We start from the raw sequence: 288,358 nt of genomic DNA, 5'->3' as shown, positions 1-288,358 counted from the left end.
TATAACACATATTTGGTGTACTTTTGGACATTTTATGTACAGTATGTAATATATATTTACTGTACTATTGGATAATTTATTTACAGTATGTAAAATATATTTGGTGTACTTTTAGTTAATATTATATGTACAATATATGAAATATATTTACTGTACTTTTTGATATTTCATGTACTGTATATAATATCTATTTGGTGTACTTTTGATATTTTATGTAAATTATATAATATATGTTTGGCGTAGTTTTTGATATTTTACATAGAGTGTGCAATATATATTTACTGTAATTTTAGATTTTTTTTTACGGTATATAGTATACATTTCGTGTAATTTTTGATATTTTATGTACAGTATATTAAATATAATTACTGTAGTTTTTGATTGTTTATTTACAGTATATATAACACATATTTGGTGTACTTTTTGACATTTTATGTACAGTATGTAATATATATTTACTGTACTATTGGATATTTTATTTACAGTATATAAAATATATTTGGTGTACTTTTAGTTAATAATATATGTACAATATATGAAATATATTTACTGTACTTTTTGATATTTTATGTACTGTATATAATATCTATTTGGTGTACTTTTGATATTTTATGTAAATTATATAATATATATTTGGGGTAGTTTTTGATATTTTACATAGAGTGTAATATATATTTACTGTCCTTTTTGATATTTTATTTATAGTATATAATATACATTTGTTGTATTTTTTGATATTTTATGAACAGTATATTAAATATAATTACTGAAGATTTTGATAGTTTATTTACAGTATATATAACACATATTTGGTGTACTTTTTGATATTTTATGTACAGTAGATAATATATACTTACTGTAATTTTTTATATTTTATTTACAGTATGTAAATCGTAGTTGGTGTACTTTTAGTTAATATTATATGTACAATATATGAAATATATTTACTGTTCTTTTTGATATTTTATGTACGGTATATAATATATATTTGGTGCACTTTTGATATTTTATGTAAATTATATAATATGTATTTGGTGTAGTTTTTCATATATCACATAGTGTGTAATATATATTTACTGAACTTTTTGATATTTTATTTACAGTTTATAATATACATTTGGTGTAATTTTTGATATTTTATGAACAGTATATTAATTATAATTACTGAAGATTTTGATAGTTTATTTACAGTATATATAACACATATTTGGTGTACTTTTTGATATTTTATGTACAGTAGATAATATGTACTTACTGTAATTTTTTGTACTTTATTTACAGTATGTAAAATGTATTTGGTGTACTTTCAGTTAATATTATACGTACAATATATGAAATATATTTACTGTACTATTTGATAATTTATGTACAGTAGATAATATATACTTACTATAATTTTTTATATTTTATTTACAGTATGTAAAATGTATTTGGTGTACTTTTAGTTAATATTATATCTACAATATATGAAATATATTTACTGTACTTTTGATATTTTATGTACAGTATATAATATATATTTGGTGTACTTTTGATATTTTATGTAAATTATATAATATATATTTGGTGTAGTTTTTGATATTTTACATAGAGTGTAATATATATTTACTGTCATTTTTGATATTTTATTTAGGGTGTATAATATACATTTGGTGTAATTATTGATATTTTATGTACAGTATATTAAATATAATTACTGAAGATTTTGATAGTTTATTTTCAGTATATATAACACATATTTGGTGTACTTTTTGATATTTTATGTACAGTAGATAATATATACTTACTGTAATTTTTAATATTTTATTTACAGTATGTAAAATGTATTTGGTGTACTTTAGTTAATATATGTACAATATATGAAATATATTTACTGTTCTTTTTGATATTTTATGTACAGTTTATAATATATATTTGGTGTACTTTTGATATTTTATGTAAATTATATAATATATATTTGGTGTAGATTTTGATATTTTACATAGAGTGTAATATATATTTACTGTCATTTTTGATATTTTATTTAGAGTGTATAATATACATTTGGTGTAATTATTGATATTTTATGTACAGTATATTAAATATAATTACTGAAGATTTTGATAGTTTATTTACAATATATATAACACATATTTGGTGTACTTTTTGATAGCTTATGTACAGTAGATAATATATACTTACTGTAATTTTTGATATTTTATTTACAGTATATAAAATGTATTTGGTGTAGTTTTAGTTAATATTATATGTACAATATATGAAATATATGTACTGTACTTTTTGATATTTTATGTACAGTATATAATATATATTTGGGGTACTTTTGATATTTTATGTAAATTATATAATATATATTTGGTGTAGTTTTTGATATTTTACAAGGAGTGTAATATATATTTACTGTCCTTTTTGATATTTTATTTAGAGTGTGTAATATACATTTGGTGTAATTTTTGATATTTTATGAACAGTATATTAAATATAATTACTGAAGATTTTGATAGTTTATTTACAGTATATATAAAACATATTTGGTGTACTTTTTGATATTTTATGTACAGTAGATAATATATACTTACTGTAACTTTTTATATTTTATTTACAGTATGTAAAATGTATTTGGTGTACTTTCAGTTAATATTATATGTACAATATATGAAATATATTTACTGTACTATTTGATAATTTATGTACAGTAGATAATATATACTTACTGCAATTTTTTATATTTTATTTACAGTATGTAAAATGTATTTGGTGTACTTATAGTTAATATTATATGCACAATATATGAAATATATTTACTGTACTTTTTGATAATTTATGTACAGTATATAACATATATTTGGTGTACTTTTGATATTTTATGTAAATTATATAAAATATATTTGGTGTAGTTTTTGATATTTTACATAGAGTGTAATATATATTTACTGTCATTTTTGATATTTTATTTAGAGTGTATAATATACATTTGGTGTAATTTTTGATATTTTATGTACAGTATATAAAATATAATTACTGAAGATTTTGATAGTTTATTTACAGTATATATAACACATATTTGGTGTACTTTTTGATGTTTTATGTACAGTAGATAATATATATTTACTGTAATTTTTGATATTTTATTTACAGTATGTAAAATGTATTTGGTGTACTTTTAGTTAATATTATATGTACAGTATATGAAATATATTTACTGTACTTTTTGATATTTTATGTACAGTATATAATATATATTTGGTGTACTTTTGATATTTTATGTAAATTATATAATATATATTTGGTGTAGTTTTTGATATTTTACATAGAGTGTAATATATATTTACTGTCCTTTTTGATATTTTATTTAGAGTGTATAATATACATTTGGTGTAATTTTTGATATTTTATGAACAGTATATTAAATGTAATTACTGAAGATTTTGATAGTTTATTTACAGTATATATAACACATATTTGGTGTACTTTTTTATATTTTATGTACAGTAGATAATATATACTTACTGTAATTTTTTATATTTTATTTACAGTATATAAAATGTATTTGGTGTACTTTTAGTTAATATTATATGTACAATATATGAAATATATTTACTGTACTTTTTGATATTTTATGTACAGTATATAATATATATTTGGTGTACTTCTGATATTTTATGTAAATTATATAATATATATTTGGTGTAGTTTTTGATATTTTACAGAGTGTAATATATATTTACTGTCCTTTTTGATATTTTATTTAGAGTGTATAATATACATTTGTTGTATTTTTTGATATTTTATGAACAGTATATTAAATATAATTACTGAAGATTTTGATAGTTTATTTACAGTATATATAACACATATTTGGTGTACTTTTTGATATTTTATGTACAGTAGATAATATACACTTACTGTAATTTTTTATATTTTATTTACTGTATGTAAAATGTATTTGGTGTACTTTTAGTTAATATTATATGTACATTATATGAAATATATTTACTGTACTTTTTGATATTTTAAGTACAGTAGATAATACACTTACTGTAATTTTTTATATTTTATTTACAGTATGTAAAATGTATTTGGTGTACTTTTAGTTAATATTATATGTACAATATATGAAATATATTTACTGTACTTTTTGATATTTTATGTACAGTATATAACATATATTTGGTGTACTTTTGATATTTTATGTAAATTATAAAGTATATATTTGGTGTAGTATTTGATATTTTACATAGAGTGTAATATATATTTACTGTACTTTTTGATATTTTATTTAGAGTGTATAATATACATTTGTTGTATTTTTTGATATTTTATGAACAGTATATTAAATATAATTACTGAAGATTTTGATAGTTTATTTACAGTATATATAACACATATTTGGTGTACTTTTTGATATTTTATGTACAGCAGATAATATGTACTTTCGGTAATTTTTTATATTTTATTTACAGTATGTAAAATATAGTTGGTGTACTTTTAGTTAATATTATATGTACAATATATGAAATATATTTACTGTACTTTTTGATATTTTCTGTAGAGTATATAATATATATTTGGTGTAATTTTGATATTTTATGTAAATTATATAATATATATTTGGTGTAGTTTTTGATATTTTACATAGAGTGTAATATATATTTACTGTCATTTTTGATATTTTATTTAGAGTGTATTATATACATTTGGTGTAATTTTTGATATTTTACGTACAGTATATTAAATATAATTACTGAAGGTTTTGATAGTTTATTTACAGTATATATAACACATATTTGGTGTACTTTTTGATATTTTATGTACAGTAGATAATATACACTTACTGTAATTTTTGATATTTTATTTACAGTATGTAAAATGTATTTGGTGTACTTTTAGTTAATATTATATGTACAATATATGAAATATATTTACTGTACTTTTTGATATTTTATATACAGTATATAATATATATTTGGTGTACTTTTGATATTCTATGTAAATTATATAGTATATATTTGGTGTAGTTTTTGATATTTTACATAGAGTGTAATATATATTTACTGTCCTTTTTGATATTTTATTTAGAGTGTATAATATACATTTGGTGTATTTTTTGATATTTTATGAACAGTATATTAAATATAATTACTGAAGATTTTGATAGTTTATTTACAGTATATATAACACATATTTGGTGTACTTTTTGATATTTTATGTACAGTAGATAATATATACTTACTGTAATTTTTGATATTTTATTTACAGTATGTAAAATGTATTTGGTGTACTTTTAGTTAATATTATATGTACAATATATGAAATATATTTACTGTACGTTTTGATATTTTATGTACAGTGGATAATATGTACTTACTGTAATTTTTTATATTTTATTTACAGTATGTAAAATGTATTTGGTGTACTTTTAGTTAATATTATATGTACAATATATGAAATATATTTACTGTACTTTTTGATATTTTATGTACAGTATATAACATATATTTGGTGTACTTTTGATATTTTATGTAAATTATAAAGTATATATTTGGTGTAGTTTTTGATATTTTACATAGAGTGTAATATATATTTACTGTCCTTTTTGATATTTTATTTAGAGTGTATAATATACATTTGTTGTATTTTTTGATATTTTATGAACAGTATATTAAATATAATTACTGAAGATTTTGATAGTTTATTTACAGTATATATAACACATATTTGGTGTACTTTTTGATATTTTATGTACAGTAGATAATATATACTTACTGTAATTTTTTATATTTTATTTACAGTTTGTAAAACGTAGTTGGTGTACTTTTAGTTAATATTATATGTACAATATATGAAATATATTTACGGTACTTTTTGATATTTTATGTACTGTATATAATATATATTTGGTGTACTTTTGATATTTTATGTAAATTATATAATATATATTTGGTGTAGTTTTTCATATATTACATAGAGTGTAATATATATTTACTGAACTTTTTGATATTTTATTTACAGTGTATAATATACATTCGGTGTAATTTTTGATATTTTATGAACAGTATATTAATTATAATTACTGAAGATTTTGATAGTTTATTTACAGTATCTATAACACATATTTGGTGTACTTTTTGATATTTTATGTACAGTAGATAATATGTACTTACTGTAATTTTTTATATTTTATTTACAGTATAGAAAATGTATTTGGTGTACTTTTAGTTAATATTATATGTACAATATATGAAATATATTTACTGTACTTTTTGATATTTTATATACAGTATATAATATATATTTGTGTACTTTTGATATTCTATGTAAATTATATAGTATATATTTGGTGTAGTTTTTGATATTTTACATAGAGTGTAATATATATTTACTGTCCTTTTTGATATTTTATTTAGAGTGTATAATATACATTTGGTGTATTTTTTGATATTTTATGAACAGTATATTAAATATAATTACTGAAGATTTTGATAGTTTATTTACAGTATATATAACACATATTTGGTGTACTTTTTGATATTTTATGTACAGTAGGTAATATATACTTACTGTAATTTTTGATATTTTATTTACAGTATGTAAAATGTATTTGGTGTACTTTTAGTTAATATTATATGTACAATATATGAAATATATTTACTGTACTTTTTGATATTTTATGTACAGTATATAATATATATTTGGTGTACTTTTGATATTTTATGTAAATTATATAATATATATTTGGTGTAGTTTTTGATATTTTACACAGTGTGTAATATATATTTACTGTCCTTTTTGATATTTTATTTAGAGTGTATACTATTCATTTGGTGTAATTATTGATATTTCATGTACAGTATATTAAATATAATTACTGAAGATTTTGATAGTTTATTTACAGTATATATAACACATATTTGGTGTACTTTTTGATATTTTATGTACAGTAGATAATATATACTTACTGTAATTTTTTATATTTTATTTACAGTATATAAAATGTATTTGGTGTACTTTTAGTTAATATTATATGTACAATATATGAAATATATTTACTGTACTATTTGATAATTTATGTACAGTAGATAATATATACTTACTGTAATTTTTGATATTTTATTTACAGTATATAAAATGTATTTGGTGTAGTTTTAGTTAATATTATATGTACAATATATGAAATATATTTACTGTACTTTTTGATATTTTATGTACAGTATATAATATATATTTGGGGTACTTTTGATATTTTATGTAAATTATATAATATATATTTGGTGTAGTTTTTGATATTTTACATAGAGTGTAATATATATTTACTGTCCTTTTTGATATTTTATTTAGAGTGTATACTATTCATTTGGTGTAATTATTGATATTTCATGTACAGTATATTAAATATAATTACTGAAGATTTTGATAGTTTATTTACAGTATATATAACACATATTTGGTGTACTTTTTGATATTTTATGTACAGTAGATAATATATACTTACTGTAATTTTTTATATTTTATTTACAGTATATAAAATGTATTTGGTGTACTTTTAGTTAATATTATATGTACAATATATGAAATATATTTACTGTACTATTTGATAATTTATGTACAGTAGATAATATATACTTACTGTAATTTTTGATATTTTATTTACAGTATATAAAATGTATTTGGTGTAGTTTTAGTTAATATTATATGTACAATATATGAAATATATTTACTGTACTTTTTGATATTTTATGTACTGTATATAATATATATTTGGTGTACTTTTGATATTTTATGTAAATTATATAATATATATTTGGTGTAGTTTTTCATATATTACATAGAGTGTAATATATATTTACCGAACTTTTTGATATTTTATTTACAGTGTATAATATACATTTGGTGTAATTTTTGATATTTTATGAACAGTATATTAATTATAATTCCTGAAGATTTTGATAGTTTATTTACAGTATCTATAACACATATTTGGTGTACTTTTTGATATTTTATGTACAGTAGATAATATGTACTTACTGTAATTTTTTATATTTTATTTACAGTATAGAAAATGTATTTGGTGTACTTTTAGTTAATATTACATGTACAATATATGAAATATATTTACTGTACTTTTTGATATTTTATATACAGTATATAATATATATTTGGTGTACTTTTGATATTCTATGTAAATTATATAGTATATATTTGGTGTAGTTTTTGATATTTTACATAGAGTGTAATATATATTTACTGTCCTTTTTGATATTTTATTTAGAGTGTATAATATACATTTGGTGTATTTTTTGATATTTTATGAACAGTATATTAAATATAATTACTGAAGATTTTGATAGTTTATTTACAGTATATATAACACATATTTGGTGTACTTTTTGATATTTTATGTACAGTAGATAATATATACTTACTGTAATTTTTGATATTTTATTTACAGTATGTAAAATGTATTTGGTGTACTTTTAGTTAATATTATATGTACAATATATGAAATATATTTACTGTACTTTTTGATATTTTATGTACAGTATATAATATATATTTGGTGTACTTTTGATATTTTATGTAAATTATATAATATATATTTGGTGTAGTTTTTGATATTTTACACAGTGTGTAATATATATTTACTGTCCTTTTTGATATTTTATTTAGAGTGTATACTATTCATTTGGTGTAATTATTGATATTTCATGTACAGTATATTAAATATAAATACTGAAGATTTTGATAGTTTATTTACAGTATATATAACACATATTTGGTGTACTTTTTGATATTTTATGTACAGTAGATAATATATACTTACTGTAATTTTTTATATTTTATTTACAGTATATAAAATGTATTTGGTGTACTTTTAGTTAATATTATATGTACAATATATGAAATATATTTACTGTACTATTTGATAATTTATGTACAGTAGATAATATATACTTACTGTAATTTTTGATATTTTATTTACAGTATATAAAATGTATTTGGTGTACTTTTAGTTAATATTATATGTACAATATATGAAATATATTTACTGTACTTTTTGATATTTTATGTACAGTATATAATATATATTTGGGGTACTTTTGATATTTTATGTAAATTATAAAGTATATATTTGGTGTAGTTTTTGATATTTTACATAGAGTGTAATATATATTTACTGTCCTTTTTGATATTTTATTTAGAGTGTATAATATACATTTGTTGTATTTTTTGATATTTTATGAACAGTATATTAAATATAATTACTGAAGATTTTGATAGTTTATTTACAGTATATATAACACATATTTGGTGTACTTTTTGATATTTTATGTACAGTAGATAATATATACTTACTGTAATTTTTTATATTTTATTTACAGTTTGTAAAACGTAGTTGGTGTACTTTTAGTTAATATTATATGTACAATATATGAAATATATTTACGGTACTTTTTGATATTTTATGTACTGTATATAATATATATTTGGTGTACTTTTGATATTTTATGTAAATTATATAATATATATTTGGTGTAGTTTTTCATATATTACATAGAGTGTAATATATATTTACTGAACTTTTTGATATTTTATTTACAGTGTATAATATACATTTGGTGTAATTTTTGATATTTTATGAACAGTATATTAATTATAATTACTGAAGATTTTGATAGTTTATTTACAGTATCTATAACACATATTTGGTGTACTTTTTGATATTTTATGTACAGTAGATAATATGTACTTACTGTAATTTTTTATATTTTATTTACAGTATAGAAAATGTATTTAGTGTACTTTTAGTTAATATTATATGTACAATATATGAAATATATTTACTGTACTTTTTGATATTTTATATACAGTATATAATATATATTTGGTGTACTTTTGATATTCTATGTAAATTATATAGTATATATTTGGTGTAGTTTTTGATATTTTACATAGAGTGTAATATATATTTACTGTCCTTTTTGATATTTTATTTAGAGTGTATAATATACATTTGGTGTATTTTTTGATATTTTATGAACAGTATATTAAATATAATTACTGAAGATTTTGATAGTTTATTTACAGTATATCTAACACATATTTGGTGTACTTTTTGATATTTTATGTACAGTAGATAATATATACTTACTGTAATTTTTGATATTTTATTTACAGTATGTAAAATGTATTTGGTGTACTTTTAGTTAATATTATATGTACAATATATGAAATATATTTACTGTACTTTTTGATATTTTATGTACAGTATATAATATATATTTGGTGTACTTTTGATATTTTATGTAAATTATATAATATATATTTGGTGTAGTTTTTGATATTTTACACAGTGTGTAATATATATTTACTGTCCTTTTTGATATTTTATTTAGAGTGTATACTATTCATTTGGTGTAATTATTGATATTTCATGTACAGTATATTAAATATAATTACTGAAGATTTTGATAGTTTATTTACAGTATATATAACACATATTTGGTGTACTTTTTGATATTTTATGTACAGTAGATAATATATACTTACTGTAATTTTTTATATTTTATTTACAGTATATAAAATGTATTTGGTGTACTTTTAGTTAATATTATATGTACAATATATGAAATATATTTACTGTACTATTTGATAATTTATGTACAGTAGATAATATATACTTACTGTAATTTTTGATATTTTATTTACAGTATATAAAATGTATTTGGTGTAGTTTTAGTTAATATTATATGTACAATATATGAAATATATTTACTGTACTTTTTGATATTTTATGTACAGTATATAATATATATTTGGGGTACTTTTGATATTTTATGTAAATTATATAATATATATTTGGTGTAGTTTTTGATATTTTACATAGAGTGTAATATATATTTACTGTCCTTTTTGATATTTTATTTAGAGTGTATACTATTCATTTGGTGTAATTATTGATATTTCATGTACAGTATATTAAATATAATTACTGAAGATTTTGATAGTTTATTTACAGTATATATAACACATATTTGGTGTACTTTTTGATATTTTATGTACAGTAGATAATATATACTTACTGTAATTTTTTATATTTTATTTACAGTATATAAAATGTATTTGGTGTACTTTTAGTTAATATTATATGTACAATATATGAAATATATTTACTGTACTATTTGATAATTTATGTACAGTAGATAATATATACTTACTGTAATTTTTGATATTTTATTTACAGTATATAAAATGTATTTGGTGTAGTTTTAGTTAATATTATATGTACAATATATGAAATATATTTACTGTACTTTTTGATATTTTATGTACTGTATATAATATATATTTGGTGTACTTTTGATATTTTATGTAAATTATATAATATATATTTGGTGTAGTTTTTCATATATTACATAGAGTGTAATATATATTTACTGAACTTTTTGATATTTTATTTACAGTGTATAATATACATTTGGTGTAATTTTTGATATTTTATGAACAGTATATTAATTATAATTACTGAAGATATTGATAGTTTATTTACAGTATCTATAACACATATTTGGTGTACTTTTTGATATTTTATGTACAGTAGATAATATGTACTTACTGTAATTTTTTATATTTTATTTACAGTATAGAAAATGTATTTGGTGTACTTTTAGTTAATATTATATGTACAATATATGAAATATATTTACTGTACTTTTTGATATTTTATATACAGTATATAATATATATTTGGTGTACTTTTGATATTCTATGTAAATTATATAGTATATATTTGGTGTAGTTTTTGATATTTTACATAGAGTGTAATATATATTTACTGTCCTTTTTGATATTTTATTTAGAGTGTATAATATATATTTGGTGTATTTTTTGATATTTTATGAACAGTATCTTAAATATAATTACTGAAGATTTTGATAGTTTATTTACAGTATATATAACACATATTTGGTGTACTTTTTGATATTTTATGTACAGTAGATAATATATACTTACTGTAATTTTTGATATTTTATTTACAGTATGTAAAATGTATTTGGTGTACTTTTAGTTAATATTATATGTACAATATATGAAATATATTTACTGTACTTTTTGATATTTTATGTACAGTATATAATATATATTTGGTGTACTTTTGATATTTTATGTAAATTATATAATATATATTTGGTGTAGTTTTTGATATTTTACACAGTGTGTAATATATATTTACTGTCCTTTTTGATATTTTATTTAGAGTGTATACTATTCATTTGGTGTAATTATTGATATTTCATGTACAGTATATTAAATATAATTACTGAAGATTTTGATAGTTTATTTACAGTATATATAACACATATTTGGTGTACTTTTTGATATTTTATGTACAGTAGATAATATATACTTACTGTAATTTTTTATATTTTATTTACAGTATATAAAATGTATTTGGTGTACTTTTAGTTAATATTATATGTACAATATATGAAATATATTTACTGTACTATTTGATAATTTATGTACAGTAGATAATATATACTTACTGTAATTTTTGATATTTTATTTACAGTATATAAAATGTATTTGGTGTAGTTTTAGTTAATATTATATGTACAATATATTAAATATATTTACTGAACTTTTTGATATTTTATGTACAGTATATAATATATATTTGGGGTACTTTTGATATTTTATGTAAATTATATAATATATATTTGGTGTAGTTTTTGATATTTTACATAGAGTGTAATATATATTTACTGTCCTTTTTGATATTTTATTTAGAGTGTATACTATTCATTTGGTGTAATTATTGATATTTCATGTACAGTATATTAAATATAATTACTGAAGATTTTGATAGTTTATTTACAGTATATATAACACATATTTGGTGTACTTTTTGATATTTTATGTACAGTAGATAATATATACTTACTGTAATTTTTTATATTTTATTTACAGTATATAAAATGTATTTGGTGTACTTTTAGTTAATATTATATGTACAATATATGAAATATATTTACTGTACTTTTTGATATTTTATGTACAGTATATAATATATATTTGGGGTACTTTTGATATTTTATGTAAATTATAAAGTATATATTTGGTGTAGTTTTTGATATTTTACATAGAGTGTAATATATATTTACTGTCCTTTTTGATATTTTATTTAGAGTGTATAATATACATTTGTTGTATTTTTTGATATTTTATGAACAGTATATTAAATATAATTACTGAAGATTTTGATAGTTTATTTACAGTATATATAACACATATTTGGTGTACTTTTTGATATTTTATGTACAGTAGATAATATATACTTACTGTAATTTTTGATATTTTATTTACAGTATGTAAAATGTATTTGGTGTACTTTTAGTTAATATTATATGTACAATATATGAAATATATTTACTGTACTTTTTGATATTTTATGTACAGTAGATAATATGTACTTACTGTAATTTTTTATATTTTATTTACAGTATGTAAAATGTAGTTGGTGTACTTTTAGTTAATATTATATGTACAATATATGAAATATATTTACTGTACTTTTTGATATTTTATGTACAGTATATAATATATATTTGGTGTACTTTTGATATTTTATGTAAATTATATAATATATATTTGGTGTAGTTTTTCATATATTACATAGAGTGTAATATATATTTACTGTCCTTTTTCATATTTTATTTAGAGTGTATAATATACATTTGGTGTAATTTTTGATATTATATGAACAGTATATTAAATATAATTACTGAAGATTTTGATAGTTTATTTACAGTATATATAACACATATTTGGTGTACTTTTTGATATTTTATGTACAGTAGATAATATATACTTACTGTAATTTTTGATATTTTATTTACAGTATGTAAAATGTATTTGGTGTACTTTTAGTTAATATTATATGTACAATATATGAAATATATTTACTGTACTTTTTGATAATTTATGTACAGTATATAATATATATTTGGTGTACTTTAGATATTTTATGTAAATTCTATAATATATATTTGGAGTAGTATTTGATATTTTACATAGAGTGTAATATACATTTACTGTCCTTTTTGATATTTTATTTAGAGTGTATAATATACATTTGGTGTAATTTTTGATATTATATGTACAGTATATTAAATATAATTACTGAAGGTTTTGATAGTTTATTTACAGTATATATAACACATATTTGGTGTACTTTTTGATATTTTATGTACAGTAGATAATATGTACTTACTGTAATTTTTTATATTTTATTTACAGTATGTAAAATGTATTTGTTATACTTTTAGTTAATATTATATGTACAATATATGAAATATATTTACTGTACTTTTTGATATTTTATGTCCAGTATATAATATATATTTTGTGTACTTTTGATATTTTATGTAAATTATATAATATATATTTGGTGTAGTTTTTGATATTTTACATAGAGTGTAATATATATTTACTGTCATTTTTGATATTTTATTTAGAGTGTATTATATACATTTGGTGTAATTTTTGATATTTTACATACAGTATATTAAATATAATTACTGAAGATTTTGATAGTTTATTTACAGTATATATAACACATATTTGGTGTACTTTTAGATATTTTATGTACAGTAGATAATATATACTTACTGTAATTTTTGATATTTTATTTACAGTATGTAAAATGTATTTGGTGTACTTTTAGTTAATATTATATGTACAATATATGAAATATATTTAGTGTACTTTTTGATATTTTATGTACAGTATATAATATATATTTGGTGTACGTTTGATATTTTATGTAAATTATATAATATATATTTGGTGTAGTTTTTGATATTTTACATAGTGTGTAATATATATTTACTGTCCTTTTTGATATTTTATTTAGAGTGTATAATATACATTTGGTGTAATTATTGATATTTCATGTACAGTATATTAAATATAATTACTGAAGATTTTGATAGTTTATTTACAGTATATATAACACATATCTGGTGTACATTTTGATATTTTATGTACAGTAGATAATATATACTTACTGTAATTTTTTATATTTTATTTACAGTATATAAAAAGTATTTGGTGTACTTTTAGTTAATATTATATGTACAATATATGAAATATATTTACTGTACTTTTTGATATTTTATGCACAGTATATAATATATATTTGGTGTACTTTTGATATTCTATGTAAATTATATAGTATATATTTGGTGTAGTTTATGATATTTTACATAGAGTGTAATATATATTTACTGTCCTTTTTGACATTTTATTTAGAGTGTATAATATACATTTGGTGTATTTTTTGATATTTTATGAACAGTATATTAAATATAATTACTGAAGATTTTGATAGTTTATTTACAGTATATATAACACATATTTGGTGTACTTTTTGATATTTTATGTACAGTAGGTAATATATACTTACTGTAATTTTTGATATTTTATTAACAGTATGTAAAATGTATTTGGTGTACTTTTAGTTAATATTATATGTACAATATATGAAATATATTTATTGTACTTTTTGATATTTTATGTACAGTAGATAATATGTACTTAGTGTAATTTTTTATATTTTATTTACAGTACGTAAAATGTAGTTGGTGTACTTTTAGTTAATACTATATGTACAATATATGAAATATATTTACTGTACTTTTTGATATTTTATGTAGAGTATATAATATATATTTGGTGTACTTTTGATATTTTATGTAAATTATATAATATATATTTGGTGTAGTTTTTCATATATTACATAGAGTGGAATATATATTTACTGTCCCTTTTGATATTTTATTTAGAGTGTATAATATACATTTGGTGTAATTTTTGATATTTTATGAACAGTATATTAAATATAATTACTGAAGATTTTGATAGTTTATTTACAGTATATATAACACATATTTGGTGTACTTTTTGATATTTTATGTACAGTAGATAATATATACTTACTGTAATTTTTTATATTTTATTTACAGTATATAAAATGTATTTGGTGTACTTTTATTTAATATTATATGTACAATATATGAAATATATTTACTGTACTTTTTGATATTTTACGTACAGTATATAATAAATATTTGGTGTACTTTTGATATTTTATGTAAATTATATAATATATATTTGGTGTAGTTTTTGATATTTTACAGAGTGTAATATATATTTACTGTCCTTTTTGATATTTTATTTAGAGTGTATAATATACATTTGTTGTATTTTTTGATATTTTATGAACAGTATATTAAATATAATTACTGAAGATTTTGATAGTTTATTTACAGTATATATAACACATATTTGGTGTACTTTTTGATATTTTATGTACAGTAGATAATATATACTTACTGTAATTTTTTATATTTTATTTACTGTATGTAAAATGTATTTGGTGTACTTTTAGTTAATATTATATGTACATTATATGAAATATATTTACTGTACTTTTTGATATTTTATGTACAGTAGATAATACACTTACTGTAATTTTTTATATTTTATTTACAGTATGTAAAATGTATTTGGTGTACTTTTAGTTAATATTATATGTACAATATATGAAATATATTTACTGTACTTTTTGATATTTTATGTACAGTATATAACATATATTTGGTGTACTTTTGATATTTTATGTAAATTATAAAGTATATATTTGGTGTTGTTTTTGATATTTTACATAGAGTGTAATATATATTTACTATCCTTTTTGATATTTTATTTAGAGTGTATAATATACATTTGTTGTATTTTTTGATATTTTATGAACAGTATATTAAATATAATTACTGAAGATTTTGATAGTTTATTTACAGTATATATAACACATATTTGGTGTACTTTTTGATATTTTATGTACAGCAGATAATATGTACTTTCTGTAATTTTTTATATTTTATTTACAGTATGTAAAATGTAGTTGGTGTACTTTTAGTTAATATTATATGTACAATATATGAAATATATTTACTGTACTTTTTGATATTTTCTGTAGAGTATATAATATATATTTGGTGTACTTTTGATATTTTATGTAAATTATATAATATATATTTGGTGTAGTTTTTGATATTTTACATAGAGTGTAATATATATTTACTGTCATTTTTGATATTTTATTTAGAGTGTATTATATACATTTGGTGTAATTTTTGATATTTTACGTACAGTATATTAAATATAATTACTGAAGATTTTGATAGTTTATTTACAGTATATATAACACATATTTGGTGTACTTTTTGATATTTTATGTACAGTAGATAATATACACTTACTGTAATTTTTGATATTTTATTTACAGTATGTAAAATGTATTTGGTGTACTTTTAGTTAATATTATATGTACAATATATGAAATATATTTACTGTACTTTTTGATATTTTATGTACAGTATATAATATATATTTGGTGTACTTTTGATATTTTATGTAAATTATATAATATATATTTGGTGTAGTTTTTGATATTTTACACAGTGTGTAATATATATTTACTGTCCTTTTTGATATTTTATTTAGAGTGTATAATATACATTTGGTGTAATTATTGATATTTCATGTACAGTATATTAAATATAATTACTGAAGTTTTTGATAGTTTATTTACAGTATATATAACACATATTTGGTGTACTTTTTGATATTTTATGTACAGTAGATAATATATACTTACTGTAATTTTTTATATTTTATTTACAGTATATAAAATGTATTTGGTGTACTTTTAGTTAATATTATATGTACAATATATGAAATATATTTACTGTACTTTTTGATATTTTATATACAGTATATAATATATATTTGGTGTACTTTTGATATTCTATGTAAATTATATAGTATATATTTGGTGTAGTTTTTGATATTTTACATAGAGTGTAATATATATTTACTGTCCTTTTTGATATTTTATTTAGAGTGTATAATATACATTTGGTATATTTTTTGATATTTTATGAACAGTATATTAAATATAATTCCTGAAGATTTTGATAGTTTATTTACAGTATATATAACACATATTTGGTGTACTTTTTGATATTTTATGTACAGTAGATAATATATACTTACTGTAATTTTTGATATTTTATTTACAGTATGTAAAATGTATTTGGTGTACTTTTAGTTAATATTATATGTACAATATATGAAATATATTTACTGTACTTTTTGATATTTTATGTACAGTAGATAATATGTACTTACTGTAATTTTTTATATTTTATTTACAGTATGTAAAATGTAGTTGGTGTACTTTTAGTTAATATTATATGTACAATATATGAAATATATTTACTGTACTTTTTGATATTTTATGTACAGTATATAATATATATTTGGTGTACTTTTGATATTTTATGTAAATTATATAATATATATTTGGTGTAGTTTTTCATATATTACATAGAGTGTAATATATATTTACTGTCCTTTTTGATATTTTATTTAGAGTGTATAATATACATTTGGTGTAATTTTTGATATTTTATGAACAGTATATTAAATATAATTACTGAAGATTTTGATAGTTTATTTACAGTATATATAACACATATTTGGTGTACTTTTTGATATTTTATGTACAGTAGATAATATATACTTACTGTAATTTTTGATATTTTATTTACAGTATGTAAAATGTATTTGGTGTACTTTTAGTTAATATTATATGTACAATATATGAAATATATTTACTGTACTTTTTGATAATTTATGTACAGTATATAATATATATTTGGTGTACTTTAGATATTTTATGTAAATTCTATAATATATATTTGGAGTAGTATTTGATATTTTACATAGAGTGTAATATACATTTACTGTCCTTTTTGATATTTTATTTAGAGTGTATAATATACATTTGGTGTAATTTTTGATATTATATGTACAGTATATTAAATATAATTACTGAAGGTTTTGATAGTTTATTTACAGTATATATAACACATATTTGGTGTACTTTTTGATATTTTATGTACAGTAGATAATATATACTTACTGTAATTTTTGATATTTTATTTACAGTATGTAAAATGAATTTGTTATAATTTTAGTTAATATTATATGTACAATATATGAAATATATTTACTGTACTTTTTGATATTTTATGTACAGTATATAATATATATTTGGTGTACTTTTGATATTTTATGTAAATTATAAAATATATATTTGGTGTAGTTTTTGGTATTTTACACAGTGTGTAATATATATTTACTGTCCTTTTTGATATTTTATTTAGAGTGTATACTATTCATTTGGTGTAATTATTGATATTTTATGTACAGTATATTAAATATAATTACTGAAGATTTTGATAGTTTATTTACAGTATATATAACACATATTTGGTGTACTTTTTGATATTTTATGTACAGTAGATAATATATACTTACTGTAATTTTTTATATTTTATTTACAGTATATAAACTGTATTTGGTGTACTTTTAGTTAATATTATATGTAGAATATATGAAATATATTTACTGTACTTTTTGATATTTTATGTAGAGTATATAATGTATATATGGTGTACTTTTGATATTTTATATAAATTATATAATATATATTTGGTGTAGTTTTTGATATTTTATATAGAGTGTAATATATATTTACTGTCCTTTTTGATATTTTATTTAGAGTGTATAATATATATTTGGTGTATTTTTTGATATTTTATGAACATTATGTTAAATATAATTCCTGAAGATTTGATAGTTTATTTACAGTATATATAACACATATTTGGTGTACTTTTTGATATTTTATGTACAGTAGATAATATATACTTACTGTAATTTTTTATATTTTATTTACAGTATAGAAAATGTATTTGGTGTACTTTTAGTTAATATTATATGTACAATATATGAAATATATTTACTGTACTTTTTGATATTTTATGTACAGTATATAATATATATTTGGTGTACTTTTGATATTCTATGTAAATTATATAGTATATATTTGGTGTAGCTTTTGATATTTTACATAGAGTGTAATATATATTTACTGTCCTTTTTGATATTTATTTAGAGTGTATAATATACATTTGGTGTATTTTTTGATATTTTATGAACAGTATATTAAATATAATTAGTGAAGATTTTGATAGTTTATTTACAGTATATATAACACATATTTGGTGCACTTTTTGATATTTTATGTACAGTAGATAATATATACTTACTGTAATTTTTTATATGTTATTTACAGTATGTAAAACGTAGTTGGTGTACTTTTAGTTAATATTATATGTACAATATATGAAATATATTTACTGTACTTTTTGATATTTTATGTACTGTATATAATATATATTTGGTGTACTTTTGATATTTTATGTTAATTATATAATATATATTTGGTGTAGTTTTTCATATATTACATAGAGTGTAATATATATTTACTGAACTTTTTGATATTTTATTTACAGTGTGTGATATACATTTGGTGTAATTTTTGATATTTTATGAACAGTATATTAATTATAATTACTGAAGATTTTCATAGTTTATTTACAGTATATATAACACATATTTGGTGTACTTTTTGATATTTTATGTACAGTAGATAATATGTACTTACTGTAATTTTTTATATTTTATTTACAGTATGTAAAATGTAGTTGGTGTACTTTTAGTTAATATTATATGTACAATATATGAAATATATTTACTGTACTTTTTGATATTTTATGTCCAGTATATAATATATATTTTGTGTACATTTGATATTTTATGTAAATTATATAATATATATTTGGTGTAGTTTTTGATATTTTACATAGAGTGTAATATATATTTACTGTCATTTTTGATATTTTATTTAGAGTGTATTATATATATTTGGTGTAATTTTTGATATTTTACGTACAGTATATTAAATATAATTACTGAAGATTTTGATAGTTTATTTACAGTATATATAACACATATTTGGTGTACTTTTAGATATTTTATGTACAGTAGATAATATATACTTACTGTAATTTTTTATATTTTATTTACAGTATGTAAAATGTATTTGGTGTACTTTTAGTTAATATTATATGTACAATATATGAAATATATTTAGTGTACTTTTTGATACTTTATGTACAGTATATAATATATATTTGGTGTACGTTTGATAGTTTATGTAAATTATATAATATATATTTGGTGTAGTTTTTGATATTTTACATAGTGTGTAATATATATTTACTGTCCTTTTTGATATTTTATTTAGAGTGTATAATATACATTTGGGGTAATTATTGATATTTCATGTACAGTATATTAAATATAATTACTGAAGATTTTGATAGTTTATTTACAGTATATATAACACATATTTGGTGTACTTTTTGATATTTTATGTACAGTAGATAATATATACTTACTGTAATTTTTTATATTTTATTTACAGTATATAAAAAGTATTTGGTGTACTTTTAGTTAATATTATATGTACAATATATGAAATATATTTACTGTACTTTTTGATATTTTATGTACAGTATATAATGTATATTTGGTGTACTTTTGATATTCTATGTAAATTATATAGTATATATTTGGTGTAGTTTATGATATTTTACATAGAGTGTAATATATATTTACTGTCCTTTTTGATATTTTATTTAGAGTGTATAATATACATTTGGTGTATTTTTTGATATTTTATGAACACTATATTAAATATAATTACTGAAGATTTTGATAGTTTATTTACAGTATATATAACACATATTTGGTGTACTTTTTGATATTTTATGTACAGTAGATAATATATACTTACTGTAATTTTTGATATTTTATTAACAGTATGTAAAATGTATTTGGTGTACTTTTAGTTAATATTATATGTACAATATATGAAATATATTTATTGTACTTTTTGATATTTTATGTACAGTAGATAATATGTACTTACTGTAATTTTTTATAATTTATTTACAGTACGTAAAATGTAGTTGGTGTACTTTTAGTTAATACTATATGTACAATATATGAAATATATTTACTGTACTTTTTGATATTTTATGTACAGTATATAATATATATTTGGTGTACTTTTGATATTTTATGTAAATTATATAATATATATTTGGTGTAGTTTTTCATATATTACATAGAGTGGAATATATATTTACTGTCCCTTTTGATATTTTATTTAGAGTGTATAATATACATTTGGTGTAATTTTTGATATTTTATGAACAGTATATTAAATATAGTTACTGAAGATTTTGATAGTTTATTTACAGTATATATAACACATATTTGGTGTACTTTTTGATATTTTATGTACAGTAGATAATATATACTTACTGTAATTTTTTATATTTAATTTACAGTATATAAAATGTATTTGGTGTACTTTTAGTTAATATTATATGTACAATATATGAAATATATTTACGGTACTTTTTGATATTTTATGTACTGTATATAATATATATTTGGTGTACTTTTGATATTTTATGTAAATTATATAATATATATTTGGTGTAGTTTTTCATATATTACATAGAGTGTAATATATATTTACTGAACTTTTTGATATTTTATTTACAGTGTATAATATACATTTGGTGTAATTTTTGATATTTTATGAACAGTATATTAATTATAATTACTGAAGATTTTGATAGTTTATTTACAGTATCTATAACACATATTTGGTGTACTTTTTGATATTTTATGTACAGTAGATAATATGTACTTACTGAAATTTTTTATATTTTATTTACAGTATAGAAAATGTATTTGGTGTACTTTTAGTTAATATTATATGTACAATATATGAAATATATTTACTGTACTTTTTGATATTTTATATACAGTATATAATATATATTTGGTGTACTTTTGATATTCTATGTAAATTATATAGTATATATTTGGTGTAGTTTTTGATATTTTACATAGAGTGTAATATATATTTACTGTCCTTTTTGATATTTTATTTAGAGTGTATAATATACATTTGGTGTATTTTTTGATATTTTATGAACAGTATATTAAATATAATTACTGAAGATTTTGATAGTTTATTTACAGTATATATAACACATATTTGGTGTACTTTTTGATATTTTATGTACAGTAGATAATATATACTTACTGTAATTTTTGATATTTTATTTACAGTATGTAAAATGTATTTGGTGTACTTTTAGTTAATATATGTACAATGTATGAAATATATTTACTGTACTTTTTGGTATTTTATGTACAGTATATAATATATATTTGGTGTACTTTTGATATTTTATGTAAATTATATAATATATATTTGGTGTAGTTTTTGATATTTTACACAGTGTGTAATATATATTTACTGTCCTTTTTGATATTTTATTTAGAGTGTATACTATTCATTTGGTGTAATTATTGATATTTCATGTACAGTATATTAAATATAATTACTGAAGATTTTGATAGTTTATTTACAGTATATATAACACATATTTGGTGTACTTTTTGATATTCTATGTACAGTAGATAATATATACTTACTGTAATTTTTTATATTTTATTTACAGTATATAAAATGTATTTGGTGTACTTTTAGTTAATATTATATGTACAATATATGAAATATATTTACTGTACTATTTGATAATTTATGTACAGTAGATAATATATACTTACTGTAATTTTTGATATTTTATTTACAGTATATAAAATGTATTTGGTGTAGTTTTAGTTAATATTATATGTACAATATATGAAATATATTTACTGTACTTTTTGATATTTTATGTACAGTATATAATATATATTTGGGGTACTTTTGATATTTTATGTAAATTATATAATATATATTTGGTGTAGTTTTTGATATTTTACATAGAGTGTAATATATATTTACTGTCTTTTTGATATTTTATTTAGAGTGTATACTATTCATTTGGTGTAATTATTGATATTTCATGTACAGTATATTAAATATAATTACTGAAGATTTTGATAGTTTATTTACAGTATATATAACACATATTTGGTGTACTTTTTGATATTTTATGTACAGTAGATAATATATAGTTACTGTAATTTTTGATATTTTATTTACAGTATGTAAAATGTATTTGGTGTACTTTTAGTTAATATTATATGTACAATATATGAAATATATTTACTGTACTTTTTGATATTTTATGTACAGTGTATAATATATACTTGGGGTACTTTTGATATTTTATGTAAATTATATAATATATATTTGGTGTAGTTTTTGATATTTTACATAGAGTGTAATATATATTTACTGTCCTTTTTGATATTTTATTTAGAGTGTATAATATACATTTGGTATAATTTTTGATATTTTATGTACAGTATATTAAATATAATTACTGAAGATTTTGATAGTTTATTTACATTATATATAACACATATTTGGTGTACTTTTTGATATTTTATGTACAGTAGATAATATATACTTACTGTAATTTTTGATATTTTATTTACAGTATGTAAAATGTATTTGGTGTACTTTTAGTTAATATTATATGTACAATATATGAAATATATTTACTGTACTTTTTGATATTTTATGTACAGTATATAATATATATTTGGTGTACTTTTGATATTTTATGTAAATTATATAATATATATTTTGTGTAGTTTTTGATATTTTACATAGAGTGTAATATATATTTACTGTCCTTTTTGATATTTTATTTAGAGTGCATAATATACATTTGGTGTAATTATTGATATTTTATGTACAGTATATTAAATATAATTACTGAATATTTTGATAGTTTATTTACAGTATATATAACACATATTTGGTGTACTTTTTGATATTTTATGTACAGTAGATAATATATACTTACTGTAATGTTTGATATTTTATTTACAGTATATAAAATGTATTTGGTGTACTTTTAGTTAATATTATATGTAGAATATATGAAATATATTTACTTTACTTTTTGATATTTTATGTACAGTATATAATATATATTTGGTGTAATTTTGATATTTTATGTAAATTATATAATATATATTTGGTGTAGTTTTTGATATTTTAGAGTGTAATATATATTTACTGTACTTTTTGATATTTTATTTAGAGTGTGTAATATACATTTGGCGTAATTTTTGATATTTTATGTACAGTATATTAAATATAATTACTGAAGATAGTGATAGTTGATTTTCAGTATATATAACACATATCTGGTGTACTTTTTGATATTTTATGTACAGTAGATAATATATACTTACTGAAATATTTTATATTTTATTTACAGTATGTAAAATGTATTTGGTGTACTTTTAGTTAATATATGTACAATATATGAAATATATTTACTGTTCTTTTTGATATTTTATGTACAGTTTATAATATATATTTGGTGTACTTTTGATATTTTATGTAAATTATATAATATATATTTGGTGTAGATTTTGATATTTTACATAGAGTGTAATATATATTTACTGTCGTTTTTGATATTTTATTTAGAGTGTATAATATACATTTGGTGTAATTATTGATATTTTATGTACAGTATATTAAATATAATGACTGAAGGTTTTGATAGTTTATTTACAGTATATATAACACATATTTGGTGTACTTTTTGATAGCTTATGTACAGTAGATAATATATACTTACTGTAATTTTTGATATTTTATTTACAGTATATAAAATGTATTTGGTGTAGTTTTAGTTAATATTATATGTACAATATATGAAATATATTTACTGTACTTTTTGATATTTTATGTACTGTATATAATATCTATTTGGTGTACTTTTGATATTTTCTGTAAATTATATAATATATATTTGGCGTAGTTTTTGATATTTTACATAGAGTGTGCAATATATATTTACTGTAATTTTAGATTTTTTTTACAGTATATAGTATACATTTCGTGTAATTTTTGATATTTTATGTGCAGTATATTAAATATAATTACTGTAGTTTTTGATTGTTTATTTACAGTATATATAACACATATTTGGTGTACTTTTTGATATTTTATATACAGAATGTAATATATATTTACTGTAGTATTGGATATTTTATTTACAGTATATAAAATGTATTTGGTGTACTTTTAGTTAATATTATATGTACAATATATGAAATATATTTACTGTACTTTTTGATATTTTATGTACTGTATATAATATCTATTTGGTGTACTTTTGATATTTTATGTAAATTATATAATATACATTTGGCGTAGTTTTTGATATTTTACATAGAGTGTGCAATATATATTTACTGTAATTTTAGATATTTTTTTTACGGTATATAGTATACATTTCGTGTAATTTTTGATATTTTATGTACAGTATATTAAATATAATTAGTGTATTTTTTGATTGTTTATTTACACTATATATAACACATATTTGGTGTACTTTTTGACATTTTATGTACAGTATGTAATATATATTTACTGTACTATTGGATATTTTATTTACAGTATATAAAATGTATTTGGTGTACTTTTAGTTAATATTATATGTACAATATATGAAATATATTTACTGTACTTTTTGATATTTCATGTACTGTATATAATATCTATTTGGTGTACTTTTGATATTTTATGTAAATTATATAATATATATTTGGTGTAGTTTTTGATATTTTACATAGAGTGTGCAATATATATTTACTGTAATTTTAGATATTTTTTTTACGGTATATAGTATACATTTCGTGTAATTTTTGATATTTTATGTGCAGTATATTAAATATAATTACTGTAGTTTTTGATTGTTTATTTACAGTATATATAACACATATTTGGTGTGCTTTTTGACATTTTATGTACAGAATGTAATATATATTTACTGTACTATTGGATATTTTATTTACAGTATATAAAATGTATTTGGTGTACTTTTAGTTAATATTATATGTACAATATATGAAATATATTTACTGTACGTTTTGATATTTTATGTACTGTATATAATATCTATTTGGTGTACTTTTGATATTTTATGTAAATTATATAATATATATTTGGCGTAGATTTTGATATTTTACATAGAGTGTGCAATATATATTTACTGTAATTTTAGATATTTTTTTTACGGTATATAGTATACATTTCGTGTAATTTTTGATATTTTATGTACAGTATATTAAATATAATTACTGTAGTTTTTGATTGTTGATTTACAGTATATATAACACACATTTGGTGTACTTTTTGATATTTTATGTACGGTATGTAATATATATTTACTGTACTATTGGATATTTTATTTACAGTATATAAAATGTATTTGGTGTACTTTTAGTTAATATTATATGTACAATATATGAAATATATTTACTGTACTTTTTGATATTTTATGTACTGTATATAATATCTATTTGGTGTACTTTTGATATTTTATGTGAATTATATAATATATATTTGGCGTAGTTTTTGATATTTTACATAGAGTGTGCAATATATATTTACTGTAATTTTAGATATTTTTTTACGGTATATAGTATACATTTCGTGTAATTTTTGATATTTTATGTACAGTATATTAAATATAATTACTGTAGTTTTTGATTGTTTATTTACAGTATATATAACACATATTTGGTGTACTTTTGGACATTTTATGTACAGTATGTAATATATATTTACTGTACTACTGGATAATTTATTTACAGTATGTAAAATATATTTGGTGTACTTTTAGTTAATATTATATGTACAATATATGAAATATATTTACTGTACTTTTTGATATTTCATGTACTGTATATAATATCTATTTGGTGTACTTTTGATATTTTATGTAAATTATATAATATATGTTTGGCGTAGTTTTTGATATTTTACATAGAGTGTGCAATATATATTTACTGTAATTTTAGATTTTTTTTTACGGTATATAGTATACATTTCGTGTAATTTTTGATATTTTATGTACAGTATATTAAATATAATTACTGTAGTTTTTGATTGTTTATTTACAGTATATATAACACATATTTGGTGTACTTTTTGTCATTTTATGTACAGTATGTAATATATATTTACTGTACTATTGGATATTTTATTTACAGTATATAAAATATATTTGGTGTACTTTTAGTTAATAATATATGTACAATATATGAAATATATTTACTGTACTTTTTGATATTTTATGTACTGTATATAATATCTATTTGGTGTACTTTTGATATTTTATGTAAATTATATAATATATATTTGGGGTAGTTTTTGATATTTTACATAGAGTGTAATATATATTTACTGTCCTTTTTGATATTTTATTTAGTGTATATAATATACATTTGTTGTATTTTTTGATATTTTATGAACAGTATATTAAATATAATTACTGAAGATTTTGATAGTTTATTTACAGTATATATAACACATATTTGGTGTACTTTTTGATATTTTATGTACAGTAGATAATATATACTTACTGTAATTTTTTATATTTTATTTACAGTATGTAAATCGTAGTTGGTGTACTTTTAGTTAATATTATATGTACAATATATGAAATATATTTACTGTTCTTTTTGATATTTTATGTACGGTATATAATATATATTTGGTGCACTTTTGATATTTTATGTAAATTATATAATATGTATTTGGTGTAGTTTTTCATATATCACATAGTGTGTAATATATATTTACTGAACTTTTTGATATTTTATTTACAGTTTATAATATACATTTGGTGTAATTTTTGATATTTTATGAACAGTATATTAATTATAATTACTGAAGATTTTGATAGTTTATTTACAGTATATATAACACATATTTGGTGTACTTTTTGATATTTTATGTACAGTAGATAATATGTACTTACTGTAATTTTTTGTACTTTATTTACAGTATGTAAAATGTATTTGGTGTACTTTCAGTTAATATTATACGTACAATATATGAAATATATTTACTGTACTATTTGATAATTTATGTACAGTAGATAATATATACTTACTATAATTTTTTATATTTTATTTACAGTATGTAAAATGTATTTGGTGTACTTTTAGTTAATATTATATCTACAATATATGAAATATATTTACTGTACTTTTGATATTTTATGTACAGTATATAATATATATTTGGTGTACTTTTGATATTTTATGTAAATTATATAATATATATTTGGTGTAGTTTTTGATATTTTACATAGAGTGTAATATATATTTACTGTCATTTTTGATATTTTATTTAGGGTGTATAATATACATTTGGTGTAATTATTGATATTTTATGTACAGTATATTAAATATAATTACTGAAGATTTTGATAGTTTATTTTCAGTATATATAACACATATTTGGTGTACTTTTTGATATTTTATGTACAGTAGATAATATATACTTACTGTAATTTTTAATATTTTATTTACAGTATGTAAAATGTATTTGGTGTACTTTAGTTAATATATGTACAATATATGAAATATATTTACTGTTCTTTTTGATATTTTATGTACAGTTTATAATATATATTTGGTGTACTTTTGATATTTTATGTAAATTATATAATATATATTTGGTGTAGATTTTGATATTTTACATAGAGTGTAATATATATTTACTGTCATTTTTGATATTTTATTTAGAGTGTATAATATACATTTGGTGTAATTATTGATATTTTATGTACAGTATATTAAATATAATTACTGAAGATTTTGATAGTTTATTTACAATATATATAACACATATTTGGTGTACTTTTTGATAGCTTATGTACAGTAGATAATATATACTTACTGTAATTTTTGATATTTTATTTACAGTATATAAAATGTATTTGGTGTAGTTTTAGTTAATATTATATGTACAATATATGAAATATATTTACTGTACTTTTTGATATTTTATGTACAGTATATAATATATATTTGGGGTACTTTTGATATTTTATGTAAATTATATAATATATATTTGGTGTAGTTTTTGATATTTTACAAGGAGTGTAATATATATTTACTGTCCTTTTTGATATTTTATTTAGAGTGTGTAATATACATTTGGTGTAATTTTTGATATTTTATGAACAGTATATTAAATATAATTACTGAAGATTTTGATAGTTTATTTACAGTATATATAAAACATATTTGGTGTACTTTTTGATATTTTATGTACAGTAGATAATATATACTTACTGTAACTTTTTATATTTTATTTACAGTATGTAAAATGTATTTGGTGTACTTTCAGTTAATATTATATGTACAATATATGAAATATATTTACTGTACTATTTGATAATTTATGTACAGTAGATAATATATACTTACTGTAATTTTTTATATTTTATTTACAGTATGTAAAATGTATTTGGTGTACTTATAGTTAATATTATATGCACAATATATGAAATATATTTACTGTACTTTTTGATAATTTATGTACAGTATATAACATATATTTGGTGTACTTTTGATATTTTATGTAAATTATATAAAATATATTTGGTGTAGTTTTTGATATTTTACATAGAGTGTAATATATATTTACTGTCATTTTTGATATTTTATTTAGAGTGTATAATATACATTTGGTGTAATTTTTGATATTTTATGTACAGTATATAAAATATAATTACTGAAGATTTTGATAGTTTATTTACAGTATATATAACACATATTTGGTGTACTTTTTGATGTTTTATATACAGTAGATAATATATATTTACTGTAATTTTTGATATTTTATTTACAGTATGTAAAATGTATTTGGTGTACTTTTAGTTAATATTATATGTACAGTATATGAAATATATTTACTGTACTTTTTGATATTTTATGTACAGTATATAATATATATTTGGTGTACTTTTGATATTTTATGTAAATTATATAATATATATTTGGTGTAGTTTTTGATATTTTACATAGAGTGTAATATATATTTACTGTCCTTTTTGATATTTTATTTAGAGTGTATAATATACATTTGGTGTAATTTTTGATATTTTATGAACAGTATATTAAATGTAATTACTGAAGATTTTGATAGTTTATTTACAGTATATATAACACATATTTGGTGTACTTTTTGATATTTTATGTACAGTAGATAATATATACTTACTGTAATTTTTTATATTTTATTTACAGTATATAAAATGTATTTGGTGTACTTTTAGTTAATATTATATGTACAATATATGAAATATATTTACTGTACTTTTTGATATTTTATGTAAGGTATATAATATATATTTGGTGTACTTCTGATATTTTATGTAAATTATATAATATATATTTGGTGTAGTTTTTGATATTTTACAGAGTGTAATATATATTTACTGTCCTTTTTGATATTTTATTTAGAGTGTATAATATACATTTGTTGTATTTTTTGATATTTTATGAACAGTATATTAAATATAATTACTGAAGATTTTGATAGTTTATTTACAGTATATATAACACATATTTGGTGTACTTTTTGATATTTTATGTACAGTAGATAATATACACTTACTGTAATTTTTTATATTTTATTTACTGTATGTAAAATGTATTTGGTGTACTTTTAGTTAATATTATATGTACATTATATGAAATATATTTACTGTACTTTTTGATATTTTAAGTACAGTAGATAATACACTTACTGTAATTTTTTATATTTTATTTACAGTATGTAAAATGTATTTGGTGTACTTTTAGTTAATATTATATGTACAATATATGAAATATATTTACTGTACTTTTTGATATTTTATGTACAGTATATAACATATATTTGGTGTACTTTTGATATTTTATGTAAATTATAAAGTATATATTTGGTGTAGTATTTGATATTTTACATAGAGTGTAATATATATTTACTGTACTTTTTGATATTTTATTTAGAGTGTATAATATACATTTGTTGTATTTTTTGATATTTTATGAACAGTATATTAAATATAATTACTGAAGATTTTGATAGTTTATTTACAGTATATATAACACATATTTGGTGTACTTTTTGATATTTTATGTACAGCAGATAATATGTACTTTCGGTAATTTTTTATATTTTATTTACAGTATGTAAAATATAGTTGGTGTACTTTTAGTTAATATTATATGTACAATATATGAAATATATTTACTGTACTTTTTGATATTTTCTGTAGAGTATATAATATATATTTGGTGTAATTTTGATATTTTATGTAAATTATATAATATATATTTGGTGTAGTTTTTGATATTTTACATAGAGTGTAATATATATTTACTGTCATTTTTGATATTTTATTTAGAGTGTATTATATACATTTGGTGTAATTTTTGATATTTTACGTACAGTATATTAAATATAATTACTGAAGGTTTTGATAGTTTATTTACAGTATATATAACACATATTTGGTGTACTTTTTGATATTTTATGTACAGTAGATAATATACACTTACTGTAATTTTTGATATTTTATTTACAGTATGTAAAATGTATTTGGTGTACTTTTAGTTAATATTATATGTACAATATATGAAATATATTTACTGTACTTTTTGATATTTTATATACAGTATATAATATATATTTGGTGTACTTTTGATATTCTATGTAAATTATATAGTATATATTTGGTGTAGTTTTTGATATTTTACATAGAGTGTAATATATATTTACTGTCCTTTTTGATATTTTATTTAGAGTGTATAATATACATTTGGTGTATTTTTTGATATTTTATGAACAGTATATTAAATATAATTACTGAAGATTTTGATAGTTTATTTACAGTATATATAACACATATTTGGTGTACTTTTTGATATTTTATGTACAGTAGATAATATATACTTACTGTAATTTTTGATATTTTATTTACAGTATGTAAAATGTATTTGGTGTACTTTTAGTTAATATTATATGTACAATATATGAAATATATTTACTGTACGTTTTGATATTTTATGTACAGTGGATAATATGTACTTACTGTAATTTTTTATATTTTATTTACAGTATGTAAAATGTATTTGGTGTACTTTTAGTTAATATTATATGTACAATATATGAAATATATTTACTGTACTTTTTGATATTTTATGTACAGTATATAACATATATTTGGTGTACTTTTGATATTTTATGTAAATTATAAAGTATATATTTGGTGTAGTTTTTGATATTTTACATAGAGTGTAATATATATTTACTGTCCTTTTTGATATTTTATTTAGAGTGTATAATATACATTTGTTGTATTTTTTGATATTTTATGAACAGTATATTAAATATAATTACTGAAGATTTTGATAGTTTATTTACAGTATATATAACACATATTTGGTGTACTTTTTGATATTTTATGTACAGTAGATAATATATACTTACTGTAATTTTTTATATTTTATTTACAGTTTGTAAAACGTAGTTGGTGTACTTTTAGTTAATATTATATGTACAATATATGAAATATATTTACGGTACTTTTTGATATTTTATGTACTGTATATAATATATATTTGGTGTACTTTTGATATTTTATGTAAATTATATAATATATATTTGGTGTAGTTTTTCATATATTACATAGAGTGTAATATATATTTACTGAACTTTTTGATATTTTATTTACAGTGTATAATATACATTCGGTGTAATTTTTGATATTTTATGAACAGTATATTAATTATAATTACTGAAGATTTTGATAGTTTATTTACAGTATCTATAACACATATTTGGTGTACTTTTTGATATTTTATGTACAGTAGATAATATGTACTTACTGTAATTTTTTATATTTTATTTACAGTATAGAAAATGTATTTGGTGTACTTTTAGTTAATATTATATGTACAATATATGAAATATATTTACTGTACTTTTTGATATTTTATATACAGTATATAATATATATTTGGTGTACTTTTGATATTCTATGTAAATTATATAGTATATATTTGGTGTAGTTTTTGATATTTTACATAGAGTGTAATATATATTTACTGTCCTTTTTGATATTTTATTTAGAGTGTATAATATACATTTGGTGTATTTTTTGATATTTTATGAACAGTATATTAAATATAATTACTGAAGATTTTGATAGTTTATTTACAGTATATATAACACATATTTGGTGTACTTTTTGATATTTTATGTACAGTAGGTAATATATACTTACTGTAATTTTTGATATTTTATTTACAGTATGTAAAATGTATTTGGTGTACTTTTAGTTAATATTATATGTACAATATATGAAATATATTTACTGTACTTTTTGATATTTTATGTACAGTATATAATATATATTTGGTGTACTTTTGATATTTTATGTAAATTATATAATATATATTTGGTGTAGTTTTTGATATTTTACACAGTGTGTAATATATATTTACTGTCCTTTTTGATATTTTATTTAGAGTGTATACTATTCATTTGGTGTAATTATTGATATTTCATGTACAGTATATTAAATATAATTACTGAAGATTTTGATAGTTTATTTACAGTATATATAACACATATTTGGTGTACTTTTTGATATTTTATGTACAGTAGATAATATATACTTACTGTAATTTTTTATATTTTATTTACAGTATATAAAATGTATTTGGTGTACTTTTAGTTAATATTATATGTACAATATATGAAATATATTTACTGTACTATTTGATAATTTATGTACAGTAGATAATATATACTTACTGTAATTTTTGATATTTTATTTACAGTATATAAAATGTATTTGGTGTAGTTTTAGTTAATATTATATGTACAATATATGAAATATATTTACTGTACTTTTTGATATTTTATGTACAGTATATAATATATATTTGGGGTACTTTTGATATTTTATGTAAATTATATAATATATATTTGGTGTAGTTTTTGATATTTTACATAGAGTGTAATATATATTTACTGTCCTTTTTGATATTTTATTTAGAGTGTATACTATTCATTTGGTGTAATTATTGATATTTCATGTACAGTATATTAAATATAATTACTGAAGATTTTGATAGTTTATTTACAGTATATATAACACATATTTGGTGTACTTTTTGATATTTTATGTACAGTAGATAATATATACTTACTGTAATTTTTTATATTTTATTTACAGTATATAAAATGTATTTGGTGTACTTTTAGTTAATATTATATGTACAATATATGAAATATATTTACTGTACTATTTGATAATTTATGTACAGTAGATAATATATACTTACTGTAATTTTTGATATTTTATTTACAGTATATAAAATGTATTTGGTGTAGTTTTAGTTAATATTATATGTACAATATATGAAATATATTTACTGTACTTTTTGATATTTTATGTACTGTATATAATATATATTTGGTGTACTTTTGATATTTTATGTAAATTATATAATATATATTTGGTGTAGTTTTTCATATATTACATAGAGTGTAATATATATTTACCGAACTTTTTGATATTTTATTTACAGTGTATAATATACATTTGGTGTAATTTTTGATATTTTATGAACAGTATATTAATTATAATTACTGAAGATTTTGATAGTTTATTTACAGTATCTATAACACATATTTGGTGTACTTTTTGATATTTTATGTACAGTAGATAATATGTACTTACTGTAATTTTTTATATTTTATTTACAGTATAGAAAATGTATTTGGTGTACTTTTAGTTAATATTATATGTACAATATATGAAATATATTTACTGTACTTTTTGATATTTTATATACAGTATATAATATATATTTGGTGTACTTTTGATATTCTATGTAAATTATGTAGTATATATTTGGTGTAGTTTTTGATATTTTACATAGAGTGTAATATATATTTACTGTCCTTTTTGATATTTTATTTAGAGTGTATAATATACATTTGGTGTATTTTTTGATATTTTATGAACAGTATATTAAATATAATTACTGAAGATTTTGATAGTTTATTTACAGTATATATAACACATATTTGGTGTACTTTTTGATATTTTATGTACAGTAGATAATATATACTTACTGTAATTTTTGATATTTTATTTACAGTATGTAAAATGTATTTGGTGTACTTTTAGTTAATATTATATGTACAATATATGAAATATATTTACTGTACTTTTTGTTATTTTATGTACAGTATATAATATATATTTGGTGTACTTTTGATATTTTATGTAAATTATATAATATATATTTGGTGTAGTTTTTGATATTTTACACAGTGTGTAATATATATTTACTGTCCTTTTTGATATTTTATTTAGAGTGTATACTATTCATTTGGTGTAATTATTGATATTTCATGTACAGTATATTAAATATAAATACTGAAGATTTTGATAGTTTATTTACAGTATATATAACACATATTTGGTGTACTTTTTGATATTTTATGTACAGTAGATAATATATACTTACTGTAATTTTTTATATTTTATTTACAGTATATAAAATGTATTTGGTGTACTTTTAGTTAATATTATATGTACAATATATGAAATATATTTACTGTACTATTTGATAATTTATGTACAGTAGATAATATATACTTACTGTAATTTTTGATATTTTATTTACAGTATATAAAATGTATTTGGTGTAGTTTTAGTTAATATTATATGTACAATATATTAAATATATTTACTGTACTTTTTGATATTTTATGTACAGTATATAATATATATTTGGGGTACTTTTGATATTTTATGTAAATTATATAATATATATTTGGTGTAGTTTTTGATATTTTACATAGAGTGTAATATATATTTACTGTCCTTTTTGATATTTTATTTAGAGTGTATACTATTCATTTGGTGTAATTATTGATATTTCATGTACAGTATATTAAATATAATTACTGAAGATTTTGATAGTTTATTTACAGTATATATAACACATATTTGGTGTACTTTTTGATATTTTATGTACAGTAGATAATATATACTTACTGTAATTTTTTATATTTTATTTACAGTATATAAAATGTATTTGGTGTACTTTTAGTTAATATTATATGTACAATATATGAAATATATTTACTGTACTTTTTGATATTTTATGTACAGTATATAATATATATTTGGGGTACTTTTGATATTTTATGTAAATTATAAAGTATATATTTGGTGTAGTTTTTGATATTTTACATAGAGTGTAATATATATTTACTGTCCTTTTTGATATTTTATTTAGAGTGTATAATATACATTTGTTGTATTTTTTGATATTTTACGAACAGTATATTAAATATAATTACTGAAGATTTTGATAGTTTATTTACAGTATATATAACACATATTTGGTGTACTTTTTGATATTTTATGTACAGTAGATAATATATACTTACTGTAATTTTTTATATTTTATTTACAGTTTGTAAAACGTAGTTGGTGTACTTTTAGTTAATATTATATGTACAATATATGAAATATATTTACGGTACTTTTTGATATTTTATGTACTGTATATAATATATATTTGGTGTACTTTTGATATTTTATGTAAATTATATAATATATATTTGGTGTAGTTTTTCATATATTACATAGAGTGTAATATATATTTACTGAACTTTTTGATATTTTATTTACAGTGTATAATATACATTTGGTGTAATTTTTGATATTTTATGAACAGTATATTAATTATAATTACTGAAGATTTTGATAGTTTATTTACAGTATCTATAACACATATTTGGTGTACTTTTTGATATTTTATGTACAGTAGATAATATGTACTTACTGTAATTTTTTATATTTTATTTACAGTATAGAAAATGTATTTGGTGTACTTTTAGTTAATATTATATGTACAATATATGAAATATATTTACTGTACTTTTTGATATTTTATATACAGTATATAATATATATTTGGTGTACTTTTGATATTCTATGTAAATTATATAGTATATATTTGGTGTAGTTTTTGATATTTTACATAGAGTGTAATATATATTTACTGTCCTTTTTGATATTTTATTTAGAGTGTATAATATACATTTGGTGTATTTTTTGATATTTTATGAACAGTATATTAAATATAATTACTGAAGATTTTGATAGTTTATTTACAGTATATATAACACATATTTGGTGTACTTTTTGATATTTTATGTACAGTAGATAATATATACTTACTGTAATTTTTGATATTTTATTTACAGTATGTAAAATGTATTTGGTGTACTTTTAGTTAATATTATATGTACAATATATGAAATATATTTACTGTACTTTTTGATATTTTATGTACAGTATATAATATATATTTGGTGTACTTTTGATATTTTATGTAAATTATATAATATATATTTGGTGTAGTGTTTGATATTTTACACAGTGTGTAATATATATTTACTGTCCTTTTTGATATTTTATTTAGAGTGTATACTATTCATTTGGTGTAATTATTGATATTTCATGTACAGTATATTAAATATAATTACTGAAGATTTTGATAGTTTATTTACAGTATATATAACACATATTTGGTGTACTTTTTGATATTTTATGTACAGTAGATAATATATACTTACTGTAATTTTTTATATTTTATTTACAGTATATAAAATGTATTTGGTGTACTTTTAGTTAATATTATATGTACAATATATGAAATATATTTACTGTACTATTTGATAATTTATGTACAGTAGATAATATATACTTACTGTAATTTTTGATATTTTATTTACAGTATATAAAATGTATTTGGTGTAGTTTTAGTTAATATTATATGTACAATATATGAAATATATTTACTGTACTTTTTGATATTTTATGTACAGTATATAATATATATTTGGGGTACTTTTGATATTTTATGTAAATTATATAATATATATTTGGTGTAGTTTTTGATATTTTACATAGAGTGTAATATATATTTACTGTCCTTTTTGATATTTTATTTAGAGTGTATACTATTCATTTGGTGTAATTATTGATATTTCATGTACAGTATATTAAATATAATTACTGAAGATTTTGATAGTTTATTTACAGTATATATAACACATATTTGGTGTACTTTTTGATATTTTATGTACAGTAGATAATATATACTTACTGTAATTTTTTATATTTTATTTACAGTATATAAAATGTATTTGGTGTACTTTTAGTTAATATTATATGTACAATATATGAAATATATTTACTGTACTATTTGATAATTTATGTACAGTAGATAATATATACTTACTGTAATTTTTGATATTTTATTTACAGTATATAAAATGTATTTGGTGTAGTTTTAGTTAATATTATATGTACAATATATGAAATATATTTACTGTACTTTTTGATATTTTATGTACTGTATATAATATATATTTGGTGTACTTTTGATATTTTATGTAAATTATATAATATATATTTGGTGTAGTTTTTCATATATTACATAGAGTGTAATATATATTTACTGAACTTTTTGATATTTTATTTACAGTGTATAATATACATTTGGTGTAATTTTTGATATTTTATGAACAGTATATTAATTATAATTACTGAAGATTTTGATAGTTTATTTACAGTATCTATAACACATATTTGGTGTACTTTTTGATATTTTATGTACAGTAGATAATATGTACTTACTGTAATTTTTTATGTTTTATTTACAGTATAGAAAATGTATTTGGTGTACTTTTAGTTAATATTATATGTACAATATATGAAATATATTTACTGTACTTTTTGATATTTTATATACAGTATATAATATATATTTGGTGTACTTTTGATATTCTATGTAAATTATATAGTATATATTTGGTGTAGTTTTTGATATTTTACATAGAGTGTAATATATATTTACTGTCCTTTTTGATATTTTATTTAGAGTGTATAATATATATTTGGTGTATTTTTTGATATTTTATGAACAGTATCTTAAATATAATTACTGAAGATTTTGATAGTTTATTTACAGTATATATAACACATATTTGGTGTACTTTTTGATATTTTATGTACAGTAGATAATATATACTTACTGTAATTTTTGATATTTTATTTACAGTATGTAAAATGTATTTGGTGTACTTTTAGTTAATATTATATGTACAATATATGAAATATATTTACTGTACTTTTTGATATTTTATGTACAGTATATAATATATATTTGGTGTACTTTTGATATTTTATGTAAATTATATAATATATATTTGGTGTAGTTTTTGATATTTTACACAGTGTGTAATATATATTTACTGTCCTTTTTGATATTTTATTTAGAGTGTATACTATTCATTTGGTGTAATTATTGATATTTCATGTACAGTATATTAAATATAATTACTGAAGATTTTGATAGTTTATTTACAGTATATATAACACATATTTGGTGTACTTTTTGATATTTTATGTACAGTAGATAATATATACTTACTGTAATTTTTTATATTTTATTTACAGTATATAAAATGTATTTGGTGTACTTTTAGTTAATATTATATGTACAATATATGAAATATATTTACTGTACTATTTGATAATTTATGTACAGTAGATAATATATACTTACTGTAATTTTTGATATTTTATTTACAGTATATAAAATGTATTTGGTGTAGTTTTAGTTAATATTATATGTACAATATATTAAATATATTTACTGAACTTTTTGATATTTTATGTACAGTATATAATATATATTTGGGGTACTTTTGATATTTTATGTAAATTATATAATATATATTTGGTGTAGTTTTTGATATTTTACATAGAGTGTAATATATATTTACTGTCCTTTTTGATATTTTATTTAGAGTGTATACTATTCATTTGGTGTAATTATTGATATTTCATGTACAGTATATTAAATATAATTACTGAAGATTTTGATAGTTTATTTACAGTATATATAACACATATTTGGTGTACTTTTTGATATTTTATGTACAGTAGATAATATATACTTACTGTAATTTTTTATATTTTATTTACAGTATATAAAATGTATTTGGTGTACTTTTAGTTAATATTATATGTACAATATATGAAATATATTTACTGTACTTTTTGATATTTTATGTACAGTATATAATATATATTTGGGGTACTTTTGATATTTTATGTAAATTATAAAGTATATATTTGGTGTAGTTTTTGATATTTTACATAGAGTGTAATATATATTTACTGTCCTTTTTGATATTTTATTTAGAGTGTATAATATACATTTGTTGTATTTTTTGATATTTTATGAACAGTATATTAAATATAATTACTGAAGATTTTGATAGTTTATTTACAGTATATATAACACATATTTGGTGTACTTTTTAATATTTTATGTACAGTAGATAATATATACTTACTGTAATTTTTTATATTTTATTTACAGTTTGTAAAACGTAGTTGGTGTACTTTTAGTTAATATTATATGTACAATATATGAAATATATTTACGGTACTTTTTGATATTTTATGTACTGTATATAATATATATTTGGTGTACTTTTGATATTTTATGTAAATTAGATAATATATATTTGGTGTAGTTTTTCATATATTACATAGAGTGTAATATATATTTACTGAACTTTTTGATATTTTATTTACAGTGTATAATATACATTTGGTGTAATTTTTGATATTTTATGAACAGTATATTAATTATAATTACTGAAGATTTTGATAGTTTATTTACAGTATCTATAACACATATTTGGTGTACTTTTTGATATTTTATGTACAGTAGATAATATGTACTTACTGTAATTTTTTATATTTTATTTACAGTATAGAAAATGTATTTGGTGTACTTTTAGTTAATATTATATGTACAATATATGAAATATATTTACTGTACTTTTTGATATTTTATATACAGTATATAATATATATTTGGTGTACTTTTGATATTCTATGTAAATTATATAGTATATATTTGGTGTAGTTTTTGATATTTTACATAGAGTGTAATATATATTTACTGTCCTTTTTGATATTTTATTTAGAGTGTATAATATACATTTGGTGTATTTTTTGATATTTTATGAACAATATATTAAATATAATTACTGAAGATTTTGATAGTTTATTTACAGTATATATAACACATATTTGGTGTACTTTTTGATATTTTATGTACAGTAGATAATATAAACTTACTGTAATTTTTGATATTTTATTTACAGTATGTAAAATGTATTTGGTGTACTTTTAGTTAATATTATATGTACAATATATGAAATATATTTACTGTACTTTTTGATATTTTATGTACAGTATATAATATATATTTGGTGTACTTTTGATATTTTATGTAAATTATATAATACATATTTGGTGTAGTTTTTGATATTTTACACAGTGTGTAATATATATTTACTGTCCTTTTTGATATTTTATTTAGAGTGTATACTATTCATTTGGTGTAATTTTTGATATTTTATGTACAGTATGTAAAATATAATTACTGAAGATTTTGATAGTTTATTTACAGTATATATAACACATATTTGGTGTACTTTTTGATATTTTATGTACAGTAGATAATATATACTTACTGTAATTTTTGATATTTTATTTACAGTATGTAAAATGTATTTGGTGTACTTTTAGTTAATATTATATGTACAATATATGAAATATATTTACTGTACTATTTGATAATTTATGTACAGTAGATAATATATACTTACTGTAATTTTTGATAATTTATTTACAGTATATAAAATGTATTTGGTGTAGTTTTAGTTAACATTATATGTACAATATATGAAATATATTTACTGTACTTTTTGATATTTTATGTACAGTATACAATATATATTTGGTGTACTTTTGATATTTTATGTAAATTATATAATATGTATTTGGTGTAGTTTTTCATATATCACATAGTGTGTAATATATATTTACTGAACTTTTTGATATTTTATTTAGATTGTATAATATACATTTGGTGTACTTTTTGATATTTTATGTACAGTATATAAAATATAATTACTGAAGTTTTTGATAGTTTATTTACAGTATATATAACACATATTTGGTGTACTTTTTGATATTTTATGTACAGTAGATAATATATAGTTACTGTAATTTTTGATATTTTATTTACAGTATGTAAAATGTATTTGCTGTACTTTTAGTTAATACTATATGTACAATATATGAAATATATTTACTGTACTTTTTGATATTTTATGTACAGTGTATAATATATATTTGGGGTACTTTTGATATTTTATGTAAATTATATAATATATATTTGGTGTAGTTTTTGATATTTTACATAGAGTGTAATATATATTTACTGTCCTTTTTGATATTTTATTTAGAGTGTATAATATACATTTGGTATAATTTTTGATATTTTATGTACAGTATATTAAATATAATTACTGAAGATTTTGATAGTTTATTTACAGTATATATAACACATATTTGGTGTACTTTTTGATATTTTATGTACAGTAGACAATATATACTTACTGTAATTTTTTATATTTTATTTACAGTATGTAAAATGTATTTGGTGTACTTTTAGTTAATATTATATGTACAATATATGAAATATATTTACTGTACTTTTTGATATTTTATGTACAGTATATAATATATATTTGGTGTACTTTTGATATTTTATGTAAATTATATAATATATATTTGGTGTAGTTTTTGATATTTTACATAGAGTGTAATATATATTTACTGTCCTTTTTGATATTTTATTTAGAGTGCATAATATACATTTGGTGTAATTATTGATATTTTATGTACAGTATATTAAATATAATTACTGAATATTTTGATAGTTTATTTACAGTATATATAACACATATTTGGTGTACTTTTTGATATTTTATGTACAGTAGATAATATATACCTACTGTAATGTTTGATATTTTATTTACAGTATATAAAATGTATTTGGTGTACTTTTAGTTAATATTATATGTAGAATATATGAAATATATTTACTTTACTTTTTGATATTTTATGTACAGTATATAATATATATTTGGTGTAATTTTGATATTTTATGTAAATTATATAATATATATTTGGTGTAGTTTTTGATATTTTAGAGTGTAATATATATTTACTGTACTTTTTGATATTTTATTTAGAGTGTATAATATACATTTGGTGTAATTTTTGATATTTTATGTACAGTATATTAAATATAATTACTGAAGATAGTGATAGTTGATTTTCAGTATATATAACACATATCTGGTGTACTTTTTGATATTTTATGTACAGTAGATAATATATACTTACTGAAATATTTTATATTTTATTTACAGTATGTAAAATGTATTTGGTGTACTTTTAGTTAATATATGTACAATATATGAAATATATTTACTGTTCTTTTTGATATTTTATGTACAGTTTATAATATATGTTTGGTGAACTTTTGATATTTTATGTAAATTATATAATATATATTTGGTGTAGATTTTGATATTTTACATAGAGTGTAATAAATATTTACTGTCGTTTTTGATATTTTATTTAGAGTGTATAATATACATGTGGTGTAATTATTGATATTTTATGTACAGTATATTAAATATAATTACTGAAGGTTTTGATAGTTTATTTACAGTATATATAACACATATTTGGTGTACTTTTTGATAGCTTATGTACAGTAGATAATATATACTTACTGTAATTTTTGATATTTTATTTACAGTATATAAAATGTATTTGGTGTAGTTTTAGTTAATATTATATGTACAATATATGAAATATATTTACTGTACTTTTTGATATTTTATGTACTGTATATAATATCTATTTGGTGTACTTTTGATATTTTCTGTAAATTATATAATATATATTTGGCGTAGTTTTTGATATTTTACATAGAGTGTGCAATATATATTTACTGTAATTTTAGATTTTTTTTACTGTATATAGTATACATTTCGTGTAATTTTTGATATTTTATGTGCAGTATATTAAATATAATTACTGTAGTTTTTGATTGTTTATTTACAGTATATATAACACATATTTGGTGTACTTTTTGATATTTTATATACAGAATGTAATATATATTTACTGTACTATTGGATATTTTATTTACAGTATATAAAATGTATTTGGTGTACTTTTAGTTAATATTATATGTAGAATATATGAAATATATTTACTGTACTTTTTGATATTTTCTGTACTGTATATAATATCTATTTGGTGTACTTTTGATATTTTATGTAAATTATATAATATACATTTGGCGTAGTTTTTGATATTTTACATAGAGTGTGCAATATATATTTACTGTAATTTTAGATATTTTTTTTACGGTATATAGTATACATTTCGTGTAATTTTTGATATTTTATGTACAGTATATTAAATATAATTAGTGTATTTTTTGATTGTTTACTTACACTATATATAACACATATTTGGTGTACTTTTTGACATTTTATGTACAGTATGTAATATATATTTACTGTACTATTGGATATTTTATTTACAGTATATAAAATGTATTTGGTGTACTTTTAGTTAATATTATATGTACAATATATGAAATATATTTACTGTACTTTTTGATATTTCATGTACTGTATATAATATCTATTTGGTGTACTTTTGATATTTTATGTAAATTATAAAATATATATTTGGCGTAGTTTTTGATATTTTACATAGAGTGTGCAATATATATTTACTGTAATTTTAGATATTTTTTTTACGGTATATAGTATACATTTCGTGTAATTTTTGATATTTTATGTGCAGTATATTAAATATAATTACTGTAGTTTTTGATTGTTTATTTACAGTATATATAACACATATTTGGTGTGCTTTTTGACATTTTATGTACAGAATGTAATATATATTTACTGTACTATTGGATATTTTATTTACAGTATATAAAATGTATTTGGTGTACTTTTAGTTAATATTATATGTACAATATATGAAATATATTTACTGTACTTTTTGATATTTTATGTACTGTATATAATATCTATTTGGTGTACTTTTGATATTTTATGTAAATTATATAATATATATTTGGCGTAGTTTTTGATATTTTACATAGAGTGTGCAATATATATTTACTGTAATTTTAGATATTTTTTTTACGGTATATAGTATACATTTCGTGTAATTTTTGATATTTTATGTACAGTATATTAAATATAATTACTGTAGTTTTTGATTGTTGATTTACAGTATATATAACACACATTTGGTGTACTTTTTGATATTTTATGTACGGTATGTAATATATATTTACTGTACTATTGGATATTTTATTTACAGTATATAAAATGTATTTGGTGTACTTTTAGTTAATATTATATGTACAATATATGAAATATATTTACTGTACTTTTTGATATTTTATGTACAGTGTATAATATATATTTGGGGTACTTTTGATATTTTATGTAAATTATATAATATATATTTGGTGTAGTTTTTGATATTTTACATAGAGTGTAATATATATTTACTGTCCTTTTTGATATTTTATTTAGAGTGTATAATATACATTTGGTATAATTTTTGATATTTTATGTACAGTATATTAAATATAATTACTGAAGATTTTGATAGTTTATTTACAGTATATATAACACATATTTGGTGTACTTTTTGATATTTTATGTACAGTAGATAATATATACTTACTGTAATTTTTTATATTTTATTTACAGTATGTAAAATGTATTTGGTGTACTTTTAGTTAATATTATATGTACAATATATGAAATATATTTACTGTACTTTTTGATATTTTATGTACAGTATATAATATATATTTGGTGTACTTTTGATATTTTATGTAAATTATATAATATATATTTGGTGTAGTTTTTGATATTTTACATAGAGTGTAATATATATTTACTGTCCTTTTTGATATTTTATTTAGAGTGCATAATATACATTTGGTGTAATTATTGATATTTTATGTACAGTATATTAAATATAATTACTGAATATTTTGATAGTTTATTTACAGTATATATAACACATATTTGGTGTACTTTTTGATATTTTATGTACAGTAGATAATATATACCTACTGTAATGTTTGATATTTTATTTACAGTATATAAAATGTATTTGGTGTACTTTTAGTTAATATTATATGTAGAATATATGAAATATATTTACTTTACTTTTTGATATTTTATGTACAGTATATAATATATATTTGGTGTAATTTTGATATTTTATGTAAATTATATAATATATATTTGGTGTAGTTTTTGATATTTTAGAGTGTAATATATATTTACTGTACTTTTTGATATTTTATTTAGAGTGTATAATATACATTTGGTGTAATTTTTGATATTTTATGTACAGTATATTAAATATAATTACTGAAGATAGTGATAGTTGATTTTCAGTATATATAACACATATCTGGTGTACTTTTTGATATTTTATGTACAGTAGATAATATATACTTACTGAAATATTTTATATTTTATTTACAGTATGTAAAATGTATTTGGTGTACTTTTAGTTAATATATGTACAATATATGAAATATATTTACTGTTCTTTTTGATATTTTATGTACAGTTTATAATATATGTTTGGTGAACTTTTGATATTTTATGTAAATTATATAATATATATTTGGTGTAGATTTTGATATTTTACATAGAGTGTAATAAATATTTACTGTCGTTTTTGATATTTTATTTAGAGTGTATAATATACATGTGGTGTAATTATTGATATTTTATGTACAGTATATTAAATATAATTACTGAAGGTTTTGATAGTTTATTTACAGTATATATAACACATATTTGGTGTACTTTTTGATAGCTTATGTACAGTAGATAATATATACTTACTGTAATTTTTGATATTTTATTTACAGTATATAAAATGTATTTGGTGTAGTTTTAGTTAATATTATATGTACAATATATGAAATATATTTACTGTACTTTTTGATATTTTATGTACTGTATATAATATCTATTTGGTGTACTTTTGATATTTTCTGTAAATTATATAATATATATTTGGCGTAGTTTTTGATATTTTACATAGAGTGTGCAATATATATTTACTGTAATTTTAGATTTTTTTTACGGTATATAGTATACATTTCGTGTAATTTTTGATATTTTATGTGCAGTATATTAAATATAATTACTGTAGTTTTTGATTGTTTATTTACAGTATATATAACACATATTTGGTGTACTTTTTGATATTTTATATACAGAATGTAATATATATTTACTGTACTATTGGATATTTTATTTACAGTATATAAAATGTATTTGGTGTACTTTTAGTTAATATTATATGTAGAATATATGAAATATATTTACTGTACTTTTTGATATTTTCTGTACTGTATATAATATCTATTTGGTGTACTTTTGATATTTTATGTAAATTATATAATATACATTTGGCGTAGTTTTTGATATTTTACATAGAGTGTGCAATATATATTTACTGTAATTTTAGATATTTTTTTTACGGTATATAGTATACATTTCGTGTAATTTTTGATATTTTATGTACAGTATATTAAATATAATTAGTGTATTTTTTGATTGTTTACTTACACTATATATAACACATATTTGGTGTACTTTTTGACATTTTATGTACAGTATGTAATATATATTTACTGTACTATTGGATATTTTATTTACAGTATATAAAATGTATTTGGTGTACTTTTAGTTAATATTATATGTACAATATATGAAATATATTTACTGTACTTTTTGATATTTCATGTACTGTATATAATATCTATTTGGTGTACTTTTGATATTTTATGTAAATTATAAAATATATATTTGGCGTAGTTTCTGATATTTTACATAGAGTGTGCAATATATATTTACTGTAATTTTAGATATTTTTTTTACGGTATATAGTATACATTTCGTGTAATTTTTGATATTTTATGTGCAGTATATTAAATATAATTACTGTAGTTTTTGATTGTTTATTTACAGTATATATAACACATATTTGGTGTGCTTTTTGACATTTTATGTACAGAATGTAATATATATTTACTGTACTATTGGATATTTTATTTACAGTATATAAAATGTATTTGGTGTACTTTTAGTTAATATTATATGTACAATATATGAAATATATTTACTGTACTTTTTGATATTTTATGTACTGTATATAATATCTATTTGGTGTACTTTTGATATTTTATGTAAATTATATAATATATATTTGGCGTAGTTTTTGATATTTTACATAGAGTGTGCAATATATATTTACTGTAATTTTAGATATTTTTTTTACGGTATATAGTATACATTTCGTGTAATTTTTGATATTTTATGTACAGTATATTAAATATAATTACTGTAGTTTTTGATTGTTGATTTACAGTATATATAACACACATTTGGTGTACTTTTTGATATTTTATGTACGGTATGTAATATATATTTACTGTACTATTGGATATTTTATTTACAGTATATAAAATGTATTTGGTGTACTTTTAGTTAATATTATATGTACAATATATGAAATATATTTACTGTACTTTTTGATATTTTATGTACTGTATATAATATCTATTTGGTGTACTTTTGATATTTTATGTGATTTATATAATATATATTTGGCGTAGTTTTTGATATTTTACATAGAGTGTGCAATATATATTTACTGTAATTTTAGATATTTTTTTACGGTATATAGTATACATTTCGTGTAATTTTTGATATTTTATGTACAGTATATTAAATATAATTACTGTAGTTTTTGATTGTTTATTTACAGTATATATAACACATATTTGGTGTACTTTTGGACATTTTATGTACAGTATGTAATATATATTTACTGTACTATTGGATAATTTATTTACAGTATGTAAAATATATTTGGTGTACTTTTAGTTAATATTATATGTACAATATATGAAATATATTTACTGTACTTTTTGATATTTCATGTACTGTATATAATATCTATTTGGTGTACTTTTGATATTTTATGTAAATTATATAATATATGTTTGGCGTAGTTTTTGATATTTTACATAGAGTGTGCAATATATATTTACTGTAATTTTAGATTTTTTTTTACGGTATATAGTATACATTTCGTGTAATTTTTGATATTTTATGTACAGTATGTTAAATATAATTACTGTGGGTTTTGATTGCTTATTTACAGTATATATAACACATATTTGGTGTACTTTTTGACATTTTATGTACAGTATGTAATATATATTTACTGTACTATTGGATATTTTATTTACAGTATATAAAATGTATTTGGTGTACTTTTAGTTAATATTATATGTACAATATATGAAATATTTTTACTGTACTTTTTGATATTTTATGTACTGTATATAATATCTATTTGGTGTACTTTTCATATTTTATGTAAATTATGTAATATATATTTGGCGTAGTTTTTGATATTTTACATAGAGTGTGCAATATATATTTACTGTAATTTTAGATTTTTTTTACGGTATATAGTATACATTTCGTGTAATATTTGAGATTTTATGTACAGTATATTAAATATAATTACTGTAGATTTTGACTGTTTATTTACAGTATATATAACACATATTTGGTGTACTTTTTGACATTTTATGTACAGTATGTAATATATATTTACTGTACTATTGGATATTTTATTTACAGTATATAAAATGTATTTGGTGTACTTTTAGTTAATATTACATGTACAATATATGAAATATATTTACTGTACTTTTTGATATTTTATGTACTGTATATAATATCTATTTGGTGTACTTTTGATATTTTATGTAAATTATATAATATATATTTGGCGTAGTTTTTGATATTTTACATAGAGTGTGCAATATATATTTACTGTAATTTTAGATATTTTTTTTACGTTATATAGTATACATTTCGTGTAATTTTTGATATTTTATGTACAGTATATTAAACATAATTAGTGTATTTTATGATTGTTTATTTACAGTATATATAACACATATTTGGTGTACTTTTTGACATTTTATGTACAGTATGTAATATATATTTACTGTACTATTGGATATTTTATTTACAGTATATAAAATATATTTGGTGTACTTTTAGTTAATAATATATGTACAATAGATGAAATATATTTACTGTACTTTTTGATATTTTATGTACTGTATATAATATCTATTTGGTGTACTTTTGATATTTTATGTAAATTATATAATATATATTTGGGGTAGTTTTTGATATTTTACATAGAGTGTAATATATATTTACTGTCCTTTTTGATATTTTATTTAGAGTATATAATATACATTTGTTGTATTTTTTGATATTTTATGAACAGTATATTAAATATAATTACTGAAGATTTTGATAGTTTATTTACAGTATATATAACACATATTTGGTGTACTTTTTGATATTTTATGTACAGTAGATAATATATACTTACTGTAATTTTTTATATTTTATTTACAGTATGTAAATCGTAGTTGGTGTACTTTTAGTTAATATTATATGTACAATATATGAAATATATTTACTGTTCTTTTTGATATTTTATGTACGGTATATAATATATATTTGGTGCACTTTTGATATTTTATGTAAATTATATAATATGTATTTGGTGTAGTTTTTCATATATCACATAGTGTGTAATATATATTTACTGAACTTTTTGATATTTTATTTACAGTTTATAATATACATTTGGTGTAATTTTTGATATTTTATGAACAGTATATTAAATATAATTACTGAAGATTTTGATAGTTTATTTACAGTATATATAAAACATATTTGGTGTACTTTTTGATATTTTATGTACAGTAGATAATATGTACTTACTGTAATTTTTTGTATTTTATTTACAGTATGTAAAATGTATTTGGTGTACTTTCAGTTAATATTATATGTACAATATATGAAATATATTTACTGTACTATTTGATAATTTATGTACAGTAGATAATATATACTTACTGTAATTTTTTATATTTTATTTACAGTATGTAAAATGTATTTGGTGTACTTATAGTTAATATTATATGCACAATATATGAAATATATTTACTGTACTTTTTGATAATTTATGTACAGTATATAACATATATTTGGTGTACTTTTGATATTTTATGTAAATTATATAAAATATATTTGGTGTAGTTTTTGATATTTTACATAGAGTGTAATATATATTTACTGTCATTTTTGATATTTTATTTAGAGTGTATAATATACATTTGGTGTAATTTTTGATATTTTATGTACAGTATATAAAATATAATTACTGAAGTTTTTGATAGTTTATTTACAGTATATATAACACATATTTGGTGTACTTTTTGATATTTTTTGTACAGTAGATAATATATAGTTACTGTAATTTTTGATATTTTATTTACAGTATGTAAAATGTATTTGGTGTACTTTTAGTTAATATTATATGTACAATATATGAAATATATTTACTGTACTTTTTGATATTTTATGTACAGTATATAATATATATTTGGGGTACTTTTGATATTTTATGTAAATTATATAATATATATTTGTTGTAGTTTTTGATATTTTACATAGAGTGTAATATATATTAACTGTCCTTTTTGATATTTTATTTAGAGTGTGTAATATACATTTGGTGTAATTTTTGATATTTTTTGTACAGTATATTAAATATAATTACTGAAGATTTTGATAGTTTATTTACAGTATATATAACACATATTTGGTGTACTTTTTGATGTTTTATGTACAGTAGATAATATATTTACTGTAATTTTTGATATTTTATTTACAGTATGTAAAATGTATTTGGTGTACTTTTAGTTAATATTATATGTACAGTATATGAAATATATTTACTGTACTTTTTGATATTTTATGTACAGTATATAATATATATTTGGTGTACATTTGATATTTTATGTAAATTATATAATATATATTTGGTGTAGTTTTTGATATTTTACATAGAGTGTAATATATATTTACTGTCCTTTTTGATATTTTATTTAGAGTGTATAATATACATTTGGTGTAATTTTTGATATTTTATGAACAGTATATTAAATGTAATTACTGAAGATTTTGATAGTTTATTTACAGTATATATAACACATATTTGGTGTACTTTTTGATATTTTATGTACAGTAGATAATATATCCTTACTGTAATTTTTTATATTTTATTTACAGTATATAAAATGTATTTGGTGTACTTTTAGTTAATATTATATGTACAATATATGAAATATATTTACTGTACTTTTTGATATTTTATGTACAGTATATAATATATATTTGGTGTACTTCTGATATTTTATGTAAATTATATAATATATATTTGGTGTAGTTTTTGATATTTTACAGAGTGTAATATATATTTACTGTGCTTTTTGATATTTTATTTAGAGTGTATAATATACATTTGTTGTATTTTTTGATATTTTATGAACAGTATATTAAATATAATTACTGAAGATTTTGATAGTTTATTTATAGTATATATAACACATATTTGGTGTACTTTTTGATATTTTATGTACAGTAGATAATATACACTTACTGTAATTTTTTATATTTTATTTACTGTATGTAAAATGTATTTGGTGTACTTTTAGTTAATATTATATGTACATTATATGAAATATATTTACTGTACTTTTTGATATTTTATGTACAGTAGATAATACACTTACTGTAATTTTTTATATTTTATTTACATTATGTAAAATGTATTTGGTGTACTTTTAGTTAATATTATATGTACAATATATGAAATATATTTACTGTACTTTTTGATATTTTATGTACAGTATATAACATATATTTGGTGTACTTTTGATATTTTCTGTAAATTATAAAGTATATATTTGGTGTAGTTTTTGATATTTTACATAGAGTGTAATATATATTTACTGTCCTTTTTGATATTTTATTTAGAGTGTATAATATACATTTGTTGTATTTTTTGATATTTTATGAACAGTATATTAAATATAATTACTGAAGATTTTGATAGTTTATTTACAGTATATATAATACATATTTGGTGTACTTTTTGATATTTTATGTACAGCAGATAATATGTACTTTCGGTAATTTTTTATATTTTATTTACAGTATGTAAAATATAGTTGGTGTACTTTTAGTTAATATTATATGTACAATATATGAAATATATTTACTGTACTTTTTGATATTTTCTGTAGAGTATATAATATATATTTGGTGTACTTTTGATATTTTATGTAAATTATATAATATATATTTGGTGTAGTTTTTGATATTTTACATAGAGTGTAATATATATTTACTGTCATTTTTGATATTTTATTTAGAGTGTATTATATACATTTGGTGTAATTTTTGATATTTTACGTACAGTATATTAAATATAATTACTGAAGATTTTGATAGTTTATTTACAGTATATATAACACATATTTGGTGTACTTTTTGATATTTTATGTACAGTAGATAATATACACTTACTGTAATTTTTGATATTTTATTTACAGTATGTAAAATGTATTTGGTGTACTTTTAGTTAATATTATATGTACAATATATGAAATATATTTACTGTACTTTTTGATATTTTATGTACAGTATATAATATATATTTGGTGTACTTTTGATATTTTATGTAAATTATATAATATATATTTGGTGTAGTTTTTGATATTTTACACAGTGTGTAATATATATTTACTGTTCTTTTTGATATATTATTTAGAGTGTATACTATTCATTTGGTGTAATTATTGATATTTCATGTACAGTATATTAAATATAATTACTGAAGATTTTGATAGTTTATTTACAGTATATATAATACATATTTGGTGTACTTTTTGATATTTTATGTACAGTAGATAATATATACTTACTGTAATTTTTTATATTTTATTTACAGTATAGAAAATGTATTTGGTGTACTTTTAGTTAATATTATATGTACAATATTTGAAATATATTTACTGTACTTTTTGATATTTTATATACAGTATATAATATATATTTGGTGTACTTTTGATATTCTATGTAAATTATATAGTATATATTTGGTGTAGTTTTTGATATTTTACATAGAGTGTAATATATATTTACTGTTCTTTTTGATATTTTATTTAGAGTGTATAATATACCTTTGGTGTATTTTTTTCATATTTTATGAACAGTATATTAAATATAATTACTGAAGATTTTGATAGTTTATTTACAGTATATATAACATATATTTGGTGTACTTTTTGATATTTCGTGTACAGCAGATAATATATACTTACTGTAATTTTTGATATTTTATTTACAGTATGTAAAATGTATTTGGTGTACTTTTAGTTAATATTATATGTACAATATATGAAATATATTTACTGAACTTTTTGATATTTTATGTACAGTAGATAATATGTACTTACTGTAATTTTTTATATTTTATTTACAGTATGTAAAACGTAGTTGGTGTACTTTTAGTTAATATTATATGTACAATATATGAAATATATTTACTGTACTTTTTGATATTTTATGTACTGTATATAATATATATTTGGTGTACTTTTGATATTTTATGTTAATTATATAATATATATTTGGTGTAGTTTTTCATATATTACATAGAGTGTAATATATATTTACTGAACTTTTTGATATTTTATTTACAGTGTATAATATACATTTGGTGTAATTTTTGATATTTTATGAACAGTATATTAATTATAATTATTGAAGATTTTGATAGTTTATTTACAGTATATATAACACATATTTGGTGTACTTTTTGATATTTTATGTACAGTAGATAATATGTACTTACTGTAATTTTTTATATTTTATTTACAGTATGTAAAATGTAGTTGGTGTACTTTTAGTTAATATTATATGTACAATATATGAAATATATTTACTGCACTTTTTGATATTTTATGTCCAGTATATAATATATATTTTGTGTACTTTTGATATTTTATGTAAATTATATAATATATATTTGGTGTAGTTTTTGATATTTTACATAGAGTGTAATATATATTTACTGTCATTTTTGATATTTTATTTAGAGTGTATTATATACATTTGGTGAAATTTTTGATATTTTACGTACAGTATATTAAATATAATTACTGAAGATTTTGATAGTTTATTTACAGTATATATAACACATATTTGGTGTACTTTTTGATATTTTATGTACAGTAGATAATATATACTTACTGTAATTTTTTATATTTTATTTACAGTATGTAAAATTATTTGGTGTACTTTTAGTTAATATTATATGTACAATATATGAAATATATTTACTGAACTTTTTGATATTTTATGTACAGTATATAATATATATTTGGTGTACTTTTGATATTCTATGTAAATTATATAGTATATATTTGGTGTAGTTTATGATATTTTACATAGAGTGTAATATATATTTACTGTCCTTTTTGATATTTTATTTAGAGTGTATAATATACATTTGGTGTATTTTTTGATATTTTATGAACAGTATATTAAATATAATTACTGAAGATTTTGATAGTTTATTTACAGTATATATAACACATATTTGGTGTACTTTTTGATATTTTATGTACAGTAGATAATATATACTTAGTGTAATTTTTGATATTTTATTAACAGTATGTAAAATGTATTTGGTGTACTTTTAGTTAATATTATATGTACAATATATGAAATATATTTATTGTACTTTTTGATATTTTATGTACAGTAGATAATATGTACTTACTGTAATTTTTTATATTTTATTTACAGTACGTAAAATGTAGTTGGTGTACTTTTAGTTAATACTATATGTACAATATATGAAATATATTTACTGTACTTTTTGATATTTTATGTAGAGTATATAATATATATTTGGTGTACTTTTGATATTTTATGTAAATTATATAATATATATTTGGTGTAGTTTTTCATATATTACATAGAGTGGAATATATATTTACTGTCCCTTTTGATATTTTATTTAGAGTGTATAATATACATTTGGTGTAATTTTTGATATTTTATGAACAGTATATTAAATATAATTACTGAAGATTTTGATAGTTTATTTACAGTATATATAACACATATTTGGTGTACTTTTTGATATTTTATGTACAGTAGATAATATATACTTACTGTAATTTTTTATATTTTATTTACAGTATATAAAATGTATTTGGTGTACTTTTATTTAATATTATATGTACAATATATGAAATATATTTACTGTACTTTTTGATATTTTACGTACAGTATATAATAAATATTTGGTGTACTTTTGATATTTTATGTAAATTATATAATATATATTTGGTGTAGTTTTTGATATTTTACAGAGTGTAATATATATTTACTGTCCTTTTTGATATTTTATTTAGAGTGTATAATATACATTTGTTGTATTTTTTGATATTTTATGAACAGTATATTAAATATAATTACTGAAGATTTTGATAGTTTATTTACAGTATATATAACACATATTTGGTGTACTTTTTGATATTTTATGTACAGTAGATAATATATACTTACTGTAATTTTTTATATTTTATTTACTGTATGTAAAATGTATTTGGTGTACTTTTAGTTAATATTATATGTACATTATATGAAATATATTTACTGTACTTTTTGATATTTTATGTACAGTAGATAATACACTTACTGTAATTTTTTATATTTTATTTACAGTATGTAAAATGTATTTGGTGTACTTTTAGTTAATATTATATGTACAATATATGAAATATATTTACTGTACTTTTTGATATTTTATGTACAGTATATAACATATATTTGGTGTACTTTTGATATTTTATGTAAATTATAAAGTATATATTTGGTGTAGTTTTTGATATTTTACATAGAGTGTAATATATATTTACTGTCCTTTTTGATATTTTATTTAGAGTGTATAATATACATTTGTTGTATTTTTTGATATTTTATGAACAGTATATTAAATATAATTACTGAAGATTTTGATAGTTTATTTACAGTATATATAACACATATTTGGTGTACTTTTTGATATTTTATGTACAGCAGATAATATGTACTTTCTGTAATTTTTTATATTTTATTTACAGTATGTAAAATGTAGTTGTTGTACTTTTAGTTAATATTATATGTACAATATATGAAATATATTTACTGTACTTTTTGATATTTTCTGTAGAGTATATAATATATATTTGGTGTACTTTTGATATTTTATGTAAATTATATAATATATATTTGGTGTAGTTTTTGATATTTTACATAGAGTGTAATATATATTTACTGTCATTTTTGATATTTTATTTAGAGTGTATTATATACATTTGGTGTAATTTTTGATATTTTACGTACAGTATATTAAATATAATTACTGAAGATTTTGATAGTTTATTTACAGTATATATAACACATATTTGGTGTACTTTTTGATATTTTATGTACAGTAGATAATATACACTTACTGTAATTTTTGATATTTTATTTACAGTATGTAAAATGTATTTGGTGTACTTTTAGTTAATATTATATGTACAATATATGAAATATATTTACTGTACTTTTTGATATTTTATGTACAGTATATAATATATATTTGGTGTACTTTTGATATTTTATGTAAATTATATAATATATATTTGGTGTAGTTTTTGATATTTTACACAGTGTGTAATATATATTTACTGTCCTTTTTGATATTTTATTTAGAGTGTATAATATACATTTGGTGTAATTATTGATATTTCATGTACAGTATATTAAATATAATTACTGAAGATTTTGGTAGTTTATTTACAGTATATATAACACATATTTGGTGTACTTTTTGATATTTTATGTACAGTAGATAATATATACTTACTGTAATTTTTGGTATTTTATTTACAGTATGTAAAATGTATTTGGTGTACTTTTAGTTAATATTATATGTACAACATATGAAATATATTTACTGTACTTTTTGATATTTTATGTACAGTATATAATATATATTTGGTGTACTTTTGATATTTTATGTAAATTATATAATATATATTTGGTGTAGTTTTTCATATATTACATAGAGTGTAATATATATTTACTGTCCTTTTTCATATTTTATTTAGAGTGTATAATATACATTTGGTGTAATTTTTGATATTTTATGAACAGTATATTAAATATAATTACTGAAGATTTTGATAGTTTATTTACAGTATATATAACACATATTTGGTGTACTTTTTGATATTTTATGTACAGTAGATAATATATACTTACTGTAATTTTTGATATTTTATTTACAGTATGTAAAATGTATTTGGTGTACTTTTAGTTAATATTATATGTACAATATATGAAATATATTTACTGTACTTTTTGATAATTTATGTACAGTATATAATATATATTTGGTGTACTTTAGATATTTTATGTAAATTCTATAATATATATTTGGAGTAGTATTTGATATTTTACATAGAGTGTAATATACATTTACTGTCCTTTTTGATATTTTATTTAGAGTGTATAATATACATTTGGTGTAATTTTTGATATTATATGTACAGTATATTAAATATAATTACTGAAGGTTTTGATAGTTTATTTACAGTATATATAACACATATTTGGTGTACTTTTTGATATTTTATGTACAGTAGATAATATGTACTTACTGTAATTTTTTATATTTTATTTACAGTATGTAAAATGTATTTGTTATACTTTTAGTTAATATTATATGTACAATATATGAAATATATTTACTGTACTTTTTGATATTTTATGTCCAGTATATAATATATATTTTGTGTACTTTTGATATTTTATGTAAATTATATAATATATATTTGGTGTAGTTTTTGATATTTTACATAGAGTGTAATATATATTTACTGTCATTTTTGATATTTTATTTAGAGTGTATTATATACATTTGGTGTAATTTTTGATATTTTACATACAGTATATTAAATATAATTACTGAAGATTTTGATAGTTTATTTACAGTATATATAACACATATTTGGTGTACTTTTAGATATTTTATGTACAGTAGATAATATATACTTACTGTAATTTTTGATATTTTATTTACAGTATGTAAAATGTATTTGGTGTACTTTTAGTTAATATTATATGTACAATATATGAAATATATTTAGTGTACTTTTTGATATTTTATGTACAGTATATAATATATATTTGGTGTACGTTTGATTTTTATGTAAATTATATAATATATATTTGGTGTAGTTTTTGATATTTTACATAGTGTGTAATATATATTTACTGTCCTTTTTGATATTTTATTTAGAGTGTATAATATACATTTGGTGTAATTATTGATATTTCATGTACAGTATATTAAATATAATTACTGAAGATTTTGATAGTTTATTTACAGTATATATAACACATATTTGGTGTACATTTTGATATTTTATGTACAGTAGATAATATATACTTACTGTAATTTTTTATATTTTATTTACAGTATATAAAAAGTATTTGGTGTACTTTTAGTTAATATTATATGTACAATATATGAAATATATTTACTGTACTTTTTGATATTTTATGTACAGTATATAATATATATTTGGTGTACTTTTGATATTCTATGTAAATTATATAGTATATATTTGGTGTAGTTTATGATATTTTACATAGAGTGTAATATATATTTACTGTCCTTTTTGACATTTTATTTAGAGTGTATAATATACATTTGGTGTATTTTTTGATATTTTATGAACAGTATATTAAATATAATTACTGAAGATTTTGATAGTTTATTTACAGTATATATAACACATATTTGGTGTACTTTTTGATATTTTATGTACAGTAGATAATATATACTTACTGTAATTTTTGATATTTTATTAACAGTATGTAAAATGTATTTGGTGTACTTTTAGTTAATATTATATGTACAATATATGAAATATATTTATTGTACTATTTGATATTTTATGTACAGTAGATAATATGTACTTACTGTAATTTTTTATATTTTATTTACAGTACGTAAAATGTAGTTGGTGTACTTTTAGTTAATACTATATGTACAATATATGAAATATATTTACTGTACTTTTTGATATTTTATGTAGAGTATATAATATATATTTGGTGTACTTTTGATATTTTATGTAAATTATATAATATATATTTGGTGTAGTTTTTCATATATTACATAGAGTGGAATATATATTTACTGTCCCTTTTGATATTTTATTTAGAGTGTATAATATACATTTGGTGTAATTTTTGATATTTTATGAACAGTATATTAAATATAATTACTGAAGATTTTGATAGTTTATTTACAGTATATATAACACATATTTGGTGTACTTTTTGATATTTTATGTACAGTAGATAATATATACTTACTGTAATTTTTTATATTTTATTTACAGTATATAAAATGTATTTGGTGTACTTTTATTTAATATTATATGTACAATATATGAAATATATTTACTGTACTTTTTGATATTTTACGTACAGTATATAATAAATATTTGGTGTACTTTTGATATTTTATGTAAATTATATAATATATATTTGGTGTAGTTTTTGATATTTTACAGAGTGTAATATATATTTACTGTCCTTTTTGATATTTTATTTAGAGTGTATAATATACATTTGTTGTATTTTTTGATATTTTATGAACAGTATATTAAATATAATTACTGAAGATTTTGATAGTTTATTTACAGTATATATAACACATATTTGGTGTACTTTTTGATATTTTATGTACAGTAGATAATATATACTTACTGTAATTTTTTATATTTTATTTACTGTATGTAAAATGTATTTGGTGTACTTTTAGTTAATATTATATGTACATTATATGAAATATATTTACTGTACTTTTTGATATTTTATGTACAGTAGATAATACACTTACTGTAATTTTTTATATTTTATTTACAGTATGTAAAATGTATTTGGTATACTTTTAGTTAATATTATATGTACAACATATGAAATATATCTACTGTACTTTTTCATATATTATGTAGAGTATATAATATATATTTGGTGTACTTTTGATATTTTATGTAAATTATATAATATATATTTGGTGTAGTTTTGATATTTTACATAGAGTGTAATATATATTTACTGTCCTTTTTGATATTCTATTTAGAGTGTATAATATACATTTGGTGTAATTTTTGATATTTTATGTACAGTATATTAAATATAGTTACTGAAGATTTTGACAGTTTATTTACAGTATATATAACACATATTTGGTGTACTTTTTGATATTTTATGTACAGTTGATAATATATACTTACTGTAATTTTTGATACTTTATTTACAGTATGTAAAATGTATTTGGTGTACTTTTAGTTAATATTATATGTACAATATATGAAATATATTTACTGTACTTTTTGATATTTTATGTACAGTATATAATATATATTTGGTGTACTTTTGATATTTTATGTAAATTATATAATATATATTTGGTGTAGTTTTTGATATTTTACATAGAGTGTAATATATATTTACTGTCCTTTTTGATATTCTATTTAGAGTGTATAATATACATTTGGTGTAATTTTTGATGTTTTATGTACAGTATATTAAATATAATTACTGAAGGTTTTGATAGTTTATTTACAGTATATATAACACATATTTGGTGTACTTTTAGATATTTTATGTACAGTAGATAATATATACTTACTGTAATTTTTGGTATTTTATTTACAGTATGTAAAATGTATTTGGTGTACTTTTAGTTAATATTATATGTACAACATATGAAATATATTTACTGTACTTTTTGATATTTTATGTACAGTATATAATATATATTTGGTGTACATTTGATATTTTATGTAAATTATATAATATATATTTGGTGTAGTTTTGATATTTTACATAGATTCTAGTATATATTTACTGTCCTTTTTGATATTCTATTAAGATTGTATAATATACATTTGGTGTAATTTTTGATATTTAATGTACAGTATATTAAATATAATTACTGAAGGTTTTGATAGTTTATTTACATTATATATAACACATATTTGGTGTACTTTTTGATATTTTATGTACAGTAGATAATATATACTTACTGTAATTTTGGTATTTTATTTACAGTATGTAAAATGTATTTGGTATACTTTTAGTTAATATTATATGTACAACATATGAAATATATTTACTGTACTTTTTCATATTTTATGTAGAGTATATAATATATATTTGGTGTACTTTTGATATATTATGTAAATTATATAATATATATTTGGTGTAGTTTTGATATTTTACATAGAGTGTAATATATATTTACTGTCCTTTTTGATATTCTATTTAGAGTGTATAATATACATTTGGTGTAATTTTTGATATTTTATGTACAGTATATTAAATATAATTACTGAAGATTTTGATAGTTTATTTACAGTATATGTAACACATATTTGGTGTACTTTTTGATATTTTATGTACAGTAGATAATATATACTTACTGTAATTTTTGGTATATTATTTACAGTATGTAAAATGTATTTGGTGTACTTTTAGTTAATATTATATGTACAATATATGAAATATATTTACTGTACTTTTTGGTATTTTATGTACAGTATATAATATATATTTGGTGTACTTTTGATATTTTATGTAAATTATATAATATATATTTGGTGTAGTTTTTGATATTTTACATAGAGTGTAATATATATTTACTGTCATTTTTGATATTCTATTTAGAGTGTATAATATACATTTGGTGTAATTTTTGATATTTTATGTACAGTATATTAAATATAATTACTGAAGATTTTGATAGTTTATTTACAGTATATATAACACATATTTGGTGTACTTTTTGATATTTTATGTACAGTAGATAATATATACTTACTGTAATTTTTGGTATTTTATTTACAGTATGTAAAATGTATTTGGTGTACTTTTAGTTAATATTATATGTACAACATATGAAATATATTTACGGTACTTTTTGATATTTTATGTACAGTATATAATATATATTTGGTGTACTTTTGATATTTTATGTAAATTATATAATATATATTTGGTGTAGTTTTGATATTTTACATAGAGTGTAATATATAATTACTGTCCTTTTTGATATTCTATTTAGAGTGTATAATATACATTTGGTGTAATTTTTGATATTTTATGTACAGTATATTAAATATAATTACTGAAGATTTTGATAGTTTATTTACAGTATATATAACACATATTTGGTGTACTTTTTGATATTTTATGTACAGTAGATAATATATACTTACTGTAATTTTTGATATTTTATTTACAGTATGTAAAATGTATTTGGTGTACTTTTAGTTAATATTATATGTACAATATATGAAATATATTTACTGTACTTTTTGATATTTTATGTAGATTATATAATATATATTTGGTGTACTTTTGATATTTTATGTAAATTATAAAGTATATATTTGGTGTAGTTTTTGATATTTTACATAGAGTGTAATATATATTTACTGTCCTTTTTGATATTCTATTTAGAGTGTATAATATACATTTGGTGTAATTTTTGATGTTTTATGTACAGTATATTAAATATAATTACTGAAGATTTTGATAGTTTATTTACAGTATATATAACACATATTTGGTGTACTTTTTGATATTTTATGTACAGTAGATAATATATACTTACTGTAATTTTTGATATTTTATTTACAGTATGTAAAATGTATTTGGTGTACTTTTAGTTAATATTATATGTACAACATATGAAATATATTTACTGTACTTTTTGATATTTTATGTAGAGTATATAATATATATTTGGTGTACTTTTGATATTTTATGTAAATTATATAATATATATTTGGTGTAGTTTTGATATTTTACATAGAGTCTAGTATATATTTACTGTCCTTTTTGATATTCTATTTAGAGTGTATAATATACATTTGGTGTAATTTTTGATATTTAATGTACAGTATATTAAATATAATTACTGAAGGTTTTGATAGTTTATTTACATTATATATAACACATATTTGGTGTACTTTTTGATATTTTATGTACAGTAGATAATATATACTTACTGTAATTTTGGTATTTTATTTACAGTATGTAAAATGTATTTGGTATACTTTTAGTTAATATTATATGTACAACATATGAAATATATTTACTATACTTTTTCATATTTTATGTAGAGTATATAATATATATTTGGTGTACTTTTGATATTTTATGTAAATTATATAATATATATTTGGTGTAGTTTTGATATTTTACATAGAGTGTAATATATATTTACTGTCCTTTTTGATATTCTATTTAGAGTGTATAATATACATTTGGTGTAATTTTTGATATTTTATGTACAGTATATTAAATATAATTACTGAAGATTTTGATAGTTTATTTACAGTATATATAACACATATTTGGTGTACTTTTTGATATTTTATGTACAGTAGATAATATATACTTACTGTAATTTTTGGTATTTTATTTACAGTATGTAAAATGTATTTGGTGTACTTTTAGTTAATATTATATGTACAACATATGAAATATATTTACTGTACTTTTTGATATTTTATGTAGAGTATATAATATATATTTGGTGTACTTTGATATTTTATGTAAATTATATAATATATATTTGGTGTAGTTTTGATATTTTACATAGAGTGTAATATATATTTACTGTCCTTTTTGATATTCTATTTAGATTGTATAATATACATTTGGTGTAATTTTTGATATTTTATGTACAGTATATTAAATATAGTTACTGAAGGTTTTTGACAGTTTATTTACAGTATATATAACACATATTTGGTGTACTTTTGGATATTTTATGTACAGTAGATAATATATACTTACTGTAATTTTTGATATTTTATTTACAGTATGTAAAATGTATTTGGTGTACTTTTAGTTAATATTATATGTACAATATATGAAATATATTCACTGTACTTTTTGATATTTTATGTACAGTAGATAATATGTACTTACTGTAATTTTTTATATTTTATTTACAGTATGTAAAATGTATTTGTCGTACTTTTAGTTAATATTATATGTACAATATATGAAATATTTTTACTGTTCTTTTTGATATTTTATGTACAGTATATAACATATATTTGGTGTACTTTTGATATTTTATGTAAATTATAAAGTATATATTTGGTGTAGTTTTTGATATTTTACATAGAGTGTAATATATATTTACTGTCCTTTTTGATATTCTATTTAGAGTGTATAATATACATTTGGTGTAATTTTTGATATTTAATGTACAGTATATTAAATATAATTACTGAAGATTTTGATAGTTTATTTACAGTATATATAACACATATTTGGTGTACTTTTTGATATTTTATGTACAGTAGATAATATATACTTACTGTAATTTTTGGTATTTTATTTACAGTATGTAAAATGTATTTGGTGTACTTTTAGTTAATATTATATGTACAACATATGAAATATATTTACTGTACTTTTTGATATTTTATGTACAGTATATAATATATATTTGGTGTACTTTTGATATTTTATGTAAATTATATAATATATATTTGGTGTAGTTTTGATATTTTACATAGAGTGTAATATATAATTACTGTCCTTTTTGATATTCTATTTAGAGTGTATAATATACATTTGGTGTAATTTTTGATATTTTATGTACAGTATATTAAATATAATTACTGAAGATTTTGATAGTTTATTTACAGTATATATAACACATATTTGGTGTACTTTTTGATATTTTATGTACAGTAGATAATATATACTTACTGTAATTTTTGATATTTTATTTACAGTATGTAAAATGTATTTGGTGTACTTTTAGTTAATATTATATGTACAATATATGAAATATATTTACTGTACTTTTTCATATTTTATGTAGAGTATATAATATATATTTGGTGTACTTTTGATATTTTATGTAAATTATATAATATATATTTGGTGTAGTTTTGATATTTTACATAGAGTGTAATATATATTTACTGTCCTTTTTGATATTCTATTTAGAGTGTATAATATACATTTGGTGTTATTTTTGATATTTTATGTACAGTATATTAAATATAATTACTGAAGATTTTGATAGTTTATTTACAGTATATATAACACATATTTGGTGTACTTTTTGATATTTTATGTACAGTAGATAATATATACTTACTGTAATTTTTGGTATTTTATTTACAGTATGTAAAATGTATTTGGTGTACTTTTAGTTAATATTATATGTACAACATATGAAATATATTTACTGTACATTTTGATATTTTATGTAGAGTATACAATATATATTTGGTGTACCTTTGATATTTTATGTAAATTATATAATATATATTTGGTGTAGTTTTGATATTTTACATAGAGTGTAGTATATATTTACTGTCCTTTTTGATATTCTATTTAGAGTGTATAATATACATTTGGTGTAATTTTTGATATTTTATGTACAGTATATTAAATATAATTAATGAAGATTTTGATAGTTTATTTACAGTATATATAACACATATTTGGTGTACTTTTTGATATTTTATGTACAGTAGATAATATACACTTACTGTAATTTTTGATATTTTATTTACAGTATGTAAAATGTATTTGGTGTACTTTTAGTTAATATTATATGTACAATATATGAAATATATTTACTGTACTTTTTGATATTTTATGTACAGTATATAATATATATTTGGTGTACTTTTGATATTTTATGTAAATTATATAATATATATTTGGTGTAGTTTTTGATATTTTTCACAGTGTGTAATATATATTTACTGTCCTTTTTGATATTTTATTTAGAGTGTATACTATTCATTTGGTGTAATTATTGATATTTCATGTACAGTATATTAAATATAATTACTGAAGATTTTGATAGTTTATTTACAGTATATATAACACATATTTGGTGTACTTTTTGATATTTTATGTACAGTAGATAATATATACTTACTGTAATTTTTTATATTTTATTTACAGTATAGAAAATGTATTTGGTGTACTTTTAGTTAATATTATATGTACAATATATGAAATATATTTACTGTACTTTTTGATATTTTATATACAGTATATAATATATATTTGGTGTACTTTTGATATTCTATGTAAATTATATAGTATATATTTGGTGTAGTTTTTGATATTTTACATAGAGTGTAATATATATTTACTGTCCTTTTTGATATTTTATTTAGAGTGTATAATATACATTTGGTGTATTTTTTGATATTTTATGAACAGTATATTAAATATAATTACTGAAGATTTTGATAGTTTATTTACAGTATATATAACACATATTTGGTGTACTTTTTGATATTTTATGTACAGTAGATAATATATACTTACTGTAATTTTTGATATTTTATTTACAGTATGTAAAATGTATTTGGTGTACTTTTAGTTAATATTATATGTACAATATATGAAATATATTTACTGTACATTTTGATATTTTATATACAGTATATAATATATATTTGGTGTACTTTTGATATTCTATGTAAATTATATAGTATATATTTGGTGTAGTTTTTGATATTTTACATAGAGTGTAATATATATTTACTGTCCTTTTTGATATTTTATTTAGAGTGTATAATATACATTTGGTGTATTTTTTGATATTTTATGAACAGTATATTAAATATAATTACTGAAGATTTTGATAGTTTATTTACAGTATATATAACACATATTTGGTGTACTTTTGGATATTTTATGTACAGTAGATAATATATACTTACTGTAATTTTTGATATTTTATTTACAGTATGTAAAATGTATTTGGTGTACTTTTAGTTAATATTATATGTACAATATATGAAATATATTCACTGTACTTTTTGATATTTTATGTACAGTAGATAATATGTACTTACTGTAATTTTTTATATTTTATTTACAGTATGTAAAATGTATTTGTCGTACTTTTAGTTAATATTATATGTACAATATATGAAATATTTTTACTGTTCTTTTTGATATTTTATGTACAGTATATAACATATATTTGGTGTACTTTTGATATTTTATGTAAATTATAAAGTATATATTTGGTGTAGTTTTTGATATTTTACATAGAGTGTAATATATATTTACTGTCCTTTTTGATATTTTATTTAGAGTGTATAATATACATTTGTTGTATTTTTTGATATTTTATGAACAGTATATTAAATATAATTACTGAAGATTTTGATAGTTTATTTACAGTATATATAACACATATTTGGTGTACTTTTTGATATTTTATGTACAGTAGATAATATATACTTACTGTAATTTTTTATATTTTATTTACAGTTTGTAAAACGTAGTTGGTGTACTTTTAGTTAATATTATATGTACAATATATGAAATATATTTACGGTACTTTTTGATATTTTATGTACTGTATATAATATATATTTGGTGTACTTTTGATATTTTATGTAAATTATATAATATATATTTGGTGTAGTTTTTCATATATTACATAGAGTGTAATATATATTTACTGAACTTTTTGATATTTTATTTACAGTGTATAATATACATTTGGTGTAATTTTTGATATTTTATGAACAGTATATTAATTATAATTACTGAAGATTTTGATAGTTTATTTACAGTATCTATAACACATATTTGGTGTACTTTTTGATATTTTATGTACAGTAGATAATATGTACTTACTGTAATTTTTTATATTTTATTTACAGTATAGAAAATGTATTTGGTGTACTTTTAGTTAATATTATATGTACAATATATGAAATATATTTACTGTACTTTTTGATATTTTATATACAGTATATAATATATATTTGGTGTACTTTTGATATTCTATGTAAATTATATAGTATATATTTGGTGTAGTTTTTGATATTTTACATAGAGTGTAATATATATTTACTGTCCTTTTTGATATTTTATTTAGAGTGCATAATATACATTTGGTGTAATTATTGATATTTTATGTACAGTATATTAAATATAATTACTGAATATTTTGATAGTTTATTTACAGTATATATAACACATATTTGGTGTACTTTTTGATATTTTATGTACAGTAGATAATATATACTTACTGTAATGTTTGATATTTTATTTACAGTATATAAAATGTATTTGGTGTACTTTTAGTTAATATTATATGTAGAATATATGAAATATATTTACTTTACTTTTTGATATTTTATGTACAGTATATAATATATATTTGGTGTAATTTTGATATTTTATGTAAATTATATAATATATATTTGGTGTAGTTTTTGATATTTTAGAGTGTAATATATATTTACTGTACTTTTTGATATTTTATTTAGAGTGTATAATATACATTTGGCGTAATTTTTGATATTTTATGTACAGTATATTAAATATAATTACTGAAGATAGTGATAGTTGATTTTCAGTATATATAACACATATCTGGTGTACTTTTTGATATTTTATGTACAGTAGATAATATATACTTACTGAAATATTTTATATTTTATTTACAGTATGTAAAATGTATTTGGTGTACTTTTAGTTAATATATGTACAATATATGAAATATATTTACTGTTCTTTTTGATATTTTATGTACAGTTTATAATATATATTTGGTGTACTTTTGATATTTTATGTAAATTATATAATATATATTTGGTGTAGATTTTGATATTTTACATAGAGTGTAATATATATTTACTGTCGTTTTTGATATTTTATTTAGAGTGTATAATATACATTTGGTGTAATTATTGATATTTTATGTACAGTATATTAAATATAATGACTGAAGGTTTTGATAGTTTATTTACAGTATATATAACACATATTTGGTGTACTTTTTGATAGCTTATGTACAGTAGATAATATATACTTACTGTAATTTTTGATATTTTATTTACAGTATATAAAATGTATTTGGTGTAGTTTTAGTTAATATTATATGTACAATATATGAAATATATTTACTGTACTTTTTGATATTTTATGTACTGTATATAATATCTATTTGGTGTACTTTTGATATTTTCTGTAAATTATATAATATATATTTGGCGTAGTTTTTGATATTTTACATAGAGTGTGCAATATATATTTACTGTAATTTTAGATTTTTTTTACAGTATATAGTATACATTTCGTGTAATTTTTGATATTTTATGTGCAGTATATTAAATATAATTACTGTAGTTTTTGATTGTTTATTTACAGTATATATAACACATATTTGGTGTACTTTTTGATATTTTATATACAGAATGTAATATATATTTACTGTAGTATTGGATATTTTATTTACAGTATATAAAATGTATTTGGTGTACTTTTAGTTAATATTATATGTACAATATATGAAATATATTTACTGTACTTTTTGATATTTTATGTACTGTATATAATATCTATTTGGTGTACTTTTGATATTTTATGTAAATTATATAATATACATTTGGCGTAGTTTTTGATATTTTACATAGAGTGTGCAATATATATTTACTGTAATTTTAGATATTTTTTTTACGGTATATAGTATACATTTCGTGTAATTTTTGATATTTTATGTACAGTATATTAAATATAATTAGTGTATTTTTTGATTGTTTATTTACACTATATATAACACATATTTGGTGTACTTTTTGACATTTTATGTACAGTATGTAATATATATTTACTGTACTATTGGATATTTTATTTACAGTATATAAAATGTATTTGGTGTACTTTTAGTTAATATTATATGTACAATATATGAAATATATTTACTGTACTTTTTGATATTTCATGTACTGTATATAATATCTATTTGGTGTACTTTTGATATTTTATGTAAATTATATAATATATATTTGGTGTAGTTTTTGATATTTTACATAGAGTGTGCAATATATATTTACTGTAATTTTAGATATTTTTTTTACGGTATATAGTATACATTTCGTGTAATTTTTGATATTTTATGTGCAGTATATTAAATATAATTACTGTAGTTTTTGATTGTTTATTTACAGTATATATAACACATATTTGGTGTGCTTTTTGACATTTTATGTACAGAATGTAATATATATTTACTGTACTATTGGATATTTTATTTACAGTATATAAAATGTATTTGGTGTACTTTTAGTTAATATTATATGTACAATATATGAAATATATTTACTGTACTTTTTGATATTTTATGTACTGTATATAATATCTATTTGGTGTACTTTTGATATTTTATGTAAATTATATAATATATATTTGGCGTAGATTTTGATATTTTACATAGAGTGTGCAATATATATTTACTGTAATTTTAGATATTTTTTTTACGGTATATAGTATACATTTCGTGTAATTTTTGATATTTTATGTACAGTATATTAAATATAATTACTGTAGTTTTTGATTGTTGATTTACAGTATATATAACACACATTTGGTGTACTTTTTGATATTTTATGTACGGTATGTAATATATATTTACTGTACTATTGGATATTTTATTTACAGTATATAAAATGTATTTGGTGTACTTTTAGTTAATATTATATGTACAATATATGAAATATATTTACTGTACTTTTTGATATTTTATGTACTGTATATAATATCTATTTGGTGTACTTTTGATATTTTATGTGAATTATATAATATATATTTGGCGTAGTTTTTGATATTTTACATAGAGTGTGCAATATATATTTACTGTAATTTTAGATATTTTTTTACGGTATATAGTATACATTTCGTGTAATTTTTGATATTTTATGTACAGTATATTAAATATAATTACTGTAGTTTTTGATTGTTTATTTACAGTATATATAACACATATTTGGTGTACTTTTGGACATTTTATGTACAGTATGTAATATATATTTACTGTACTATTGGATAATTTATTTACAGTATGTAAAATATATTTGGTGTACTTTTAGTTAATATTATATGTACAATATATGAAATATATTTACTGTACTTTTTGATATTTCATGTACTGTATATAATATCTATTTGGTGTACTTTTGATATTTTATGTAAATTATATAATATATGTTTGGCGTAGTTTTTGATATTTTACATAGAGTGTGCAATATATATTTACTGTAATTTTAGATTTTTTTTTACGGTATATAGTATACATTTCGTGTAATTTTTGATATTTTATGTACAGTATATTAAATATAATTACTGTAGTTTTTGATTGTTTATTTACAGTATATATAACACATATTTGGTGTACTTTTTGACATTTTATGTACAGTATGTAATATATATTTACTGTACTATTGGATATTTTATTTACAGTATATAAAATATATTTGGTGTACTTTTAGTTAATATTATATGTACAATATATGAAATATATTTACTGTACTATTTGATAATTTATGTACAGTAGATAATATATACTTACTGTAATTTTTGATATTTTATTTACAGTATATAAAATGTATTTGGTGTAGTTTTAGTTAATATTATATGTACAATATATGAAATATATTTACTGTACTTTTTGATATTTTATGTACAGTATATAATATATATTTGGGGTACTTTTGATATTTTATGTAAATTATATAATATATATTTGGTGTAGTTTTTGATATTTTACATAGAGTGTAATATATATTTACTGTCCTTTTTGATATTTTATTTAGAGTGTATACTATTCATTTGGTGTAATTATTGATATTTCATGTACAGTATATTAAATATAATTACTGAAGATTTTGATAGTTTATTTACAGTATATATAACACATATTTGGTGTACTTTTTGATATTTTATGTACAGTAGATAATATATACTTACTGTAATTTTTTATATTTTATTTACAGTATATAAAATGTATTTGGTGTACTTTTAGTTAATATTATATGTACAATATATGAAATATATTTACTGTACTATTTGATAATTTATGTACAGTAGATAATATATACTTACTGTAATTTTTGATATTTTATTTACAGTATATAAAATGTATTTGGTGTAGTTTTAGTTAATATTATATGTACAATATATGAAATATATTTACTGTACTTTTTGATATTTTATGTACTGTATATAATATATATTTGGTGTACTTTTGATATTTTATGTAAATTATATAATATATATTTGGTGTAGTTTTTCATATATTACATAGAGTGTAATATATATTTACCGAACTTTTTGATATTTTATTTACAGTGTATAATATACATTTGGTGTAATTTTTGATATTTTATGAACAGTATATTAATTATAATTCCTGAAGATTTTGATAGTTTATTTACAGTATCTATAACACATATTTGGTGTACTTTTTGATATTTTATGTACAGTAGATAATATGTACTTACTGTAATTTTTTATATTTTATTTACAGTATAGAAAATGTATTTGGTGTACTTTTAGTTAATATTACATGTACAATATATGAAATATATTTACAGTACTTTTTGATATTTTATATACAGTATATAATATATATTTGGTGTACTTTTGATATTCTATGTAAATTATATAGTATATATTTGGTGTAGTTTTTGATATTTTACATAGAGTGTAATATATATTTACTGTCCTTTTTGATATTTTATTTAGAGTGTATAATATACATTTGGTGTATTTTTTGATATTTTATGAACAGTATATTAAATATAATTACTGAAGATTTTGATAGTTTATTTACAGTATATATAACACATATTTGGTGTACTTTTTGATATTTTATGTACAGTAGATAATATATACTTACTGTAATTTTTGATATTTTATTTACAGTATGTAAAATGTATTTGGTGTACTTTTAGTTAATATTATATGTACAATATATGAAATATATTTACTGTACTTTTTGATATTTTATGTACAGTATATAATATATATTTGGTGTACTTTTGATATTTTATGTAAATTATATAATATATATTTGGTGTAGTTTTTGATATTTTACACAGTGTGTAATATATATTTACTGTCCTTTTTGATATTTTATTTAGAGTGTATACTATTCATTTGGTGTAATTATTGATATTTCATGTACAGTATATTAAATATAAATACTGAAGATTTTGATAGTTTATTTACAGTATATATAACACATATTTGGTGTACTTTTTGATATTTTATGTACAGTAGATAATATATACTTACTGTAATTTTTTATATTTTATTTACAGTATATAAAATGTATTTGGTGTACTTTTAGTTAATATTATATGTACAATATATGAAATATATTTACTGTACTATTTGATAATTTATGTACAGTAGATAATATATACTTACTGTAATTTTTGATATTTTATTTACAGTATATAAAATGTATTTGGTGTACTTTTAGTTAATATTATATGTACAATATATGAAATATATTTACTGTACTTTTTGATATTTTATGTACAGTATATAATATATATTTGGGGTACTTTTGATATTTTATGTAAATTATAAAGTATATATTTGGTGTAGTTTTTGATATTTTACATAGAGTGTAATATATATTTACTGTCCTTTTTGATATTTTATTTAGAGTGTATAATATACATTTGTTGTATTTTTTGATATTTTATGAACAGTATATTAAATATAATTACTGAAGATTTTGATAGTTTATTTACAGTATATATAACACATATTTGGTGTACTTTTTGATATTTTATGTACAGTAGATAATATATACTTACTGTAATTTTTTATATTTTATTTACAGTTTGTAAAACGTAGTTGGTGTACTTTTAGTTAATATTATATGTACAATATATGAAATATATTTACGGTACTTTTTGATATTTTATGTACTGTATATAATATATATTTGGTGTACTTTTGATATTTTATGTAAATTATATAATATATATTTGGTGTAGTTTTTCATATATTACATAGAGTGTAATATATATTTACTGAACTTTTTGATATTTTATTTACAGTGTATAATATACATTTGGTGTAATTTTTGATATTTTATGAACAGTATATTAATTATAATTACTGAAGATTTTGATAGTTTATTTACAGTATCTATAACACATATTTGGTGTACTTTTTGATATTTTATGTACAGTAGATAATATGTACTTACTGTAATTTTTTATATTTTATTTACAGTATAGAAAATGTATTTAGTGTACTTTTAGTTAATATTATATGTACAATATATGAAATATATTTACTGTACTTTTTGATATTTTATATACAGTATATAATATATATTTGGTGTACTTTTGATATTCTATGTAAATTATATAGTATATATTTGGTGTAGTTTTTGATATTTTACATAGAGTGTAATATATATTTACTGTCCTTTTTGATATTTTATTTAGAGTGTATAATATACATTTGGTGTATTTTTTGATATTTTATGAACAGTATATTAAATATAATTACTGAAGATTTTGATAGTTTATTTACAGTATATCTAACACATATTTGGTGTACTTTTTGATATTTTATGTACAGTAGATAATATATACTTACTGTAATTTTTGATATTTTATTTACAGTATGTAAAATGTATTTGGTGTACTTTTAGTTAATATTATATGTACAATATATGAAATATATTTACTGTACTTTTTGATATTTTATGTACAGTATATAATATATATTTGGTGTACTTTTGATATTTTATGTAAATTATATAATATATATTTGGTGTAGTTTTTGATATTTTACACAGTGTGTAATATATATTTACTGTCCTTTTTGATATTTTATTTAGAGTGTATACTATTCATTTGGTGTAATTATTGATATTTCATGTACAGTATATTAAATATAATTACTGAAGATTTTGATAGTTTATTTACAGTATATATAACACATATTTGGTGTACTTTTTGATATTTTATGTACAGTAGATAATATATACTTACTGTAATTTTTTATATTTTATTTACAGTATATAAAATGTATTTGGTGTACTTTTAGTTAATATTATATGTACAATATATGAAATATATTTACTGTACTATTTGATAATTTATGTACAGTAGATAATATATACTTACTGTAATTTTTGATATTTTATTTACAGTATATAAAATGTATTTGGTGTAGTTTTAGTTAATATTATATGTACAATATATGAAATATATTTACTGTACTTTTTGATATTTTATGTACAGTATATAATATATATTTGGGGTACTTTTGATATTTTATGTAAATTATATAATATATATTTGGTGTAGTTTTTGATATTTTACATAGAGTGTAATATATATTTACTGTCCTTTTTGATATTTTATTTAGAGTGTATACTATTCATTTGGTGTAATTATTGATATTTCATGTACAGTATATTAAATATAATTACTGAAGATTTTGATAGTTTATTTACAGTATATATAACACATATTTGGTGTACTTTTTGATATTTTATGTACAGTAGATAATATATACTTACTGTAATTTTTTATATTTTATTTACAGTATATAAAATGTATTTGGTGTACTTTTAGTTAATATTATATGTACAATATATGAAATATATTTACTGTACTATTTGATAATTTATGTACAGTAGATAATATATACTTACTGTAATTTTTGATATTTTATTTACAGTATATAAAATGTATTTGGTGTAGTTTTAGTTAATATTATATGTACAATATATGAAATATATTTACTGTACTTTTTGATATTTTATGTACTGTATATAATATATATTTGGTGTACTTTTGATATTTTATGTAAATTATATAATATATATTTGGTGTAGTTTTTCATATATTACATAGAGTGTAATATATATTTACTGAACTTTTTGATATTTTATTTACAGTGTATAATATACATTTGGTGTAATTTTTGATATTTTATGAACAGTATATTAATTATAATTACTGAAGATATTGATAGTTTATTTACAGTATCTATAACACATATTTGGTGTACTTTTTGATATTTTATGTACAGTAGATAATATGTACTTACTGTAATTTTTTATATTTTATTTACAGTATAGAAAATGTATTTGGTGTACTTTTAGTTAATATTATATGTACAATATATGAAATATATTTACTGTACTTTTTGATATTTTATATACAGTATATAATATATATTTGGTGTACTTTTGATATTCTATGTAAATTATATAGTATATATTTGGTGTAGTTTTTGATATTTTACATAGAGTGTAATATATATTTACTGTCCTTTTTGATATTTTATTTAGAGTGTATAATATATATTTGGTGTATTTTTTGATATTTTATGAACAGTATCTTAAATATAATTACTGAAGATTTTGATAGTTTATTTACAGTATATATAACACATATTTGGTGTACTTTTTGATATTTTATGTACAGTAGATAATATATACTTACTGTAATTTTTGATATTTTATTTACAGTATGTAAAATGTATTTGGTGTACTTTTAGTTAATATTATATGTACAATATATGAAATATATTTACTGTACTTTTTGATATTTTATGTACAGTATATAATATATATTTGGTGTACTTTTGATATTTTATGTAAATTATATAATATATATTTGGTGTAGTTTTTGATATTTTACACAGTGTGTAATATATATTTACTGTCCTTTTTGATATTTTATTTAGAGTGTATACTATTCATTTGGTGTAATTATTGATATTTCATGTACAGTATATTAAATATAATTACTGAAGATTTTGATAGTTTATTTACAGTATATATAACACATATTTGGTGTACTTTTTGATATTTTATGTACAGTAGATAATATATACTTACTGTAATTTTTTATATTTTATTTACAGTATATAAAATGTATTTGGTGTACTTTTAGTTAATATTATATGTACAATATATGAAATATATTTACTGTACTATATGATAATTTATGTACAGTAGATAATATATACTTACTGTAATTTTTGATATTTTATTTACAGTATATAAAATGTATTTGGTGTAGTTTTAGTTAATATTATATGTACAATATATTAAATATATTTACTGAACTTTTTGATATTTTATGTACAGTATATAATATATATTTGGGGTACTTTTGATATTTTATGTAAATTATATAATATATATTTGGTGTAGTTTTTGATATTTTACATAGAGTGTAATATATATTTACTGTCCTTTTTGATATTTTATTTAGAGTGTATACTATTCATTTGGTGTAATTATTGATATTTCATGTACAGTATATTAAATATAATTACTGAAGATTTTGATAGTTTATTTACAGTATATATAACACATATTTGGTGTACTTTTTGATATTTTATGTACAGTAGATAATATATACTTACTGTAATTTTTTATATTTTATTTACAGTATATAAAATGTATTTGGTGTACTTTTAGTTAATATTATATGTACAATATATGAAATATATTTACTGTACTTTTTGATATTTTATGTACAGTATATAATATATATTTGGGGTACTTTTGATATTTTATGTAAATTATAAAGTATATATTTGGTGTAGTTTTTGATATTTTACATAGAGTGTAATATATATTTACTGTCCTTTTTGATATTTTATTTAGAGTGTATAATATACATTTGTTGTATTTTTTGATATTTTATGAACAGTATATTAAATATAATTACTGAAGATTTTGATAGTTTATTTACAGTATATATAACACATATTTGGTGTACTTTTTAATATTTTATGTACAGTAGATAATATATACTTACTGTAATTTTTTATATTTTATTTACAGTTTGTAAAACGTAGTTGGTGTACTTTTAGTTAATATTATATGTACAATATATGAAATATATTTACGGTACTTTTTGATATTTTATGTACTGTATATAATATATATTTGGTGTACTTTTGATATTTTATGTAAATTAGATAATATATATTTGGTGTAGTTTTTCATATATTACATAGAGTGTAATATATATTTACTGAACTTTTTGATATTTTATTTACAGTGTATAATATACATTTGGTGTAATTTTTGATATTTTATGAACAGTATATTAATTATAATTACTGAAGATTTTGATAGTTTATTTACAGTATCTATAACACATATTTGGTGTACTTTTTGATATTTTATGTACAGTAGATAATATGTACTTACTGTAATTTTTTATATTTTATTTACAGTATAGAAAATGTATTTGGTGTACTTTTAGTTAATATTATATGTACAATATATGAAATATATTTACTGTACTTTTTGATATTTTATATACAGTATATAATATATATTTGGTGTACTTTTGATATTCTATGTAAATTATATAGTATATATTTGGTGTAGTTTTTGATATTTTACATAGAGTGTAATATATATTTACTGTCCTTTTTGATATTTTATTTAGAGTGTATAATATACATTTGGTGTATTTTTTGATATTTTATGAACAATATATTAAATATAATTACTGAAGATTTTGGTAGTTTATTTACAGTATATATAACACATATTTGGTGTACTTTTTGATATTTTATGTACAGTAGATAATATATACTTACTGTAATTTTTGATATTTTATTTACAGTATGTAAAATGTATTTGGTGTACTTTTAGTTAATATTATATGTACAATATATGAAATATATTTACTGTACTTTTTGATATTTTATGTACAGTATATAATATATATTTGGTGTACTTTTGATATTTTATGTAAATTATATAATACATATTTGGTGTAGTTTTTGATATTTTACACAGTGTGTAATATATATTTACTGTCCTTTTTGATATTTTATTTAGAGTGTATACTATTCATTTGGTGTAATTTTTGATATTTTATGTACAGTATGTAAAATATAATTACTGAAGATTTTGATAGTTTATTTACAGTATATATAACACATATTTGGTGTACTTTTTGATATTTTATGTACAGTAGATAATATATACTTACTGTAATTTTTGATATTTTATTTACAGTATGTAAAATGTATTTGGTGTACTTTTAGTTAATATTATATGTACAATATATGAAATATATTTACTGTACTATTTGATAATTTATGTACAGTAGATAATATATACTTACTGTATTTTTTGATAATTTATTTACAGTATATAAAATGTATTTGGTGTAGTTTTAGTTAATATTATATGTACAATATATGAAATATATTTACTGTACTTTTTGATATTTTATGTACAGTATACAATATATATTTGGTGTACTTTTGATATTTTATGTAAATTATATAATATGTATTTGGTGTAGTTTTTCATATATCACATAGTGTGTAATATATATTTACTGAACTTTTTGATATTTTATTTAGATTGTATAATATACATTTGGTGTACTTTTTGATATTTTATGTACAGTATATAAAATATAATTACTGAAGTTTTTGATAGTTTATTTACAGTATATATAACACATATTTGGTGTACTTTTTGATATTTTATGTACAGTAGATAATATATAGTTACTGTAATTTTTGATATTTTATTTACAGTATGTAAAATGTATTTGCTGTACTTTTAGTTAATATTATATGTACAATATATGAAATATATTTACTGTACTTTTTGATATTTTATGTACAGTGTATAATATATATTTGGGGTACTTTTGATATTTTATGTAAATTATATAATATATATTTGGTGTAGTTTTTGATATTTTACATAGAGTGTAATATATATTTACTGTCCTTTTTGATATTTTATTTAGAGTGTATAATATACATTTGGTATAATTTTTGATATTTTATGTACAGTATATTAAATATAATTACTGAAGATTTTGATAGTTTATTTACAGTATATATAACACATATTTGGTGTACTTTTTGATATTTTATGTACAGTAGATAATATATACTTACTGTAATTTTTTATATTTTATTTACAGTATGTAAAATGTATTTGGTGTACTTTTAGTTAATATTATATGTACAATATATGAAATATATTTACTGTACTTTCTGATATTTTATGTACAGTATATAATATATATTTGGTGTACTTTTGATATTTTATGTAAATTATATAATATATATTTGGTGTAGTTTTTGATATTTTACATAGAGTGTAATATATATTTACTGTCCTTTTTGATATTTTATTTAGAGTGCATAATATACATTTGGTGTAATTATTGATATTTTATGTACAGTATATTAAATATAATTACTGAATATTTTGATAGTTTATTTACAGTATATATAACACATATTTGGTGTACTTTTTGATATTTTATGTACAGTAGATAATATATACCTACTGTAATGTTTGATATTTTATTTACAGTATATAAAATGTATTTGGTGTACTTTTAGTTAATATTATATGTCGAATATATGAAATATATTTACTTTACTTTTTGATATTTTATGTACAGTATATAATATATATTTGGTGTAATTTTGATATTTTATGTAAATTATATAATATATATTTGGTGTAGTTTTTGATATTTTAGAGTGTAATATATATTTACTGTACTTTTTGATATTTTATTTAGAGTGTATAATATACATTTGGTGTAATTTTTGATATTTTATGTACAGTATATTAAATATAATTACTGAAGATAGTGATAGTTGATTTTCAGTATATATAACACATATCTGGTGTACTTTTTGATATTTTATGTACAGTAGATAATATATACTTACTGAAATATTTTATATTTTATTTACAGTATGTAAAATGTATTTGGTGTACTTTTAGTTAATATATGTACAATATATGAAATATATTTACTGTTCTTTTTGATATTTTATGTACAGTTTATAATATATGTTTGGTGTACTTTTGATATTTTATGTAAATTATATAATATATATTTGGGGTAGATTTTGATATTTTACATAGAGTGTAATAAATATTTACTGTCGTTTTTGATATTTTATTTAGAGTGTATAATATACATGTGGTGTAATTATTGATATTTTATGTAGAGTATATTAAATATAATTACTGAAGGTTTTGATAGTTTATTTACAGTATATATAACACATATTTGGTGTACTTTTTGATAGCTTATGTACAGTAGATAATATATACTTACTGTAATTTTTGATATTTTATTTACAGTATATAAAATGTATTTGGTGTAGTTTTAGTTAATATTATATGTACAATATATGAAATATATTTACTGTACTTTTTGATATTTTATGTACTGTATATAATATCTATTTGGTGTACTTTTGATATTTTCTGTAAATTATATAATATATATTTGGCGTAGTTTTTGATATTTTACATAGAGTGTGCAATATATATTTACTGTAATTTTAGATTTTTTTTACGGTATATAGTATACATTTCGTGTAATTTTTGATATTTTATGTGCAGTATATTAAATATAATTACTGTAGTTTTTGATTGTTTATTTACAGTATATATAACACATATTTGGTGTACTTTTTGATATTTTATATACAGAATGTAATATATATTTACTGTAGTATTGGATATTTTATTTACAGTATATAAAATGTATTTGGTGTACTTTTAGTTAATATTATATGTAGAATATATGAAATATATTTACTGTACTTTTTGATATTTTCTGTACTGTATATAATATCTATTTGGTGTACTTTTGATATTTTATGTAAATTATATAATATACATTTGGCGTAGTTTTTGATATTTTACATAGAGTGTGCAATATATATTTACTGTAATTTTAGATATTTTTTTTACGGTATATAGTATACATTTCGTGTAATTTTTGATATTTTATGTACAGTATATTAAATATAATTAGTGTATTTTTTGATTGTTTACTTACACTATATATAACACATATTTGGTGTACTTTTTGACATTTTATGTACAGTATGTAATATATATTTACTGTACTATTGGATATTTTATTTACAGTATATAAAATGTATTTGGTGTACTTTTAGTTAATATTATATGTACAATATATGAAATATATTTACTGTACCTTTTGATATTTCATGTACTGTATATAATATCTATTTGGTGTACTTTTGATATTTTATGTGAATTATATAATATATATTTGGCGTAGTTTTTGATATTTTACATAGAGTGTGCAATATATATTTACTGTAATTTTAGATATTTTTTTTACGGTATATAGTATACATTTCGTGTAATTTTTGATATTTTATGTGCAGTATATTAAATATAATTACTGTAGTTTTTGATTGTTTATTTACAGTATATATAACACATATTTGGTGTGCTTTTTGACATTTTATGTACAGAATGTAATATATATTTACTGTACTGTTGGATATTTTATTTACAGTATATAAAATGTATTTGGTGTACTTTTAGTTAATATTATATGTACAATATATGAAATATATTTACTGCACTTTTTGATATTTTATGTACTGTATATAATATCTATTTGGTGTACTTTTGATATTTTATGTAAATTATATAATATATATTTGGCGTAGTTTTTGATATTTTACATAGAGTGTGCAATATATATTTACTGTAATTTTAGATATTTTTTTTACGGTATATAGTATACATTTCGTGTAATTTTTGATATTTTATGTACAGTATATTAAATATAATTACTGTAGTTTTTGATTGTTGATTTACAGTATATATAACACACATTTGGTGTACTTTTGGACATTTTATGTACAGTATGTAATATATATTTACTGTACTATTGGATAATTTATTTACAGTATGTAAAATATATTTGGTGTACTTTTAGTTAATATTATATGTACAATATATGAAATATATTTACTGTACTTTTTGATATTTCATGTACTGTATATAATATCTATTTGGTGTACTTTTGATATTTTATGTAAATTATATAATATATGTTTGGCGTAGTTTTTGATATTTTACATAGAGTGTGCAATATATATTTACTGTAATTTTAGATTTTTTTTTACGGTATATAGTATACATTTCGTGTAATTTTTGATATTTTATGTACAGTATGTTAAATATAATTACTGTGGGTTTTGATTGCTTATTTACAGTATATATAACACATATTTGGTGTACTTTTTGACATTTTATGTACAGTATGTAATATATATTTACTGTACTATTGGATATTTTATTTACAGTATATAAAATGTATTTGGTGTACTTTTAGTTAATATTATATGTACAATATATGAAATATATTTACTGTACTTTTTGATATTTTATGTACTGTATATAATATCTATTTGGTGTACTTTTCATATTTTATGTAAATTATGTAATATATATTTGGCGTAGTTTTTGATATTTTACATAGAGTGTGCAATATATATTTACTGTAATTTTAGATTTTTTTTACGGTATATAGTATACATTTCGTGTAATATTTGAGATTTTATGTACAGTATATTAAATATAATTACTGTAGATTTTGACTGTTTATTTACAGTATATATAACACATATTTGGTGTACTTTTTGATATTTTATGTACAGTATGTAATATATATTTACTGTACTATTTGATATTTTATTTACAGTATATAAAATGTATTTGGTGTACTTTTAGTTAATATTACATGTACAATATATGAAATATATTTACTGTACTTTTTGATATTTTATGTACTGTATATAATATCTATTTGGTGTACTTTTGATATTTTATGTAAATTATATAATATATATTTGGCGTAGTTTTTGATATTTTACATAGAGTGTGCAATATATATTTACTGTAATTTTAGATATTTTTTTTACGTTATATAGTATACATTTCGTGTAATTTTTGATATTTTATGTACAGTATATTAAACATAATTAGTGTATTTTATGATTGTTTATTTACAGTATATATAACACATATTTGGTGTACTTTTTGACATTTTATGTACAGTATGTAATATATATTTACTGTACTATTGGATATTTTATTTACAGTATATAAAATATATTTGGTGTACTTTTAGTTAATAATATATGTACAATAGATGAAATATATTTACTGTACTTTTTGATATTTTATGTACTGTATATAATATCTATTTGGTGTACATTTGATATTTTATGTAAATTATATAATATATATTTGGGGTAGTTTTTGATATTTTACATAGAGTGTAATATATATTTACTGTCCTTTTTGATATTTTATTTAGAGTATATAATATACATTTGTTGTATTTTTTGATATTTTATGAACAGTATATTAAATATAATTACTGAAGATTTTGATAGTTTATTTACAGTATATATAACACATATTTGGTGTACTTTTTGATATTTTATGTACAGTAGATAATATATACTTACTGTAATTTTTTATATTTTATTTACAGTATGTAAATCGTAGTTGGTGTACTTTTAGTTAATATTATATGTACAATATATGAAATATATTTACTGTTCTTTTTGATATTTTATGTACGGTATATAATATATATTTGGTGCACTTTTGATATTTTATGTAAATTATATAATATGTATTTGGTGTAGTTTTTCATATATCACATAGTGTGTAATATATATTTACTGAACTTTTTGATATTTTATTTACAGTTTATAATATACATTTGGTGTAATTTTTGATATTTTATGAACAGTATATTAAATATAATTACTGAAGATTTTGATAGTTTATTTACAGTATATATAAAACATATTTGGTGTACTTTTTGATATTTTATGTACAGTAGATAATATGTACTTACTGTAATTTTTTGTATTTTATTTACAGTATGTAAAATGTATTTGGTGTACTTTCAGTTAATATTATATGTACAATATATGAAATATATTTACTGTACTATTTGATAATTTATGTACAGTAGATAATATATACTTACTGTAATTTTTTATATTTTATTTACAGTATGTAAAATATATTTGGTGTACTTATAGTTAATATTATATGCACAATATATGAAATATATTTACTGTACTTTTTGATAATTTATGTACAGTATATAACATATATTTGGTGTACTTTTGATATTTTATGTAAATTATATAAAATATATTTGGTGTAGTTTTTGATATTTTACATAGAGTGTAATATATATTTACTGTCATTTTTGATATTTTATTTAGAGTGTATAATATACATTTGGTGTAATTTTTGATATTTTATGTACAGTATATAAAATATAATTACTGAAGTTTTTGATAGTTTATTTACAGTATATATAACACATATTTGGTGTACTTTTTGATATTTTTTGTACAGTAGATAATATATAGTTACTGTAATTTTTGATATTTTATTTACAGTATGTAAAATGTATTTGGTGTACTTTTAGTTAATATTATATGTACAATATATGAAATATATTTACTGTACTTTTTGATATTTTATGTACAGTATATAATATATATTTGGGGTATTTTTGATATTTTATGTAAATTATATAATATATATTTGTTGTAGTTTTTGATATTTTACATAGAGTGTAATATACATTAACTGTCCTTTTTGATATTTTATTTAGAGTGTGTAATATACATTTGGTGTAATTTTTGATATTTTTTGTACAGTATATTAAATATAATTACTGAAGATTTTGATAGTTTATTTACAGTATATATAACACATATTTGGTGTACTTTTTGATGTTTTATGTACAGTAGATAATATATTTACTGTAATTTTTGATATTTTATTTACAGTATGTAAAATGTATTTGGTGTACTTTTAGTTAATATTATATGTACAGTATATGAAATATATTTACTGTACTTTTTGATATTTTATGTACAGTATATAATATATATTTGGTGTACATTTGATATTTTATGTAAATTATATAATATATATTTGGTGTAGTTTTTGATATTTTACATAGAGTGTAATATATATTTACTGTCCTTTTTGATATTTTATTTAGAGTGTATAATATACATTTGGTGTATTTTTTGATATTTTATGAACAGTATATTAAATATAATTACTGAAGATTTTGATAGTTTATTTACAGTATATATAACACATATTTGGTGTACTTTTTGATATTTTATGTACAGTAGATAATATATACTTAGTGTAATTTTTGATATTTTATTAACAGTATGTAAAATGTATTTGGTGTACTTTTAGTTAATATTATATGTACAATATATGAAATATATTTATTGTACTTTTTGATATTTTATGTACAGTAGATAATATGTACTTACTGTAATTTTTTATATTTTATTTACAGTACGTAAAATGTAGTTGGTGTACTTTTAGTTAATACTATATGTACAATATATGAAATATATTTACTGTACTTTTTGATATTTTATGTAGAGTATATAATATATATTTGGTGTACTTTTGATATTTTATGTAAATTATATAATATATATTTGGTGTAGTTTTTCATATATTACATAGAGTGGAATATATATTTACTGTCCCTTTTGATATTTTATTTAGAGTGTATAATATACATTTGGTGTAATTTTTGATATTTTATGAACAGTATATTAAATATAATTACTGAAGATTTTGATAGTTTATTTACAGTATATATAACACATATTTGGTGTACTTTTTGATATTTTATGTACAGTAGATAATATATACTTACTGTAATTTTTTATATTTTATTTACAGTATATAAAATGTATTTGGTGTACTTTTATTTAATATTATATGTACAATATATGAAATATATTTACTGTACTTTTTGATATTTTATGTACAGTATATAATAAATATTTGGTGTACTTTTGATATTTTATGTAAATTATATAATATATATTTGGTGTAGTTTTTGATATTTTACAGAGTGTAATATATATTTACTGTCCTTTTTGATATTTTATTTAGAGTGTATAATATACATTTGTTGTATTTTTTGATATTTTATGAACAGTATATTAAATATAATTACTGAAGATTTTGATAGTTTATTTACAGTATATATAACACATATTTGGTGTACTTTTTGATATTTTATGTACAGTAGATAATATATACTTACTGTAATTTTTTATATTTTATTTACTGTATGTAAAATGTATTTGGTGTACTTTTAGTTAATATTATATGTACATTATATGAAATATATTTACTGTACTTTTTGATATTTTATGTACAGTAGATAATACACTTACTGTAATTTTTTATATTTTATTTACAGTATGTAAAATGTATTTGGTGTACTTTTAGTTAATATTATATGTACAATATATGAAATATATTTACTGTACTTTTTGATATTTTATGTACAGTATATAACATATATTTGGTGTACTTTTGATATTTTATGTAAATTATAAAGTATATATTTGGTGTAGTTTTTGATATTTTACATAGAGTGTAATATATATTTACTGTCCTTTTTGATATTTTATTTAGAGTGTATAATATACATTTGTTGTATTTTTTGATATTTTATGAACAGTATATTAAATATAATTACTGAAGATTTTGATAGTTTATTTACAGTATATATAACACATATTTGGTGTACTTTTTGATATTTTATGTACAGCAGATAATATGTACTTTCTGTAATTTTTTATATTTTATTTACAGTATGTAAAATGTAGTTGGTGTACTTTTAGTTAATATTATATGTACAATATATGAAATATATTTACTGTACTTTTTGATATTTTCTGTAGAGTATATAATATATATTTGGTGTACTTTTGATATTTTATGTAAATTATATAATATATATTTGGTGTAGTTTTTGATATTTTACATAGAGTGTAATATATATTTACTGTCATTTTTGATATTTTATTTAGAGTGTATTATATACATTTGGTGTAATTTTTGATATTTTACGTACAGTATATTAAATATAATTACTGAAGATTTTGATAGTTTATTTACAGTATATATAACACATATTTGGTGTACTTTTTGATATTTTATGTACAGTAGATAATATACACTTACTGTAATTTTTGATATTTTATTTACAGTATGTAAAATGTATTTGGTGTACTTTTAGTTAATATTATATGTACAATATATGAAATATATTTACTGTACTTTTTGATATTTTATGTACAGTATATAATATATATTTGGTGTACTTTTGATATTTTATGTAAATTATATAATATATATTTGGTGTAGTTTTTGATATTTTACACAGTGTGTAATATATATTTACTGTCCTTTTTGATATTTTATTTAGAGTGTATAATATACATTTGGTGTAATTATTGATATTTCATGTACAGTATATTAAATATACTTACTGAAGATTTTGATAGTTTATTTACAGTATATATAACACATATTTGGTGTACTTTTTGATATTTTATGTACAGTAGATAATATATACTTACTGTAATTTTTTATATTTTATTTACAGTATATAAAATGTATTTGGTGTACTTTTAGTTAATATTATATGTACAATATATGAAATATATTTACTGTACTTTTTGATATTTTATATACAGTATATAATATATATTTGGTGTACTTTTGATATTCTATGTAAATTATATAGTATATATTTGGTGTAGTTTTTGATATTTTACATAGAGTGTAATATATATTTACTGTCCTTTTTGATATTTTATTTAGAGTGTATAATATACATTTGGTGTATTTTTTGATATTTTATGAACAGTATATTAAATATAATTACTGAAGATTTTGATAGTTTATTTACAGTATATATAACACATATTTGGTGTACTTTTTGATATTTTATGTACAGTAGATAATATATACTTACTGTAATTTTTGATATTTTATTTACAGTATGTAAAATGTATTTGGTGTACTTTTAGTTAATATTATATGTACAATATATGAAATATATTTACTGTACTTTTTGATATTTTATGTACAGTAGATAATATGTACTTACTGTAATTTTTTATATTTTATTTACAGTATGTAAAATGTAGTTGGTGTACTTTTAGTTAATATTATATGTACAATATATGAAATATATTTACTGTACTTTTTGATATTTTATGTACAGTATATAATATATATTTGGTGTACTTTTGATATTTTATGTAAATTATATAATATATATTTGGTGTAGTTTTTCATATATTACATAGAGTGTAATATATATTTACTGTCCTTTTTCATATTTTATTTAGAGTGTATAATATACATTTGGTGTAATTTTTGATATTATATGAACAGTATATTAAATATAATTACTGAAGATTTTGATAGTTTATTTACAGTATATATAACACATATTTGGTGTACTTTTTGATATTTTATGTACAGTAGATAATATATACTTACTGTAATTTTTGATATTTTATTTACAGTATGTAAAATGTATTTGGTGTACTTTTAGTTAATATTATATGTACAATATATGAAATATATTTACTGTACTTTTTGATAATTTATGTACAGTATATAATATATATTTGGTGTACTTTAGATATTTTATGTAAATTCTATAATATATATTTGGAGTAGTATTTGATATTTTACATAGAGTGTAATATACATTTACTGTCCTTTTTGATATTTTATTTAGAGTGTATAATATACATTTGGTGTAATTTTTGATATTATATGTACAGTATATTAAATATAATTACTGAAGGTTTTGATAGTTTATTTACAGTATATATAACACATATTTGGTGTACTTTTTGATATTTTATGTACAGTAGATAATATGTACTTACTGTAATTTTTTATATTTTATTTACAGTATGTAAAATGTATTTGTTATACTTTTAGTTAATATTATATGTACAATATATGAAATATATTTACTGTACTTTTTGATATTTTATGTCCAGTATATAATATATATTTTGTGTACTTTTGATATTTTATGTAAATTATATAATATATATTTGGTGTAGTTTTTGATATTTTACATAGAGTGTAATATATATTTACTGTCATTTTTGATATTTTATTTAGAGTGTATTATATACATTTGGTGTAATTTTTGATATTTTACATACATTATATTAAATATAATTACTGAAGATTTTGATAGTTTATTTACAGTATATATAACACATATTTGGTGTACTTTTAGATATTTTATGTACAGTAGATAATATATACTTACTGTAATTTTTGATATTTTATTTACAGTATGTAAAATGTATTTGGTGTACTTTTAGTTAATATTATATGTACAATATATGAAATATATTTAGTGTACTTTTTGATATTTTATGTACAGTATATAATATATATTTGGTGTACGTTTGATATTTTATGTAAATTATATAATATATATTTGGTGTAGTTTTTGATATTTTACATAGTGTGTAATATATATTTACTGTCCTTTTTGATATTTTATTTAGAGTGTATAATATACATTTGGTGTAATTATTGATATTTCATGTACAGTATATTAAATATAATTACTGAAGATTTTGATAGTTTATTTACAGTATATATAACACATATCTGGTGTACATTTTGATATTTTATGTACAGTAGATAATATATACTTACTGTAATTTTTTATATTTTATTTACAGTATATAAAAAGTATTTGGTGTACTTTTAGTTAATATTATATGTACAATATATGAAATATATTTACTGTACTTTTTGATATTTTATGCACAGTATATAATATATATTTGGTGTACTTTTGATATTTTATGTAAATTATATAGTATATATTTGGTGTAGTTTATGATATTTTACATAGAGTGTAATATATATTTACTGTCCTTTTTGACATTTTATTTAGAGTGTATAATATACATTTGGTGTATTTTTTGATATTTTATGAACAGTATATTAAATATAATTACTGAAGATTTTGATAGTTTATTTACAGTATATATAACACATATTTGGTGTACTTTTTGATATTTTATGTACAGTAGATAATATATACTTACTGTAATTTTTGATATTTTATTAACAGTATGTAAAATGTATTTGGTGTACTTTTAGTTAATATTATATGTACAATATATGAAATATATTTATTGTACTTTTTGATATTTTATGTACAGTAGATAATATGTACTTAGTGTAATTTTTTATATTTTATTTACAGTACGTAAAATGTAGTTGGTGTACTTTTAGTTAATACTATATGTACAATATATGAAATATATTTACTGTACTTTTTGATATTTTATGTAGAGTATATAATATATATTTGGTGTACTTTTGATATTTTATGTAAATTATATAATATATATTTGGTGTAGTTTTTCATATATTACATAGAGTGGAATATATATTTACTGTCCCTTTTGATATTTTATTTAGAGTGTATAATATACATTTGGTGTAATTTTTGATATTTTATGAACAGTATATTAAATATAATTACTGAAGATTTTGATAGTTTATTTACAGTATATATAACACATATTTGGTGTACTTTTTGATATTTTATGTACAGTAGATAATATATACTTACTGTAATTTTTTATATTTTATTTACAGTATATAAAATGTATTTGGTGTACTTTTATTTAATATTATATGTACAATATATGAAATATATTTACTGTACTTTTTGATATTTTACGTACAGTATATAATAAATATTTGGTGTACTTTTGATATTTTATGTAAATTATATAATATATATTTGGTGTAGTTTTTGATATTTTACAGAGTGTAATATATATTTACTGTCCTTTTTGATATTTTATTTAGAGTGTATAATATACATTTGTTGTATTTTTTGATATTTTATGAACAGTATATTAAATATAATTACTGAAGATTTTGATAGTTTATTTACAGTATATATAACACATATTTGGTGTACTTTTTGATATTTTATGTACAGTAGATAATATATACTTACTGTAATTTTTTATATTTTATTTACTGTATGTAAAATGTATTTGGTGTACTTTTAGTTAATATTATATGTACATTATATGAAATATATTTACTGTACTTTTTGATATTTTATGTACAGTAGATAATACACTTACTGTAATTTTTTATATTTTATTTACAGTATGTAAAATGTATTTGGTGTACTTTTAGTTAATATTATATGTACAATATATGAAATATATTTACTGTACTTTTTGATATTTTATGTACAGTATATAACATATATTTGGTGTACTTTTGATATTTTATGTAAATTATAAAGTATATATTTGGTGTTGTTTTTGATATTTTACATAGAGTGTAATATATATTTACTATCCTTTTTGATATTTTATTTAGAGTGTATAATATACATTTGTTGTATTTTTTGATATTTTATGAACAGTATATTAAATATAATTACTGAAGATTTTGATAGTTTATTTACAGTATATATAACACATATTTGGTGTACTTTTTGATATTTTATGTACAGCAGATAATATGTACTTTCTGTAATTTTTTATATTTTATTTACAGTATGTAAAATGTAGTTGGTGTACTTTTAGTTAATATTATATGTACAATATATGAAATATATTTACTGTACTTTTTGATATTTTCTGTAGAGTATATAATATATATTTGGTGTACTTTTGATATTTTATGTAAATTATATAATATATATTTGGTGTAGTTTTTGATATTTTACATAGAGTGTAATATATATTTACTGTCATTTTTGATATTTTATTTAGAGTGTATTATATACATTTGGTGTAATTTTTGATATTTTACGTACAGTATATTAAATATAATTACTGAAGATTTTGATAGTTTATTTACAGTATATATAACACATATTTGGTGTACTTTTTGATATTTTATGTACAGTAGATAATATACACTTACTGTAATTTTTGATATTTTATTTACAGTATGTAAAATGTATTTGGTGTACTTTTAGTTAATATTATATGTACAATATATGAAATATATTTACTGTACTTTTTGATATTTTATGTACAGTATATAATATATATTTGGTGTACTTTTGATATTTTATGTAAATTATATAATATATATTTGGTGTAGTTTTTGATATTTTACACAGTGTGTAATATATATTTACTGTCCTTTTTGATATTTTATTTAGAGTGTATAATATACATTTGGTGTAATTATTGATATTTCATGTACAGTATATTAAATATAATTACTGAAGTTTTTGATAGTTTATTTACAGTATATATAACACATATTTGGTGTACTTTTTGATATTTTATGTACAGTAGATAATATATACTTACTGTAATTTTTTATATTTTATTTACAGTATATAAAATGTATTTGGTGTACTTTTAGTTAATATTATATGTACAATATATGAAATATATTTACTGTACTTTTTGATATTTTATATACAGTATATAATATATATTTGGTGTACTTTTGATATTCTATGTAAATTATATAGTATATATTTGGTGTAGTTTTTGATATTTTACATAGAGTGTAATATATATTTACTGTCCTTTTTGATATTTTATTTAGAGTGTATAATATACATTTGGTATATTTTTTGATATTTTATGAACAGTATATTAAATATAATTCCTGAAGATTTTGATAGTTTATTTACAGTATATATAACACATATTTGGTGTACTTTTTGATATTTTATGTACAGTAGATAATATATACTTACTGTAATTTTTGATATTTTATTTACAGTATGTAAAATGTATTTGGTGTACTTTTAGTTAATATTATATGTACAATATATGAAATATATTTACTGTACTTTTTGATATTTTATGTACAGTAGATAATATGTACTTACTGTAATTTTTTATATTTTATTTACAGTATGTAAAATGTAGTTGGTGTACTTTTAGTTAATATTATATGTACAATATATGAAATATATTTACTGTACTTTTTGATATTTTATGTACAGTATATAATATATATTTGGTGTACTTTTGATATTTTATGTAAATTATATAATATATATTTGGTGTAGTTTTTCATATATTACATAGAGTGTAATATATATTTACTGTCCTTTTTGATATTTTATTTAGAGTGTATAATATACATTTGGTGTAATTTTTGATATTTTATGAACAGTATATTAAATATAATTACTGAAGATTTTGATAGTTTATTTACAGTATATATAACACATATTTGGTGTACTTTTTGATATTTTATGTACAGTAGATAATATATACTTACTGTAATTTTTGATATTTTATTTACAGTATGTAAAATGTATTTGGTGTACTTTTAGTTAATATTATATGTACAATATATGAAATATATTTACTGTACTTTTTGATAATTTATGTACAGTATATAATATATATTTGGTGTACTTTAGATATTTTATGTAAATTCTATAATATATATTTGGAGTAGTATTTGATATTTTACATAGAGTGTAATATACATTTACTGTCCTTTTTGATATTTTATTTAGAGTGTATAATATACATTTGGTGTAATTTTTGATATTATATGTACAGTATATTAAATATAATTACTGAAGGTTTTGATAGTTTATTTACAGTATATATAACACATATTTGGTGTACTTTTTGATATTTTATGTACAGTAGATAATATATACTTACTGTAATTTTTGATATTTTATTTACAGTATGTAAAATGAATTTGTTATAATTTTAGTTAATATTATATGTACAATATATGAAATATATTTACTGTACTTTTTGATATTTTATGTACAGTATATAATATATATTTGGTGTACTTTTGATATTTTATGTAAATTATAAAATATATATTTGGTGTAGTTTTTGGTATTTTACACAGTGTGTAATATATATTTACTGTCCTTTTTGATATTTTATTTAGAGTGTATACTATTCATTTGGTGTAATTATTGATATTTTATGTACAGTATATTAAATATAATTACTGAAGATTTTGATAGTTTATTTACAGTATATATAACACATATTTGGTGTACTTTTTGATATTTTATGTACAGTAGATAATATATACTTACTGTAATTTTTTATATTTTATTTACAGTATATAAACTGTATTTGGTGTACTTTTAGTTAATATTATATGTAGAATATATGAAATATATTTACTGTACTTTTTGATATTTTATGTAGAGTATATAATGTATATATGGTGTACTTTTGATATTTTATATAAATTATATAATATATATTTGGTGTAGTTTTTGATATTTTATATAGAGTGTAATATATATTTACTGTCCTTTTTGATATTTTATTTAGAGTGTATAATATATATTTGGTGTATTTTTTGATATTTTATGAACATTATGTTAAATATAATTCCTGAAGATTTGATAGTTTATTTACAGTATATATAACACATATTTGGTGTACTTTTTGATATTTTATGTACAGTAGATAATATATACTTACTGTAATTTTTTATATTTTATTTACAGTATAGAAAATGTATTTGGTGTACTTTTAGTTAATATTATATGTACAATATATGAAATATATTTACTGTACTTTTTGATATTTTATGTACAGTATATAATATATATTTGGTGTACTTTTGATATTCTATGTAAATTATATAGTATATATTTGGTGTAGCTTTTGATATTTTACATAGAGTGTAATATATATTTACTGTCCTTTTTGATATTTATTTAGAGTGTATAATATACATTTGGTGTATTTTTTGATATTTTATGAACAGTATATTAAATATAATTAGTGAAGATTTTGATAGTTTATTTACAGTATATATAACACATATTTGGTGCACTTTTTGATATTTTATGTACAGTAGATAATATATACTTACTGTAATTTTTTATATGTTATTTACAGTATGTAAAACGTAGTTGGTGTACTTTTAGTTAATATTATATGTACAATATATGAAATATATTTACTGTACTTTTTGATATTTTATGTACTGTATATAATATATATTTGGTGTACTTTTGATATTTTATGTTAATTATATAATATATATTTGGTGTAGTTTTTCATATATTACATAGAGTGTAATATATATTTACTGAACTTTTTGATATTTTATTTACAGTGTGTGATATACATTTGGTGTAATTTTTGATATTTTATGAACAGTATATTAATTATAATTACTGAAGATTTTCATAGTTTATTTACAGTATATATAACACATATTTGGTGTACTTTTTGATATTTTATGTACAGTAGATAATATGTACTTACTGTAATTTTTTATATTTTATTTACAGTATGTAAAATGTAGTTGGTGTACTTTTAGTTAATATTATATGTACAATATATGAAATATATTTACTGTACTTTTTGATATTTTATGTCCAGTATATAATATATATTTTGTGTACATTTGATATTTTATGTAAATTATATAATATATATTTGGTGTAGTTTTTGATATTTTACATAGAGTGTAATATATATTTACTGTCATTTTTGATATTTTATTTAGAGTGTATTATATATATTTGGTGTAATTTTTGATATTTTACGTACAGTATATTAAATATAATTACTGAAGATTTTGATAGTTTATTTACAGTATATATAACACATATTTGGTGTACTTTTAGATATTTTATGTACAGTAGATAATATATACTTACTGTAATTTTTGATATTTTATTTACAGTATGTAAAATGTATTTGGTGTACTTTTAGTTAATATTATATGTACAATATATGAAATATATTTAGTGTACTTTTTGATACTTTATGTACAGTATATAATATATATTTGGTGTACGTTTGATAGTTTATGTAAATTATATAATATATATTTGGTGTAGTTTTTGATATTTTACATAGTGTGTAATATATATTTACTGTCCTTTTTGATATTTTATTTAGAGTGTATAATATACATTTGGTGTAATTATTGATATTTCATGTACAGTATATTAAATATAATTACTGAAGATTTTGATAGTTTATTTACAGTATATATAACACATATTTGGTGTACTTTTTGATATTTTATGTACAGTAGATAATATATACTTACTGTAATTTTTTATATTTTATTTACAGTATATAAAAAGTATTTGGTGTACTTTTAGTTAATATTATATGTACAATATATGAAATATATTTACTGTACTTTTTGATATTTTATGTACAGTATATAATGTATATTTGGTGTACTTTTGATATTCTATGTAAATTATATAGTATATATTTGGTGTAGTTTATGATATTTTACATAGAGTGTAATATATATTTACTGTCCTTTTTGATATTTTATTTAGAGTGTATAATATACATTTGGTGTATTTTTTGATATTTTATGAACACTATATTAAATATAATTACTGAAGATTTTGATAGTTTATTTACAGTATATATAACACATATTTGGTGTACTTTTTGATATTTTATGTACAGTAGATAATATATACTTACTGTAATTTTTGATATTTTATTAACAGTATGTAAAATGTATTTGGTGTACTTTTAGTTAATATTATATGTACAATATATGAAATATATTTATTGTACTTTTTGATATTTTATGTACAGTAGATAATATGTACTTACTGTAATTTTTTATAATTTATTTACAGTACGTAAAATGTAGTTGGTGTACTTTTAGTTAATACTATATGTACAATATATGAAATATATTTACTGTACTTTTTGATATTTTATGTACAGTATATAATATATATTTGGTGTACTTTTGATATTTTATGTAAATTATATAATATATATTTGGTGTAGTTTTTCATATATTACATAGAGTGGAATATATATTTACTGTCCCTTTTGATATTTTATTTAGAGTGTATAATATACATTTGGTGTAATTTTTGATATTTTATGAACAGTATATTAAATATAGTTACTGAAGATTTTGATAGTTTATTTACAGTATATATAACACATATTTGGTGTACTTTTTGATATTTTATGTACAGTAGATAATATATACTTACTGTAATTTTTTATATTTAATTTACAGTATATAAAATGTATTTGGTGTACTTTTAGTTAATATTATATGTACAATATATGAAATATATTTACTGTACTTTTTGATATTTTATGTACAGTATATAATAAATATTTGGTGTACTTTTGATATTTTATGTAAATTATATAATATATATTTGGTGTAGTTTTTGATATTTTACAGAGTGTAATATATATTTACTGTCCTTTTTGATATTTTATTTAGAGTGTATAATATACATTTGTTGTATTTTTTGATATTTTATGAACAGTATATTAAATATAATTACTGAAGATTTTGATAGTTTATTTACAGTATATATAACACATATTTGGTGTACTTTTTGATATTTTATGTACAGTAGATAATATATACTTACTGTAAGTTTTTATATTTTATTTACTGTATGTAAAATGTATTTGGTGTACTTTTAGTTAATATTATATGTACATTATATGAAATATATTTACTGCACTTTTTGATATTTTATGTACAGTAGATAATACACTTACTGTAATTTTTTATATTTTATTTACAGTATGTAAAATGTATTTGGTGTACTTTTAGTTAATATTATATGTACAATATATGAAATATATTTACTGTACTTTTTGATATTTTATGTACAGTATATAACATATATTTGGTGTACTTTTGATATTTTATGTAAATTATAAAGTATAAATTTGGTGTAGTTTTTGATATTTTACATAGAGTGTAATATATATTTACTGTCCTTTTTGATATTTTATTTAGAGTGTATAATATACATTTGTTGTATTTTTTGATATTTTATGAACAGTATATTAAATATAATTACTGAAGATTTTGATAGTTTATTTACAGTATATATAACACATATTTGGTGTACTTTTTGATATTTTATGTACAGCAGATAATATGTACTTTCTGTAATTTTTTATATTTTATTTACAGTATGTAAAATGTAGTTGGTGTACTTTTAGTTAATATTATATGTACAATATATGAAATATATTTACTGTACTTTCTGATATTTTCTGTAGAGTATATAATATATATTTGGTGTACTTTTGATATTTTATGTAAATTATATAATATATATTTGGTGTAGTTTTTGATATTTTACATAGAGTGTAATATATATTTACTGTCATTTTTGATATTTTATTTAGAGTGTATTATATACATTTGGTGTAATTTTTGATATTTTACGTACCGTATATTAAATATAATTACTGAAGATTTTGATAGTTTATTTACACTATATATAACACATATTTGGTGTACTTTTTGATATTTTATGTACAGTAGATAATATACACTTACTGTAATTTTTGATACTTTATTTACAGTATGTAAAATGTATTTGGTGTACTTTTAGTTAATATTATATGTACAATATATGAAATATATTTACTGTACTTTTTGATATTTTATGTACAGTATATAATACATATTTGGTGTACTTTTGATATTTTATGTAAATTATATAATATATATTTGGTGTAGTTTTTGATATTTTACACAGTGTGTAATATATATTTACTGTCCTTTTTGATATTTTATTTAGAGTGTATAATATACATTTGGTGTAATTATTGATATTTCATGTACAGTATATTAAATATAATTACTGAAGATTTTGATAGTTTATTTACAGTATATATAACACATATTTGGTGTACTTTTTGATATTTTATGTACAGTAGATAATATATACTTACTGTAATTTTTTATATTTTATTTACAGTATATAAAATGTATTTGGTGTACTTTTAGTTAATATTATATGTACAATATATGAAATATATTTACTGTACTTTTTGATATTTTATATACAGTATATAATATATATTTGGTGTACTTTTGATATTCTATGTAAATTATATAGTATATATTTGGTGTAGTTTTTGATATTTAACATAGAGTGTAATATATATTTACTGTCCTTTTTGATATTTTATTTAGAGTGTATAATATACATTTGGTGTATTTTTTGATATTTTATGAACAGTATATTAAATATAATTACTGAAGATTTTGATAGTTTATTTACAGTATATATAACACATATTTGGTGTACTTTTTGATATTTTATGTACAGTAGATAATATATACTTACTGTAATTTTTGATATTTTATTTACAGTATGTAAAATGTATTTGGTGTACTTTTAGTTAATATTATATGTACAATATATGAAATATATTTACTGTACTTTTTGATATTTTATGTACAGTAGATAATATGTACTTACTGTAATTTTTTATATTTTATTTACAGTATGTAAAATGTAGTTGGTGTACTTTTAGTTAATATTATATGTACAATATATGAAATATATTTACTGTACTTTTTGATATTTTATGTACAGTATATAATATATATTTGGTGTACTTTTGATATTTTATGTAAATTATATAATATATATTTGGTGTAGCTTTTCATATATTACATAGAGTGTAATATATATTTACTGTCCTTTTTCATATTTTATTTAGAGTGTATAATATACATTTGGTGTAATTTTTGATATTTTATGAACAGTATATTAAATATAATTACTGAAGATTTTGATAGTTTATTTACAGTATATATAACACATATTTGGTGTACTTTTTGATATTTTATGTACAGTAGATAATATATACTTACTGTAATTTTTGATATTTTATTTACAGTATGTAAAATGTATTTGGTGTACTTTTAGTTAATATTATATGTACAATATATGAAATATATTTCCTGTACTTTTTGATAATTTATGTACAGTATATAATATATATTTGGTGTACTTTAGATATTTTATGTAAATTCTATAATATATATTTGGAGTAGTATTTGATATTTTACATAGAGTGTAATATACATTTACTGTCCTTTTTGATATTTTATTTAGAGTGTATAATATACATTTGGTATAATTTTTGATATTATATGTACAGTATATTAAATATAATTACTGAAGGTTTTGATAGTTTATTTACAGTATATATAACACATATTTGGTGTACTTTTTGATATTTTATGTACAGTAGATAATATATACTTACTGTAATTTTTGATATTTTATTTACAGTATGTAAAATGTATTTGTTATACTTTTAGTTAATATTATATGTACAATATATGAAATATATTTACTGTACTTTTTGATATTTTATGTACAGTATATAATATATATTTGGTGTACTTTTGATATTTTATGTAAATTATAAAATATATATTTGTTGTAGTTTTTGGTATTTTACACAGTGTGTAATATATATTTACTGTCCTTTTTGATATTTTATTTAGAGTGTATACTATTCATTTGGTGTAATTATTGATATTTTATGTACAGTATATTAAATATAATTACTGAAGATTTTGATAGTTTATTTACAGTATATATAACACATATTTGGTGTACTTTTTGATATTTTATGTACAGTAGATTATATATACTTACTGTAATTTTTTATATATTATTTACAGTATATAAACTGTATTTGGTGTACTTTTAGTTAATATTATATGTAGAATATATGAAATATATTTACTGTACTTTTTGATATTTTATGTAGAGTATATAATGTATATTTGGTGTACTTTTGATATTTTATATAAATTATATAATATATATTTGGTGTAGTTTTTGATATTTTATATAGAGTGTAATATATATTTACTGTCCTTTTTGATATTTTATTTAGAGTGTATAATATATATTTGGTGTATTTTTTGATATTTTATGAACATTATGTTAAATATAATTACTGAAGATTTGATAGTTTATTTACAGTATATATAACACATATTTGGTGTACTTTTTGATATTTTATGTACAGTAGATAATATATACTTACTGTAATTTTTTATATTTTATTTACAGTATAGAAAATGTATTTGGTGTACTTTTAGTTAATATTATATGTACAATATATGAAATATATTTACTGTACTTTTTGATATTTTATGTACAGTATATAATATATATTTGGTGTACTTTTGATATTCTATGTAAATTATATAGTATATATTTGGTGTAGTTTTTGATATTTTACATAGAGTGTAATATATATTTACTGTCCTTTTTGATATTTATTTAGAGTGTATAATATACATTTGGTGTATTTTTTGATATTTTATGAACAGTATATTAAATATAATTAGTGAAGCTTTTGATAGTTTATTTACAGTATATATAACACATATTTGGTGCACTTTTTGATATTTTATGTACAGTAGATAATATATACTTAGTGTAATTTTTTATAAGTTATTTACAGTATGTAAAACGTAGTTGGTGTACTTTTAGTTAATATTATATGTACAATATATGAAATATATTTACTGTACTTTTTGATATTTTATGTACTGTATATAATATATATTTGGTGTACTTTTGATATTTTATGTTAATTATATAATATATATTTTGTGTAGTTTTTCATATATTACATAGAGTGTAATATATATTTACTGAACTTTTTGATATTTTATTTACAGTGTGTAATATACATTTGGTGTAATTTTTGATATTTTATGAACAGTATATTAATTATAATTACTGAAGATTTTGATAGTTTATTTACAGTATATATAACACATATTTGGTGTACTTTTTGATATTTTATGTACAGTAGATAATATGTACTTACTGTAATTTTTTATATTTTATTTACTGTATGTAAAATGTAGTTGGTGTACTTTTAGTTAATATTATATGTACAATATATGAAGTATATTTACTGTACTTTTTGATATTTTATGTCCAGTATATAATATATATTTTGTGTACATTTGATATTTTATGTAAATTATATAATATATATTTGGTGTAGTTTTTGATATTTTACATAGAGTGTAATATATATTTACTGTCATTTTTGATATTTTATTTAGAGTGTATTATATACATTTGGTGTAATTTTTGATATTTTACGTACAGTATATTAAATATAATTACTGAAGATTTTGATAGTTTATTTACAGTATATATAACACATATTTGGTGTACTTTTAGATATTTTATGTACAGTAGATAATATATACTTACTGTAATTTTTGATATTTTATTTACAGTATGTAAAATGTATTTGGTGTACTTTTAGTTAATATTATATGTACAATATATGAAATATATTTAGTGTACTTTTTGATATTTTATGTACAGTATATAATATATATTTGGTGTACGTTTGATAGTTTATGTAAATTATATAATATATATTTGGTGTAGTTTTTGATATTTTACATAGTGTGTAATATATATTTACTGTCCTTTTTGATATTTTATTTAGAGTGTATAATATACATTTGGTGTAATTATTGATATTTCATGTACAGTATATTAAATATAATTACTGAAGATTTTGATAGTTTATTTACAGTATATATAACACATATTTGGTATACTTTTTGATATTTTATGTACAGTAGATAATATATACTTACTGTAATTTTTTATATTTTATTTACAGTATATAAAAAGTATTTGGTGTACTTTTAGTTAATATTATATGTACAATATATGAAATATATTTACTGTACTTTTTGATATTTTATGTACAGTATATAATATATATTTGGTGTACTTTTGATATTCTATGTAAATTATATAGTATATATTTGGTGTAGTTTATGATATTTTACATAGAGTGTAATATATATTTACTGTCCTTTTTGATATTTTATTTAGAGTGTATAATATACATTTGGTGTATTTTTTGATATTTTATGAACAGTATATTAAATATAATTACTGAAGATTTTGATAGTTTATTTACAGTATATATAACACATATTTGGTGTACTTTTTGATATTTTATGTACAGTAGATAATATATACTTACTGTAATTTTTGATATTTTATTAACAGTATGTAAAATGTATTTGGTGTACTTTATTTAATATTATATGTACAATATATGAAATATATTTATTGTACTTTTTGATATTTTATGTACAGTAGATAATATGTACTTACTGTAATTTTTTATATTTTATTTACAGTACGTAAAATGTAGTTGGTGTACTTTTAGTTAATACTATATGTACAATATATGAAATATATTTACTGTACTTTTTGATATTTTATGTACAGTATATAATATATATTTGGTGTACTTTTGATATTTTATGTAAATTATATAATATATATTTGGTGTAGTTTTTCATATATTACATAGAGTGGAATATATATTTACTGTCCCTTTTGATATTTTATTTAGAGTGTATAATATACATTTGGTGTAATTTTTGATATTTTATGAACAGTATATTAAATATAATTACTGAAGATTTTGATAGTTTATTTACAGTATATATAACACATATTTGGTGTACTTTTTGATATTTTATGTACAGTAGATAATATATACTTACTGTAACTTTTTATATTTTATTTACTGTATGTAAAATGTATTTGGTGTACTTTTAGTTAATATTATATGTACATTATATGAAATATATTTACTGCACTTTTTGATATTTTATGTACAGTAGATAATACACTTACTGTAATTTTTTATATTTTATTTACAGTATGTAAAATGTATTTGGTGTACTTTTAGTTAATATTATATGTACAATATATGAAATATATTTACTGTACTTTTTGATATTTTATGTACAGCAGATAATATGTACTTTCTGTAATTTTTTATATTTTATTTACAGTATGTAAAATGCAGTTGGTGTACTTTTAGTTAATATTATATGTACAATATATGAAATATATTTACTGTACTTTTTGATATTTTCTGTAGAGTATATAATATATATTTGGTGTACTTTTGATATTTTATGTAAATTATATAATATATATTTGGTGTAGTTTTTGATATTTTACATAGAGTGTAATATATATTTACTGTCATTTTTGATATTTTATTTAGAGTGTATTATATACATTTGGTGTAATTTTTGATATTTAATGTACAGTATATTAAATATAATTACTGAAGATTTTGATAGTTTATTTACACTATATATAACACATATTTGGTGTACTTTTTGATATTTTATGTACAGTAGATAATATACACTTACTGTAATTTTTGATATTTTATTTACAGTATGTAAAATGTATTTGGTGTACTTTTAGTTAATATTATATGTACAATATATGAAATATATTTACTGTACTTTTTGATATTTTATGTACAGTATATAATACATATTTGGTGTACTTTTGATATTTTATGTAAATTATATAAAATATATTTGGTGTAGTTTTTGATATTTTACATAGTGTGTAATATATATTTACTGTCCTTTTTGATATTTTATTTAGAGTGTATAATATACATTTGGTGTAATTATTGATATTTCATGTACAGTATACTAAATATAATTGCTGAAGATTTTGATAGTTTATTTACAGTATATATAACACATATTTGGTGTACTTTTTGATATTTTATGTACAGTAGATAATATATACTTACTGTAATTTTTTATATTTTATTTACAGTATATAAAATGTATTTGGTGTACTTTTAGTTAATATTATATGTACAATATATGAAATATATTTACTGTACTTTTTGATATTTTATATACAGTATATAATATATATTTGGTGTACTTTTGATATTCTATGTAAATTATATAGTATATATTTGGTGTAGTTTTTGATATTTTACATAGAGTGTAATATATATTTACTGTCCTTTTTGATATTTTATTTAGAGTGTATAATATACATTTGGTGTATTTTTTGATATTTTATGAACAGTATATTAAATATAATTACTGAAGATTTTGATAGTTTATTTACAGTATATATAACACATATTTGATGTACTTTTTGATATTTTATGTACAGTAGATAATATATACTTACTGTAATGTTTGATATTTTATTTACAGTATGTAAAATGTATTTGGTGTACTTTTAGTTAATATTATATGTACAATATATGAAATATATTTACTGTACTTTTTGATATTTTATGTACAGTAGATAATATGTACTTACTGTAATTTTTTATATTTTATTTACAGTATGTAAAATGTAGTTGGTGTACTTTTAGTTAATATTATATGTACAATATATGAAATATATTTACTGTACTTTTTGATATTTTATGTACAGTATATAATATATATTTGGTGTACTTTTGATATTTTATGTAAATTATATAATATATATTTGGTGTAGTTTTTCATATATTACATAGAGTGTAATATATATTTACTGTCCTTTTTGATATTTTATTTAGAGTGTATAATATACATTTGGTGTAATTTTTGATATTTTATGAACAGTATATTAAATATAATTACTGAAGATTTTGATAGTTTATTTACAGTATATATAACACATATTTGGTGTACTTTTTGATATTTTATGTACAGTAGATAATATATACTTACTGTAATTTTTGATATTTTATTTACAGTATGTAAAATGTATTTGGTGTACTTTTAGTTAATATTATATGTACAATATATGAAATATATTTACTGTACTTTTTGATAATTTATGTACAGTATATAATATATATTTGGTGTACTTTTGATATTTTATGTAAATTCTATAATATATATTTGGTGTAGTATTTGATATTTTACATAGAGTGTAATATACATTTACTGTCCTTTTTGATATTTTATTTAGAGTGTATAATATATATTTGGTGTAATTTTTGATATTATATGTACAGTATATTAAATATAATTACTGAAGGTTTTGATAGTTTATTTACAGTATATATAACACATATTTGGTGTACTTTTTGATATTTTATGTACAGTAGATAATATATACTTACTGTAATTTTTTATACTTTATTTACAGTATATAAAATGTATTTGGTGTACTTTTAGTTAATATTATATGTAGAATATATGAAATATATTTACTGTACTTTTTGATATTTTATGTACAGTATATAATATATATTTGGTGTACTTTTGATATTTTATGTAAACTATATAATATATATTTGGTGTAGTTTTTGATATTTTACATAGAGTGTAATATATATTTACTGTCCTTTTGATATTTTATTTAGAGTGTATAATATATATTTGGTGTATTTTTTGATATTTTATGAACAGTATGTTAAATATAATTACTGAAGATTTTGATAGTTTATTTACAGTATACATAACACATATTTGGTGTACTTTTTGATATTTTATGTACAGTAGATAATATATACTTACTGTAATTTTTTAGATTTTATTTACAGTATAGAAAATGTATTTGGTGTACTTTTAGTTAATATTATATGTACAATATATGAAATATATTTACTGTACTTTTTGATATTTTATGTACAGTATATAATATATATTTGGTGTACTTTTGATATTCTATGTAAATTATATAGTATATATTTGGTGTAGTTTTTGATATTTTACATAGAGTGTAATATATATTTACTGTCCTTTTTCATATTTTATTTAGAGTGTATAATATACATTTGGTGTATTTTTTGACATTTTATGAACAGTATATTAAATATAATTACTGAAGATTTTGATAGTTTATTTACAGTATATATAACACATATTTGGTGCACTTTTTGATATTTTGTGTACAGTAGATAATATATACTTACTGTAATTTTTTATATGTTATTTACAGTATGTAAAACGTAGTTGGTGTACTTTTAGTTAATATTATATGTAATATATATGAAATATATTTACTGTACTTTTTGATATTTTATGTACTGTATATAATATATATTTGGTGTACTTTTGATATTTTATGTAAATTATATAATATATATTTGGTGTAGTTTTTCATATATTACATAGAGTGTAATATATATTTACTGAACTTTTGATATTTTATTTACAGTGTATAATATACATTTTGTGTAATTTTTGATATTTTATGAACAGTATATTAATTATAATTACTGGAGATTTTGATAGTTTATTTACAGTATATATAACACATATTTGGTGTACTTTTTGATATTTTATGTACAGTAGATAATATGTACTTACTGTAATTTTTTATATTTTATTTACAGTATGTAAAATGTAGTTGGTGTACTTTTAGTTAATATTATATGTACAATATATGAAATATATTTACTGTACTTTTTGATATTTTATGTCCAGTATATAATATATATTTGGTGTACTTTTGATATTTTATGTAAATTATATAATATATATTTGGTGTAGTTTTTGATATTTTACATAGAGTGTAATATATATTTACTGTCATTTTTGATATTTTATTTAGAGTGTATTATATACATTTGGTGTAATTTTTGATATTTTACGTACAGTATATTAAATATAATTACTGAAGATTTTGATAGTTTATTTACAGTATATATAACACATATTTGGTGTACTTTTTGATATTTTTTGTACAGTAGATAATATACACTTACTGTAACTTTTGATATTTTATTTACAGTATATAAAATGTATTTGGTGTACTTTTAGTTAATATTATATGTACAATACATGAAATATATTTAGTGTACTTTTTGATATTTTATGTACAGTATATAATATATATTTGGTGTACGTTTGATATTTTATGTAAATTATATAATATATATTTGGTGTAGTTTTTGATATTTTACATAGTGTGTAATATATATTTACTGTCCTTTTTGATATTTTATTTAGAGTGTATAGTATACATTTGGTGTAATTATTGATATTTCATGTACAGTATATTAAATATAATTACTGAAGATTTTGATAGTTTATTTACAGTATATATAACACATATTTGGTGTACTTTTTGATATTTTATGTACAGTAGATAATATATACTTACTGTAATTTTTTATATTTTATTTACAGTATATAAAAAGTATTTGGTGTACTTTTAGTTAATATTATATGTACAATATATGAAATATATTTACTGCACTTTTTGATATTTTATGTACAGTATATAATATATATTTGGTGTACTTTTGATATTCTATGTAAATTATATAGTATATATTTGGTGTAGTTTTTGATATTTTACATAGAGTGTAATATATATTTACTGTCCTTTTTGATATTTTATTTATAGTGTATAATATACATTTGGTGTATTTTTTGATATTTTATGAACAGTATATTAAATATAATTACTGAAGATTTTGATAGTTTATTTACAGTATATATAACACAAATTTGGTGTACTTTTTGATATTTTATGTACAGTAGATAATATATACTTACTGTAATATTTGATATTCTATTAACAGTATGTAAAATGTATTTGGTGTACATTTAGTTAATATTATATGTACAATATATGAAATATATTTATTGTACTTTTTGATATTTTATGTACAGTAGATAATATGTACTTACTGTAATTTTTTATATTTTATTTACAGTACGTAAAATGTAGTTGGTGTACTTTTAGTTAATATTATATGTACAATATATGAAATATATTTACTGTACTTTTTGATATTTTATGTACAGTATATAATATATATTTGGTGTACTTTTGATATTTTATGTAAATTATATAATATATATTTGGTGTAGTTTTTCATATATTACATAGAGTGTAATATATATTTACTGTCCTTTTTGATATTTTATTTAGAGTGTATAATATACATTTGGTGTATTTTTTGATATTTTATGAACAGTATGTTAAATATAATTACTGAAGATTTGATAGTTTATTTACAGTATATATAACACATATTTGGTGTACTTTTTGATATTTTATGTACAGTAGATAATATATACTTACTGTAATTTTTTATATTTTATTTACAGTATATAAAATGTATTTGGTGTACTTTTAGTTAATATTATATGTAGAATATATGAAATATATTTACTGTACTTTTTGATATTTTATATACAGTATATAATATATATTTTGTGTACTTTTGATATTTTATGTAAATTATATAATATATATTTGGTGTAGTTTTTGATATTTTACATAGGGTGTAATATATATTTACTGTCCTTTTTGATATTTTATTTAGAGTGTATAATATACATTTGGTGTATTTTTTGATATTTTATGAACAGTATATTAAATATAATTACTGAAGATTTTGATAGTTTATTTACAGTATATATAACACATATTTGGTGCACTTTTTGATATTTTATGGACAGTAGATAATATAAACTTACTGTAATTTTTTATATGTTATTTACAGTATGTAAAACGTAGTTGGTGTACTTTTAGTTAATATTATATGTACAATATATGAAATATATTTACTGTACTTTTTGATATTTTATGTACTGTATATAATATACATTTGGTGTACGTTTGATATTTTATGTAAATTATATAATATATATTTGGTGTAGTTTTTGATATTTTACATAGTGTGTAATATATATTTACTGTCCTTTTTGATATTTTATTTAGAGTGTATAATATACATTTGGTGTAATTATTGATATTTCATGTACAGTATATTAAATATAATTACTGAAGATTTTGATAGTTTATTTACAGTATATATAACACATATTTGGTGTACTTTTTGATATTTTATGTACAGTAGATAATATATACTTACTGTAATTTTTGATATTTTATTTACAGTATGTAAAATGTATTTGGTGTACTTTTAGTTAATATTATATGTACAAAATATGAAATATATTTACTGTACTTTTTGATATTTTATGTACAGTAGATAATATGTACTTACTGTAATTTTTTATATTTTATTTACAGTATGTAAAATGTAGTTGGTGTACTTTTAGTTAATATTATATGTACATTATATGAAATATATTTACTGTACTTTTTGATATTTTATGTACAGTATATAATATATATTTGGTGTACTTTTGATATTTTATGTAAATTATAAAATATATATTTGGTGTAGTTTTTGATATTTTACACAGTGTGTAATATATATTTACTGTCATTTTTGACATTTTATTTAGAGTGTATACTATTCATTTGGTGTAATTATTGATATTTCATATAAAGTATATTAAATATAATTACTGAAGATTTTGATAGTTTATTTACAGTATATATAACACATATTTGGTGTACTTTTTGATATTTTATGTACAGTAGATAATATATACTTACTGTAATTTTTTATATTTTATTTACAGTATATAAACTGTATTTGGTGTACTTTTAGTTAATATTATATGTAGAATATATGAAATATATTTACTGTACTTTTTGATATTTTATGTAGAGTATATAATGTATATATGGTGTACTTTTGATATTTTATATAAATTATATAATATATATTTGGTGTAGTTTTTGATATTTTATATAGAGTGTAATATATATTTACTGTCCTTTTTGATATTTTATTTAGAGTGTATAATATATATTTGGTGTATTTTTTGATATTTTATGAACATTATGTTAAATATAATTACTGAAGATTTGATAGTTTATTTACAGTATATATAACACATATTTGGTGTACTTTTTGATATTTTATGTACAGTAGATAATATATACTTACTGTAATTTTTTATATTTTATTTACAGTATAGAAAATGTATTTGGTGTACTTTTAGTTAATATTATATGTACAATATATGAAATATATTTACTGTACTTTTTGATATTTTATGTACAGTATATAATATATATTTGGTGTACTTTTGATATTCTATGTAAATTATATAGTATATATTTGGTGTAGCTTTTGATATTTTACATAGAGTGTAATATATATTTACTGTCCTTTTTGATATTTATTTAGAGTGTATAATATACATTTGGTGTATTTTTTGATATTTTATGAACAGTATATTAAATATAATTAGTGAAGATTTTGATAGTTTATTTACAGTATATATAACACATATTTGGTGCACTTTTTGATATTTTATGTACAGTAGATAATATATACTTACTGTAATTTTTTATATGTTATTTACAGTATGTAAAACGTAGTTGGTGTACTTTTAGTTAATATTATATGTACAATATATGAAATATATTTACTGTACTTTTTGATATTTTATGTACTGTATATAATATATATTTGGTGTACTTTTGATATTTTATGTTAATTATATAATATATATTTGGTGTAGTTTTTCATATATTACATAGAGTGTAATATATATTTACTGAACTTTTTGATATTTTATTTACAGTGTGTGATATACATTTGGTGTAATTTTTGATATTTTATGAACAGTATATTAATTATAATTACTGAAGATTTTCATAGTTTATTTACAGTATATATAACACATATTTGGTGTACTTTTTGATATTTTATGTACAGTAGATAATATGTACTTACTGTAATTTTTTATATTTTATTTACAGTATGTAAAATGTAGTTGGTGTACTTTTAGTTAATATTATATGTACAATATATGAAATATATTTACTGTACTTTTTGATATTTTATGTCCAGTATATAATATATATTTTGTGTACATTTGATATTTTATGTAAATTATATAATATATATTTGGTGTAGTTTTTGATATTTTACATAGAGTGTAATATATATTTACTGTCATTTTTGATATTTTATTTAGAGTGTATTATATATATTTGGTGTAATTTTTGATATTTTACGTACAGTATATTAAATATAATTACTGAAGATTTTGATAGTTTATTTACAGTATATATAACACATATTTGGTGTACTTTTAGATATTTTATGTACAGTAGATAATATATACTTACTGTAATTTTTGATATTTTATTTACAGTATGTAAAATGTATTTGGTGTACTTTTAGTTAATATTATATGTACAATATATGAAATATATTTAGTGTACTTTTTGATACTTTATGTACAGTATATAATATATATTTGGTGTACGTTTGATAGTTTATGTAAATTATATAATATATATTTGGTGTAGTTTTTGATATTTTACATAGTGTGTAATATATATTTACTGTCCTTTTTGATATTTTATTTAGAGTGTATAATATACATTTGGTGTAATTATTGATATTTCATGTACAGTATATTAAATATAATTACTGAAGATTTTGATAGTTTATTTACAGTATATATAACACATATTTGGTGTACTTTTTGATATTTTATGTACAGTAGATAATATATACTTACTGTAATTTTTTATATTTTATTTACAGTATATAAAAAGTATTTGGTGTACTTTTAGTTAATATTATATGTACAATATATGAAATATATTTACTGTACTTTTTGATATTTTATGTACAGTATATAATATATATTTGGTGTACTTTTGATATTCTATGTAAATTATATAGTATATATTTGGTGTAGTTTATGATATTTTACATAGAGTGTAATATATATTTACTGTCCTTTTTGATATTTTATTTAGAGTGTATAATATACATTTGGTGTATTTTTTGATATTTTATGAACAGTATATTAAATATAATTACTGAAGATTTTGATAGTTTATTTACAGTATATATAACACATATTTGGTGTACTTTTTGATATTTTATGTACAGTAGATAATATATACTTACTGTAATTTTTGATATTTTATTAACAGTATGTAAAATGTATTTGGTGTACTTTTAGTTAATATTATATGTACAATATATGAAATATATTTATTGTACTTTTTGATATTTTATGTACAGTAGATAATATGTACTTACTGTAATTATTTATAATTTATTTACAGTACGTAAAATGTAGTTGGTGTACTTTTAGTTAATACTATATGTACAATATATGAAATATATTTACTGTACTTTTTGATATTTTATGTACAGTATATAATATATATTTGGTGTACTTTTGATATTTTATGTAAATTATATAATATATATTTGGTGTAGTTTTTCATATATTACATAGAGTGGAATATATATTTACTGTCCCTTTTGATATTTTATTTAGAGTGTATAATATACATTTGGTGTAATTTTTGATATTTTATGAACAGTATATTAAATATAGTTACTGAAGATTTTGATAGTTTATTTACAGTATATATAACACATATTTGGTGTACTTTTTGATATTTTATGTACAGTAGATAATATATACTTACTGTAATTTTTTATATTTAATTTACAGTATATAAAATGTATTTGGTGTACTTTTAGTTAATATTATATGTACAATATATGAAATATATTTACTGTACTTTTTGATATTTTATGTACAGTATATAATAAATATTTGGTGTACTTTTGATATTTTATGTAAATTATATAATATATATTTGGTGTAGTTTTTGATATTTTACAGAGTGTAATATATATTTACTGTCCTTTTTGATATTTTATTTAGAGTGTATAATATACATTTGTTGTATTTTTTGATATTTTATGAACAGTATATTAAATATAATTACTGAAGATTTTGATAGTTTATTTACAGTATATATAACACATATTTGGTGTACTTTTTGATATTTTATGTACAGTAGATAATATATACTTACTGTAAGTTTTTATATTTTATTTACTGTATGTAAAATGTATTTGGTGTACTTTTAGTTAATATTATATGTACATTATATGAAATATATTTACTGCACTTTTTGATATTTTATGTACAGTAGATAATACACTTACTGTAATTTTTTATATTTTATTTACAGTATGTAAAATGTATTTGGTGTACTTTTAGTTAATATTATATGTACAATATATGAAATATATTTACTGTACTTTTTGATATTTTATGTACAGTATATAACATATATTTGGTGTACTTTTGATATTTTATGTAAATTATAAAGTATAAATTTGGTGTAGTTTTTGATATTTTACATAGAGTGTAATATATATTTACTGTCCTTTTTGATATTTTATTTAGAGTGTATAATATACATTTGTTGTATTTTTTGATATTTTATGAACAGTATATTAAATATAATTACTGAAGATTTTGATAGTTTATTTACAGTATATATAACACATATTTGGTGTACTTTTTGATATTTTATGTACAGCAGATAATATGTACTTTCTGTAATTTTTTATATTTTATTTACAGTATGTAAAATGTAGTTGGTGTACTTTTAGTTAATATTATATGTACAATATATGAAATATATTTACTGTACTTTCTGATATTTTCTGTAGAGTATATAATATATATTTGGTGTACTTTTGATATTTTATGTAAATTATATAATATATATTTGGTGTAGTTTTTGATATTTTACATAGAGTGTAATATATATTTACTGTCATTTTTGATATTTTATTTAGAGTGTATTATATACATTTGGTGTAATTTTTGATATTTTACGTACCGTATATTAAATATAATTACTGAAGATTTTGATAGTTTATTTACACTATATATAACACATATTTGGTGTACTTTTTGATATTTTATGTACAGTAGATAATATACACTTACTGTAATTTTTGATACTTTATTTACAGTATGTAAAATGTATTTGGTGTACTTTTAGTTAATATTATATGTACAATATATGAAATATATTTACTGTACTTTTTGATATTTTATGTACAGTATATAATACATATTTGGTGTACTTTTGATATTTTATGTAAATTATATAATATATATTTGGTGTAGTTTTTGATATTTTACACAGTGTGTAATATATATTTACTGTCTTTTTGATATTTTATTTAGAGTGTATAATATACATTTGGTGTAATTATTGATATTTCATGTACAGTATATTAAATATAATTACTGAAGATTTTGATAGTTTATTTACAGTATATATAACACATATTTGGTGTACTTTTTGATATTTTATGTACAGTAGATAATATATACTTACTGTAATTTTTTATATTTTATTTACAGTATATAAAATGTATTTGGTGTACTTTTAGTTAATATTATATGTACAATATATGAAATATATTTACTGTACTTTTTGATATTTTATATACAGTATATAATATATATTTGGTGTACTTTTGATATTCTATGTAAATTATATAGTATATATTTGGTGTAGTTTTTGATATTTAACATAGAGTGTAATATATATTTACTGTCCTTTTTGATATTTTATTTAGAGTGTATAATATACATTTGGTGTATTTTTTGATATTTTATGAACAGTATATTAAATATAATTACTGAAGATTTTGATAGTTTATTTACAGTATATATAACACATATTTGGTGTACTTTTTGATATTTTATGTACAGTAGATAATATATACTTACTGTAATTTTTGATATTTTATTTACAGTATGTAAAATGTATTTGGTGTACTTTTAGTTAATATTATATGTACAATATATGAAATATATTTACTGTACTTTTTGATATTTTATGTACAGTAGATAATATGTACTTACTGTAATTTTTTATATTTTATTTACAGTATGTAAAATGTAGTTGGTGTACTTTTAGTTAATATTATATGTACAATATATGAAATATATTTACTGTACTTTTTGATATTTTATGTACAGTATATAATATATATTTGGTGTACTTTTGATATTTTATGTAAATTATATAATATATATTTGGTGTAGCTATTCATATATTACATAGAGTGTAATATATATTTACTGTCCTTTTTCATATTTTATTTAGAGTGTATAATATACATTTGGTGTAATTTTTGATATTTTATGAACAGTATATTAAATATAATTACTGAAGATTTTGATAGTTTATTTACAGTATATATAACACATATTTGGTGTACTTTTTGATATTTTATGTACAGTAGATAATATATACTTACTGTAATTTTTGATATTTTATTTACAGTATGTAAAATGTATTTGGTGTACTTTTAGTTAATATTATATGTACAATATATGAAATATATTTCCTGTACTTTTTGATAATTTATGTACAGTATATAATATATATTTGGTGTACTTTAGATATTTTATGTAAATTCTATAATATATATTTGGAGTAGTATTTGATATTTTACATAGAGTGTAATATACATTTACTGTCCTTTTTGATATTTTATTTAGAGTGTATAATATACATTTGGTGTAATTTTTGATATTATATGTACAGTATATTAAATATAATTACTGAAGGTTTTGATAGTTTATTTACAGTATATATAACACATATTTGGTGTACTTTTTGATATTTTATGTACAGTAGATAATATATACTTACTGTAATTTTTGATATTTTATTTACAGTATGTAAAATGTATTTGTTATACTTTTAGTTAATATTATATGTACAATATATGAAATATATTTACTGTACTTTTTGATATTTTATGTACAGTATATAATATATATTTGGTGTACTTTTGATATTTTATGTAAATTATAAAATATATATTTGTTGTAGTTTTTGGTATTTTACACAGTGTGTAATATATATTTACTGTCCTTTTTGATATTTTATTTAGAGTGTATACAATTCATTTGGTGTAATTATTGATATTTTATGTACAGTATATTAAATATAATTACTGAAGATTTTGATAGTTTATTTACAGTATATATAACACATATTTGGTGTACTTTTTGATATTTTATGTACAGTAGATTATATATACTTACTGTAATTTTTTATATATTATTTACAGTATATAAACTGTATTTGGTGTACTTTTAGTTAATATTATATGTAGAATATATGAAATATATTTACTGTACTTTTTGATATTTTATGTAGAGTATATAATGTATATTTGGTGTACTTTTGATATTTTATATAAATTATATAATATATATTTGGTGTAGTTTTTGATATTTTATATAGAGTGTAATATATATTTACTGTCCTTTTTGATATTTTATTTAGAGTGTATAATATATATTTGGTGTATTTTTTGATATTTTATGAACATTATGTTAAATATAATTACTGAAGATTTGATAGTTTATTTACAGTATATATAACACATATTTGGTGTACTTTTTGATATTTTATGTACAGTAGATAATATATACTTACTGTAATTTTTTATATTTTATTTACAGTATAGAAAATGTATTTGGTGTACTTTTAGTTAATATTATATGTACAATATATGAAATATATTTACTGTACTTTTTGATATTTTATGTACAGTATATAATATATATTTGGTGTACTTTTGATATTCTATGTAAATTATATAGTATATATTTGGTGTAGTTTTTGATATTTTACATAGAGTGTAATATATATTTACTGTCCTTTTTGATATTTATTTAGAGTGTATAATATACATTTGGTGTATTTTTTGATATTTTATGAACAGTATATTAAATATAATTAGTGAAGCTTTTGATAGTTTATTTACAGTATATATAACACATATTTGGTGCACTTTTTGATATTTTATGTACAGTAGATAATATATACTTAGTGTAATTTTTTATAAGTTATTTACAGTATGTAAAACGTAGTTGGTGTACTTTTAGATAATATTATATGTACAATATATGAAATATATTTACTGTACTTTTTGATATTTTATGTACTGTATATAATATATATTTGGTGTACTTTTGATATTTTATGTTAATTATATAATATATATTTTGTGTAGTTTTTCATATATTACATAGAGTGTAATATATATTTACTGAAATTTTTGATATTTTATTTACAGTGTGTAATATACATTTGGTGTAATTTTTGATATTTTATGAACAGTATATTAATTATAATTACTGAAGATTTTGATAGTTTATTTACAGTATATATAACACATATTTGGTGTACTTTTTGATATTTTATGTACAGTAGATAATATGTACTTACTGTAATTTTTTATATTTTATTTACTGTATGTAAAATGTAGTTGGTGTACTTTTAGTTAATATTATATGTACAATATATGAAATATATTTACTGTACTTTTTGATATTTTATGTCCAGTATATAATATATATTTTGTGTACATTTGATATTTTATGTAAATTATATAATATATATTTGGTGTAGTTTTTGATATTTTACATAGAGTGTAATATATATTTACTGTCATTTTTGATATTTTATTTAGAGTGTATTATATACATTTGGTTTAATTTTTGATATTTTACGTACAGTATATTAAATATAATTACTGAAGATTTTGATAGTTTATTTACAGTATATATAACACATATTTGGTGTACTTTTAGATATTTTATGTACAGTAGATAATATATACTTACTGTAATTTTTGATATTTTATTTACAGTATGTAAAATGTATTTGGTGTACTTTTAGTTAATATTATATGTACAATATATGAAATATATTTAGTGTACTTTTTGATATTTTATGTACAGTATATAATATATATTTGGTGTACGTTTGATAGTTTATGTAAATTATATAATATATATTTGGTGTAGTTTTTGATATTTTACATAGTGTGTAATATATATTTACTGTCCTTTTTGATATTTTATTTAGAGTGTATAATATACATTTGGTGTAATTATTGATATTTCATGTACAGTATATTAAATATAATTACTGAAGATTTTGATAGTTTATTTACAGTATATATAACACATATTTGGTATACTTTTTGATATTTTATGTACAGTAGATAATATATACTTACTGTAATTTTTTATATTTTATTTACAGTATATAAAAAGTATTTGGTGTACTTTTAGTTAATATTATATGTACAATATATGAAATATATTTACTGTACTTTTTGATATTTTATGTACAGTATATAATATATATTTGGTGTACTTTTGATATTCTATGTAAATTATATAGTATATATTTGGTGTAGTTTATGATATTTTACATAGAGTGTAATATATATTTACTGTCCTTTTTGATATTTTATTTAGAGTGTATAATATACATTTGGTGTATTTTTTGATATTTTATGAACAGTATATTAAATATAATTACTGAAGATTTTGATAGTTTATTTACAGTATATATAACACATATTTGGTGTACTTTTTGATATTTTATGTACAGTAGATAATATATACTTACTGTAATTTTTGATATTTTATTAACAGTATGTAAAATGTATTTGGTGTACTTTATTTAATATTATATGTACAATATATGAAATATATTTATTGTACTTTTTGATATTTTATGTACAGTAGATAATATGTACTTACTGTAATTTTTTATATTTTATTTACAGTACGTAAAATGTAGTTGGTGTACTTTTAGTTAATACTATATGTACAATATATGAAATATATTTACTGTACTTTTTGTTATTTTATGTACAGTATATAATATATATTTGGTGTACTTTTGATATTTTATGTAAATTATATAATATATATTTGGTGTAGTTTTTCATATATTACATAGAGTGGAATATATATTTACTGTCCCTTTTGATATTTTATTTAGAGTGTATAATATACATTTGGTGTAATTTTTGATATTTTATGAACAGTATATTAAATATAGTTACTGAAGATTTTGATAGTTTATTTACAGTATATATAACACATATTTGGTGTACTTTTTGATATTTTATGTACAGTAGATAATATATACTTACTGTAATTTTTTATATTTAATTTACAGTATATAAAATGTATTTGGTGTACTTTTAGTTAATATTATATGTACAATATATGAAATATATTTACTGTACTTTTTGATATTTTATGTACAGTATATAATAAATATTTGGTGTACTTTTGATATTTTATGTAAATTATATAATATATATTTGGTGTAGTTTTTGATATTTTACAGAGTGTAATATATATTTACTGTCCTTTTTGATATTTTATTTAGAGTGTATAATATACATTTGTTGTATTTTTTGATATTTTATGAACAGTATATTAAATATAATTACTGAAGATTTTGATAGTTTATTTACAGTATATATAACACATATTTGGTGTACTTTTTGATATTTTATGTACAGTAGATAATATATACTTACTGTAACTTTTTATATTTTATTTACTGTATGTAAAATGTATTTGGTGTACTTTTAGTTAATATTATATGTACATTATATGAAATATATTTACTGCACTTTTTGATATTTTATGTACAGTAGATAATACACTTACTGTAATTTTTTATATTTTATTTACAGTATGTAAAATGTATTTGGTGTACTTTTAGTTAATATTATATGTACAATATATGAAATATATTTACTGTACTTTTTGATATTTTATGTACAGCAGATAATATGTACTTTCTGTAATTTTTTATATTTTATTTACAGTATGTAAAATGCAGTTGGTGTACTTTTAGTTAATATTATATGTACAATATATGAAATATATTTACTGTACTTTTTGATATTTTCTGTAGAGTATATAATATATATTTGGTGTACTTTTGATATTTTATGTAAATTATATAATATATATTTGGTGTAGTTTTTGATATTTTACATAGAGTGTAATATATATTTACTGTCATTTTTGATATTTTATTTAGAGTGTATTATATACATTTGGTGTAATTTTTGATATTTAATGTACAGTATATTAAATATAATTACTGAAGATTTTGATAGTTTATTTACACTATATATAACACATATTTGGTGTACTTTTTGATATTTTATGTACAGTAGATAATATACACTTACTGTAATTTTTGATATTTTATTTACAGTATGTAAAATGTATTTGGTGTACTTTTAGTTAATATTATATGTACAATATATGAAATATATTTACTGTACTTTTTGATATTTTATGTACAGTATATAATACATATTTGGTGTACTTTTGATATTTTATGTAAATTATATAAAATATATTTGGTGTAGTTTTTGATATTTTACATAGTGTGTAATATATATTTACTGTCCTTTTTGATATTTTATTTAGAGTGTATAATATACATTTGGTGTAATTATTGATATTTCATGTACAGTATACTAAATATAATTGCTGAAGATTTTGATAGTTTATTTACAGTATATATAACACATATTTGGTGTACTTTTTGATATTTTATGTACAGTAGATAATATATACTTACTGTAATTTTTTATATTTTATTTACAGTATATAAAATGTATTTGGTGTACTTTTAGTTAATATTATATGTACAATATATGAAATATATTTACTGTACTTTTTGATATTTTATATACAGTATATAATATATATTTGGTGTACTTTTGATATTCTATGTAAATTATATAGTATATATTTGGTGTAGTTTTTGATATTTTACATAGAGTGTAATATATATTTACTGTCCTTTTTGATATTTTATTTAGAGTGTATAATATACATTTGGTGTATTTTTTGATATTTTATGAACAGTATATTAAATATAATTACTGAAGATTTTGATAGTTTATTTACAGTATATATAACACATATTTGATGTACTTTTTGATATTTCATGTACAGTAGATAATATATACTTACTGTAATTTTTGATATTTTATTTACAGTATGTAAAATGTATTTGGTGTACTTTTAGTTAATATTATATGTACAATATATGAAATATATTTACTGTACTTTTTGATATTTTATGTACAGTAGATAATATGTACTTACTGCAATTTTTTATATTTTATTTACAGTATGTAAAATGTAGTTGGTGTACTTTTAGTTAATATTATATGTACAATATATGAAATATATTTACTGTACTTTTTGATATTTTATGTACAGTATATAATATATATTTGGTGTACTTTTGATATTTTATGTAAATTATATAATATATATTTGGTGTAGTTTTTCATATATTACATAGAGTGTAATATATATTTACTGTCCTTTTTGATATTTTATTTAGAGTGTATAATATACATTTGGTGTAATTTTTGATATTTTATGAACAGTATATTAAATATAATTACTGAAGATTTTGATAGTTTATTTACAGTATATATAACACATATTTGGTGTACTTTTTGATATTTTATGTACAGTAGATAATATATACTTACTGTAATTTTTGATATTTTATTTACAGTATGTAAAATGTATTTGGTGTACTTTTAGTTAATATTATATGTACAATATATGAAATATATTTACTGTACTTTTTGATAATTTATGTACAGTATATAATATATATTTGGTGTACTTTTGATATTTTATGTAAATTCTATAATATATATTTGGTGTAGTATTTGATATTTTACATAGAGTGTAATATACATTTACTGTCCTTTTTGATATTTTATTTAGAGTGTATAATATATATTTGGTGTAATTTTTGATATTATATGTACAGTATATTAAATATAATTACTGAAGGTTTTGATAGTTTATTTACAGTATATATAACACATATTTGGTGTACTTTTTGATATTTTATGTACAGTAGATAATATATACTTACTGTAATTTTTTATACTTTATTTACAGTATATAAAATGTATTTGGTGTACTTTTAGTTAATATTATATGTAGAATATATGAAATATATTTACTGTACTTTTTGATATTTTATGTACAGTATATAATATATATTTGGTGTACTTTTGATATTTTATGTAAACTATATAATATATATTTGGTGTAGTTTTTGATATTTTACATAGAGTGTAATATATATTTACTGTCCTTTTGATATTTTATTTAGAGTGTATATTATATATTTGGTGTATTTTTTGATATTTTATGAACAGTATGTTAAATATAATTACTGAAGATTTTGATAGTTTATTTACAGTATACATAACACATATTTGGTGTACTTTTTGATATTTTATGTACAGTAGATAATATATACTTACTGTAATTTTTTAGATTTTATTTACAGTATAGAAAATGTATTTGTTGTACTTTTAGTTAATATTATATGTACAATATATGAAATATATTTACTGTACTTTTTGATATTTTATGTACAGTATATAATATATATTTGGTGTACTTTTGATATTCTATGTAAATTATATAGTATATATTTGGTGTAGTTTTTGATATTTTACATAGAGTGTAATATATATTTACTGTCCTTTTTCATATTTTATTTAGAGTGTATAATATACATTTGGTGTATTTTTTGACATTTTATGAACAGTATATTAAATATAATTACTGAAGATTTTGATAGTTTATTTACAGTATATATAACACATATTTGGTGCACTTTTTGTTATTTTGTGTACAGTAGATAATATATACTTACTGTAATTTTTTATATGTTATTTACAGTATGTAAAACGTAGTTGGTGTACTTTTAGTTAATATTATATGTAATATATATGAAATATATTTACTGTACTTTTTGATATTTTATGTACTGTATATAATATATATTTGGTGTACTTTTGATATTTTATGTAAATTATATAATATATATTTGGTGTAGTTTTTCATATATTACATGGAGTGTAATATATATTTACTGAACTTTTGATATTTTATTTACAGTGTATAATATACATTTTGTGTAATTTTTGATATTTTATGAACAGTATATTAATTATAATTACTGGAGATTTTGATAGTTTATTTACAGTATATATAACACATATTTGGTGTACTTTTTGATATTTTATGTACAGTAGATAATATGTACTTACTGTAATTTTTTATATTTTATTTACAGTATGTAAAATGTACTTGGTGTACTTTTAGTTAATATTATATGTACAATATATGAAATATATTTACTGTACTTTTTGATATTTTATGTCCAGTATATAATATATATTTGGTGTACTTTTGATATTTTATGTAAATTATATAATATATATTTGGTGTAGTTTTTGATATTTTACATAGAGTGTAATATATATTTACTGTCATTTTTGATATTTTATTTAGAGTGTATTATATACATTTGGTGTAATTTTTGATATTTTACGTACAGTATATTAAATATAATTACTGAAGATTTTGATAGTTTATTTACAGTATATATAACACATATTTGGTGTACTTTTTGATATTTTTTGTACAGTAGATAATATACACTTACTGTAACTTTTGATATTTTATTTACAGTATATAAAATGTATTTGGTGTACTTTTAGTTAATATTATATGTACAATACATGAAATATATTTAGTGTACTTTTTGATATTTTATGTACAGTATATAATATATATTTGGTGTACGTTTGATATTTTATGTAAATTATATAATATATATTTGGTGTAGTTTTTGATATTTTACATAGTGTGTAATATATATTTACTGTCCTTTTTGATATTTTATTTAGAGTGTATAATATACATTTGGTGTAATTATTGATATTTCATGTACAGTATATTAAATATAATTACTGAAGATTTTGATAGTTTATTTACAGTATATATAACACATATTTGGTGTACTTTTTGATATTTTATGTACAGTAGATAATATATACTTACTGTAATTTTTTATATTTTATTTACAGTATATAAAAAGTATTTGGTGTACTTTTAGTTAATATTATATGTACAATATATGAAATATATTTACTGCACTTTTTGATATTTTATGTACAGTATATAATATATATTTGGTGTACTTTTGATATTCTATGTAAATTATATAGTATATATTTGGTGTAGTTTTTGATATTTTACATAGAGTGTAATATATATTTACTGTCCTTTTTGATATTTTATTTAGAGTGTATAATATACATTTGGTGTATTTTTTGATATTTTATGAACAGTATATTAAATATAATTACTGAAGATTTTGATAGTTTATTTACAGTATATATAACACAAATTTGGTGTACTTTTTGATATTTTATGTACAGTAGATAATATATACTTACTGTAATATTTGATATTCTATTAACAGTATGTAAAATGTATTTGGTGTACATTTAGTTAATATTATATGTACAATATATGAAATATATTTATTGTACTTTTTGATATTTTATGTACAGTAGATAATATGTACTTACTGTAATTTTTTATATTTTATTTACAGTACGTAAAATGTAGTTGGTGTACTTTTAGTTAATATTATATGTACAATATATGAAATATATTTACTGTACTTTTTGATATTTTATGTACAGTATATAATATATATTTGGTGTACTTTTGATATTTTATGTAAATTATATAATATATTTTTGGTGTAGTTTTTCATATATTACATAGAGTGTAATATATATTTACTGTCCTTTTTGATATTTTATTTAGAGTGTATAATATACATTTGGTGTATTTTTTGATATTTTATGAACAGTATGTTAAATATAATTACTGAAGATTTGATAGTTTATTTACAGTATATATAACACATATTTGGTGTACTTTTTGATATTTTATGTACAGTAGATAATATATACTTACTGTAATTTTTTATATTTTATTTACAGTATATAAAATGTATTTGGTGTACTTTTAGTTAATATTATATGTAGAATATATGAAATATATTTACTGTACTTTTTGATATTTTATATACAGTATATAATATATATTTTGTGTACTTTTGATATTTTATGTAAATTATATAATATATATTTGGTGTAGTTTTTGATATTTTACATAGAGTGTAATATATATTTACTGTCCTTTTTGATATTTTATTTAGAGTGTATAATATACATTTGGTGTATTTTTTGATATTTTATGAACAGTATATTAAATATAATTACTGAAGATTTTGATAGTTTATTTACAGTATATATAACACATATTTGGTGCACTTTTTGATATTTTATGGACAGTAGATAATATAAACTTACTGTAATTTTTTATATGTTATTTACAGTATGTAAAACGTAGTTGGTGTACTTTTAGTTAATATTATATGTACAATATATGAAATATATTTACTGTACTTTTTGATATTTTATGTACTGTATATAATATACATTTGGTGTACGTTTGATATTTTATGTAAATTATATAATATATATTTGGTGTAGTTTTTGATATTTTACATAGTGTGTAACATATATTTACTGTCATTTTTGATATTTTATTTAGAGTGTATAATATACATTTGGTGTAATTATTGATATTTCATGTACAGTATATTAAATATAATTACTGAAGATTTTGATAGTTTATTTACAGTATATATAACACATATTTGGTGTACTTTTTGATATTTTATGTACAGTAGATAATATATACTTACTGTAATTTTTTATATTTTATTTACAGTATGTAAAAAGTATTTGGTGTACTTTTAGTTAATATTATATGTACAATATATGAAATATATTTACTGTACTTTTTGATATTTTATGTACAGTATATAATATATATTTGGTGTACTTTTGATATTCTATGTAAATTATATAGTATATATTTGGTGTAGTTTATGATATTTTACATAGAGTGTAATATATATTTACTGTCCTTTTTGATATTTTATTTAGAGTGTATAATATACATTTGGTGTATTTTTTGATATTTTATGAACAGTATATTAAATATAATTACTGAAGATTTTGATAGTTTATTTACAGTATATATAACACATATATGGTGTACTTTTTTATATTTTATGTACAGTAGATAATATATTCTTACTGTAATTTTTGATATTTTATTAACAGTATGTAAAATATATTTGGTGTACTTTTAGTTAATATTATATGTACAATATATGAAATATATTTATTGTACTTTTTGATATTTTATGTACAGTAGATAATATGCACTTACTGTAATTTTTTATATTTTATTTACATTACATAAAATGTAGTTGGTGTACTTTTAGTTAATATTATATGTACAATATATGAAATATATTTACTGTACTTTTTGATATTTTATGTACAGTATATAATATATATTTGGTGTACTTTTGATATTTTATGTAAATTATATAATATATATTTGGTGTAGTTTTTCATATATTACATAGAGTGTAATATGTATTTACTGTCCTTTTTGATATTTTATTTAGAGTGTATAATATACATTTGGTGTAATTTTTGATATTTTATGAACAGTATATTAAATATAATTACTGAAGATTTTGATAGTTTATTTACAGTATATATAACACATATTTGGTGTACTTTTTGATATTTTATGTACAGTAGATAATATATACTTACTGTAAATTTTATATTTTATTTACAGTATGTAAAATGTATTTGGTGTACTTTTAGTTAATGTTATATGTACAATATATGAAATATATATACTGTACTTTTTGATATTTTATGTACAGTATATAATATATATTTGGTGTACTTTTGATATTTTATGTAAATTATATAATATATATTTGGTGTAGTTTTTGATATTTTACATAGTGTGTAATATATATTTACTGTCCTTTTTGATATTTTATTTAGAGTGTATAATATACATTTGGTGTAATTATTGATATTTCATGTACAGTATATTAAATATAATTACTGAAGATTTTGATAGTTTATTTACAGTATATATAACACATATTTGGTGTACTTTTTGATATTTTATGTACAGTAGATAATATATACTTACTGTAATTTTTGATATTTTATTTACAGTATGTAAAATGTATTTGGTGTACTTTTAGTTAATATTATATGTACAAAATATGAAATATATTTACTGTACTTTTTGATATTTTATGTACAGTAGATAATATGTACTTACTGTAATTTTTTATATTTTATTTGCAGTATGTAAAATGTAGTTGGTGTACTTTTAGTTAATATTATATGTACATTATATGAAATATATTTACTGTACTTTTTGATATTTTATGTACAGTATATAATATATATTTGGTGTACTTTTGATATTTTATGTAAATTATAAAATATATATTTGGTGTAGTTTTTGATATTTTACACAGTGTGTAATATATATTTACTGTCATTTTTGACATTTTATTTAGAGTGTATACTATTCATTTGGTGTAATTATTGATATTTCATATAAAGTATATTAAATATAATTACTGAAGATTTTGATAGTTTATTTACAGTATATATAACACATATTTGGTGTACTTTTTGATATTTTATGTACAGTAGATAATATATACTTACTGTAATTTTTTATATTTTATTTACAGTATATAAAATGTATTTGGTGTAATTTAGTTAATATTATATGTAGAATATATGAAATATATTTACTGTACTTTTTGATATTTTATGTACAGTATATAATATATATTTGGTGTACTTTTGATATTTTATGTAAATTATATAATATATATTTGGTGTAGTTTTTGATATTTTACATAGAGTGTAATATATATTTACTGTCCTTTTTGATATTTTATTTAGAGTGTATAATATATATTTGGTGTATTTTTTGATATTTTATGAACAGTATGTTAAATATAATTACTGAAGAATTTGATAGTTTATTTACAGTATATATAACACATATTTGGTGTACTTTTTGATATTTTATGTACAGTAGATAATATATACTTACTGTAATTTTTTATAATTTATTTACAGTATATAAAATGTATTTGGTGTACTTTTAGTTAATATTATATGTACAATATATGAAATATATTTACTGTACTTTTTGATATTTTAAGTGCAGTATATAATATATATTTGGTGTACTTTTGATATTCTATGTAAATTATATAGTATATATTTGGTGTAGTTTTTGATATTTTACATAGAGTGTAATATATATTTACTGTCCTTTTTGATATTTTATTTAGAGTGTATAATATACATTTGGTGTATTTTTTGATATTTTATGAACAGTATATTAAATATAATTACTGAAGATTTTGATAGTTTATTTACAGTATATATAACACATATTTGGTGTACTTTTTGATATTTTATGTACAGTAGATAATATATACTTACTGTAATTTTTTATATTTTATTTACAGTATGTAAAACGTAGTTGGTGTACTTTTAGTTAATATTATATGTACAATATATGAAATATATTTACTGTACTTTTTGATATTTTATGTACTGTATATAATATATATTTGGTGTACTTTTGATATTTTATGTAAATTATATAATATATACTGGTGTAGTTTTTCATATATTACATAGAGTGTAATATATATTTACTGAACTTATTGATATTTTATTTACAGTGTATAATATACATTTGGTGTAATTTTTGATACTTTATGAACAGTATATTAATTATAATTACTGAAGATTTTGATAGCTTATTTACAGTATATATAACACATATTTGGTGTACTTTTTGATATTTTATGTACAGTAGATAATATGTACTTACTGTAATTTTTTATATTTTATTTACAGTATGTAAAATGTAGTTGGTGTACTTTTAGTTAACATTATATGTACAATATATGAAATATATTTACTGTACTTTTTGATATTTTATGTACAGTATATAAGACATATTTCGTGTCCTTTTCATATTTTATGTTAATTATATCAGATAAATTTAGTGTAGTTTTTGATATTTTACATAAGGTGTGTAGTATATATTTACTTTCCTTTTTGATATTTTATTTACAGTCTAAAATATACATTTGGTGTCATTTTTGATATTTTATGTACAGTATATTAAATATAATTACTGTAGATTTTGATAGTTTATTTACAGTATATATAACACATATTTGGAGTACTATTTGATATTTTATGTACAGTATGTAATATATATTTACTGTACTTTTTGATATTTTATTTACAGTATATAAAATGTATTTGGTGTACTTTTAGTTAATATTACATGTAGAATATATGAAATATATTTACTGTAATTTTCGATAATTTATGTACAGTATAGAATATATATTTGGTGTCTTTTGATATTTTTTGTAAATTATATAATATGTATTTGGTGTAGTTTTTGATATTTTACATAGGGTGTGTAGTATATATTTACTGTCTTTTTGATATTTTATTTACAGTATATAATATACATTTGGTGTAATTTTTGATATTTTATGTACAGTATATTAAATATGATTACTGTAGATTTGATAGTTTATTTACAGTATATATAACACATATTTGGTGTACTTTTTGATATTTTATGTAGTGTATGTAATATATATTTACTGTACTTTTTGATATTTTATATACAGTATATAAAATGTATTTGGTGTACTTTTAGTTAATATTATATGTACAATATATGAAATATAATTACTGTAGTTTTTGATAGTTTATTTACAGTATATATAACACATATTTGGTGTACTTCTTGATATTTTATGTACTGTATGTAATATATATTTACTGTACTTTTTGATATTTTATTTACAGTATATAAAATGTATTTGGTGTACTTTATTTAATATTATATGTGCAATACATGAAATCTATTTACTGTACTTTTTGATATTTTATGTACGGTGTATAAGATATATTTGGTGACCTTTTGATATTTTATATAAATTATATAATATATATTTCGTGAAGTTTTTGATATTTTACATAGGGTTTGTAGTATATATTTACTGTCCTTTTTGATATTTTATTTACTGTATATAATATACATTTGGTGTAATTTTTGATATTTTATGTACAGTATATTAAATATAATTACTGTAGTTTATGATAGTTTATTTACAGTATATATAACACATATTTTGTGTACTATTTTATATTTTATGTACAGTATGTAATATATATTTACTGTATTTTGATATTTTATTTACAGTATATAAAATGTATTTTGTGTACTTTTAGTTAATATTATATGTACAATATATGAAATATATTTACTGTACTTTTTGATATTTTATGTACAGTATATAATATATATTTCGTGTACTTTTGATATTTTATGTAAATTATATAATATATATTTGGTGTAGGTTTTGATATTTTACATAGCGTGTGTCATATATATTTACTGTCCTTTTTAATATTTTATTTACAGTATATAATGTACATTTGTTGTAATTTTTGATATTTTATGTACAGTATATTAAATATAATTACTGTAGTTTTTGATAGTTTATTTACAGTATATAGAACACATATTTGTTGTACTTTTTGATATTTTATGTACAGTATGTAATATACATTTACAGTACTTTTAGTATTTTATTCAGAGTACATAAAATGTATTTGGTGTACTTTTAGTTAATATTATATATACAATATATGAATTATATTTACTGTGCTTTTTCATATTTTATGTACAGTATATAAGATATATTTGGTGTCCTTTTCATATTTTATGTTAATTATATAACATAAATTTGGTGTAGTTTTTGATATTTTACATAGGGTGTGTACTATATATTTACTTTCCTTTTTGATATTTTATTTACAGTCTAAAATATACATTTGGTGTTATTTTTGATATTTTATGTACAGTATATTAAATATAATTACTGTAGATTTTGATAGTTTATTTACAGTATATATAACACATATTTGGTGTACTATTTGATATTTTATGTACAGTATGTAATATATATTTACTGTACTTTTTGATATTTTATTTACAGTATATAAAATGTATTTGGTGTACTTTTAGTTAATATTATGTGTACAATATATGAAATATAATTACTGTAGTTTTTGATAGTTTATGTACTGTATATATAACACATATTTGGTGTACTTCTTGATATTTTATGTGCTGTCTGTAATATATATTTACTGTACTATTTGATATTTAATTTACAGTATATAAAATGTATTTGGTGTACTTTATTTAATATTATATGTACAATATATGAAATATATTTACTGTACTTTTTGATATTTTATGTACGGTGTATAAGATATATTTGGTGACATTTTGATATTTTATGTAAATTATGTAATATATATTTGGTGTAGTTTTTGATATTTTACATAGGGTGTGTAGTATATATTTACTGTCCTTTTTGATATTTTATTTACAGTATATAATATATATTTGGTGTAATTTTTGATATTTTATGTACAGTATATTAAATATAATTACTGTAATTTTCGATAGTTTATTTACAGTATATATAACACATATTTGGTGTACTTTTTGATATTTTATGTAGAGTATGTAATATATATTTACTGTATTTTGATATTTTATTTACAGTATATAAAATGTATTTTGTGTACTTTTAGTTAATATTATATGTACAATATATGAAATATATTTACTGTACATTTTGATATTTTATGTACAGTATATAATATATATTTGGTGTACTTTTGATATTTTATGTAAATTTTATAATGTATATTTGGTGTAGATTTTGATATTTTACATAGGGTGTGTCATATATATTTACTATCCTTTTTAATATTTTATTTACAGTATATAATGTACATTTGGTGTAATTTTTGATATTTTATATACAGTATATTAAATATAATTACTGTAGTTTTTGATAGTTTATTTACAGTATATATAACACATATTTGGTGTACTTTTTGATATTTTATGTACAGTATGTAATATACAATTACAGTACATTTTGATATTTTATTCACAGTATATAAAATGTATTTGGTGTACTTTAGTTAATATTATATGTACAATATATGAATTATATTTACTGTACTTTTTGATATTTTATGTACAGTATATAAGACATATTTCGTGTCCTTTTCATATTTTATGTTAATTATATAAGATAAATTTGGTGTAGTTTTTGATATTTTACATAGGGTGTGTAGTATATATTTAGTTTCCTTTTTGATATTTTATTTACTGTCTAAAATATACATTTGGTGTAATTTTTGATATTTTATTTACAGTATATTAAATATAATTACTGTAGATTTTGATAGTTTATTTACAGTATATATAACACATATTTGGAGTACTATTTGATATTTTATGTACAGTATGTAATATATATTTACTGTACTTTTTGATATTTTATTTACAGTATATAAAATGTATTTGGTGTACTTTTAGTTAATATTACATGTAGAATATATGAAATATATTTACTGTAATTTTCGATATTTTATGTACAGTATATAATATATATTTTGTGTCTTTTGTTATTTTTTGTAAATTATATAATATGTATTTGCTGTAGTTTTTGATATTTTACATAGGGTGTGTAGTATATATTTACTGTCTTTTTGATATTTTATTTACAGTATATAATATACATTTGGTGTAATTTTTGATATTTTATGTACAGTATATTAAATATAATTACTGTAGTTTTTGATTATTTACAGTATATATAACACATATTTGGTGTACTTTTTGATATTTCATGTAGTGTATGTAATATATATTTACTGTACTTTTTGATATTTTATATACAGTATATAAAATGTATTTGGTGTACTTTTAGTTAATATTATATGTACAATATATGAAATATAATTACTGTTGTTTTTGATAGTTTATTTACAGTATATATAACACATATTTGGTGTACTTCTTGATATTTTATGTACTGTATGTAATATATATTTACTGTACTTTTTGATATTTTATTTACAGTATATAAAAGGTATTTGGTGTACTTTATTTAATATTATATGTGCAATATATGAAATCTATTTACTGTACTTTTTGATATTTTATGTACGGTGTATAAGATATATTTGGTGACCTTTTGATAGTTTATGTAAATTATATAATATATATTTCGTGTAGTTTTTGATATTTTACATAGGGTGTGTAGTATATATTTACTGTCCTTTTTGATATTTTATTTACTGTATATAATAAACATTTGCTGTAATTTTTGATATTTTATGTACAGTATATTAAATATAATTACTGTAGTTTATGATAGTTTATTTACAGTATATATAACACATATTTGGTGTACTTTTTGATATTTTATGTAGTGTATGTAATATATATTTACTGTACTTTTTGATATTTTATATACAGTATATAAAATGTATTTGGTGTACTTTTAGTTAATATTATATGTACAATATATGAAATATAATTACTGTAGTTTTTGATAGTTTATTTACAGTATATATAACACATATTTGGTGTACTTCTTGATATTTTATGTACTGTATGTAATATATATTTACTGAACTTTTTATATTTTATTTACAGTATATAAAATGTATTTGGTGTACTTTATTTAATATTATATGTACAATATATGAAATCTATTTACTGTACTTTTTGATATTTTATGTACGGTGTATAAGATATATTTGGTGACCTTTTGATATTTTATGTAAATTATATAATGTATATTTCTTGTAGTTTTTGATATTTTACATAGGGTGTGTAGTATATATTCACTGTCCTTTTTGATATTTTATTTACTGTATATAATAAACATTTGGTGTAATTTTTCATATTTTATGTACAGTATATTAAATATAATTACTGTAGTTTATGATAGTTTATTTACAGTATATATAACACATATTTGGTGTACTATTTTATATTTTATGTACAGTATGTAATATATATTTACTGTATTTTGATATTTTATTTACAGTATATAAAATGTATTTTGTGTACTTTTACTTAATATTATATGTACAATATATGAAATAGATTTACTGTACTTTTTGATATTTTATGTACAGTATAAAATATATATTTGGTGTACTTTTGATATTTTATGTAAATTATATAATATGTATTTGGTGTAGATTTTGATATTTTACATAGGGTGTGTCATATATATTTACTGTTCTTTTTAATATTTTATTTACAGTATATAATGTACATTTGTTGTAATTTTTGATATTTTATGTACAGTATATTAAATATAATTACTGTAGTTTTTGATAGTTTATTTACAGTATATATAACACATATTTGGTGTACTTTTTGATATTTTATGTACAGTATGTAATATACATTTACAGTACTTTTAGTATTTTATTCACAGTACATAAAATGTATTTGGTGTACTTTTAGTTAATATTATATGTACAATATATGAATTATATTTACTGTACTTTTTGATATTTTATGTACAGTATATAAGATATATTTGGTGTCCTTTTCATATTTTATGTTAGTTATATAACATAAATTTGGTGTAGTTTTTGATATTTTACATAGGGTGTGTACTATATATTTACTTTCCTTTTTGATATTTTATTTACAGTCTAAAATATACATTTGGTGTAATTTTTGATATTTTATGTACAGTATATTAAATATAATTAGTGTATTTTTTGATTGTTTATTTACAGTATATATAACACATATTTGGTGTACTTTTTGGTATTTTATGTACAGTATGAAATATATATTTACTGTGCTTTTGGACATTTTATTTACATTATATAAAATGTATTTGCTGTAATTTCAGTTAATATTATATGTACAATATATGAAATAGATTTACTGTGCATTTTGATATTTAATGTACAGTATATAATATATATTTGGTGTACTTTTGATATTTTATGTAAATTATAAAATATATTTTTGGTGTAGTATTGATATTTTAAATAGAATGTGTAATATATATTTACTGTAAGTTTTGATATTTTATTAACAGTATATAATATAGATTTTGAGTAATTTTTGATATTTTATGTACACTATATTAAATATAATTACTGTAGTTTATATAGTTTATTTACAGTATATATAACACATATTTGGTGTACTTTTTGACATTTTATGTACAGTATGTAATATATATTTACTGTACTATTGGATATTTTATTTACAGTATATAAAATATATTTGGTGTACTTTTAGTTAATATTATATGTACAATATATGAAATATGTTTACTGCAATTTTTGATATTTCATGTACTGTATATAATATCTATTTGGTGTACTTTTGATATTTTATGTAAATTATATAATATATATTTGGCGTAGTTTTTGATATTTTACATAGAGTGTGTAATATATATTTACTGTAATTTTAGATTTTTTTTTACGGTATATAGTATACATTTCGTGTAATTTTTGATATTTTATGTACAGTATATTAAATATAATTACTGTAGTTTTTGATTGTTTATTTACAGTATATATAACACATATTTGGTGTACTTTTTGATATTTTATGTACAGTATGTAATATATATTTACTGTACTATTGGATATTTTATTTACAGTATATAAAATGTATTTGGTGTACTTTTAGTTAATATTATATGTACAATATATGAAATATATTTACTGTACTTTTTGATATTTTATGTACTGTATATTATATCTATTTGGTGTACTTTTGATATTTTATGTAAATTATATAATATATATTTGGCATAGTTTTTGATATTTTACATAGAGTGTGCAATATATATTTACTGTAATTTTAGATATTTTTTACTGTATATAGTGTACATTTCGTGTAATTTTTGATATTTTATGTACAGTATATTAAATATAATTAGTGTATTTTTTGATTGTTTATTTACAGTATATATAACACATATTTGGTGTACTTTTTGGTATTTTATGTACAGTATGTAATATATATTTACTGTGCTTTTGGACATTTTATTTACATTATATAAAATGTATTTGGTGTACTTTCAGTTAATATTATATGTACAATATATGAAATAGATTTACTGTGCATTTTGATATTTAATATACAGTATATAATATATATTTGGTGTACTTTTGATATTTTATGTAAATTATAAAATATATTTTTGGTGTAGTATTGATATTTTAAATAGAATGTGTAATATATATTTACTGTAATTTTTGATATTTTATTAACAGTATATAATATACATTTTGAGTAATTTTTGATATTTTATGTACAACATATTTGGTGTACTTTTTGACATTTTATGTACAGTATGTAATATATATTTACTGTAGTATTGGATATTTTATTTACAGTATATAAAATATATTTGGTGTACTTTCAGTTAATATTATATGTACAATATATGAAATATATTTACTGTACTTTTTGATATTTCATGTACTGTATATAATATCTATTTGGTGTACTTTTGATATTTTATGTAAATTATATAATATATATTTGGCGTAGTTTTTGATATTTTACATAGAGTGTGTAATATATATTTACTGTAATTTTAGATATTTTTTTTACGGTATGTAGTATACATTTCGTGTAATTTTTGATATTTTATCTACAGTATATTAAATATAATTACTGTGGTTTTTGATTGTTTATTTACAGTATATATAACACATATTTGGTGTACTTTTTGATATTTTATGTACATTATGTAATATATATTTACTGTACTATTGGATATTTTATTTAGAGTATATAAAATGTATTCGGTGTACTTTTAGTTAATATTATATGTACAATATATGAAATATATTTACTGTACTTTTTGATGTTTAATGTACTGTATATAATATCTATTTGGTGTACCTTTGAAATTTTATGTAATTTATATAATATATATTTGGCGTAGTTTTTGATATTTTACATAGAGTGTGCAATATATATATACTGTAATTTTAGATTTTTTTACGGTATATAGTATACATTTCGTGTAATTTTTGATATTTAATGTACAGTATATTAAATATAATTAGTGTATTTTTTGATTGTTTATTTACAGTATATATAACCCATATTTGGTGTACTTTTTGGTATTTTATATACAGTATGTAATATATATTTACTGTGCTTTTGGACATTTTATTTACATTATATAAAATGTATTTGGTGTACTTTCAGTTAATATTATATGTACAATATATGAAATAGATTTACTGTGCATTTTGATATTTAATGTACAGTATATAATATATATTTGGTGTACTTTCGATATTTTTTGTAAATTATAAAATATATTTTTGGTGTAGTATTGATATTTTAAATAGAATGAGTAATATATATTTACTGTAATTTTTGATATTTTATTAACAGTATATAATATACATTTTGAGTAATTTTTGATATTTTATGTACAGTATATTAAATATAATTACTGTAGTTTTTATAGTTTATTTACAGTATATATAACACATATTTGGTGTACTTTTTGACATTTTATGTGCAGTATGTAATATATATTTACTGTACTATTGGATATTTTATTTACAGTATATAAAATATATTTGGTGTACTTTTAGTTAATATTATATGTACAATATATGAAATATATTTACTGTACTTTTTGATATTTCATGTACTGTATATAATATCTATTTGGTGTACATTTGATATTTTATGTAAATTATATAATATATATTTGGCGTAGTTTTTGATATTTTACATAGAGTGTGTAATATATATTTACTGTAATTTTAGATATTTTTTTTACGGTATATAGTATACATTTCGTGTAATTTTTGATCTTTTATGTACAGTATATTAAATATAATTACTGTAGTTTTTGATTATTTACAGTATATATAACACATATTTGGTGTACTTTTTGATATTTTATGTACAGTATGTAATATATATTTACTGTACTATTGGATATTTTATTTACAGTATATAAAATGTATTTGGTGTACTTTTAGTTAATATTATATGTACAATATATGAAATATATTTACTGTACTTTTTGATATTTTATGTACTGTATATAATATCTATTTGTTGTACCTTTGATATTTTATGTAAATTATATAATATATATTTGGCGTAGTTTTTGATATTTTACATAGAGTGTGCAATATATATTTACTGTAATTTTAGATTTTTTTTACGGTATATAGTATACATTTCGTGTAATTTTTGATATTTAATGTACAGTATATTAAATATAATTAGTGTATTTTTTGATTGTTTATTTACAGTATATATAACCCATATTTGTTGTACTTTTTGGTATTTTATATACAGTATGTAATATATATTTACTGAGCTTTTGGACATTTTATTTACATTATATAAAATGTATTTGGTGTACTTTCAGTTAATATTATATGTACAATATATGAAATAGATTTACTGTGCATTTTGATATTTAATATACAGTATATAATATATATTTGGTGTACTTTTGATATTTTATGTAAATTATAAAATATATTTTTGGTGTAGTATTGATATTTTAAATAGAATGTGTAATATATATTTACTGTAATTTTTGATATTTTATTAACAGTATATAATATACATTTTGAGTAATTTTTGATATTTTATGTACAACATATTTGGTGTACTTTTTGACATTTTATGTACAGTATGTAATATATATTTACTGTAGTATTGGATATTTTATTTACAGTATATAAAATATATTTGGTGTACTTTCAGTTAATATTATATGTACAATATATGAAATATATTTACTGTACTTTTTGATATTTCATGTACTGTATATAATATCTATTTGGTGTACTTTTGATATTTTATGTAAATTATATAATATATATTTGGCGTAGTTTTTGATATTTTACATAGAGTGTGTAATATATATTTACTGTAATTTTAGATATTTTTTTTACGGTATGTAGTATACATTTCGTGTAATTTTTGATATTTTATCTACAGTATATTAAATATAATTACTGTGGTTTTTGATTGTTTATTTACAGTATATATAACACATATTTGGTGTACTTTTTGATATTTTATGTACATTATGTAATATATATTTACTGTACTATTGGATATTTTATTTAGAGTATATAAAATGTATTCGGTGTACTTTTAGTTAATATTATATGTACAATATATGAAATATATTTACTGTACTTTTTGATGTTTAATGTACTGTATATAATATCTATTTGGTGTACCTTTGAAATTTTATGTAATTTATATAATATATATTTGGCGTAGTTTTTGATATTTTACATAGAGTGTGCAATATATATATACTGTAATTTTAGATTTTTTTACGGTATATAGTATACATTTCATGTAATTTTTGATATTTAATGTACAGTATATTAAATATAATTAGTGTATTTTTTGATTGTTTATTTACAGTATATATAACCCATATTTGGTGTACTTTTTGGTATTTTATATACAGTATGTAATATATATTTACTGTGCTTTTGGACATTTTATTTACATTATATAAAATGTATTTGGTGTACTTTCAGTTAATATTATATGTACAATATATGAAATAGATTTACTGTGCATTTTGATATTTAATGTACAGTATATAATATATATTTGGTGTACTTTCGATATTTTTTGTAAATTATAAAATATATTTTTGGTGTAGTATTGATATTTTAAATAGAATGAGTAATATATATTTACTGTAATTTTTGATATTTTATTAACAGTATATAATATACATTTTGAGTAATTTTTGATATTTTATGTACAGTATATTAAATATAATTACTGTAGTTTTTATAGTTTATTTACAGTATATATAACACATATTTGGTGTACTTTTTGACATTTTATGTGCAGTATGTAATATATATTTACTGTACTATTGGATATTTTATTTACAGTATATAAAATATATTTGGTGTACTTTTAGTTAATATTATATGTACAATATATGAAATATATTTACTGTACTTTTTGATATTTCATGTACTGTATATAATATCTATTTGGTGTACATTTGATATTTTATGTAAATTATATAATATATATTTGGCGTAGTTTTTGATATTTTACATAGAGTGTGTAATATATATTTACTGTAATTTTAGATATTTTTTTTACGGTATATAGTATACATTTCGTGTAATTTTTGATCTTTTATGTACAGTATATTAAATATAATTACTGTAGTTTTTGATTATTTACAGTATATATAACACATATTTGGTGTACTTTTTGATATTTTATGTACAGTATGTAATATATATTTACTGTACTATTGGATATTTTATTTACAGTATATAAAATGTATTTGGTGTACTTTTAGTTAATATTATATGTACAATATATGAAATATATTTACTGTACTTTTTGATATTTTATGTACTGTATATAATATCTATTTGTTGTACCTTTGATATTTTATGTAAATTATATAATATATATTTGGCGTAGTTTTTGATATTTTACATAGAGTGTGCAATATATATTTACTGTAATTTTAGATTTTTTTTACGGTATATAGTATACATTTCGTGTAATTTTTGATATTTAATGTACAGTATATTAAATATAATTAGTGTATTTTTTGATTGTTTATTTACAGTATATATAACCCATATTTGTTGTACTTTTTGGTATTTTATATACAGTATGTAATATATATTTACTGAGCTTTTGGACATTTTATTTACATTATATAAAATGTATTTGGTGTACTTTCAGTTAATTTTATATGTACAATATATGAAATAGATTTACTGTGCATTTTGGTATTTAATGTACCGTATATAATATATATTTGGTGTACTTTTGATATTTTATGTAAATTATAAAATATATTTTTGGTGTAGTATTGATATTTTAAATAGAATGTGTAATATATATTTACTGTAATTTTTGATATTTTATTGACAGTATATATTATACATTTTGAGTAATTTTTGATATTTTATGTACAGTATATTAAATATAATTACTCTAGTTTTTATAGTTTATTTACAGTATATATAACACATATTTGGTGTACTTTTTGACATTTTATGTACAGTCTGTAATATATATTTACTGTACTATTGGATATTTTATTTACAGTATATAAAACATATTTGGTGTACTTTTAGTTAATATTATATGTACAATATATGAAATATATTTACTGTATTTTTGATATTTCATGTACTGTATATAATATCTATTTGGTGTACTTTTGATATTTTATGTAAATTATATAATATATATTTGGCGTAGTTTTTGATATTTTACATAAATTGTGTAATATATATTTACTGAAATTTTAGATATTTTTTTACGGTATATAGTATACATTTCGTGTAATTTTTGATCTTTTATGTACAGTATATTAAATATAATTACTGTAGTTTTTGATTATTTACAGGATATATAACACATATTTGGTGTACTTTTTGATATTTTATGTACAGTATGTAATATATATTTACTGTACTATTGGATATTTTATTTACAATATATAAAATGTATTTGGTGTACTTTTAGTTAATATTATATGTACAATATATGAAATATATTTACTGTACTTTTTGATATTTTATGTACTGTATATAATATCTATTTGGTGTACCTTTGATATTTTATGTAAATTATATAATATATATTTGGCGTAGTTTTTGATATTTTACATAGAGTGTGCAATATATATTTACTGTAATTTTAGATTTTTTTTACGGTATATAGTATACATTTCGTGTAATTTTTGATATTTAATGTACAGTATATTAAATATAATTAGTGTATTTTTTGATTGTTTATTTACAGTATATATAACCCATATTTGGTGTACTTTTTGGTATTTTATATACAGTATGTATTATATATTTACTGTGCTTTTGGACATTTTATTTACATTATATAAATGTATTTGGTGTACTTTCAGTTAATATTATATGTACAATATATGAAATAGATTTACTGTGCATTTTGATATTTAATGTACAGTATATAATATATATTTGGTGTACTTTTGATATTTTATGTAAGTTATAAAATATATTTTTGGTGTAGTATTGATATTTTAAATAGAATGTGTAATATATATTTACTGTAATTTTTGATATTTTATTAAGAGTATATAATATACATTTGGAGTAATTTTTGATATTTTATGTACAGTATATTAAATATAATTACTGTAGTTTTTATAGTTTATTTACAGTATATATAACACATATTTGGTGTACTTTTTGACATTTTATGTACAGTATGTAATATATATTTACTGTACTATTGGATATTTTTTTACAGTATATAAAATATATTTGGTGTACTTTTAGTTAATATTATATGTACAATATATGAAATATAATTACTGTACTTTTTGATATTTCATATACTGTATATAATATCTATTTGGTGTACTTTTGATATTTTATGTAAATTATATAATATATATTTGGCGTAGTTTTTGATATTTTACATAGAGTGTGTAATATATATTTACTGTAATTTTAGATATTTTTTTATGGTATATAGTATACATTTCGTGTAATTTTTGATCTTTTATGTACAGTATATTAATATAAGTACTGTAGTTTTTGATTATTTACAGTATATATAACACACACTTGGTGTACTTTTTGATATTTTATGTACAGTATGTAATGTATATTTACTGTACTATTGGATATTTTATTTACAGTATATAAAATGTATTTGGTGTACTTTTAGTTAATATTATATGTACAATATATGAAATATATTTACTGTACTTTTTGATATTTTATGTACTGTATATAATATCTATTTGGTGTACTTTTGATATTTTATGTAAATTATATAATATATATTTGGCGTAGTTTTTGATATTTTACATAGAGTGTGCAATATATTTTTACTGTAATTTTAGATTTTTTTTACGGTATATAGTGTACATTTCGTGTAATTTTTGATATTAAATGTACAGTATATTATATATAATTAGTGTATTTTTTGATTGTTTATTTACAGTATATATAACCCATATTTGGTGTACTTTTTGGTATTTTATGTACAGTATGTAATATATATTTACTGTGATTTTGGACATTTTATTTACATTATATAAAATGTAATTGGTGTACTTTCAGTTAATATTATATGTACAATATATGAAATAGATTTACTGTGCCTTTTGATATTTAATGTACAGTATAAAATATATATTTGGTGTACTTTTGATATTTTATGTAAATTATAAAATATATTTTTGGTGTAGTATTGATATTTTAAATAGAATATGTAATATATATTTACTGTAATTTTTGATATTTTATTAACAGTATATGATATACATTTTGAGTAATTTTTGATATTTTATGTACAGTATATTAAATATAATTACTGTAATTTTTATAGTTTATTTACAGTATATATAACACATATTTGGTGTACTTTTTGACATTTTATATACAGTATGTAATATATATTTACTGTACTATTGGATATTTTATTTACTGTATATAAAATATATTTGGTGTACTTTTAGTTAATATTATATGTACAATATATGAAATATATTTACTGTACTTTTTGATATTTCATGTACTGTACATAATATCTATTTGGTGTACTTTTGATATTTTATGTAAATTATATAATATATATTTGGCGTAGTTTTTGATATTTTACATAGAGTGTGTAATATATATTTACTGTAATTTTAGATATTTTTTTTACGGTATATAGTATACATTTCGTGTAATTTTTGATATTTTATGTACTGTATATTAAATATAATTACTGTATTTTTTGATTGTTTATTTACAATATATATAACACATATTTGGTGTACTTTTTGATATTTTATGTACAGTATGTAATATATATTTACTGTACTATTGGATATTTTATTTACAGTATATAAAATGTATTTGGTGTACTTTTAGTTAATATTATATGTACAATATATGAAATATATTTACTGTACTTTTTGATATTTTATGTACTGTATATAATATCTATTTGGTGTACTTTTGATATTTTATGTAAATTATATAATATATATTTGGCGTAGTTTTTGATATTTTACATAGAGTGTGCAATATATATTTACTGTAATTGTAGATTTTTTTTACGGTATATAGTATACATTTCGTGTAATTTTTGATATTTAATCTACAGTATATTAAATATAATTAGTGTATTTTTTGATTGTTTATTTACAGTATATATAACCCATATTTGGTGTACTTTTTGGTATTTTATGTACAGTATGTAATATATATTTACTGTGCTTTTGGACATTTTATTTACATTATATAAAATGTATTTGGTGTACTTTCAGTTAATATTATATGTACAATATATGAAATAGATTTACTGTGCATTTTGATATTTAATGTACAGTATATAATATATATTTGGTGTACTTTTGATATTTTATGTAAATTATAAAATATATTTTTGGTGTAGTATTGATATTTTAAATAGAATGTGTAATATATATTTACTGTAATTTTTGATATTTTATTAACAGTATATAATATACATTTTGAGAAATTTTTGATAATTTATGTACAGTATATTAAATATAATTACTGAAGATTTTGATAGTTTATTTTCAGTATATATAACACATATTTGGTGTACTTTTTGATATTTTATGTACATTAGATAATATATACTTACTGTAATTTTTGATATTTTATTTACAGTATGTAAAATGTATTTGGTGTACTTTTAGTTAATATTATATATACAATATATGAAATATATTTACTGTACTTTTTGATATTTTATGTACAGTATATAATATATATTTGGTGTACTTTTGATATTTTATGTAAATTATATAATATATATTTGGTGTAGTTTTTTATATTTTACATAGTGTGTAATATATATTTACTGTCATTTTTGATATTTTATTTAGAGTGTATAATATACATTTGGAGTAATTATTGATATATTATGTACAGTATATTAAATATAATTACTGAAGATTTTGATAGTTTATTTACAGTATATATAACAAATATTTGGTGTACTTTTTGATAGTTTATGTACAGTAGATAATATATACTTACTGTAATTTTTGATATTTTATTTACAGTATATGAAATGTATTTGGTGTAGTTTTAGTTAATATTATATGTACAATATAAGAAATATATTTACTGTACTTTTTGATATTTTATGTACAGTATATAATATATAATTGGGGTACGTTTGATATTTTATGTAAATTATACAATATATATTTGGTGTAGTTTTTGATATTTTACATAGAGTGCAATATATATTTACTGTCCTTTTTGATGTTTTATTTAGAGTGTATAATATACATTTGGTGTAATTTTTGATATTTTATGTACAGTATATTAAATATAATTACTGAAGATTTTGATAGTTTATTAACAGTATATATAACACATATTTGGTGTACTTTTTGATATTTTATGTACAGTAGATAATATATACTTACTGTAATTTTTGATATTTTATTTACAGTATGTAAAATGTATTTGGTGTACTTTTAGTTAATATTATATGTACAATATATGAAATCTATTTACTGTACTTTTTGATATTTTATGTACAGTAGATAATATATACTTACTGTAATTTTTTATATTTTATTTACAGTATGTAAAATGTATTTGGTGTACTTTTAGTTAATATTATATGTACAATATATGAAATATATTTACTGTACTTTTTGATATTTCATGTACAGTATATAATATATATTTGGTGTAATTTTGATATTTTATGTAAATTATATAATATATATTTGGTGTAGTTTTTGATATCTTACATAGAGTGTAATATATATTTACTGTTATTTTTGATATTTTATTTAGAGTGTATAATATACATTTGGTGTAATTTTTGATATTTTATGAACAGTATATTAAATATAATTACTGAAGATTTTGATCGTTTATTTACAGTATATATAACACATATTTGGTGTACTTTTTGATATTTTATGTACAGTAGATAATATATACTTACTGTAATTTTTGATATTTTATTTACAGTATGTAAAATGTATTTGGTGTACTTTTAGTTAATATTATATGTACAATATATGAAATATATTTACTGTACTTTTTGACATTTTATGTACAGTATATAATATATATTTGGTGTGCTTTTGATATTTTATGTAACTTATATAATATATATTTGGTGTAGTTTTTGATATTTTACATAGAGTGTAATATATATTTACTGACATTTTTGATATTTTATTTAGAGTGTATAATATACATTTGGTGTAATTTTTGATATTTTATGAACAGTATATTAAATATAATTACTGAAGATTTTGATAGTTTATTTACAGTATATATAACACATATTTGATGTACTTTCTGATATTTTATGTATAGTAGATAATATATACTTACTGAAATTTTTTATATTTTATTTACAGTATGTAAAATGTTTTTGGTGTACTTTTAGTTAATATTATATGTACAATATATGAAATAAATTTTCTGTACTTTTTGATATTTTATGTACAGTATATAATATATATTTGGTGTACTTTTGTTATTTTATGTAAATTATATAATATACATTTGGTGTAGATTTTGATATTTTACATAGACTGTAATATATATTTACTGTCATTTTTGATATTTTATTTAGAGTGTATAATATACATTTGGTGTAATTATTGATATTTTATGTACAGTATATTAAATATAATTACTGAAGATTTTGATAGTTTATTTACAGTATATATAACACATATTTGGTGGACTTTTTAATATTTTATGTACAGTAGATAATATACACTTAATGCAATTTTTGATATTTTATTTACAGTATATAAAATGTATTTGGTGTAGTTTTAGTTAATATTATATGTACAGTATATGAAATATATTTACTGTACTTTTTGATAATTTATTTACAGTATATAATATATATTTGGTGTACTTTTGATATTTTATGAAAATTATATAATATATATTTGGTGTAGTTTCTGATATTTTACATAGAGTTTAATATATATTTACTGTCCTTTTTGATATTTTATTTAGAGTGTATAATATAAATTTGGTGTAATTTTTGATAGTTTATGTACAGTATTTTAAACATAATTACTGAAGATTTTGATAGTTTATTTACAGTATATATAACACATATTTGGTGTACTTTTTGATATTTTATGTACAGTAGATAATATATACTTACTGTAATTTTTTATATTTTATTTACAGTATGTAAAATGTATTTGGTGTACATTTAGTTAATATTATATGCACAATATATGAAATATATTTACTGTACTTTTTGATATTTTATATACAGTATATAATATATATTTGGTGTACTTTTGATATTTTATGTAAATTATATAATATATATTTGGTGTAGTTTTTGATATTTTACATAGTGTGTAATATATATTTAATGTCCTTTTTGATATTTTATTTAGAGTGTATAATATACATTTGGTGTATTTTTTGACATTTTATGAACAGTATATTAAATATAATTACTGAAGATTTTGATAGTTTATTTACAGTATATATAACACATATTTGGTGTACTTTTAGATATTTTATGTACAGTAGATAATATATACTTACTGTAATTTTTTATATTTTATTTACAGTATATAAAATGTATTTGTTGTACTTTTAGTTAATATTATATGTACAATATATGAAATATATTTACTGTACTTTTTGATATTTTATGTACAGTATATAATATATATTTGGTGTACTTTTGATATTTTATGTAAATTATATAATATGTATTTGGTGTAGTTTTTGATATTTTACATAGAGTGTATTATATATTTTCTGTCCTTTTTGATATTTTATTTAGAGTGTATAATACACATTTGGTGTAATTTTTGATATTTTATGTACAGTATATTAAATATAATTACTGAAGATTTTGATAGTTTATTTACAGTATATATAACACATATTTGGTGTACTTTTTGATATTTTATGTACAGTAGATAATATATACTTACTGTAATTTTTGATATTTTATTTGCAGTATGTAAAATGTATTTGGTGTACGTTTAGTTAATATTATATCTACAGTATATGAAATATATTTACTGTACTATTTGATATTTTATGTACAGTATATAATATATATTTGTTGTACTTTTGATATTTTATGTAAATTATATAATATATATTTGGTGTAGTTTTTGATATTTTACATAGTGTGTAATATATATTTACTGTACTTTTTGATATTTTATTTAGAGTGTATAATATACATTTGGTGTAATTATTAATATTTTATGTACAGTACATAAAATATAATTACTGAAGATTTTGATAGTTTATTTACAGTATATATAACATATATTTGGTGTACTTTTAGATATTTTATGTACAGTAGATAATATATACTTACTGTAATTTTTTATATTTTATTTACAGTATATAATATGTATTTGGCGTACTTTTAGTTAATATTATATGTACAATATATGAAATATATTTACTGTACTTTTTGATATTTTATGTACAGTATATAATATATATTTGGTGTACTTTTGATATTCTATGTAAATTAAATAATATATATTTGGTGTAGTTTTTGATATTTTACATAGAGTGTAATATACATTTACTGTCATTTTTGGTATTTTATTTAGAGTGTATAATATACATTTGGTGTAATTTTTGATATTTTGTGTACAGCATATTAAATATAATTACTGAAGATTTTGATAGTTTATTTACAGTATATATAACACATATTTGGTGTACTATTTGATATTTTATGTACAGTAGATAATATATACTTACTGTAATTTTTGATATTTTATTTACAGTATGTAAAATGTATTTGGTGTACTTTTAGTTAATATTATATGTACAATATATGAAATATATTTAATGTATTTTTGATATTTTATGTACAGTAGATAATATATACTTACTGTAATTTTTTATATTTTATTTACAGTATGTAAAATGTATTTGGTGTACTTTTAGTTAATATTATATGTACAATATATGAAATATATTTACTGTACTTTTTGATATTTTATGTACAGTATATAATATATATTTGGTGTACCTTTGATATTTTATGTAAATTATATAATATATATTTGGTGTAGTTTTTGATATTTTACATAGAGTCTAATATATATTTACTGTCCTATTTGATATTTTATTTAGAGTGTATAATATACATTTGGTGTAATTTTTGATATTTTATGAACAGTATATTAAATATAATTACTGAAGATATTGATAGTTTATTTACAGTATATATAACACATATTTGGTGTACTTTTTGATATTTTATGTACAGTAGATAATATATACTTACTGTAATTTTTGGTATATTATTTACAGTGTTTAAAATGTATTTGTTGTACTTTTAGTTAATGTTATATGTAGAATATATGAAATATATTTACTGTACTTTTTGATATTTTATGTACAGTATATAATATATATTTGGTGTACTTTTGATATTTTATGTAAATTATATAATATATATTTGGTGTAGTTTTTGATATTTTACATAGAGTGTAATATATATTTACTGTCCTTTTTGATATTTCATTTAGAGTGTATAATATACATTCGGTGTAATTTTTGATATTTTATGTACAGTATATTAAATATAATTACTGAAGATTTTGATAGTTTATTTTCAGTATATATAACACATATTTGGTGTACTTTTTGATAGTTTATGTACAGTAGATAATATATACTTACTGTAATTTTTCATATTTTATTTACAGTATATGGAATGTATTTGGTGTAGTTTTAGTTAATATTATATGTACAATATAAGAAATATATTTACTGTACTTTTTGATATTTTATGTACAGTATATAATATATATTTGGGGTACTTTTGATATTTTATGTAAATTATATAATATATATTTGGTGTAGTTTTTGATATTTTACATAGATTGTAATATATATTTACTGTCCTTTTTGATATTTTATTTAGAGTGTATAATATACATTTGGTGTAATTTTTGACATTTTATGTACAGTATATTAAATATAATTACTGAAGATTTTGATAGTTTATTTACGGTATATATAACACATATTTGGTGTACTTTTTGATATTTTATGTACAGTAGATAATATATACTTACTGTAAATTTGATATTTTATTTACAGTATATGAAATGTATTTGGTGTAGTTTTAGTTAATATTATATGTACAATATAAGAAATATATTTACTGTACTTTTTGATATTTTATGTAGAGTATATAATATATATTTGGGGTACTTTTGATATTTTATGTAAATTATATAATATATATTTGGTGTAGTTTTTGATATTTTACATAGTTTGTAATATATATTTACTGCCCTTTTTGATATTTTATTTAGAGTGTATAATATACATTTGGTGTAATTTTTGATATTTTATGTACAGTATATTAAATATAATTACTGAAGTTTTTGATAGTTTATTTACAGTATATATAACACATATTTGGTGAACTTTTTGATATTTTATGTACAGTAGATAATATATTCTTACTGAAATTTTTGATAATTTATTTACAGTATGTAAAATGTATTTGTTGTACTTTTAGTTAATATTATATGTACAATATATGAAATATATTTACTGTTTTTTGATATTTTATGTACAGTATATAATATATATTTGGTGTACTTTTGATATTTTATGTAAATTATATAATATATATTTGGTGTAGTTTTTGATATTTTACATAGGGTGTAATATATATTTACTGTCCTTTTTGATATTTTATTTAGAGTGTATAATATACATTTGGTGTAATTTTTGATATTTTATGTACAGTATATTAAATATAATTACTGAAGATTTTGATAGTTTATTTTCAGTATATATAACACATATTTGGTGTACTTTTTGATATTTTATGTACAGTATATAATATATATATGGTGTACTTCTGATATTTTATGTAAATTATATAATATATATTTGGTGTAGTTTTTGTTATTTTACATAGAGTGTAATATATATTTACTGTCCTTTTTGGTATTTTATTTAGAGTGTATAATATACATTTGGTGTAATTTTTGATATTTTGTGTACAGTATATTAAATATAATTACTGAAGATTTTGATAGTTTATTTACAGTATACATAACACATATTTGGTGTACTTTTTGATATTTTATGTACAGTAGATAATATATACTTACTGTAATTTTTGATATTTTATTTACAGTATGTAAAATGTATTTGGTGTAATTTTAGTTAATATTATATGTACAATATATGAAATATATTTACTGTACTTTTTGATATATTATGTACAGTAGATAATATATACTTACTGTAATTTTTGATATTTTATTTACAGTATGTAAAATGTATTTGGTGTACTTTTAGTTAATATTATATGTACAATATATGAAATATATTTACTGTACTTTTTGATATTTTATGTACAGTATATAATATATATTTGGTGTACTTTTGATATTTTATGTAAATTATATAATATATATTTGGTGTAGTTTTTGATATTTTACATAGAGTCTAATATATATTTACTGTCCTTTTTGATATTTTATTTAGAGTGTATAATATACATTTGGTGTAATTTTTGATATTTTATGAACAGTATATTAAATATAATTACTGAAGATTTTGATAGTTTATTTACAGTATATATAACATATATTTGGTGTACCTTTTGATATTTTATGTACATTAGATAATATATACTTACTGTAATTTTTTATATTTTATTTACAGTATGTAAAATGTATTTGGTGTACTTTTAGATAATATTATATGTACAATATATGAAATATATTTACTGTACTTTTTGATATTTTAAGTACATTATGTAATATATATTTGGTGTACTTTTGATATTTTATGTAACTTATATAATATATATTTGGTGTAGTTTTTGATATTTTACATAGAGTGTAATATATATTTACTGTCCTTTTTCATATATTATTTAGAGTGTATAATATACATTTGGTGTAATTTTTGATATTTTATGTACAGTATATTAAATATAATTACTGAAGATTTTGATAGTTTATTTTCAGTATATATAACACATATTTGGTGTACTTTTTGATATTTTATGTACATTAGATAATATATACTTACTGTAATTTTTGATATTTTATTTACAGTATGTAAAATGTATTTGGTGTACTTTTAGTTAATATTATATGTACAATATATGAAATATATTTACTGTACTTTTTGATATTTTATGTACAGTATATTATATATATTTGGTGTACTTTTGATATTTTATGTAAATTATATAATATATATTTGGTGTAGTTTTTGATATTTTACATAGAGTGTAATATATATTTACTGTCCTTTTTCATATTTCATTTAGAGTGTATAATTTACATTCGGTGTAATTTTTGATATTTTATTTACAGTATATTGTATATAATTACTGAAGATTTTGATAGTTTATTTTCAGTATATATAACACATATTTGGTGTACTTTTTATATTTCATGTACAGTAGATAATATATACTTACTGTAATTTTTATATTTTATTTACAGTATGTAAAATGTATTTGGTGTACTTTTAGTTAATATATGTACAATATATGAAATATATTTACTGTTCTTTTTGATATTTTATGTACAGTATATAACATATATTTGGTGTACTTTTGATATTTTATGTAAATTATATAATATATATTTTGTGTAGATTTTGATATTTTACATAGAGTGTAATATATATTTACTGTCATTTTTGATATTTTATTTAGAGTGTATAATATACATTTGGTGTAATTATTGATATTTTCTGTACAGTATATTAAATATAATTACTGAAGATTTTGATAGTTTATTTACAGTATATATAACACATATTTGGTGTACTTTTTGATAGTTTATGTACAGTAGATAATATATACTTGCTGTAATTTTTGATTTTTTATTTACAGTATATGAAATGTATTTGGTGTAGTTTTAGTTAATATTATATGTACAATATAAGAAATATATTTACTGTACTTTTTGATATTTTATGTACAGTATATAATATATATTTCGGGTACTTTTGATATTTTATGTAAATTATATAATATATATTTGGTGTAGTTTTTGATATTTTACGTAGAGTGTAATATATATTTACTGTCCTTTTTGGTATTTTATTTGGAGTGTATAATATACATTTGGTGTAATTTTTGATATTTTATGTACAGTATATTAAATATAATTACTGAAGATTTTGATAGTTTATTTACAGTATATATAACACATATTTGGTGTACTTTTTGATACTTTATGTACAGTGGATAATATATACTTACTGTAATTTTTGATATTTTATTTACAGTATGTAAAATGTATTTGGTGTACTTTTAGTTAATATTATATGTACAATATATGAAATATATTTATTGTACTTTTTGATATTTTTTGTACAGTAGATAATATATACTTACTGTAATTTTTTATATTTTATTTACCGTATGTAAAATGTATTTGGTGTACATTTAGTTAATATTATATGTACAATATGTGAAATATATTTACTGTACTTTTTGATACTTTATGTACAGTAGATAATATATACTTACTGTAATTTTTTATATTTTATTTACAGTATGTAAAATGTATTTGGTCTACTTTTAGTTAATATTATATGTACAATATATGAAATATATTTACTGTACTTTTTGATATTTTATGTACAGTACATAATATATATTTGGTGTACTTTTGATATTTTATGTAAATTATATAATATATATTTGCTGTAGTTTTTGATATTTTACATAGAGTGTAATATATATTTACTGTCCTTTTTGATATTTTATTTAGAGTGTATAATATACATTTGCTGTAATTTTTGATATTTTATGTACAGTATATTAAATATAATTACTGAAGATTTTGATAGTTTATTTTCAGTATATATAACACATATTTGGTGTACTTTTTGATATTTTATGTACAGTATATAATATATGTTTGGTGTACTTTTGATATTTTATGAAACTTATATAATATATATTTGGTGTAGTTTTTGATATTTTACATAGAGTGTAATATATATTTACTGTCATTTTTGATATTTTATTTAGAGTGTATAATATACATTTGGTGTAATTATTGATATTTTATGTACAGTATATTAAATATAATTACTGATGATTTTGATAGTTTATTTACAGTATATATAACACATATTTGGTGTACTTTTTGATATTTTATGTACAGTAGATAATATACACTTACTGTAATTTTTGATATATTATATACAGTACATAAAATGTATTTGGTGTACTTTTAGTTAATATTATATGTACAATATATGAAATATATTTACTGTACTTTTTGATATTTTATGTACAGTATATAATATATATTTGGTGCACTTTTGGTATTTTATGTAAATTATATATTATATGATTGGTGTAGTTTTTTATATTTTACCTAGAATGTAATATATATTTACTGTCCTTTTTGATATAATATTTAGAGTGTATAATATACATTTGGTGAAATTTTTGATATTTTATGTACAGTATATTAAATATAATTACTGAAGATTTTGATAGTTTATTTTCAGTATATATAACACATATTTGGTGTACTTTTTGATATTTTATGTACATTAGATAATATATACTTACCGTAATTTTTGATATTTTATTTACAGTATGTAAAATGTATTTGGTGTACTTTTAGTTAATATTATATGTACAATATATGAAATATATTTACTGTACTTTTTGATATTTTATGTACAGTATATAATATATATTTGGTGTACTTTTGATATTTTATGTAAATTACATAATATATATTTGGTGTAGTTTTTGATATTTTACAGAGTGTAATATATATTTACTGTCCTTTTTGATATTTTATTTAGAGTGTATAATATACATTTGGTGTAATTTTTGATATTTTATGAACAGTATATTAAATATAATTACTGAATACTTTGATAGTTTATTTACAGTATATATAACACATATTTGATGTACTTTTTGATATTTTATGTACAGTAGATAATATATACTTACTGTAATTTTTTATAATTTATTTACAGTATGTAAAATGTTTTTGGTGTACTTTCAGTTAATATTATATGTACAATATATGAAATAAATTTTCTGTTCTTTTTGATATTTTATGAACAGTATATAATATATATTTGGTGTACTTTTGTTATTTTATGTAAATTATATAATATATATTTGGTGTAGTTTTTGATATTTTACATAGAGTGTAATATATATTTACTGTCCTTTTTGATATTTTATTTAGAGTGTATAATATACATTTGGTGTAATTTTTGATATTTTATGAACAGTATATTAAATATAATTACTGAAGATTTTGATAGTTTATTTACAGTATATATAACACATATTTGGTGTACTTTTTGATATTTTATGTACAGTAGATAATATATACTTACTGCAATTTTTGATATTTTATTTACAGTATATAAAATGTATTCGGTGTAGTTTTAGTTAATATTATATGTGCAACATATGAAATATATTTACTGTACTTTTTGATATTTTATGTACAGTATATAATATATATTTGGTGTACTTTTGATATTTTATGTAAATTATATAATATGTATTTGGTGTAGTTTTTGATATTTCACATAGAGTTTAATATATATTTACTGTCCTTTTTCATATTTTATTTAGAGTGTATAATATACATTTGGTGTAATTTTTGATATTTTATGTACAGTATATTAAAGATAATTACTGAAGATTTTGATAGTTTATTTACAGTATATATAACACATATTTGGTGTACTTTTTGATATTTTATGTACAGTAGATAATATATACTTACTGTAATTTTTATATTTTATTTACAGTATGTAAAATGTATTTGGTGTACTTTTAGTTAATATTATATGTACAAAATATGAAATATATTTACTGTTTTTTGATATTTTATGTACAGTATATAATATATATTTGGTGTACTTTTGATAATTTATGTCACTTCTATAATATATATTTGGCGTAGTTTTTGATATTTTACATAGTGTGTAATATATATTTACTGTCCTTTTTGACATTTTATTTAGAGTGTATAATATACATTTGGTGTAATTTTTGATATTTTATGTACAGTATATTAAATATAATTATTGAAGATTTTGATAGTTTATTTTCAGTATATATAACACATATTTGGTGTACTTTTTGATATTTTATGTACATTAGATAATATATACTTACTGTAATTTTTGATATTTTATTTACAGTATGTAAAATGTATTTGGTGTACTTTTAGTTAATATTATATGTACAATATATGAAATATATTTACTGTACTTTTTGATATTTTATTTACAGTATATAATATATATTTGGTGTACTTTTGTTATTTTATGTAAATTATATAATATATATTTGGTGTAGTTTTTGATATATTACATAGAGTGTAATATATATTTACTGTCCTTTTTGATACTTTATTTAGAGTGTATAATATACATTTGGTGTAATTTTTGATATTTTATGAACAGTATATTAAATATAATTACTGAAGATTTTCATAGTTTATTTACAATAGATATAACACATATTTGGTGTACTTTTTGATATTTTATGTACAGTAGATAATATATACTTACTGTAATTTTTGGTATTTTATTTACAGTATATAAAATGTATTTGGTGTACTTTTAGTTAATATTATATGTAGAATATATGAAATATATTTACTTTACTTTTTGATATTTTATGTACAGTATACAATACATATTTGGTGTACTTTTGATATTTTATGTAAATTATATAATATATATTTGGTGTAGTTTTTGATATTTTACATAGAGTGTAATATATATTTACTGTCCTTTTTGATATTTCATTTAGAGTGTATAATATACATTGGGTGTAATTTTTGATATTTTATTTACAGTATATTAAATATAATTACTGAAGATTTTGATAGTTTATTTTCAGTATATATAACACATATTTGGTGTACATTTTGATATTTTATGTACAGTAGATAATATATACATACTGTAATTTTTTATATTTTATTTACAGTATGTAAAATGTATTTGGTGTACTTTTAGTTAATATATGTACAATCAATGAAATATATTTACTGTTCTTTTTGATATTTTATGTACAGTATATAACATATATTTGGTGTACTTTTGATATTTTATGTAAATTATATAATATATATTTGGTGTAGATTTTGATATTTTACATAGAGTGTAATATATATTTACTGTCATTTTTGTTATTTTATTTAGAGTGTATAATATACATTTGGTGTAATTATTGATATATTATGTACAGTATATTAAATATAATTACTGAATATTTTGATAGTTTATTTACAGTATATATAACACATATTTGCTGTACTTTTTCATAGTTTATGTACAGTAGATAATATATACTTACTGTAATTTTTGATATTTTATTTACAGTATATGAAATGTATTTGGTGTAGTTTTAGTTAATATTATATGTACAATATAAGAAATATATTTACTGTCCTTTTTGATATTTTATGTACAGTATATAATATATATTTGGGGAACTTTTGATATTTTATGTAAATTATATAATATATATTTGGTGTAGTTTTTGATATTTTACATAGAGTGTAATATATATTTACTGTCCTTTTTGATATTTTATTTAGAGTGTATAATATACATTTGGTGTAATTTTTGATATTTTATGAACAGTATATTAAATATAATTACTGAAGATTTTGATAGTTTATTTACAGTATATATAACACATATTTGGTGTACTTTTTGATATTTTATGTACAGTAGATAATATATACTTACTGCAATTTTTGATATTTTATTTACAGTATATAAAATGTATTCGGTGTAGTTTTAGTTAATATTATATGTGCAACATATGAAATATATTTACTGTACTTTTTGATATTTTATGTACAGTATATAATATATATTTGGTGTACTTTTGATATTTTATGTAAATTATATAATATGTATTTGGTGTAGTTTTTGATATTTCACATAGAGTTTAATATATATTTACTGTCCTTTTTCATATTTTATTTAGAGTGTATAATATACATTTGGTGTAATTTTTGATATTTTATGTACAGTATATTAAAGATAATTACTGAAGATTTTGATAGTTAATTTACAGTATATATAACACATATTTGGTGTACTTTTTGATATTTTATGTACAGTAGATAATATATACTTAGTGTAATTTTTATATTTTATTTACAGTATGTAAAATGTATTTGGTGTACTTTTAGTTAATATTATATGTACAAAATATGAAATATATTTACTGTTTTTTGATATTTTATGTACAGTATATAATATATATTTGGTGTACTTTTGATAATTTATGTAACTTCTATAATATATATTTGGCGTAGTTTTTGATATTTTACATAGTGTGTAATATATATTTACTGTCCTTTTTGATATTTTATTTAGAGTGTATAATATACATTTGGTGTAATTTTTGATATTTTATGTACAGTATATTAAATATAATTATTGAAGATTTTGATAGTTTATTTTCAGTATATATAACACATATTTGGTGTACTTTTTGATATTTTATGTACATTAGATAATATATACTTACTGTAATTTTTGATATTTTATTTACAGTATGTAAAATGTATTTGGTGTACTTTTAGTTAATATTATATGTACAATATATGAAATATATTTACTGTACTTTTTGATATTTTATTTACAGTATATAATATATATTTGGTGTACTTTTGTTATTTTATGTAAATTATATAATATATATTTGGTGTAGTTTTTGATATATTACATAGAGTGTAATATATATTTACTGTCCTTTTTGATACTTTATTTAGAGTGTATAATATACATTTGGTGTAATTTTTGATATTTTATGAACAGTATATTAAATATAATTACTGAAGATTTTCATAGTTTATTTACAGTATATATAACACATATTTGGTGTACTTTTTGATATTTTATGTACAGTAGATAATATATACTTACTGTAATTTTTGGTATTTTATTTACAGTATATAAAATGTATTTGGTGTACTTTTAGTTAATATTATATGTAGAATATATGAAATATATTTACTTTACTTTTTTATATTTTATGTACAGTATACAATACATATTTGGTGTACTTTTGATATTTTATGTAAATTATATAATATATATTTGGTGTAGTTTTTGATATTTTACATAGAGTGTAATATATATTTACTGTCCTTTTTGATATTTCATTTAGAGTGTATAATATACATTGGGTGTAATTTTTGATATTTTATTTACAGTATATTAAATATAATTACTGAAGATTTTGATAGTTTATTTTCAGTATATATAACACATATTTGGTGTACATTTTGATATTTTATGTACAGTAGATAATATATACATACTGTAATTTTTTATATTTTATTTACAGTATGTAAAATGTATTTGGTGTACTTTTAGTTAATATATGTACAATCAATGAAATATATTTACTGTTCTTTTTGATATTTTATGTACAGTATATAACATATATTTGGTGTACTTTTGATATTTTATGTAAATTATATAATATATATTTGGTGTAGATTTTGATATTTTACATAGAGTGTAATATATATTTACTCTCATTTTTGTTATTTTATTTAGAGTGTATAATATACATTTGGTGTAATTATTGATATATTATGTACAGTATATTAAATATAATTACTGAATATTTTGATAGTTTATTTACAGTATATATAACACATATTTGGTTTACTTTTTGATAGTTTATGTACAGTAGATAATATATACTTACTGTAATTTTTGATATTTTATTTACAGTATATGAAATGTATTTGGTGTAGTTTTAGTTAATATTATATGTACAATATAAGAAATATATTTACTGTCCTTTTTGATATTTTATGTACAGTATATAATATATATTTGGGGAACTTTTGATATTTTATGTAAATTATATAATATATATTTGGTGTAGTTTTTGATATTTTACATAGAGTGTAATATATATTTACTGTCCTTTTTGATATTTTATTTAGAGTGTATAATATACATTTGGTGTAATTTTTGATATTTTATGTACAGTATATTAAATATAATTACTGAAGATTTTGATAGTTTATTTACAGTATATATAACACATATTTGGTGGACTTTTTGATATTTTATTTACAGTAGATAATATATACTTACTGTAATTTTTGATATTTTATTTACAGTATGTAAAATGTATTTGGTGTACTTTTAGTTAATATTATATGTACAATATATGAAATATATTTACTGTACTTTTTGATATTTTATGTACAGTAGATAATATATACTTACTGTAATTTTTTATATTTTATTCACAGTATGTAAAATGTATTTGGTGTACTTTTAGTTAATATTATATGTACAATATATGAAATATATTTACTGTACTTTTTGATATTTTATGTAGAGTATATAATATATATTTGGTGTACTTTTGATATTTTATGTAAATTACATAATATATATTTGGTGTAGTTTTTGATATTTTACAGAGTGTAATATATATTTACTGTCCTTTTTGATATTTTATTTAGAGTGTATAATATACATTTGGTGTAATTTTTGATATTTTATGAACAGTATATTAAATATAATTACTGAATACTTTGATAGTTTATTTACAGTATATATAACACATATTTGATGTACTTTTTGATATTTTATGTACAGTAGATAATATATACTTACTGTAATTTTTTATAATTTATTTACAGTATGTAAATTGTTTTTGGTGTACTTTCAGTTAATATTATATGTACAATATATGAAATAAATTTTCTGTACTTTTTGATATTTTATGAACAGTATATAATATATATTTGGTGTACTTTTGTTATTTTATGTAAATTATATAATATATATTTGGTGTAGTTTTTGATATTTTACATAGAGTGTAATATATATTTACTGTCCTTTTTGATATTTTATTTAGAGTGTATAATATACATTTGGTGTAATTTTTGATATTTTATGAACAGTATATTAAATATAATTACTGAAGATTTTGATAGTTTATTTACAGTATATATAACACATATTTGGTGTACTTTTTGATATTTTATGTACAGTAGATAATATATACTTACTGCAATTTTTGATATTTTATTTACAGTATATAAAATGTATTCGGTGTAGTTTTAGTTAATATTATATGTGCAACATATGAAATATATTTACTGTACTTTTTGATATTTTATGTACAGTATATAATATATATTTGGTGTACTTTTGATATTTTATGTAAATTATATAATATGTATTTGGTGTAGTTTTTGATATTTCACATAGGGTTTAATATATATTTACTGTCCTTTTTCATATTTTATTTAGAGTGTATAATATACATTTGGTGTAATTTTTGATATTTTATGTACAGTATATTAAAGATAATTACTGAAGATTTTGATAGTTTATTTACAGTATATATAACACATATTTGGTGTACTTTTTGATATTTTATGTACAGTAGATAATATATACTTACTGTAATTTTTATATTTTATTTACAGTATGTAAAATGTATTTGGTGTACTTTTAGTTAATATTATATGTACAAAATATGAAATATATTTACTGTTTTTTGATATTTTATGTACAGTATATAATATATATTTGGTGTACTTTTGATAATTTATGTAATTCTATAATATATATTTGGCGTAGTTTTTGATATTTTACATAGTGTGTAATATATATTTACTGTCCTTTTTGATATTTTATTTAGAGTGTATAATATACATTTGGTGTAATTTTTGATATTTTATGTACAGTATATTAAATATAATTATTGAAGATTTTGATAGTTTATTTTCAGTATATATAACACATATTTGGTGTACTTTTTGATATTTTATGTACATTAGATAATATATACTTACTGTAATTTTTGATATTTATTTACAGTATGTAAAATGTATTTGGTGTACTTTTAGTTAATATTATATGTACAATATATGAAATATATTTACTGTACTTTTTGATATTTTATTTACAGTATGTAATATATATTTGGTGTACTTTTGTTATTTTATGTAAATTATATAATATATATTTGGTGTAGTTTTTGATATATTACATAGAGTGTAATATATATTTACTGTCCTTTTTGATACTTTATTTAGAGTGTATAATATACATTTGGTGTAATTTTTGATATTTTATGAACAGGATATTAAATATAATTACTGAAGATTTTCATAGTTTATTTACAGTATATATAACACATATTTGGTGTACTTTTTGATATTTTATGTACAGTAGATAATATATACTTACTGTAATTTTTGGTATTTTATTTACAGTATGTAAAATGTATTTGGTGTACTTTTAGTTAATATTATATGTACAATATATGAAATATATTTACTGTACTTTTTGATATTTTATGTACAGTATATAATATATATTTGGTGTACTTTTGATATTTTATGTAAATTATATAATACATATTTGGTGTAGTTTTTGATATTTTACATAGAGTGTAATATATATTTACTGTCCTTTTTGATATTTTATTTAGAGTGTATAATATACATTTGGTGTAATTATTGATATTTTATGTACAGTATATTAAATATAATTACTGATGATTATGATAGTTTATTTACAGTATATATAACACATATTTGGTGTACTTTTTGATATTTTATTTACAGTAGATAATATACACTTACTGTAATTTTTGATATTTTATTTACAGTACATAAAATGTATTTGGTGTACTTTTAGTTAATATTATATGTACAATATATGAAATATATTTACTGTACTTTTTGATATTTTATGTAGAGTATATAATATATATTTGGTGTACTTTTGGTATTTTATGTAAATTATATAATATATGTTTGGTGTAGTTTTTTATATTTTACTTAGAATGTAATATATATTTACTGTCCTTTTTGATATTATATTAAAGTGTATAATATACATTTGGTGTAATTTTTGATATTTTATGTACAGTATATAAAGTATAATTACTGAAGATTTTGATAGTTTATTTACAGTATATATAACACATATTTGGTGTACTTTTTGATATTTTATGTACATTAGATAATATATACTTACTGTAATTTTTGATATTTTATTTACAGTATGTAAAATGTATTTGGTGTACTTTTAGTTAATATTATATGTACAATATATGAAATATATTTACTGTACTTTTTGATATTTTATGTACAGTATATAATATATATTTGGTGTACTTTTGATATTTTATGTAAATTACATAATATATATTTCGTGTAGTTTTTGATATTTTACATAGAGTGTAATATATATTTACTGTCCTTTTTGATATTTTATTTAGAGTGTATAATATACATTTGGTGTAATTTTTGATATTTTATGAACAGTATATTAAATATAATTACTGAAGATTTTTATAGTTTATTTAGAGTATATATAACACATATTTGATGTACTTTTTGATATTTTATGTACAGTAGATAATATATACTTACTGTAATTTTTTATATTTTATTTACAGTATGTAAAATGTTTTTGGTGTACTTTTAGTTAATATTATATGTACAATATATGAAATAAACTTTCTGTACTTTTTGATATTTTATGTACAGTATATAATATATATTTGGTGTACTTTTGTTATTTTATGTAAATTATATAATATATATTTGGTGTAGTTTTTGATATTTTACATAGAGTGTAATATATATTTACTGTCCTTTTTGATATTTTATTTAGAGTGTATTATATACATTTGTTGAAATTTTTGATATTTTATGAACAGTATATTAAATATAATTACTGAAGATTTTGATAGTTTATTTACAGTATATATAACACATATTTGGTGTACTTTTTGATATTTTATGTACAGTAGATAATATATACTTACTGCAATTTTTGGTATTTTATTTACAGTATATAAAATGTATTCGGTGTAGTTTTAGTTAATATTATATGTACAATATATGAAATATATTTACTGTACTTTTTGATATTTTATGTACAGTATATAATATATATTTGGTGTACTTTTGATATTTTATGTAAATTATATAATATGTATTTGGTGTAGTATTTGATATTTTACATAGAGTTTAATATATATTTACTGTCCTTTTTCATATTTTATTTAGAGTGTATAATATACATTTGGTGTAATTTTTGATATTTTATGTACAGTATATTAAATATAATTACTGAAGATTTTGATAGTTTAATTACAGTATATATAACACATATTTGGTGTACTTTTTGATATTTTATGTACAGTAGATAATATATACTTACTGTAATTTTTATATTTTATTTACAGTATGTAAAATGTATTTGGTGTAATTTTAGTTAATATTATATGTACAATATATGAAATATATTTACTGTACTTTTTGATATTTTATGTACAGTATATAATATATATTTGGTGTACTTTTGATACTTTATTTAAATTATATAATATATATTTGGTGTAGTTTTTAATATTTTTCATAGTGTGTAATATATATTTACTGTCCTTTTTGATATTTTATTTAGAGTGTATAATATACATTTGGTGTAATTATTGATATTTTATGTACAGTATATTAAATATATTTACTGAAGTTTTTGATAGTTTATTTACAGTATATATAACACATATTTGGTGTACTTTTAGATATTTTATGTACAGTAGATAATATATACTTACTGTAATTTTTTACATTTTATATACAGTATATAAAATATATTTGGTGTCCTTTTAGTTAATATTATATGTACAATATATGAAATATATTTACTGTACTTTTTGATATTTTATGTACAGTATATAATATATATTTGGTGTACTTTTGATATTTTACGTAAATTTAATAATATATAATTGGTGTAGTTTTTGATATTTTACATAGAGTCTAATATATATTTACTGTCGCTTTTGATATTTTATTTAGAGTGTCATAAATTTGGTGAATTTTTTGATATTTTATGAACAGTATATTAAATATAATTACTGAAGATTTTGATAGTTTATTTACAGTATATATAACACATATTTTGTGTACTTTTTGATATTTTGTGTACAGTAGATAATATATACTTACTGTAATTTTAGATATTTTATTTACAGTATGTAAAATGTATTTCGTGTACTTTTAGTTAATATTATATGTACAATATATGAAATATATTTACTGTACTTTTTGATATTTTATGTACAGTATATAATATATATTTGGTGTACTTTTGATATTTTATGTAAATTATATAATATATATTTGGTGTAGTTTTTGATATTTTACATAGAGTGTAATATATATTTACTGTCCTTTTTGATATTTTATTTAGAGTGTATAATATACATTTGGTGTAATTTTTGATATTTTATGTACAGTATATTAAATATAATTACTTAAGGTTTTGATAGTTTATTTACAGTATATATAACACATATTTGGTGTACTTTTTGATATTTTATGTACAGTAGATAATATATACTTACTGTAATTTTTGATATTTTATTTACAGCATTTAAAATGTATTTGTTGTACTTTTAGATAATATTATATGTACAATATATGAAATATATTTACTGTACTTTTTGATATTTTATGTACAGTATATAATATATATTTGGTGTACTTTTGATATTTTATGTAAATTATATAATATGTATATGGTGTAGTTTTTGATATTTTACATAGAGTTTAATATATATTTACTGTTTTTTCATATTTTATTTAGAGTGTATAATATACATTTGGTGTAATTTTTGATATTTTATGTACTGTATATTAAATATAATTACTGAAGATTTTGATAGTTTATTTACAGTATATATAACACATATTTGGTGTACTTTTTGATATTTTATGTACAGTAGATAATATATACTTACTGTAATTTTTGTATTTTATTTACAGTATGTAAAATGTATTTGGTGTACTTTTAGTTAATATTATATGTACAATATATGAAATATATTTACTGTACTTTTTGATATTTTATGTACAGTATATAATATATATTTGGTGTACTTTTGATATTTTATGTAAATTATATAATATATATTTGGTGTAGTTTTTAATATTTTACATAGTGTGTAATATATATTTACTGTCCTTTTTGATATTTTATTTAGAGTGTATAATATACATTTGGTGTAATTATTGATATTTTATGTACAGTATATTAAATATAATTACTGAAGTTTTTGATAGTTTATTTACAGTATATATAACACATATTTGGTGTACTTTTAGATATTTTATGTACAGTAGATTATATATACTTACTGTAATTTTTTATATTTTATATACAGTATATAAAATATATTTGGTGTACTTTTAGTTAATATTATATGTACAATATATGAAATATATTTACTGTACTTTTTGATATTTTATGTACAGTATATAATATATATTTGGTGTACTTTTGATATTTTACGTAAATTAAATAATATATATTTGGTGTAGTTTTTGATATTTTACATAGAGTCTAATATATATTTACTGTCGCTTTTGATATTTTATTTAGAGTGTCATACATTTGGTGTATTTTTTGATATTTTATGAACAGTATATTAAATATAATTACTGAAGATTTTGATAGTTTATTTACAGTATATATAACACATATTTGGTGTACTTTTTGATATTTTGTGTACAGTAGATAATATATACTTACTGTAATTTTAGATATTTTATTTACAGTATGTAAAATGTATTTCGTGTACTTTTAGTTAATATTATATGTACAATATATGAAATATATTTACTGTACTTTTTGATATTTTATGTACAGTATATAATATATATTTGGTGTACTTTTGATATTTTATGTAAATTATATAATATATATTTGGTGTAGTTTTGATATTTTACATAGAGTGTAATATATATTTACTGTCCTTTTTGATATTTTATTTAGAGTGTATAATATACATTTGGTGTAATTTTTGATATTTCATGTACAGTATATTAAATATAATTACTTAAGGTTTTGATAGTTTATTTAAAGTATATATAACACATATTTGGTGTACTTTTTGATATTTTATGTACAGTAGATAATATATACTTACTGTAATTTTTGATATTTTATTTACAGCATTTAAAATGTATTTGTTGTACTTTTAGATAATATTATATGTACAATATATGAAATATATTTACTGTACTTTTTGATATTTTATGTACAGTATATAATATATATTTGGTGTACTTTTGATATTTTATGTAAATTATATAATACATATTTGGTGTAGTTTTTGATATTTTACATAGAGTGTAATATATATTTACTGTCATTTTTGATATTTTATTTAGAGTGTATAATATACATTTGGTGTAATTATTGATATTTTATGTACAGTATATTAAATATAATTACTGATGATTTTGATAGTTTATTTACAGTATATATAACACATATTTGGTGTACTGTTTGATATTTTATGTACAGTAGATAATATACACTTACTGTAATTTTTGATATTTTATTTACAGTACATAAAATGTATTTGGTGTACTTTTAGTTAATATTATATGTACAATATATGAAATATATTTAGTGTACTTTTTGATATTTTATGTACAGTATATAATATATATTTGGTGTACTTTTGGTATTTTATGTAAATTATATAATATATGTTTGGTGTAGTTTTTTATATTTTACCTAGAATGTAATATATATTTACTGTCATTTTTGATATTATATTTAGAGTGTATAATATACATTTGGTGTAATTTTTGATATTTTATGTACAGTATATAAAATATAATTACTGAAGATTTTGATAGTTTATTTACAGTATATATAACACATATTTGGTGTACTTTTTGATATTTTATGTACATTAGATAATATATACTTACTGTAATTTTTGATATTTTATTTACAGTATGTAAAATGTATTTGGTGTACTTTTAGTTAATATTATATGTACAATATATGAAATATATTTACTGTACTTTTTGATATTTTATGTACAGTATATAATATATATTTGGTGTACTTTGGATATTTTATGTAAATTACATAATATATATTTGGTGTAATTTTTGATATTTTACATAGAGTGTAATATATATTTACTGTCCTTTTTGATATTTTATTTAGAGTGTATAATATACATTTGGTGTAATTTTTGATATTTTATGAACAGTATATTAAATATAATTACTGAAGATTTTGATAGTTTATTTACAGTATATATAACACATATTTGATGTACTTTTTGATATTTTATGTACAGTAGATAATATATACTTACTGTAATTTTTTATATTTTATTTACAGTATGTAAAATGTTTTTGGTGTACTTTTAGTTAATATTATATGTACAATATATGAAATAAACTTTCTGTACTTTTTGATAATTCATGTACAGTACATAATATATATTTGGTGTACTTTTGTTATTTTATGTAAATTATATAATATATATTTGGTGTAGTTTTTGATATTTTACATAGAGTGTAATATATATTTACTGTCCTTTTTGATATTTTATTTAGAGTGTATAATATACATTTGGTGAAATTTTTGATATTTTATGAACAGTATATTAAATATAATTACTGAAGATTTTGATAGTTTATTTACAGTATATATAACACATATTTGGTGTACTTTTTGATATTTTATGTACAGTAGATAATATATACTTACTGTAATTTTTGATATTTTATTTACAGTATATAAAATGTATTCGGTGTAGTTTTAGTTAATATTATATGTACAATATATGAAATATATTTACTGTACTTTTTGATATTTTATGTACAGTATATAATATATATTTGGTGTACTTTTGATATTTTATGTAAATTATATAATATGTATTTGGTGTAGTTTTTGATATTTTACATAGAATTTAATATATATTTACTGTCCTTTTTCATATTTTATTTAGAGTGTATAATATACATTTGTTGTAATTTTTGATATTTTATGTACAGTATATTAAATATAATTACTGAAGATTTTGATAGTTTATTTACAGTATATATAACACATATTTGGTGTACTTTTAGATATTTTATGTACAGTAGATAATATATACTTACTGTAATTTTTTATATTTTATATACAGTATATAAAATATATTTGGTGTACTTTTAGTTAATATTATATGTACAATATATGAAATATATTTACTGTACTTTTTGATATTTTATGTACAGTATATAATATATATTTGGTGTACTTTTGATATTTTACGTAAATTAAATAATATATATTTGGTGTAGTTTTTGATATTTTACATAGAGTCTAATATATATTTACTGTCGCTTTTGATATTTTATTTAGAGTGTCATACATTTGGTGTATTTTTTGATATTTTATGAAAAGTATATTAAATATAATTACTGAAGATTTTGATAGTTTATTTACAGTATATATAACACATATTTGGTGTACTTTTTGATATTTTGTGTAGAGTAGATAATATATACTTACTGTAATTTTAGATATTTTATTTACAGTATGTAAAATGTATTTCGTGTACTTTTAGTTAATATTATATGTACAATATATGAAATATATTTACTGTACTTTTTGATATTTTATGTACAGTATATAATATGTATTTGGTGTACTTTTGATATTTTATGTAAATTATATAATATATATTTGGTGTAGTTTTTGATATTTTACATAGAGTGTAATATATATTTACTGTCCTTTTTGATATTTTATTTAGAGTGTATAATATACATTTGGTGTAATTTTTGATATTTTATGTACAGTATATTAAATATAATTACTTAAGGTTTTGATAGTTTATTTACAGTATATATAACACATATTTGGTGTACTTTTTGATATTTTATGTACAGTAGATAATATATACTTACTGTAATTTTTGATATTTTATTTACAGTATTTAAAATATATTTGTTGTACTTTTAGATAAGATTATATGTACAATATATGAAATATATTTACTGTACTTTTTGATATTTTATGTACAGTAGATAATATATACTTACTGTAAATTTTTATATTTATTTTACAGTATGTAAAATGTATTTGGTGTACTTTTAGTTAATATTATATGTACAATATATGAAATATATTTACTGTACTTTTTGATATTTTATGTACAGTATATAATATATATTTGGTGTACTTTTGATATTTTATGTAATTTATATAATATATATTTGGTGTAGTTTTTCATATTTTACATAGGGTGTAATATATATTTACAGTCTTTTTGATATTTTATTTAGAGTGTATAATATACATTTGGTGCAATTTTTGATATTTTATGTACAGTATATTAAATATAATTACTGAAGATTTTGATAGTTTATTTACAGTATATATAACACATATTTGGAATACTTTTTGATATGTTATGTACAGTAGATAATATATACTAACTGTAATTTCTTATACTTTATTTACAGTATGTAAAATGTATTTGGTGTACTTTTAGTTAATATTATATGTACAATATATGAAATATATTTACTGTACTTTTTGATATTTTATGTACAGTAGATAATATATATTTGGTGTACTTTTGATATTTTATGTAAATTATATAATATATATTTGGTGTAGTTTTTGATATTTTAGATAGAGTGTAATATATATTTACTGTCATTTTTGATATTTTATTTAGAGTGTATAATATACATTTGGTGTAATTTTTGATATTTTATGTTCAGTATATTAAATATAATTACTGAAGTTTTTGATAGTTTATTTACAGTATATATAACACATATTTGGTGTACTTTTTGATATTTTATGTACAGTAGATAATATATACTTACTGTACTTTTTGATATTTTATGTACAGTATATAATATATATTTGGTGTACTTTTGATATTGTATGTAAATTATATAATATATATTTGGTGTAGTTTTTGATATTTTACATAGAGTGTAATATATATTTACTGTCCTTTTTGATATTTTATTTAGAGTGTATAATATACATTTGGTGTAATTTTTGATATTTTATGAGCAGTATATTAAATATAATTACTGAAGATTTTGATAGTTTATTTACAGTATATATAACACATATTTGGTGTACTTTTTGATATTTTATGTACAGTAGATAATATATACTTACTGTAATTTTTTATATTTTATTTACAGTATGTAAAATGTATTTGGTGTACTTTTAGTTAATATTATATGTACAATATATGAAATATCTTTACTGTACTTTTTGATATTTTATGTACAGTATATAATATATATTTGGTGTACTTTTGATATTTTATGTAAATTATATAATATATATTTCGTGTAGTTTTTGATATTTTACATAGAGTGTAATATATATTTACTGTCATTTTTGATATTTTATTTAGAGTGTATAATATACATTTGGTGTAATTATTGATATTTTATGTACAGTATATTAAATATAATTACTGAAGATTTTGATAGTTTATTTACAGTATATATAACACACATTTGGTGTACTTTTTGATATTTTATGTACAGTAGATAATATATACTTACTGTAATTTTTTATATTTTATTTACAGTATGTAAAATGTATTTGGTGTACTTTTAGTTAATATTATATGTACAATATATGAAATATCTTTACTGTACTTTTTGATATTTTATGTACAGTATATAATATATATTTGGTGTACTTTTGATATTTTATGTAAATTATATAATATATATTTGGTGTAGTTTTTGATATTTTACATAGAGTGTAATATATATTTACTGTCATTTTTGATATTTTATTTAGAGTGTATAATATACATTTGGTGTAATTATTGATATTTTATGTACAGTATATTAAATATAATTACTGAAGATTTTGATAGTTTATTTACAGTATACATAACACACATTTGGTGTACTTTTTGATATTTTATGTACAGTAGATAATATGTACTTACTGTAATTTTTTATATTTTATTTACAGTATGTAAAATGTATTTGGTGTACTTTTAGTTACTATATGTACAATATATGAAATATATTTACTGTTATTTTGATATTTTATGTACAGTTTATAATATATATTTGGTGTACTTTTGATATTTTATGTAAATTATATAATATATATTTGGTGTAGATTTTGATATTTTACATAGGGTGTAATATATATTTACTGTCATTTTTGATATTTTATTTAGAGTGTATAATATACATTTGGTGTAATTATTGATATTTTATGTACAGTATATTAAATATAATTACTGAAGATTTTGATAGTTTATTTACAGTATATATAACACATATTTGGTGTACTTTTTGATAGCTTATGTACAGTAGATAATATATACTTACTGTAATTTTTGATATTTTATTTACAGTATATAAAATGTATTTGGCATAGTTTTAGTTAATATTATATGTACAATATATGAAATATATTTACCGTACTTTTTGATATTTTATGTACAGTATATAATATATATTTGGTGTACTTTTGATATTTTATGTAAATTATATAATATATATTTGGTGTAGTTTTGATATTTTACATAGAGTCTAATATATATTTACTGACATTTTTGATATTTTATTTAGAGTGTATAATATACATTTGGAGTAATTTTTGATATTTTATGAACAGTATATTAAATATAATTACTGAAGATTTTGATAGTTTATTTACAGTATATATAACACATATTTGGTGTACTTTTTGATATTTTATGTACAGTAGATAATATATACTTACTGTAATTTTTTATTTTTATTTACAGTAGGTAAAATGTATTTGGTGTACTTTCAGTTATTATTATATGTACAATATATGAAATATATTTACTGTACTATTTGATAATTTATGTACAGTAGATAATATATACTTACTGTAATTTTGTATATTTTATTTATAGTATGTAAAATGTATTTGGTGTACTTTTAGTTAATATTATATGTACAATATATGAAATATATTTACTGTACTTTTTGATATTTTATGTTCAGTATATCATATATATTTGGTGTACTTTTGATATTTTATGTAAATTATATAATATATATTTGGTGTAGTTTTTAATATTTTACATAGTGTGTAATATATATTTACTGTCCTTTTTGATATTTTATTTAGAGTGTATAATATACATTTGGTGTAATTATTGATATTTTATGTACAGTATATTAAATATAATTACTGAAGTTTTTGATAGTTTATTTACAGTATATATAACACATATTTGGTGTACTTTTAGATATTTTATGTACAGTAGATTATATATACTTACTGTAATTTTTTATATTTTATATACAGTATATAAAATATATTTGGTGTACTTTTAGTTAATATTATATGTACAATATATGAAATATATTTACTGTACTTTTTGATATTTTATGTACAGTATATAATATATATTTGGTGTACTTTTGATATTTTACGTAAATTAAATAATATATATTTGGTGTAGTTTTTGATATTTTACATAGAGTCTAATATATATTTACTGTCGCTTTTGATATTTTATTTAGAGTGTCATACATTTGGTGTATTTTTTGATATTTTATGAACAGTATATTAAATATAATTACTGAAGATTTTGATAGTTTATTTACAGTATATATAACACATATTTGGTGTACTTTTTGATATTTTGTGTACAGTAGATAATATATACTTACTGTAATTTTAGATATTTTATTTACAGTATGTAAAATGTATTTCGTGTACTTTTAGTTAATATTATATGTACAATATATGAAATATATTTACTGTACTTTTTGATATTTTATGTACAGTATATAATATATATTTGGTGTACTTTTGATATTTTATGTAAATTATATAATATATATTTGGTGTAGTTTTGATATTTTACATAGAGTGTAATATATATTTACTGTCCTTTTTGATATTTTATTTAGAGTGTATAATATACATTTGGTGTAATTTTTGATATTTCATGTACAGTATATTAAATATAATTACTTAAGGTTTTGATAGTTTATTTAAAGTATATATAACACATATTTGGTGTACTTTTTGATATTTTATGTACAGTAGATAATATATACTTACTGTAATTTTTGATATTTTATTTACAGCATTTAAAATGTATTTGTTGTACTTTTAGATAATATTATATGTACAATATATGAAATATATTTACTGTACTTTTTGATATTTTATGTACAGTATATAATATATATTTGGTGTACTTTTGATATTTTATGTAAATTATATAATACATATTTGGTGTAGTTTTTGATATTTTACATAGAGTGTAATATATATTTACTGTCATTTTTGATATTTTATTTAGAGTGTATAATATACATTTGGTGTAATTATTGATATTTTATGTACAGTATATTAAATATAATTACTGATGATTTTGATAGTTTATTTACAGTATATATAACACATATTTGGTGTACTTTTTGATATTTTATGTACAGTAGATAATATACACTTACTGTAATTTTTGATATTTTATTTACAGTACATAAAATGTATTTGGTGTACTTTTAGTTAATATTATATGTACAATATATGAAATATATTTAGTGTACTTTTTGATATTTTATGTACAGTATATAATATATATTTGGTGTACTTTTGGTATTTTATGTAAATTATATAATATATGTTTGGTGTAGTTTTTTATATTTTACCTAGAATGTAATATATATTTACTGTCATTTTTGATATTATATTTAGAGTGTATAATATACATTTGGTGTAATTTTTGATATTTTATGTACAGTATATAAAATATAATTACTGAAGATTTTGATAGTTTATTTACAGTATATATAACACATATTTGGTGTACTTTTTGATATTTTATGTACATTAGATAATATATACTTACTGTAATTTTTGATATTTTATTTACAGTATGTAAAATGTATTTGGTGTACTTTTAGTTAATATTATATGTACAATATATGAAATATATTTACTGTACTTTTTGATATTTTATGTACAGTATATAATATATATTTGGTGTACTTTGGATATTTTATGTAAATTACATAATATATATTTGGTGTAATTTTTGATATTTTACATAGAGTGTAATATATATTTACTGTCCTTTTTGATATTTTATTTAGAGTGTATAATATACATTTGGTGTAATTTTTGATATTTTATGAACAGTATATTAAATATAATTACTGAAGATTTTGATAGTTTATTTACAGTATATATAACACATATTTGATGTACTTTTTGATATTTTATGTACAGTAGATAATATATACTTACTGTAATTTTTTATATTTTATTTACAGTATGTAAAATGTTTTTGGTGTACTTTTAGTTAATATTATATGTACAATATATGAAATAAACTTTCTGTACTTTTTGATAATTCATGTACAGTACATAATATATATTTGGTGTACTTTTGTTATTTTATGTAAATTATATAATATATATTTGGTGTAGTTTTTGATATTTTACATAGAGTGTAATATATATTTACTGTCCTTTTTGATATTTTATTTAGAGTGTATAATATACATTTGGTGAAATTTTTGATATTTTATGAACAGTATATTAAATATAATTACTGAAGATTTTGATAGTTTATTTACAGTATATATAACACATATTTGGTGTACTTTTTGATATTTTATGTACAGTAGATAATATATACTTACTGTAATTTTTGATATTTTATTTACAGTATATAAAATGTATTCGGTGTAGTTTTAGTTAATATTATATGTACAATATATGAAATATATTTACTGTACTTTTTGATATTTTATGTACAGTATATAATATATATTTGGTGTACTTTTGATATTTTATGTAAATTATATAATATGTATTTGGTGTAGTTTTTGATATTTTACATAGAATTTAATATATATTTACTGTCCTTTTTCATATTTTATTTAGAGTGTATAATATACATTTGTTGTAATTTTTGATATTTTATGTACAGTATATTAAATATAATTACTGAAGATTTTGATAGTTTATTTACAGTATATATAACACATATTTGGTGTACTTTTAGATATTTTATGTACAGTAGATAATATATACTTACTGTAATTTTTTATATTTTATATACAGTATATAAAATATATTTGGTGTACTTTTAGTTAATATTATATGTACAATATATGAAATATATTTACTGTACTTTTTGATATTTTATGTACAGTATATAATATATATTTGGTGTACTTTTGATATTTTACGTAAATTAAATAATATATATTTGGTGTAGTTTTTGATATTTTACATAGAGTCTAATATATATTTACTGTCGCTTTTGATATTTTATTTAGAGTGTCATACATTTGGTGTATTTTTTGATATTTTATGAAAAGTATATTAAATATAATTACTGAAGATTTTGATAGTTTATTTACAGTATATATAACACATATTTGGTGTACTTTTTGATATTTTGTGTAGAGTAGATAATATATACTTACTGTAATTTTAGATATTTTATTTACAGTATGTAAAATGTATTTCGTGTACTTTTAGTTAATATTATATGTACAATATATGAAATATATTTACTGTACTTTTTGATATTTTATGTACAGTATATAATATGTATTTGGTGTACTTTTGATATTTTATGTAAATTATATAATATATATTTGGTGTAGTTTTTGATATTTTACATAGAGTGTAATATATATTTACTGTCCTTTTTGATATTTTATTTAGAGTGTATAATATACATTTGGTGTAATTTTTGATATTTTATGTACAGTATATTAAATATAATTACTTAAGGTTTTGATAGTTTATTTACAGTATATATAACACATATTTGGTGTACTTTTTGATATTTTATGTACAGTAGATAATATATACTTACTGTAATTTTTGATATTTTATTTACAGTATTTAAAATATATTTGTTGTACTTTTAGATAAGATTATATGTACAATATATGAAATATATTTACTGTACTTTTTGATATTTTATGTACAGTAGATAATATATACTTACTGTAAATTTTTATATTTATTTTACAGTATGTAAAATGTATTTGGTGTACTTTTAGTTAATATTATATGTACAATATATGAAATATATTTACTGTACTTTTTGATATTTTATGTACAGTATATAATATATATTTGGTGTACTTTTGATATTTTATGTAATTTATATAATATATATTTGGTGTAGTTTTTCATATTTTACATAGGGTGTAATATATATTTACAGTCTTTTTGATATTTTATTTAGAGTGTATAATATACATTTGGTGCAATTTTTGATATTTTATGTACAGTATATTAAATATAATTACTGAAGATTTTGATAGTTTATTTACAGTATATATAACACATATTTGGAATACTTTTTGATATGTTATGTACAGTAGATAATATATACTAACTGTAATTTCTTATACTTTATTTACAGTATGTAAAATGTATTTGGTGTACTTTTAGTTAATATTATATGTACAATATATGAAATATATTTACTGTACTTTTTGATATTTTATGTACAGTAGATAATATATATTTGGTGTACTTTTGATATTTTATGTAAATTATATAATATATATTTGGTGTAGTTTTTGATATTTTAGATAGAGTGTAATATATATTTACTGTCATTTTTGATATTTTATTTAGAGTGTATAATATACATTTGGTGTAATTTTTGATATTTTATGTTCAGTATATTAAATATAATTACTGAAGTTTTTGATAGTTTATTTACAGTATATATAACACATATTTGGTGTACTTTTTGATATTTTATGTACAGTAGATAATATATACTTACTGTACTTTTTGATATTTTATGTACAGTATATAATATATATTTGGTGTACTTTTGATATTGTATGTAAATTATATAATATATATTTGGTGTAGTTTTTGATATTTTACATAGAGTGTAATATATATTTACTGTCCTTTTTGATATTTTATTTAGAGTGTATAATATACATTTGGTGTAATTTTTGATATTTTATGAGCAGTATATTAAATATAATTACTGAAGATTTTGATAGTTTATTTACAGTATATATAACACATATTTGGTGTACTTTTTGATATTTTATGTACAGTAGATAATATATACTTACTGTAATTTTTTATATTTTATTTACAGTATGTAAAATGTATTTGGTGTACTTTTAGTTAATATTATATGTACAATATATGAAATATCTTTACTGTACTTTTTGATATTTTATGTACAGTATATAATATATATTTGGTGTACTTTTGATATTTTATGTAAATTATATAATATATATTTCGTGTAGTTTTTGATATTTTACATAGAGTGTAATATATATTTACTGTCATTTTTGATATTTTATTTAGAGTGTATAATATACATTTGGTGTAATTATTGATATTTTATGTACAGTATATTAAATATAATTACTGAAGATTTTGATAGTTTATTTACAGTATATATAACACACATTTGGTGTACTTTTTGATATTTTATGTACAGTAGATAATATATACTTACTGTAATTTTTTATATTTTATTTACAGTATGTAAAATGTATTTGGTGTACTTTTAGTTAATATTATATGTACAATATATGAAATATCTTTACTGTACTTTTTGATATTTTATGTACAGTATATAATATATATTTGGTGTACTTTTGATATTTTATGTAAATTATATAATATATATTTGGTGTAGTTTTTGATATTTTACATAGAGTGTAATATATATTTACTGTCATTTTTGATATTTTATTTAGAGTGTATAATATACATTTGGTGTAATTATTGATATTTTATGTACAGTATATTAAATATAATTACTGAAGATTTTGATAGTTTATTTACAGTATACATAACACACATTTGGTGTACTTTTTGATATTTTATGTACAGTAGATAATATGTACTTACTGTAATTTTTTATATTTTATTTACAGTATGTAAAATGTATTTGGTGTACTTTTAGTTACTATATGTACAATATATGAAATATATTTACTGTTATTTTGATATTTTATGTACAGTTTATAATATATATTTGGTGTACTTTTGATATTTTATGTAAATTATATAATATATATTTGGTGTAGATTTTGATATTTTACATAGGGTGTAATATATATTTACTGTCATTTTTGATATTTTATTTAGAGTGTATAATATACATTTGGTGTAATTATTGATATTTTATGTACAGTATATTAAATATAATTACTGAAGATTTTGATAGTTTATTTACAGTATATATAACACATATTTGGTGTACTTTTTGATAGCTTATGTACAGTAGATAATATATACTTACTGTAATTTTTGATATTTTATTTACAGTATATAAAATGTATTTGGCATAGTTTTAGTTAATATTATATGTACAATATATGAAATATATTTACCGTACTTTTTGATATTTTATGTACAGTATATAATATATATTTGGTGTACTTTTGATATTTTATGTAAATTATATAATATATATTTGGTGTAGTTTTGATATTTTACATAGAGTCTAATATATATTTACTGACATTTTTGATATTTTATTTAGAGTGTATAATATACATTTGGAGTAATTTTTGATATTTTATGAACAGTATATTAAATATAATTACTGAAGATTTTGATAGTTTATTTACAGTATATATAACACATATTTGGTGTACTTTTTGATATTTTATGTACAGTAGATAATATATACTTACTGTAATTTTTTATTTTTATTTACAGTAGGTAAAATGTATTTGGTGTACTTTCAGTTATTATTATATGTACAATATATGAAATATATTTACTGTACTATTTGATAATTTATGTACAGTAGATAATATATACTTACTGTAATTTTGTATATTTTATTTATAGTATGTAAAATGTATTTGGTGTACTTTTAGTTAATATTATATGTACAATATATGAAATATATTTACTGTACTTTTTGATATTTTATGTTCAGTATATCATATATATTTGGTGTACTTTTGATATTTTATGTAAATAATATAATATATATTTGGTGTAGTTTTTGATATTTTACATAGACTGTAATATATATTTACTGTCCTTTTTGATATTTTATTTAGAGTGTATAATATACATTTGGTGTAATTTTTGATATTTTATGAGCAGTATATTAAATATAATTACTGAAGATTTTGATAGTTTATTTACAGTAAATATAACACATATTTGGTGTACTTTTTGATGTTTTATGTACAGTAGATAATATATACTTACTGTAATTTTTGATATTTTATTTACAGTATGTAAAATGTATTTGGTGTACTTTTAGTTAATATTATATGTACAATATATGAAATATATTTACTGTATTTTTTGATATTTTATGTACAGTATATAATATATATTTGGTGTACTTTTGATATTTTATGTAAATTATAATATATATATTTGGTGTAGTTTTTGATATTTTACATAGGCTGTAATATATATTTACTGTCCTTTTTGATATTTTATTAAGAGTGTATAATATACATTTGGTGTAATTTTTGATATTTTATGTACAGTATATTAAATATAATTACTGAAGATATTGATAGTTTATTTACAGTACATATATCACATATTTGGTGTACTTTTTGATGTTTTATGTACAGTAGATAATATATACTTACTGTAATTTTTGATATTTTATTTACAGTATGTAAAATGTATTTGGTGTACTTTTAGATAATATTATATGTACAATATATGAAATATCTTTACTGTACTTTTTGATATTTTATGTACAGTATATAATATATATTTGGTGTACTTTTGATATTTTATGTAAATTATATTATATATTTGGTGTAGTTTTTGATATTTTACATAGAGTGTAATATATATTTACTGTCATTTTTGATATTTTATTTAGAGTGTATAATATACATTTGGTGTAATTATTGATATTTTATGTACAGTATATTAAATATAATTACTGAAGATTTTGATAGTTTATTTACAGTATATATAACACATATTTGGTGTACTTTTTGATATTTTATGTACAGTAGATAATATATACTTACTGTAATTTTTTATATTTTATTTACAGTATGTAAAATGTATTTGGTGTACTTTTAGTTAATATTATATGTACAATATATGAAATATCTTTACTGTACTTTTTGATATTTTATGTACAGTATATAATATATATTTGGTGTACTTTTGATATTTTATGTAAATTATATAATATATATTTGGTGTAGTTTTTGATATTTTACATAGAGTGTAATATATATTTACTGTCATTTTTGATATTTTATTTAGAGTGTATAATATACTTTTGGTGTAATTATTGATATTTTATGTACAGTATATCAAATATAATTACTGAAGATTTTGATAGTTTATTTACAGTATATATAACACATATTTGGTGTACTTTTTGATATTTTATGTACAGTAGATAATATATACTTACTGTAATTTTTTATATTTTATTTACAGTATGTAAAATGTATTTGGTGTACTTTTAGTTACTATATGTACAATGTATGAAATATATTTACTGTTATTTTGATATTTTATGTACAGTTTATAATATATATTTGGTGTGCTTTTGATATTTTATGTAAATTATATAATATATATTTGGTGTAGATTTTGATATTTTACATAGAGTGTAATATATATTTACTGTCATTTTTGATATTTTATTTAGAGTGTATAATATACATTTGGTGTAATTATTGATATTTTATGTACAGTATATTAAATATAATTACTGAAGATTTTGATAGTTTATTTACAGTATATATAACACATATTTGGTGTACTTTTTGATAGCTTATGTACAGTAGATAATATATACTTACTGTAATTTTTGATATTTTATTTACAGTATATAAAATGTATTTGGCATAGTTTTAGTTAATATTATATGTACAATATATGAAATATATTTACCGTACTTTTTGATATTTTATGTACAGTATATAATATATATTTGGTGTACTTTTGATATTTTATGTAAATTATATTATATATTTGGTGTAGTTTTTGATATTTTACATAGAGTCTAATATATATTTACTGACCTTTTTGATATTTTATTTAGAGTGTATAATATACATTTGGAGTAATTTTTGATATTTTATGAACAGTATATTAAATATAATTACTGAAGATTTTGATAGTTTATTTACAGTATATATAACACATATTTGGTGTACTTTTTGATATTTTATGTACAGTAGATAATATATACTTACTGTAATTTTTATATTTTATTTACAGTATGTAAAATGTATTTGGTGTACTTTCAGTTATTATTATATGTACAATATATGAAATATATTTACTGTACTATTTGATAATTTATGTACAGTAGATAATATATACTTACTGTAATTTTTTATATTTTATTTATAGTATGTAAAATGTATTTGGTGTACTTTTAGTTAATATTATATGTACAATATATGAAATATATTTACTGTACTTTTTGATATTTTATGTTCAGTATATCATATATATTTGGTGTACTTTTGATATTTTATGTAAATTATATAATATATATTTGGTGTAGTTTTTGATATTTTACATAGACTGTAATATATATTTACTGTCCTTTTTGATATTTTATTTAGAGTGTATAATATACATTTGGTGTAATTTTTGATATTTTATGTACAGTATATTATATATAATTACTGAAGATTTTGATAGTTTATTTACAGTATATATAACACATATTTGGTGTACTTTTTGATGTTTTATGTACAGTAGATAATATATACTTACTGTAATTTTTAATATTTTATTTACAGTATGTAAAATGTATTTGGTGTACTTTTAGTTAATATTATATGTACAATATATGAAATATATTTACTGTATTTTTTGATATTTTATGTACAGTATATAATATATATTTGGTGTACTTTTGATATTTTATGTAAATTATATAATATATATTTGGTGTAGTTTTTGATATTTTACATAGACTGTAATATATATTTACTGTCCTTTTTGATATTTTATTAAGAGTGTATAATATACATTTGGTGTAATTTTTGATATTTTATGTACAGTATATTAAATATAATTACTGAAGATTTTGATAGTTTATTTACAGTACATATATCACATATTTGGTGTACTTTTTGATGTTTTATGTACAGTAGATAATATATACTTACTGTAATTTTTGATATTTTATTTACAGTATGTAAAATGTATTTGGTGTACTTTTAGATAATATTATATGTACAATATATGAAATATATTTACTGTACTTTTTGATATTTTATGTACAGTATATAATATATATTTGGTGTACTTTTGATATTTTATGTAAATTATATTATATATTTGGTGTAGTTTTTGATATTTTACATAGAGTGTAATATATATTTACTGTCATTTTTGATATTTTATTTAGAGTGTATAATATACATTTGGTGTAATTATTGATATTTTATGTACAGTATATTAAATATAATTACTGAAGATTTTGATAGTTTATTTACAGTATATATAACACATATTTGGTGTACTTTTTGATATTTTATGTACAGTAGATAATATATACTTACTGTAATTTTTTATATTTTATTTACAGTATGTAAAATGTATTTGGTGTACTTTTAGTTACTATATGTACAATATATGAAATATATTTACTGTTATTTTGATATTTTATGTACAGTTTATAATATATATTTGGTGTACTTTTGATATTTTATGTAAATTATATAATATATATTTGGTGTAGATTTTGATATTTTACATAGAGTGTAATATATATTTATTGTCATTTTTGATATTTTATTTAGAGTGTATAATATACATTTGGTGTAATTATTGATATTTTATGTACAGTATATTAAATATAATTACTGAAGATTTTGATAGTTTATTTACAGTATATATAACACATATTTGGTGTACTTTTTGATAGCTTATGTACAGTAGATAATATATACTTACTGTAATTTTTGATATTTTATTTACAGTATATAAAATGTATTTGGCGTAGTTTTAGTTAATATTATATGTACAATATATGAAATATATTTACTGTACTTTTTGATATTTTATGTACAGTATATAATATATATTTGGTGTACTTTTGATATTTTATGTAAATTATATAATATATATTTGGTGTAGTTTTTGATATTTTACATAGAGTGTAATATATATTTACTGTCCTTTTTGATATTTTATTTAGAGTGTATAATATACATTTGGTGTAATTTTTGATATTTTATGTACAGTATATTAAATATAATTACTTAAGGTTTTGATAGTTTATTTACAGTATATATAACACATATTTGGTGTACTTTTTGATATTTTATGTACAGTAGATAATATATACTTACTGCAATTTTTGATATTTTATTTACAGTATATAAAATGTATTCGGTGTAGTTTTAGTTAATATTATATGTACAATATATGAAATATATTTACTGTACTTTTGATATTTTATGTACAGTATATAATATATATTTCGTGTACTTTTGATATTTTATGTAAATTATATAATATGTATTTCGTGTAGTTTTTGATGTTTTACATAGAGTTTAATATATATTTACTGCCCTTTTTCATATTTTATTTAGAGTGTATAATATACATTTGGTGTAATTTTTGATATTTTATGTACAGTATATTAAATATAATTACTGAAGTTTTTGATAGTTTATTTACAGTATATATAACACATATTTGGTGTACTTTTAGATATTTTATGTACAGTAGATAATATATACTTACTGTAATTTTTTATATTTTATATACAGTATATAAAATATATTTGGTGTCCTTTTAGTTAATATTATATGTACAATATATGAAATATATTTACTGTACTTTTTGATATTTTATGTACAGTATATAATATATATTTGGTGTACTTTTGATATTTTACATAAATTAAATAATATATATTTGGTGTAGTTTTTGATATTTTACATAGAGTCTAATATATATTTACTGTCGCTTTTGATATTTTATTTAGAGTGTCATATATTTGGTGTATTTTTTGATATTTTATGAACAGTATATTAAATATAATTACTGAAGATTTTGATAGTTTATTTACAGTATATATAACACATATTTGGTGTACTTTTTGATATTTTGTGTACAGTAGATAATATATACTTACTGTAATTTTAGATATTTTATTAACAGTATGTAAAATGTATTTGGTGTACTTTTAGTTAATATTATATGTACAATATATGAAATATATTTACTGTACTTTTTGATATTTTATGTACATTATATAATATATATTTGGTGTACTTTTGATATTTTATGTAAATTATATAATATATATTTGGTGTAGTTTTTGATATTTTACATAGAGTGTAATATATATTTACTGTCCTTTTTGATATTTTATTTAGAGTGTATAATATACATTTGGTGTAATTTTTGATATTTTATGTACAGTATATTAAATATAATTACTTAAGGTTTTGATAGTTTATTTACAGTATATATAACACATATTTGGTGTACTTTTTGATATTTTATGTACAGTAGATAATATATACTTACTGTAATTTTTGATATTTTATTTACAGCATTTAAAATGTATTTGTTGTACTTTTAGATAATATTATATGTACAATATATGAAATATATTTACTGTACTTTTTGATATTTTATGTACAGTATATAATATATATTTGGTGTACTTTTGATATTTTATGTAAATTATATAATACATATTTGGTGTAGTTTTTGATATTTTACATAGAGTGTAATATATATTTACTGTCATTTTTGATATTTTATTTAGAGTGTATAATATACATTTGGTGTAATTATTGATATTTTATGTACAGTATATTAAATATAATTACTGATGATTTTGATAGTTTATTTACAGTATATATAACACATATTTGGTGTACTTTTTGATATTTTATGTACAGTAGATAATATACACTTACTGTAATTTTTGATATTTTATTTACAGTACATAAAATGTATTTGGTGTACTTTTAGTTAATATTATATGTACAATATATGAAATATATTTAGTGTACTTTTTGATATTTTATGTACAGTATATAATATATATTTGGTGTACTTTTGGTATTTTATGTAAATTATATAATATATGTTTGGTGTAGTTTTTTATATTTTACCTAGAATGTAATATATATTTACTGTCCTTTTTGATATTATATTTAGAGTGTATAATATACATTTGGTGTAATTTTTGATATTTTATGTACAGTATATAAAATATAATTACTGAAGATTTTGATAGTTTATTTACAGTATATATAACACATATTTGGTGTACTTTTTGATATTTTATGTACATTAGATAATATATACTTACTGTAATTTTTGATATTTTATTTACAGTATGTAAAATGTATTTGGTGTACTTTTAGTTAATATTATATGTACAATATATGAAATATATTTACTGTACTTTTTGATATTTTATGTACAGTATATAATATATATTTGGTGTACTTTGGATATTTTATGTAAATTACATAATATATATTTGGTGTAATCTTTGATATTTTACATAGAGTGTAATATATATTTACTGTCCTTTTTGATATTTTATTTAGAGTGTATAATATACATTTGGTGTAATTATTGATATTTTATGTACAGTATATTAAATATAATTACTGAAGTTTTTGATAGTTTATTTACAGTATATATAACACATATTTGGTGTACTTTTAGATATTTTATGTACAGTAGATAATATATACTTACTGTAATTTTTTATATTTTATATACAGTATATAAAATATATTTGGTGTACTTTTAGTTAATATTATATGTACAATATATGAAATATATTTACTGTACTTTTTGATATTTTATGTACAGTATATAATATATATTTGGTGTACTTTTGATATTTTACGTAAATTAAATAATATATATTTGGTGTAGTTTTTGATATTTTACATAGAGTCTAATATACATTTACTGTCGCTTTTGATATTTTATTTAGAGTGTCATACATTTGGTGTATTTTTTGATATTTTATGAAAAGTATATTAAATATAATTACTGAAGATTTTGATAGTTTATTTACAGTATATATAACACATATTTGGTGTACTTTTTGATATTTTGTGTACAGTAGATAATATATACTTACTGTAATTTTAGATATTTTATTTACAGTATGTAAAATGTATTTCGTGTACTTTTAGTTAATATTATATGTACAATATATGAAATATATTTACTGTACTTTTTGATATTTTATGTACAGTATATAATATATATTTGGTGTACTTTTGATATTTTATGTAAATTATATAATATATATTTGGTGTAGTTTTTGATATTTTACATAGAGTGTAATATATATTTACTGTCCTTTTTGATATTTTATTTAGAGTGTATAATATACATTTGGTGTAATTTCTGATATTTTATGTACAGTATATTAAATATAATTACTTAAGGTTTTGATAGTTTATTTACAGTATATATAACACATATTTGGTGTACTTTTTGATATTTTATGTACAGTAGATAATATATACTTACTGTAATTTTTGATATTTTATTTACAGTATGTAAAATGTATTTGGTGTACTTTTAGTTAATATTATATGTACAATATATGAAATATATTTACTGTACTTTTTGATATTTTATGTACAGTATATAATATATATTTGGTGTACTTTTGATATTTTATGTAAATTATATAATATATATTTGGTGTAGTTTTTGATATTTTACATAGAGTGTAATATATATTTACTGTCATTTTTGATATTTTATTTAGAGTGTATAATATACATTTGGTGTAATTATTGATATTTTATGTACAGTATATTAAATATAATTACTGAAGATTTTGATAGTTTATTTACAGTATATATAACACATATTTGGTGTACTTTTAGATGTTTTATGTACAGTAGATAATATATACTTACTGTAATTTTTGATATTTTATTTACAGTAGGTAAAATGTATTTGTTGTAGTTTTAGTTAATATTATATGTACAATATATGAAATATATTTACTGTACTTTTTGATATTTTATGTCCAGTATATAATATATATTTGGTGTACTTTTGATATTTTATGTAAATTATATAATATATATTTGGTGTAGTTTTTGATATTTTACATAGAGTGTAATATATATTTACTGTCCTTTTTGATATTTTATTTAGAGTTTATAATATACATTTGGTGTAATTTTTGATATTTTATGTACAGTATATTAAATATAATTACTGAAGCTTTTGATAGTTTATTTACAGTATATATAACACATATTTGGAGTACTTTTTGATATGTTATGTACAGTAGATACTATATACTTACTGTAATTTTTTATATTTTATTTACAGTATGTAAAATGTATTTGGTGTACTTTTAGTTAATATTATATGTACAATATATGAAATATATTTACTGTACTTTTTGATATTTTATGTACTGTATATAATATATATTTGGTGTACTTTTGATATTTTATGTAAATTATATAATATATATTTGGTGTAGTTTTTGATATTTTACATAGAGTGTAATATACATTTACTGTCATTTTTGATATTTTTTTAGAGTGTATAATATACATTTGGTGTAATTTTTGATATTTTATGTACAGTATATTAAATATAATTACAGAAGATTTTGATAGTTTATTTACAGTATATATAACACATATTTGGTGTACTTTTTGATATTTTATGTACAGTAGATAATATATACTTACTGTAATTTTTTATATTTTATTTACAGTATGTAAAATGTATTTGGTGTACTTTTAGTTAATATTATATGTACAATATATGAAATATCTTTACTGTACTTTTTGATATTTTATGTACAGTATATAATATATATTTGGTGTACTTTTGATATTTTATGTCAATTATATAATATATATTTGGTGTAGCATTTGATATTTTACATAGAGTGTAATATACATTTACTGTACTTTTTGATATTTTATTTAGAGTGTATAATGTACATTTGGTGTAATTTTTGATATTTTATGTACAGTATATTAAATATAATTACTGAAGATTTTGATAGTTGATTTACAGTATATATAACACATATTTGGTGTACTTTTTGATATTTTATGTACAGTAGATAATATATACTTACAGTAATTTTTGATATTTTATTTACAGTATGTAAAATGTATTTGGTGTATTTTAGTTAATATTATATGTACTATATATGAAATATATTTACTATACTTTTTGATATTTTATGTACAGTATAAAATATATATTTGGTGTACTTTTGTTATTTTATGTAAATTATATAATATATATTTGGTGTAGTTTTTGATATTTTACAAGGAGTGTAATATATATTTACTGTCTTTTTGATATTTCATTTAGAGTGTATAATATACATTTGGTGTAATTTTTGATATTTTATGAACAGTATGTTAAATATAATTACTGAAGATTTTGATAGTTTATTTACAGTATATATAACACATATTTGGTGTACTTTTAGATATTTTATGTACAGTAGATAATATATACTTACTGTAATTTTTTATATTTCATTTACAGTATGAAAAATGTATTTGGTGTACTTTCAGTTAATATTATATGTACAATATATGAAATATATTTACTGTACTATTTGATAATTTATGTACAGTAGATATATACTTACTGTAATGTTTTATATTTTATTTACAGTATGTAAAATATATTTGGTGTACTTTAAGTTAATATTATATGTACAATATTTGAAATATATTTACTGTACCTTTTGATATTTTATGTACAGTATATAATATATATTTGGTGTACTTTTGATATTTTATGTAAATTATATAATATATATTTGGTGTAGTTTTTGATATTATACATAGAGTGTAATATATATTTACTGCCATTTTTGATATATTATTTAGAATGTATAATATACATTTGGTGTAATTTTTGATATTTTATGAGCAGTATATTAAATATAATTACTGAAGATTTTGATAGTTTATTTACAGTATATATAACACATATTTGGTGTACTTTTTGATATTTTATGTACAGTAGATAATATATACTTACTGTAATTTTTTATATTTTATTTACATTATGTAAAATGTATTTGGTGTACTTTTAGTTAATATTATATGTACAATATATGAAATATCTTTACTGTACTTTTTGATATTTTATGTACAGTATATAATATATATTTGGTGTACTTTTGATATTTTATGTAAATTATATAATATATATTTGGTGTAGTTTTTGATATTTTACATAAAGTGTAATATATATTTACTGTCATTTTTGATATTTTATTTAGAGTGTATAATATACATTTGGTGTAATTATTGATATTTTATGTACAGTATATTAAATATAATTACTGAAGATTTTGATAGTTTATTTACAGTATATATAACACATATTTGCTGTACTTTTTGATATTTTATGTACAGTAGATAATATATACTTACTGTAATTTTTTATATTTTATTTACAGTATGTAAAATGTATTTGGTGTACGTTTAGTTAATATTATATGTACAATATATGAAATATCTTTACTGTACTTTTTGATATTTTATGTACAGTATATAATATATATTTGGTGTACTTTTGATATTTTATGTAAATTATATAATATATATTTGGTGTAGTTTTTGATATTTTACATAGAGTGTAATATATATTTACTGTCATTTTTGATATTTTATTTAGAGTGTATAATATACATTTGGTGTAATTATTGATATTTTATGTACAGTATATTAAATATAATTACTGAAGATTTTGATAGTTTATTTACAGTATATATAACACATATTTGGTGTACTTTTTGATATTTTATGTACAGTAGATAATATATACTCACTGTAATTTTTTATATTTTATTTACAGTATGTAAAATGTATTTGGTGTACTTTTAGTTAATATATGTACAATATATGAAATATATTTACTGTTATTTTGATATTTTATGTACAGTTTATAATATATATTTGGTGTAGTTTTGATATTTTATGTAAATTATATAATATATATTTGGTGTAGATTTTGATATTTTACATAGAGTGTAATATATATTTACTGTCATTTTTGATATTTTATTAAGAGTGTATAATATACATTTCGTGTAATTATTGATATTTTATGTACAGTATATTAAATATAATTACTGAAGATTTTGATAGTTTATTTACAGTATATGTAACACATATTTGGTGTACTTTTTGATAGCTTATGTACAGTAGATAATATATACTTACTGTAATTTTTGATATTTTATTTACAGTATATAAAATGTATTTGATGTAGTTTTAGTTAATATTATATGTACAATATATGAAATATATTTACTGTACTTTTTGATATTTTATGTACAGTATATAATATATATTTGGTGTACTTTTGATATTTTATGTAAATTATATAATATATATTTGGTGTAGTTTTTGATATTTTACATAGAGTCTAATATATATTTACTGACCTTTTTGATATTTTATTTAGAGTGTATAATATACATTTGGAGTAATTTTTGATATTTTATGAACAGTATATTAAATATAATTACTGAAGTTTTTGATAGTTTATTTACAGTATATATAACACATATTTGGTGTACTTTTAGATATTTTATGTACAGTAGATAATATATACTTACTGTAATTTTTTATATTTTATATACAGTATATAAAATATATTTGGTGTACTTTTAGTTAATATTATATGTACAATATATGAAATATATTTACTGTACTTTTTGATATTTTATGTACAGTATATAATATATATTTGGTGTACTTTTGATATTTTACGTAAATTAAATAATATATATTTGGTGTAGTTTTTGATATTTTACATAGAGTCTAATATACATTTACTTTCGCTTTTGATATTTTATTTAGAGTGTCATACATTTGGTGTATTTTTTGATATTTTATGAACAGTATATTAAATATAATTACTGAAGATTTTGATAGTTTATTTACAGTATATATAACACATATTTGGTGTACTTTTTGATATTTTGTGTACAGTAGATAATATATACTTACTGTAATTTTAGATATTTTATTTACAGTATGTAAAATGTATTTCGTGTACTTTTAGTTAATATTATATGTACAACATATGAAATATATTTACTGTACTTTTTGATATTTTATGTACAGTATATAATATATATTTGGTGTACTTTTGATATTTTATGTATATTATATAATATATATTTGGTGTAGTTTTTGATATATTACATAGAGTGTAATATATATTTACTGTCCTTTTTGATATTTTATTTAGAGTGTATAATATACATTTGGTGTAATTTTTGATATTTTATGTACAGTATATTAAATATAATTACTTAAGTTTTTGATAGTTTATTTACAGTATATATAACACATATTTGGTGTACTTTTTGATATTTTATGTACAGTAGATAATATATACTTACTGTAATTTTTGATATTTTATTTACAGTATTTAAAATGTATTTGTTGTACTTTTAGATAATATTATATGTACAATATATGAAATATATTTACTGTACTATTTGATATTTTATGTACAGTAGATAATATATACTTACTGTAATTTTTTATATTTATTTTACAGTATGTAAAATGTATTTGGAGTACTTTTAGTTAATATTATATGTACAATATATGAAATATATTTACTGTACTTTTTGATATTTTATGTACAGTATATAATATATATTTGGTGTACTTTTGTTATTTTATGTAAATTATATAATATATATTTGGTGTAGTTTTTGATATTTTACATAGAGTGTAATATATATTTACTGTCCTTTTTGATATTTTATTTAGAGTGTATAATATACATTTGGTGAAATTTTTGAAATTTTATGAACAGTATATTAAATATAATTACTGAAGATTTTGATAGTTTATTTACAGTATATATAACACATATTTGGTGTACTTTTTGATATTTTATGTACAGTAGATAATATATACTTACTGCAATTTTTGATATTTTATTTACAGTATATAAAATGTATTCGGTGTAGTTTTAGTTAATATTATATGTACAATATATGAAATATATTTACTGTACTTTTTGATATTTTATGTTCAGTATATAATATATATTTGGTGTACTTTTGATATTTTATGTAAATTATATAATATATATTTGGTGTAGTTTTTGATATTTTACATAGAGTGTAATATATATTTACTGTCCTTTTTGATATTTTATTTAGAGTGTATAATATACATTTGGTGTAATTTTTGATATTTTATGTACAGTATATTAAATATAACTACTTAAGATTTTGATAGTTAATTTACAGTATATATAACACATATTTGGTGTACTTTTTGATATTTTATGTACAGTAGATAATATATACTTACTGTAATTTTTGATATTTTATTTACAGTATTTAAAATGTATTTGTTGTACTTTTAGATAATATTATATGTACAATATATGAAATATATTTACTGTACTTTTTGATATTTTATGTACAGTATATAATATATATTTGGTGTACTTTTGTTATTTTATGTAAGTTATATAATATATATTTGGTGTAGTTTTTAATATTTTACACAGTGTGTAATATATATTTACTGTCCTTTTTGATATTTTATTTAGAGTGTATAATATACATTTGGTGTAATTATTGATATTTTATGTACAGTATATTAAATATAATCACTGAAGTTTTTGATAGTTTATTTACAGTATATATAACACATATTTGGTGTACTTTTAGATATTTTATGTACAGTAGATAATATATACTTACTGTAATTTTTTATATTTTATATACAGTATATAAAATATATTTGGTGTACTTTTAGTTAATATTATATGTACAATATATGAAATATATTTACTGTACTTTTTGATATTTTATGTACAGTATATAATATATATTTGGTGTACTTTTGATATTTTACGTAAATTAAATAATATATATTTGGTGTAGTTTTTGATATTTTACATAGAGTCTAATATATATTTACTGTCGCTTTTGATATTTTATTTAGAGTGTCATATATTTGGTGTATTTTTTGATATTTTATGAAAAGTATATTAAATATAATTACTGAAGATTTTGATAGTTTATTTACAGTATATATAACACATATTTGGTGTACTTTTTGATATTTTATGTACAGTAGATAATATATACTTACTGTAATTTTTGATATTATATTTACAGTATTTAAAATGTATTTGTTGTACTTTTAGATAATATTATATGTACAATATATGAAATACATTTACTGTACTTTTTGATATTTTATGTACAGTAGATAATATATACTTACTGTAAATTTTTATATTTATTTTACGGTATGTAAAATGTATTTGGTGTACTTTTAGTTAATATTATATGTACAATATATGAAATATATTTACTGTACTTTTTGATATTTTATGTACAGTATATAATATATATTTGGTGTACTTTTGATATCTTATTTAATTTATATAATATATATTTGGTGTAGTTTTTCATATTTTACATAGACTGTAATATATATTTACTGTCCTTTTTGATATTTTATTTAGAGTGTATAATATACATTTGGTGCAATTTTTGATATTTTATGTACAGTATATTAAATATAATTACTGAAGATTTTGATAGTTTATTTACAGTATATATAACACATATTTGGAATACTTTTTGATATGTTATGTACAGTAGATAATATATACTTACTGTAATTTCTTATATTTTATTTACAGTATGTAAAATGTATTTGGTGTACTTTTCGTTAATATTATATGTACAAGATATGAAATATATTTACTGTACTTTTTGATATTTTATGTACAGTAGATAATATATATTTGGTGTACTTTTGATATTTTATGTAAATTATATAATATATATTTGGTGTAGTTTTTGATATTTTAGATAGAGTGTAATATATATTTACTGTCATTTTTGTTATTTTATTTAGAGTGTATAATATACATTTGGTGTAATTTTTGATATTTTATGTTCAGTATATTAAATATAATTACTGAAGTTTTTGATAGTTTATTTACAGTATATATAACACATATTTGGTGTACTTTTTGATATTTTATGTACAGTAGATAATATATACTTACTGTACTTTTTGATATTTTATGTACAGTATATAATATATATTTGGTGTACTTTTGATATTTTATGTAAATTATATAATATATATTTGGTGTAGTTTTTGATATTTTACATAAAGTGTAATATATATTTACTGTCATTTTTGATATTTTATTTAGAGTGTATAATATACATTTGGTGTAATTATTGATATTTTATGTACAGTATATTAAATATAATTACTGAAGATTTTGATAGTTTATTTACAGTATTTATAACACATATTTGGTGTACTTTTTGATATTTTATGTACAGTAGATAATATATACTTACTGTAATTTTTTATATTTTATTTACAGTATGTAAAATGTATTTGGTGTACTTTTAGTTACTATATGTACAATATATGAAATATATTTACTGTTATTTTGATATTTTATGTACAGTTTATAATATATATTTGGTGTACTTTTGATATTTTATGTAAATTATATAATATATATTTGGTGTAGTTTTTGATATTTTACATAGAGTGTAATATATATTTACTGTCATTTTTGATATTTTATTTAGAGTGTATAATATACATTTGGTGTAATTATTGATATTTTATGTACAGTATATTAAATATAATTACTGAAGATTTTGATAGTTTTTTTACAGTATATATAACACATATTTGGTGTACTTTTTGATGTTTTATGTACAGTAGATAATATATACTTACTGTAATTTTTGATATTTTATTTACAGTATGTAAAATGTATTTGTTGTAGTTTTAGTTAATATTATATGTACAATATATGAAATATATTTACTGTACTTTTTGATATTTTATGTCCAGTATATAATATATATTTGGTGTACTTTTGATATTTTATGTAAATTATATAATATATATTTGGTGTAGTTTTTGATATTTTACATAGAGTGTAATATATATTTACTGTCCTTTTTGATATTTTATTTAGAGTTTATAATATACATTTGGTGTAATTTTTGATATTTTATGTACAGTATATTAAATATAATTACTGAAGGTTTTGATAGTTTATTTACAGTATATATAACACATATTTGGAGTACTTTTTGATATGTTATGTACAGTAGATAATATATACTTACTGTAATTTTTTATATTTTATTTACAGTATGTAAAATGTATTTGGTGTACTTTTAGTTAATATTATATGTACAATATATGAAATATATTTACTGAACTTTTTGATATTTTATGTACTGTATATAATATATATTTGGTGTACTTTTGATATTTTATGTAAATTATATAATATATATTTGGTGTAGTTTTTGATATTTTACATAGAGTGTAATATACATTTACTGTCATTTTTGATATTTTTTTAGAGTGTATAATATACATTTGGTGTAATTTTTGATATTTTATGTACAGTATATTAAATATAATTACAGAAGATTTTGATAGTTTATTTACAGTATATATAACACATATTTGGTGTACTTTTTGATATTTTATGTACAGTAGATAATATATACTTACTGTAATTTTTTATATTTTATTTACAGTATGTAAAATGTATTTGGTGTACTTTTAGTTAATATTATATGTACAATATATGAAATATCTTTACTGTACTTTTTGATATTTTATGTACAGTATATAATATATATTTGGTGTACTTTTGATATTTTATGTCAATTATATAATATATATTTGGTGTAGTATTTGATATTTTACATAGAGTGTAATATACATTTACTGTCCTTTTTGATATTTTATTTAGAGTGTATAATGTACATTTGGTGTAATTTTTGATATTTTATGTACAGTATATTAAATATAATTACTGAAGATTTTGATAGTTGATTTACAGTATATATAACACATATTTGGTGTACTTTTTGATATTTTATGTACAGTAGATAATATATACTTACAGTAATTTTTGATATTTTATTTACAGTATGTAAAATGTATTTGGTGTATTTTAGTTAATATTATATGTACTATATATGAAATATATTTACTATACTTTTTGATATTTTATGTACAGTATAAAATATATATTTGGTGTACTTTTGATATTTTATGTAAATTATATAATATATATTTGGTGTAGTTTTTGATATTTTACAAGGAGTGTAATATATATTTACTGTCTTTTTGATATTTTATTTAGAGTGTATAATATACATTTGGTGTAATTTTTGATATTTTATGAACAGTATGTTAAATATAATTACTGAAGATTTTGATAGTTTATTTACAGTATATATAACACATATTTGGTGTACTTTTAGATATTTTATGTACAGTAGATAATATATACTTACTGTAATTTTTTATATTTCATTTACAGTATGAAAAATGTATTTGGTGTACTTTCAGTTAATATTATATGTACAATATATGAAATATATTTACTGTACTATTTGATAATTTATGTACAGTAGATATATACTTACTGTAATGTTTTATATTTTATTTACAGTATGTAAAATATATTTGGTGTACTTTTAGTTAATATTATATGTACAATATTTGAAATATATTTACTGTACCTTTTGATATTTTATGTACAGTATATAATATATATTTGGTGTACTTTTGATATTTTATGTAAATTATATAATATATATTTGGTGTAGTTTTTGATATTATACATAGAGTGTAATATATATTTACTGCCATTTTTGATATATTATTTAGAATGTATAATATACATTTGGTGTAATTTTTGATATTTTATGTACAGTATATAAAATATAATTACTGAAGATTTTGATAGTTTATTTACAGTATATATAACTCATATTTGGTGTACTTTTTGATATTTTATGTAGAGTAGATAATATATACTTACTGTAATTTTTTATATTTTATTTACAGTATGTAAAATGTATTTGGTGTACTTTCAGTTAATATTATATGTACAATATATGAAATATATTTACCGTACTTTTTGATAATTTATGTACAGTAGATAATATATACTTACTGTAATTTTTTATATTTTATTAACAGTATGTAAAATGTATTTGGTGTACTTTTAGTTAATATTATATGTACAATATATGAAATATATTTACGGTACTTTTTGATATTTTATGTACAGTATATAATATATATTTGGTGTACTTTTGATATTTTATGTAAATTATATAATATATATTTGTTGTAGTTTTTGACATTTTACATAGAGTGTAATATATATTTACTGTCCTTTTTGATATTTTAGTTAGAGTGTATAATATACATTTTGTGTAATTTTTGATATTTTATGTACAGTATATTAAATATAATTACTGAAGATTTTGATAGTTTATTTACAGTATATATAACACATATTTGGTGTACTTTTTGATAGTTTATGTACAGTAGATAATATATACTTACTGTAATTTTTTATATTTTATTTACATTATGTAAAATGTATTTGGTGTACTTTTAGTTAATATTATATGTACAATATATGAAATATCTTTACTGTACTTTTTGATATTTTATGTAGAGTATATAATATATATTTGGTGTACTTTTGATATTTTATGTAAATTATATAATATATATTTGGTGTAGTTTTTGATATTTTACATAAAGTGTAATATATATTTACTGTCATTTTTGATATTTTATTTAGAGTGTATAATATACATTTGGTGTAATTATTGATATTTTATGTACAGTATATTAAATATAATTACTGAAGATTTTGATAGTTTATTTACAGTATATATAACACATATTTGGTGTACTTTTTGATATTTTATGTACAGTAGATAATATATACTTACTGTAATTTTTTATATTTTATTTACAGTATGTAAAATGTATTTGGTGTACGTTTAGTTAATATTATATGTACAATATATGAAATATCTTTACTGTACTTTTTGATATTTTATGTACAGTATATAATACATATTTGGTGTACTTTTGATATTTTATGTAAATTATATAATATATATTTGGTGTAGTTTTTGATATTTTACATAGAGTGTAATATATATTTACTGTCATTTTTGATATTTTATTTAGAGTGTATAATATACATTTGGTGTAATTATTGATATTTTATGTACAGTATATTAAATATAATTACTGAAGATTTTGATAGTTTATTTACAGTATATATAACACATATTTGGTGTACTTTTTGATATTTTATGTACAGTAGATAATATATACTCACTGTAATTTTTTATATTTTATTTACAGTATGTAAAATGTATTTGGTGTACTTTTAGTTAATATATGTACAATATATGAAATATATTTACTGTTATTTTGATATTTTATGTACAGTTTATAATATATATTTGGTGTAGTTTTGATATTTTATGTAAATTATATAATATATATTTGGTGTAGATTTTGATATTTTACATAGAGTGTAATATATATTTACTGTCATTTTTGATATTTTATTAAGAGTGTATAATATACATTTCGTGTAATTATTGATATTTTATGTACAGTATATTAAATATAATTACTGAAGATTTTGATAGTTTATTTACAGTATATGTAACACATATTTGGTGTACTTTTTGATAGCTTATGTACAGTAGATAATATATACTTACTGTAATTTTTGATATTTTATTTACAGTATATAAAATGTATTTGATGTAGTTTTAGTTAATATTATATGTACAATATATGAAATATATTTACTGTACTTTTTGATATTTTATGTACAGTATATAATATATATTTGGTGTACTTTTGATATTTTATGTAAATTATATAATATATATTTGGTGTAGTTTTTGATATTTTACATAGAGTCTAATATATATTTACTGAACTTTTTGATATTTTATTTAGAGTGTATAATATACATTTGGAGTAATTTTTGATATTTTATGAACAGTATATTAAATATAATTACTGAAGTTTTTGATAGTTTATTTACAGTATATATAACACATATTTGGTGTACTTTTAGATATTTTATGTACAGTAGATAATATATACTTACTGTAATTTTTTATATTTTATATACAGTATATAAAATATATTTGGTGTACTTTTAGTTAATATTATATGTACAATATATGAAATATATTTACTGTACTTTTTGATATTTTATGTACAGTATATAATATATATTTGGTGTACTTTTGATATTTTACGTAAATTAAATAATATATATTTGGTGTAGTTTTTGATATTTTACATAGAGTCTAATATACATTTACTTTCGCTTTTGATATTTTATTTAGAGTGTCATACATTTGGTGTATTTTTTGATATTTTATGAACAGTATATTAAATATAATTACTGAAGATTTTGATAGTTTATTTACAGTATATATAACACATATTTGGTGTACTTTTTGATATTTTGTGTACAGTAGATAATATATACTTACTGTAATTTTAGATATTTTATTTACAGTATGTAAAATGTATTTCGTGTACTTTTAGTTAATATTATATGTACAATATATGAAATATATTTACTGTACTTTTTGATATTTTATGTACAGTATATAATATATATTTGGTGTACTTTTGATATTTTATGTATATTATATAATATATATTTGGTGTAGTTTTTGATATATTACATAGAGTGTAATATATATTTACTGTCCTGTTTGATATTTTATTTAGAGTGTATAATATACATTTGGTGTAATTTTTGATATTTTATGTACAGTATATTAAATATAATTACTTAAGGTTTTGATAGTTTATTTACAGTATATATAACACATATTTGGTGTACTTTTTGATATTTTATGTACAGTAGATAATACATACTTACTGTAATTTTTGATATTTTATTTACAGTATTTAAAATGTATTTGTTGTACTTTTAGATAATATTATATGTACAATATATGAAATATATTTACTGTACTATTTGATATTTTATGTACAGTAGATAATATATACTTACTGTAATTTTCTATATTTATTTTACAGTATGTAAAATGTATTTGGAGTACTTTTAGTTAATATTATATGTACAATATATGAAATATATTTACTGTACTTTTTGATATTTTATGTACAGTATATAATATATATTTGGTGTACTTTTGTTATTTTATGTAAATTATATAATATATATTTGGTGTAGTTTTTGATATTTTACATAGAGTGTAATATATATTTACTGTCCTTTTTGATATTTTATTTAGAGTGTATAATATACATTTGGTGAAATTTTTGAAATTTTATGAACAGTATATTAAATATAATTACTGAAGATTTTGATAGTTTATTTACAGTATATATAACACATATTTGGTGTACTTTTTGATATTTTATGTACAGTAGATAATATATACTTACTGCAATTTTTGATATTTTATTTACAGTATATAAATTGTATTCGGTGTAGTTTTAGTTAATATTATATGTACAATATATGAAATATATTTACTGTACTTTTTGATATTTTATGTTCAGTATATAATATATATTTGGTGTACTTTTGATATTTTATGTAAATTATATAATATATATTTGGTGTAGTTTTTGATATTTTACATAGAGTGTAATATATATTTACTCTCCTTTTTGATATTTTATTTAGAGTGTATAATATACATTTGGTGTAATTTTTGATATTTTATGTACAGTATATTAAATATAACTACTTAAGATTTTGATAGTTAATTTACAGTATATATAACACATATTTGGTGTACTTTTTGATATTTTATGTACAGTAGATAATATATACTTACTGTAATTTTTGATATTTTATTTACAGTATTTAAAATGTATTTGTTGTACTTTTAGATAATATTATATGTACAATATATGAAATATATTTACTGTACTTTTTGATATTTTATGTACAGTATATAATATATATTTGGTGTACTTTTGTTATTTTATGTAAGTTATATAATATATATTTGGTGTAGTTTTTAATATTTTACATAGTGTGTAATATATATTTACTGTCCTTTTTGATATTTTATTTAGAGTGTATAATATACATTTGGTGTAATTATTGATATTTTATGTACAGTATATTAAATATAATCACTGAAGTTTTTGATAGTTTATTTACAGTATATATAACACATATTTGGTGTACTTTTAGATATTTTATGTACAGTAGATAATATATACTTACTGTAATTTTTTATATTTTATATACAGTATATAAAATATATTTGGTGTACTTTTAGTTAATATTATATGTACAATATATGAAATATATTTACTGTACTTTTTGATATTTTATGTACAGTATATAATATATATTTGGTGTACTTTTGATATTTTACGTAAATTAAATAATATATATTTGGTGTAGTTTTTGATATTTTACATAGAGTCTAATATATATTTACTGTCGCTTTTGATATTTTATTTAGAGTGTCATACATTTGGTGTATTTTTTGATATTTTATGAAAAGTATATTAAATATAATTACTGAAGATTTTGATAGTTTATTTACAGTATATATAACACATATTTGGTGTACTTTTTGATATTTTATGTACAGTAGATAATATATACTTACTGTAATTTTTGATATTATATTTACAGTATTTAAAATGTATTTGTTGTACTTTTAGATAATATTATATGTACAATATATGAAATACATTTACTGTACTTTTTGATATTTTATGTACAGTAGATAATATATACTTACTGTAAATTTTTATATTTATTTTACGGTATGTAAAATGTATTTGGTGTACTTTTAGTTAATATTATATGTACAATATATGAAATATATTTACTGTACTTTTTGATATTTTATGTACAGTATATAATATATATTTGGTGTACTTTTGATATCTTATTTAATTTATATAATATATATTTGGTGTAGTTTTTCATATTTTACATAGAGTGTAATATATATTTACTGTCCTTTTTGATATTTTATTTAGAGTGTATAATATACATTTGGTGCAATTTTTGATATTTTATGTACAGTATATTAAATATAATTACTGAAGATTTTGATAGTTTATTTACAGTATATATAACACATATTTGGAATACTTTTTGATATGTTATGTACAGTAGATAATATATACTTACTGTAATTTCTTATATTTTATTTACAGTATGTAAAATGTATTTGGTGTACTTTTAGTTAATATTATATGTACAATATATGAAATATCTTTACTGTACTTTTTGATATTTTATGTACTGTAGATAATATATATTTGGTGTACTTTTGATATTTTATGTAAATTATATAATATATATTTGGTGTAGTTTTTGATATTTTAGATAGAGTGTAATATATATTTACTGTCATTTTTGTTATTTTATTTAGAGTGTATAATATACATTTGGTGTAATTTTTGATATTTTATGTTCAGTATATTAAATATAATTACTGAAGTTTTTGATAGTTTATTTACAGTATATATAACACATATTTGGTGTACTTTTTGATATTTTATGTACAGTAGATAATATATACTTACTGTACTTTTTGATATTTTATGTACAGTATATAATATATATTTGGTGTACTTTTGATATTTTATGTAAATTATATAATATATATTTGGTGTAGTTTTTGATATTTTACATAAAGTGTAATATATATTTACTGTCATTTTTGATATTTTATTTAGAGTGTATAATATACATTTGGTGTAATTATTGATATTTTATGTACAGTATATTAAATATAATTACTGAAGATTTTGATAGTTTATTTACAGTATTTATAACACATATTTGGTGTACTTTTTGATATTTTATGTACAGTAGATAATATATACTTACTGTAATTTTTTATATTTTATTTACAGTATGTAAAATGTATTTGGTGTACTTTTAGTTACTATATGTACAATATATGAAGTATATTTACTGTTATTTTGATATTTTATGTACAGTTTATAATATATATTTGGTGTACTTTTGATATTTTATGTAAATTATATAATATATATTTGGTGTAGTTTTTGATATTTTACATAGAGTGTAATATATATTTACTGTCATTTTTGATATTTTATTTAGAGTGTATAATATACATTTGGTGTAATTATTGATATTTTATGTACAGTATATTAAATATAATTACTGAAGATTTTGATAGTTTTTTTACAGTATATATAACACATATTTGGTGTACTTTTTGATGTTTTATGTACAGTAGATAATATATACTTACTGTAATTTTTGATATTTTATTTACAGTATGTAAAATGTATTTGTTGTAGTTTTAGTTAATATTATATGTACAATATATGAAATATATTTACTGTACTTTTTGATATTTTATGTCCAGTATATAATATATATTTGGTGTACTTTTGATATTTTATGTAAATTATATAATATATATTTGGTGTAGTTTTTGATATTTTACATAGAGTGTAATATATATTTACTGTCCTTTTTGATATTTTATTTAGAGTTTATAATATACATTTGGTGTAATTTTTGATATTTTATGTACAGTATATTAAATATAATTACTGAAGGTTTTGATAGTTTATTTACAGTATATATAACACATATTTGGAGTACTTTTTGATATGTTATGTACAGTAGATAATATATACTTACTGTAATTTTTTATATTTTATTTACAGTATGTAAAATGTATTTGGTGTACTTTTAGTTAATATTATATGTACAATATATGAAATATATTTACTGTACTTTTTGATATTTTATGTACTGTATATAATATATATTTGGTGTACTTTTCATATTTTATGTAAATTATATAATATATATTTGGTGTAGTTTTTGATATTTTACATAGAGTGTAATATACATTTACTGTCATTTTTGATATTTTTTTAGAGTGTATAATATACATTTGGTGTAATTTTTGATATTTTATGTACAGTATATTAAATATAATTACAGAAGATTTTGATAGTTTATTTACAGTATATATAACACATATTTGGTGTACTTTTTGATATTTTATGTACAGTAGATAATATATACTTACTGTAATTTTTTATATTTTATTTACAGTATGTAAAATGTATTTGGTGTACTTTTAGTTAATATTATATGTACAATATATGAAATATCTTTACTGTACTTTTTGATATTTTATGTACAGTATATAATATATATTTGGTGTACTTTTGATATTTTATGTCAATTATATAATATATATTTGGTGTAGTATTTGATATTTTACATAGAGTGTAATATACATTTACTGTCCTTTTTGATATTTTATTTAGAGTGTATAATGTACATTTGGTGTAATTTTTGATATTTTATGTACAGTATATTAAATATAATTACTGAAGATTTTGATAGTTGATTTACAGTATATATAACACATATTTGGTGTACTTTTTGATATTTTATGTACAGTAGATAATATATACTTACAGTAATTTTTGATATTTTGTTTACAGTATGTAAAATGTATTTGGTGTATTTTAGTTAATATTATATGTACTATATATGAAATATATTTACTATACTTTTTGATATTTTATGTACAGTATAAAATATATATTTGGTGTACTTTTGATATTTTATGTAAATTATATAATATATATTTGGTGTAGTTTTTGATATTTTACAAGGAGTGTAATATATATTTACTGTCTTTTTGATATTTTATTTAGAGTGTATAATATACATTTGGTGTAATTTTTGATATTTTATGAACAGTATGTTAAATATAATTACTGAAGATTTTGATAGTTTATTTACAGTATATATAACACATATTTGGTGTACTTTTTGATATTTTATGTACAGTAGATAATATATACTTACTGTAATTTTTTATATTTCATTTACAGTATGAAAAATGTATTTGGTGTACTTTCAGTTAATATTATATGTACAATATATGAAATATATTTACTGTACTATTTGATAATTTATGTACAGTAGATATATACTTACTGTAATTTTTTATATTTTATTTACAGTATGTAAAATGTATTTGGTGTACTTTTAGTTAATATTATATGTACAATATTTGAAATATATTTACTGTACTTTTTGATATTTTATGTACAGTATATAATATATATTTGGTGTACTTTTGATATTTTATGTAAATTATATAATATATATTTTGTGTAGTTTTTGATATTTTACATAGAGTGTAATATATATTTACTGTCATTTTTGATATTTTATTTAGAATGTATAATATACATTTGGTGTAATTTTTGATATTTTATGTACAGTATATAAAATATAATTACTGAAGATTTTGATAGTTTATTTACAGTATATATAACACATATTTGGTGTACTTTTTGATATTTTATGTAGAGTAGATAATATATACTTACTGTAATTTTTTATATTTTATTTACAGTATGTAAAATGTATTTGGTGTACTTTCAGTTAATATTATATGTACAATATATGAAATATATTTACTGTACTATTTGATAATTTATGTACAGTAGATAATATATACTTACTGTAATTTTTTATATTTTATTAACAGTATGTAAAATGTATTTGGTGTACTTTTAGTTAATATTATATGTACAATATATGAAATATATTTACTGTACTTTTTGATATTTTATGTACAGTATATAATATATATTTGGTGTACTATTGATATTTTATGTAAATTATATAATATATATTTGTTGTAGTTTTTGACATTTTACATAGAGTGTAAGATATATTTACTGTCCTTTTTGACATTTTATTTAGAGTGTATAATATACATTTTGTGTAATTTTTGATATTTTATGTACAGTATATTAAATATAATTACTGAAGATTTTGATAGTTTATTTACAGTATATATAACACATATTTGGTGTACTTTTTGATGTTTTATGTACAGTAGATAATATATACTTACTGTAATTTTTGATATTTTATTTACAGTATGTAAAATGTATTTGGTGTAGTTTTAGTTAATATTATATGTACAATATATGAAATATATTTACTGTACTTTTTGATATTTTATGTACAGTATATAATATATATTTGGTGTACTTTTGATATTTTATGTAAATTATATAATATATATTTGGTGTAGTTTTTGATATTTTACATAGAGTGTAATATATATTTACTGTCCTTTTTGATATTTTATTTAGAGTGTATAATATACATTTGGTGTAATTTTTGATATTTTATGAGCAGTATATTAAATATAATTACTGAAGATTTTGATAGTTTATTTACAATATATATAACACATATTTGGTGTACTTTTTGATATTTTATGTACAGTAGATAATATATACTTACTGTAATTTTTTATATTTTATTTACAGTATGTAAAAAGTATTTGGTGTACTTTCAGTTAATATTATATGTACAATATATGAAATATATTTACTGTACTATTTGATAATTTATGTACAGTAGATAATATATACTTACTGTAATTTTTTATATTTTATTTACAGTTTGTAAAATGTATTTGGTGTACTTTTAGTTAATATTATATGTACAATATATGAAGTAGATTTACTGTACTTTTTGATATTGTATGTACAGTATATAATATATATTTGGTGTACTTTTGATATTTTATGTAAATTATATAATATATATTTGGTGTAGTTTTTGATATTTTACATAGAGTGTAATATATATTTACTGTCTTTTTGATATTTTATTTAGAGTGTATAATATACATTTGGTGTAATTTTTGATATTTTATGTACAGTATATTAAATATAATTACTGAAGATTTTGATAGTTTATTTACATTATATATAACACATATTTGGTGTACTTTTTGATGTTTTATGTACAGTAGATAATATATACTTACTGTAATTTTTTATATTTTATTTACAGTATGTAAAATGTATTTGGTGTACTTTTAGTTATTATTATATGTACAGTATATGAAATATATTTACTGTACTTTTTGATATTTTATGTACAGTATATAATATATATTTGGTGTACTTTTGATATTTTATGTAAATTATATAATACATATTTGGTGTAGTTTTTGATATTTTACATAGAGTGTAATATATATTTACTGTCATTTTTGATATTTTATTTAGAGTGTATAATATACATTTGGTGTAATTATTGATATTTTATGTACAGTATATTAAATATAATTACTGATGATTTTGATAGTTTATTTACAGTATATATAACACATATTTGGTGTACTTTTTGATATTTTATGTACAGTAGATAATATACACTTACTGTAATTTTTGATATTTTATTTACAGTACATAAAATGTATTTGGTGTACTTTTAGTTAATATTATATGTACAATATATGAAATATATTTAGTGTACTTTTTGATATTTTATGTACAGTATATAATATATATTTGGTGTACTTTTGGTATTTTATGTAAATTATATAATATATGTTTGGTGTAGTTTTTTATATTTTACCTAGAATGTAATATATATTTACTGTCCTTTTTGATATTATATTTAGAGTGTATAATATACATTTGGTGTAATTTTTGATATTTTATGTACAGTATATAAAATATAATTACTGAAGATTTTGATAGTTTATTTACAGTATATATAACACATATTTGGTGTACTTTTTGATATTTTATGTACATTAGATAATATATACTTACTGTAATTTTTGATATTTTATTTACAGTATGTAAAATGTATTTGGTGTACTTTTAGTTAATATTATATGTACAATATATGAAATATATTTACTGTACTTTTTGATATTTTATGTACACTATATAATATATATTTGGTGTACTTTGGATATTTTATGTAAATTACATAATATATATTTGGTGTAACCTTTGATATTTTACATAGAGTGTAATATATATTTACTGTCCTTTTTGATATTTTATTTAGAGCGTATAATATACATTTGGTGTAATTTTTGATATTTTATGAACAGTATATTAAATATAATTACTGAAGATTTTGATAGTTTATTTACAGTATATATAACACATATTTGATGTACTTTTTGATATTTTATGTACAGTAGATAATATATACTTACTGTAATTTTTTATATTTTATTTACAGTATGTAAAATGTTTTTGGTGTACTTTTAGTTAATATTATATGTACAATATATGAAATAAACTTTCTGTACTTTTTGATAATTCATGTACAGTATATAATATATATTTGGTGTACTTTTGTTATTTTATGTAAATTATATAATATATATTTGGTGTAGTTTTTGATATTTTACATAGAGTGTAATATATATTTACTGTCCTTTTTGACATTTTATTTAGAGTGTATAATATACATTTGGTGAAATTTTTGATATTTTATGAACAGTATATTAAATATAATTACTGAAGATTTTGATAGTTTATTTACAGTATATATAACACATATTTGGTGTACTTTTTGATATTTTATGTACAGTAGATAATATATACTTACTGTAATTTTTGACATTTTATTTACAGTATATAAAATGTATTCGGTGTAGTTTTACTTAATATTATATGTACAATATATGAAATATACTTACTGTACTTTTTGATATTTTATGTACAGTATATAATATATATTTGGTGTACTTTTGATATTTTATGTAAATTATATAATATGTATTTTGTGTAGTTTTTGATATTTTACATAGAGTTTAATATATATTTACTGTCCTTTTTCATATTTTATTTAGAGTGTATAATATACATTTGGTGTAATTTTTGATATTTTATGTACAGTATATTAAATATAATTACTGAAGGTTTTAATAGTTTATTTACAGTATATATAAAACATATTTGGTGTACTTTTTGATATTTTATGTACAGTAGATAATATATACTTACTGTAATTTTTATATTTTATTTACAGTACGTAAAATGTATTTGGTGTACTTTTAGTTAATATTATATGTACAATATATGAAATATATTTACTGTACTTTTTGATATTTTATGTACAGTATATAATATATATTTGGTGTACTTTTGATATTTTATGTAAGTTATATAATATATATTTGGTGTAGTTTTTAATATTTTACATAGTGTGTAATATATATTTACTGTTCTTTTTGATATTTTATTTAGAGTGTATAATATACATTTGGTGTAATTATTGATATTTTATGTACAGTATATTAAATATAATTACTGAAGTTTTTGATAGTTTATTTACAGTATATATAACACATATTTGGTGTACTTTTAGATATTTTATGTACAGTAGATAATATATACTTACTGTAATTTTTTAGATTTTATATACAGTATATAAAATATATTTGGTGTACTTTTAGTTAATATTATATGTACAATATATGAAATATATTTACTGTACTTTTTGATATTTTATGTACAGTATATAATATATATTTGGTGTACTTTTGATATTTTACGTAAATTAAATAATATATATTTGGTGTAGTTTTTGATATTTTACATAGAGTCTAATATACATTTACTGTCGCTTTTGATATTTTATTTAGAGTGTCATATATTTGGTGTATTTTTTGATATTTTATGAAAAGTATATTAAATATAATTACTGAAGATTTTGATAGTTTATTTACAGTATATATAACACATATTTGGTGTACTTTTTGATATTTTGTGTACAGTAGATAATATATACTTACTGTAATTTTAGATACTTTATTTACAGTATGTAAAATGTATTTCGTGTACTTTTAGTTAATATTATATGTACAATATATGAAATATATTTACTGTACTTTTTGATATTTTATGTACAGTATATAATATATATTTGGTGTACTTTTGATATTTTATGTAAATTATATAATATATATTTGGTGTAGTTTTTGATATTTTACATAGAGTGTAATATATATTTACTGTCCTTTTTGATATTTTATTTAGAGTGTATAATATACATTTGGTGTAATTTCTGATATTTTATGTACAGTATATTAAATATAATTACTTAAGGTTTTGATAGTTTATTTACAGTATATATAACACATATTTGGTGTACTTTTTGATATTTTATGTACAGTAGATAATATATACTTACTGTAATTTTTGATATTTTATTTACAGTATGTAAAATGTATTTGGTGTACTTTTAGTTAATATTATATGTACAATATATGAAATATATTTACTGTACTTTTTGATATTTTATGTACAGTATATAATATATATTTGGTGTACTTTTGATATTTTATGTAAATTATATAATATATATTTGGTGTAGTTTTTGATATTTTACATAGAGTGTAATATATATTTACTGTCATTTTTGATATTTTATTTAGAGTGTATAATATACATTTGGTGTAATTATTGATATTTTATGTACAGTATATTAAATATAATTACTGAAGATTTTGATAGTTTATTTACAGTATATATAACACATATTTGGTGTACTTTTTGATGTTTTATGTACAGTAGATAATATATACTTACTGTAATTTTTGATATTTTATTTACAGTATGTAAAATTTATTTGTTGTAGTTTTAGTTAATATTATATGTACAATATATGAAATATATTTACTGTACTTTTTGATATTTTATGTCCAGTATATAATATATATTTGGTGTACTTTTGATATTTTATGTAAATTATATAATATATATTTGGTGTAGTTTTTGATATTTTACATAGAGTGTAATATACATTTACTGTCCTTTTTGATATTTTATTTAGAGTTTATAATATACATTTGGTGTAATTTTTGATATTTTATGTACAGTATATTAAATATAATTACTGAAGCTTTTGATAGTTTATTTACAGTATATATAACACATATTTGGAGTACTTTTTGATATGTTATGTACAGTAGATACTATATACTTACTGTAATTTTTTATATTTTATTTACAGTATGTAAAATGTATTTGGTGTACTTTTAGTTAATAATATATGTACAATATATGAGATATCTTTACTGTACTTTTTGATATTTTATGTACAGTATATAATATATATTTGGTGTACTTTTGATATTTTATGTAAATTATATAATATATATTTGGTGTAGCATTTGATATTTTACATAGAGTGTAATATACATTTACTGTACTTTTTGATATTTTATTTAGAGTGTATAATGTACATTTGGTGTAATTTTTGATATTTTATGTACAGTATATTAAATATAATTACTGAAGTTTTTGATAGTTGATTTACAGTATATATAACACATATTTGGTGTACTTTTTGATATTTTATGTACAGTAGATAATATATACTTACAGTAATTTTTGATATTTTATTTACAGTATGTAAAATGTATTTGGTGTATTTTAGTTAATATTATATGTACTATATATGAAATATATTTACTATACTTTTTGATATTTTATGTACAGTATAAAATATGTATTTGGTGTACTTTTGTTATTTTATGTAAATTATATAATATATATTTGGTGTAGTTTTTGATATTTTACAAGGAGTGTAATATATATTTACTGTCTTTTTGATATTTTATTTAGAGTGTATAATATACATTTGGTGTAATTTTTGATATTTTATGAACAGTATGTTAAATATAATTACTGAAGATTTTGATAGTTTATTTACAGTATATATAACACATATGTGGTGTACTTTTAGATATTTTATGTACAGTAGATAATATATACTTACTGTAATTTTTTATATTTCATTTACAGTATGAAAAATGTATTTGGTGTACTTTCAGTTAATATTATATGTACAATATATGAAATATATTTACTGTACTATTTGATAATTTATGTACAGTAGATATATACTTACTGTAATGTTTTATATTTTATTTACAGTATGTAAAATATATTTGGTGTACTTTTAGTTAATATTATATGTACAATATTTGAAATATATTTACTGTACCTTTTGATATTTTATGTACAGTATATAATATATATTTGGTGTACTTTTGATATTTTATGTAAATTATATAATATATATTTGGTGTAGTTTTTGATATTATACATAGAGTGTAATATATATTTACTGCCATTTTTGATATATTATTTAGAATGTATAATATACATTTGGTGTAATTTTTGATATTTTATGTACAGTATATAAAATATAATTACTGAAGATTTTGATAGTTTATTTACAGTATATATAACTCATATTTGGTGTACTTTTTGATATTTTATGTAGAGTAGATAATATATACTTACTGTAATTTTTTATATTTTATTTACAGTATGTAAAATGTATTTGGTGTACTTTCAGTTAATATTATATGTACAATATATGAAATATATTTACCGTACTTTTTGATAATTTATGTACAGTAGATAATATATACTTACTGTAATTTTTTATATTTTATTAACAGTATGTAAAATGTATTTGGTGTACTTTTAGTTAATATTATATGTACAATATATGAAATATATTTACGGTACTTTTTGATATTTTATGTACAGTAGATAATATATATTTGGTGTACTTTTGATATTTTATGTAAATTATATAATATATATTTGTTGTAGTTTTTGACATTTTACATAGAGTGTAATATATATTTACTGTCCTTTTTGATATTTTAGTTAGAGTGTATAATATACATTTTGTGTAATTTTTGATATTTTATGTACAGTATATTATATATAATTACTGAAGATTTTGATAGTTTATTTACAGTATATATAACACATATTTGGTGTACTTTTTGATGTTTTATGTACAGTAGATAATATATAATTACTGTAATTTTTGATATTTTATTTACAGTATGTAAAATGTATTTGGTGTACTTTTAGTTAATATTATATGTACAATATATGAAAGATATTTACTGTACTTTTTGATATTTAATGTACAGTATATAATATATATTTGGTGTACTTTTGATATTTTATGTAAATTATATAATATATATTTGGTGTAGTTTTTGATATTTTACATAGAGTGTAATATATATTTACTGTCCTTTTTGATATTTTATTTAGAGTGTATAATATACATTTGGTGTAATTTTTGATATTTTATGAGCAGTATATTAAATATAATTACTGAAGATTTTGATAGTTTATTTACAGTATATATAACACATATTTGGTGTACTTTTTGATATTTTATGTACAGTAGATAATATATACTTACTGTAATTTTTTATATTTTATTTACATTATGTAAAATGTATTTGGTGTACTTTTAGTTAATATTATATGTACAATATATGAAATATCTTTACTGTACTTTTTGATATTTTATGTACAGTATATAATATATATTTGGTGTACTTTTGATATTTTATGTAAATTATATAATATATATTTGGTGTAGTTTTTGATATTTTACATAAAGTGTAATATATATTTACTGTCATTTTTGATATTTTATTTAGAGTGTATAATATAAATTTGGTGTAATTATTGATATTTTATGTACAGTATATTAAATATAATTACTGAAGATTTTGATAGTTTATTTACAGTATATATAACACATATTTGGTGTACTTTTTGATATTTTATGTACAGTAGATAATATATACTTACTGTAATTTTTTATATTTTATTTACAGTATGTAAAATGTATTTGGTGTACGTTTAGTTAATATTATATGTACAATATATGAAATATCTTTACTGTACTTTTTGATATTTTATGTACAGTATATAATATATATTTGGTGTACTTTTGATATTTTATGTAAATTATATAATATATATTTGGTGTAGTTTTTGATATTTTACATAGAGTGTAATATATATTTACTGTCATTTTTGATATTTTATTTAGAGTGTATAATATACATTTGGTGTAATTATTGATATTTTATGTACAGTATATTAAATATAATTACTGAAGATTTTGATAGTTTATTTACAGTATATATAACACATATTTGGTGTACTTTTTGATATTTTATGTACAGTAGATAATATATACTCACTGTAATTTTTTATATTTTATTTACAGTATGTAAAATGTATTTGGTGTACTTTTAGTTAATATATGTACAATATATGAAATATATTTACTGTTATTTTGATATTTTATGTACAGTTTATAATATATATTTGGTGTAGTTTTGATATTTTATGTAAATTATATAATATATATTTGGTGTAGATTTTGATATTTTACATAGAGTGTAATATATATTTACTGTCATTTTTGATATTTTATTAAGAGTGTATAATATACATTTCGTGTAATTATTGATATTTTATGTACAGTATATTAAATATAATTACTGAAGATTTTGATAGTTTATTTACAGTATACGTAACACATATTTGGTGTACTTTTTGATAGCTTATGTACAGTAGATAATATATACTTACTGTAATTTTTGATATTTTATTTACAGTATATAAAATGTATTTGATGTAGTTTTAGTTAATATTATATGTACAATATATGAAATATATTTACTGTACTTTTTGATATTTTATGTACAGTATATAATATATATTTGGTGTACTTTTGATATTTTATGTAAATTATATAATATATATTTGGTGTAGTTTTTGATATTTTACATAGAGTCTAATATATATTTACTGACCTTTTTGATATTTTATTTAGAGTGTATAATATACATTTGGAGTAATTTTTGATATTTTATGAACAGTATATTAAATATAATTACTGAAGTTTTTGATAGTTTATTTACAGTATATATAACACATATTTGGTGTACTTTTAGATATTTTATGTACAGTAGATAATATATACTTACTGTAATTTTTTATATTTTATATACAGTATATAAAATATATTTGGTGTACTTTTAGTTAATATTATATGTACAATATATGAAATATATTTACTGTACTTTTTGATATTTTATGTACAGTATATAATATATATTTGGTGTACTTTTGATATTTTACGTAAATTAAATAATATACATTTGGTGTAATTTTTGATATTTTATGTACAGTATATTAAATATAACTACTTAAGATTTTGATAGTTAATTTACAGTATATATAACACATATTTGGTGTACTTTTTGATATTTTATGTACAGTAGATAATATATACTTACTGTAATTTTTGATATTTTATTTACAGTATTTAAAATGTATTTGTTGTACTTTTAGATAATATTATATGTACAATATATGAAATATATTTACTGTACTTTTTGATATTTTATGTACAGTATATAATATATATTTGGTGTACTTTTGATATTTTATGTAAGTTATATAATATATATTTGGTGTAGTTTTTAATATTTTACATAGTGTGTAATATATATTTACTGTCCTTTTTGATATTTTATTTAGAGTGTATAATATACATTTGGTGTAATTATTGATATTTTATGTACAGTATATTAAATATAATCACTGAAGTTTTTGATAGTTTATTTACAGTATATATAACACATATTTGGTGTACTTTTAGATATTTTATGTACAGTAGATAATATATACTTACTGTAATTTTTTATATTTTATATACAGTATATAAAATATATTTGGTGTACTTTTAGTTAATATTATATGTACAATATATGAAATATATTTACTGTACTTTTTGATATTTTATGTACAGTATATAATATATATTTGGTGTACTTTTGATATTTTACGTAAATTAAATAATATATATTTGGTGTAGTTTTTGATATTTTACATAGAGTCTAATATATATTTACTGTCGCTTTTGATATTTTATTTAGAGTGTCATACATTTGGTGTATTTTTTGATATTTTATGAAAAGTATATTAAATATAATTACTGAAGATTTTGATAGTTTATTTACAGTATATATAACACATATTTGGTGTACTTTTTGATATTTTATGTACAGTAGATAATATATACTTACTGTAATTTTTGATATTATATTTACAGTATTTAAAATGTATTTGTTGTACTTTTAGATAATATTATATGTACAATATATGAAATACATTTACTGTACTTTTTGATATTTTATGTACAGTAGATAATATATACTTACTGTAAATTTTTATATTTATTTTACAGTATGTAAAATGTATTTGGTGTACTTTTAGTTAATATTATATGTACAATATATGAAATATATTTACTGTACTTTTTGATATTTTATGTACAGTATATAATATATATTTGGTGTACTTTTGATATCTTATTTAATTTATATAATATATATTTGGTGTAGTTTTTCATATTTTACATAGAGTGTAATATATATTTACTGTCCTTTTTGATATTTTATTTAGAGTTTATAATATACATTTGGTGCAATTTTTGATATTTTATGTACAGTATATTAAATATAATTACTGAAGATTTTGATAGTTTATTTACAGTATATATAACACATATTTGGAATACTTTTTGATATGTTATGTACAGTAGATAATATATACTTACTGTAATTTCTTATACTTTATTTACAGTATGTAAAATGTATTTGGTGTACTTTTAGTTAATATTATATGTACAATATATGAAATATATTTACTGTACTTTTTGATATTTTATGTACAGTAGATAATATATATTTGGTGTACTTTTGATATTTTATGTAAATTATATAATATATATTTGGTGTAGTTTTTGATATTTTAGATAGAGTGTAATATATATTTACTGTCATTTTTGTTATTTTATTTAGAGTGTATAATATACATTTGGTGTAATTTTTGATATTTTATGTTCAGTATATTAAATATAATTACTGAAGTTTTTGATAGTTTATTTACAGTATATATAACACATATTTGGTGTACTTTTTGATATTTTATGTACAGTAGATAATATATACTTACTGTACTTTTTGATATTTTATGTACAGTATATAATATATATTTGGTGTACTTTTGATATTTTATGTAAATTATATAATATATATTTGGTGTAGTTTTTGATATTTTACATAAAGTGTAATATATATTTACTGTCATTTTTGATATTTTATTTAGAGTGTATAATATACATTTGGTGTAATTATTGATAATTTATGTACAGTATATTAAATATAATTACTGAAGATTTTGATAGTTTATTTACAGTATATATAACACATATTTGGTGTACTTTTTGATATTTTATGTACAGTAGATAATATATACTTACTGTAATTTTTTATATTTTATTTACAGTATGTAAAATGTATTTGGTGTACTTTTAGTTACTATATGTACAATATATGAAATATATTTACTGTTATTTTGATATTTTATGTACAGTTTATAATATATATTTGGTGTACTTTTGATATTTTATGTAAATTATATAATATATATTTGGTGTAGATTTTGATATTTTACATAGAGTGTAATATATATTTACTGTCATTTTTGATATTTTATTTAGAGTGTATAATATACATTTGGTGTAATTATTGATATTTTATGTACAGTATATTAAATATAATTACTGAAGATTTTGATAGTTTTTTTACAGTATATATAACACATATTTGGTGTACTTTTTGATGTTTTATGTACAGTAGATAATATATACTTACTGTAATTTTTGATATTTTATTTACAGTATGTAAAATGTATTTGTTGTAGTTTTAGTTAATATTATATGTACAATATATGAAATATATTTACTGTACTTTTTGATATTTTATGTCCAGTATATAATATATATTTGGTGTACTTTTGATATTTTATGTAAATTATATAATATATATTTGGTGTAGTTTTTGATATTTTACATAGAGTGTAATATATATTTACTGTCCTTTTTGATATTTTATTTAGAGTTTATAATATACATTTGGTATAATTTTTGATATTTTATGTACAGTATATTAAATATAATTACTGAAGGTTTTGATAGTTTATTTACAGTATATATAACACATATTTGGAGTACTTTTTGATATGTTATGTACAGTAGATAATATATACTTACTGTAATTTTTTATATTTTATTTACAGTATGTAAAATGTATTTGGTGTACTTTTAGTTAATATTATATGTACAATATATGAAATATATTTACTGTACTTTTTGATATTTTATGTACTGTATATAATATATATTTGGTGTACTTTTGATATTTTATGTAAATTATATAATATATATTTGGTGTAGTTTTTGATATTTTACATAAAGTGTAATATATATTTACTGTCATTTTTGATATTTTATTTAGAGTGTATAATATAAATTTGGTGTAATTTTTGATATTTTATGTACAGTATATTAAATATAATTACTGAAGATTTTGATAGTTTATTTACAGTATATATAACACATATTTGGTGTACTTTTTGATGTTTTATGTACAGTAGATAATATATAATTACTGTAATTTTTGATATTTTATTTACAGTATGTAAAATGTATTTGGTGTACTTTTAGTTAATATTATATGTACAATATATGAAATATATTTACTGTACTTTTTGATATTTTATGTACAGTATATAATATATATTTGGTGTACTTTTGATATTTTATGTAAATTATATAATATATATTTGGTGTAGTTTTTGATATTTTACATAAAGTGTAATATATATTTACTGTCATTTTTGATATTTTATTTAGAGTGTATAATATAAATTTGGTGTAATTATTGATATTTTATGTACAGTATATTAAATATAATTACTGAAGATTTTGATAGTTTATTTACAGTATACATAACACATATTTGGTGTACTTTTTGATATTTTATGTACAGTAGATAATATATACTTACTGTAATTTTTTATATTTTATTTACAGTATGTAAAATGTATTTGGTGTACGTTTAGTTAATATTATATGTACAATATATGAAATATCTTTACTGTACTTTTTGATATTTTATGTACAGTATATAATATATATTTGGTGTACTTTTGATATTTTATGTAAATTATATAATATATATTTGGTGTAGTTTTTGATATTTTACATAGAGTGTAATATATATTTACTGTCATTTTTGATATTTTATTTAGAGTGTATAATATACATTTGGTGTAATTATTGATATTTTATGTACAGTATATTAAATATAATTACTGAAGATTTTGATAGTTTATTTACAGTATATATAACACATATTTGGTGTACTTTTTGATATTTTATGTACAGTAGATAATATATACTCACTGTAATTTTTTATATTTTATTTACAGTATGTAAAATGTATTTGGTGTACTTTTAGTTAATATATGTACAATATATGAAATATATTTACTGTTATTTTGATATTTTATGTACAGTTTATAATATATATTTGGTGTAGTTTTGATATTTTATGTAAATTATATAATATATATTTGGTGTAGATTTTGATATTTTACATAGAGTGTAATATATATTTACTGTCATTTTTGATATGTTATTAAGAGTGTATAATATACATTTCGTGTAATTATTGATATTTTATGTACAGTATATTAAATATAATTACTGAAGATTTTGATAGTTTATTTACAGTATATGTAACACATATTTGGTGTACTTTTTGATAGCTTATGTACAGTAGATAATATATACTTACTGTAATTTTTGATATTTTATTTACAGTATATAAAATGTATTTGATGTAGTTTTAGTTAATATTATATGTACATTATATGAAATATATTTACTGTACTTTTTGATATTTTATGTACAGTATATAATATATATTTGGTGTACTTTTGATATTTTATGTAAATTATATAATATATATTTGGTGTAGTTTTTGATATTTTACATAGAGTCTAATATATATTTACTGACATTTTTGATATTTTATTTAGAGTGTATAATATACATTTGGAGTAATTTTTGATATTTTATGAACAGTATATTAAATATAATTACTGAAGTTTTTGATAGTTTATTTACAGTATATATAACACATATTTGGTGTACTTTTAGATATTTTATGTACAGTAGATAATATATACTTACTGTAATTTTTTATATTTTATATACAGTATATAAAATATATTTGGTGTACTTTTAGTTAATATTATATGTACAATATATGAAATATATTTACTGTACTTTTTGATATTTTATGTACAGTATATAATATATATTTGGTGTACTTTTGATATTTTACGTAAATTAAATAATATATATTTGGTGTAGTTTTTGATATTTTACATAGAGTCTAATATACATTTACTTTCGCTTTTGATATTTTATTTAGAGTGTCATACATTTGGTGTATTTTTTGATATTTTATGAACAGTATATTAAATATAATTACTGAAGATTTTGATAGTTTATTTACAGTATATATAACACATATTTGGTGTACTTTTTGATATTTTGTGTACAGTAGATAATATATACTTACTGTAATTTTAGATATTTTATTTACAGTATGTAAAATGTATTTCGTGTACTTTTAGTTAATATTATATGTACAATATATGAAATATATTTACTGTACTTTTTGATATTTTATGTACAGTATATAATATATATTTGGTGTACTTTTGATATTTTATGTATATTATATAATATATATTTGGTGTAGTTTTTGATATATTACATAGAGTGTAATATATATTTACTGTCCTTTTTGATATTTTATTTAGAGTGTATAATATACATTTGGTGTAATTTTTGATATTTTATGTACAGTATATTAAATACAATTACTTAAGGTTTTGATAGTTTATTTACAGTATATATAACACATATTTGGTGTACTTTTTGATATTTTATGTACAGTAGATAATATATACTTACTGTAATTTTTGATATTTTATTTACAGTATTTAAAATGTATTTGTTGTACATTTAGATAATATTATATGTACAATATATGAAATATATTTACTGTACTATTTGATATTTTATGTACAGTAGATAATATATACTTACCGTAATTTTTTATATTTATTTTACAGTATGTAAAATGTATTTGGAGTACTTTTAGTTAATATTATATGTACAATATATGAAATATATTTACTGTACTTTTTGATATTTTATGTACAGTATATAATATATATTTGGTGTACTTTTGTTATTTTATGTAAATTATATAATATATATTTGGTGTAGTTTTTGATATTTTACATAGAGTGTAATATATATTTACTGTCCTTTTTGATATTTTATTTAGAGTGTATAATATACATTTGGTGAAATTTTTGAAATTTTATGAACAGTATATTAAATATAATTACTGAAGATTTTGATAGTTTATTTACAGTATATATAACACATATTTGGTGTACTTTTTGATATTTTATGTACAGTAGATAATATATACTTACTGCAATTTTTGATATTTTATTTACAGTATATAAAATGTATTCGGTGTAATTTTAGTTAATATTATATGTACAATATATGAAATATATTTACTGTACTTTTTGATATTTTATGTTCAGTATATAATATATATTTGGTGTACTTTTGATATTTTATGTAAATTATATAATATGTATTTGGTGTAGTGTTTGATATTTTACATAGAGTTCAATATATATTTACTGCCCTTTTTCATATTTTATTTAGAGTGTATAATATACATTTGGTGTAATTTTTGATATTTTATGTACAGTATATTAAATATAATTACTGAAGATTTTGATAGTTTATTTACAGTATATATAACACATATTTGGTGTACTTTTTGATATTTTATGTACAGTAGATAATATATACTTACTGTAATTTTTATATTTTATTTACAGTATGTAAAATGTATTTGGTGTACTTTTAGTTAATATTATATGTACAATATATGAAATATATTTACTGTACTTTTTGATATTTTATGTACAGTATATAATATATATTTGGTGTACTTTTGATATTTTATGTAAATTATATAATATATATTTGGTGTAGTTTTTAATATTTTACATAGTGTGTAATATATATTTACTGTCCTTTTTGATATTTTATTTAGAGTGTATAATATACATTTGGTGTAATTATTGATATTTTATGAACAGTATATTAAATATAATTACTGAAGTTTTTGATACTTTATTTACAGTATATATAACACATATTTGGTGTACTTTTAGATATTTTATGTACAGTAGATAATATATACTTACTGTAATTTTTTATATTTTATATACAGTATATAAAATATATTTGGTGTCCTTTTAGTTAATATTATATGTACAATATATGAAATATATTTACTGTACTTTTTGATATTTTATGTACAGTATATAATATATATTTGGTGTACTTTTGATATCTTATTTAATTTATATAATATATATTTGGTGTAGTTTTTCATATTTTACATAGAGTGTAATATATATTTACTGTCCTTTTTGATATTTTATTTAGAGTTTATAATATACATTTGGTGCAATTTTTGATATTTTATGTACAGTATATTAAATATAATTACTGAAGATTTTGATAGTTTATTTACAGTATATATAACACATATTTGGAATACTTTTTGATATGTTATGTACAGTAGATAATATATACTTACTGTAATTTCTTATACTTTATTTACAGTATGTAAAATGTATTTGGTGTACTTTTAGTTAATATTATATGTACAATATATGAAATATATTTACTGTACTTTTTGATATTTTATGTACAGTAGATAATATATATTTGGTGTACTTTTGATATTTTATGTAAATTATATAATATATATTTGGTGTAGTTTTTGATATTTTAGATAGAGTGTAATATATATTTACTGTCATTTTTGTTATTTTATTTAGAGTGTATAATATACATTTGGTGTAATTTTTGATATTTTATGTTCAGTATATTAAATATAATTACTGAAGTTTTTGATAGTTTATTTACAGTATATATAACACATATTTGGTGTACTTTTTGATATTTTATGTACAGTAGATAATATATACTTACTGTACTTTTTGATATTTTATGTACAGTATATAATATATATTTGGTGTACTTTTGATATTTTATGTAAATTATATAATATATATTTGGTGTAGTTTTTGATATTTTACATAAAGTGTAATATATATTTACTGTCATTTTTGATATTTTATTTAGAGTGTATAATATACATTTGGTGTAATTATTGATAATTTATGTACAGTATATTAAATATAATTACTGAAGATTTTGATAGTTTATTTACAGTATATATAACACATATTTGGTGTACTTTTTGATATTTTATGTACAGTAGATAATATATACTTACTGTAATTGTTTATATTTTATTTACAGTATGTAAAATGTATTTGGTGTACTTTTAGTTACTATATGTACAATATATGAAATATATTTACTGTTATTTTGATATTTTATGTACAGTTTATAATATATATTTGGTGTACTTTTGATATTTTATGTAAATTATATAATATATATTTGGTGTAGTTTTTGATATTTTACATAGAGTGTAATATATATTTACTGTCATTTTTGATATTTTATTTAGAGTGTATAATATACATTTGGTGTAATTATTGATATTTTATGTACAGTATATTAAATATAATTACTGAAGATTTTGATAGTTTTTTTACAGTATATATAACACATATTTGGTGTACTTTTTGATGTTTTATGTACAGTAGATAATATGTACTTACTGTAATTTTTGATATTTTATTTACAGTATGTAAAATGTATTTGTTGTAGTTTTAGTTAATATTATATGTACAATATATGAAATATATTTACTGTACTTTTTGATATTTTATGTCCAGTATATAATATATATTTGGTGTACTTTTGATATTTTATGTAAATTATATAATATATATTTGGTGTAGTTTTTGATATTTTACATAGAGTGTAATATATATTTACTGTCCTTTTTGATATTTTATTTAGAGTTTATAATATACATTTGGTATAATTTTTGATATTTTATGTACAGTATATTAAATATAATTACTGAAGGTTTTGATAGTTTATTTACAGTATATATAACACATATTTGGAGTACTTTTTGATATGTTATGTACAGTAGATAATATATACTTACTGTAATTTTTTATATTTTATTTACAGTATGTAAAATGTATTTGGTGTACTTTTAGTTAATATTATATGTACAATATATGAAATATATTTACTGTACTTTTTGATATTTTATGTACTTTATATAATATATATTTGGTGTACTTTTGATATTTTATGTAAATTATATAATATATATTTGGTGTAGTTTTTGATATTTTACATAAAGTGTAATATATATTTACTGTCATTTTTGATATTTTATTTAGAGTGTATAATATAAATTTGGTGTAATTTTTGATATTTTATGTACAGTATATTAAATATAATTACTGAAGATTTTGATAGTTTATTTACAGTATATATAACACATATTTGGTGTACTTTTTGATGTTTTATGTACAGTAGATAATATATAATTACTGTAATTTTTGATATTTTATTTACAGTATGTAAAATGTATTTGGTGTACTTTTAGTTAATATTATATGTACAATATATGAAATATATTTACTGTACTTTTTGATATTTTATGTACAGTATATAATATATATTTGGTGTACTTTTGATATTTTATGTAAATTATATAATATATATTTGGTGTAGTTTTTGATATTTTACATAAAGTGTAATATATATTTACTGTCATTTTTGATATTTTATTTAGAGTGTATAATATAAATTTGGTGTAATTATTGATATTTTATGTACAGTATATTAAATATAATTACTGAAGATTTTGATAGTTTATTTACAGTATACATAACACATATTTGGTGTACTTTTTGATATTTTATGTACAGTAGATAATATATACTTACTGTAATTTTTTATATTTTATTTACAGTATGTAAAATGTATTTGGTGTACGTTTAGTTAATATTATATGTACAATATATGAAATATCTTTACTGTACTTTTTGATATTTTATGTACAGTATATAATATATATTTGGTGTACTTTTGATATTTTATGTAAATTATATAATATATATTTGGTGTAGTTTTTGATATTTTACATAGAGTGTAATATATATTTACTGTCATTTTTGATATTTTATTTAGAGTGTATAATATACATTTGGTGTAATTATTGATATTTTATGTACAGTATATTAAATATAATTACTGAAGATTTTGATAGTTTATTTACAGTATATATAACACATATTTGGTGTACTTTTTGATATTTTATGTACAGTAGATAATATATACTCACTGTAATTTTTTATATTTTATTTACAGTATGTAAAATGTATTTGGTGTACTTTTAGTTAATATATGTACAATATATGAAATATATTTACTGTTATTTTGATATTTTATGTACAGTTTATAATATATATTTGGTGTAGTTTTGATATTTTATGTAAATTATATAATATATATTTGGTGTAGATTTTGATATTTTACATAGAGTGTAATATATATTTACTGTCATTTTTGATATTTTATTAAGAGTGTATAATATACATTTCGTGTAATTATTGATATTTTATGTACAGTATATTAAATATAATTACTGAAGATTTTGATAGTTTATTTACAGTATATGTAACACATATTTGGTGTACTTTTTGATAGCTTATGTACAGTAGATAATATATACTTACTGTAATTTTTGATATTTTATTTACAGTATATAAAATGTATTTGATGTAGTTTTAGTTAATATTATATGTACATTATATGAAATATATTTACTGTACTTTTTGATATTTTATGTACAGTATATAATATATATTTGGTGTACTTTTGATATTTTATGTAAATTATATAATATATATTTGGTGTAGTTTTTGATATTTTACATAGAGTCTAATATATATTTACTGACATTTTTGATATTTTATTTAGAGTGTATAATATACATTTGGAGTAATTTTTGATATTTTATGAACAGTATATTAAATATAATTACTGAAGTTTTTGATAGTTTATTTACAGTATATATAACACATATTTGGTGTACTTTTAGATATTTTATGTACAGTAGATAATATATACTTACTGTAATTTTTTATATTTTATATACAGTATATAAAATATATTTGGTGTACTTTTAGTTAATATTATATGTACAATATATGAAATATATTTACTGTACTTTTTGATATTTTATGTACAGTATATAATATATATTTGGTGTACTTTTGATATTTTACGTAAATTAAATAATATATATTTGGTGTAGTTTTTGATATTTTACATAGAGTCTAATATACATTTACTTTCGCTTTTGATATTTTATTTAGAGTGTCATACATTTGGTGTATTTTTTGATATTTTATGAACAGTATATTAAATATAATTACTGAAGATTTTGATAGTTTATTTACAGTATATATAACACATATTTGGTGTACTTTTTGATATTTTGTGTACAGTAGATAATATATACTTACTGTAATTTTAGATATTTTATTTACAGTATGTAAAATGTATTTCGTGTACTTTTAGTTAATATTATATGTACAATATATGAAATATATTTACTGTACTTTTTGATATTTTATGTACAGTATATAATATATATTTGGTGTACTTTTGATATTTTATGTATATTATATAATATATATTTGGTGTAGTTTTTGATATATTACATAGAGTGTAATATATATTTACTGTCCTTTTTGATATTTTATTTAGAGTGTATAATATACATTTGGTGTAATTTTTGATATTTTATGTACAGTATATTAAATACAATTACTTAAGGTTTTGATAGTTTATTTACAGTATATATAACACATATTTGGTGTACTTTTTGATATTTTATGTACAGTAGATAATATATACTTACTGTAATTTTTGATATTTTATTTACAGTATTTAAAATGTATTTGTTGTACATTTAGATAATATTATATGTACAATATATGAAATATATTTACTGTACTATTTGATATTTTATGTACAGTAGATAATATATACTTACCGTAATTTTTTATATTTATTTTACAGTATGTAAAATGTATTTGGAGTACTTTTAGTTAATATTATATGTACAATATATGAAATATATTTACTGTACTTTTTGATATTTTATGTACAGTATATAATATATATTTGGTGTACTTTTGATATTTTATGTAAATTATATAATATGTATTTGGTGTAGTGTTTGATATTTTACATAGAGTTCAATATATATTTACTGCCCTTTTTCATATTTTATTTAGAGTGTATAATATACATTTGGTGTAATTTTTGATATTTTATGTACAGTATATTAAATATAATTACTGAAGATTTTGATAGTTTATTTACAGTATATATAACACATATTTGGTGTACTTTTTGATATTTTATGTACAGTAGATAATATATACTTACTGTAATTTTTATATTTTATTTACAGTATGTAAAATGTATTTGGTGTACTTTTAGTTAATATTATATGTACAATATATGAAATATATTTACTGTACTTTTTGATATTTTATGTACAGTATATAATATATATTTGGTGTACTTTTGATATTTTATGTAAATTATATAATATATATTTGGTGTAGTTTTTAATATTTTACATAGTGTGTAATATATATTTACTGTCCTTTTTGATATTTTATTTAGAGTGTATAATATACATTTGGTGTAATTATTGATATTTTATGAACAGTATATTAAATATAATTACTGAAGTTTTTGATACTTTATTTACAGTATATATAACACATATTTGGTGTACTTTTAGATATTTTATGTACAGTAGATAATATATACTTACTGTAATTTTTTATATTTTATATACAGTATATAAAATATATTTGGTGTCCTTTTAGTTAATATTATATGTACAATATATGAAATATATTTACTGTACTTTTTGATATTTTATGTACAGTATATAATATATATTTGGTGTACTTTTGATATTTTACGTAAATTAAATAATATATATTTGGTGTAGTTTTTGATATTTTACATAGAGTCTAATATATATTTACTGTCGCTTTTGATATTTTATTTAGAGTGTCATACATTTGGTGTATTTTTTGATATTTTATGAACAGTATATTAAATATAATTACTGAAGATTTTGATAGTTTAATTACAGTATATATAACACATATTTGGTGTACTTTTTGATATTTTGTGTACAGTAGATAATATATACTTACTGTAATTTTAGATATTTTATTTACAGTATGTAAAATGTATTTCGTGTACTTTTAGTTAATATTATATGTACAATATATGAAATATATTTACTGTACTTTTTGATATTTTATGTACAGTATATAATATATATTTGGTGTACTTTTGATATTTTATGTAAATTATATAATATATATTTGGTGTAGTTTTTGATATTTTACATAGAGTGTAATATATATTTACTGTCCTTTTTGATATTTTATTTAGAGTGTATAATATACATTTGGTGTAATTTTTGATATTTTATGTACAGTATATTAAATATAACTACTTAAGATTTTGATAGTTAATTTACAGTATATATAACACATATTTGGTGTACTTTTTGATATTTTATGTACAGTAGATAATATATACTTACTGTAATTTTTGATATTTTATTTACAGTATTTAAAATGTATTTGTTGTACTTTTAGATAATATTATATATACAATATATGAAATATATTTACTGTACTTTTTGATATTTTATGTACAGTATATAATATATATTTGGTGTACTTTTGATATTTTATGTAAGTTATATAATATATATTTGGTGTAGTTTTTAATATTTTACATAGTGTGTAATATATATTTACTGTCCTTTTTGATATTTTATTTAGAGTGTATAATATACATTTGGTGTAATTATTGATATTTTATGTACAGTATATTAAATATAATCACTGAAGTTTTTGATAGTTTATTTACAGTATATATAACACATATTTGGTGTACTTTTAGATATTTTATGTACAGTAGATAATATATACTTACTGTAATTTTTTATATTTTATATACAGTATATAAAATATATTTGGTGTACTTTTAGTTAATATTATATGTACAATATATGAAATATATTTACTGTACTTTTTGATATTTTATGTACAGTATATAATATATATTTGGTGTACTTTTGATATTTTACGTAAATTAAATAATATATATTTGGTGTAGTTTTTGATATTTTACATAGAGTCTAATATATATTTACTGTCGCTTTTGATATTTTATTTAGAGTGTCATACATTTGGTGTATTTTTTGATATTTTATGAAAAGTATATTAAATATAATTACTGAAGATTTTGATAGTTTATTTACAGTATATATAACACATATTTGGTGTACTTTTTGATATTTTATGTACAGTAGATAATATATACTTACTGTAATTTTTGATATTGTATTTACAGTATTTAAAATGTATTTGTTGTACTTTTAGATAATATTATATGTACAATATATGAAATACATTTACTGTACTTTTTGATATTTTATGTACAGTAGATAATATATACTTACTGTAAATTTTTATACTTATTTTACAGTATGTAAAATGTATTTGGTGTACTTTTAGTTAATATTATATGTACAATATATGAAATATATTTACTGTACTTTTTGATATTTTATGTACAGTATATAATATATATTTGGTGTACTTTTGATATCTTATTTAATTTATATAATATATATTTGGTGTAGTTTTTCATATTTTACATAGAGTGTAATATATATTTACTGTCCTTTTTGATATTTTATTTAGAGTGTATAATATACATTTGGTGCAATTTTTGATATTTTATGTACAGTATATTAAATATAATTACTGAAGATTTTGATAGTTTATTTACAGTATATATAACACATATTTGGAATACTTTTTGATATGTTATGTACAGTAGATAATATATACTTACTGTAATTTCTTATACTTTATTTACAGTATGTAAAATGTATTTGGTGTACTTTTAGTTAATATTATATGTACAATATATGAAATATATTTACTGTACTTTTTGATATTTTATGTACAGTAGATAATATATATTTGGTGTACTTTTGATATTTTATGTAAATTATATAATATATATTTGGTGTAGTTTTTGATATTTTAGATAGAGTGTAATATATATTTACTGTCATTTTTGTTATTTTATTTAGAGTGTATAATATACATTTGGTGAAATTTTTGATATTTTATGTTCAGTATATTAAATATAATTACTGAAGTTTTTGATAGTTTATTTACAGTATATATAACACATATTTGGTGTACTTTTTGATATTTTATGTACAGTAGATAATATATACTTACTGTACTTTTTGATATTTTATGTACAGTATATAATATATATTTGGTGTACTTTTGATATTTTATGTAAATTATATAATATATATTTGGTGTAGTTTTTGATATTTTACATAGAGTGTAATATATATTTACTGTCCTTTTTGATATTTTATTTAGAGTTTATAATATACATTTGGTGTAATTTTTGATATTTTATGTACAGTATATTAAATATAATTACTGAAGGTTTTGATAGTTTATTTACAGTATATATAACACATATTTGGAGTACTTTTTGATATGTTATGTACAGTAGATAATATATACTTACTGTAATTTTTTATATTTTATTTACAGTATGTAAAATGTATTTGGTGTACTTTTAGTTAATATTATATGTACAATATATGAAATATATTTACTGTACTTTTTGATATTTTATGTACTGTATATAATATATATTTGGTGTACTTTTGATATTTTATGTAAATTATATAATATATATTTGGTGTAGTTTTTGATATTTTACATAGAGTGTAATATACATTTACTGTCATTTTTTATATTTTTTTAGAGTGTATAATATACATTTGGTGTAATTTTTGATATTTTATGTACAGTATATTAAATATAATTACAGAAGATTTTGATAGTTTATTTACAGTATATATAACACATATTTGGTGTACTTTTTGATATTTTATGTACAGTAGATAATATATACTTACTGTAATTTTTTATATTTTATTTACAGTATGTAAAATGTATTTGGTGTACTTTTAGTTAATATTATATGTACAATATATGAAATATCTTTACTGTACTTTTTGATATTTTATGTACAGTATATAATATATATTTGGTGTACTTTTGATATTTTATGTCAATTATATAATATATATTTGGTGTAGTATTTGATATTTTACATAGAGTGTAATATACATTTACTGTCCTTTTTGATATTTTATTTAGAGTGTATAATGTACATTTGGTGTAATTTTTGATATTTTATGTACAGTATATTAAATATAATTACTGAAGATTTTGATAGTTGATTTACAGTATATATAACACATATTTGGTGTACTTTTTGATATTTTATGTACAGTAGATAATATATACTTACAGTAATTTTTGATATTTTATTTACAGTATGTAAAATGTATTTGGTGTATTTTAGTTAATATTATATGTACTATATATGAAATATATTTACTATACTTTTTGATATTTTATGTACAGTATAAAATATATATTTGGTGTACTTTTGATATTTTATGTAAATTATATAATATATATTTGGTGTAGTTTTTGATATTTTACAAGGAGTGTAATATATATTTACTGTCTTTTTGATATTTTATTTAGAGTGTATAATATACATTTGGTGTAATTTTTGATATTTTATGAACAGTATGTTAAATATAATTACTGAAGATTTTGATAGTTTATTTACAGTATATATAACACATATTTGGTGTACTTTTTGATATTTTATGTACAGTAGATAATATATACTTAGTGTAATTTTTTATATTTCATTTACAGTATGAAAAATGTATTTGGTGTACTTTCAGTTAATATTATATGTACAATATATGAAATATATTTACTGTACTATTTGATAATTTATGTACAGTAGATATATACTTACTGTAATTTTTTATATTTTATTTACAGTATGTAAAATGTATTTGGTGTACTTTTAGTTAATATTATATGTACAATATTTGAAATATATTTACTGTACTTTTTGATATTTTATGTACAGTATATAATATATATTTGGTGTACTTTTGATATTTTATGTAAATTATATAATATATATTTTGTGTAGTTTTTGATATTTTACATAGAGTGTAATATATATTTACTGTCATTTTTGATATTTTATTTAGAATGTATAATATACATTTGGTGTAATTTTTGATATTTTATGTACAGTATATAAAATATAATTACTGAAGATTTTGATAGTTTATTTACAGTATATATAACACATATTTGGTGTACTTTTTGATATTTTATGTAGAGTAGATAATATATACTTACTGTAATTTTTTATATTTTATTTACAGTATGTAAAATGTATTTGGTGTACTTTCAGTTAATATTATATGTACAATATATGAAATATATTTACTGTACTATTTGATAATTTATGTACAGTAGATAATATATACTTACTGTAATTTTTTATATTTTATTAACAGTATGTAAAATGTATTTGGTGTACTTTTAGTTAATATTATATGTACAATATATGAAATATATTTACTGTACTTTTTGATATTTTATGTACAGTATATAATATATATTTGGTGTACTATTGATATTTTATGTAAATTATATAATATATATTTGTTGTAGTTTTTGACATTTTACATAGAGTGTAAGATATATTTACTGTCCTTTTTGACATTTTATTTAGAGTGTATAATATACATTTTGTGTAATTTTTGATATTTTATGTACAGTATATTAAATATAATTACTGAAGATTTTGATAGTTTATTTACAGTATATATAACACATATTTGGTGTACTTTTTGATGTTTTATGTACAGTAGATAATATATACTTACTGTAATTTTTGATATTTTATTTACAGTATGTAAAATGTATTTGGTGTAGTTTTAGTTAATATTATATGTACAATATATGAAATATATTTACTGTACTTTTTGATATTTTATGTACAGTATATAATATATATTTGGTGTACTTTTGATATTTTATGTAAATTATATAATATATATTTGGTGTAGTTTTTGATATTTTACATAGAGTGTAATATATATTTACTGTCCTTTTTGATATTTTATTTAGAGTGTATAATATACATTTGGTGTAATTTTTGATATTTTATGAGCAGTATATTAAATATAATTACTGAAGATTTTGATAGTTTATTTACAATATATATAACACATATTTGGTGTACTTTTTGATATTTTATGTACAGTAGATAATATATACTTACTGTAATTTTTTATATTTTATTTACAGTATGTAAAAAGTATTTGGTGTACTTTCAGTTAATATTATATGTACAATATATGAAATATATTTACTGTACTATTTGATAATTTATGTACAGTAGATAATATATACTTACTGTAATTTTTTATATTTTATTTACAGTTTGTAAAATGTATTTGGTGTACTTTTAGTTAATATTATATGTACAATATATGAAATAGATTTACTGTACTTTTTGATATTTTATGTACAGTATATAATATATATTTGGTGTACTTTTGATATTTTATGTAAATTATATAATATATATTTGGTGTAGTTTTTGATATTTTACATAGAGTGTAATATATATTTACTGTCTTTTTGATATTTTATTTAGAGTGTATAATATACATTTGGTGTAATTTTTGATATTTTATGTACAGTATATTAAATATAATTACTGAAGACTTTGATAGTTTATTTACATTATATATAACACATATTTGGTGTACTTTTTGATGTTTTATGTACAGTAGATAATATATACTTACTGTAATTTTTTATATTTTATTTACAGTATGTAAAATGTATTTGGTGTACTTTTAGTTATTATTATATGTACAGTATATGAAATATATTTACTGTACTTTTTGATATTTTATGTACATTATATAATATATATTTGGTGTACTTTTGATATTTTATGTAAATTATATAATATATATTTGGTGTAGTTTTTGATATTTTACATAGAGTGTAATATATATTTACTGTCATTTGTGATATTTTATTTAGAGTGTATAATATACATTTGGTGTAATTATTGATATTTTATGTACAGTATATTAAAAATAATTACTGAAGATTTTGATAGTTTATTTACAGTATATATAACTCATATTTGGTGTACTTTTTGATGTTTTATGTACAGTAGATAATATATACTCACTGTAATTTTTTATATTTTATTTACAGTATGTAAAATATATTTGGTGTATTTTAGTTAATATTATATGTACAATATATGAAATATATTTACTGAACTTTTTGATATTTTATGTACAGTATATAATATATATTTGGTGTACTTTTGATATTTTATGTAAATTATATAATATATATTTGGTGTAGTTTTTGATATTTTACATAGAGTGTAATATATATTTACTGTCCTTTTTGATATTTTATTTAGAGTGTATAATATACATTTGGTGTAATTTTTGATATTTTATGAGCAGTATATTAAATATAATTACTGAAGATTTTGATAGTTTATTTACAGTATATATGACACATATTTGGTGTACTTTTTGATATTTTATGTAGAGTAGATAACATATACTTACTGTAATTTTTGATATATTTACAGTATGTAAAATGTAGTTGGTGTACTTTTAGTTAATATTATATGTACAATATATGAAATATATTTACTGTACTTTTTGATATTTTATGTACACTATATAATATATATTTGGTGTACTTTTGATATTTTATGTAAATTATATAATATATATTTGGTGTAGTTTTTGATATTTTACATAGTGTCTAATATATATTTACTGTACTTTGATATTTTATTTCGAGAGTATAATATACATTTGGTGTAATTTTTGATATTTTATGTACAGTATATTAAATATAATTACTGAAGATTTTGATAGTTTATTTAGAGTATATATAACACATATTTGGTGTACTTTTTGATATTTTATGTACAGTAGATAATATATACTTACTGTAATTCTTTATATTTTATTTACAGTATGTAAAATGTATTTGGTGTACTTTCAGTTAATATTATATGTACAATATATGAAATATATTTACTGTACTATTTGATAATTTATGTACAGTAGATAATATATACTTACTGTAATTTTTTATATTTTTTTTACAGTATGTAAAACGTATTTGGTGTACTTTTAGTTAATATTATATGTACAATATATGAAATATATTTACTGTACTTTTTGATATTTTATGTACAGTATATAATATATATTTGGTGTACTTTTGATATTTTATGTAAATTATATAATATATATTTGGTGTAGTTTTTGATATTTTACAAGGAGTGTAATATATATTTACTGTCCTTTTTGATATTTTATTTAGAGTGTATAATATACATTTGGTGTAATTTTTGATATTTTATTTACAGTATATTAAATATAATTACTGAAGATTTTGATAGTTTATTTACAGTATATGTAACAGATATTTGCTGTACTTTTTGATATTTTATGTACAGTAGATAATATATACTTACTGTAATTTTTGATATTTTATTTACTGTATGTAAAATGTATTTGGTGTACTTTTAGTTAATATTATATGTAAAATATATGAAATATATTTACTGTACTTTTTGATATTTTATGTACAGTAGATAATATGTACTTACTGTAATTTTTTATATTTTATTTACAGTATGTAAAATGTAGTTGGTGTACTTTTAGTGAATATTATATGTACAATATATGAAATATATTTACTGTACTTTTTGATATTTTATGTACAGTATATAATATATATTTGGTGTACTTTTGATATTTTATGTAAATTATATAATATATATTTGGTGTAGTATTTCATATATTACATAGAGTGTAATATATATTTATTGTCCTTTTTGATATTTTATTTAGAGTGTATAATATACATTTGGTGTAATTTTTGATATTTTATGAACAGTATATTAATTATAATTACTGAAGATTTTGATAGTTTATTTACAGTATATATAACACATATTTGGTGTACTTTTTGATATTTTATGTACAGTAGATAATATGTACTTACTGTAATTTTTTATGTTTTATTTACAGTATGTAAAATGTAGTTGGTGTACTTTTAGTTAATATTATATGTACAATATATGAAATATATTTACTGTACTTTTTGATATTTTATGTACAGTATATAATATATATTTGGTGTACTTTTGATATTTTATATAAATTATATAATATATATTTGGTGTAGTTTTTGATATTTTACATAGAGTGTAATATATATTTACTGTACTCTTTGAAATTTTATTTAGAGTGTATAATATACATTTGGTGTAATTTTTGATATTTTATGTACAGTATATAAAATATAATTACTGAAGTTTTTGATAGTTTATTTACAGTATATATAACACATATTTGGTGTACTTTTTGATATATTATGTACAGTAGATAATATATACTTACTGTAATTTTTGATATTTTATTTACAGTATGTAAAATGTATTTGGTGTACTTTTAGTTAATATTATATGTACAATATATGAAATATATTTACTGTACTTTTTGATATTTTATGTACAGTATATAATATATATTTGGTGTACTTTTGATATTTTATGTAAATTATATAATATATATTTGGTGTAGTTTTTGATATTTTACATAGAGTGTAATATATATTTACTGTCCTTTTTGATGTTTTATTTAGAGTGTATAATATATATTTGGTGTAATTTTTGATATTTTATGTACAGTATATTAAATATAATTACTGAAGATTTTGATAGTTTATTTACAGTATATATAACACATATTTGGTGTACTTTTTGATATTTTATGTACAGTAGATAATATATACTTACTGTAATTTTTTATATTTTATTTACAGTATGTAAAATGTATTTGGTGTACTTTTAGTTAATATTATATGTACAATATATGAAATATATTTACTGTACTTTTTGATATTTTATGTACCGTATATAATATATATTTGGTGTACTTTTGATATTTTATGTAAATTATATAATATATATTTGGTGTAGTTTTTGATATTTTACATAGAGTGTAATATATATTTACTGTCCTTTTTGATATTTTATTTAGAGTGTATAATATACATTTGGTGTAATTTTTGATATTTTATGAGCAGTATATTAAATATAATTACTGAAGGTTTTGATAGTTTATTTACCGTATATATAACACATATTTGGTGTACTTTTTGATATTTTATGTACCGTAGATAATATATACTTACTGTAATTTTTGATATTTTATTTACAGTATGTAAAATGTATTTGTTGTACTTTTAGTTAATATTATATGTACAATATATGAAATATATTTACTGTACTTTTTGATATTTTATGTACAGTATATAAGATATATTTGGTGTACTTTTGATATTTTATGTAAATTATATTATATATTTGGTGTAGTTTTTGATATTTTACATAGAGTGTAATATATATTTACTGTCCTTTTTGATATTTTATTTAGAGTGTATAATATACATTTGGTGTAATTTTTGATATTTTATGAACAGTATATTAAATATAATTACTGAAGATTTTGATAGTTTATTTACAGTACATATAACACATATTTGGTGTACTTTTTGATGTTTTATGTACAGTAGATAATATATACTTACTGTAATTTTTATATTTTATTTACACTATGTAAAATATATTTGGTGTACTTTTAGTTAATATTATATGTACAATATATGAAATATATTTACTGTACTTTTTGATATTTTATGTACAGTATATAATATATATTTGGTGTACTTTTGATATTTTATGTAAATTATATAATATATATTTGGTGTAGTTTTTGATATTTTACATAGAGTGTAATATATATTTACTGTCCTTTTTGATATTTTATTTAGAGTGTATAATATACATTTGGTGTAATTTTTGATATATTATGAGCAGTATATTAAATATAATTACTGAAGGTTTTGATAGTTTATTTACAGTATATATAACACATATTTGGTGTACTTTTTGATATTTTATGTACAGTAGATAATATATACTTACTGTAATTTTTTATATTTTATTTACACTATGTAAAATGTATTTGGTGTACTTTTAGTTAATATTATGTGTACAATATATGAAATATATTTACTGTACTTTTTGATATTTTATGTACCGTATATAATATATATTTGGTGTACTTTTGATATTTTATGTAAATTATATAATATACATTTGGTGTAGTTTTTGATATTTTACATAGAGTGTAATATATATTTACTGTCCTTTTTGATATTTTATTTAGAGTGTATAATATACATTTGGTGTAATTTTTGATATTTTATGAGCAGTATATTAAATATAATTACTGAAGATTTTGATAGTTTATTTACAGTATATATAACACATATTTGCTGTACTTTTTGATATTTTATGTACAGTAGATAATATATACTTACTGTAATTTTTGATATTTTATTTACAGTATGTAAAATGTATTTGGTGTACTTTTAGTTAATATTATATGTACAATATATGAAATATATTTACTGTACTTTTTGATATTTTAAATACAGTATATAATATATATTTTGTGTACTTTTGATATTTTATGTAAATTATATAATATATATTTGGTGTAGTTTTTGATATTTTACATAGAGTGTAATATATATTTACTGTCCTTTTTGATATTTTATTTAGAGTGTATAATATACATTTGTTGTATTTTTTGATATTTTATGAACAGTATATTAAATATAATTACTGAAGATTTTGATAGTTTATTTACAGTATATATAACACATATTTGGTGTACTTTTTGATATTTTATGTACAGTAGATAATATATACTTAGTGTAATTTTTGATATTTTATTTACAGTATGTAAAATGTATTTGGTGTACTTTTAGTTAATATTATGTGTACAATATATGAAATATATTTACTGTACTTTTTGATATTTTATGTACAGTAGATAATATGTACCTACTGTAATTTTTTAAATTTTATTTACAGTATGTAAAATATAGTTGGTGTACTTTATTTAATATTATATGTACAATATATGAAATATATTTACTGTACTTTTTGATATTTTATGTACAGTATATAATATATATTTCGTGTAATTTTGATATTTTATGTAAATTATATAATATATATTTGGTGTAGTTTTTCATATGTTACATAGAGTGTAATATATATTTACTGTCCTTTTTGATATATTATTTAGAGTGTATAATATACATTTGGTGTAATTTTTGATATTTTATGAACAGTATATTAATTATAATTACTGAAGTTTTTGATAGTTTATTTACAGTATATATAACACATATTTGATGTACTTTTTGATATTTTATGTACAGTAGATAATATGTACTTACTGTAATTTTTTATATTTTATTTACAGTATGTAAAATATAGTTGGTGTACTTTTAGTTAATATTACATGTACAATATATGAAATATATTTACTGTACTTTTTGATATTTTATGTACAGTATATAATATATATTTTGTGTACTTTTGATATTTTATTTAAATTATATAATATATATTTGGTGTAATTTTTGATATTTTACATAGAGTGTAATATATATTTACTGTCCTTTTTGATATTTTATTTAGAGTGTATAATATACATTTGGTGTAATTTTTGATATTTTATATACAGTATATTAAATATAATTACAGAAGATTTTGATAGTTTATTTACTATATATAACACATATTTGCTGTACTTTTTGATATTTTATGTACAGTAGATAATATATACTTACTGTAATTTTTTATATTTTATTTACAGTATGTAAAATGTATTTGGTGTACTTTTAGTTAATATTATATGTACAATATATGAAATATATTTACTGTACTTTTTGATATTTTATGTACAGTATATAATATATATTTGGTGTACTTTTGATATTTTATGTAAATTATATAATATATATTTGGTGTAGTATTTGATATTTTACATAGAGTGTAATATACATTTACTGTCCTTTTTGATATTTTATTTAGAGTGTATAATGTACATTTGGTGTAATTATTGATATTTTATGTACAGTATATTAAATATAATTACTGAGGATTTTGATAGTTTATTTACAGTATATATAACACATATTTGGTGTACTTTTTGATATTTTATGTACAGTAGATAATATATACTTACTGTAATTCTTGATATTTTATTTACAGTATGTAAAATATATTTGGTGTATTTTAGTTAATATTATATGTACTATATATGAAATATATTTACTATACTTTTTGATATTTTATGTACAGTATATAATATATATTTGGTGTACTTTTGATATTTTATATAAATTATATAATATATATTTGGTGTAGTTTTTGATATTTTACAAGGGGTGTAATATATACTTACTGTCCTTTTTGTTATTTTATTTAGAGTGTATAATATACATTTGGTGTAATTTTTGATATTTTATGAACAGTATATTAAATATAATTACTGAAGATTTTGATAGTTTATTTACAGTATATATAACACATATTTGGTGTACTTTTTGATATTTTATGTACAGTAGATAATATGTACTTACTGTAATTTTTTATATTTTATTTACAGTATGTAAAATGTAGTTGGTGTACTTTTAGTGAATATTATATGTACAATATATGAAATATATTTACTGTACTTTTTGATATTTTATGTACAGTATATAATATATATTTGGTGTACTTTTGATATTTTATGTAAATTATATAATATATATTTGGTGTAGTATTTCATATATTACATAGAGTGTAATATATATTTATTGTCCTTTTTGATATTTTATTTAGAGTGTATAATATACATTTGGTGTAATTTTTGATATTTTATGAACAGTATATTAATTATAATTACTGAAGATTTTGATAGTTTATTTACAGTATATATAACACATATTTGGTGTACTTTTTGATATTTTATGTACAGTAGATAATATGTACTTACTGTAATTTTTTATATTTTATTTACAGTATGTAAAATGTAGTTGGTGTACTTTTAGTTAATATTATATGTACAATATATGAAATATATTTACTGTACTTTTTGATATTTTATGTACAGTATATAATATATATTTGGTGTACTTTTGATATTTTATATAAATTATATAATATATATTTGGTGTAGTTTTTGATATTTTACATAGAGTGTAATATATATTTACTGTACTCTTTGAAATTTTATTTAGAGTGTATAATATACATTTGGTGTAATTTTTGATATTTTATGTACAGTATATAAAATATAATTACTGAAGTTTTTGATAGTTTATTTACAGTATATATAACACATATTTGGTGTACTTTTTGATATATTATGTACAGTAGATAATATATACTTACTGTAATTTTTGATATTTTATTTACAGTATGTAAAATGTATTTGGTGTACTTTTAGTTAATATTATATGTACAATATATGAAATATATTTACTGTACTTTTTGATATTTTATGTACAGTATATAATATATATTTGGTGTACTTTTGATATTTTATGTAAATTATATAATATATATTTGGTGTAGTTTTTGATATTTTACATAGAGTGTAATATATATTTACTGTCCTTTTTGATGTTTTATTTAGAGTGTATAATATATATTTGGTGTAATTTTTGATATTTTATGTACAGTATATTAAATATAATTACTGAAGATTTTGATAGTTTATTTACAGTATATATAACACATATTTGGTGTACTTTTTGATATTTTATGTACAGTAGATAATATATACTTACTGTAATTTTTTATATTTTATTTACAGTATGTAAAATGTATTTGGTGTACTTTTAGTTAATATTATATGTACAATATATGAAATATATTTACTGTACTTTTTGATATTTTATGTACCGTATATAATATATATTTGGTGTACTTTTGATATTTTATGTAAATTATATAATATATATTTGGTGTAGTTTTTGATATTTTACATAGAGTGTAATATATATTTACTGTCCTTTTTGATATTTTATTTAGAGTGTATAATATACATTTGGTGTAATTTTTGATATTTTATGAGCAGTATATTAAATATAATTACTGAAGGTTTTGATAGTTTATTTACCGTATATATAACACATATTTGGTGTACTTTTTGATATTTTATGTACCGTAGATAATATATACTTACTGTAATTTTTGATATTTTATTTACAGTATGTAAAATGTATTTGTTGTACTTTTAGTTAATATTATATGTACAATATATGAAATATATTTACTGTACTTTTTGATATTTTATGTACAGTATATAAGATATATTTGGTGTACTTTTGATATTTTATGTAAATTATATTATATATTTGGTGTAGTTTTTGATATTTTACATAGAGTGTAATATATATTTACTGTCCTTTTTGATATTTTATTTAGAGTGTATAATATACATTTGGTGTAATTTTTGATATTTTATGAACAGTATATTAAATATAATTACTGAAGATTTTGATAGTTTATTTACAGTACATATAACACATATTTGGTGTACTTTTTGATGTTTTATGTACAGTAGATAATATATACTTACTGTAATTTTTATATTTTATTTACACTATGTAAAATATATTTGGTGTACTTTTAGTTAATATTATATGTACAATATATGAAATATATTTACTGTACTTTTTGATATTTTATGTACAGTATATAATATATATTTGGTGTACTTTTGATATTTTATGTAAATTATATAATATATATTTGGTGTAGTTTTTGATATTTTACATAGACTGTAATATATATTTACTGTCCTTTTTGATATTTTATTTAGAGTGTATAATATACATTTGGTGTAATTTTTGATATATTATGAGCAGTATTTTAAATATAATTACTGAAGGTTTTGATAGTTTATTTACAGTATATATAACACATATTTGGTGTACTTTTTGATATTTTATGTACAGTAGATAATATATACTTACTGTAATTTTTTATATTTTATTTACACTATGTAAAATGTATTTGGTGTACTTTTAGTTAATATTATGTGTACAATATATGAAATATATTTACTGTACTTTTTGATATTTTATGTACCGTATATAATATATATTTGGTGTACTTTTGATATTTTATGTAAATTATATAATATACATTTGGTGTAGTTTTTGATATTTTACATAGAGTGTAATATATATTTACTGTCCTTTTTGATATTTTATTTAGAGTGTATAATATACATTTGGTGTAATTTTTGATATTTTATGAGCAGTATATTAAATATAATTACTGAAGATTTTGATAGTTTATTTACAGTATATATAACACATATTTGCTGTACTTTTTGATATTTTATGTACAGTAGATAATATATACTTACTGTAATTTTTGATATTTTATTTACAGTATGTAAAATGTATTTGGTGTACTTTTAGTTAATATTATATGTACAATATATGAAATATATTTACTGTACTTTTTGATATTTTAAATACAGTATATAATATATATTTTGTGTACTTTTGATATTTTATGTAAATTATATAATATATATTTGGTGTAGTTTTTGATATTTTACATAGAGTGTAATATATATTTACTGTCCTTTTTGATATTTTATTTAGAGTGTATAATATACATTTGTTGTATTTTTTGATATTTTATGAACAGTATATTAAATATAATTACTGAAGATTTTGATAGTTTATTTACAGTATATATAACACATATTTGGTGTACTTTTTGATATTTTATGTACAGTAGATAATATATACTTAGTGTAATTTTTGATATTTTATTTACAGTATGTAAAATGTATTTGGTGTACTTTTAGTTAATATTATGTGTACAATATATGAAATATATTTACTGTACTTTTTGATATTTTATGTACAGTAGATAATATGTACCTACTGTAATTTTTTAAATTTTATTTACAGTATGTAAAATATAGTTGGTGTACTTTTAGTTAATATTATATGTACAATATATGAAATATATTTACTGTACTTTTTGATATTTTATGTACAGTATATAATATATATTTCGTGTAATTTTGATATTTTATGTAAATTATATAATATATATTTGGTGTAGTTTTTCATATGTTACATAGAGTGTAATATATATTTACTGTCCTTTTTGATATATTATTTAGAGTGTATAATATACATTTGGTGTAATTTTTGATATTTTATGAACAGTATATTAATTATAATTACTGAAGTTTTTGATAGTTTATTTACAGTATATATAACACATATTTGATGTACTTTTTGATATTTTATGTACAGTAGATAATATGTACTTACTGTAATTTTTTATATTTTATTTACAGTATGTAAAATATAGTTGGTGTACTTTTAGTTAATATTACATGTACAATATATGAAATATATTTACTGTACTTTTTGATATTTTATGTACAGTATATAATATATATTTTGTGTACTTTTGATATTTTATTTAAATTATATAATATATATTTGGTGTAATTTTTGATATTTTACATAGAGTGTAATATATATTTACTGTCCTTTTTGATATTTTATTTAGAGTGTATAATATACATTTGGTGTAATTTTTGATATTTTATATACAGTATATTAAATATAATTACAGAAGATTTTGATAGTTTATTTACTATATATAACACATATTTGCTGTACTTTTTGATATTTTATGTACAGTAGATAATATATACTTACTGTAATTTTTTATATTTTATTTACAGTATGTAAAATGTATTTGGTGTACTTTTAGTTAATATTATATGTACAATATATGAAATATATTTACTGTACTTTTTGATATTTTATGTACAGTATATAATATATATTTGGTGTACTTTTGATATTTTATGTAAATTATATAATATATATTTGGTGTAGTATTTGATATTTTACATAGAGTGTAATATACATTTACTGTCCTTTTTGATATTTTATTTAGAGTGTATAATGTACATTTGGTGTAATTATTGATATTTTATGTACAGTATATTAAATATAATTACTGAGGATTTTGATAGTTTATTTACAGTATATATAACACATATTTGGTGTACTTTTTGATATTTTATGTACAGTAGATAATATATACTTACTGTAATTCTTGATATTTTATTTACAGTATGTAAAATATATTTGGTGTATTTTAGTTAATATTATATGTACTATATATGAAATATATTTACTATACTTTTTGATATTTTATGTACAGTATATAATATATATTTGGTGTACTTTTGATATTTTATATAAATTATATAATATATATTTGGTGTAGTTTTTGATATTTTACAAGGGGTGTAATATATACTTACTGTCCTTTTTGTTATTTTATTTAGAGTGTATAATATACATTTGGTGTAATTTTTGATATTTTATGAACAGTATATTAAATATAATTACTGAAGATTTTGATAGTTTATTTACAGTATACATAAAACATATTTGGTGTACTTTTTGATATTTTATGTACAGTAGATAATATATACTTACTGTAATATTTTATATTTTATTTACAGTATGTAAAATGTATTTGGTGTACTTTCAGTTAATATTATATGTACAATATATGAAATATATTTACTGTACTATTTGATAATTTATGTACAGTAGATAATATATACTTACTGTAATTTTATATATTTTATTTACAGTATGTAAAATGTATTTGGTGTACTTTTAGTTAATATTATATGTACAATATATGAAATATATTTACTGTACTTTTTGATATTTTATGTACAGTATATAATATATATTTGGTGTACTTTTGATATTTTATGTAAATTATATAATATATATTTGGTGTAGTTTTTGATATTTTACATAGAGTGTAATATATATTTACTGTCGTTTTTGATATTTTATTTAGTGTGTATAATATACATTTGGTGTAATTTTTGATATTTTATGTACAGTATATAAAATATAATTACTGAAGTTTTTGATAGTTTATTTACAGTATATATAACACATATTTGGTGTACTTTTTGATATTTTATGTACAGTAGATAATATATACTTACTGTAATTTTTGATATTTTATTTACAGTATGTAAAATGTATTTGGTGTACTTTTAGTTAATATTATATGTACAATATATGAAATATATTTACTGTACTTTTTGATATTTTATGTACCGTATATAATATATATTTGGTGTACTTTTGATATTTTATGTAAATTATATAATATATATTTGGTGTAGTTTTTGATATTTTACATAGAGTGTAATATATATTTACTGTCCTTTTTGATATTTTATTTAGAGTGTATAATATACATTTGGTGTAATTTTTGATATTTTATGTACAGTATATTAAATATAATTACTGAAGATTTTGATAGTTTATTTACAGTATATATAACACATATTTGGTGTACTTTTTGATGTTTTATGTACAGTAGATAATATATACTTACTGTAATTTTTATATTTTATTTACACTATGTAAAATATATTTGGTGTACTATTAGTTAATATTATATGTACAATATATGAAATATATTTACTGTACTTTTTGATATTTTATGTACAGTAGATAATATATATTTGGTGTACTTTTGATATTTTATGTAAATTATATAATATATATTTGGTGTAGTTTTTGATATTTTACATAGAGTGTAATATATATTTACTGTCCTTTTTGATGTTTTATTTAGAGTGTATAATATACATTTGGTGTAATTTTTGATATTTTATGTACAGTATATTAAATATAATTACTGAAGATTTTGATAGTTTATTTACAGTATATATAACACATATTTGGTGTACTTTTTGATATTTTATGTACAGTAGATAATATATACTTACTGTAATTTTTTATATTTTATTTACAGTATGTAAAATGTATTTGGTGTACTTTTAGTTAATATTATATGTACAATATATGAAATATATTTACTGTACTTTTTGATATTTTATGTACAGTATATAATATATATTTGGTGTACTTTTGATATTTTATGTAAATTATATAATATATATTTGGTGTAGTTTTTGATATTTTACATAGAGTGTAATATATATTTACTGTCCTTTTTGATATTTTATTTAGAGTGTATAATATACATTTGGTGTAATTTTTGATATTTTATGAGCAGTATATTAAATATAATTACTGAAGGTTTTGATAGTTTATTTACCGTATATATAACACATATTTGGTGTACTTTTTGATATTTTATGTACAGTAGATAATATATACTTACTGTAATTTTTGATATTTTATTTACAGTATGTAAAATGTATTTGTTGTACTTTTAGTTAATATTATATGTACAATATATGAAATATATTTACTGTATTTTTGATATTTTATGTACAGTGTATAAGATATATTTGGTGTACTTTTGATATTTTATGTAAATTATATTATATATTTGGTGTAGTTTTTGATATTTTACATAGAGTGTAATATATATTTACTGTCCTTTTTGATATTTTATTTAGAGTGTATAATATACATTTGGTGTAATTTTTGATATTTTATGAACAGTATATTAAATATAATTACTGAAGATTTTGATAGTTTATTTACAGTACATATAACACATATTTGGTGTACTTTTTGATGTTTTATGTACAGTAGATAATATATACTTACTATAATTTTTATATTTTATTTACACTATATAAAATATATTTGGTGTACTTTTAGTTAATATTATATGTACAATATATGAAATATATTTACTGTACTTTTTGATATTTTATGTACAGTATATAATATATATTTGGTGTACTTTTGATATTTTATGTAAATTATATAATATATATTTGGTGTAGTTTTTGATATTTTACATAGAGTGTAATATATATTTACTGTCCTTTTTGATATTTTATTTAGAGTGTATAATATACATTTGGTGTAATTTTTGATATATTATGAGCAGTATATTAAATATAATTACTGAAGGTTTTGATAGTTTATTTACAGTATATATAACACATATTTGGTGTACTTTTTGATATTTTATGTACAGTAGATAATATATACTTACTGTAATTTTTTATATTTTATTTACAGTATGTAAAATGTATTTGGTGTACTTTTAGTTAATATTATATGTACAATATATGAAATATATTTACTGTACTTTTTGATATTTTATGTACCGTATATAATATATATTTGGTGTACTTTTGATATTTTATGTAAATTATATAATATATATTTGGTGTAGTTTTTGATATTTTACATATAGTGTAATATATATTTACTGTCCTTTTTGATATTTTATTTAGAGTGTATAATATACATTTGGTGTAATTTTTGATATTTTATGAGCAGTATATTAAATATAATTACTGAAGATTTTGATAGTTTATTTACAGTATATATAACACATATTTGGTGTACTTTTTGATATTTTATGTACAGTAGATAATATATACTTACTGTAATTTTTGATATTTTATTTACAGTATGTAAAATGTATTTGGTGTACTTTTAGTTAATATTATATGTACAATATATGAAATATATTTACTGTACTTTTTGATATTTTATGTACAGTATATAATATATATTTAGTGTACTTTTGATATTTTATGTAAATTATATAATATATATTTGGTGTAGTTTTTGATATTTTACATAGAGTGTAATATATATTTACTGTCCTTTTTGATATTTTATTTAGAGTGTATAATATACATTTGTTGTATTTTTTGATATTTTATGAACAGTATATTAAATATAATTACTGAAGATTTTGATAGTTTATTTACAGTATATATAACACATATTTCGTGTACTTTTTGATATTTTATGCACAGTAGATAATATATACTTACTGTAATTTTTGATATTTTATATGCAGTATGTAAAATGTATTTGGTGTACTTTTAGTTAATATTATGTGTACAATATATGAAATATATTTACTGTACTTTTTGATATTTTATGTACAGTAGATAATATGTACCTACTGTAATTTTTTATATTTTATTTACAGTATGTAAAATATAGTTGGTGTACTTTTAGTTAATATTATATGTACAATATATGAAATATATTTACTGTACTTTTTGATATGTTATGTACAGTATATAATATATATTTCGTGTAATTTTGATATTTTATGTAAATTATATAATATATATTTGGTGTAGTTTTTCATATGTTACATAGAGTGTAATATATATTTACTGTCCTATTTGATATATTATTTAGAGTGTATAATATACATTTGGTGTAATTTTTGATATTTTATGAACAGTATATTAATTATAATTACTGAAGGTTTTGATAGTTTATTTACAGTATATATAACACATATTTGGTGTACTTTTTGATATTTTATGTACAGTAGATAATATGTACTTACTGTAATTTTTTATATTTTATTTACAGTATGTAAAATATAGTTGGTGTACTTTTATTTAATATTACATGTACAATATATGAAATATATTTACTGTACTTTTTGATATTTTATGTACAGTATATAATATATATTTGGTGTACTTTTGATATTTTATTTAAATTATATAATATATATTTGGTGTAGTTTTTGATATTTTACATAGAGTGTAATATATATTTACTGTCCTTTTTGATATTTTATTTAGAGTGTATAATATACATTTGATGTAATTTTTGATATTTTATATACAGTATATTAAATATAATTACAGAAGATTTTGATAGTTTATTTACTATATATAACACATATTTGCTGTACTTTTTGATATTTTATGTACAGTAGATAATATATACTTACTGTAATTTTTTATATTTTATTTACAGTATGTAAAATGTATTTGGTGTACTTTTAGTTAATATTATATGTACAATATATGAAATATATTTACTGTACTTTTTGATATTTTATGTACAGTATATAATATATATTTGGTGTACTTTTGATATTTTATGTAAATTATATAATATATATTTGGTGTAGTTTTTGATATTTTACAAGGGGTGTAATATATACTTACTGTCCTTTTTGTTATTTTATTTAGAGTGTATAATATACATTTGGTGTAATTTTTGATATTTTATGAACAGTATATTAAATATAATTACTGAAGATTTTGATAGTTTATTTACAGTATACATAACACATATTTGGTGTACTTTTTGATATTTTATGTACAGTAGATAATATATACTTACTGTAATATTTTATATTTTATTTACAGTATGTAAAATGTATTTGGTTTACTTTCAGTTAATATTATATGTACAATATATGAAATATATTTACTGTACTGTTTGATAATTTATGTACAGTAGATAATATATAGTTACTGTAATTTTTTATATTTTATTTACAGTATGTAAAATGTATTTGGTGTACTTTATTTAATATTATATGTACAATATATGAAATATATTTACTGTACTTTTTGATATTTTATGTACAGTATATAATATATATTTGGTGTACTTTTGATATTTTATGTAAATTATATAATATATATTTGGTGTAGTTTTTGATATTTTACATAGGGTGTAATATATATTTACTGTCCTTTTTGATATTTTATTTAGATTGTATAATATACATTTGGTGTAATTTTTGATATTTTATGTACAGTATATTAAATATAATTACTGAAGATTTTGATAGTTTATTTACAGTATATATAACACATATTTGGTGTACTTTTTGATGTTTTATGTACAGTAGATAATATATACTTACTGTAATTCTTATATTTTATTTACACTATGTAAAATATATTTGGTGTACTATTAGTTAATATTATATGTACAATATATGAAATATATTTACTGTACTTTTTGATATTTTATGTACAGTAGATAATATATATTTGGTGTACTTTTGATATTTTATGTAAATTATATAATATATATTTGGTGTAGTTTTTGATATTTTACATAGAGTGTAATATATATTTACTGTCCTTTTTGATATTTTATTTAGAGTGTATAATATACATTTGGTGTAATTTTTGTTATATTATGAGCAGTATATTAAATATAATTACTGAAGGTTTTGATAGTTTATTTACAGTATATATAACACATATTTGGTGTACTTTTTGATATTTTATGTACAGTAGATAATATATACTTACTGTAATTTTTGATATTTTATTTACAGTATGTAAATTGTATTTGGTGTAATTTTAGTTAATATTATATGTACAATATATGAAATATATTTACTGTACTTTTTGATATTTTATGTACAGTATATAATATATATTTGGTGTACTTTTGATATTTTATGTAAATTATATAATATATATTTGGTGTAGTTTTTGATATTTTACATAGAGTGTAATATATATTTACTGTCCTTTTTGATATTTTATTTAGAGTGTATAATATACATTTGGTGTAATTTTTGATATTTTATGAGCAGTATATTAAATATAATTACTGAAGATTTTGATAGTTTATTTACAGTATATATAACACATATTTGGTGTACTTTTTGATATTTTATGTACAGTAGATAATATATACTTACTGTAATTTTTGATATTTTATTTACAGTATGTAAAATGTATTTGGTGTACTTTTAGATAATATTATATGTACAATATATGAAATATATTTACTGTACTTTTTGATATTTTATGTACAGTATATAAGATATATTTGGTGTACTTTTGATATTTTATGTAAATTATATAATATATATTTGGTGTAGTTTTTGATATTTTACAAAGTGTGTAATATATATTTACTGTCCTTTTTGATATTTTATTTAGAGTGTATAATATACATTTGGTGTAATTATTGATATTTTATGAACAGTATATTAAATATAATTACTGAAGTTTTTGACAGTTTATTTACAGTATATATAACACATATTTGGTGTACTTTTAGATATTTTATGTACAGTAGATAATATATACTTACTGTAATTTTTTATATTTTATATACAGTATATAAAATATATTTGGTGTCCTTTTAGTTAATATTATATGTACAATATATGAAATATATTTACTGTACTTTTTGATATTTTATGTACAGTATATAATATATATTTGGTGTACTTTTGATATTTTACGTAAATTAAATAATATATATTTGGTGTAGTTTTTGATATTTTACATAGAGTCTAATATATATTTACTGTCGCTTTTGATATTTTATTTAGAGTGTCATACATTTGGTGTATTTTTTGATATTTTATGAACAGTATATTAAATATAATTACTGAAGATTTTGATAGTTTAATTACAGTATATATAACACATATTTGGTGTACTTTTTGATATTTTGTGTACAGTAGATAATATATACTTACTGTAATTTTAGATATTTTATTTACAGTATGTAAAATGTATTTCGTGTACTTTTAGTTAATATTATATGTACAATATATGAAATATATTTACTGTACTTTTTGATATTTTATGTACAGTATATAATATATATTTGGTGTACTTTTGATATTTTATGTAAATTATATAATATATATTTGGTGTAGTTTTTGATATTTTACATAGAGTGTAATATATATTTACTGTCCTTTTTGATATTTTATTTAGAGTGTATAATATACATTTGGTGTAACTTTGATATTTTATGTACAGTATATTAAATATAACTACTTAAGATTTTGATAGTTAATTTACAGTATATATAACACATATTTGGTGTACTTTTTGATATTTTATGTACAGTAGATAATATATACTTACTGTAATTTTTGATATTTTATTTACAGTATTTAAAATGTATTTGTTGTACTTTTAGATAATATTATATGTACAATATATGAAATATATTTACTGTACTTTTTGATATTTTATGTACAGTATATAATATATATTTGGTGTACTTTTGATATTTTATGTAAGTTATATAATATATATTTGGTGTAGTTTTTAATATTTTACATAGTGTGTAATATATATTTACTGTCCTTTTTGATATTTTATTTAGAGTGTATAATATACATTTGGTGTAATTATTGATATTTTATGTACAGTATATTAAATATAATCACTGAAGTTTTTGATAGTTTATTTACAGTATATATAACACATATTTGGTGTACTTTTAGATATTTTATGTACAGTAGATAATATATACTTACTGTAATTTTTTATATTTTATATACAGTATATAAAATATATTTGGTGTACTTTTAGTTAATATTATATGTACAATATATGAAATATATTTACTGTACTTTTTGATATTTTATGTACAGTATATAATATATATTTGGTGTACTTTTGATATTTTACGTAAATTAAATAATATATATTTGGTGTAGTTTTTGATATTTTACATAGAGTCTAATATATATTTACTGTCGCTTTTGATATTTTATTTAGAGTGTCATACATTTGGTGTATTTTTTGATATTTTATGAAAAGTATATTAAATATAATTACTGAAGATTTTGATAGTTTATTTACAGTATATATAACACATATTTGGTGTACTTTTTGATATTTTATGTACAGTAGATAATATATACTTACTGTAATTTTTGATATTATATTTACAGTATTTAAAATGTATTTGTTGTACTTTTAGATAATATTATATGTACAATATATGAAATACATTTACTGTACTTTTTGATATTTTATGTACAGTAGATAATATATACTTACTGTAAATTTTTATATTTATTTTACAGTATGTAAAATGTATTTGGTGTACTTTTAGTTAATATTATATGTACAATATATGAAATATATTTACTGTACTTTTTGATATTTTATGTACAGTATATAATATATATTTGGTGTACTTTTGATATCTTATTTAATTTATATTATATATATTTGGTGTAGTTTTTCATATTTTACATAGAGTGTAATATATATTTACTGTCCTTTTTGATATTTTATTTAGAGTGTATAATATACATTTGGTGCAATTTTTGATATTTTATGTACAGTATATTAAATATAATTACTGAAGATTTTGATAGTTTATTTACAGTATATATAACACATATTTGGAATACTTTTTGATATGTTATGTACAGTAGATAATATATACTTACTGTAATTTCTTATACTTTATTTACTGTATGTAAAATGTATTTGGTGTACTTTTAGTTAATATTATATGTACAATATATGAAATATATATACTGTACTTTTTGATATTTTATGTACAGTAGATAATATATATTTGGTGTACTTTTGATATTTTATGTAAATTATATAATATATATTTGGTGTAGTTTTTGATATTTTAGATAGAGTGTAATATATATTTACTGTCATTTTTGTTATTTTATTTAGAGTGTATAATATACATTTGGTGTAATTTTTGATATTTTATGTTCAGTATATTAAATATAATTACTGAAGTTTTTGATAGTTTATTTACAGTATATATAACACATATTTGGTGTACTTTTTGATATTTTATGTACAGTAGATAATATATACTTACTGTACTTTTTGATATTTTATGTACAGTATATAATATATATTTGGTGTACTTTTGATATTTTATGTAAATTATATAATATATATTTGGTGTAGTTTTTGATATTTTACATAAAGTGTAATATATATTTACTGTCATTTTTGATATTTTATTTAGTGTGTATAATATACATTTGGTGTAATTATTGATATTTTATGTACAGTATATTAAATATAATTACTGAAGATTTTGATAGTTTATTTACAGTATATATAACACATATTTGGTGTACTTTTTGATATTTTATGTACAGTAGATAATATATACTTACTGTAATTTTTTATATTTTATTTACAGTATGTAAAATGTATTTGGTGTACTTTTAGTTACTATATGTACAATATATGAAATATATTTACTGTTATTTTGATATTTTATGTACAGTTTATAATATATATTTGGTGTACTTTTGATATTTTATGTAAATTATATAATATATATTTGGTGTAGTTTTTGATATTTTACATAGAGTGTAATATATATTTACTGTCCTTTTTGATATTTTATTTAGATTGTATAATATACATTTGGTGTAATTTTTGATATTTTATGTACAGTATATTAAATATAATTACTGAAGATTTTGATAGTTTATTTACAGTATATATAACACATATTTGGTGTACTTTTTGATGTTTTATGTACAGTAGATAATATATACTTACTGTAATTCTTATATTTTATTTACACTATGTAAAATATATTTGGTGTACTATTAGTTAATATTATATGTACAATATATGAAATATATTTACTGTACTTTTTGATATTTTATGTACAGTAGATAATATATATTTGGTGTACTTTTGATATTTTATGTAAATTATATAATATATATTTGGTGTAGTTTTTGATATTTTACATAGAGTGTAATATATGTTTACTGTCCTTTTTGATATTTTATTTAGAGTGTATAATATACATTTGGTGTAATTTTTGTTATATTATGAGCAGTATATTAAATATAATTACTGAAGGTTTTGATAGTTTATTTACAGTATATATAACACATATTTGGTGTACTTTTTGATATTTTATGTACAGTAGATAATATATACTTACTGTAATTTTTGATATTTTATTTACAGTATGTAAAATGTATTTGGTGTACTTTTAGTTAATATTATATGTACAATATATGAAATATATTTACTGTACTTTTTGATATTTTATGTACAGTATATAATATACATTTGGTGTACTTTTGATATTTTATGTAAATTATAAAATATATATTTGGTGTAGTTTTTGATATTTTACATAGAGTGTAATATATATTTACTGTCCTTTTTGATATTTTATTTAGAGTGTATAATATACATTTGGTGTAATTTTTGATATTTTATGAGCAGTATATTAAATATAATTACTGAAGATTTTGATAGTTTATTTACAGTATATATAACACATATTTGGTGTACTTTTTGATATTTTATGTACAGTAGATAATATATACTTACTGTAATTTTTGATATTTTATTTACAGTATGTAAAATGTATTTGGTGTACTTTTAGATAATATTATATGTACAATATATGAAATATATTTACTGTACTTTTTGATATTTTATGTACAGTATATAAGATATATTTGGTGTACTTTTGATATTTTATGTAAATTATATAATATATATTTGGTGTAGTTTTTGATATTTTACATAGAGTGTAATATATATTTACTGTCCTTTTTGATATTTTATTTAGAGTGTATAATATACATTTGGTGTAATTTTTGATATTTTATGAGCAGTATATTAAATATAATTACTGAAGATTTTGATAGTTTATTTACAGTATATATAAAACATATTTGGTGTACTTTTTGATATTTTATGTACAGTAGATAATATATACTTACTGTAATTTTTGATATTTTATTTACAGTATGTAAAATGTATTTGGTGTACTTTTAGTTAATATTATATGTACAATATATGAAATATATTTACTGTACTTTTTGATATTTTATGTACAGTATATAATATATATTTGGTGTACTTTTGATATTTTATGTAAATTATATAATATATATTTGGTGTAGTTTTTGATATTTTACATAGAGTGTAATATATATTTACTGTCCTTTTTGATATTTTATTTAGAGTGTATAATATACATTTGGTGTAATTTTTGATATTTTATGAGCAGTATATTAAATATAATTACTGAAGGTTTTGATAGTTTATTTACCGTATATATAACACATATTTGGTGTACTTTTTGATATTTTATGTACAGTAGATAATATATACTTACTGTAATTTTTGATATTTTATTTACAGTATGTAAAATGTATTTGTTGTACTTTTAGTTAATATTATATGTACAATATATGAAATATATTTACTGTATTTTTGATATTTTATGTACAATATATAAGATATATTTGGTGTACTTTTGATATTTTATGTAAATTATATTATATATTTGGTGTAGTTTTTGATATTTTACATAGAGTGTAATATATATTTACTGTCCTTTTTGATATTTTATTTAGAGTGTATAATATACATTTGGTGTAATTTTTGATATTTTATGAACAGTATATTAAATATAATTACTGAAGATTTTGATAGTTTATTTACAGTACATATAACACATATTTGGTGTACTTTTTGATGTTTTATGTACAGTAGATAATATATACTTACTGTAATTTTTATATTTTATTTACACTATGTAAAATATATTTGGTGTACTTTTAGTTAATATTATATGTACAATATATGAAATATATTTACTGTACTTTTTGATATTTTATGTAGAGTATATAATATACATTTGGTGTACTTTTGATATTTTATATAAATTATATAATATATATTTGGTGTAGTTTTTGATATTTTACAAGGGGTGTAATATATACTTACTGTCCTTTTTGTTATTTTATTTAGAGTGTAAAATATACATTTGGTGTAATTTTTGATATTTTATGAACAGTATATTAAATATAATTACTGAAGATTTTGATAGTTTATTTACAGTATACATAAAACATATTTGGTGTACTTTTTGATATTTTATGTACAGTAGATAATATATACTTACTGTAATATTTTATATTTTATTTACAGTATGTAAAATGTATTTGGTGTACTTTCAGTTAATATTATATGTACAATATATGAAATATATTTACTGTACTATTTGATAATTTATGTACAGTAGATAATATATACTTACTGTAATTTTTTATATTTTATTTACAGTATGTAAAATGTATTTGGTGTACTTTTAGTTAATATTATATGTACAATATATGAAATATATTTACTGTACTTTTTGATATTTTATATACAGTATATAATATATATTTGGTGTACTTTTGATATTTTATGTAAATTATATAATATATATTTGGTGTAGTTTTTGATATTTTACATAGAGTGTAATATATATTTACTGTCGTTTTTGATATTTATTTAGTGTGTATAATATACATTTGGTGTAATTTTTGATATTTTATGTACAGTATATAAAATATAATTACTGAAGTTTTTGATAGTTTATTTACAGTATATATAACACATATTTGGTGTACTTTTTGATATTTTATGTACAGTAGATAATATATACTTACTGTAATTTTTGATATTCTATTTACAGTATGTAAAATGTATTTGGTGTACTTTTAGTTAATATTATATGTACAATATATGAAATATATTTACTGTAATTTTTGATATTTTATGTACAGTATATAATATATATTTGGTGTACTTTTGATATTTTATGTAAATTATATAATATATATTTGGTGTAGTTTTTGATATTTTACATAGAGTGTAATATATATTTACTGTCCTTTTTGATATTTTATTTAGAGTGTATAATATACATTTGGTGTAATTTTTGATATTTTATGTACAGTATATTAAATATAATTACTGAAGATTTTGATAGTTTATTTACAGTATATATAACACATATTTGGTGTACTTTTTGATGTTTTATGTACAGTAGATAATATATACTTACTGTAATTTTTATATTTTATTTACACTATGTAAAATATATTTGGTGTACTATTAGTTAATATTATATGTACAATATATGAAATATATTTACTGTACTTTTTGATATTTTATGTACAGTAGATAATATATATTTGGTGTACTTTTGATATTTTATGTAAATTATATATTATATATTTGGTGTAGTTTTTGATATTTTACATAGAGTGTAATATATATTTACTGTCCTTTTTGATGTTTTATTTAGAGTGTATAATATACATTTGGTGTAATTTTTGATATTTTATGTACAGTATATTAAATATAATTACTGAAGACTTTGATAGTTTATTTACAGTATATATAACACATATTTGATGTACTTTTTGATATTTGATGTACAGTAGATAATATATACTTACTGTAATTTTTTATATTTTATTTACAGTATGTAAAATGTATTTGGTGTACTTTTAGTTAATATTATATGTACAATATATGAAATATATTTACTGTACTTTTTGATATTTTATGTACAGTATATAATATATATTTGGTGTACTTTTGATATTTTATGTAAATTATATAATATATATTTGGTGTAGTTTTTGATATTTTACATAGAGTGTAATATATATTTACTGTCCTTTTTGATATTTTATTTAGCGTGTATAATATACATTTGGTGTAATTTTTGATATTTTATGAGCAGTATATTAAATATAATTACTGAAGGTTTTGATAGTTTATTTACCGTATATATAACACATATTTGGTGTACTTTTTGATATTTTATGTACAGTAGATAATATATACTTACTGTAATTTTTGATATTTTATTTACAGTATGTAAAATGTATTTGTTGTACTTTTAGTTAATATTATATGTACAATATATGAAATATATTTACTGTATTTTTGATATTTTATGTACAGTATATAAGATATATTTGTTGTACTTTTGATATTTTATGTAAATTATATTATTTATTTGGTGTAGTTTTTGATATTTTACATAGAGTGTAATATATATTTACTGTCCTTTTTGATATTTTATTTAGAGTGTATAATATACATTTGGTGTAATTTTTGATATTTTATGAACAGTATATTAAATATAATTACTGAAGATTTTGATAGTTTATTTACAGTACATATAACACATATTTGGTGTACTTTTTGATGTTTTATGTACAGTAGATAATATATACTTACTGTAATTTTCATATTTTATTTACACTATGTAAAATATATTTGGTGTACTTTTAGTTAATATTATATGTACAATATATGAAATATATTTACTGTACTTTTTGATATTTTATGTACAGTATATAATATACATTTGGTGTACTTTTGATATTTTATATAAATTATATAATATATATTTGGTGTAGTTTTTGATATTTTACAAGGGGTGTAATATATACTTACTGTCCTTTTTGTTATTTTATTTAGAGTGTATAATATACATTTGGTGTAATTTTTGATATTTTATGAACAGTATATTAAATATAATTACTGAAGATTTTGATAGTTTATTTACAGTATACATAAAACATATTTGGTGTACTTTTTGATATTTTATGTACAGTAGATAATATATACTTACTGTAATATTTTATATTTTATTTACAGTATGTAAAATGTATTTGGTGTACTTTCAGTTAATATTATATGTACAATATATGAAATATATTTACTGTACTATTTGATAATTTATGTACAGTAGATAATATATACTTACTGTAATTTTATATATTTTATTTACAGTATGTAAAATGTATTTGGTGTACTTTTAGTTAATATTATATGTACAATATATGAAATATATTTACTGTACTTTTTGATATTTTATATACAGTATATAATATATATTTGGTGTAGTTTTGATATTTTATGTAAATTATATAATATATATTTGGTGTAGTTTTTGATATTTTACATAGAGTGTAATATATATTTACTGTCGTTTTTGATATTTTATTTAGTGTGTATAATATACATTTGGTGTAATTTTTGATATTTTATGTACAGTATATAAAATATAATTACTGAAGTTTTTGATAGTTTATTTACAGTATATATAACACATATTTGGTGTACTTTTTGATATTTTATGTACAGTAGATAATATATACTTACTGTAATTTTTGATATTTTATTTACAGTATGTAAAATGTATTTGGTGTACTTTTAGTTAATATTATATGTACAATATATGAAATATATTTACTGTACTTTTTGATATTTTATGTACAGTATATAATATATATTTGGTGTACTTTTGATATTTTATGTAAATTATATAATATATATTTGGTGTGGTTTTTGATATTTTACATAGAGTGTAATATATATTTACTGTCCTTTTTGATATTTTATTTAGAGTGTATAATATACATTTGGTGTAATTTTTGATATTTTATGTACAGTATATTAAATATAATTCCTGAAGATTTTGATAGTTTATTTACAGTATATATAACACATATTTGGTGTACTTTTTGATGTTTTATGTACAGTAGATAATATATACTTACTGTAATTTTTATATTTTATTTACACTATGTAAAATATATTTGGTGTACTATTAGTTAATATTATATGTACAATATATGAAATATATTTACTGTACTTTTTGATATTTTATGTACAGTAGATAATATATATTTGGTGTACTTTTGATATTTTATGTAAATTATATATTATATATTTTGTGTAGTTTTTGATATTTTACATAGAGTGTAATATATATTTACTGTCCTTTTTGATGTTTTATTTAGAGTGTATAATATACATTTGGTGTAATTTTTGATATTTTATGTACAGTATATTAAATATAATTACTGAAGATTTTGATAGTTTATTTACAGTATATATAACACATATTTGGTGTACTTTTTGATATTTTATGTACAGTAGATAATATATACTTACTGTAATATTTTATATTTTATTTACAGTATGTAAAATGTATTTGGTGTACTTTCAGTTAATATTATATGTACAATATATGAAATATATTTACTGTACTATTTGATATTTTATGTACAGTAGATAATATATACTTACTGTAATTTTTGATATTTTATTTACAGTATGTAAAATGTATTTGGTGTACTTTTAGTTAATATTATATGTACAATATATGAAATATATTTACTGTACTTTTTGATATTTTATGTACAGTATATAATATATATTTGGTGTACTTTTGATATTTTATGTAAATTATATAATATACATTTGGTGTAGTTTTTGATATTTTACATAGAGTGTAATATATATTTACTGTCCTTTTTGATATTTTATTTAGAGTGTATAATATACATTTGGTGTAATTTTTGATATTTTATGTACAGTATATTAAATATAATTACTGAAGATTTTGATAGTTTATTTACAGTATATATAACACATATTTGGTGTACTTTTTGATGTTTTATGTACAGTAGATAATATATACTTACTGTAATTTTTATATTTTATTTACACTATGTAAAATATATTTGGTGTACTATTAGTTAATATTATATGTACAATATATGAAATATATTTACTGTACTTTTTGATATTTTATGTACAGTAGATAATATATATTTGGTGTACTTCTGATATTTTATGTAAATTATATAATATATATTTGGTGTACTTTTTGATATTTTACATAGAGTGTAATATATATTTACTGTCCTTTTTGATGTTTTATTTAGAGTGTATAATATACATTTGGTGTAATTTTTGATATTTTATGTACAGTATATTAAATATAATTACTGAAGATTTTGATAGTTTATTTACAGTATATATAACACATATTTGGTGTACTTTTTGATATTTTATGTACAGTAGATAATATATACTTACTGTAATTTTTTATATTTTATTTACAGCATGTAAAATGTATTTGGTGTACTTTTAGTTAATATTATATGTACAATATATGAAATATATTTACTGTACTTTTTGATATTTTATGTACAGTATATAATATATATTTGGTGTACTTTTAATATTTTATGTAAATTATATAATATATATTTGGTGTAGTTTTTGATATTTTACATAGAGTGTAATATATATTTACTGTCCTTTTTGATATTTTATTTAGAGTGTATAATATACATTTGGTGTAATTTTTGATATTTTATGAGCAGTATATTAAATATAATTACTGAAGGTTTTGATAGTTTATTTACCGTATATATAACACATATTTGGTGTACTTTTTGATATTTTATGTACAGTAGATAATATATACTTACTGTAATTTTTGGTATTTTATTTACAGTATATAAAATGTATTTGGTGTACTTTTAGTTAATATTATATGTAGAATATATGAAATATATTTACTTTACTTTTTGATATTTTATGTATAGTATACAATACATATTTTGTGTACTTTTGATATTTTATGTAAATTATATAATATATATTTGGTGTAGTTTTTGATATTTTACATAGAGTGTAATATATATTTACTGTCCTTTTTGATATTTCATTTAGAGTGTATAATATACATTGGGTGTAATTACTGATATTTTATTTACAGTATATTAAATATAATTACTGAAGATTTTGATAGTTTATTTTCAGTATATATAACACATATTTGGTGTACATTTTGATATTTTATGTACAGTAGATAATATATACATACTGTAATTTTTTATATTTTATTTACAGTATGTAAAATGTATCTGATGTACTTTTAGTTAATATATGTACAATAAATGAAATATATTTACTGTTCTTTTTGATATTTTATGTACAGTATATAACATATATTTGGTGTACTTTTGATATTTTATGTAAATTATATAATATATATTTGGTGTAGATTTTGATATTTTACATAGTGTGTAATATATATTTACTGTCATTTTTGTTATTTTATTTAGAGTGTATAATATACATTTGGTGTAATTATTGATATTTTATGTACAGTATATTAAATATAATTACTGAATATTTTGATAGTTTATTTACAGTATATATAACACATATTTGGTGTACTTTTTGATAGTTTATGTACAGTAGATAATATATACTTACTGTAATTTTTGATATTTTATTTACAGTATATGAAATGTATTTGGTGTAGTTTTAGTTAATATTATATGTACAATATAAGAAATATATTTACTGTCCTTTTTGATATTTTATGTACAGTATATAATATATATTTGGGGAACTTTTGATATTTTATGTAAATTATATAATATATATTTGGTGTAGTTTTTGATATTTTACATAGAGTGTAATATATATTTACTGTCCTTTTTGATATTTTATTTAGAGTGTATAATATACATTTGGTGTAATTTTTGATATTTTATGTACAGTATATTAAATATAATTACTGAAGATTTTGATAGTTTATTTACAGTACATATAACACATATTTGGTGGACTTTTTGATATTTTATGTACAGTAGATAATATATACTTACTGTAATTTTTGATATTTTATTTACAGTATGTAAAATGTATTTGGTGTACTTTTAGTTAATATTATATGTACAATATATGAAATATATTTACTGTACTTTTTGATATTTTATGTACAGTAGATAATATATACTTACTGTAATTTTTTATATTTTATTCACAGTATGTAAAATGTATTTGGTGTACTTTTAGTTAATATTATATGCACAATATATGAAATAGATTTACTGTACTTTTTGATATTTTATGTAGAGTATATAATATATATTTGGTGTACTTTTGATATTTTATGTAAATTATATAATATATATTTGGTGTAGTTTTTGATATTTTACATAGTGTGTAATATATATTTACTGTCCTTTTTGATATTTTATTTAGAGTGTATAATATACATTTGGTGTAATTATTGATATTTTATGAACAGTATATTAAATATAATTACTGAAGATTTTGATAGTTTATTTACAGTATATATAACACATATTTGGTGTACTTTTTGATATTTTATGTACAGTAGATAATATATACTTATTGTAATTTTTGATATTTTATTTACAGTATGTAAAATGTATTTGGTGTACTTTAAGTTAATATTATATGTACAATATATGAAATATATTTACTGTACTTTTTGATATTTTATGTACAGTATATAATATATGTTTGGTGTACTTTTGATATTTTATGAAACTTATATAATATATATTTGGTGTAGTTTTTGATATTTTACATAGAGTGTAATATATATTTACTGTCATTTTTGATATTTTATTTAGAGTGTATAATATACATTTGGTGTAATTACTGATATTTTATGTACAGTATATTAAATATAATTACTGATGATTTTGATAGTTTATTTACAGTATATATAACACATATTTGGTGTACTTTTTGATATTTTATGTACAGTAGATAATATACACTTACTGTAATTTTTGATATTTTATATACAGTACATAAAATGTATTTGGTGTACTTTTAGTTAATATTATATGTACAATATATGAAATATATTTACTGTACTTTTTGATATTTTATGTACAGTATATAATATATATTTGGTGCACTTTTGGTATTTTATGTAAATTATGTATTATATGATTGGTGTAGTTTTTTATATTTTACCTAGAATGTAATATATATTTACTGTCCTTTTTGATATAATATTTAGAGTGTATAATATACATTTGTTGAAATTTTTGATATTTTATGTACAGTATATTAAATATAATTACTGAAGATTTTGATAGTTTATTTTCAGTATATATAACACATATTTGGTGTACTTTTTGATATTTTATGTACATTAGATAATATATTCTTACCGTAATTTTTGATATTTTATTTACAGTATGTAAAATGTATTTGGTGTACTTTTAGTTAATATTATATGTACAATATATGAAATATATTTACTGTACTTTTTGATATTTTATGTACAGTATATAATATATATTTGGTGTACTTTTGATATTTTATGTAAATTACATAATATATATTTCGTGTAGTTTTTGATATTTTACATAGAGTGTAATATATATTTACTGTCCTTTTTGATATTTTATTTAGAGTGTATAATATACATTTGGTGTAATTTTTGATATTTTATGAACAGTATATTAAATATAATTACTGAATACTTTGATAGTTTATTTACAGTATATATAACACATATTTGATGTACTTTTTGATATTTTATGTACAGTAGATAATATATACTTACTGTAATTTTTTATAATTTATTTACAGTATGTAAAATGTTTTTGGTGGACTTTCAGTTAATATTATATGTACAATATATGAAATAAATTTTCTGTACTTTTTGATATTTTATGAACAGTATATAATATATATTTGGTGTACTTTTGTTATTTTATGTAAATTATATAATATATATTTGGTGTAGTTTTTGATATTTTACATAGAGTGTAATATATATTTACTGTCCTTTTTGATATTTTATTTAGAGTGTATAATATACATTTGGTGTAATTTTTGATATTTTATGAACAGTATATTAAATATAATTACTGAAGATTTTGATAGTTTATTTACAGTATATATAACACATATTTGGTGTACTTTTTGATATTTTATGTACAGTAGATAATATATACTTACTGCAATTTTTGATATTTTATTTACAGTATATAAAATTTATTCGGTGTAGTTTTAGTTAATATTATATGTGCAACATATGAAATATATTTACTGTACTTTTTGATATTTTATGTACAGTATATAATATATATTTGGTGTACTTTTGATATTTTATGTAAATTATATAATATGTATTTGGTGTAGTTTTTGATATTTCACATAGGGTTTAATATATATTTACTGTCCTTTTTCATATTTTATTTAGAGTGTATAATATACATTTGGTGTAATTTTTGATATTTTATGTACAGTATATTAAAGATAATTACTGAAGATTTTGATAGTTTATTTACAGTATATATAACACATATTTGGTGTACTTTTTGATATTTTATGTACAGTAGATAATATATACTTACTGTAATTTTTATATTTTATTTACAGTATGTAAAATGTATTTGGTGTACTTTTAGTTAATATTATATGTACAATATATGAAATATATTTACTGTACTTTTTGATATTTTATGTACAGTATATAATATATATTTGGTGTACCTTTGATATTTTATGTAAATTATATAATATATATTTGGGGTAGTTTTTGATATTTTACATAGTGTGTAATATATATTTACTGTCCTTTTTGATATATTATTTAGAATGTATAATATACATTTGGTGTAATTATTGATATTTTATGTACAGTATATTAAATATAATTACTGAAGTTTTTGATAGTTTATTTACAGTATATATAACACATATTTGGTGTACTTTTAGATATTTTATGTACAGTAGATAATATATACTTACTGTAATTTTTTATATTTTATATACATTTTATAAAATATATTTGGTGTACTTTTAGTTAATATTATATGTACAATATATGAAATATATTTACTGTACTTTTTGATATTTTATGTACAGTATATAGTATATATTTGGTGTACTTTTGATATTTTACGTAAATTAAATAATATATATTTGGTGTAGTTTTTGATATTTTACATAGAGTCTAATATATATTTACTGTCGCTTTTGATATTTTATTTAGAGTGTCATACATTTGGCGTATTTTTTGATATTTTATGAACAGTATATTAAATATTATTACTGAAGATTTTGATAGTTTATTTACAGTATATATAACACATATTTGGTGTACTTTTTGATATTTTGTGTACAGTAGATAATATATACTTACTGTAATTTTAGATATTTTATTTACAGTATGTAAAATGTATTTCGTGTACTTTTAGTTAATATTATATGTACAATATATGAAATATATTTACTGTACTTTTTGATATTTTATGTACAGTATATAATATATATTTGGTGTACTTTTGATATTTTATGTAAATTATATAATATATATTTGGTGTAGTTTTTGATATTTTACATAGAGTGTAATATATATTTACTGTCCTTTTTGATATTTTATTTAGAGTGTCATACATTTGGCGTATTTTTTGATATTTTATGAACAGTATATTAAATATTATTACTGAAGATTTTGATAGTTTATTTACAGTATATATAACACATATTTGGTGTACTTTTTGATATTTTATGTACAGTAGATAATATATACTTACTGTAATTTTTTATATTTTATTTACAGCATGTAAAATGTATTTGGTGTACTTTTAGTTAATATTATATGTACAATATATGAAATATATTTACTGTACTTTTTGATATTTTATGTACAGTATACAATATATATTTGGTGTACTTTTGATATTTTATGTAAATTATATAATATATATTTGGTGTAGTCTTTGATATTTTACATAGAGTGTAATATATATTTACTGTCCTTTTTGATATTTTATTTAGAGTGTATAATATACATTTGGTGCAATTTTTGATAATTTATGTACAGTATATTAAATATAATTACTGAAGATTTTGATAGTTTCTTTACAGTATATATAACACATATTTGGACTACTTTTTGATATGTTATGTACAGTAGATAATATATACTTACTGTAATTTCTTATATTTTATTTACAGTATGTAAAATGTATTTGGTGTACTTTTAGTTAATATTATATGTACAATATATGAAATATATTTATTGTACTTTTTGATATTTTATGTACAGTAGATAATATATATTTGGTGTACTTTTGATATTTTATGTAAATTATATAATATATATTTGGTGTAGTTTTTGATATTTTAGATAGAGTGTAATATATATTTACTGTCATTTTTGATATTTTATTTACAGTGTATAATATACATTTGGTGTAATTTTTGATATTTTATGAGCAGTATATTAAATATAATTACTGAAGTTTTTGATAGTTTATTTAGAGTATATATAACACATATTTGGTGTACTTTTTGATATTTTATGTACAGTAGATAATATATGCTTACTGTACTTTTTGATATTTTATGTACATGTAGTATATAATATATATTTGGTGTACTTTTGATATTTTATGTAAATTATCTAATATATATTTGGTGTAGATTTTGATATTTTCATAGTGTGTAATATACATTTACTGTCCTTTTTGATATTTTATTTAGGGTGTATAATATACAATTGGTGTAATTTTTGATATTTTATGTACAGTATATTAAATATAATTACTGAAGATTTTGATAGTTTATTTACAGTATATATAACACATATTTGGTGTACTTTTTGATAGCTTATGTACAGTAGATAATATATACTTACTGTAATTTTTGATATTTTATTTACAGTATGTAAAATGTATTTGGTGTACTTTTAGTTAATATTATATGTACAATATATGAAATATATTTACTGTACTTTTTGATATTTTATGTACAGTATATAATATATATTTGGTGTACTTTTGATATTTTATGTAAATTATGTAATATATATTTGGTGTAGTTTTTGATATTTTACATAGAGTGTAATATATATTTACTGTCCTTTTTGATATTTTATTTAGAGTGTATAATATACATTTGGTGTAATTTTTGATATTTTATGTACAGTATATTACACATAATTACTGAAGATTTTGATAGTTTATTTACAGTATATATAACACATATTTGGAGTACTTTTTGATATGTTATGTACAGTAGATAATATATACTTACTGTAATTTTTTATATTTTATTTACAGTATGTAAAATGTTTTTGGTGTACTTTTAGTTAATATTATATGTACAATATATGAAATAAACTTTCTGTACTTTTTGATATTTTATGTACAGTATATAATATATATTTGTTGTACTTTTGTTATTTTATGTAAATTATATAATATATATTTGGTGTAGTTTTTGATATTTTACATAGAGTGTAATATATATTTACTGTCCTTTTTGATATTTTATTTAGAGTGTATTATATACATTTGGTGAAATTTTTGATATTTTATGAACAGTATATTAAATATAATTACTGAAGATTTTGATAGTTTATTTACAGTATATATAACACATATTTGGTGTACTTTTTGATATTTTATGTACAGTAGATAATATATACTTACTGCAATTTTTGGTATTTTATTTAAAGTATATAAAATGTATTCGGTGTAGTTTTAGTTAATATTATATGTACAATATATGAAATATATTTACTGTACTTTTTGATATTTTATGTACAGTAAATAATATATATTTGGTGTACTTTTGATATTTTATGTAAATTATATAATATGTATTTGGTGTAGTATTTGATATTTTACATAGAGTTTAATATATATTTACTGTCCTTTTTCATATTTTATTTAGAGTGTATAATATACATTTGGTGTAATTTTTGATATTTTATGTACAGTATATTAAATATAATTACTGAAGATTTTGATAGTTTAATTACAGTATATATAACACATATTTGGTGTACTTTTTGATATTTTATGTACAGTAGATAATATATACTTACTGTAATTTTTATATTTTATTTACAGTATGTAAAATGTATTTGGTGTACTTTTAGTTAATATTATATGTACAATATATGAAATATATTTACTGTACTTTTTGATATTTTATGTACAGTATATAATATATATTTGGTGTACTTTTGATACTTTATGTAAATTATATAATATATATTTGGTGTAGTTTTTAATATTTTTCATAGTGTGTAATATATATTTACTGTCCTTTTTGATATTTTATTTAGAGTGTATAATATACATTTGGTGTAATTATTGATATTTTATGTACAGTATATTAAATATAATTACTGAAGTTTTTGATAGTTTATTTACAGTATATATAACACATATTTGGTGTACTTTTAGATATTTTATGTACAGTAGATAATATATACTTACTGTAATTTTTTACATTTTATATACAGTATATAAAATATATTTGGTGTCCTTTTAGTTAATATTATATGTACAATATATGAAATATATTTACTGTACTTTTTGATATTTTATGTACAGTATATAATATATATTTGGTGTACTTTTGATATTTTACGTAAATTAAATAATATATATTTTGTGTAGTTTTTGATATTTTACATAGAGTCTAATATATATTTACTGTCGCTTTTGATATTTTATTTAGAGTGTCTTAAATTTGGTGTATTTTTTGATATTTTATGAACAGTATATTAAATATAATTACTGAAGATTTTGATAGTTTATTTACAGTATATATAACACATATTTGGTGTACTTTTTGATATTTTGTGTACAGTAGATAATATATACTTACTGTAATTTTAGATATTTTATTTACAGTATGTAAAATGTATTTCGTGTAGTTTTAGTTAATATTATATGTACAATATATGAAATATATTTACTGTACTTTTTGATATTTTATGTACAGTATATAATATATATTTGGTGTACTTTTGATATTTTATGTAAATTATATAATATATATTTGGTGTAGTTTTTGATATTTTACATAGAGTGTAATATATATTTACTGTCCTTTTTGATATTTTATTTAGAGTGTATAATATACATTTGGTGTAATTTTTGATATTTTATGTACAGTATATTAAATATAATTACTTAAGGTTTTGATAGTTTATTTACAGTATATATAACACATATTTGGTGTACTTTTTGATATTTTATGTACAGTAGATAATATATACTTACTGTAATTTTTCATATTTTATTTACAGCATTTAAAATGTATTTGTTGTACTTTTAGATAATATTATATGTACAATATATGAAATATATTTACTGTACTTTTTGATATTTTATGTACAGTATATAATATATATTTGGTGTACTTTTGATATTTTATATAAATTATATAATACATATTTGGTGTAGTTTTTGATATTTTACATAGAGTGTAATATACATTTACTGTCATTTTTGATATTTTATTTAGAGTGTATAATATACATTTGGTGTAATTATTGATATTTTATGTACAGTATATTAAATATAATTACTGATGATTTTGATAGTTTATTTACAGTATATATAACACATATTTGGTGTACTTTTTGATATTTTATGTACAGTAGATAATATACACTTACTGTAATTTTTGATATTTTATATACAGTACATAAAATGTATTTGGTGTACTTTTAGTTAATATTAAATGTACAATATATGAAATATATTTACTGTACTTTTTGATATTTTATGTACAGTATATAATATATATTTGGTGTACTTTTGGTATTTTATGTAAATTATATAATATATGTTTGGTGTAGTTTTTTATATTTTACCTAGAATGTAATATATATTTACTGTCATTTTTGATATTATATTTAGAGTGTATAATATACATTTGGTGTAATTTTTGATATTTTATGTACAGTATATAAAATATAATTACTGAAGATTTTGATAGTTTATTTACAGTATATATAACACATATTTGGTGTACTTTTTGATATTTTATGTACATTAGATAATATATACTTACTGTAATTTTTGATATATTATTTACAGTATGTAAAATGTATTTGGTGTACTTTTAGTTAATATTATATGTACAATATATGAAATATATTTACTGTACTTTTTGATATTTTATGTACAGTATATAATATATATTTGGTGTACTTTTGATATTTTATGTAAATTACATAATATGTATTTGGTGTAGTTTTTGATATTTTACATAGAGTGTAATATATATTTACTGTCCTTTTTGATATTTTATTTAGAGTGTATAATATACATTTGGTGTAATTTTTGATATTTTATGAACAGTATATTAAATATAATTACTGAAGATTTTGATAGTTTATTTACAGTATATATAACACATATTTGATGTACTTTTTGATATTTTATGTACAGTAGATAATATATACTTACTGTAATTTTTTATATTTTATTTACAGTATGTAAAATGTTTTTGGTGTACTTTTAGTTAATATTATATGTACAATATATGAAATAAACTTTCTGTACTTTTTGATATTTTATGTACAGTATATAATATATATTTGGTGTACTTTTGTTATTTTATGTAAATTATATAATATATATTTGGTGTAGTTTTTGATATTTTACATAGAGTGTAATATATATTTACCGTCCTTTTTGATATTTTATTTAGAGTGTATAATATACATTTGGTGAAATTTTTGATATTTTATGAACAGTATATTAAATATAATTACTGAAGATTTTGATAGTTTATTTACAGTATATATAACACATATTTGGTGTACTTTTTGATATTTTATGTACAGTAGATAATATATACTTACTGCAATTTTTGATATTTTATTTACAGTATATAAAATGTATTCTGTGTAGTTTTAGTTAATATTATATGTACAATATATGAAATATATTTACTGTACTTTTTGATATTTTATGTACAGTATATAATATATATTTGGTGTACTTTTGATATTTTATGTAAATTATATAATATGTATATGGTGTAGTTTTTGATATTTTACATAGAGTTTAATATATATTTACTGTCTTTTTCATATTTTATTTAGAGTGTATAATATACATTTGGTGTAATTTTTGATATTTTATGTACTGTATATTAAATATAATTACTGAAGATTTTGATAGTTTATTTACAGTATATATAACACATATTTGGTGTACTTTTTGATATTTTATGTACAGTAGATAATATATACTTACTGTAATTTTTGTATTTTATTTACAGTATGTAAAATGTATTTGGTGTACTTTTAGTTAATATTATATGTACAATATATGAAATATATTTACTGTACTTTTTGATATTTTATGTACAGTATATAATATATATTTGGTGTACCTTTGATATTTTATGTAAATTATATAATATATATTTGGTGTAGTTTTTGATATTTTACATAGTGTGTAATATATATTTACTGTCCTTTTTGATATATTATTTAGAATGTATAATATACATTTGGTGTAATTATTGATATTTTATGTACAGTATATTAAATATAATTACTGAAGTTTTTGATAGTTTATTTACAGTATATATAACACATATTTGGTGTACTTTTAGATATTTTATGTACAGTAGATAATATATACTTACTGTAATTTTTTATATTTTATATACATTTTATAAAATATATTTGGTGTACTTTTAGTTAATATTATATGTACAATATATGAAATATATTTACTGTACTTTTTGATATTTTATGTACAGTATATAGTATATATTTGGTGTACTTTTGATATTTTACGTAAATTAAATAATATATATTTGGTGTAGTTTTTGATATTTTACATAGAGTCTAATATATATTTACTGTCGCTTTTGATATTTTATTTAGAGTGTCATACATTTGGCGTATTTTTTGATATTTTATGAACAGTATATTAAATATTATTACTGAAGATTTTGATAGTTTATTTACAGTATATATAACACATATTTGGTGTACTTTTTGATATTTTGTGTACAGTAGATAATATATACTTACTGTAATTTTAGATATTTTATTTACAGTATGTAAAATGTATTTCGTGTACTTTTAGTTAATATTATATGTACAATATATGAAATATATTTACTGTACTTTTTGATATTTTATGTACAGTATATAATATATATTTGGTGTACTTTTGATATTTTATGTAAATTATATAATATATATTTGGTGTAGTTTTTGATATTTTACATAGAGTGTAATATATATTTACTGTCCTTTTTGATATTTTATTTAGAGTGTATAATATATATTTGGTGTAATTTTTGATATTTTATGTAGAGTATATTAAATATAATTACTTAAGGTTTTGATAGTTTATTTACAGTATATATAACACATATTTGGTGTACTTTTTGATATTTTATGTACAGTAGATAATATATACTTACTGTAATTTTTGATATTTTATTTACAGTATTTAAAATGTATTTGTTGTACTTTTAGATAATATTTTATGTACAATATATGAAATATATTTACTGTACGTTTTGATATTTTATGTACAGTAGATAATATATACTTACTGTAATTTTTTATATTTATTTTACAGTATGTAAAATGTATTTGGTGTACTTTTAGTTAATATTATATGTACAATATATGAAATATATTTACTGTACTTTTTGATATTTTATGTACAGTATATAATATATATTTGGTGTACTTTTGATATTTTATGTAAATTATATAATATATATTTGGTGTAGTTTTTGATATTTTACATAGAGTGTAATATATATTTACTGTCCTTTTTGATATTTTATTTAGAGTGTATAATATACATTTGGTGCAATTTTTGATATTTTATGTACAGTATATTAAATATAATTACTGAAGATTTTGATAGTATATTTACAGTATATATAACACATATTTGGAGTACTTTTTGATATGTTATGTACAGTAGATAATATATACTTACTGTAATTTCTTATATTTTATTTACAGTATGTAAAATGTATTTGGTGTACTTTTAGTTAATATTATATGTACAATATATGAAATATATTTATTGTACTTTTTAATATTTTATGTACAGTAGATAATATATATTTGGTGTTCTTTTGATATTTTATGTAAATTATATAATATATATTTGGTGTAGTTTTTGATATTTTAGATAGAGTGTAATATATATTTACTGTCATTTTTGATATTTTATTTACAGTGTATAATATACATTTGGTGTAATTTTTGATATTTTATGTTCAGTATATTAAATATAATTACTGAAGTTTTTGATAGTTTATTTAGAGTATATATAACACATATTTGGTGTACTTTTTGATATTTTATGTACAGTAGATAATATATACTTACTGTACTTTTTGATATTTTATGTACAGTATATAATATATATTTGGTGTACTTTTGATATTTTATGTAAATTATCTAATATATATTTGGTGTAGTTTTTGATATTTTCATAGTGTGTAATATACATTTACTGTCCTTTTTGATATTTTATTTAGGGTGTATAATATACAATTGGTGTAATTTTTGATATTTTATGTACAGTATATTAAATATAATTACTGAAGATTTTGATAGTTTATTTACAGTATATATAACACTTATTTGGTGTATTTTTGATATTTTATGTACAGTAGATAATATATACTTACTGTAATTTTTGATATTTTATTTACAGTATGTAAAATGTATTTGGTGTACTTTTAGTTAATATTATATGTACAATATATGAAATATATTTACTGTACTTTTTGATATTTTATGTACAGTATATAATATATATTTGGTGTACTTTTGATATTTTATGTAAATTATGTAATATATATTTGGTGTAGTTTTTGATATTTTACATAGAGTGTAATATATATTTACTGTCCTTTTTGATATTTTATTTAGAGTGTATCATATACATTTGGTGTAATTTTTGATATTTTATGTACAGTATATTACACATAATTACTGAAGATTTTGATAGTTTATTTACAGTATATATAACACATATTTGGAGTACTTTTTGATATGTTATGTACAGTAGATAATATATACTTACTATAATTTTTTATATTTTATTTACAGTATGTAAAATGTATTTGGTGTACTTTTAGTTAATATTATATGTACAATATATGAAATATATTTACTGTACTTTTTGATATTTTATGTACAGTATATAATATATACTTACTGTAATTTTTTATATTTTATTTACAGTATGTAAAATGTATTTGGTGTACTTTTAGTTAATATTATATGTACAATATATGAAATATATTTACTGAACTTTTTGATATTTTATGTACAGTATATAATATATATTTGGTGTACTTTTGATATTTTATGTAAATTATATAATACATATTTGGTGTAGTTTTTGATATTTTACATAGAGTGTAATATATATTTACTGTCATTTTTGATATTTTATTTAGAGTGTATAATATACATTTGGTGTAATTATTGATATTTTATGTACAGTATATTAAATATAATTACTGATGATTATGATAGTTTATTTACAGTATATATAACACATATTTGGTGTACTTTTTGATATTTTATTTACAGTAGATAATATACACTTACTGTAATTTTTGATATTTTATTTACAGTACATAAAATGTATTTGGTGTACTTTTAGTTAATATTATATGTACAATATATGAAATATATTTACTGTACTTTTTGATATTTTATGTAGAGTATATAATATATATTTGGTGTACTTTTGGTGTTTTATGTAAATTATATAATATATGTTTGGTGTAGTTTTTTATATTTTACTTAGAATGTAATATATATTTACTGTCCTTTTTGATATTATATTAAGAGTGTATAATATACATTTGGTGTAATTTTTGATATTTTATGTACAGTATATAAAGTATAATTACTGAAGATTTTGATAGTTTATTTACAGTATATATAACACATATTTGGTGTACTTTTTGATATTTTATGTACATTAGATAATATATACTTACTGTAATTTTTGATATTTTATTTACAGTATGTAAAATGTATTTGGTGTACTTTTAGTTAATATTATATGTACAATATATGAAATATATTTACTGTACTTTTTGATATTTTATGTACAGTATATAATATATATTTGGTGTACTTTTGATATTTTATGTAAATTACATAATATATATTTCGTGTAGTTTTTGATATTTTACATAGAGTGTAATATATATTTACTGTCCTTTTTGATATTTTATTTAGAGTGTATAATATACATTTGGTGTAATTTTTGATATTTTATGAACAGTATACTAAATATAATTACTGAAGATTTTGATAGTTTATTTAGAGTATATATAACACATATTTGATGTACTTTTTGATATTTTATGTACAGTAGATAATATATACTTACTGTAATTTTTTATATTTTATTTACAGTATGTAAAATGTTTTTGGTGTACTTTTAGTTAATATTATATGTACAATATATGAAATAAACTTTCTGTACTTTTTGATATTTTATGTACAGTATATAATATATATTTGGTGTACTTTTGTTATTTTATGTAAATTATATAATATATATTTGGTGTAGTTTTTGATATTTTACATAGAGTGTAATATATATTTACTGTCCTTTTTGATATTTTATTTAGAGTGTATTATATACATTTGGTGAAATTTTTGATATTTTATGAACAGTATATTAAATATAATTACTGAAGATTTTGATAGTTTATTTACAGTATATATAACACATATTTGGTGTACTTTTTGATATTTTATGTACAGTAGATAATATATACTTACTGCAATTTTTGGTATTTTATTTAAAGTATATAAAATGTATTCGGTGTAGTTTTAGTTAATATTATATGTACAATATATGAAATATATTTACTGTACTTTTTGATATTTTATGTACAGTATATAATATATATTTGGTGTACTTTTGATATTTTATGTAAATTATATAATATGTATTTGGTGTAGTATTTGATATTTTACATAGAGTTTAATATATATTTACTGTCCTTTTTCATATTTTATTTAGAGTGTATAATATACATTTGGTGTAATTTTTGATATTTTATGTACAGTATATTAAATATAATTACTGAAGATTTTGATAGTTTAATTACAGTATATATAACACATATTTGGTGTACTTTTTGATATTTTATGTACAGTAGATAATATATACTTACTGTAATTTTTATATTTTATTTACAGTATGTAAAATGTATTTGGTGTACTTTTAGTTAATATTATATGTACAATATATGAAATATATTTACTGTACTTTTTGATATTTTATGTACAGTATATAATATATATTTGGTGTACTTTTGATACTTTTTGTAAATTATATAATATATATTTGGTGTAGTTTTTAATATTTTTCATAGTGTGTAATATATATTTACTGTCCTTTTTGATATTTTATTTAGAGTGTATAATATACATTTGGTGTAATTATTGATATTTTATGTACAGTATATTAAATATAATTACTGAAGTTTTTGATAGTTTATTTACAGTATATATAACACATATTTGGTGTACTTTTAGATATTTTATGTACAGTAGATAATATATACTTACTGTAATTTTTTACATTTTATATACAGTATATAAAATATATTTGGTGTCCTTTTAGTTAATATTATATGTACAATATATGAAATATATTTACTGTACTTTTTGATATTTTATGTACAGTATATAATATATATTTGGTGTACTTTTGATATTTTACGTAAATTAAATAATATATATTTTGTGTAGTTTTTGATATTTTACATAGAGTCTAATATATATTTACTGTCGCTTTTGATATTTTATTTAGAGTGTCATAAATTTGGTGTATTTTTTGATATTTTATGAACAGTATATTAAATATAATTACTGAAGATTTTGATAGTTTATTTACAGTATATATAACACATATTTGGTGTACTTTTTGATATTTTGTGTACAGTAGATAATATATACTTACTGTAATTTTAGATATTTTATTTACAGTATGTAAAATGTATTTCGTGTAGTTTTAGTTAATATTATATGTACAATATATGAAATATATTTACTGTACTTTTTGATATTTTATGTACAGTATATAATATATATTTGGTGTACTTTTGATATTTTATGTAAATTATATAATATATATTTGGTGTAGTTTTTGATATTTTACATAGAGTGTAATATATATTTACTGTCCTTTTTGATATTTTATTTAGAGTGTATAATATACATTTGGTGTAATTTTTGATATTTTATGTACAGTATATTAAATATAATTACTTAAGGTTTTGATAGTTTATTTACAGTATATATAACACATATTTGGTGTACTTTTTGATATTTTATGTACAGTAGATAATATATACTTACTGTAATTTTTGATATTTTATTTACAGCATTTAAAATGTATTTGTTGTACTTTTAGATAATATTATATGTACAATATATGAAATATATTTACTGTACTTTTTGATATTTTATGTACAGTATATAATATATATTTGGTGTACTTTTGATATTTTATATAAATTATATAATACATATTTGGTGTAGTTTTTGATATTTTACATAGAGTGTAATATATATTTACTGTCATTTTTGATATTTTATTTAGAGTGTATAATATACATTTGGTGTAATTATTGATATTTTATGTACAGTATATTAAATATAATTACTGATGATTTTGATAGTTTATTTACAGTATATATAACACATATTTGGTGTACTTTTTGATATTTTATGTACAGTAGATAATATACACTTACTGTAATTTTTGATATTTTATTTACAGTACATAAAATGTATTTGGTGTACTTTTAGTTAATATTATATGTACAATATATGAAATATATTTACTGTACTTTTTGATATTTTATGTACAGTATATAATATGTATTTGGTGTACTTTTGGTATTTTATGTAAATTATATAATATATGTTTGGTGTAGTTTTTTATATTTTACCTAGAATGTAATATATATTTACTGTCCTTTTTGATATTATATTTAGAGTGTATAATATACATTTGGTGTAATTTTTGATATTTTATGTACAGTATATAAAATATAATTACTGAAGATTTTGATAGTTTATTTACAGTATATATAACACATATTTGGTGTACTTTTTGATATTTTATGTACATTAGATAATATATACTTACTGTAATTTTTGATATTTTATTTACAGTATGTAAAATGTATTTGGTGTACTTTTAGTTAATATTATATGTACAATATATGAAATATATTTACTGTACTTTTTGATATTTTATGTACAGTATATAATATATATTTGGTGTACATTTGATATTTTATGTAAATTACATAATATGTATTTGGTGTAGTATTTGATATTTTACATAGAGTGTAATATATATTTACTGTCCTTTTTGATATTTTATTTAGAGTGTATAATATACATTTGGTGTAATTTTTGATATTTTATGAACAGTATATTAAATATAATTACTGAAGATTTTGATAGTTTATTTACAGTATATATAACACATATTTGATGTACTTTTTGATATTTTATGTACAGTAGATAATATATACTTACTGTAATTTTTTATATTTATTTACAGTATGTAAAATGTTTTTGGTGTACTTTTAGTTAATATTATATGTACAATATATGAAATAAACTTTCTGTACTTTTTGATATTTTATGTACAGTATATAATATATATTTGGTGTACTTTTGTTATTTTATGTAAATTATATAATATATATTTGGTGTAGTTTTTGATATTTTACATAGAGTGTAATATATATTTACTGTCCTTTTTGATATTTTATTTAGAGTGTATAATATACATTTGGTGAAATTTTTGATATTTTATGAACAGTATATTAAATATAATTACTGAAGATTTTGATAGTTTATTTACAGTATATATAACACATATTTGGTGTACTTTTTGATATTTTATGTACAGTAGATAATATATACTTACTGCAATTTTTGATATTTTATTTACAGTATATAAAATGTATTCTGTGTAGTTTTAGTTAATATTATATGTACAATATATGAAATATATTTACTGTACTTTTTGATATTTTATGTACAGTATATAATATATATTTGGTGTACTTTTGATATTTTATGTAAATTATATAATATGTATATGGTGTAGTTTTTGATATTTTACATAGAGTTTAATATATATTTACTGTCTTTTTCATATTTTATTTAGAGTGTATAATATACATTTGGTGTAATTTTTGATATTTTATGTATTGTATATTAAATATAATTACTGAAGATTTTGATAGTTTATTTACAGTATATATAACACATATTTGGTGTACTTTTTGATAATTTATGTACAGTAGATAATATATACTTACTGTAATTTTTGTATTTTATTTACAGTATGTAAAATGTATTTGGTGTACTTTTAGTTAATATTATATGTACAATATATGAAATATATTTACTGTACTTTTTGATATTTTATGTACAGTATATAATATATATTTGGTGTACTTTTGATATTTTATGTAAATTATATAATATATGTTTGGTGTAGTTTTTAATATTTTACATAGTGTGTAATATATATTTACTGTCCTTTTTGATATTTTATTTAGAGTGTATAATATACATTTGGTGTAATTATTGATATTTTATGTACAGTATATTAAATATAATTACTGAAGTTTTTGATAGTTTATTTACAGTATATATAACACATATTTGGTGTACTTTTAGATATTTTATGTACAGTAGATAATATATACTTACTGTAATTTTTTATATTTTATATACAGTATATAAAATATATTTGGTGTACTTTTAGTTAATATTATATGTACAATATATGAAATATATTTACTGTACTTTTTGATATTTTATGTACAGTATATAATATATATTTGGTGTACTTTTGATATTTTACGTAAATTAAATAATATATATTTGGTGTAGTTTTTGATATTTTACATAGAGTCTAATATATATTTACTGTCGCTTTTGATATTTTATTTAGAGTGTCATACATTTGGTGTATTTTTTGATATTTTATGAAAAGTATATTAAATATAATTACTGAAGATTTTGATAGTTTATTTACAGTATATATAACACATATTTGGTGTACTTTTTGATATTTTGTGTACAGTAGATAATATATACTTACTGTAATTTTAGATATTTTATTTACAGTATGTAAAATGTATTTCGTGTACTTTTAGTTAATATTATATGTACAATATATGAAATATATTTACTGTACTTTTTGATATTTTATGTACAGTATATAATATATATTTGGTGTACTTTTGATATTTTATGTAAATTATATAATATATATTTGGTGTAGTTTTTGATATTTTACATAGAGTGTAATATATATTTACTGTCCTTTTTGATATTTTATTTAGAGTGTATAATATACATTTGGTGTAATTTCTGATATTTTATGTACAGTATATTAAATATAATTACTTAAGGTTTTGATAGTTTATTTACAGTATATATAACACATATTTGGTGTACTTTTTGATATTTTATGTACAGTAGATAATATATACTTACTGTAATTTTTGATATTTTATTTACAGTATTTAAAATATATTTGTTGTACTTTTAGATAATATTATATGTACAATATATGAAATATATTTACTGTACTTTTTGATATTTTATGTACAGTAGATAATATATACTTACTGTAAATTTTTATATTTATTTTACAGTATGTAAAATGTATTTGGTGTACTTTTAGTTAATATTATATGTACAATATATGAAATATATTTACTGTACTTTTTGATATTTTATGTACAGTATATAATATATATTTGGTGTACTTTTGATATTTTATGTAATTTATATAATATATATTTGGTGTAGTTTTTCATATTTTACATAGAGTGTAATATATATTTACAGTCCTATTTGATATTTTATTTAGAGTGTATAATATACATTTGGTGCAATTTTTGATATTTTATGTACAGTATATTAAATATAATTACTGAAGATTTTGATAGTTTATTTACAGTATATATAACACATATTTGGAATACTTTTTGATATGTTATGTACAGTAGATAATATATACTAACTGTAATTTCTTATACTTTATTTACAGTATGTAAAATGTATTTGGTGTACTTTTAGTTAATATTATATGTACAATATATGAAATATATTTACTGTACTTTTTGATATTTTATGTACAGTATATAATATATATTTTGTGTACTTTTGATATTTTATGTAAATTATATAATATATATTTGGTGTAGTTTTTGATATTTTAGATAGAGTGTAATATATATTTACTGTCATTTTTGATATTTTATTTAGAGTGTATAATATACATTTGGTGTAATTTTTGATATTTTATGTTCAGTATATTAAATATAATTACTGAAGATTTTGATAGTTTATTTACAGTATATATAACACATATTTGGTGTACTTTTTGATGTTTTATGTACAGTAGATAATATATACTTACTGTAATTTTTGATATTTTATTTACAGTATGTAAAATGTATTTGGTGTACTTTTAGTTAATATTATATGTACAATATATGAAATATATTTACTGTATTTTTTGATATTTTATGTACAGTATATAATATATATTTGGTGTACTTTTGATATTTTATGTAAATTATATAATATATATTTGGTGTAGTTTTTGATATTTTACATAGACTGTAATATATATTTACTGTACTTTTTGATATTTTATTAAGAGTGTATAATATACATTTGGTGTAATTTTTGATATTTTATGTACAGTATATTAAATATAATTACTGAAGATTTTGATAGTTTATTTACAGTACATATATCACATATTTGGTGTACTTTTTGATGTTTTATGTACAGTAGATAATATATACTTACTGTAATTTTTGATATTTTATTTACAGTATGTAAAATGTATTTGGTGTACTTTTAGATAATATTATATGTACAATATATGAAATATCTTTACTGTACTTTTTGATATTTTATGTACAGTATATAATATATATTTGGTGTACTTTTGATATTTTATGTAAATTATATTATATATTTGGTGTAGTTTTTGATATTTTACATAGAGTGTAATATATATTTACTGTCATTTTTGATATTTTATTTAGAGTGTATAATATACATTTGGTGTAATTATTGATATTTTATGTACAGTATATTAAATATAATTACTGAAGATTTTGATAGTTTATTTACAGTATATATAACACATATTTGGTGTACTTTTTGATATTTTATGTACAGTAGATAATATATACTTACTGTAATTTTTTATATTTTATTTACAGTATGTAAAATGTATTTGGTGTACTTTTAGTTAATATTATATGTACAATATATGAAATATCTTTACTGTACTTTTTGATATATTATGTACAGTATATAATATATATTTGGTGTACTTTTGATATTTTATGTAAATTATATAATATATATTTTGTGTAGTTTTTGATATTTTACATAGAGTGTAATATATATTTACTGTCCTTTTTGATATTTTATTTAGAGTGTATAATATACATTTGGTGTAATTATTGATATTTTATGTACAGTATATTAAATATAATTACTGAAGATTTTGATAGTTTATTTACAGTATATATAACACATATTTGGTGTACTTTTTGATATTTTATGTACAGTAGATAATATATACTTACTGTAATTTTTTATATTTTATTTACAGTATGTAAAATGTATTTGGTGTACTTTTAGTTACTATATGTACAATATATGAAATATATTTACTGTTATTTTGATATTTTATGTACAGTTTATAATATATATTTGGTGTACTTTTGATATTTTATGTAAATTATATAATATATATTTGGTGTAGATTTTGATATTTTACATAGAGTGTAATATATATTTACTGTCATTTTTGATATTTTATTTAGAGTGTATAATATACATTTGGTGTAATTATTGATATTTTATGTACAGTATATTAAATATAATTACTGAAGATTTTGATAGTTTATTTACAGTATATATAACACATATTTGGTGTACTTTTTGATAGCTTATGTACAGTAGATAATATATACTTAGTGTAATTTTTGATATTTTATTTACAGTATATAAAATGTATTTGGCATAGTTTTAGTTAATATTATATGTACAATATATGAAATATATTTACCGTACTTTTTGATATTTTATGTACAGTATATAATATATATTTGGTGTACTTTTGTTATTTTATGTAAATTATATAATATATATTTGGTGTAGTTTTTGATATTTTACATAGAGTCTAATATATATTTACTGACCTTTTTGATATTTTATTTAGAGTGTATAATATACATTTGGAGTAATTTTTGATATTTTATGAACAGTATATTAAATATAATTACTGAAGATTTTGATAGTTTATTTACAGTATATATAACACATATTTGGTGTACTTTTTGATATTTTATGTACAGTAGATAATATATACTTACTGTAATTTTTTATATTTTATTTACAGTATGCAAAATGTATTTGGTGTACTTTCAGTTATTATTATATGTACAATATATGAAATATATTTACTGTACTATTTGATAATTTATGTACAGTAGATAATATATAC

This window comes from Pan paniscus, chromosome 17 (genome assembly GCF_029289425.2).
Source record: "Pan paniscus chromosome 17, NHGRI_mPanPan1-v2.0_pri, whole genome shotgun sequence".
NCBI lineage: Eukaryota > Metazoa > Chordata > Mammalia > Primates > Hominidae > Pan > Pan paniscus.
The sequence above is the reverse complement of the archived record's forward strand: the minus strand, read 5'-3'. Positions refer to the sequence as shown.